Source organism: Python bivittatus, unplaced genomic scaffold (genome assembly GCF_059951505.1).
Source record: "Python bivittatus isolate LINGU-HERP-01145 unplaced genomic scaffold, Pbiv_v1 ctg000280_np1212, whole genome shotgun sequence".
In the NCBI taxonomy this organism is placed as follows: domain Eukaryota; kingdom Metazoa; phylum Chordata; class Lepidosauria; order Squamata; family Pythonidae; genus Python; species Python bivittatus.
Window position 1 is genome coordinate 459,651 of NW_028277066.1, and position 235,246 is coordinate 694,896.

A 235,246-nucleotide genomic window follows, 5' to 3' on the forward strand; every position below is an offset into this window, starting at 1 on the left:
ACAGCGTGGGAGGAACAAGAGGATGAGGCTGGCACCTCCCTGAGGAATTCACACTGTTGTGGCTGGAGGACTTTGGGAGCTGGGGTTTGAGTCTGGGAAGATTCTTGCTAGAAGTTGTAGCTAATAAACATAGCTGGACTGGATTTGCATGGTCTCTTGGAGTTCCTTGGGCTAGGCCTGACAGAAGCTGATAGGCACTGTGCAAAAATGCAGTGAGGTTGCAAAGAATTCTGAGTGAAAATCATGACCTCCAACGTCAAAAATGTTTTCTTTATTTATGGGAAGAAAATAGAACAGCGAATCATCGATGCCTTGCTTTACTGTTCAGGAAACAACTCCGTTGGTATTAAAAAAATAAAATTCTTTCTCCCGGTGCAGTTTCTGACCTCTCTGTTCCACAGGGGGCCACGCGAGGTCCTGTCCAGAGAATCGTCACACACCAAGGGTGCCTTGTGCTGACATCGCCCGAACATCATTTGCAGTACTTGGTGTCCAGTTTCCTGTATTCCTCGTTGTAGGGTGCCCGAGCGAAGCAGATGGCCGCAGTGCGGTCGCAGTTGCAAATAAACGCAGCGCACTCATCCTCGTCATCTGGAAGGAAGAAGGAAAACGTGAACCTGGGGGGACATGTGGCAAGAATAGCGTTGCACCATTGTGTGTAAGCCCTGTCTTTTGTAGACATCTGTCATGACGTTGCACGCATGGACAAAAGGGACGGGAGCTCGCATTGCGTGTCACAACGATGCTTTCATCGTTCTGACAAAGTTTTCCAACCCTGCGGATGCCTCCAGGTGAGGTATAAAATAAATTCAATAATAACTCAAAACAAATGGAATGGGGAAGTGTTCCCCATCCAGTCCCTAAATATCTATTTAAGTGTAAAGGTGTTTTATTGTACTGCATTTACTTGAAAGGAAGATGTCCTTAATTTAGGGCACAGCTTGAAGATGGGTGGACTTCAACTCCCAGAATTCCCCAGCCAGCATGCTGGCTGGGGAATTCTGGGAGTCAGAGTCCACCCATCTTCATGCTGCCAAGGCTGAGAAACACTCATTTAGGGTATCTCCTTCTAACCCAGTGTTTTTCAAATTTGGCCACTTGAAGAGGGGTAGACTTCGACTCCCAGAATTCCCCAGCCAGCAGGGAGTTAAAGTCCACATGCCTTAAAGCATGCTGGCTGGGGAATTCTGGGAGTTGAAGTCCACCCCTCTTAAAGTGGCCAAGGTTGAGAAATACTGCTCTAGCAGTTTGTAGGCTCCCTGGCTTCCCACCCTCCTCTCCCCCTTCTTCCTCTCATCTTACATGGCAGAGTATATTTCTGAGGACACAAAGGCAGAGACACGTAGATTGATTGCAGCAAAAATATGAAGCCATTATGAAAGAATTCTAGTGACGGCTGTATCTTAAATCCAGGCTCTATTGATTACAATCAGTGTCCATATTTCTTGCACCTCTTTCCCACCCACTCTATGTAAAGGGCTAGAGGCACATCAGTTTGGGCAGGAGATTAAATTTCCATCCGTTTCTTATTTCGGTAACTATCCGATCGAGCCTCAGGCTGCTTACTTGGGACCAGGTGAGAACTCATGATCACAGTTTCTCCAGAGTCCCAAGGAATGACATCTGGGGGACCTAGGCCCACGGGGCTCTTTCCGATCAGGAAGCAGAAGCAAAGGGAGGTTGTGGAGGGATGGAGAGATCATTAAAACAAATAAAAAAAAAAAAGGAAGGAAAATAAAATGAAATAATACAAGAAAAGAAACAAGAAAAGAAAGAAAAGAAAAGAAACAATAAATAAGATAAAAGAAGCAATAAAAGAATAAAGAAAAGAAAAGAAACAATAAAAGAAACAAAAAAGAAACAATAAATAAAATAAAAGAAACAATAAAATAAATAAAATAAAAAGCAACAAAAGAAATAAAAGAAAAGAAATAAAAGAAATAATAAAAGAAATAAAAGAAATAATAAAAGAAATAAAATAAAAACTAAGATAAATAAAATAAACAATAAAAGAAATACTAAAATCAATAAAATAAACAATAAAATAAATAAAAGACAAGAAGCAGTGGAATGAAATGAAATGAAATGAAATGAAATAAAATAAAATAAAATAAAATAAAATAAAATAAAATAAAATAAAATAAAATATACCCCTCCACCATCTAACAATAATCAGCCTCAAGCAGACCACTGAAAGTTATTCTGAAGCAGGGGTTCTTAACCTTTTTGAGCGATAGACCCCTTTGAAACTTATGGGGCCCTATAGTGAACTTTCTCAGAAGACCCTTTCTCAGAAAAAAAGTGTATTCAAAGGCATAGAATAAAATACATAGGTTGTTTTCCAAAGGGGAAACCTATTATGCTCCAGCACCGTTATCAAAATATGAAAAAGTCATTCAAATAATTTAGAGAGGGAGATTTATCCAAGTTAACCACCACTTTTGGAGTGTACAGTGCATGAATTCCTTTGCGGGCTCCCTTCGTTCTTGAAGGAAAAGCTAAATTTCAGTTAGAGGAGAGTGAAAGTAAAGTTGTACATTTTTCTCCCACCCGAGTTCACAAACACCCTGAAATCTATCCATAGACCCCCACGGGCCCCACGGGCCCCCGGTTAAGAACCCCTGTTCTAAAATGTCCTGGAAAAGCAAGCCGGAAACAGAACCCTCTCCGAATGGAGGAAGAAAATTCTCAGGCATTGGAAAGACAGGATACTCACCAGTGCAAGTGATATTGCCTCCAGAACAGCTGTACGAGTAGGTCTTGGTGTAAGGGTTGTCCACGAGGAATCTGCAGGCAGGATGTTGCTTGGACTGAGCGTAGCAGTGATCATGAATCTGACAGCACCTGGCCAAGAGGAGGAATATTTAGGCTGATTCTCCAGGTGTGAGAAGTCCTCTCTTGCTTGGACTCAAGTATCCGGTTCCCCACGGCGGCTAACTCCCCCTTTCATTGGGTGATCTCAAATTTTAGAAGGAGAAAAGCCGGGAAAAGTCCCTTCCATTGATCGAAAGCACCCTGCTTAAGCTGTAACGTTTCTCGCTCGGCTGTGGTTACTTGCCTTCGAGGTCACGGTGAGAATGCGGTGGGTTTGAATTAAATGGAATGAACGTTAGACGCGGTTCACGAAATACCGGTCCTACGATTGGTCCTAATGCAGTTAAAATAGAGCAGCGGCTTTTGGAGGGCGCCTGGGGGACAGGCTGTCTGCATCCTCCAGTATACTTGTCTTTACTGTCCAGAGGTAGACTGTTTCTGCACAAGGAGGATCCCTTCCTCTGGCTTTGCTGCTAAACGTCTCCTCCAAAGAGATGGCCAGAAAGTTAGGATTCTGAAGGGGAAATGCTTCACTCTCTATATCTTTCCTTTGGTCTTTCAGACTTGTAAGATTCATGTCAGCCTTACCAGGCAGACCAGAGAGGAAACACAACCAGATAAACTAATTGTACTTTATTGTAAAGCTACGTTAACAGAATCTTGCAAGTCTGAAAGTACAAAACTCCCCCCATGTCAGGTTCAGCCCAAAGAACTCCAAGAGACAATGCAAATACAGTTCTCTTGCGTTTATTAGCTTCCATCTCCAGACAGAAATCTCCCCAGACTGGACCCCAGTTCCCACTGAATTCCTTAGGGAGGTGCCAGCCTCATCTTCTTGTAGTTCCCACGCTCTTGCGGCGAGCTAAGAAAATGTTTATCTCCCTGAGCATGGCCTTCATAAGTCCATTCCATCACACCCCATCTCCTTTACAGCCTGAGCAACTAGGGAGGGTCCCTTCTGAGCCTCTTTCTCCGCCCATTATGCAGCTGTGGGCTATGCTGCCTCTTATCTGAACGTTCCCTAGGCAGCATCTCTTTGCCCCGTCTCCCAAGGTCTTTCCCGCAGACCATTACATACAGGTGATTCTCTTTATCAAACGGGATTTGAAGATGGACATCAAAGGAGGGGAGAGCTTACCTGTCCAAGTCGTCTACCGGTGTCCCACTGCCCCCGAAACCACAGTAGCAACCGTAGTCCGCAAAATCCAGCACGGGGTTACTGCTGGGGATCGCGCACTTGATCATGTTGTGGAACTGTAACAGGTTGCGGGGGACGGGAGGAATGGTGGAGGCCGCTAAAAAGGAGACACAAACTACCCACAAGAAGATTGGCATTAGTGTTTCCCCAGTGCCCAGAAGCCAAATCCAGTTCCCGTTTCCCTGCTACATGACGGCTGGATAACCTTCTTCCTTTTAGAAAATCCAGGTGATCTGCCTTCGAGACCAGTGTTTCTCAACCACCGCAACTATAAGATGGGTGGACTTCAACTTCCAGAATTCCCCAGCCAGCATGTTCCAGAATTCCCCAAGCAGCCCATGTTCTAGAGGAGTCCTTCTGTAGGTTGCTGGATGGGCCCCCAAACTGGGAGCAAACCAGCTCAGAGGAAAAACTCATGCAGAGTTGCTGTGGCAGATCCTTCTAATAAACCATAACTCTGAATGGTCCACTGCAGTATCAGCTAACCATGGCCTAACACTGACGTTGCAATCGTTGCCCCACCTGCTTTTAAGGTGCAATGCGATTGCACCCTCACAGCCACCATTTTGACTGTTTTGACCATACCCTGTGGACGCCTCTGGCTCACCCTTTTGCCATAACAGTCTAACTGGGAAGAACCCAGGACATACAGAAAGGCAACAGGCAGCCTCTTCAGAGTTCTGATCATTGGAGAATACATTTCTTGTGACCACACCGAAGCGGACATTTCAGGATTAAGATGTGGATGGATTAAGAAAAATCAGAGTGATTCCTTGTTGAAGTCCATATATTTCTAGCGGTTACCAGAAAGCAGGGGGCATAATCCTCGAGAGGCACAAGCAGGATCCTTTGCAATATCACAAAAGAAATTGGGGTGCGTACAGGTTTGCACCCTTCAATTTTTTTTCCTTCTTTGTCTGAAGAAGCAATAGCAGAGCTTGGGGGATAAAAACAGCCCCTCTCCCATGAAATCCACAGTCTAAATTTCCCCAAATACAGGTAGTCCCCAGGTTAAGACCGAGTTCCCTTCCCAAGGTCTGTCCTTAAGTCGAATGTGTATGTAAGCTGGAATGGTATGATTGCATAATACAGTAGAAGTAGTATTGGGTCATGAACTCAAACCCTTGTGGATTTAACTTGAATTTTGCTAGAATAGGCTTCATTCTTAACTATGGGCCATCTGTAACCCGGGTGTTCTTAACCCAGGGACCCCTTGTACTGTAGACAATTTCTCTTCTGTAATAAGCTCAAGAATAACTTCCATCAGAGGAAATTCTGGGAAGAAATAATGGGATTACGCTCCTGCAAGCTGTTTTCTGTTCCAAGCAGAGCGACAAAACACACCTCCAGTTTCCCCCTTCCTGGTGCCCTCCAGATACACAGGGTGAAATCCCCCAACTCCATTTTTCAGGCACTTAGGCTGGGTACAAAATTAACCCATTTGGGGGGTGGGCTCTACATTGGACTGGCAACCAGTGAAATGGGCTGAGGTTGTACTGCGTGGTTCGCCCACACCCACTGTCAGGATCTACGCAAGCTAGGAATCTTAGTTTCATTTAATTTAGACCAGAAATGCATATTTGACAGTTAAATGGTTAAAGTGTTAATTGGAGGCCCGCTTGCTTGTTCCCGCCATCGAAGTTAGGAGAAGGGGGGGAGAAGGATGCCAAGCCAGGTGCCGCTGTTATCTCTGCAGAGGCGCCAACAAGGTCAAGCAACTGTGAGACCGGGAGAAAGGTGCGAGGAATTTCAAGCAGGAAAAGAAAGTAGAAGGGGGGAGAAAGGGGCTTAAAAGGAGAGGTTTTGCTTAGCAATGCTTAGACTTAACAACCTATAGATGCTGTACATTTCTCTTAATAAAGAAATGTTTAATGGAACTAATTAGACTCCAGAAGATTTACTGAACTTTGGGAATGAGTGTGCAGACTCTGACACCCGCACCCACAAATCCAAGCTGAACATGTGACATGGATGTATTGGCTAGATCTTTAGCCCTCCTGGACACCCATGTTCTGTGGACGCATCCATCCAGGCCGGGGGCCCTCCGGACATGTAAAACAATTCACGCAGATGTCTTATATCCAACACGGTCCACTGGGTCTGGAAAACCGCCATTTACCTGCAGTGAGATTATTATATGCTCAAAAGGGGAAAGATTTGGTACTACCCGCAACGGAGGAATGGTTGGTGAAGGTGAGGGAACTTGCAGAGATGGCTCAATTGACATCTTTGATCAGAGAAAAGACCATATCTTTCATCTATGGTTGCCTGGAAACCCCTTCCAGACTTTTTGCATGAAACGGAAAAAAATGATCTTACGATTTATGGCTTTGATGATTAGGGAAAAGAGAGAATAGAAAAAAGAGAGCTTTTCTTCTTGTAACCATAGAGTAAAAGGGAATTTTGTAATTGTACTTATATTTGCTGCAAAGAAAATCAGAAGCTACTTCTGTTTGTTTCATTCTTCCTTTTTGCACTTTTTTCCTTTCTTCCTTTCCTTTATAGTAGTTCCTGTTAGTTTCTATCTTCTTCTCAAAACTCTTAATAAAAATGATATATGTCCAACATGGAAAATTGCCACTTACCCGCTGCCAGGACCAGGCGGTGAGCAAAAGTCATTTTGTCGGCTGTCAAGCTGCAGCAGAAAGAGTTTTGAGACCCAGAAAGTTCAACTCCTTTATAGTGTGGTCATAACCTTGGCCCCAGCTGTGATTGGAGATAAGAGATTGATGCTTTCATTCTTCCATCAGCACCACTCATCTTTCAGGAAGGAGCCTTGAGATAAACCAAGGCCGTTTGCAAATGGGCCAGTTTCCATCCAGTTTGTGGACAGAGCAAGCTGGCTGGGAAATTCTGGGAGCTGAAGCCCAGCCATCTTAGAGGGGCCAAGGTTGAGAAACCCTGCATTGGAGAAATTCATTGGGGAAGTAGCCCAAGAGGAAAGGGGGTCTGAGGGGTGTATGTGCAGGAGGGGGAACTAAAAAATAATTCCCCCCCTGAAAAAGGGGGTGATGCAGCCATGAGGTCCCCAACGCACTCCAGCTTAAAATGGAATTGCAGATTGACAGAGGGCCATAAAACGCTGGGAATGTGCCAGAGAAGCAGATGACCTGCCATCTCTGTCCCTTTGTGTGATTTCCTGATTAGATAGTGGGGGATGATTTCAAAGTTCTGCTTTTTTTCAACGCTGGCCCTGATCCAGATCTCAAAGTCGGCACTTGATAAATACCTAAGAAGCTTTCGATGCTCCAGGGAAAGCCCTGAAATGGCCCCGCATTGAATTCTCCACCTGTAGCTGTTTTCAGGATCGAGAGAATTGGAGGGGAGCGTTGAAGACATCTAGTCTAACCCCTGCGCTGTGCAGGAATCTGGATTCAGACATTCCAGGCAGATGGGCGTCCAGTCTGTTCGAACACCTCCAGCCCAGGGGAGCTTATAAACTTCCTTTGAATGGAAGTGATCCCTGCCATTGGCCTTCCTGTAACTTCAACCCATTACTCGATCTCAGTGTTTCTCAACCTGGTCAACTTTAAGCTGTGAGGACTTCAACTCCCAGAATTCCCCAGCCAGCCTGGGAATTCTGGGAGTTGAAGTCCACACATCTTAAAGTTGACCAGGTTGAGAAACACTGCTCTATCTCCTTCTCCTTGTCTTGATAGATAACAGATTGTCCCTGTCTTTCACATGATATTGCTTGAGACATAAATTGCACCCCACCCTCTCCTTTTCTCCTCCAAAGACTTCAATTCTTTTGCCTTTCTTTGCATTTTGGGTCCAGCCAGGAGCTGCAGAACTTTGAGAGCAAGTCTGGAGCCCACTCCCAGAAGGGTTGACCCAAAACACTCCTCCACCAGAGAACAAATTGGTGAGGCTGTATCTCATCACCTTCCTCCCCCATCCCCGCTTTTCCATCAAAGGCCTTCTAGGAAGGAAGATAAGACCATGGGTGGAAGCTTGGCTTTGAAGTCCATTAGGTTCCCTCTTGAAACCATCATAGATATCTGTGACCAGCTCCATGATGTCCATCCTCTGCTTCTCCTGAGATGATCCATCTGAGAAGATGGCAAAACCCAAGTGGAGCACTCCGGACGTCAAACCAAAGAGAGCTTTGCATGATGTCCAGGTGAAACCTCATTTTAATGACCAAGGATGGTGGTGGTAGTCTGTTATTTGTGAATGTCCACTAAATATGGAAGAACAGCATCACAGCAACGTCTGCCGTTTGAAGTCAGTATGCAACTGACATTATTTGCATGGACTTCATTATGCAGTTGACATCATTTGTGTCATTATGTCACAGGTGTGATGTCATTACACCAAAGGCATAGAGAACCCTAGGAATTTGGTCTATGGCTTGCAAAGTCCATCACATTGTGATCTAGTAAATCAAGGGGCCATTGTACAGTATTTGAGCAACCTACCGGTACAGCAAACAGCCCTACTGATCGTATAAAAAGATGGGCAACATTAGACTCCAATTCCCATCAGCCCAACCTAGTAGTCAAGAAACAATGGTTCTTTGCTTTCTTCTCCCTCCCACATCCTTTTTTCTTCCTGCTTCTTATTTCATCCTCAATAACACAATAGTAACAGCAACAGCTTCTGACAGGCCTTAAATTCGGTTTAGTGTGACACAACTAGGATTCATTATTGCATTAAAGACAATTTAAGGCACTTCAGAAGTAATTATTTTCATCAGTTCAGGCAGTTGTTTCTTCCCAAAACACAGGTAAGAGATTTCACCACCATCCCAAGGTTGAGTTGTCCCCAGCTTTCCTTCAGGGCCTACATTGGAAGAAGTAGCCCTGTTGTATTTCACCTGCAGCCCAACCCAACAACTATGGCTACTTCTTCCAATGAATTAAACATTCCCCCAATTAATTTTTTTTTTAAAAAAAGAAACCAATGTTTTGAAGCCTTCTTGCACGGATGATGAGGCCAGGCAAAGGGCAGCACACAAATCCTTGTAATCGAGACTTTGGCTTGATGCTGACCCAGCAAACGCTTCTAGACGAGCAGAAGAGAACAAGGGTCACTTCCACAGGCTGGTTGGCACCCCAACAGATGCGCTTTGCTTTCTTGAGACCTGTTAACGTCTTATGCATGGCCCTGTCCTTACCATCCTTAGAACCAGGAATCTTGTAAAAATAGGAAGCAGAGGATGAAGTGAAGGGAGATACCCCACTGCCCATTCAGAGCCATATTTCCCCAGCAGGGTTCACACATTGCATGCAAACAGCGGGATGCAACCTTCAAAGCCCTATCTCCCTCCCTCCTGATGTCCCGTGGCCCATATCAAGAAGGGACCCCATGCCGGTGAGGCCTTGCTGTTCCTTCTCTTGCCACCTCATCTCTATAAGACTTGTGTGTGTGTGAAAGAATGGCACTGGGTTTTTATTCTCTTCATCTGAAACTTGGGAATCCAGCATAATGTGAAAGAATGGAATGAGACTACATGCCTGGTTTGGGTTTGGCAGTTCATTATTTAAATTAATTGAAGGCAGTCATATCAATGTGAGCCACATTTAACCTCCACCTGCTTTCTGAAGCTTTTTAAGTGGTCTCTTCCCTTCTTTAAAATGCAGAGCCCAATGAGAACCTACGAGTGCCCTGCTGGATGGGACTCCTGGCCCATCTAGTCCAGCAGTCTGGTCTCCTAGTGGCCAACTGACTGCCCAAGGAAACCCATTCATCTTCTAGGAGATGGCCTTCAGAGATAGCCACATGGTCATCAAGGCTAATATCCACTGATCCCCAGGTGTAATGATCTGTGGGAATGACCTTGGGAGACAGGAGGAAGAGCCGCAGACTAGGCAATGGTCAGATATGTGGCAGCTGAGCCCGCAGAAGGAATGGGGGTGTGGCAAATGGCTCAGAAGGGACCCTCTTTAGTTTCTTGGACTGTCAAGGCGAGTGGGGAGAGATGCACTTTCAGACTTGCAAGGTTCTCTTAATGTAGCCTTACAATAAAGGTAGAGCTAGCGCTTCTGGGTGTGATTCTTATCTAGGCTACCTGACAAGGCTGACAGGAACAGAATTAGGGTAAACCCAATTTAGTTACCTTGCTTTTCCTTTCCTCTTAAATCCGGCTTTCCCCCTTTTTCCATCCTTTCCATAAAGTTATTTACCCTAGTGGTGGACAGCAGGATGGATATCTAGCCTTTCCAAACGTCAGACGTGAGATGTGTTGGATTAGAAATCCCAAATTCCCCAGCCACCCAGCCCTGGGTAAGAATCCAGGAACCTTCAGCCCCAACATCTGGATACTGTCCATGATGGCAAGGTTGGTGTAGCATGTTGATGAAACTGACCAACTGCAGTTTACTCAAACCACAGTTAAGACAAACCTGGCTTAATACGAGGTACAAACTCAGCCTCAACGTCCTGTTGGCTCCCAGAACCCTCGCAGCACCGAAGCGCCCCTTGGTTGCTCCTTCCTTATTTAGAATAGCACCTCAGCCTCTCAAGCACAACTCGTGTCCTTGCAATGCACTCGGATTAGTATATTAAATATTTAATTGCATGTGCAGTAAGGCAGGTTACATGGTCCTTCAAAAGCAGACCTTTTTATTATTATTTTTACCATCATCAAGCACGTTCTCTTTAAGTCACTAATCTCCCATGTCTGCCAAGGACATCTGCAACACAGCAGGCCAACATACATGCCTCCAGATGTCAGAATGCTTGTTCCACTACAGGAGGCTGGAGGGCTCACCTTCCCCCTCCAGTGAAGAAGCCAGACCCTCAGCAAGAGAACCTGGAGCAAAAATCTTTAAAAGCCTCCATCCCTTGTTCCAAAATCCACAGTAGGCACCAAGGTCAGCTCTCATCGTGTCAATGGCCATCCATCAAATACATGACTTTCATCTCCCTCTGGAGCCCAAGCTAAGCATTCACAGGTCCGGCATGCTCTGTTCCCACTGGAAATTGACAGGCTGGAGACTGGGAGGAAGAAAAGATGGAAAGGACAGATCTCTCTAACCCAAGCAGAAAAGGAATGAGTAGAAGGTCAGGAAGTAATGAAGATGATTTCAGGGGAGGGGGCTGGGGAGGAAATGTAACAATTTTTTTCCTGTGGGACGGCCGAAGCTTGGGCTGCCCAAGGAAGCAACGTCACTGCAACGGTGAAATCTTCAAGGGAATCATGATTCGAGATTCCATGCTCCGAACCAGAGGAACTGCAAACACAGAAGGACATTCAAAGATTCATTGAGTGAGATAGTATCTTGGAAAACTGTCCCTCATTGTTCTCAGCACCCAACTTGAGACACCCTTGGCAAACAGGGAATGCTCACTGTCCCTCTGGTTCATGGACACCAACTGAGCGTTGACCCTGAATATTTACCAGTGGAGAGTTTTCTGAAGATCGCTATTCCTTAGGGTAGAAGGTTCTCTAACTGCTGACAGCTGGCCCGTCCGGGCAGAGAAGTAGCATGGTCTGGCTGATCCCTAGCTTTGTGTACACATTTCTGCAATCCATCACGATTGGATATGCAAAGCTGGTGTCCTGTCAGATCATGTTCCTATTCTGCCTGGATTAAGCCTGCTATCAAGCTTGTCCAGGCAGAGCGGGAACAAGTTCAGAAAGCAATCAGCTTAAGAGGCAGGAGCTTACGTATACATAGCTGGATCGCTACCAAACCTCACTTCTGCTCTGCCCAGAGAAGCCGACAGCCAGATTATCCAAGCAAAACCTGGGTAGCTCTGACAGGGCTCTGGTTTCGCATGCACCAGATCCATAGCATACCCAGCCAAAGCTGGATCACTGTCTGAATGCGCTCCTGTTCTGCCTGGACAAACTAGGAGACAAGGCAGAATTTTCAGCAGTTGCTTCTATCCAGAGCAAGTGAGCAAATATCGGTCTAAAACAAACGAGAATTGAAAAGGATTGTCTCAAAAATAAGATTTCAAGAATGACACACAACTAATCAAGGTCATCCCTCCCATTCAAGAATATGGTTTCGAATTTGATGGTTTTATTGCTCGTTTCCAATGAAAACGTTTTATTTTATCATGTTGCAAGATTAATTATTAAAGTGGTATATTTATGTTGTGCCTAACCGTACTTCCAATGAAACCATTTAGTTTTATTCAAGGTGGGGATTGTTTTTAGAGGGGGTAAACGTGGCTCTATCTTTCCTTCTGCCACACAATTAAGGTTGATTCCGTAGCAGGCTGGGAAACGAGGAGATGAATTATCAATCTGGTTATTGCTGTCCTTTGAATGCTACAGGAGTATCCCATGACATCACTGGTCAAAATGGGGATGCAATTTTTGAACTTTTAAAAAAGGGTCTAGAGATTACTTCATCCATAGATGGCCGGGAAATTTGGGGAACTGACACCGAGTTATCTGAAAGACACCCAGGTTGGGAAAGGTTGAAAAATTCCAGCACCCCTCATCGAGATGTCTGACCTGTATAGTAAACATTTTCATCCCATCCTCGCTTCCTCCAGGCAGCGTTCCTGGTCTCCTCTCTTGATTGCAGATCTCTGTAGGCTACCAACCAACAAAACATATCCTAAATTGTAAGAAGATTGCCAGCGGACAGACTCTTTCGTGCAGTCTGATGGTAAGTGAATGGATGCTACTGCTACAGATTGAGGTTACAGTCCCCAGCTGAAATTGGTAGGCTCAGCCAGGTAGACTGGGGACCATGGGAGCCAAAATCAGACCCTTCTGGAAGGCCCCAAATTGGGAATGTAGGCCTGAGCAAACTGGAATCAGCCCGCAAGGCTGTACAAGATCCAGTGTGTTCTACAAGGTAGGGGAAATATCTGTTGATATGATGGGTGAGTATGTGTGTTACACACAAAGGAATACTATCAACATCAGAGAACCAAATACCAAAATGTCTGGGCTCTCACACTGCACCAAGACCTTATACAATTTGGCTGGGTTCACATAATACACCAAAACACCCCTTTTCAATCTTTTTACCCTGGAGGAACCCTTGAAATAATGTTCAAGTCTCAGGGAACCCCGGCACATGCAAAAATTCCCACCACTGTGAGTGTTAGTATTGTGCAGTATGCAAAGTTCAAAAACCAATTTTTTTCCCATCACAATTCCTTGCAGACCCCCTAATGACCTCTCACGACAGTTGAGAAAGGCTCCATTAAACCCTAAACCTAGGTAAATAAAATATGTAACCTCCCCCAAATAAAACGTAAGATGGTTTCTGTGACAGCCTGATTCAAATGTCTTGCTAAGACAATGACTGGGCCCCTATAACATACTAAATCACCATTATAATTTAGCCTAGCATGTTGTGGGAAACTCGGCCACTGGTTTTGCACCAGAGCGCTAAGTACATCCAGGCATTATAGTTTGTAAACCTGGACACAACAGCTTGCTCACCAAATTAGTTTTTAGTGTGCTAGGTGAAGCCAGCTGACAGGAAAAAGGATCAGAAATGAACACACTCTAAAGTACTGTGTGTTTCAAGGCTACCTACCCCATAAGTGATGTACAATGTACAACTCTCCAATTTGGGAGAAGAAGCCACCCACCGCTTCCTCGTTATCTTGACGGTGTTTAATTGCCCGAGCCCTGCACCAACAGAGAAAGGGAGATATGAAGAAACGGACACTAATAAATATTACTTCCTGTTAGCACAATGTTGAGACTATGAAAGTTGAAAAGCAAACAGCCTTGATACCAGATAAGTGCCAGATCTAGTCGTTTCCATCAGTTTCTTGGTAACTGCCAGATCTTGATACCAGATCTGACAGTCACCAAAAGGAGGAACTGATGGAAACTCCCTCTCGTTCAAAAGAGATTTGTTTCTCTCTTTTACATAGAACTGGCAGGAGAAAGAGGCACGTGATTTGAACGCCTATTACAATATAAATAGAACTTGTATCTGATCTATGCAGTTGCTGGAATTCTTTAGTAATGGCTTCTTAGCTTTTCTGCAATAAATCATATATTCTTGTATCTTTGCGTGCCTTTATCTATCCCAGTCCAGCTTGTCGGAGAGAAACTGGAGAGAGAGAAAGCCAGCTCCTTGTTCAAGACTACTTGGGTTGCTCCCTTAGGGGGGAATCTCTTGTTCTTATTAGAATAAAGTAACTTGTTTAGCACTTTTCTTGCAGCAGGTCAACGATATCAAAAATGGGCCCCACAGAATGGCAAAGCTGAAGATGCCTAAAGCGAGCATCTCTCTATGTGGAAGCCATTTGACCATCTCTGGGTCCCCAGGACCAGCAATGTGGGGGTACAAGCCCCAGAAAAAAGTGATTCCAGAGCATCTTACTTGTGTAGGTACTTATGAGGAAATCTTAGCATTTCAGGGTCTGGGTTTCACTCTTTTCCAAAATAAGCAAGCCTTTATGCCTCTGGGTCCTAAAAGCATCAACCTTGTTTTCGCGGCTAAACAAATCTACGACCAAGTACATTTTTCTTGCTGGGATCACTCGGTTTCCATTTTTGAGAGGACTATACCATCCTATTCGGAGTAACAAGGTTGGGAACAGCCTTCCTCAACCTAGCTGGGAATTCTGGGTACTGTAGTTCTAAAACATCCAGGAAAGGATACCACTGACCCAGCAAAATACACCTACTTATGGGATAAACTTAATTGATTAATTATCTCTTTGGTTCCAAGAAAGAGAAAAAGGAACAAAACCAGCTGTCTAAGGCATCGTTTTGCTCTGTGGGAGCTGTGGATTGCGAATTTGACTTTTTTCTTCAGGGCCCGCAGAGGAATCCACCAATTTCTCTCCCTACGCTGACTTTTGGAGCGAAGACCCTTTAAAGACATTTGAACTGCTTTCCACTTACCAGTTGTTTCCCCACTCAATCATGGTCCCGGGCTGAAAGTCAAAGAGAAAGAAGAGATTGCAGAAACGGTTTCAAAGATTCATGACACCGAATTGGCAATCCAATGGATGAGGAAATAAAGGGATGTTTCAAGCCTGCCTCCAGCCTGTCTTGGTTGTGATTCAAAATTCACCCAGAGGGCAATGCCAGCAGAGGCCTTCGGACCTCAGCATCACCTGGAAAGTAATGTACCTTAGAGAGCGAGCTGCACTTTTGTGGGAAAATGGTTTGAGAGCCAAAGGATCGTCCAGCAGCTGGGAAAAGCAAACGTTGGTCTTGGACAGCCATTTCTCAACTGGGACCCTCTTCTGGGAACTCCAAGTGTATGGGGCAAAGCAGGTGGGTCCATTTTGGGGGTGTTTGGAAATGGGAAATCAATGTGCTTTGCCTTCTACAGCCATTCCCAGCTTGATGTTGACCCAAAGTAACCCCCAATTGTGTCAAAAATTGCCACTTTTTGCTGTGGCAATTTTTGGCGATTTTTCTGAGTTGAAATGGAGCTGGAAAAGCTGAGGCAGGCTTTTTAGAAATCTTTTGGTGATCTCCTGGGACGTTTTGTGAGCTAGGACAGAATGGGCCACTGTCTCACACACGGAAGACCTGGGCAGACCTCCCTGACCACACATGTCACCACCCTTCCTGCCACATCTAACTATAATTTTAAAAAATGCTATTCTTTTTTTTTTATCATTTAAAAAGCACCAAAGAGCAGAAATTGTCCCTCTTTGTCATGTTAAATTTCAGCCTTTTGTTCATCCTAGGATCCTGGGACCACTTTATGCCTCCTAAATGTGGATTTGCTTAGTTCAGCGTTGAGATATGGAATGATGAGTTTTACATTTGTTAGTTCATGAGATTATTTTAGGGCTCTGTTCGGACTTTTTGCGGATACCTGGGTTGGAGATGTGCCTATGGTTAGGAGTTGAGTTATGGGAGGAAGAGTTTTTTGTCTGCTAAATAAGAGGAGGTGAAGAGATAGTGAAATGGTTTATTCTTGCTGTGATGAGGGGGGGAAGTTGCTGTCTTATGGTTTTTCCCTTTTTCGTTCTATTGTTTCTTTTGTTTTCCTGCACCTTTCTATTTCTTCTTCTTCTTTTTTTTCAGTTTATATTATCTTTTACTATTGTAATTAAAACTTACACTGGCAGGGCAGGCCACAGTAGATAAACAGAGAGCAAACCCCATTCCATTTAGCACTGAAGATGTGACCTAGCCGGGTAACGAAACGTTTGCAGGAAAACAACAAGCTCAGAGCACCCCAAGGACTCCACATTAAAACTTTTAATAAAATTATTTTGTAAAAAAAGCACCAAAGAGCCAGTCCCTATCCCCCCCTTTACTTCCAAGAACTGCACCCCAACCCAAAGCATTCCAAGGAAAGGGGAGCCGCGTAGCCAAGCAGGACTTCACCCCTCCCTGCAAACAGAGCTCACCTTAAGCTTGTACGTTCTCAGCTCGTAGATGTTGGGACCGGCTCGTGGCAAAGGTTCATTCCAGAAGCTGAACTCCAGCAGCAGCTGATTCCTTCGGGACAGCAGCATTTTGCTCCTCTCCTTGCGAAATTCCAAATATTCCTGCCGGGAGGGAAGGATGGAAGATTCAGGCGGCAGAGAGGAGGCCGTCAGATTACGCGTCGTTTTTCTGGGGGTTGAAAATGGTCCAGGGAAACTGGCTAGGGGACAGGGCTAGACAAGGCTAGCATTGGCAACGTCATTACGAATGCTCATAATTTTAGGCAGGTTCTTAGCGCTCACGAAGGGTTTGTATTAGACGGTCAGCTCGGAATGCAGAATTTACTCATTTACTGATCTGACTGGTATCCCATCTTTCATTCAGGAGTTCAAGGGGGCATGCATAGCGTGCCCCCTTCCTATTTCCCTTGAACAGCCCCCCTGTAAGGTAGGCTGAGGGAGGACTGACTGGCCTAGGGTTACCCAAAGGCCTAAGGATGGAATTGATTCTGTAGAGTAGCGTTTTTCAACCTTGGCAACTTGAAGATGTCTGGACTTCAATTCCCAGATTTCTGGGAGTTGAAGTCCAGACATCTTCAAGTTGCTACGGTTGAGAGACGATGTGCTGGAGCAATGCTCTAGCCGCCCAGCTATGTCGCCTCTTCCTGAAGAGAACGCTGGGCTGGGCAACATCGCCTGGCCAACGATGGTCTGGCAGCACGGCAATCCGCTGCGCCAGCCACGCAACGGTGGGATCGGGCCTCCAAAATACCTGATTTTCCCGCAGTTTGCTCATGCACTCCATGAGGGCTGGGTAGCCGCCGATGAATCTCCAGATATGCACTGCAGAGGAGAGAAGAGGCCTCCAGTTCTTACGGAGCCCAAACCAGGAGTTGATAAAAAAGGCCAGTGGCCCCCCTTCAGCCTGGTTATTGATTTAACCCCCTTTCAGAGTTTGCTCGAACTTACAAGACGGGCTGGGTCTGCATTAACGCGCTAAAACTTAACAAAAATGAAAGCCAACCCAAACCAAGGTTAACGTTCCCCAGGTTAGCACATGGAGCAAATTAGGACTGATCCAGCTTAGAGCACTGTGTGAATATAGCCAGTGGGAAAGTGTTGGGCTCTGCAACATTTTATTTGTATTTCAAATTGAGACACCGCCCATCTCATGAGGAAGCGACTCTGGGCGGTTTATAATAAAAACAGCAAATAAATATTAGTTAAAGTAGAATAAAAATAGTATAGTGTATTCTATAGTATATAGAAACATGGCTGCTTGTCCTCCCTTCCGTTTTCGGGCTGGGCCTCTCCCCCTTTTCTCCATGCCTCCCTTCTAGGTTCTGACTTGGAGAGAAAACTGTCGGGAGCCAAAATGACGGAAGATGGATGTGGAAGGAATGGGTTCAGATCCCCGTTGGACCCGGGACCCTGCAGGGACTGCCAATCCTACCTCCCAGGGCTGTTGTGGCGGGGCTAAACGGAAGGGAGACTCCACCCAAGCGCACTGCTCACGCACGCGGATAAAAGCGGGAGGCAAATGCCATCCCTCGAGAACAAGGAAATCAGAGATTCTGCCACGCCGATCACCCTTTCACCAGCACCCACAATGTCACAGGAGGCTCGGAGGCTCTCGGAGGCCAAGCGTGCAAGGATCAGAAGGGAGAAGAGCCAAAACCAAGTGTTTTGCACACGAGGAGCCCCAATTTAGCTGCTGAGTCACAATCCTAGCACTGGCGGACGAAAGTCTTTTTTCATTTCAAAGGGGGCATTTTTGGCCCTGGATGCAGTCTTTAAACACGAGGAGGGGTGTAAAGACCCAGGCGCGACGCTCCAATTTTGCTTAACTCTCCCACGAAAATCAGCGGAAAACTCTACAGCACCCTTCACCCAGCGCAAATCAGTCCCCCCTCCTCCTCACCTGCCTGGTCCTGCTCGCCATACCAAGTATTCCAGTTGCCAACCAGGTCACAGGGATACCCCGTGTCTGAATGCAACTTGGGTAGGACTTGTTCCCTGCAAAGCCAAACCCAGAATCAGCAGAGGGGCAGAAAGCAGTATTTGTAAGGCAGCGGTGAATCTCAGCTAAAAGCTGGACCCCCCACCCCCCGTGCACACCAAAGGCTAATATTTTTTTATTTCCCACAGGCAGACGATCCCATCTTCCACCCTTGGCGATTCTTGGCTGCTCAGAAATAAATATACTGCATATTCTAACAGCGAGCACGTTCTGCACTCGCAGTCAGAAGCACACTGTCCCTTTCAGGAAAAAAGTTGGACGCGCTTAGAGGAAAGCAATGTTCAAGTAAAAACACACGCTGAATATTAAAACGTCATTAGGAAAAAAAATAATAAAGGAGGAAATCTCTCCCCTTCCCCACATATCCCAAGAGGGAGTGAACACATCAAGCAGGCATGGGATACTGACTGTGAAATGGGAAAGTACGGGATCACAGAGGCCTCCCGCTCTCAAAATGGAACGCCACGCTGCAACATTTGGTTGCAAAACCCGTGTGGGAATTCCAGCTTTGTTTTCTTCTGGAAATCATTTTCTTTCTGCAAATTCTTCTTGACCCCAGACCCTTGCATGGAAAACAAGACCAGCAGACCCTTACGTGAGGCTGTTGTAGGCATCCAGGCATTCGGGCTTCACATTGTGGACTGAAACGAGAGAAAGAAGACCTGGGTGAAGAATGGCAGAAGGGTCTCGTCCCAAGGACGGGACCGTGCAGAGCAAATGAATTGGCAACCTGGAGTTTACTTTGAACCATTTTCTCCAGAAAACATGGACTGGGGAAAATAGCTACTCCATAAAGGGCTCACATGTTGCGCAAAGCAGGACTTGGTTTGGGCTTAGCGCATTGTGTGAACTCAACCCGCTGTGGCTTATTCAACAGACTCGGATCAAACAAACCTTGGCTTAATTCACTGAGTGGAAAACAACCAATTTTTTCTAACAGGACTCGCCAACATCCAGATGATGTCTGAAGAACACCCAATATCTAAGCCCAAATACATGAATATGTAATACCTGTTTAATATACATGCATCATTCTGAAGATGAAAAGGAAGAAAAGGTCTAGAAGCAACACTCCATTGATGAGGTTTTATTTTATTTCTATGCTTCTCTTCGATCCAAAGCCCAGAATTCTTTACAAGTGAAAATTACAATTTTAATAGAACCAACGATAAAAATCAACCATTCTTGCTTGGTTTTTGATAGAGACCTTTTCAGAGGCTGTACGGAGGCGGGCTAGAAACTTAAGACGTTTCCTCCATGGCTTTAATATCGAACAGTTACAGACATCCCCGTCCTTTCTGCATTTAGAAAAAGGTCAGGCTGCAATTTAGGTCAAGGGGGGTTCCCATATATTGGCCAAGATGGAATAAAATCTGCCAACCCTAAACACAAAAACCTAGATATAAAATCTATCGTAGGAGGAGAGCTGCGTTAAGCCTACAGGGGCAAAAGATCTGGAGTCTGGTAGCACTCTTTCAGGCTAATGCACTTTATTAAAGGTATGCATTGTACTAAACTGATTACACTTACCAATTTATGGAGCATATGCCTTTTAATAAATTGGTTATGCAGATAACCAACCTCGTCCAATGTTGTAAGCAACTCAGAGGCTTCTGGAGCGGGTGGCTACAACCAATTTAGGTGATGATAATTTATTAAATTGATATGCTGCCCGATTCCCAGCAACTCTGGGATGATCATCATCATCTCATCTTTCTCTTCCTCTCCCCCCCGCTTTTCCCAATCATCTAAATCCTACAACAGCCCAGCCAGTCTGTGCATCTGATGATGTGATCTGCAGCTCCTGAAAGCTTCTGTCTTTGCCTAAAAATTTGTTACCTGGAAAAGGGGCTACCAGCCTCCTGGTTTTTCACAGCATCCAATAAACCTCAGATTTTCCCTGCAAACAGCCTCCCACCCTACTTTCAGATGGAGGGCTTCGGATGTAACTAATCCAAGAATATTTATTCCCCTTTTCCTGCTTTGGAAGAAAGGGAACGGTGAAGATACGGGCGATTGCAGATGGAAGACGATGCCCAGGACCCTCCACGAAGTTAGGGATGCTGTTGTGCAACTGAAGCATCGTTCAGAAGCTGCCCCAGGAAAGAAAGGACATTTAGAAGTGGGGTGGGGGGGACTCACACTGGATCTTGTAGAGGTGGTTTGTCTCCTTCTTGGAAAGGAGGTTGGAATGGGCATCTTTTCTTGGATCCACTTTGTGGACAAAGAAGGAGCGAAACCAGCTGCTATCATTGTCTTTGGAATAGCCTCTGAAAGAAAGAAAGTCAAGAAGTTGGAACTTGGGGGGCAGTGGCAGGGCAGAAGGCAAAGCTCTTGGTTTTACCCCAAAGTACCCCAATTCACCTTACAAATATCTACCCGCCTGGTCGCCCAGGGCAATCAGGACCCTCTCTCAAGGTAACCCCTGCAGGAAAATGTTTTATCCCCCTTGACTCTTAACTCCGTAGAAGTCCAAAATGTCACAATCCAATCTCTTCTGCAGGAGAAGAGTTTAGGGGGAAAAGATTTAATGTCTCCTACTCCGAATAACCTCCCACGGCAAGTGGTTATATAGAGAATTTGGGGCGGTGTAATAGACCGGTCCTTGAAATGAAATTCCTGGACGCAATGAAAATGAAACTGTTTTTTCATTCAAATCCATTCTTATACATTCAACAGAAGTGTGAATTTGCAAATAATAAGTCCAGGTGCAAAGTTTTTTTAAGCTAAGCTGGTTGACAACAAAAGACAGAGTCTGGATCTTCAGAACCCCCCAAAACTAAATTCTCCTCCTTCCGCCCCCAAGATTTCTCCGGTATACTCCAGAGAACGCCGCTAAACACTCTTCCAAACCAAGGAAACTTTTCTCTTAAAAATCAGGGATCACCTTCCCCATTTCCCGAGCCTGGAGATTTACACCATATCATAGTCCAAACGTCAGGTCACAATTCTATTCCTTTTATAAAACCTCGTTAATATTCACCAGCCTTTACTGAGCCTACCAAGTTTAAAAAGAACTCCGTTTTCCAGGAAAAAAACAAGAACTGTATTTATAGCTTTTGAGATTAGATCTACATAATTTATTCCCCGTTTGGGGTTGTTCTGAATGTTATTTCATTAACATGATTGTCATCCACTATCACACCAGATTGTGTTCTCTGCAGCAAACTAGACCAGTGTTTCTTAAAGTGTGGCTCAGACCCTTGAGAGTCCCCCAAGACCCACTCGGGGTCTGCGAAATCCAAATTATTTGCCAGATATTGAAGGTATTTGCCAAAATTTACAACCATGTCACTCTTCTCATTATTTTTTGTCAGTTTTTTTAAAATGAAAAAGATTTATGTTGATATCTAATGGGTTTAATATTGTTATTTTTACAGGACTCAATAAATAAACATTCTACCAATGCACCAACTTTAATTTTTTTTACATGGGAAATATCGATAAATATAACCCATACAAACCGAAGCTCTACTGGGGTTATCCATCATTTTTAAAAATAGGGTCCTGAGAGCAAAAAGTGGAACGATGAAGGAAAAGTCCAGAGTCCACTGAAGCTGGGTGGCCAATACATTTAAATAAAGAAACAAATAAAGAAATAAGAACTGTTTGGACACTGATTGTCAAGCAAATGTCCGTCCCTTTGACAGATTTGCACAAAAGTCTACCAGGTTCATTTTTCCTACCCCTAAGAAATTCACCTTGCATTCCTGAGCTTAATATCAAACCCTTATAAATAAAAATAAAAATGATAAAGACACCAGCAGGTTTCACCAACAGTATGGAAGTAGTTGGCCACCGTCTTCTTCCAGGGCATCTTTTCAAGTTCCCAGTCCCAGGAAATCCAGAGATTTCCTTGTGGTCCCCCTTCCCATGGCTAACTCCTTCAACCCTCCTTAGCTTTCTGGAAACCAGCCCAGGGTGTTAGCGGGGCTGATCTGCCTCCTACTGGGTCACTGCAGGTTTTATGCGTGCTATGACTGCATTTGCAATCTATCCTGGGGATATCCGAATATGAGTTTTATTGGATCTCCTACACGGACCTCGTTGCGCGCTGGAAAAAATTTAGAAAGCGCACTCAGGTGGAGTCCCCGAGTAACTGAAGTAGGCATGTTGTGAAGTTTATAGAAAATGTGCGGAAAGAGTATTACAAGCAGGAGGAAATTAAAAATGCAAAGGAACCGGGTGAGGGTGCGTGCAGAGCAATCACATAAATATCAGCTGGAAAGAGAAAAAAACGGGAGAGGGCAGAAGGGGGGATTGGCAGGGCGGGATCCTGAACGGAAGCTCCCTTCTTCGCCGGCAAAAAAGCGAGGGGGCGGGAACCATTTTTAAACGATTTTTATTTTCCTTTTCAATGTAAACGATTTCAAGTTAAAATAAACCCAGTGAATGTATTTTACTTTTAATTGAAAGGGAGGCAGGCCTCCGAGTTTATGCCGTCGTTCGTTCAGGCCGGATGGTTTGTTAGAATTTGCATGACATCCCGTTTCAGGCTGAGCTTATTATTTTTTTCATCCTGTTTTACTTTTATCACATTTATTTATTTATTAAGGGTGTACAGCTGCCCGTCTCGCTGGCTTGATTCTGGGTAGCTTAAAAAGGTTAAGGTTAAAAATCCAAAATCAATACAAAAACAGCCCCAAAATAGCCACGCAAATCATCAAGAACAATAAAACCACGAAAACCACAACCTGGGGAGAGCATCATTCATTTTCCTAACGGTGCAACCATCTAGGGAGCTCCCCACCAATGTCACCGGATCTGCAGGCCAGATGGCAAAGCCAGCTGTTTTATTAACAACACCATTCCTTTGACTACAGTTACTGTTATTTGTTTAATAAAGCAATATTGAACTAAACCAACCTTTGATGCCCTCTAACAGAAACAAATACATACATTAAAATAGGGCATAACCCCTTTTTTTCCTCACCCCTGAAAAGCAGAGTACGTATAGACCGCAGGATCGTCATGTTTTAAAATATAGATATTTCTAACCAATATAATTTCCAAACGGAGCTTTAAAGAGGCGTGAGCACAATATCTGGAGGATCTCGTGAAGAATGGAATCCACTGGGTTCAGTGAGGGTTACTCGTCAGAAAAACTGCTTAACGGAGTGCCCAATGCAATCATTTGTGGTCTTTTTTTAGGGCTGTGCGCTTCAACGGTGATTCAGAATAAGTGATTTGCAGCTCCTGTGAGTGTGGTCTGCTGCTCATTAAATCAGCTTCATCTTTTTCCAGGATTCTACACAAGCATCAGCTAAAGATACAGCTGCTTTAATAGTTTATCCCTTAAACAATAACAACTGCTCCTCCTCCTCCTCTCAGTTTCATCTTTTTCCAGGATTCTATGCAAGCATCAACTAATGATACAGCTGCTTTAAAGGTCCATTCCTTAAACAACTCCTCCCCCTTCTTCCCTCCAGCAGAAGCCAAAAACCTGGGATTGCTTTGACAAACAGCAGCGAGGTACTGCCCATGTGTGAGATCCATAATACAGAGCCCTACTATTTTTAACCAGAGGAAGGACATTATCTTCTCTTGCCCCGCGCCATTTATGTCTCTCACTGCCACTTCCTAGCCATTATAATGCATCTTTCTCCCACTAGATTAAATCTGTATTTAATTAAACCTGGATTTCCTCCAGTTTCATCCAGACAAGAGTCGTCCAGGGAATTTCCATAGTCCTTGGCCAACATCTCGTGTATTTCCCCTGCCCTACAGTCTTATCTCTTCCCCTTACCCTTCTGAAATCTACTTTTTAAAAAATAGCAAGACAGAGATTGTTTTCTGTACCCTGTGCCTGAAAAGACAAGGTAAACGCAGCCTTTTATGATGCAAACTCCAATTCCTATCGCTGTCATACAGCAGGGCTGGGTATTCTGGGTCCTGTGATCTCACATGCGCCTTGATTTGCTGGCTGCTCTCTCCTCATGCCAGTTGGCAACTTTGACTCAGCAAACCTTAACCAAACCAAACAAAGGAGGAGACCTGATTTGGGGCTAACATGGCAGTGGTTCTTAGAGTCATGCCGGTCTGCAGAGGGCTGCTCAGTTTTGAGGGAGGCGTGTTCCGTGCAATTCACATCACGCTTCTAGTCCTCATGGTGCAAAAAAAAACAAAAAACAGAAGAGCCTGTGGAAGCATTACAGCTGGGGAGGAAGCAGACTGAGCTAAGTTTGGAGAAGGGCTAAGCAGAAGTTTACCTACCTTTCTTCCTCCTTTTTGCTAACAATAACTCTTTAAAGTTGACCAGGCTGACGACTAGCCTGGTCATTGAGGAAATATAACAAGCTTTGCAGCTGAGTGGAGATTTGAACTTGGATTTCCTGGCTACAGGAGGACACTAAAACCTCTACACCACATCGCTGCTCCCACTGGACGGTCCCTATTCCTAAAATGTTTTCATTTGTCTTCTGGTTGCAGGGTGTGGTGTTCACTTCAAAAAGGATTAATTCTCTAAGTCAGTGTTTCTCAACCGTGGCCACTTGAGGATTTCTGGACTTTACCTCCCAGAATTCCCCAGCCATTCCCCATTCCCAAGTGGCCACGGTTGAGAAATGCTGCCCTAAGTAAATAGTTCTGAACATCCCCCTCAAGTTTCTAGCCCCTGTTGTTGCAGTGCCAAGGCAATGTCTGATCAAGGGACTAGGACATAGCAAATCTCTTGTTCTCAGTTCATTTTCCCCGGTGATTGGCAAGAGAACAACTTTGTATGAATATGCTGGGGAAAAAGGCTGGCTTAATGCAGAGAACAAATTCTACATTTCCTGGCGAGGATCCAGGAGACTTTCAATAGGGCCAGTAGCCAGTCGATGGGCTCTCCCTTTGGAAGATAAGTCCCATGCAAGACGGCGAGAGGACACCCCTTGCACAACTTCCAGGGAAATCACACGATTCAGCAACAAACTTTGCCCAGCGGTGAAAACAATCTTCCCTCTTAGTTCCAAAGTAAATAAGAAGAATACAGGTAGTCCTCAACTTACAACCACAATTGGAAAATTCATAGGTAAGCAGTGTGGTCATTAAGCAAGGCATCATGTGACTGCACCCAATTTTATGACATTTTTTGTGGAGGTTGTTAAGTGAATCACGCAGTTCCCCATTGATTTTGCTTGCCGCTTCCAGCTGAGAAGGTTGCCAATGGCGATCACTTGACCCCAGGATGCTACAACCGTCGTAAATACATGGCGGTTGCCAAGCCCTCGAATTTTGATCATGTGACTGCAGGGACACTGCAATGGTTGTAAGTATGAGTCACTTTTTTAGTGCTTTTGTAACTTTGAACTATCGCTAAATGAATGGTTGTAAGCTGAGGAGTACCTGTATATGGTTTATGAGGAGAATAAATAAGGCATCATCTGATTCCCACCATTCTCACTAAAAATTAGTGGGATTTGGGACATCCTACCCACTCAAATTTCTAGCCCCTGCTGTGGCAAAACCAAGGACACAGCCAATGTTTGGTTCAGCGGCCAGAATATAGCACATCGCTTGTTCTTCTCTAGCTCCAAAACCTAGACCATAAGAAAGTCGCACGACATAAAATCCAGATGTACTCAGCCCAACTTTGCTCCAGTTCTGGGACTCCACTTCTGAAGATAGCTGGGAATTATGGGACCCGGATTTCAACACAGCTGCAGGTTGGGAGACCAGAAGCCAGCGAGGTGCGACGTCTCTACCTTCACCAGCCTCGGTTCCCACCTGTAAGAGCTGAGATCAGTCTCCGAGTGGTTTTATCATCACATAATGAATACTTCAACGTGAACTGCAGTGGCTCTTTCTTTTTTATCTTATATTCAACATTCGATGGAAAGTTAAATAACCTTATGCTTGTAACGCTGACATTAATACTGACAGAATATTTACCTTTCTCTCTTCGCTTTCAAAACTTGAAGCTTTTCGAACAATAGAGCGTTCGTAACTTTCAGTCATATCATCTAAACATCACTGCATTGAAATAATACAATGGATCGTGATTTACAACATTACAACAAAAGGAAGAACAGAAAGAAAATACAGAAAACCTAATGAAAGAATGGTTAAAACCGGGGGGGGGGGGAAAGCCCTGGGCAGGACCACATTATCTAGCCTTAGATCTTCCAGGGAAAGGGGACCACAAAGTGAGACAATAGGGACCATGAGATAAAGCCACCTTGTAGGGCTGTCGTATGCTTGACTGAAATAGAGTAAGATACGGATCGTTTCTTGAAAAAAACGCGATCAAGCTCCCCTCCGTGTGCTCTCCTTGGATAAAACAAGCTGATTTCTTATGAGGAACTAAAGATATTCTCCCAGCATGGTCATCCAGTATATACCAATCAACTTGTGCTAATAATATTCCCCCCCCATGTTTTATTTGACCAAGACCTTTGCCCCAACCCTGGTCATTCATTAACTTCAGAAATTACCTGGTAAACAATCTTTTCAACAGGCTAATCCGAGATCCTTCTTGGTTAGCAACCCTCCCCTACTGTCCAAGAGCCAACGGCTTATTCCTGGCTCCGGGTTCTGTCCTATCAGGTTAGACAACAACACCCATCAGCCACAGCTGTACCACCACCAACCCTGCTGGCTGGGTGAGGGATGGGAGCTGTCGTTCCGCACGGCTGGGTTTTCTTTTTTCTTTAATCAATTTTTACGGAAGGAGCTTTTTACAAAGGAAAAGCGATACAAATTTAAAGGAAAAAGAAAGAAAAGTAAAACTGATCGGTAAATAAAATAGGAACGAAAGAAAAAAGACAAAGAAAGAAAGAAAAAGGAAAAGAAAGATATAAAGTGGCTCCCAATCTTCTTTACAGCAGTTATATTTTATCCTCTCTGTCTAAGGTTATATCACGCCTCCCTTCTTTCCACATTCTAGCCTTTCTAATCGTCAGACCCGTACATCACAAGTTCATTTTTTCCCGTTTTCAGCGAAAAGTCCCTAAAGGGTTTCCAGTCACTGACAAATGTAGTTATCCTGTCTTCCCTAATCAAATGACTCCATTTTGCCATCTCTGCAAATCAGTTTCACCCACCGTTGCTCCCTTGTGGGTATTAGCACGGCTGGGCTTTCAAAGGGACTAGGGACTTGGCGGGGCTGCTGATACGCCAAGCGAAGTCTGTCCTCGGTTTTACTTAGTTCATACAGAACAAACAATTTAATAATAAATAAATAAATAAACAAACAAGCAAACAAACAAACAAACCACAATCACCCCGCATCCCCAATTTTTTTTTTGCTGAAGCTACAGTTTCGTATCTTATTTATTAATCTGTTCAATTTGTATCCTGCCTTTCCTCGAGGACAGTGTTTCTCAACCGTGACCACTTTAAGATGGGTGGACTTCAACTCCCAGAATCCCTCAGCCAACCATGCTAATAATACATGCGGGTTAGGGAATTCTGGGAGTTGAAGTCCACACAGCTTAAACCTGCCAACGTTGAGAAACACTGCCTTAGCTACTACACTCATTGGACTGAACCATCTCTTGTTAACCCTGGATTGCTGGCAAAGCTGTGGCTGGCTCTGCCAGGTTTAGTGAGACGCTCAAAGAATTCTGTTCATGCTCTGGAACAGTACAGCTCACAGACCAAGCCTCAAAAAACACATTTCTGAACAGCCTTTTCATTTAAGGTCTAGTGGCTATTTTCACACTTGTCATAAACTGAACCCCCAGAGACTTCAGGAGATGGCAGAATTAAAGCATGGAACAACAAATCAAATCAGCCACCGTTTACAAACTGACATTTTCTTTTTTTTAGATTTTTTATCCTGCCTTTATTATTTTTTATAAATAACTCCACCGGGCAAACAGATCTAATACTCCTTCCTCCTCCTATTTTCCCTACAACAACAACCCTGTGAGGTGGGCTGGGCTGAGAGAGAGGGACTGGCCCAAAGTCACCCAGCCGGCTTTCATGCCTAAGGCAGGACTAGAACCCACCGTCTCCTGCTTTCTAGCCTGGGGCCTTCACCACCAGATCAGTGTTTCTCAAACTTGGCAACTTTAAGATGTGTGGACTTCAGTTCCCAGAATTCCCCAGCCAGCATGGCTGGCTGGGGAATTCTGGGAGTTGAAGTCCACTCATCTTCAAGTCGCCAAGGTTGAGAAACACTGCACTAGACCAAATTGGCTCTCTCACTGTTGGGTTCACCCCAAAGGCCACAACGCTACATATCGACCAACCCACCTCATTTGCACAAACCTCATTTGTGTAAAGGTGGCTGAGAATTTGCAAGCTGTGCGTGGCGAAACACACCTGCCTCTAGTTGAATATCAAACTCAACTTATTATGTCTCCTCTGAGCGCATAATAACACTTTTCCCAGAGTTTGAGGACACCATGTTGCTGGTCCCATACTAGCCATGGCTTCATGGACCATGACAGAATTAATGCAGGGTTAGGGTGCAATGACTAAGCCAGAAATCCATTTCATGTTCGCCTAGCGTGTTGCGCTCATTCAGCTCTTGTGGTTAATTTAGTGCGGGTCCAAAACACCTGGATTCATTCCCTAAACCACGGTTAATCTGTGAATGCAGCCCCAAACCAGTCAACCCTACTTTATCCTAGCATGCTATGCTAAACCCAGCTATCCCCCATTTGCATTTCGGCTCGTGGTACCCCACACAACATCCGTCCTGAGAAAAGTTTCTCCTTTTCACTGCTCTGAATTTGCCTTTCTTATTCATCGGAAACATTTTTTGCACGGTGAGAAACCCTCTCTGGGCCTTCTGTTAAGAGCTCCCAACGCAGCTGCTGGAGTTTGAAACTGCAGGGCACAAATGACCAACTTCATCCAAGGGTTTGCAACGCCCGTACCCGAATACCCATGGAAAGTAACGCGAAGGCCGTTGCACCTCCAGAAGACCGCAACGCAATCAACGGGGCTGAGACGGGCCCTCCAATGCTGTCCAACAGGCGAGTTGATGCACCCAAATGTTTCTCTCTTGGGGGGCCGCTCTGGTGCCAGGTTGACACCTCGATGCCCTTCTGAACTCAAAGGAACCGGGAGACGTGCATCTTCCTTTCCAAGCAGGAAGAACCATCCAAGCCCCACGTGGGCCAACCTAGTGAACACAACAAGCCGGGTGCCCCACACATTTTACCTTCCTGCCCTCCACAGGATCTAGTCTCTCATCCCCACGTGCCAAGCCTTTGGTTAAGCCATGGTTTACTTCTTCTTTGTGGAATAAACTGGTTGCAGAAGTCACACCATGCGCTGACACCTGAGATGGTCCCGTGGATTTGGGCTGAGAATCTGGCCACCTCCAGCTGTAAGCCGTGGTATGTAGTTTAAGATGATGTGAACATAGCCAATGTGACTGATACACAAACTCTGACTTGGCAATATTCAGCTGCTAATATAAATTACGTAGCAGATCACAGGAGGATGACAGAGCGAGGCCCACCGCCAAGAGGGGAGAACACTGAGTTGGCACATGAATCGATTACAGGCCACAATGGCTTAAGCTGAGTTCACACCACAGGTGAAGTTCAAACTGAACCAACCACATTCTGGATTAGTCCACCGTGCAAATCCTGTGCCTGTATTTGGAAAGACATTATTTACGGCACAGCACCATGCAAACCTATAAATTATAGTTTATTCCACAAATCATAGCCAAACCATTGCCTGGCACAGTGCAAACCTGCCCATAAGATTTAAATCAGCCTAGTGGCTCGACGGTAACATTGCTAAGGTTTAAAACGCCGTGGTCTGGCCTGCTATATGATGCTGGCATCAGGGAGACCATGGTTCTAGTTCACCTTCAGTTCTGCGCACTCACTGACTTTGAGCCAGTCACTCAACCCAGCCTACCTCACAGGGTTGTTGCTGTGATGGGAGAAAAGGGAGGCGGGAGCACCAGGTACCCCATGTTGAACTTGTGAATGAAAGGCAGGATTCAAAGGTTATTTTGGGCATCCAGGAATAAGGAGCGCAGAGCTTCTGACCTGATGCTACTTTCCCCTCAATCCAGAGCATCTGTTCTCCTTGCAGGACCCTCAGAACTGGGGAATCCCAGCGTTGGAGATCTTCTGGTCCAGGGTTCCTCAACCCTGGCAACTTTAAGACTTGTGGACTTCAACTCCCAGAATTCCCCAGCCAGCATATGCTGGGTTGAGGTTACTTTTTGAGGAACCTTGTTCTAGTCCATACCGCCCCCACCCAGGCTGCCCCCCCACCCTCCCGGCCGAAGGGTTTCCAGCCTTTGCGGGAACTTCTCCCGGGTCTCCTGTTTTGGGCGTGCAGGGGACCCGCAGGCTGACCCCACAACCCCGAGGCTGGCAAGGGGCTGGCGAGCTTGGGGCTGCGCTCCCCCGGGGGAATGCAGCCGGCGAAGCCGAGGCAGAGTCTGGAATCCGCCCTGCCTTCCGCGGGGCCCACTTTCCAGCCAAACGGGGAGCGCCCCGACTGGGCACTGCCCCGCGGAGGCGAGCGCTCGGCCAGCCTCTCAAGGAGCGGGGCAGAGCGAGGTGCCCGGCCAGGCTGGCTGGCTGGCTGGCTGGCTTGCCCGCTCCTCGCCCCCCGGCCCGGCCCGGTTCCGGAGGCAGCCGGGGGTCCCCACGGGCCCGGGCACGCGCGCGAGGGGCGGCCGCGCCCCGGGCAGCCCCCTCGCTCGCCCCCAGCCCTCGCGCCCCGAGCCCAGCCGGGCGCGCCGGCCGACCGCTCGCCTGCTGCTGCGCACGGATCGAGCCCGGCTGGGCACGGCGAAGAGGCGGCGGAGGAGGAGCGCGCGCGGCCGGGCAGAGGCGGCACGAAGCGGGGGCGGCGCGGGCAGGAAGGAAGGAAGGAAGGGAAGGGGACGGGGGGGGAGGAGGAGGAGGAGGAGGAGGAAGGCGCGGGAGGGGCGGGCGGGCGCTCACCGGGCGGCGGGGCCGCGGCTGGCCGGGCGAGGGGCGCCGCCCCGCAGCGCCAGCAGCAAGCGCCGGGCCGGGAGGCCGCCCGCTCGCGTCGCCATCTTCGCTCTCCTGCGGACCTGGCCGGCGGGGCGGGCCCGGGCGGGTGGGGGAGGGACGGGGGCGGCGCGCCCGCCCGGCCGCCCGCCGCTGCTCCGGAGCCGCGCCCGTGCGCTTTTACGCGCCGGGCAGGGCGCAGCGCCCTCCGACCGGACTTGCCCGCGCCGGCGTCTGCCCAGTCCAGCACTACCCCTGCCTTCGGGGCTTCCGAGGGTCCCGGCGCCCCGCGCCCCTGCAGCGCCGTGGGCCTCTGTCCTGCCGACCCAGAAGTTGGGCGAAGGCGAGGACCGAAGCGGACCGCGGGTTTTCCCCAGCCGGGTGGGCGGGAGGCAGCCGGCGCCAAGAGTTCTGCCGGGCGCAAAAGGCCTGCAGGGGACCGAGGGCGTGCAGGGCTGGCATTGAGGGCCCCGTGGCCCCGGGTTCTCCCCCTTCTCTTGGTGATGGGGCTGCTCAGCCGTGGCTCATGTGATCCTCGCTGGCAAAGGCGCCCCAGTTTCCCGGGCGGTTGATACGTGTCTGGATCTGTGCGGAACAAACAAAGTCAGTGTCACCCCAGGGCGTGCATGCAGGATTTTGAATCCTTTGGCTGCGCGTTTGTCCCCGTGTCTCTGCTGGGCTGCAGCGCCCTTTAAGGCATCGAGGATACCAGACAGCCTGGTATTGATTAAAACATGAATGCCAACAGCCTGATGGAAAAGCAATCGCGGAAGAGCCACCTTCTCGGACCTTTGGCCCTGCTGCTGGAAGGCCAGGCGATGGGGAACGCTGCGCTAAAGTTGGTCTCTGTTAACCTGGTTTTAAACTGCCAGGTTCTTGAACTGTTGCCTTGACCCAAACTCCTGCACCTCAAACCTGCTGATTTCATCTTAGCCTGGCCTGTTGTACATGGGCAAATGTTTGCCTTTCAGTGAGAGCCCGGAAAAGTCTAAAACTAGGGTCAATAGGTGTGGGGAGAACTGATCTTCTGTGGAAGTAGCAGTCTATCTGAGTGATGTTGATATAACAGTACATGCTCCCATGCCTCAGCATCTCCTTGTTCTCCTGTTGCAGTAAGCCATGTTTGTGGACTAAACCTCAGTTAATTGAGTTCGAACCTTGCATTGAGTCATAGACAACAGTTTATAAACTCCCGTGCGCTCAGCCAAAACGAACGAACCAACTTAGGGTTTAGTGTGATTGTTAAGAGTATGGGAGTGGCCTGGATTTTGAATCCTCGTTCATCCTGACTGGGTTCCCCGAAAAAAAACAACTTTGCTGATGGTTTAGGGCAGTGTTTCAAATCAAATCAAGCATTTATTATGGCCTTTGGGCCAGAAAGCACAACAATAAAATACATAGACCGGTTAGTTAATTAATTAGTTAGCTAGCTATTTATTTATTTGTCACCTTTATATAGCCGCCCATCTCACGCAGAGCAGCTCTTTTTAAAAAATGCAACAAAATTACATGAAATATGTTATTATAGTTTACCATAAAATAACGATTATAATTTTCTTCTAAACTGCCCAGAGTCTCTCTTTGAGTGAGATGGATGATGACTAAATTTGAAATATAAAGAAATAAATGAAAATAGACCACAGTGCCAATAGCAGGGGCAATTCCCAAAATTTGTGCTAAACTTCAACCATGGGTAGGATGGATACAACCAGTGACAGCACAAAATTGGGCAACCAAGTTAGCTCAGGGTCCTGGTTGGTTAGAAGCATTAACAAATAGACATTGTGCTCTCTAGCAGGGTAGTTCTTTAAAATGGGATAAATATATGTCTTCCTTTAGTCTCTATAGAGAGAGCAACAAAGGAGTATATGGTTTAGAGCAGTGTTTCTCAACCTTGGGAACTTGAAGATGGGTGGACTTCAACTCCCAGAATTCCCCAGCCAGCATGGCTGGCTGGAGAATTCTGGGAGTTGAAGTCCACCCATCTTCAAGTTCCCAAGGTTGAGAAACACTGGTTTAGGGATTCCACAAAGCCATCTCCACATGGACAGAAGCACTGCTGAAAAGGGATGTTTTTATACCGCCCCGACAACTGCAGAAAGTAGTGGATCCAACCTGGCCAAGGTGGAAGGCCGACAAAATTTCAGAATTAGAACTGAAGATACCTTGAAAAAAAGTACGAAAGTACATGTTCATTTGAGAAGAATCCATAAATTTTAGAGTGGGCTACTAGGCTTACACTGGTTTAAAAATCAACATCCCAGATATGATGTTTAAAAAGACTCATGGCATTTTCAAGCCCTGATGGACAGAGACTTTCCAAAGAAAGGCCTAAGGATTGGCGTTTGCTATTAGCTTTGGTTGACCAGGTTGATTTAAAATGGTCTGAGAACCAGTGGAGCCAGATCCAAAGGGGAAAAAATCAGTTTCGACCAGAAATGAATAGAGGCCTCCTGTCTTCAGCCCCAGATTTTTCATTCCTTGGACTCTCCTTTCCCTTTTTTAGAAGTGTTTTTAAATTGACGTTTTATGTATTTTTATATATATATATATATATTACATATACATACATATATACATATATATATATATATATATATATATATATATATATATATATATATATAATATGTTTTTAATGTTCTGTGTAAGTCGCCCAGATCAACCCTGATTGCTCATTGGAAGGACTGATAATGAAGCTCAAGCTCAGATATTTTGGTCACCTAATGTGAAGAGAGATCTCTTTGGAGAAGACCCTGATGCTGGGAAAGATGGAAGGCAAAAGGAGAAGAGGACGGCAGAGGATAAGATGGTTAGAGCATCACTGAAGCAATGATCATGAAACTGAGCAAACTCAGGGGGGCAGTGAAGGACAGGCCTGGCGCGATGTGGTTCACGGGGTCACGAAGAGTCCGACACGACTTAATGACTGAACAACAAAGTTGCCCAGAGTTCCCCCATTGGGGGGAGATGGGCGGGGGAGAAATTGAATGAATGAATGAATGAATGAATGAATAAATAAATAAAGGAGGTAGAACCAGGCTCTGGGACCCACGGAAACCAAGCCTGTCTCTAACCATAAAACAGCATCCTTGAGGCATCTTGGAACTGAGAGTATTACCCTTCTAAATTTGGACTGGACAGCTTCCAGGATATTAAACTTTGTAAAAATGCATACTGGAACACTGTAAAGAAACAGAGAGAGGACCTTGGCAGGAAAAACCTTGCAAGCTGCAGGAATAAAATGTGCCCCCTTTGAACAGAAGAATCTTAAGACAGCTGTGCAGCTCTGTTGGGCCACACCTGCCCGATAAGAGAAACGTTGGCTCCAAGATAAGGAAGCTGAACGGCATCCCGGGATATTTATAAGTACATACCTGCTCTATTGGGTTCCTGTTCATTTGCCATTTATTTATGTAACCTACTGTTGTGTCATCATGCAAACACTAGCACTTTAGTTTTTTTGATAGTTTACGAGTTGTTGCACATTCCCACCTGGGAGACAGACAAAATGACTACGCCGTCTGCGTGGAGCAAGACTGGAATTGCCCAGTCTGCTACGTTCTGTAGAATACACCCTGGCCTTACCCCAATTTTGGTGGAAACAGCACCAGAAAGGCGCCCCCAAGGTACCAGCTGGCTCTCAATGAGGTGTTAGAACAAATTTGGGAGTGGAGTTGAAGGAGGAGTTCTGAGTGTAACAGAGCAAACATTTTTTTTTTTGTCCTAGGGGGACAGCGAGCTACAGTGAGGAACTTAATAGTTCCTTTAGGGTTCACTCTAAAGATAAACCCTGTAATCTGCCAGGCTTCTGACTGGCTTAGCTTATAGATCAACATTTCTCAAGCTCAGCCACTTTAAGACGGTGGAACTCAATGGCTGAGTTGAGAAACACTGTTATGCATAGTCTGGACTTGGTCATACTAAATGGCTCTGCTACAGGAGACTTAAATAAGGAACTAACCTTCTGGGGCTCCAAAGGAGCAAGCGTGGTTGATTATTTTATGGTTCTGCGTATTTACGCTCCTCTAATAACTATTTCTATGTAGGGAATCACCCAGATAGTGACCATTTCCCATTCATCTGCTGTCTGAATCCTAAAGTAGGGCAGTGTTTCTCAATCTCAGCAACTTTAAGAGGTGTGGACTTCAAGTCCCAGAATTCCCCAGCCAGCTGGGGAATTCTGGGACTTGAAGTCCACCATCTTAAAGTTCAATCGTGTCCGATTCTCAGAGACTGCCTAGACAAGTCCCTGCAGTTTTCTTGGCGAGATTTTTCAGACGTGGTTTGCCATTGCTTCCTTCCTAGGGCTGAGAGAAAGTGACTGGTCCAAGATCCCCCAGCTGGCTTCGTGCCTAAGGCAGAACTAGAACTCATGGTCTCCTGGCTTCTAGCCTGGTGCCTTTAGCTACTACATCACATTGGCTCTCAGCTCAACTTATACCTTGTGTAATTAAGGCGTAGTGGCTCCGAGTCTCTTCTTGCTTCCTTCCTCCCCAGGCTGGGGGTTCTCTTCTGCAGCCAACCTCTGGCCTTCTCCATGCTCCCAGGGCCCGCTGCACGGTCCATCCCACCACTGGGGGTTGCACCAAAAAGCCAAGTCTGGCTTGGGTGACAGGTTCTGACTTGGTTTGTGTCAGCCTGGACAAGTGAAAACCAATTGTGACTTATGGAAAAAGATGCTCCACTGGACATACAAATGAAACTGGCGAATGTCTTAATACTTAAAAGGGATATACAAATAACAAACCAAGAGGGTGACCCAGATAACTTTCCTATATGGGGTTTACAAAAGAGACTTGTTAAAACTTTGAAGAATTTTGTGAGAAGGGACAAAGAACAAATGAAAGGAAATCAAGCTCTAGGGCATTATTTAATCAAGATCGTTAAAAGTAAAAGGGAGGAATATGAGGTTGGTTTATTTGATCGTTAAAATAGATATATGGTTATCTCTGGTAACCCTCAATGGCCTTTTGCTGATCAGGAGTGAAATGATGAGGTTTTAAGGATTTGTTTATAGATAAGAGATGGGCTATGGGAAGAAGAGGTCATTTGTTATATTTAAGAGAAGGTGATAAGTTACTAATTTTGTTCATACTTGTTGTGATGAAGGGGGAAGTTGTTTCTTTACATATTCCTTTTCTTTACTTTATTCTTATTTTCTTTTCTATTTTTCTTTCTATTTTTTCCTTTCTGCACTTTCTATTTTTTCTTTTTATTCTTTTCTTTTCTTTAGTTTGTATTAGTTTTTATCTTTGGAATTGCCATGTTGAATAAAATTACTATAAAAAAAAAATTGAGATTGTGCTCACAATTCCCCAGAAGGTCCTGACCCACAGTACGCACCCTTGCTTTAGAACATTGTGTGCGTAGACTGCATTTTACAGCTTATCATGGGGCGTGAACCCAGACAATTATGGTTGAGTCAACAGACCATGGTTAAGGCAACTGTGAATGAGCATAATGTGGGAGTCAAGTTGAGACCCAGGTTTGGCCCCCTTCTCAACCACAGATGCTCAGTAGCTAACCGGTCCAGTCCTTCTCTCTCACGCTTCTTAAAGTTGCTAAGGTTAAGAAACTTTAAAATGTGTAATAATCAGGGAGCATTCCTGAAATCTTTGCTGTGTCTCGTTTCTGACCTGGCCTACCTTGCCAGGTTGACCAAACAAGTCACAGAACAATGCACACAAAGCCTTGAAGAAAAGCAAGAGAGGGGTGTGATTTAAAACTCAGGAGCTGACTTTAGAGCAGTGTTTCTCAATCTCGACCCCTTGAAGATGGGTGGACTTCAACTCCCAGAATTCCCCAGCCAGCTAGGCTGGCTGGGGAATTCTGGGAGTTGAAGTCCACCCATCTAAAAGTCGCCAAGGTTGAGAAACCCTGCCTTAGAGGGTTCACAGTGTCTCCATAAACTCTGCTGGCTCTAATCCACGGCCGATTATTAGCAGCTACAGCTGGCCGAAGAAAGCCATGTTAGATCTTCCAAGTCTTCTCCAACCAGGCCACCAATGCAAATGAGACTCCTCTCTCTGAATTCCTAAATGATCCATGATGACAACCGGGTGGCATTTAGCAACGGCACGTGCGGGGCCTGGCTGCAGATGTCTCTGGAGTGGCACACTCTCTGGATCCCAACGAGCGTTTGCAAATGATGGATGGCGGAGTTCTGGACGAGGTGTGGAAACAAGGGGATCATTCCCCTTGAGCTGGAGAATGGCTAGTTTAAGAGTCGGCCCCTTGGCTGCAAAAAGGGTTTGTTTGCAGGCTGTTAGGTCTGCATAATCATGGCTTGCTGTTTAACCCAGGGTGTTGGGTTCACACACAATGCACAGGACTTTAGCCACAGGGGCTTGGGGGGGGGGGAGGCTAAACTAGGCTTGGCTAGTTCACGAGGCAGGAGCTCCATCTCTGCAATGCGTTTAACTTACCTATTGAATGAACCTCTTAGGGATGAATTAATCCACCGTCGATTGAATCATCAACACATAACAGGCTGGCTTGGCCCCCACGCACTGTCAGCAGGAAAGCAAGGTTAACATGAACCAAGGTTAGTTTGTTGCGTGATGGCGGCCGCCAGATCTTTGATTGATCTCGTTAAGCACATTGCTCATTTTTCTCAATATTATTTAGGGTTACCTAACAGATTTTTTTTGGGGGGGTCTCAAGTTAATAGAGGGGAGCTGTTACTGCTTAAACTTGCCGGAAATTAAGTGCTCTTAGCTTGAAACTTCGGTTATTATGTAAACCCAGTCTTTTGCATTTTATGTATTCAGGGTCCAGAATAAGCCAGCATAGCATCTTGGGTTTTCAAAGCCATCGGTTCTTTCCAGACGGTGCTGGCTTCACACATCAGACTAAGCCATGAAATGGGTAGTTTAATTTTGCCTTTGCGAACTAGGCAAACCCCAGGTTATGGTAGCATTGCAATGGTGCCATGTGATGAACCCAGCTAATCGTGGTTTATTTATCCAGCTAGGGCTAACCACACGAATCCAGACTATGCCTGGAGTAAAATGAGGTCTGCAGCTCAAGGTGCCCCTGGTTTGTATCATAATTCACAACTGATTATCCATTTGGTGCTTGATTTTTGTGGTTTTCAACTGTTCCCACATCCCATTTCTTTTAATGAATGGATACTAGGGGCTGTGTTCACACAACATGCAACCCAGGTCTGTTAAAACCCGGGCAGTTGCTTTCGCACAACTCCTTTACCCAGGACTAGAGGACCTGGGCTGAAAGTCTCCCCATGACCACCAGGGGGCAGCCGAGGGATGGAGAAAACACGGACTCTGCTGCCCTCTAGTGGTTGGCTGCGAATTCGCAGCCCTCATTCAACCTTAAGTGGGCCCTTTCGCTAATTTAGCTGGTTGGGCAAACTCAGCCCATTTATTTAGTTCATGGTTCAATATATTGTGTGAACGCGTAACACGAGTTCATTTTCGTAATCACGCGTGTTGCGAGAGCTCAGCCCGAATGCCGTTCCTCCCTGCTCCGAATTCATTCATTCCTTTCTCCCGGACTTTCTCCTGCCGGTCATTCGCCGTTCCTTGCACTAGAGGGCGCCCAAGGCCGCGCCGTCTCCGGCCTCGCTTCTCTCCTTAAAGGCCAAGCGGGCAGTCAGCCTCCCTCGCGTCTATGGTCCATACAGAGGGAGGGCCATTCACACAGATGGACAAGCGCGCCCACCAATCCGACACTCTCTACCTCACCCCGATTACGGGGCGCGGGCACCATCAACCCGCACCAACAGTTCCGGCTCTCTAAGGAACGTGCTGAGGGTAGTGGTTTGGGAGAAAGAGACCCACATAAACTCGCCTTTGGCCGCCGCGCAAGGGGGCGCTAACGGCGTCTCTGAAAAGCCGGGACTAGCGTCGCAAAGATTTTGGAGAAGAGGGTGAGTCCGGCGCGGCGCCTTGTCGCCCCGCGAATGGCGGGCGTCGCCCAGCAACCGGAACTGCCGCGCTCTCATCCCCGCCCGGGGACTGACGTCCCTAGGCCCGGGTGGGCGGTCGGAAGCCGCGGCGCCCGCCTCCGGGGGCGGGCCTCTCCCCTTTTCTCCGCCAATGGGAGGAGAGGGGCAAGGAGTGGCAGGTTAGGCTGTGGTGGCCGAGGTGAGGGCAGCGTTTTAGCCCGGGAGGGGCGGGTGGGCAGCGGAGGGGGCCGGACGCGAGGCAACCCCGAGGAGCGACCCCCGTCCCGAGTCCCCCGTCCCCTTCCCCGCTTGTGGGGCGGGGCCCCTCCTCCCCGAGCCCCCTCCCCGCGGGAAGGCCCTGGACCCCCCCCGGGCGACAAGTCCCCCAAATTCTGGGCCTCAGTAGATCTTATAGAAGCCCCTCCCCCCTCATAGGCCTATATAAAAAGCCCCCAGGTTATGCCCTGGTTCCCTGAAGCCCCCCCATACATTTTTTGGGAGCCCCCCGTGACACACACACTGACAACAGGACGCTCCTTCCCCTGATTACAGGGGGCCTTGCTCTCTTGAAGCCCCCCATCAATATAACTATCTATATATTGGCATTGAGAGCTCCCCCCCCCCATAAGCCTAAAGGCATTGGGAATACTGGATTTGTGGTCTCTGGAAGCCCCCCTTACTCCCTCCCCCCAAGCCTTGGATTCAGTAATTTCCCCCTTCAACAAGGTGCCCCTTTTCTGCTTGGAGGCCCCCCTTTCTCCCCCACCCCTCACATCGAAACACCAAATTGGCCCTCAGGAAAAGTGTGTCGCTGACTTTCCTTCTGTTGGGTCCCTGGCTGGGGTGCGTGAATGGGGTGGTGGGCTGGGGCCCCTGGTGATGCCGATTAGGAGCGTGATGAAGGGCCCCCCCGGCCCCCAGACAAGTTCTTCTTCCTCCTGTTAACCGGACTTCTCTTTCTCCCAGGTCCTTTCACCTCTGGAATTCCCTCCCCGCTTCCCCAGATCAAGAAGGGCGGAAGTAGGTTGCCGGTTTCTTGCAGGCTTGTTCCAAAGGTTGCCCTGGAGGGGCCGGTCCTGCCTCCCAAAAACATATATAATATAAAACCTTGAAAAAGAGGCCACCTCCCCACCCAGGTCAACACTGGGGCGACTCCAGAGAGTCCTTTCAGACTCTTTCTCTCCCCCCAAAAACTGGGAGCCCCTGTTCCCTTTCCCCCAAGCCATCCACAGGCAGGCTGTTGCACATCTGTTGGGCCTGTCGCTTCCCCGGGTTGACGCTCTATGCATGCCAGTCCAATAAAACCCCCATCACTCCCTCTTTGACTCTTTCTGTTTTCCAAGACTTTTTCCTTTAGGAACTTTGGAAGGCTGAGCAGAGCGAGGGCAGGAAGGAGCTGGTCCCCATAAAAATCCCAGAGGGCCCTTCGCCCTGCTAGTTTCTGCAGATTTGGGTGCCACCCGTTTTGAACACATTTCCTTTCTCACCTTCCCTTTTTTGACCCCATTGGCAAGGAGAACAGCACAGGCAGAACCACCTCTTGGAAACATGTTAAAGGGGGGGAGTTCATCCCCTCGTCTTTTTCTCATAGAAGAGCTCAGGCTGAGCTGGCTGGTTCTTTGGGGTTTCTTGCACTTGATCCAGTAGCGTGGCATCTAAACAGTGGGTAGAGTGGCCCTAGTTCTTCTCTACCGCTTCCCCCGTTTGGGCCTTCCCTGGAGTAGAAGGGTCCGGGTACCCCTGTGGCATTGGGTGAAGTCTTGGGGATTCGCCATGGCTGGGGCCATTGCCTCCCGCATGAGTTTCAGCTCTCTAAAGAGGAAGCAGCCAAAAACCTTCACCGTTCGGATTATGACCATGGATGCGGAAATGGAGTTCAACTGCGAGGTAATGACTTTGGGTGTGCTTTCAGAAGCCGTGGGAGTCACAAGTGATCAGGCTGATTTAGTCCTGATCTGCAGGACCGAAGGGCTCATATCGCTGCTGCGTCCCTTGGTAGTTTAAGTCACGTCACATAAGAACGGTACAGAGACTCATATGGACAGGTAGAAAGTCTTCAGAACCCTCTTTTTTTTTTTAAATGCCAGAAATAGTCGTAGCATAACAGCATGATGCCTCTCTCATTCATGTTCTATCAATTCTTTGCTCTTAAGATGCTTCAAGACAAGAGACTGGATTTGCATGTGATTTGGGGCACAGTGTAACCTTCCCCAGCCTGGGTATTCTCCACCTATGTGAACTTCAGTTCCCAGAATCCCCTGGACAAGATGGTTTTTGCTGAGAATTCTGGGAGCTGGTCCACAAATTTAGAGGGCCACCCAGCTATTTCTGTCAGTCATCCCTTCTGTCTTAGGGCATAGGTGAACTCAAACAGCTGTGTCTTATTCAATATCTCGTGAGTCGTAAGCCATGGTTTAGTATGTGCAAACCTAGTCAAAGAGTTATAAACGCACTTCTACTTTTCCTCTTGAATGCATATTTCTTACGGGTTGCTATCTCCTGGAACAGCATTCCCCCAGAGATCCATAGCACCCCAACCTCACTGGCTTTAGAAAAGTGATTAAAACCTGACTTTTTCAGCAGGCCTTGGGACTGATGAATTACGAAGCGTGCCCTTGCGGATTGCAGTATTCTGTTTGAATAGAATTTGTCTATTGTCTCTGGGATAGAACGGTTTGTTGCTGGTTTAATTTTATATTTTATGGGTTAGGGTATGTGGGTGGTTTGGGGTTGGCTAGGATTGGAGCAGTAAATAAACCCAGGGAATTGCGTAAATGAAATAAATAAATAACAGGAAAAGAGGCAACTGAGAGAGAAGCACACAAGATGATTTGGTCTGGAAGTGCAGTAGTGTTCCCTAAATGTGAGAGGGCGTTGTTGCCTGGGGGAATCTTGGCTCACTGCCTTTCCTCTGGGTTCCAAGCTGAATGTTGATGAATAGTGATCCAGATTAAATATATGGATTTGTACACAAATCAGCAGGAGGCTAGATTAGAAACTAATTGAGAAGTGGTCAGTTCTCGAATCCCTCGTTGGGAATAACCATGAGCATTAAAAAAACGCTTCTAGAAAGAGAGAGAAATCTTTTCCAACCTTTATTCCAGTGCTTCCAGTAGGTTTTGATTTGTACTTCAATTCTCTTTCTTTCTCTGGTCCTCTCTTCTCTCCTTACTCCCAGAACTGATAATGTTGGTGGGTCCAGGTGCTTTGCTTGTTGTATAGTATAGTTAATTGTTTAAATTATTCACAGTTGTTCACATTTTAAGCTGCCCATTCATAATGGGCAGTTAATGACTCTGGGTAGCGTACTAGTTACAAATAAAAAGATTAAAAAAACAGACATAAAAAGATGTCTGTACAGGGGAACAAACAAGCCATATCACCATCATAACCCATAACCCATACTATATCTTAGATTCAATGTAAATTAAACAAGCTTACAAATCTTAACACTTTATTAGAACATTCCATTTTTCTATAGGCTTCAGTTCTTTAATATTGATTAATCAAGTGAGTTGGTGTTCTTAATAAATTGGAATATTCTAGGGGTAAGAGTAAGGGGTAAGTCTCTTCCAGAATTTTAAATTACCAGCCTCTACCAGCATGGACAGTGGCAAAGATTGTTCAAGTAGTCTAACACGTTTGCAAGGCACAAGGTAATTCAAGGGAATTAACTTATCATCAGTGAAAACTCATCAGTGAAATCCATTGAAATATGACCATGCTTTGTTGAAACTGTTGTGTAAAACTGTCTATACACATGCACACACATATAAGAAGCTCTTCATTGTTGCTTTGCTGTCCTTTTTTTTTCTGTTAGCAAATTAAAAAAAAAATCAGTGGGACTACTTTAAAGAACAGGGTGTTAATCCATTTGTACACTTTACCTTAGAATAAAGACCATTGAATAGAACTCAGTTCTGAATAGATTTGTATAGGATTACGTGGTGAGAAATGTATTGTGACATTAACTTTCTCAGGCCAGAGCTTGACCTGGTTTACATCATATGAGGCCATGGTTTCTTCCACTGTGTTTAATAATCCATAATTGACTAGTTTCACATAACCTGTGAAGCCCACCACAAGGGTTTGTGGCTTACATACATTTTGGCTGTCGAATTCCAATTTAGCATCTTTGTCTTGGAAACTGTGAGAAAATTTTCAACCGGCAGAGGGAGTGTGGTATTATTTTTCAGTTTAGAACAACCCTGGGGAGATTTGGGGTCAAGATGAACTCAGTCCAGAAGAGTCTCCAAATACTGTCGGCACGCTTTTAGATCCCGTTAGAATATTCATGAACCGGTAGCACGGCTGCGAACTGAAAACCCCTTCTGCTATCCTTCTCTTGAAGGAAGGAGGCATCTGGCAGGTGCATCTTAGTGGAGAGATCTCATGACGTTTTCTTTCCCAGTAGGCTTAAACTGTCCATGGAGGAAGGAGAATGTAGTCTCACCTAATCTTCACTTTACAAAGGGCAGCTATGGCTACCCCTTCATCTCCCCAGGCTGTTCAAAAAGATTGCAACCTCTTTCTGTTTCAGATGCTTCCTTCTGCCCAAAGAGAAGGAGGTGAGGCTTTTTATATGCTGTCCTGTTGCAAGGAAGCATAAAAATGGTATCTTAAGCTTCTTCCCATCAGAACGACTTCCTGATGTCTTCTGTAAACCCCATCAAAATTTAGCTCAATGGAGGGAACATGAATAATAAAATGTGGAGAGCACCCTTCTACTCTTTAGAACAGTGTGTTTCTCAACTGTGGCCATTTGAAGATGTGTGGACTTCAATTCCCAGAATTCCCCAGCCAGCCTGGCTGGCTGGGGAATTCTGGGAATTGAAGTCCACACGTTTTCAAGTGGCCAAGGTTGAGAAACACTGCTCTAGAAAGTGCACATGTGCAGATTTCCCCCTCTGCTTGCCTCGCTGAATTCAATGAAACCTATTCCCAGGAGAATCTGTTCAGAACTGCAATGCGGGTCATAGAAAACCCTACCTTTGTTAAAGGAGTAGTTTCCATTATCCCATTTATTACCCTGTTTTTCTTCCCCAGATGGAAGCCTAAAGCATTTAATGGCAAATGAAAGCCAGGAAATAACCAGCTTGAAAGAGAACATTACTTAAAATCACAGAAGCAGCCTTCCCTAATTTCCTAAAAGTTCCCAGCCAGAAGGGAAATTTGGGACTCGCTTGTGAGGCACAGACTAAAAAAGGTGGTGTTAATATCTCAGTGCATGTTACAATAATTTACGCTTATTCTGGGTGTGCCTTGTTCTGGGCTGCTATAAACCAGCCTTTTTCTGTTTCAGATCTGGCACTGATAGGTATAGTTTACTAAACTGGTGGTTATGCATTTGCAATGCTAATTGTAAGTATTCTGTGAAAGTTGTTCAAATTATTTTCTTCCACTTTCCTCCTCCTCCTCCTCCTCTACTTCCTCCAACTTTATTGACCCCAGACTATTTTTACTAGTATTTATATGCTGTAATTCAACCACTATTATTGCTCCGAACTTTCATGCATTGGGAATAGGGTAATTAGGACAGTTAGTGATGCTGGTTGGGAATTTCTAGAAAGTGTAGACTCAGCATGCCTGGAGGACACTTAGGGAAGATCTGTAGATTTTATTTTCACTATAAAGCATTTTATCCAAAGGCTTTCTTAGAAGATGAAATGATTAGAGCCTTTCTGTTCTGTCCTTCCTCCATCTAGTTTTCTATCCACATCTCTTCCATAGGACACTCAAGAGAAAGAGGTTCATTTGATTTCCAGAATTTCTTCATGAATTTTGGCTTCTGAAATCTTATTCCATGGAGGTGCCTGTATTGTCCCAGCTGGTTTTTTGGCGTCCAATAACTGCTTTTTAAAGTTGTGCATTGAAAGTGAACTGAAAACCTTTGCAAGCAACAGAAACAGGAATTTATCAAGCCTAACTCACTCTACTTCCAGCTGCAAGCAGAGTGTTAGCTAGCCTTGTGCTCTGAATTGTCTTTTTCTAGAAACTAGTAGGTAACTGCTTATTTGTGCCTTTTCAGCAGTGAATCACAAACACTCATTTCAGAAATTTGCAAAGCCATGTTATCTTTATTGTGGTCACATAGAAAGACGGATAGTGCTGAGTTTGGGGAGAGAATGACTGAGTTCCCATAACACCAAGTCATGATCCGGCTTGTTTTGGTTTGATTAATATATTTTACAATCCAACAATTGTGGTTGCTAAACTATGATTCATGGTTTGTCCAGCCAATTATGGTTTCATACCTTGTAAAAGATTTGAATAAGTGATTTCAAAGGAAAATGCCTATGTAAACCATTGGTAGTTAACAGCCATCATTTTCTCTTTTCTAAGTTTACGTTGGCTGAATTCACATTACACGCTCAATCCCAAATCCTTATTTTAGTGTACTGTGTTGTGTGAACTCCCAAAATTGGGTAAATTGAACAAAACGTAGTTAAGCTACCATGGAGAAACATGCTGTGTAAACAGCCTCAAATACATATCATTTGTTGCACAATAGAGCTTCTCCTATATGGACGGCCTTTCTTTTTTAATAAAACTGCATTTAATACTTTTTTCCAGTTAAATAGCACTCAGACCTAGGCAAAACTAAGACATTTCATTACAATGTCCAAAGAAAAGTAAAACATAATAATGGAAGCGTCAGATGCCGATGTGTGGGAAGATCAGATACCCTACTTGTCAGTTGCTCAGTGTCCTCACAGAAGAAATATTAGTTCCATCTAAATTGGGCTTCAAACTTGTTGTTTAGTCGTTAAGTCGTGTCCGACTCTTCGTGACCCCATGAACCATATTGCGCCAGGCCTTCCTGTCCTTCACTGCCTCCCTGAGTTTGCTCAGTTTCATGCTCATTGCTTCAGTGATGCTATCTAACCATCTCATCCTCTGCCGTCCTCTTCTCCTTTTGCCTTCAATCTTTCCCAGCATCAGGGTCTTCTCCAAAGAGATCTCTCTTCGCATTAGGTGGCCAAAGTATCTGAGCTTGAGCTTCATTATCGATCCTTCCAATGAGCAATCAGGGTTGATTTCCTTTAAGATTGACTGGTTTGACCTCCTAGCAGTCCAGGGGACTCTCAAGAGTCTTCTCCAGCACCACAGTTCAAAGGCATCAATTCTTCGGCGCTCGGCCTTCTTTATGGTCCAGCTCTCACAGCCATACATTACTACTGGAAAAACCATAGCTTTGACTATGCGGATCTTTGTCGCAAGGTGACGTCTCTGCTTTTTAATATGCTATCTAGGCTTGCCATAGCTTTCCTCCCAAGGAGCAAGCGTCTTTTAGTTTCATGGCTGCAGGCTCCATCTGCGGTGATCTTGGAGCCCAAATAAATGAAGTCTGTTACTGCTTCCATTTCTACCCCTTCTATTTGCCAGGAATTGATGGGTCCAGATGCCATGATCTTAGTTTTTTTAATGTTGAGTTTCAAGGCAGCTTTCGCACTCTCCTCTTTCACCCTCATCAAGAGGCTCTTTAGTTCTTCTTCACTTTCTGCCATTAGGGTGGTATCGTCCGCATATCTGAGGTTGTTGATGATTCTCCCTGCAATCTTAATTCCGGCTTGTGATTCTTCCAGCCTGGCATTTCTCATGATGTACTCTGCATATAGGTTAAATAAGCAGGGTGACAGTATACAGCCTTGTCGTACACCTTTCCCTATTTTGAACCAATCGGTTGTTCCATGACCGGTTCTAACTGTTGCTTCTTGGCCCGCATACAGATTTCTCAGGAGACAGGTAAGGTGGTCTGGTACTCCCATCTCTTTAAGAATTTGCCACAGTTTGTTGTGATCCACACAATCAAAGGCTTTTGCATAGTCAATGAAGCAGAAGTAGATATTTTTCTGGAACTCTCGTGCTTTCTCCATGATCCAGCGAATGTTGGCGATTTGATCTCTAGTTCCTCTGCCTCTTCGAAACCCAGCTTGTACATCCGGTAGTTCTCAGTTCATGTATTGCTGAAGCCTAGCTTGTAGGATTTTGAGCATAACCTTGCTAGCATGTGAAATAAGTGCAATTGTGCGATAGTTTGAGCATTCTTTGGCGTTGCCCTTCTTTGGAATTGGAACGTAAACTGACCTTTTCCAATCCCGTGGCCACTGTTGCGTTTTCCAAACTTGCTGGCATATTGAGTGCAGCACTTTAACAGCATCATCTTTTAGTATTTTAAATAACTCAGCTGGAATACTGTCATCTCCACTAGCTTTGTTGTTAGCAATGCTTCCTAAGGCCCACTTGACTTCACTTTCTAGGATGTCTGGCTCAAGGTCAGCGATCACACCAGGGTGGACATCAGGGACATTAAGATCTTTCTTGTATAGTTCTTCTGTGTATTCTTGCCACCTCTTCTTAATCTCTTCTGCTTCTGTTAGGTGCCTGGCTGTTTTGTCCTTTATCATGCCCATCTTTGCACTAAACGTTCCTTTCATATCTCCAATTTTCTTGTAGAGATCTCTAGTCTTCCCCATTCTATTGTTTTCCTCAATTTCTTTGCATTGTTCATGTAAGAAGGCCTTCTTATCTCTCCTGGCTATTCTCTGGAAATCTGCATTCAGTTGCTTATATCTTTCCCTTTCACCCTTGCTTTTCGCATTCCTTCTTTCCACAGCTATTTGTAAAGCCTCATCAGACAGCCATTTTGCTTTCTTGCATTTCTTTTTCTTTGGGATGGTTTTAGTTGCTGCCTCCTGTACAATGTTACGGACCTCCGTCCATAGTTCTTCAGGCACTCTGTCTACCAAATCTAATCCTCTAAATCTATTCATCACCTTCACTATGTACTCACAAGGAATATGATCTAAGTCATACCTGAGTGGTCTAGTGGTTTTCCCTACATTCTTCAATTTAAGCCTAAATTTTGCAGTAAGAAGCTCATGATCTGAGCCACAGTCAGCTCCTGGTCTTGTTTTTGCTGTCTGTATAGAGCTTCTCCATCTTTGGGTGCAAAGTATATAATCAATCTGGTTTCGGTATTGACCATCTGGTGATGTCCATGTGTAGAGTCGTCTCTTGTGTTGTTGGAAAAGAGTGTTTGCTATGACTAGCTTGTTCTCTTGACAGAACTCTATTAGCCTTTGCCCTGCTTCATTTTGTACTCCAAGGCCAAACTTGCCTGTTATTCCGATTACTCCTTGACTTCCTACTTTAGCATTCCAATCCCCTATGATGAAAAGGACATCTTTTTTTGGTGCTAGTTCTAGAAGGTGTTGTAGGTCTTCATAGAAGCGGTCAACTTCAGCTTCTTCAGCATCAGTGGTTGGGGCATAGACTTGGATGACTGTGATGTTGAATGGTTTGCCTTGGATACGCCCTGAGATCATTCTGTCGTTTTTGAGGTTGTACCCCATTACTGCCTTTCCCACTCTCTTATTCACTATGAGTGCAACTCCATTTCTTCTAGGGGTTTCTTGCCCACAGTAGTAGATATAATGGTCACCCGAATTAAATTCACCCATTCCCGTCCATTTCAGTTCGCTGATTCCCAAGATGTCGACGTTCAATCTTGTCATCTCATGTTTGACCACATCCAGCTTGCCTTGGTTCATAGATCTTACATTCCAGGTACCTAGACAATATTGTTCTTTACAGCATCGGACCTTCTTTTCGCTTCCAGATACATCCACAGCTGAACGTCCTTTCGGCTTTAGCCCAGCCGCTTCACTCTTTCTGGAGCTACTTGGAATTGCCCTCTGCTCTTCCCCAGCAGCATATTGGACACCTTCCGACCTGAGGGGCTCATCTTCCGGCATCATATCTTTTAGCCTTTTAACATCGTCCATGGGGTTTTCTTGGCAAGGACACTGGAGTGGGTTGCCATTTCCTTCTCCAGTGGACCACATTTTGTCAGAACTCTCTGTCATGACCTGTCCGTCTTGGGTGGCCCTGCACGGTATAGCTCATGGCTTCACTGAGTTACGCAAGCCCCTTCGCCACGACAAGGCAGTGATCCCTGAAGGGGGGGCTTCAAACTACAGTAGTAATTTTTACTTGCATTGGGGGATCCTGTTTTCAAAGTTCTGTTAGAGATGAATTTTAGAATGAATATGATAATTGAATCTTCCCATCTTTGCGCATATAGTAATCTTGCTGCCGTAATCATATCTTGAAATAATCTTCCGTGACTCTTTTCTAACTCTGTATCCATCAAACCTAAAAGGAAAAGTTCTGGGTTCTGTTGAATATTAATGTTTAAAATCCTTGAGACAGGATTCATGCGTTGTGTAAGCCAGAATGTGGGTTGACTGGTGAACTATATGGACATCCGTGGGGGGTGGGGACGGGGACAAAGGAATACAAGTCATGTCATATTTGTCATGACATCATTGCACAAATGACATGAATTTGCATTGTTTGTCCAATGACATTGTGATATGTATGATGTCAACTTGGCTTTTACAAGGCCCTAATAGTGAAGCATGACTGACACAGTGGACCCAATTGACATTAACTGTGTGATGATGACAGCACATGTGACATCAGCAAGACTTGAATGGAACATCTTTAGTTAATCTATATAAACATAGCTAATTATGGATTATTTAATAAGCCAGTGTTAAATCATGGGTTATGTGACCTGCAGACTCAGTCTGAGGCTGACTTTTAATACTAAAGCCTACGCAGAGACATTTCTCTGTTAAGCTTTTGGGGATTATAGCAGAAATAAATAATAACATTAATGCGCCTAGAATGCTGCATTCTGTAGAAACCTCATATTATTTAGTTCAAAAAAGCAGCAGTTAATGTCTTTCAGGTGCGTTTTGCAGGGGGGAATGTTCATCAACACTTACATATTTTTTTTTCATTGATTTTCTGACAGTTGCTTAAAGGAGTGTTATAAAATGTGGAGCTAGCTCTTGGTGGTCTCTGCGCTCGGTTGTTTGATGGCAGACATTTCATTACACAACAAGGTAGCATCATCAGTGCAAGTGAGTGTGGGGTTTGCCCCCTGTTTCTGTTCAGGAGCTGTCAGTTCGCCCTGTAGTTTCCTCCTTGGTGGTTCTCAATCCTGTGCTCTTGACTTTCTTAAAAGGCTGTGCTGTGGTTTGTTTTATTTTTTATGTACTGCGTCTGTTCAGTTATCTTTTTACTACTCTCACCTCATAATAAATTGAAGGACTTTTGCAGGAAACAGAACCCTCCAATTCCACGTTTATATGAGGTTTGGCAAGGCCTGGTCTTGGCAGACTCTAGGAATAAAATTATTTTTTCATTTTCCATTGTACATACCTCAGATCTGCAATAAAACTAAGTCAGTCCAAGAGGCTAGAAAGCCAGAGGGAAATGCCTGTTCTGGGACATTTGGAGAAAGGTGTTACTTGGTTGTGTGTTAAGGCTAGAACACCATCAAGAGGGAGAAGTGGAATATTTCCTTTGAAAACAGATGATGGATCAGGACTGTCTGCCTAATTTTTTAAAAATTAATATTCTGTAAGGCAAAGAAACATGAATATGAGCCCAGAACAAACCATCTCCACATTAATTCACAGTTTGATAAGACTAAATTTTATCAAAAGAAGAGTTCTCATTGTTACTGTAAGTTATATGATCTTTCAAGATCTGATAAAAATGAAGGGTGTCTACAAGGGAGGGTTTAAAAAGTCAAGATCACACTGTTATGCCTGCCATCTTGACTTTTTTGATGCCCAACACAACACCAACTGTTGTGATGGATATAGGCAAGGTGGACACAACTGGTTAAACCACGTTTGTTTTTTGACTTAATGTACTGGTGAATCCAGCCGTAGTGGGCATAAGCCTTGTTCAACGTGGTCTTGATACTCATGGTTGATAAACATGAATCTGAACTCAGTATCTATGATGGTCCGTTTAGCCTGTCTGTGGTTTGGGGCATGCTATTCTCAGCAGTGTGTCATTGTGCACGTGTGCAGAAGTACCAATCTGGCCTCTCCCCCCTTAATTTCCCAGTAATCCCAAGGCTTTGTCATCCTCATTGGAACACAGTCCCTGCGAATCCTGAAGCCCATTTGTATGGACATCTCTGAATACAAGCTTCAGATGATCCAGGGCCTGAAATGGATACCACTGTATTTGAAAGAGGGCATGATATCAAATGAGCGAGGAACCTCAAAAGATGCACCCCACACCTTGACCTGAAACTGGGGGGAATGGGATTGTCATCTTGAAATCGTGAAGGTATCAAAAGGAGAAAATGTTGCTGTGATATTACGAGTGATTCTATAACTGGAGGGAATTAAGGTGATCCTGATTAACATTCAGTGGTCTCACAGCCTGCTGAGAAATATGAAAGTTGTTAAACCGACCCGAAGCAGTGCCTACAGTGTTACCAAGTTTAAATTTGATATAACTGGAGAATTGCAAGAAAATTCAGCATAGTCACATTTGATTTTAAAAGAGGAATCTTCTCTAAAATGAGGAGATTAAAAACAGAAAGTAAGTTAAAAGGGTCAGGTCTCTGTACAGTCGCTCAAAGCTGCAGGGCATGTAAGGTTGCATCACATCCAAGAGTTACTAAAATAGTAATGAAAAGTGGCAATAAACTTGTTAGGAGAAAAAAACCCTCGTCCTTTGTTAAAAAAAAAAAAAAAAGGGATGCCTAGCATATGGGTTTATATAAAAGAAATGCAAGGGGAGAATAAGGGATTACCAAAAAAAAGAGAGAGAGATGATTTTTGAAGAGTACTTTGTCAATTACAAGAAAGAAGGTATAAAATGCATCAGAAGCAGAACATTGGCTAATGTTGTGCCAGCAACTTCCCTAAAGTATCTCCATGTTTTAAAAGCGAGGTCTGTGACGAACAGGATGGAAATGGATCTTGAAAAGAACGCCCCGTGGCTTAAAACAGGCCAACATCACCTGGTCTGTTTCTGAGAAAAATGGCATATTTCTGAAAGCAAGGCGATGATTTGAATGTACTGCCCAGCAGGGGAGGAAAACACGGATCTGTCCTGGCGACAGAAGCTATTTAAAAGAGAGGTGAAGTGCTGGTGCTTGAGCAACAAAAGCACCCGTAATTGTAGTAAAGACACGGCTTTGGACGCCATATCATTTTTATGGCCTGTCATACTTGGGTCAGCACGCTTGTTAGCCGGCTAATATCATATTAAATGATGCACGGTGTGTCAAAATCAGATTGGCACTCGGAAGGCTACAGCTAAGGAGCAGGCATGCCGTCTCTGTTAAATTGGGGGAAAGCGCATGCTGTAAACGGCATGCCTGATAAAACAGAAAAAGGGGGCCGAAAGGCACGGCTATCCTGGGTGCTGTGGAGGTATAAGGGGTGCATAACAAGTCAACCTCTGATTATTGCTTAAATTAAGACGTAAGGAAGTGATGAAGGAAGAGCACAGCTGTAGGCAGCAGGCGCTTTCAGATCGGCTTTGGATTCGTCACAGCTGACGCCCTGATTGGTTTTCACCCATATGTCATTCCTTTCAGACAGATGGTGGACCACGGGAAGCAACCTTGGTTATACCACTGATAAACAACAAACTCTGTTGCTTTCACGAGAGTCAATATGGTGGAAGGGTTTGAGTAATACCAGGGAGACTTGTATTCAAGTCCACTTTTAGCCAAGAAAATATGTTGGGTTATTTTAGGTTAGTCCCTCTCTCACCCCAACCTATTTTACAGGGTGGTTGTTCTGGTGATAAAATCAAGGTGGATCCCCTTGGAAATCTGTTTCAGGCTTTTGGGGAAAAGGCAGGTTATAAATTTAAGAAATAAATAAATCAGGGATACGCTGTTTGCGAATATGTTTTCCCCTTTAAGAAATTGACAAAATAAATCTGCATTCTGCTTACTGCCAGAACTTTGGGAATCATTAGCATGCAACGCTTGGAGCTGAAGATATTTTATGGATATTGCTATGTTTTTATAAATATGGCAACTTGGCAAGGGGCATTTCAGATACCATGTGGATGATACACCCAAATCACTTGGCCTGATCTGAATAACATTACCCAGATCTGTGAACAAGTAGACCTGTTTATTATTATTTTTTAAGCTGTTCCAACAGGGTGATTGAAGGTCGCTGTGAAACCCAAGTTGAAGATGATATTGCCTGTTGGATTCAGGGCTGGTGGATCTGAGCTGAGGGTCACATAGAGTCTTGGAGCGGAGGTCCGAAGGCTGGGTGTGAAATTAACGAGATTAATCTGATTTAAGTTGAAAATGTTAATTATTTTTAATAGAGATGTTGGCCATAATTCAGTACTTTATTTTTTCAGTCAGAGTGACAATTACAGTTCAGCTGCATCTTTTGCAAGGCTGTGTGTACCCACATTCCCAACTTAGGGGTTATGGTGGTGGCGGTGAGCTACCTGCTCTAAGAGAAGGCTGAATTTAAACAAAATTATATTTTACAGTGCTTTGCTTTGAACGTTTTTAAGTAATGTAAGGTTGAGACATTGTACCATGAAAACAAGCCCACTCCTGACCCCCATTAAATTATATACAGTGGGGGGAAAAAGTATTTAGTCAGCCACCAATTGTGCAAGTTCTCCCACTTAAAAAGATGAGAGAGGCCTGTAATTTTCATCATAGGTATACCTCAACTATGAGAGACAAAATGGGGGAAAAAATCCAGAAAATCACATTGTCTGATTTTTAAAGAATTTATTTGCAAATCATGGTGGAAAATAAGTATTTGGTCAATATCAAAAGTTCATCTCAATACTTTGTTATATATCCTTTGTTGGCAATGAAAGAGGTCAAACGTTTTCTGTAAGTCTTCACAAGGTTTTCACACACTGTTGCTGGTATTTTGGCCCATTCCTCCATGCAGATCTCCTCTAGAGCAGTGATGTTTTGGGGCTGTCGCTGGGCAACCCGGACTTTCAACTCCCTCCAAAGGTTTTCCATGGGGTTGAGATCTGGAGACTGGCTAGGCCACTCCAGGACCTTGAAATGCTTCTTACGAAGCCACTCCTTCGTTGCCCGGGCGGTGTGTTTGGGATCATTGTCATGCTGAAAGACCCAGCCACGTTTCATCTTCAATGCCCTTGCTGATGGAAGGAGGTGTTCACTCAACATCTCATGATACATGGCCCCATTCATTCTTTCCTTTACACGGATCAGTCGTCCTGGTCCCTTTGCAGAAAAACAGCTCCAAAGCATGATGTTTCCACCCCCATGCTTCACAGTAGGTATGGTGTTCTTTGGATGCAACTCAGCATTCTCTCTCCTCCAAACACGACGAGTTGAATTTAGACCAAAACGTTCTACTTTGGTTTCATCTGACCATATGACATTCTCCCAATCCGCTTCTGGATCATCCAAATGCTCTCTAGCAAACTTCAGACGGGCCCAGACATGTACTGGCTTAAGCAGGGGGACACGTCTGGCACTGCAGGATTTGAGTCCCTGGCGGGGTAGTGTGTTACTGATGGTAGCCTTTGTTACTTTGGTCCCAGCTCTCTGCAGGTCATTCACTAGGTCCCCCCGTGTGGTTCTGGGATTTTTGCTCACCGTTCTTGTGATCATTTTGACCCCACAGGGTGAGATCTTGCATGGAGCCCCAGATCAAGGGAGATTATCAGTGGTCTTGTATGTCTTCCATTTTCTAATTATTGCTCCCACAGTTGATTTCTTCACACCAAGCTGCTTGCCTATTGCAGATTCAGTCTTCCCAGCCTGGTGCAGGTCTGTAATTTTGTTTCTGGTGTCCTTCAACAGCTCTTTGGTCTTGGCCATAGTGGAGTTTGGAGTGTGACTGTTTGAGGTTGTGGACAGGTGTCTTTTATACTGATAACAAGGTCAAACAGGTGCCATTACTACAGGTAACGAGTGGAGGACAGAGGAGCCTCTTAAAGAAGTAGTTACAGGTCTGTGAGAGCCAGACATCTTGCTTGTTTGTAGGTGACCAAATACTTATTTTCCACCATGATTTGCAAATAAATTCTTTAAAAATCAGACAATGTGATTTTCTGGATTTTTTTTCTCATTTTGTCTCTCATAGTTGAGGTATACCTATGATGAAAGTTACAGGCCTCTCTCATCTTTTTAAGTGGGAGAACTTGCACAATTGGTGGCTGACTAAATACTTTTTTGCCCCACTGTATAATAAATTCCAGTGTAGATGTGAACCAGGAATTAGAGTTGCCTTTATTATTATTGAGGATCTCTGTGATAGAGAGCTGCAATAATAATATCCTGGTTTGTTGGAAAGTCAGATTCTGTAAGCTCGTTAATCCTGCTCAATAATCATCAGAACTTCCCCACCCATATAAGGATCTTGGAAGACCCCATACTGCAATCTCAAATTCCAAAATTGCATAAATACCCTAGTTTTTACCTTTTCCTCTTGGTTTCTTCCTCTGGTCTATCCTCCCTTTTAGGCTGCTAGTGGAATTTGAGTCTCCGTGTCTTATCTGTACTTGTCTGTCTGCCTTGGTCCCCATGGAGCAAGCCAAGTGTTTTTGTCCTGGCGCCTTACACTGTTTACTGTATCTCCTTGGTGGATTAGCAGAAATGGCTTTTAATTAAAAAGTCATTATCAGGTTGTCATGCAGCATAAGAAAATAAAAATAGCTTCTGCAGGCGGCCCAGTTAACTCGCCCTTTATCTATTTATTTTGACATCTCTTTGTCAGAGAAAGAAATGGAAGGGAGTCCCATGATTTCTGTGGGTCTAAAATACTTTACTTACGTGCTGCTCATCTACCTCCCGGCACAGGGAGTGGGATCAAGGTATTTCCCATTAGATAACAGTTGCTTTGGACGTGCTTCTCCTCAAATGGTAATGCGTTTCTGTTCAATGCACCAGTATCTTCAAGCAGCAGCAGGAAAAGGAATTGGCTTTTAATGAAAGGAAGGAAAGCCTCCATTTTGCCCCTTTCAACCCACTGCCCTGGTTCATGCTGCAAATGAGCCCCTTTTTGCAGTTGTCCCTCCTTCAAGTTACCCTCCGGCTGGTCTATGTGTTGCAATTGCATCTTTCTTGATCTGAAGTTTGATTTAAGCCTGTAGGATATAATTGCCCAGTGTGGGTGCTGTTTATGTGATAACTTTTTGTTAGATGCTTCTGGGTACACAAAATGAATTCAGGGTCGGGCAGTCAATGAAAGCTACGTTGCACCAGCATATTTTAATACATTTGACAGTTGATGCCCAGTTTCTCCTGAATAATAATTAATAGTAACTATTATTATTATTATTATAGGTAATCTACAATTTGATTCACCGTCAAAAACTGGTAGAAACGTAATAATTCAAGTCCTAACCAAGGACCTAAGAATGATTAAGGTAACATCTGAAGATATAGGCAGTGCCAAGCAGGGTATTTTTTTTTTGGTAAAATTAAGGTGTTCAGGTCTGATAAATTCAAAATTTCCAAATATTGAGGGAGTCCTTTAGGTATTGCTCCAATGGCTCCAGTCACGACTGGTATAATAGCAGGCTTCTTTTTCCATAAGTGTTCAACTTCGATCTGCAAGTCCTGGTATTTTATAATTTACTATTATGGTTGGTTGCACAGTCAGCCAGATGTTTAGACTGGATTTGGCATTTTTATCCACCTATCGAGTCCTTCCCAAGGACCTGGGATAGGCAGATGTTGTTGTTGGATGGTGTTAAAGGTATCGTCACAGGATATAAACTGTTCCAAGTTAAGCTGTCTTTTGCAATTGATGGTGATTTTGTCAGTGCCAGTGGTGTTCAAATGGTGCTCCAGATGTTTTGGGATTGCACCTAAGGTACCTGTAACTGCTGGTAATATCTTTGCTTTCTTTTGCCACAGTCATTTTACCTCTATTTGCAGGTCTTTATATTTGGTGATTTTCTCCAGTCCTTTCTCTTCTATTCTGCTGTCTCCAGGTTTTGCAGTGTCCACTATCCAGACTTTTTTGTCTCTCTTATCAACAGTTGTTAAGTCTGGGGTGTTGTGTGGCAGGTGTTTGTCTGAATTCTGAACACTTTAGCTTCTTCATTTCTATTACCTCGTCTGTTTTGTGGTCCTACCAATTCTTGCTTGCAGGCAAATGGTATTTGTTGTTGTTATTACATTTATTGACTTTTCAAGAATTCACAAATGTTATTCTTTAATCCTTGCAGCAACTTTAAAAGATAATCATATTATCCTGCTAGATGAATGAAGGGGGTGAGATCAAGACTGTAGCTTCCCAAGAAATGAGTCGGTAGTAGAAGTAAAGTTTGAAACAAGCTCCTTGTGATATTTAACAGCTCACTTCGCTATTAGCAAGAAAGAGTATGAATTATTCATTTATCCTGGATTTTTTTTATCTTGATTTTTTTTATGTTTGATTGTAATTTCTTTGTTTGATTGTTGTGAGCTGCCCGGAGTCATTGAGAATTGGGTAGCATACAAGTTTAATAAATTATTTCTGAATGAGTCTTGAATGTAGATGTGCTTTCTTGAATGGGAGCAATTCTGGTGATGTTCTTTTGGAATTGCTTCGGATAAGAAGCAGTGGGCATCTTCCTTGGTAGACAAGTGCTTTGGGCTTTCTAAAACCTCTTAATTATAGAATTAATTTTTTACAGTGTTCTGTAGTGTTTAAAATTGTAATTCCATTGTAATGTCTGCAGTGTTTTTCTGCAATTTTGGAATTACAGGTCCCTCAGTATAAGTATTGCTGCAGTAGGTGGCAGGACCTAATGACCTGTGGCTGATTCCCACAAGCAGGAAGCAGGGGGTAGACTCCTGGTGATTTCTTGGACAATTCCATGCATTATCCTGGCAACAATATGGAGGTGCTATGCCACTGATCTCTGAGATGTTTTTCCAATTTCTCGGTCTAGCCCTGGGTTTTCCCGGTGGCCTCCCATCCAGATCCTGACTAAACCAGACCTTGCTTAGCTTCCACTCTCAGACAAGGTTGGCCAGATGCTGCTGCTGCTGCTGCTCGAAGAATGGGAAAACAATAACCAAATTAGAACATAGTTCGGTACGGGGTGTCCTTTCTGGCGAGTTTCTGCTTTGCATTTTGTCCCCTGCTCTCCCTCTGACCTGGCCTGATGTCTTCCAAAGCTTCATAACTGTAATTGCCAGAGGAGCAGTTGCATGTCACTTGTGGAAAGGACACTGCACCCGTATAGATTGTATTCTTGGCGTGATGCTCCAGTGCCTGCCAATGGCAAAAGACTCCTGTTGCAGGTTAATAAATAATGTACACCCTCTTAATAGATTTCCCCCACCCCTCCAATCTGACATCTCCACTGAAGGAGGAGGATCTGCCAAGACCTTGAGTCAAAGCCCCCCCTCCACTTTCTTCCGCCCAGCGCTTGCTGGATTTTAAGTACTTGTTCCTGTTTACTTAAAAACATTGGGCGCTGATAAATTACAAGAGCTTTGCATTTAGTGAAGATCGTAAATCCCAAACCCACAAAATATTAGCCGTGCCGCACTTAGCCTCATTAAATCAGGGAGTTTGTCCGCGTATTCTTCCAAGACTTGCAAATATAGCTAACAAGCCATGTTAAGATAAGGCTAATGGAATATGACAAGGCTACCTGTGAAAGAAGATTTGTTTGTCTCTCCTGCCAGTTCTGTGGTGGCATCAAGTAGGGGAAGGACCACGGGAGGACCTAGCTCCATGCCCCCCAGACGGTAGCAGAGAACTTTCAGTCTTGCAGTTCAATCATGGGTCTACCTCTAATGCAGTGTTTTTTACTTGGGGATTGTATCTGTGTTATAACTCTCTGGCCACAAGCCAGATTACGTCTGGAAAGGCAGTTTTTGGATTGCCAGCCTTCCTCTTCGATGGTGTGACCTTCGCCTGATGCTTTTTTGTGTTAGATCTGATCACGGCTGCAAGAAGAAAGATGGAGGCTTGGGCTTTCATTCTCTGAAGTTTCCTTCTCTGGCAAGTTTCTGTCTCTGAAGAGTCATAACCAAGCCGGCTTACCGTGGACTGATTCCATATTGACCACGGGGGGATCTATGCTGGCCACTGGGTCCACAAAACGCAGGGAGCACAGCCAGGCTTCATTAAGTCCCCCATGCCCATGATCCTATCCTCAGTCAATTCAGGGTGATAGGAACAAGACGTGAAATCAATATGTGGATTTCAGTATGATTTACAGTCACCGTGCTACCTTAAACCGAGAAAGAAGCCCAACCATTTGTTGTGGTTGATTTCAATTTGTACTTCATTGTTTCAGTGCCTTGGGTTCTCTGAGCAGACCCCAACAGAACAAAACATACACAACGGTTAAAAAGGACCAAAGTCATCCATCGCACTTAAAAGTCCAGAGTGAGAAGGAAGGTCTTATCTCTTGATAGACCCTCAGATAGTCAGACCCTACATCGCTTAGGACTTTAAAGATTAAAATCTCTCTCCTCGGGCTAGCTGGCAACTGGAACATGGCTTTTAGCAAGAGCATAAGGTGAACCTGGTGGTGTAACCTGGCCAGTGGTCAAGCTGCTGCAGTTGGTCTTCTAACAAAGAATGCCACGTCGGCAAGGGAGAAAGAGCAGGGGAGGTTGATGGGCATTGTCGTCTGGTGCGTTTGGAATCCATCTAGATGAGGAAGGTTGACTCGGAATATCTCTGTTGGCCGATTCTGTCAGTCTGTCCCCAGCCTATATTGATTGGGACTACAGCTCCCAAAATTCCCAGTCAGTCTGGGTGACATTTGCTGAAATTGCCCTAAATCTGCTTTGCCCATGTAAACATCAGTTTACCTGATTTTATTCTTGGTGTGAAAAGTGTAGAATTCCTGTGAATACATGGGAATGAGTGAACCACTGTTTGATCTCAGATAAGCTAATGAAATTGCAAAAGGAAAATGGGAGGTTTTTTTTAAAAGCTGTGGATGTGCACAGCCCCGTCTTGGAGCAGCCTCCCTGTTGGCCATTAAATTGGTGTTACTCCATTTATGAGTCAAGCATAAAGCTTAATGGTGTCAGCAGCTATTGAAACACGAGTTGAAAATGTCTGCGGCCCAGTCGCAGCTAAGGACGGGCACTGGTCTCTAGAAAAAAGTTGGGGATATTTGAAAGAAACCTTAGAAACGTGCTTCCGCTTCCACGCAAACCCCAACGGCTTCCCTGTTCTCTCCTCCCCGGTCCCGAGAACTGCCGCATTTTAATGTTTTCCGAACTTCATTAGAGACTTTGCACCAGGTTACATAACGCTGCAATTCATTTGCAGTCGGTGGCTGGTCTTGAATTCCAGGGAGGGAGGGTGCTCGTAGCAAAAGCACAGCTGGAGTTTGAAAACACTGATTCCACTGGGTACCGATCTGCATCTGTGGATGGAAAGCCTTTTCTCTGGTAGCAGCCTGTGTTTCCTATGAGCCTCCTTTGCCAGCTCTTTTAGAGCCAGAACAGTAGGTTAAAAAAAAAGAAGGTAGTTACATAAATGTCTTGGAAATATATATGGGTCTGAATAATTTTTGCATTAGATAGATAGGTTTGTAACTGTTTTCTGTGATAATGATATATTATGCTAATTTTTTGAAATTTTCTTTGTAGTATTTTTGTGTGTTCTTTTTCGTTTTTTTGTTATTAATTAAAAAGCAATTAAAAATGTATATTAAAAAAACCCCTCCCTGTAGAGCCAGAACAGTAAAGAGAGCTTTCCAGAAGACAGAAAGCGGGGGGGGGGGGGGGGAGCCACTGCCAAAATGCTACAGAGGTGTGGGGGGTAATTTAGTAGGACACAAACCTCATTCTAAAAATATTAATCCAATATCCTGTGCTTTTTTATTATCCTTTTAGCTCGAACACTATTTGTGAGCGAATGGAATCAAACTAAGCTATTTGCAAACATAGACTATTTTGCATTCTTGATCCTGACTAGGTTCACATATCACCTTCACCTGTGGTTTATTTAACCACGGTTTACTAAGCTGCCATTGGCAGGGTTCACACATCACACCAAGTCCACCCCCAGCCAACTTTCTTACAGTTTAGCCGCATGAAGGGCGAGTTCAGCCATTGGTCCTGCAATGAGCACAAGCAGATGACTGACGGTGTACAAGCCCCTTTGCAAAAATCACTTCTGTGCACACCTCATTTGTTTTGATGAGGCCTGCACAGAAAAGCATTTGACCGACTGTGGCCTGGGATCCCCTGCTCTTGTGGTGTCCTCTTTCCTTCGGTTCCCCTTTGCACGTGGGGATGCTCTTGAATCTCGTTGCGTTCTTCCTCCTCCTGCTCCTCTTCTAACAGGACAGAAACCTCTCGGAGCAGGACCTGACTCTTGAGTCTACCGCTCTCTCAGTTACTGCGGAGTAGGGATTTTGGCACAGCGTCTCATCCTTAGAATCGCTTTCCCTTTGCTTCTTCTCCAGAGCCTTTAGCCTTGCGTTAATCACTCTTGCATAAGGCTTCACGGAGCTCTGGGGGGGGGAAAGAAAACAGCGGGAGACGTGAGATCCGAATGCTCTTTTCCATTAAGCAGCGAGAAGTGGCCGCAAGGAGGCGGTGTGCGATAGCAGCTGCTGGCGATGGAATAGCCCTGAAGCAGAACAGGCTAAACCCCGTTTCAAGATGAATATCGATGCTATGCAGGTGATCCTGTTGAAGGTGGGGGGAGTGTTATGCTGTAAGCCCATGGGTGGGCGATCTTGCCTTGTTTCAAAGAGGCCTGACTCCTGCGTTTACTTCTTCGCTTCCGTACAACTCTGGCTCCCCCCACCCCTTCCTTAGCGGTGTTTTTATCCTGGTGAGGTGTAAAATGATATGCATCCATGTGGAGGGCTCTGGATTTGGGGATGGCTCAGCGTTCTGCTTCCTAATTACCCCCAGCTCGTGGTGCGGTTTTCCATTCTATACAACAGCTCTTCTCAACTGGTCATCCTCCAGAGGTTTGCTGGACGACAACACCCGTAATTCCTGGCCTGTGTAGACCATGCTGACTAGGGGAGTATGAGGTTCAACTCAATTCTCTGGAAAGGTATCAGTGTGAACAAAGTTGCCCAGCACCACGCACTTCTTGATTGGGGGTGTGTGTGCATGTGTCATTCTTTGTGACTCTGTATTGTGGACTTGGTTTGAATGAATGCTGCAGAAGGATGTGGGTTCTGCCCCACCATGCCTTTCTTTTTAAGCAACGTTGCTATCATCCTGTAAAGTCATGTAAAAGACACATTGCTGCCTGTCTCAGCACATGGTTAAGAACTATTTAAAACAGGAACAGGAACACAAATAAATAAAATAACAACGGCAATGCCAATACAATGCCATGCCAGTGAGATCCTACTCGGAACCCCCTAAAACATACGAATCATCATACAAACCAGGTTTGCCACATATCCTGGCCCAGACTTGGGGATCAGCCAGGTCTTGAAGAGTTTGTGGAAGGCCAGCAAGATGGGGGATCTTGAGGGCAATGTTGATGCACAGGGCAGGTGTCGCAACAGAGAAGGCACATCGCCTGCGTCCTATTAGATGACACTCCTTCATAAAAGGGACCCAGAGCATGTGTTTTGAAGAAAATGGGTTTTTTTCCCCCCTAGATTAGTGGAACCTTGTTAAGCATTTGGACAAATCTTTAGTTGATTTTCTTGCTATCAGTGGAAGCTTGTTTTAAATGGGAAATGGATATCCATAGACAGCATTAGGTTGCTTGGAAATAATTTCAAAATATTTGTTGTTGTTTAGTCGTTAAGTCGTGTCCGACTCTTCGTGACCCCATGAACCATATCGTGCCAGGCCTTCCTGTCCTTCGCTGCCTCCCTGAGTTTGCTCAGTTTCATGCTCATTGCTTCAGTGATGCTATCTAACCATCTCATCCTCTGCCGTCCTCTTCTCCTTTGGCCTTCCATCTTTCCCAGCAAAAGGGTCTTCTCTTCAAAATATTACACCACGGATTTAACAAACATCTTGTCTTTGTTTAATCCCTTAGAAACATTGGGTACCATACATAAGGTCATATGTGTAAATTATTTCCCCACCTGAATATGTATGTACTACATATGTAGTAAGTTGTTGGAGGAAGCTCAGTTTTGAAGAATAGCAATAACAACTCAATACTTCGTGACTTTTCTTACCTCTCACCGTATTTCTGCATTTCCTTTACGCAGCTCTTTTTCTTACACGCCTTATGCTTCGGGTTTGTTCACCAACACCAGTATAAATTGGGTGAAGTTTACCCACCGAAACATAAACAGGAATCTAAATTGTATATCCTGTGAGATGAGATGAGACAGACTATTTAATGCAATCATGCTATGTACCTGCAGAGGGTTTTTTTTTTTTTTTTTTGGCTCACCTGCATTTTGCTGATAAGAAGGACCAGTTTTGTGTGCAGAAAACAGGTTAATAAAGTATCTTGCAAGCTAGTATTTCCATAATGGTTGTAGCTACAGAGTTCCGATGTGGAAGCTGGGCAACCTGTTGAAGGCAGGCTAGAGGGTCTTTCACCATCCCATGTGCTTGCCTGCCTGAAATTTCTACCACTAATAGCAATTAAGCAATGGGAAGATAGATGTACTGTATATACTCGTCTATAAGCCTATCTGTGGATAAGGTGACCCTCGAATTTTTAACCAAAAATATCATGAAAAATGTGCCATCCGCAGATAAACCGGCTCACATTTTTCATGGTGTTTTGGTTAAAAATTTGTGGGTCGGCTTATCCGCAGATGGGCTTATATGTGAGTATGTACAGGAAAGACGGGCACTTTAAAAAAGTATTACCATATACAGTATATTTGCAGATAAGCCCATCTGTGGATAAGCTGAAGCCAATTTTTTGTGAGTATTTTGGCACCTTAAATTCTCAGCTTATCCATGAGTATGTACGATAGCTGAAACCGCTGGAATGCACAGCGACGTTACAAAATGTCACAAATCAAGAGGTAAAAATAGAGACTACTTTGAATCCAGCTCAACGTTTCTTGGGAACCTGGTCACGTCCATGGAATTTTGTTAACAACAGTATGGAAATTGCTTGCCAGTGCCTTCTTCTGGAAGTTTTCCCACTTCCCAGTCTTCTCTTGCTGCCAGTGGGATTTCCCTATACAGTTATTAATCTTGCTTAATTTGGAGGGATCAGCTAAGGCTAGTTTGCTAGGTGTTGTTATCTGTTCTGACAAAGTATAGGTAGATGACCATATCTCATAATACTTCAGCATCTCTTTCCAGTGGTAAGTGTAATGGTACGAGAATACCACAAGATTTTGTTAGCCAAAACATTTGGAATTCTTGGTAGATGGTAGTACAGTGGTACCTCTAGTTACAAACTTAATCCGTTCCGTGACTCTGGTTGCAACTCGAGTTGGTTGCAAGTCGAGGTAAAGTTTCCCATAAGGTTCAATGTAAATACGGTTAATCCATTCCGCCCTCCGAATTTGGTCGCACCACGAGGCAAATTTCCCCATAAGGTTCAATGTAAATACGGCTAATCCGCCCTCCGAATTTGGTCGCAGCCCGAGGTAAATTTCCCCCATAAGGTTCAATGTAAACACGGCTAAACAGTTCTGAAACATATGCATTTTATTTTTAAACCTCAAAAACATGAAAAAAAGTACAGTACAGCACAGTATGAAGAGGGAGAATGGGGTGGGGAGGCAGTTATTGTTTGGAGGGAGAGTCCCCCTCCAAAGGGACATCGGGGAGATCTCCTTCAGGGGTTTCCTCTCTTCTTTGCCTCTTAGCTGCAGGCTCAGTTCTGGGGAAAAACCTGTCTAAAGTCAGTTGCCAGCCTGCTCTGCATTTTCTTTGGAGCCATGCTGACAAGCACACCAAACACCTTCCAAACCCCACAAAACACACCACAAGCCTCACCTAACGTCTCCTTGCTACCGCGATCTCGCCCACAGGAAGCCACGACCGCGTGGCAGCAGGGAAAATGGCTGCGGATCCGGTTCGTAACTCGAGGCGGAGTTCGCAAGTAGAGGTAAAATTTTGGGGCCGGAGCTGGTCGTATCTCGAAAAATTCGTAAGGAGGGGCGTTCGTAACTAGAGGTACCACTGTACTTAAAAATAATAGAACTGTGGTGGAAGCAGAACAAACTGAAGGAAACTTGGTTTGAGAAAAGGATCTTCTAACTTTTGTTCTCTGGTGCAGGTGAAATGGAAAGGAAAAGACCTGTTTGATCTGGTGTGTAGAACATTGGGACTCCGTGAAACATGGTTCTTTGGACTGCAGTACATGATTAAAGACACAATAGCCTGGCTCAAAACAGATAAGAAGGTAAGCATGTGCCTTCCCCTTTCATAGTGTGAATGTCTAGAAGAAAGATAGGATTACTCATTCTGTGCAGCTTTCTCCAGCTTGGTTGTGTCCAGAGGTGGGCCTGCACCACAGATATATTTGGGGGGTGCCATGCAGGGCTGTGGAGTCGGCACATAAAACCTTTGACTCCCCTTTATTCATGGTACCTCTGACTCCGACTCCTTTAATTATATATCAATATAGGAAATAAATTATAAATATACTTATTATATATTTCCTATATCGACTGCAAGCACGCAACATACAAGGCATTTCATCACTGCCAACGTGAACCAGCAGGCAACTTTTTAGAACCCTAACCTGATAAAGCTTGGGTCTAAAAGCTACAGCTAAGACATTCTGTTTTTTTTTTTAATTTTATTTATTAAAGAAATTACAAACACTCAGTAACCTTATAATTTAAACAAAGGATAAAAGCTAACAGATAAAAACAATGAGGTTATATTTTTATCAAAATATATATTTTGAAATTCGCAGAGAACTTGAAATTAAAATATATCCAAAAAATAGGTTAATCAAATTATTATCTATGAAATAGGAAATTTTAACATATTATATCATATGATATTCAATTTAAATTTATTAGGAGTCAAAGTTGGTACATTTTTACCGATTCTGACTTCGACTCCAGTAACCCAAGAATTGTTTACGACTCTGACTCTGTGACTCCGACTCCACAGACCTGGTGCCGTGTTACTGATGACTTTCAAGCAGATGTTCTCACAGCATCTAATAATCTTGGTTAGTGTTAAGCGGGCATGAATGTAATCAAGATGGAAACAGGAGCACTTCTAGGTTGAACAGAATAATGTATGTATTGGTGATCAGAATCTGAGTCAGCAAAATTTATGAGAGACAATTGCCTGATCCACAGATTCCACTAAGGAAGCATTGCAGGAGATCTGCATTGATATCTCTTTGAGAAACATGATGTTTGTGTGCTGCTCCATCATTTAAGATGGGATGAGCAAGGAGCTGTATTTAGAAGTACTCTGTTGAGGACAGCAGTATGTATTGTTGTGGGTGTGAGGAAAGCAATGGGCAGAGCTTGAAGTGGTGGGGCCATCATGGTTTCTCTTTTTCTTCCTCTCTCATTTCTTGCCTCTGACTTCCTCTCACTGCAGGAGAATAGGGAAGAAATAGATCATTTTTGCCCAAGGTCTGTATTCCTTGTTTTTGACATGAGGCTAATGCCATTCCAGTTTTAATTCAAGTACAGTTGGAATGAATGATACTCTTTTCACTAGGGCTTCTCCACCATCTGATCTTATAGTGTTTGTTTGGTGTGTTAAAAAGTCCCATATCTCCATGGCTTAGATTCACTTCTTCCATTGTGTACCCACATCTTTATTGGTGGTGGTTTGATTTTGTTTACTTCTCACCGATTTGACTATCCAGATTATACATTAATTTGTCTTGAATCTTGGTGTTTGCAAGAACTGTGAACTGCCATTAAAGGTCAGATAGCCTAAACCAAAGCTAATATCCTTTTTTGAGTTATTCTCTGCAACTCTAGATTTGAACTCAGTATCTTAAAAAGCTAATTTTTATCTTTATCTCTGAATGAGAGACAAAAGTGCCAAAGGTTTTGGGTAGTTATGCCTGAATAAAAATTAGTAGATAATGTGACATGGCCCTTTACTCCTAAAATAATGGAAGACAAAACAGCATTTTTTTCTCTCTCACCTGAAACCCAAAATGTTTTTGTAAGTTTCGAAATAAATGCTAGTTAGTATACTCTAATGCAAGAAAAGTATTTGTTATAAGCAACTATTCTTTGCTTAGTGCCTTGCAGATGTGCTGAATTACAATTCCCATCATTCCCAACAGTGTTTTGTTTAGGGGAAAGGCTATATTAATACATGCAATAGAGAAAGTGTTCTTTGTAGTAGAGTTTCCCATTTCCAAGTTAATACAGCTGGGTTATAAAAAGTCTACAAAATTAATATTGGATTAGTATGATCTTCTTAAGCAGTGTTGTATGACTGACTGACTGGGTTTACACATAGCATTAAACCATGATTAACTTTGGTGGATTCAGCAAACCATGACAGCTAGATTCCCACATAAAGGTGTAAGCCACATTATGGCTTAAGGCGAAGAAGGGTATCTTTCCACGCTTAGGAGACACACTTAGCATTTTAGTGTAGTCTGAGATCCACAAAGGGATGATCTACCTTCCATGTGTTGGCAGAGCTGAGTTTTTGGAGGATCTGAGGAAGTTCTTTTTTAATTTACAGCTTACAAGCAGGTAGCATGTTTCTCATCTCAAAATGGCAGAGAACTGTGCTATCAGTTTTTACTTACCATAATCAAAGAGGCTTCCAAGAGTTGGATAAAGCAGTTTTGGGAGCTACATGGATGGTGAATGAATACAGCTAGTGTTGAGTGACCTTTGGTCCCAGACGCATTAATATTAGGTTATGCCCTCAATGTGCAATTCCTGTAATTGGATGTGTCTGCACTGACTAATGAGACTCTTCAGTGCCTGGTGAAGCATCTGTTGAAGATGACAGTGTGCTCCAAAGTCACTGTGAGCATCTTGTGTGCTCTCATCCAGCTGCTGTTTCCTAACTAGTGACAATACTGGGTCTTTGGAGCATCTAAAATAAAGAGCTTTTACTCAAATTAACATAAGAGGAAAGAAAATATTCTGATGATCACCAGGAACGCTTTTGATTGAGGTGGACTGTCAGGAATTTACAGGTAGTCTTCGCTTACTGACTGCTCGTTCAGCAACCTTTCAAAGTTACTACGATGCTGAAAAGGAGATTTATGACCGGTCCTTGAACTTACGGCCATCTCAGAGTCCCCGTGGTCATGTGATCATGATTTGGACGCTTGGCAACTGGCACACATTTATGATGGTTGCAGCAACCTGCGTTCACGTGATTGCCATTTGTGACATTCACAACTGGCTTCTGACAAGCAAAGTCAGTGGGGAAGCCAGCAGGCAGTCGCAAGTCAGAGTCACATGATGTTGCACTTAATGACTGTGGATGATTTGCTTAACGACCACAGCCAGAACTGATGTAAGTTGGGCACGGTCATGTGGTGTTTCACTTTACAACCGCATCACTTAGCAAAGGAGTTGCTGGTCCCAATTGCTGTCGGTAAGTGAGGACTACCTTTATTTTGAAACATAGTTTCCAAGCCTTTTGGATCCTATTGAGTTTTGCAGGGGAAACAGTTGGGGAAGAATATCTATTGCTGCAACTAAGGAAAAATCATTTGGCTAGAGACAAAACATACTATTTGACCCTCAATTTTTGGCTTTAAAATCACTTTCTGTTGATAGGTATGTTGATCTCAAGAAAGGAACAAGCCTAACCTTGACTCTGTTAAACATTTAGAAAATGCCAGAATGCATGTAGCGAACAGGCCTGTTCTTGTACCCCAGAATCTTGTGTTGATTGCTGAGTTTTTATTGACTCTTTCATGATGAGTATTGAATCACAGAGTGATATAGAACTTGAGTTCCAAATCCTTGGCTTCACTCTGGTGATCTGCCACTCCTGGGTAGGTAACAGATAGGAAGTTGATTTTCCTGGCTATATAATGCATTTTGCTGTATAGATGCAAAGCAGAGGTGATTTGAATTGGGTGGTAAAAATAGATGAGTGAAGATGCCTTGTTCCTCCAGCTGGCCTTCATAACCAGAATTTAGACCGTTAGTTTAGGAAAAAGATCTAGTTTCAGGGATAGATGGTGGCCAGTGAGGGATTAAGTTTAACACCCCCCTTTTACCTTTGCTCCTCATCTCCTATTACTTCAGTGACCAGGTCAACATGACTTGTTAAATCATAATCAAATCTCCCCGTTGTGGGGAGATGGGCACGGACAAGTCTATTAAATAAATAAATAAATACATAACATAGTTTGCTTGTTTGTGCATTAGCATGTTCACTTGTTTCTGGCTTTGATGAGGAAACCCAGCCATTGTGATTTGTAAGCCACGTTTTATGGTTTGGTGTATCATGTGAAGCCTGCCAACTGTGGTTTGTTCCATAAACCGTGTTTTAAGCAAACCAGCTGCTGTCTTTTCCTGGCTAGAGAGAGCAGCAGGGTCTCTCAGTGGTAAGAGATAGACTCTGCAAGATTTGGAGTGATTCAGCAAAGGTCTCCTTCTGCAGGTCCTAGACCATGATGTCCCAAAGGAGGAGCCAGTTACGTTTCACTTCCTGGCCAAGTTTTACCCAGAGAATGCAGAAGAAGAGCTTGTCCAGGAAATCACTCAGCACTTATTCTTTCTACAGGTAAGGCCTTTTATAAGGGAAACTAACACCTGTCCAACCCCTGGAGATGGGTTTTCAGATTATGGTTTCCGCTTCAGGGGGGGCTGAGAATAGAAGTAATCTGGATATACCAGGAGACTTGGAAAACTTAGGATGTCAAAGGTTGCGATCCAAGCCACGTACAAAAGGAGCAGAGCTTAGACTGTGATGCTGCACCCGTCATCTTGCGCATTTGGCCCCCGCCCTATAGACGTCTCTCTGCGGCCCCAACACATCTGGAGGACCCAAGCTAGGGAAGGCTGATCTAGATTAATGGAGCTTCAGGCAACAACAAGAGGGTCAAAAAATAACTAGAAAAGAATGGGACAACCCCCCTTCCCCCATTTACTAGGGTTGTTCCTTTTATTTTCAAGGGAACCTACGAAATCTGTAAATGATCACAATTCAGAAAATCTTGTCCTTGATTCATGTACGAAAACTCCCTTGTAGCAGGGAGACTGGCCTAGTGTATTTTGGGGTTCAGTCAAACATTACTAGGAGACACTGGATGAATGATCTTCTTTTCCTTTTCAGCTGTAAATCTGAAATAGGTAGCTGATAAAAGCTACCAGTGTGTGAGACACATGGATATTGTCTTTTTATACATCATATTTGATTCTCAGTGATTGACCGACTTCCTCTAACAGATAATCCCCATTATTTATTACTGTTGTTATTTTCTTTGATTTATATCCAGTCTTTCCTCCAGGAGCTCAAGGCAGTATGCATAGCATTTACTTCTCCACAAGAACAACAGTTTTATAGGGTAGGCTGGACTTGCAGGGTGACTGACCCAAAGCCATTCAGGGAGCTTCTGTGACCAAGGGTGGATCTTCCGACTCCTAGTCCAACACCATACCCATTGCATTGTCTTGACTCTCATTAATAAGCTACTCCTTGAGAAATTTAAGTACACCAGAAGGTTATGTGCACCTTAAGTCAGGGGTACAAAACCCACAGCCACTGCTGGTGTACATAAGCAAAACGTTTCATGCATGTGCAGAGATAGTATGTGCAGTTTCACATTTGTACGCAGTGTGTGATCCAACACCTGGAAAAATCGACTGAGGCAAGGGTCTCTGGAGGGGAACCCTTGTGTATCCCACAAACTTCTTGTGCTAATATGTGGCACATGACACCGCCCAAGGCATTTGAGGTCTAAAAAATAAATACCATCCAAGCTTAACTGGAGCTCAGAACAAAATCACTGAAAAAATGGGCCTGAAATTCTGGCCCCAGTTCCTTAAGTCACTATGCCAGGCTGCTGCAAACCTTCTCTGGTATTAAAAAAAAATAGTTGAAATAGTTTTGAAAAAGAATAGACCCAGCCAAAGTAAAGTTGCTTATTTCTTTTCTAGAGGTACACTATGCATTTCTAAAGAGCTCTTAAGAATATATTAAGTCTATGATTTACAGGTGTATTAGAATGTAGAGCAGAATCTGCTTCAAACTGTTGCAGGAGTAGAAGTCTGTTTATTTGTGGGGGAAGGAATAAAATGAGATCAATGATTATGTTAAGTCCTGTCTGAGCAGAGTTGGTTAAAAGAATACTGAAATAAAGGTAAAATCAATGTGGACGGGGAGTACCAAATAGAACTTGATTGTCTTAGCATTTCTTAAAATCTTGCTTTTAAAATGGTGCTTAGATGAAGATTTGGGTTTTGATTATGCATGCCACATCTACTCATATTTTATGTAGTTTTAACTCTTTGGAACTTATCTTTTTGAATGCCTGTTGAATCTTGGTCCTGCGGCTTACATTTCTAAAAATTGAAATTTGGGAGGTATTTCTACTCCAACATGACTCCCTTAGTGGGGCTTACTCACTAATACATGTATATTCAGGTTGACAGTTTAGGAATTATAATTGAAAATTAACTGGCCGGTTGGGAGCTGCTGTGGAGCGGCCTGAGGCCACCTGCCAAGTCACAATTCTTAGCCATCTTGCATTTCATTGTTGTCTCATTCAGGTGAAGAAACAGATCTTGGATGAGAAAATCTACTGTCCTCCAGAGGCATCTGTCCTCCTAGCATCCTATGCAGTGCAAGCCAAGGTAAGCACCGGTACATAATTGGGGTATATTCCTGGTTCTGATAATGACAGTGCTTATTAATGTAGAGAACTGATAAAATTTACTGCCATATGCAGATTTCACTCCCCTTAGGCAATATTGGCTTGTTTTGAAGACCTTTTTATATCTCACCCTTAAAGCAGCTGCAATCAAATACAAAAATCTACAGCCCCAAATCCCAAACATCTATAAACATGCAATATAAGAACAAATAAAAATCTAATAGCAGCCTCAGTTCTTGTGGAACAGGTAAAAGATTCAGCTGACATTTAGAAGTCATGCAAAGGACTGAGAAAACAAACATCTTCAGAATTAGAGTCTCTGTGTAGAGGGCATTCTGAGTTAAGCTGTTAGCACTAGAAAACTTCATGTGGCCTCTCCACCTATTTGATTCTAGTTCCCTGAGACATACACAGTGAATCCTTAAATTACCCTCATTTCTAAAGTGCTTTTAAAATAACACCCTGAATATGGCCAGGAAACAGACGGGGAGTTAGGGCAGGTAATGAAATATTCAAGCAAACAAATAATTTTTTTCCCAGATTACCACTTCACAGCTTATCAGGAAGCGAGCAGACCCCGCCTGTTCAAAAGTAGCTCCAAGGCATTGCCGTAGTCCAGGCTAGCTATGACTGGATCACCTGAAGCCAGGTTACTTTGATTCAGGTGACAGAATCTGGCCTGACCGAAAGAAGATAAAAGGTGCTTTGTGCTTCAGAGATAATCTGGGCCTTTAATCACAGGACAGATCAGGAGTACTCCTTCAACCGCAAACGCATTCCTTCATGGGGAGCAACAGATCAACCATCCCCCTGATATCTGAAATAGGATTGAAAGCAGCAGCAGTAGAATGACACTTCCATCCAGGCTGATTTGAACTTGCAGGGTTGGCACACTCTGGGCTCTTTCAGTTAAACAAAACCAACCGTTGGGACCTTAGAAGTGCGCTTTATCTGTCGCAGCACCCGCCCTCTGGAATGAGGTTCCCTTTGAGATTTGTAGGGCCCCCACTCTGCTGCTGTTCAGAAGACCCGTGAAGATCTGATTCTTCGCCCAGGTCTTTGGCGACAGAGCGAGACCTGTCGCTTCATTCCATCTGGTCTGCTGTGCTTGCCATCTGTTATTGATTTTATTGTAATTTCTTTGTTTGTGGTGAGCCGCCCAGAGTCGTCGGGAGTCGGGCAGGGTACAAGTTTAATAAATAAATCAATCCAGTCCCAAGATACCTATATTCTTTCCCTCTGATTTTCAAATCCTCCTCTCTTGCACCCTCCAGAATGACCAGGTTGTTTTGGATTTGTGTGATCTGCTGGCTGAATCCATTAAGAATTTCCAAGGGTAGGTTTCTGATCTGCAAGCTCCATCCATTTCTTCCTAAGAATATAAAATCAGTGTCTAAACACTTCAATGCTCTTTCTGATTTGCTCTAGATTAATTAGCTGCCTCTCAAGATACTATTCCTAAATATTTCTGTAGCACTCTCTCTGCCCCAGACAGAGTAATGTTCATTCAGAAAAGATTGGATGCCCTACTGTCAAAGAAGGGAGATTTAACAGCATCCTTTTTCAAGAACGCCTTTGCATTTGAGTGGGCAGGTTAAGACAAGACTATATATTATCTTGAGCTGTCCCATCCCAGCCCTTAGATCAGTGTTTCTCAACCTTGGGAACTTTAAGATGAGTGGACTTCAACTCCCAGAATTCCCCAACCAGTATGGGGAATTAGATCATCTTAGATCATCTCTCTGTTCATTAGATCATCTCTCTGTTCATTAGCAAGATCGGTGTCTTTTCTGAGATTGTACCTTTTCTATTGAAAGATCAGTCCAGTATCTTCTCAACAGAATTGAGAATTGCAAAATTCTGTGCGGTTGCAATTGCGAGATGATGCGTCTGCCAAAACTGGTTTTTGGCACCAATCAACGGTTAATGCCTTCTGATTGACTGCCCCCATACATATTTAAACATATGCATCTATATACGTGCACCTATATTTAATTTCTCTATTTTTTCTTATACTTCATTTTATTTATAGTTAATTGTTCTGTATGATCTGTGCTATGACTCAAAATAAAGAGGCTTCTGAGTTCAGTTCAAGGTGTTGGTTATCACTTATCAGGCCCTACATAGCACAGGACTAGGGTAGTTGTGAGACTGTCTGTCCTCAGTGGTGTCTGCCCATCCCACATGCTTTAGTAGGATGGGCATGCTTTGGGTCCCCCCAGAACAGTGTCTTCTGCCATTCCCGCTGCAGTGCTACTGTCTGACAATCTCCCTCCCTGTCCATCCCCCCAATATATGGTTGGCCAAGATCATGCTAGCCTTTAGAAAACCTGGTTCTTTTGTAGGGCATTTGGGCCAAGTTGATTGAGGTCCTGCTTTGGAGGGGTATTGTAGAAATTCGGGTTTCAGTTGCCTATTAATTAATTTTTGGTGTTCATAACTGTATTGTTTTCTTGTTTCTTGATTGTACATTACCCAGAGTTGCAGTTGTTTGTGTTAGATGGCCATATAAACTTCATGAATAAACAAATGCATAAATAAATAGTGAAATATATCTCTAATTAAACTTTTGGTGTGTCACCAGGTAACTGGCCTGGATGACCCTCCCTTTCTGAAGCCTCCATGAGCTTCATCGCCAATGGGTCTGTGGCGGTCTGTGTCTCTACTCTACCTCTCTTGATGGTTTCAGGTGTCCTTTCAAAGTGAGAGGTGGTGAATTTGTGGACAGCCTCTCTCTTGCAGCTATTCCCAAGCTTTTCTGTCCATTTTCAGAACTGCTTCCTCTTCCTCCTACATTATCTGCTCCTTGTTCAATCAAACAAACATGGGGCCGCCGATCCAGTTGTACAAAAGGCTGATGGTTGAGACATCAATATTTGATAAATGATCATTGTTAATGAACTGTGTTCTTTTTGCTGCTTAGGCAGGGTCGCTAATGCATCTCTTTTTTTCACCTTAAAATCACAGCGTTGGGTTGAGTGAAATGACTAGTGGGAACAGATGAATCCCTTAATAAGCGTTTACAGAGGGTATTGTATTGCCTCCCCCCCCCCCATCTGAATGTGTTACCTGCTATTAATCCACATGGGTGAGCATTCGTCTTGTGCTTTTTGCTATCTGCGCATTATGTCCTTGAGCGAGAGGGATATAGAACAACTTTAATTGGCAAAAAGGCACTTTTCAGAGCAGACTTCAGTGGCTTCTACCTGTTGAGCTCAGAAGTGACTTTCTCTGAATGTATCACAGCATTAGAGTGGCCTTCTTTCCCCATTGCCCTTTCCCTTCCTTTTTACAATATCTTTTACAAAACATAAGGATCAGGCCAAGGCCAGTCTTAGTCCAGCATTTTGGTTCTCATCCCTCTGGGGTGCTTGCAAGAAGGAAATGGAGGCATGGTCCTCTTTCACTGTTGTTCTTCTGTAACTGGCATTTGGAGACCTGTTGTCCCTAACACAGAGGTGACATGGAGTTTTCAGGCAGCCCTGGACAACCTGTTCTCCATGAATACATCCAGTCCCACTTAAAACCACTCGTTACCAGTAGAAATGAACATTACCGAGCAATATAATACGGGCAGTATAATAATATTGTTACGTATTTTCTTGAGGAACTAGATGGACTGGTTCTCTCAAATTTGCTTTCCAGTAGCAAGCTTCCTTCTTACTTCTGGCAAGCAGCCATGTTCTCCACATCCCGCCTAAAGACCCTTCCCCCTCTCTTATCAGCTTGTGCTATTTGTGAACCCCAGTGCAAAAGAGACAAGCTAGGATGAAGTGATGGAGCAGTGGTAACTACAAATGATAGCTGATTAATACTTCCAAATCATGTTTTGAAATCCTTGGTCCAATAAGATTTTAATTACCCCAGATACCTTTGCAGAGCAGACTTCCTCTGTTAACAGAGGGAAACTGTAGTTCCTGGATGACACCTGTTCAGCATCATACAGTTCACATTAGAGTAGAATAAAGGTTTACATTAGAGTAGAATAGAATAGAGGTTTAGATTGTGGGTTGGAATTATTTCAGGAGGGACACTTACCTTGACTTTCAGTTTTGTCCTCCTTGCTCCTTTAATGGTGCTCAGTCATCTTCTAAAGGCCACTGTGCTCCTTGTAAAGGCTGGTGTGTAACAGACTTCAAACCTGCTTCATTATCATGGGAGATTCAGTACATTTCTGTGATGGAGTGGAATTATGAAGGCCAGGTTCAGGGAGATAAACATTTCCTTAGCTCGCCAGAAGAGCATAAGAAGAACAAGAGGATGAGACTGGCACCTCCCTGAGGAATTCACACTGTTGTGACTGGCTGACTTTGGGAACTGGGGTTTCAGTCTGGGAAGATTCTTGCTAGAGGTTGTAGCTAATAAACATAGCTGGACTGAATTTACATGGTCTCTTGGAGTTCCTTGGGCTAGGCCTGACAATTTCTTCTAGCTTCCCAACACTGTTCTGGGAAATCTTGAGCATTAGCTTTTCAGCTGGTATTGATTGTTGAAAGTGGCTTATGGAAGGCAACTTGGCTGCCATGATTACTTCTGCTGAAGGAGAATTCTGTGTCAACCTGACCCCAATATTTATGATGTTCTTATGCATTATTTCAGTTACATTATCTGGAGAAATTAATTCCACAATATATTCACATTGCACTGATTTTCAGTGACAGCCAGTAAAGATGCATGGACCTTAGTATCCGGAAAAAGGAGTAAGAGTAAACTGGAGGAAGGGAACAACCATAGCAACAAAGGTGAAAGGCAGTTAGATTTAAACCATGGTTCAAGGCAAAATAAATAAATAAAACAGATTTCCCTTCTGAACTCGTTTTCATTTAATTTTCATGTATTACTTTCCTGCCATATTGTTTTCCAGTATTGGGCATGTGTTAAAAATGGAGGAAGTTTTAAAATTAATAAGTGAAGAGATCAGTAACTCCCCATTTAATTGCCTGAGTCATCTTCAAAAGTGAATCTGTTACAGGCTCTTGGATTCTGTAGTATCTTGGTTCCTGCCAAAGCTTTCTATTCTTTATTTGTTATTTCTAAAAACTAATACACACTATGGTATCTTGAATATAAATGGGAACAATTTTAGTTGGTACAAGAAAAAGCAGATGTCTCAGTGACAGAATGATAATCTACAAGTATAAACGTAAACATGAATCAGTGTTCTTTCAAGAAGAACTGTTTCCCTGGTGCTTTAAAAAGATCTAATTTAATTGAAAAGCTGTGTGTGTGTGTTTTTTCCTCCTGCAAGTTTGCCAGTTTTTCAGACCAGCATCTCTTGAAATATTTATGCTGCGCTTTATCTCTTCACCCACCTTTCTTAATTTGAAGCCCAATTCATTGGGTAAATCTCTTCTAATATTATTACTCTTCTAATAATAACTTTACTCCAGACTCATAAATAGGACTCTCAGCTGGTTTAAATACAGCGTTTCATCACTTGGTTAAACTTGAGGGACTGCAAAAACATGATCAAAGGTTCAATTTTGGGATTCCTGAAAGAATATGATAATTTATTGTAAGCCTAAGAGTGTCCCCCATTGTGAGAATGGGAAAAAAACCCTACCCATTCAAATTTCCGCTTCTTGTTCTCTTTCGAAATGTAAAAGAGAATTTCCTGTTGGACTAGCAGGTGCCAAAAATGGTTTCAGTAAAATATGGCTCACTTAATATTGAGAGAAACCTGGCTGGAGAGCATCATTAGTTTGTGGTGAAGGAGCATTGCCAGTTTTGATCACCTGTATTTTTTTTTTTTTTTTTTTTGAGGTGGGGGAGAATCAGTTTCATTCAGCTTGAATATTCAGCTCGGATACAAGCAGAAAGGAGAATGCTGTTTTGATAGTCTGTGTTGCTCCAATCTGTCCCAAGAAGGTCTTCCCAGGACCTGCATCTTTGGGTTGACTTGTGGCCCGAGCATGTTCCTGGAGACCACCTGGGAATGGTGAGCAAACCTGCTGCCTGACTTATGGGGACTTCATTTGCTAACCTGGCATGTGATGGTTACAGTTTGTACCTTGATTGTAGCCAGGGAGGGTTGGGGCAGCAGGTTTCCACAAAGGGCATCACCCCGAGAAGCTGTTTTCATACCTCCTTTGTGGCTTGCCAAGAGTTCATACCCCAGAGAAGTCTCCTTATGGCTGTTGCTGTTATTAACATTTGTATCATACTGTTACGCCGCTAACTGTGCCTGACCAAGGAAGCTCGATTCACATAGTCTTTCATTATCAAGGTTTAACGCCAGGAAAAAGGCATTAAACTTATAGAATCTTGGAAGGTAGATAAATCTACTCCAGACTTCATTTATTAGTGAGAACATTAAGGAGGGGTCTCTGAGTTGTTTGATTCTCTTTCTCACAGACTCCTTAATAGAGGGACCCTTGCTTAAGAGTTAAGGTTGGAATGTCTAGCTGGTCCTTGTCTCCCACATTTTGGAAATCTCCTTTTTCTTTCCCAGACTCTGAGAATTCCTTTCCAGCTACCTTTCCTGGGTAGATCTCAGGGCAGTGCATATGACTTTCCCACCCTCTTTTTCAGCCGTAGGATTCCCTGCCAGCCATTGTGATAGAAGGCCATTTGGATGGTTTGAAAAGTTGACTGGGTGGGTTCAGGGAGGATCAGGCTATCATGTGGCTTTAAATATGGACAGCTGTGTTGTCTCTCCTAAATCAGAGGCAACAATCTTGGTTCTTGGGAAGTGAAAGGGAAAGGAGATTCTTTTCCAGTCCAAGCTGGTAGGCTTCCAAAGGCACCTTAGATGATTGCTGGGTGACCCAGAAAGTTGGACCAGACGGGCCTTTGGCCTGATCCACCAGAACTTCTCTGACGTTCTTATGCTTCATCCGCAACCCAGCTCTGTGAGGGTAGTTAGCCTAAGAGACTGTGGTTATGTTTACACAACACAGTTAACCAAATTAGGTAAACATCTATAGCAGTTGCATTTTCACAACATTAAGTATTAAGCGTGGCTTAGTCGTTGTGTGAAGTCTCAGCACGTTTGGTTAGTTGATGACGAAGTATGTTGCGTCCACACAAAAATGGGTTAATGCAGTCACCAGGCAAAGCGTGTTGTGTGAATAAAGTCAAAGAGTGGATCAAGCTCATCTATTAAAGTTTTATTGGTTTATTAGATTTATCTCCTGCCACCCCCATTCCTCCAGAAGCTCAGGGTGGCCTGTACAGTCCTCCTTTTTGCCATATTTCCCCACATCAACCCTGTAAGGTAGGCTGGGCTGAGAGAGAGGGGCTGACTCAGAGGCTGGACTTGAACCTGAGGCGCCCTCGTGTAAGTCCACGTGGCTGAGTGTAGAATTCAGTCCAGTTCACCCTCCCGCTTGTGTCTAGCAGTCTAGCTTACACAGTCTAGCTTTTATTGGTGTCAAGTGATTGGTTTTTTTTAGATGACGATACATTTCAGCTTCTTTCTTAATTGACTTTGGTTCCGGCAGGACTACTGAACCCTATTCATGTTATGGCTGCCTCTGTATGTCGTTCTTTTTTTTTTATAATCTCATTAACAGTTGCATCATCTCCTGCAAGTTTTACACTGTAAAGTGGACTCAGCTTATATATACACATGGTAATAAAATACCTGATCAAATACCTCTCTCCTCCCCCGCCCCCATACTTTACTGATCAGTCTTCTTTTTAAAACATACAGCTGTACCCCTCATTCTCCCTTTAGCCTGGCATTTTGTAAGAGATGCCAGCAAGAAATCACAATTAGAAATTGTGGGAGATAAGTGAAGCTGCAAGAGTGGGGTGGGTGGGGAGACCAGATTCAGACAAAAGATCTGGTCCATGGAAATCGGGGGGGGGGGGAGTTGCTGGGGGCCTGACGTCTCCTTTGAGCACGAATTGAAATTTGACTCGGCTACCGAGGGGGCATTTCCATTTGCATTTGTGCCGGCTCCAGATTTCCAAGCTGAAGCCCCTCTTGTCTCCTGTGCGTAGTGGGTCCGATGGAAAGCGGATGAACACTTTATGGATATTAGGGGCTGAGCTCTGGCCCTTTTGTTCCGCTTTTAAAAGAGAACCTTATTAAGAATGATTCCTACCTTTCTGCCTTTGCCACTTTATCATTTGCATGAAACAAAAAAACAGCTCATCCCAGCTGATTCTGAATCCTTGTGGCAAGCATAGGATTGAAGTCATTTTGCATGTTGCAGTTATTGTTGGGAAAAAAAAATCTTGGCTTTCATAAGTGGACGACTGCAGGACGTCGCAGTTTGTTGACAGCTAAAATCAAAATATTGCAGGTATCTAGCCCTTGTCGATCACCTTTAGCTTTGTGTTAACTTCTTGGGGGTGCCCATCCTGTGCCCATTCGTATGGTGCCTCATGGCCTGAATTCTTCATTTCCAAAGTGATTGTTCCATTGGCTCTCTCACTCCTTGAAGGGTATTGGTTTTTGATGATGGATTGTATGAATGCACATGAATAATAATTTGGTACTACTTAGTAACCCAATTTAGGTAAAAGAGCTTTTGGCAGCCAGACAGGTTGCTGTCTGAAATGTTTCCGGCTGCCCCTCTAAATCTTGCCTACAGTGAAAGTCCTTCATACAGCAATCAAGTTCATTAAGTAGAATCCACCTCAGGAAAGATGGAGCGGTTGCCCTCTGCAGCTGTTAAAGGGGCCCTTGGAGCTTATTTCTTAATCCTCTCTGTTGGAACTGAGACAGAAACCAATGTTAAGTCATCTTCTTGGTCAGGATAGACAGGGGAGATAGGCTGCTGGACCTGATTCTGGAAGAAGAAAGTAGACTCGAGTTGGAATCTAGAGTCAGAAGGTCATCTGATAGAAGGCACCCATCTCTTTGTACCAGATATAGGAACTATGTTGTCTCCTCATGTCCCAACCGAACCCCTGAGATTTCTGAAGGGGATCTTGTTTGCAGTTGTCCATACAAGGACATCCTTGGTTGTGACACCCCTGCTGGGGAAGAGGACAACATCCCCCACAATTCCATTTTTGAAGACTCTCAATTGCTGTTGATTTTAAGCATCTCATTAAGGGAAGGAAAATGCCTCAGCCAACATACTCTGCCTCTGTTGGCCTCCTTCTGCGGGGAGAAAAGGGGAATGTCTTGCCAGTCAAGGAGTGGGTACAGCTGGACAAAACTGGCGACGGCTGCCGCATCTTTGCAATCCTGAAGCCCCTGTGTCCCTGATCCCCAGTTGCTGAAAATCAGCGGCTTAGTTTCCCCACCCTTTTGAGAGGGGAAACTGGTAAAATCCGTGATGTACAATCTGGAACAGGGAGAACAAAATTGAAAAATCAAGCAAAAAAAACAAGGAAGCCCCCCCAACTCCCCTAAAGCAGGAAAAATAGAAAATTCTGGGCCTCCCCATCTGTGAAATGATCAGGTGTGCCTGCAAAGGGCGGGGGGGTTAAAAATAGTCAAGATGCTGGCCAGCTTCATGTGATTGAAGTCCATCCTTTTTTCATGTGCATCGCAATGTATGAAAGGCAGGGCTTCAGTTGCAAGGTTATGGCTGCCATCTTGGCCTTTTTGACCCCCCCCTCTGGAGAGGCTCTATCCTTGCCCCATTGCATGGGGCTCTTTCCCCTGCCTTAAAATGCCACAGGCTCCAACCGTATGATCCCATCAGTCTTACGATTATGTCTTCCTGGTGCAGGATCGTTCACTTAAAGCAGTGGTTCTCAACCTTGGCCACTTGAAGATGGGTGGACTTCAACTCCCAGAATTCCCCAGCCAGCCAGGCTGGCTGGGGAATTCTGGGAATTGAAGTCCACCCATCTTCAAGCGGCCAAAGTTGAGAAACACTGACTTAAAGGCTGTGAAAATGATTGCGCAATGGTTGCTGAATCTCCTGAAGCTGGCCACGATGGGTAGGACAGCATGGTCAGAGTCCTGCTTGCTAATTTGGTTTCTGTTTGGAGCACAAGTACTCCATCCAGAAGAGTGAACCTTCTGATTGATATTTGAGAGGGGGGCTTCGAGTCAGTTTTTGACTCCTGGCAACTGCCTGGACCTGCCTGGACCCTGCAATTTTCTTGGCAAGATTTTTTTTCAGAACTAGTTTGCCCTTGCCTCCTTCCTAGGGCTGAGAGAAAGTGACTGGCCCAAGGTCCCCCAGCTGGCTTTGGGCCTAAGGCGGAACTAGAACTCACCATCTCCCAGTTTCTAGCCTGACGCCTTAACCACGACACCTAACCAGCTCTGTGCAGATTGATTTTAGGAACCAAGCAAACTTGCAGAAGGAGCAGTCAGGAGTTTTTTTAGTTTTTTATGTATAGGGTTTGCTTTATAGTTTGACCTTTTAATTGGTTAATCCATTTTAATTAATTAATGTGTATGTATTTTTTAATTGTTTGTGGGTTTTATGAGCCGCCCAGAGTCACCCGTTGGGGGAGATGGGCAGCATACAAATTAAATAAATAAATCAAGCAAGCAAGCTCAGAAGGGCCTCCTCCCTGAGATGCAAGGTGCTACAATACAGCTTGTACACGGAAACTTTGGTGGTGGTGGGGAGGCAGGGCAGGTAGCACTCAGAAATGCCATCCCTTTGTCTCATCCTCTGTTCCACCTTTTTTTGTTCTGAATTCAGCCACGGTTGTCTTTTTGTCTTCGTAGGGTCTCCGATGTTCATTTTTCTGCAGATCCCATTAATTTTCCAAATCTTGTCCTTTCAAAACAGAAAAAAAAGAAGTAAAATCATCGCTGGGCCATTTTCTTAGTGCCCCAGTTCTGCAGCCGTGCCATAAATATTGCCTTGACATGAACTGTTCCACTTTTATTTTATTGGCTTCTGAGGGTCTGATGATTATCCCAGGAAACCTTCGTAGCTGGAGCGGCAGAAGCACAATAGGAATTTCAAAGGATGGGATTTCAGGACTGGATTAGCTCCCTCCCTCTCCCTATGCCAAGTGGAATAACTTACATAATAGATACTTGCATGCTGAATTCACTCGTGAGCCATTGAATGCAGTTTTCTCCTCCTCCTCTTGAAATGTAGTTAGCTGGGTAAGAGCTGAATGCAGCATTAGCATCTCTGGTTTGGCCATTTGTTAAAAAATTGACCAATGCAAACGATAATTTTAATGCCTGCCTTCCTTAAAACATTATTTTAATTGTCGAAGGGCAGAGCACACTCAGTTTTGTAGCAGAGGAAGAAAAAGCTCGTTGACCACGCCATGTTTGCAAAGTTTGCAGGAAGAGCTATGCCATATAGTTGCTGACAGGACAGAATTGCCTTTGGATCCTAAGAGATGGCTAAACAGCTGGCAGCACTTAGCCACTCTTGATTGATATGAAAAAGTTAAGTAGAATTGGGCCTGGCTAGTTCTTGGATGGGAGACCAGAAATCCCAGAAAGTTGAAGGAACACCAGCAGCAAACCACTCGCATATTGTTGCAGAGAAGACTCAGTTGTCTTGGCTATGTAATCATCCGACATTGAGATCAGCTTGAGGGAGTGTTTATCTTTTTTTTAAAATGGCTTTCGTATATCATAAATAAAAATACAAGATGCTCCTGTATGTTAATATCTTTTCTATCAGCAGCACCTTGGAAGATACTATCTATGAATATATTCGGTTTTTATTGTATTTTACACTTTTTAAATTGTATTTTAATTAATATTTATTGGTTGTTTTTATTGTAAAACCCCCAAAGTCACTTCTTCGTGAGATGGGCGGTATCCAAATTTGAAATATAAATAAATAAATAAATAAAATAAAGCAGAGAGAACAATGGAATATCAGTGGGAGACTGGAAAACCATGTTTTCCTTGCTGTTTTGGGATACCTCTTGGATATTTTGGTATGCCGGAACTTTACCTTCCATCACAGACAAGACCCAAGTTGTCGACAAGGATTCTGCAGCTACCTAGGCCCTTTGGGGAACCCATACACATATTGTTGCGGTTGTACTAACTCCACAAATCCCTCTGTCTTTGCAGTATGGAGATTACGACCCCAGTGTTCATAAGCGTGGCTTCTTGGCTCAAGAAGAGTTGCTTCCAAAACGGGTAAGGATGATGGATCTCACTCTCGGCTCAGCTGGAAGTGGACTGGTGGAAGGGGTCTGCCACGGTGGTAAAATGCATACTGGGGTCAATTCCATACCTTTCCAAGTGAAGCTTGGAGAAAATTCCCATCTGGAATGCTCCTGCCAGATTCTGCTCGTTGCACAGCTAGTTGGACAGGTGTGCACAAGGGCAACTGGTGGGCTTGGGTAGGCTAATAAGTAACCCCAGACCGTCTGATTCATCCCTTTCCTGGTTGTTCTTTTCAGATCGGCCCTTCCAGCTTTCCTACTTTAATGTCCCTTTGGGGCGATCCTCTGCTTTACAAGGTCTTTGGGCTGGACACAAAAATGGGAGCCCTCACTGTCTCGAGGCTTATTTTGGGTTTTTCTTTATGAAGCTGAAAGTCTGGGCCAATATTGTAATTAAGTAAACAGCTGTTTCTGGTGCTGAATCAGTCTGTTGGGGGAAAAATACGTAAAATGCTGAGTCTGAATGCCCACCCCTATGAATCGGGTGGCTCAGCGGCCGAGCCATAAGTTGATAGCATCACTGAGTGAGCGGTGTGCTTGAGGTTGACTTCTAAACTTCGTCCAGCTTTGATCACGAGACTGCATCCGTTGAGACAAACCTACCACCCGGTGAGGTTGGGCCGAGTTAAGTTTCTTGCTTGTCCTAGGTGATAAATCTCTACCAGATGACTCCGGAAATGTGGGAAGAAAGAATCACAGCCTGGTATGGCCAACATCGAGGTAGAGCCAGGTGAGTGACTTAAAAGGGTCAGGTAAATATGTTTATCTCTCTGAGGTGGCTTTGGCCTCCTTCATGCAGTGCTAAGGAAGATTTTGAACCTGGGTCTCCCAGTCCAACGCCATAATCATTACACTATACCACCTCTCAGTAGATCCTCTCTCAAGCATGAAGTTTGGGGAATACATGTTGAACCTTTGCTGCTGTGTTGTTTAAAAATTAAGCCTGCAGCTTTGCTGTTTTTTTTTTTTTTTACAGTGTGCCTTTCCTTTATTTGTTTGTTTGCCTTTATTTTATTTATTTTAGAAATGTACAGTGGAACCTCGGTTTACGAACTTAATTCGTTCCGTGACTCTGGTTGCGACCCAAATTGGTCGCAACCCGAAGGAAATTTCCCCATAAGGTTCAATGTAATTACTGTTAATCCGTTCTGGCGTGGAGGACAGGGAGGTGGCTATTGCTTGGAGGGAGAGTCCCCCTCCCTACCACCACGTGTCAGGGGCGGAAAATGGCCGCGGACCACGTGTCAGGGGCGGAAAAATGGCCGCGGACCACGTGTCAGGGGCGGAAAATGGCCGCGGACCACGTGTCGGGCAGAAAAATGGCCGCGGACCACGTGTCAGGGGCGGAAAAATGGCAGCGGACCACGTGTCGGGCGGAAAATGGCCGTGGACCATGTGTCGGGCGGAAAAATGGCCGCGGACCACGTGTCGGGCGGAAAAATGGCCGCAGACCACGTGTCAGGGGCGGAAAATGGCCATGGACCACGTGTCGGGCGGAAAAATGGCCGCGGACCGTATCACGGGAGGGAAAATGGCTGCGTATCCTGTTCGTACCCCGAGGCGGAGTTCGCAAACCGAAGCAAAATTTTGCAGCTGGAGCTGGTCGTAACCCGAAAAGTTTGTTAACAGAAGCGTTCGTAACCCGAGGTTCCACTGTATAAGGCTGCCTAACTCTACAGTGACTCTGGGTGGTGTACAGTAAAAACAATCATACAGTACAGTTAAAATGGGAAAACAAAAGAAACACCCCAATGCCAGAAGAAAAGCGACAATTAAAAGACAGCCATTCGAAAGAGCCAGGTTTTCAGTGTTCTTTTGAACATGGCCAGGGTGGGGGCCAGATGTATCTTTTGGGGGTGGTTTTCCAAAGGGCAGGTGCTGTGACAGACAAGGCAACCATATTGGTAACAATAAGGACTATAAATTTGAGGGATGAGTCAAAAACAGACTTTCTTAGTGTTAGTATCAATACTGTATGCAGCTGACAGCCCATGACTTGCATTTAGAATGGTAACCAAAATATAAAACCAAGAATGTCCAAATCAGTTGTATGGCTGAACTAGGAGGGGATCTTTGCAAGGATGTTGTGGGTTTGGGAATATCTAGGATACATGGCCGCAAAGTCTGTCCCCTAGGCAGTTTGGGACTACAAATCCTAGCTGGATATAGTGGGTTCCTGACTGAGGAAGTTGGCTCTGCGATAAATAATTTCTTGTACTGGGGATTAAAATGTGCAGTTTTCCAGATCCTCTTAATCCACCCTATTTGGGTTCTTCCCCTGTCTGTCCCTGATCCCTCTAAGGATAATCTTCCATGGATTGGGATTGGAATTAAGGATGATGGAGATGGGAAACTATTTGGGGTGGGGATGAGCCATTTTAGTTTTAGACATTAGGGCTGCAATGAACCTGCAGCATGGACTTTGCTACAAAGCTTTGTCACCTTGGCTGGAAAATAGAAGTCTCAATCTCAGAAGATTATGGGATCTGATACGCCTACAAGTGGGTTTGATTTGTGTTCTTTGACGCCTTCCAGATGCTTTCCCCTATTTTGGTAAAATTTGCCACACTAAACTTCCTTCTCACCCATGCACCCTTTTCCCTTTGCAGGGATGAAGCCGAAATGGAGTACTTGAAAATAGCCCAGGACCTAGAGATGTACGGTGTGAATTACTTTGCAATTCGGGTAGGTACATCTAGAGACGTACGGTGTGGATTACTTTGCGGTTCGGGTAGTTTTGGGGGGCACTTACGGGGAAGCATCCAGTCCTCTGGCTGAGCGGCTGAAACCTGGTCCCCTTTGCCGAGAAGAGTTCTGTACGGCTCTGTGGCTCTTCTGGCAGTCTTTCGTTGTAGCTTCACCTGCAAGCCGGAAGGGGCCATTGAGAGGTTTCTGAAGGGGAACAAATGAGTCACTGGCACTGCAGTTCACACTGAGTTGGAAAGCTCCCCCTCCCCCTCCCCCTCCCCCTCTTAACCAGGTTAATGCAGCAGAACCTCTGGGCCAAGGTGGGAGAAAATAAGGTGGAATCCGTGTGCCTGATTTGCTGCACGGCGTCAAATGGAACGAACTCTCCCCATCCCGCCCCCTTTCTTTCTTCTTTTAGAACAAGAAGGGGACCGAGCTCCTTCTAGGAGTAGATGCTCTGGGCCTCCACATATATGATCCAGAAAACAGGCTGACCCCCAAAATCTCCTTTCCTTGGAACGAGATTCGCAATGTCTCTTACAGTGATAAGGAGGTAGGCCTGAGGTATACAAACATTGAGGAAGCAGCAATAGCTTAGGGTCGCACTTGGTACACCTGCCTGGTTAAAGTTTATTGGAAATCCTCCTCTGGTGTCGTTGCCCTTGAGATAATACGTGATAGATGGATTTCAGCTCTTAGAATTCTCCACAACAGCTGTGCTGGGTTGGTTGAAATCCCCCTGCGGAGGATGTCCTGTGTGAAACAGTTAATTTAGAACTTAAACCCGTATGAAAAAAGAACAGAAGCTCTCTGCCCTGGAGGTATTCTTGATTTTGGATTGGTATGAATTTTTCTCTCTCTGTATTTAAATAAGCCTTTAGTTTACCATTTTGAACTGAAAATTTCCTGGCTGTGTTTAAATTAAGTTGACCTCACCTTCCAGATCTCTCCTCTGGCTTCTAATTGTCCTTTCTACTGTGTTTATGTATAATGACACAACTGGGGTCCTGCCTCTCCAGCAGTTAAGTGAAATTTCTGAACGCTGCATTTCTTAAAATCCAGAGGCATCAAGTTTTGAATGTGAATAGAAGCTTTCATGGACTGGAGAGTATTGACAACCTTTTTAAGGCAGGTAGAAATACTAATTTGCAGGAGGAACGAATGAGCTCTTGTTTTGCTAGCAATGGGAAAAGGGTAAAGCAGACTGATAGATAAGTGCTACCTAGTGCTAGTGAAACAGTCCTGCTTTGGAATATTTTATTGCTGAATGCTTAAGCATCTAGCTTGTGATTTTTCTTTTAAAGAGACATTTGCATCACTCTGTAACAGTTCCCACCTGCCTTGCAGTAGTTTTTGCAGATCAGACCTGGCTCTTCTTCATGTCAGAACCCCAACACTGCTTTTCTGAAGGAACAGAAAGCTGAAGATCTTCCCCTCAGCTCTTAATAGACCCATCTTTCAAGAGAAGGTGCTGTCACCTTTATCGTGACAATAATGCTTGCAACGCGATGACCACAAGGCAGATCTGACATGATAGGATGCAGCCTTAAGAACGGCCACTTGACACATTGGAGGTGTTTAATCTAGTATAGTAATTACTAAATGTTTGCCTGGAACTGAAGTGTCCTTTCTTTGCCCATTGTTGGCAGAAAATTCAAGAGGTGGATTTTTTTTTTAGCGGGAGCCAGAATTGAAGGCAGCATTTCATGCCGTTTCATTCTCGACTGCCAGCTAACTGACAAAGCAGACATCGCTCTTTTTTTCTGTAAGATGAACCATGCTGATCCTTTCTCTAGGCACTGACAAGCAGAGCGTTTTCTTTTCTCCCGGCGAAATCTTTGGGCGAGCAGTTGTCAGGGGCTGCTCTCTGGGACAGGGGTTTTTCATGCGTGTGTCTCTGTGTGTGTGATAATGATGTAAGGATTTTTTTTTCATTGTTGTGGGCTCCTTCAGTTAAATGAATCCCATTGTAGGGCCTTTGCTTCCATTTCTGTTTGTTTCCAGCATCAGCATGGCAGGAACTGGCGTCACCCTGATTTTCAGCATTTGGGTTGCTGAATTTTAGCAGCATAGCCGGGGGGAAGAAAAATAAAGGAAATTAAGGCTGGGGGTTTCTGGATCAGTGCCCGATATCCTGGAGTGGGAATGCCTCCTGCTTGAAGTCCAGGAAATCTGGTTCCAGTAGGAAATTCTCAGCCAGAAGAGCCAATGATTTAACTTGTGATAAAGCTGGTTTCCATCCTCCTATCTAACCCTTATGCCTTGGGCTAATCATTAAGTAGCTCGTCTTTCTCTTGTATCTTTAAAAAAAATACGGACATGGTTGCTCTTGCTTTCCATGCAGTTTACAATAAAGCCTCTGGACAAAAAGATTGATGTCTTCAAATTCAACTCCTCCAAGCTGCGTGTGAATAAGCTGGTAGGTACCAAGGCCCTGTGACGTGGTAGCAATCGTTCCTGAACAGAGAGAGGGTTTTTCCAAGATACTCATGTCCAGTTTCTGCACTGGGACGTGCTTGCAGGCTGCAGATACCAGTAGTTAAACTTCTGGCAGGACCCAGAGGTGTGCTGCTGATCTGGCGAGCCACGGCCAAGACTGTGCGATATGGGCCCAGCGGTGGGATTTGTTCTACATTCCAAGTTGGAATGAAGCCCAAGCTTATATAATTCCACCGATTGCTTTGCATGGACTCTTGTCCCAAAGAAAGGTATCACCTCGCTGTGCGTTTTGGAACCCTGTTTCTTGCAGACCAAGGCAGCCACAGTTCCTTTTTCGTGCCCGCCCCACCCCGTGTCCCGGTATGAATTCTCATTGTCTTGCCCATACATTGTTTTCCTCCTGGCTTTCAATGAAACCTGTAAGCCTCTCCATCAGACACCTGGCTTTCTACAGTCCCTTTATAAAGAGACAGGATGAAAGGGCATTGGCAATTACCCTAATAAGAAGCAGGAGCAAGCACCATGATTGCCTCTGGTCATATACCTTCCTGGTGAGGAATATTATTTTTCTGGCAGATTTGAGAGAGGACAGGGCATGGTCTGTTTGGATATTCGTAAGTGGCTCTGAATCTTGAGTGAAAGGCCAGCTTGACAGGGAATAATCCAGTGTCGCTTTAGCAGCACAGCTTTGTTTGAGAATCCTCTCAGAAATTGGTCTCTTGGAGAGCAGGGAAAACAACATGCTTTTTGCTGAAAGATTTCTAACAATGGCTGCTTTATTTCCCCCACTCCTGGCTTCTGGCTGCATCTAGTTAGCATCATTAAAGAGTTCCATTGATGGACCTTTTTTGAGCCTGTGCCTTTTTAGCTAAAGTTTTTGCAGCGCCTCCCCTATTGATGGATTGAAGACTTTACAGAAGGTGTTGACCCATCTCAGTAGAGATTGCTAATTGTGCCTTTTTTCCTGTGCAGTTTGAATCACCGTGGCAGGAGCTGGAGGGTAATTCAGAACACAACCTTAATTGCTCCGTCTGCCCTCCTTATGCCAACAGGAACCAACTTTGGGAATTCAGCAGGGCTCCTTAGCTGCCTATGAATTCTAAATTTAGACTGAAATGGGGTACCTGCAAAATCCTGGCAAAAGAACCTAGGTTTAGGTCTGGGAAAAGGAAGGGTTGGGTCTCAAAAATGTTCTTTAAATATGTCTGAATGTTGAGAAGATCTCCAAGAATTGATGATTTCTTCCCCCTCCAGGTGGAAAGATGGACCTGAACCTTGAGCACACATGTTGCGTGCAAAAAATCCCAACTTCTGTCCAACTTGAATTGGGATACACACCTATCTGAAAAAGACTTCAGTCTCATTTCTAGTCACTCATATGCAGAGGTTCCTAAGACGAGGCTGAACCTCACCACTTAATTACCCATTAGGTGTCTCCAAATCATACCATTCTGGTAACAGAGTGTTGCAGGGAACACAGGAATATCCTGTATTTTTTATTTATTTGTTTGTTTATTTATTAAATTTAACCTCGCCCATCTCCCTGGGAGCTTACAACTCATTAAAACAATAAATAAGAATTCAATTACATAAAACCTATATCAAGCAATTACTAAAGAAGTATTTACTTCTGGAAAGCCTTTGGACCATCTCAGAATGACCCAAGAGACATCGTCTGGGACAAAAACACTCTTCCAGCATTCCCTGGCACACCCTGTTTCCAGAATGTTGTATTCTGGATTTCCCTCTTCTCCAATATTATGGTGCTGAACTAAGTTTGATTCAGTTGTCTCCAGCCCCGTTAAAGGGCCGATCATAAGAGCTCTTCTGCCCTACATATGCTCTACCCATTTGCCCTTGTGAGTCTTGGTACAGATCCAGGGTCATCCAGCTCTGAGACGGACAAAGCAAAGGTGTTGTTGACATATGCTGTGGTGTTAATGAGGACTTCGCAGGCTCACTTCCTTTCTTGTTGGCTGGAACAGATCCTTCAGCTGTGCATCGGCAACCATGACCTGTTCATGCGGAGGCGGAAGGCGGATTCCCTTGAAGTCCAGCAGATGAAAGCTCAGGCCAGGGAGGAAAAAGCTAGGAAACAGGTGAGACTATTACGCAGGTATGTGTAAAAGTCAACAGTCTAATTTTGGATACCTTGTCACATAAGCATATGCATTTATTTCCTTCAGTTTATATAGCTGCCCACCTCACTTGCGTGACTTGATATCCAGATCAGAAGGGGAGCCTGTAATATGAGACTTCGTGGTTGGCCAGCTATGCTGTGCATTGCTTTTCCAAAAAAACTCCCCAACCCAGATTCTAGAAACCAGCGAACAGCTATTTAATTTGGGATCCGTTTGGGAACCAGATCATTTGTGTTCCACAGTCTATCTGATATTTGTCTTCTGGATCTTTATTTATCTACTTGATGGTTTTCTACCTCGTGAGTTTTGATTTCATATATGCATTTATTTATTTATTTACTTTATACAACCTGTAGTCAGCTTTTCACCATTTAACCACTCATCCCCAAATGGAGGATTATTCAACAAAACCAAAACGCCATGTACAGTAAGTGAAAAGCAATAATTCAGTAAAAACTGCTGCAAAAACTGCATAAACTTGTCCACAGTCGCCAAGAGCAAAGCTCGACTTGAGGAGATTTTAGTATATGTTAAAAAAAAAAACTCACACAAATAAAAAAAACATACTTAAAGCCATAAAACTTAAGAATGATAGCACAGGACAGTGTTAATGAATCACATCCGAAGATGAAGTGGCGCTCACTTATCTAAATGGCAGAGTGAACAGCTATGTCTTAAGCTGATGCTAAAAGCTTACTGGATTCAGTACCAGTTGTGTCAAGCTTTTTGGCAGCTGACTAAACCCAAACTGATTCTTTTTCAAGCCTGATTTTCACCGCGTTCTCTGTAGCAAGATTTATTGAGATAAAAGGGATGGGTTTACAAGAATTCCAGCCACTGAACTAATTCCCATTTAGAACTCCTATTTCTGTAGTTATGATGGTGGAAGCTTTCTGGTTTTCTTTGTAATAGCTTTCCTACGATCCAGTGAGGAGATGGTTGTGTTCATTGATAAAGAGGACTTCTGTCACTGTCTGTCCTCTCCAGAATCTTGGGATTCAGACATCTTGGGAACCAGCCATCTGAACAGGGAGGAAATGCTGCAGCCAGAGGATTTGTCCAGAGCTTGTACATTCTCAGATCGTCCCATTACAGATCTTTTCCAGATCCCGTTATCCTCAAGAAAAGATCCCACTGGATCTTACAGTGGCTGATGTGCACGCACATGGGGCAGTTGCTGTTTCCTTAGATATTACAGTAATGTTTGAAAGGCTCCAGCGTGCCAACCCCTGGCAAATGTGCATTTTCTTCCTTTCCATTTCCCCACCTGGACCAAATCGCTTGTCAGGCTGAACTGAGTTAAAGAATGTGCAGACTGTACATTGTGATACATCAATGCGCCCCCACCCCCAGTGCCACGCTGTGATGTGCTTGTCTTTGTCTCTCAGAAATCAGGAAGTCTGGAGCCTGAACTCAGAATGCAAAATTATATTTGGGACACGCATCCAAACTTCCTCTTGGCACCTGCAGATTCAGAGAGTAAAACACCACCCACTTGATCAATGAATAAACAGAAAGGGTCACAGTGAAAAACTGGGCAAATGCTTGGACTTTTGGGTGCTTTTACGCCCTTGTTTGCTCTTCTCTAACCAGCTCCTGTTTCACTCTTTCCTGCTCTTTTGGTCGCATCCCTTTCCTCTCTTCTTGGTACGAAGATGTTGAGTGTATGTGCGTCGACATGAGCACGCGCTACAGAGCGCTTTCTAAATACGTCTTCTGGTTCTGGAGTTCTACTCTCCTCCAGATTTTGGAGGCGGGGGGCAGGGAATTGGTTACAGGGAACACGGGGCATAGGAGGAGGAGGAGCCGTGCATTCCTATATCCTAATTAAACGATGATGAACTGTGTGCCGATGTTCGGGTGCATGCTGCCTGCATGCTAATTTGGGGCTTGGCCTCCTTTATCCCATCTGGCAGACACAGCACATAGCAGTCTGCAGCACGGAGCCAGTGAGTGCATCTCTGCAAATTGGATTGTATGAATCATTGTTTCCTGCTTGCAGAGCTTTCCTCTTTGCTGGAACCCATAAAGCTAATCTGTACGGTGCTACGCAGAATATTGATTGCCACTTCTGGGTAAGCTGTTGGATAGCATTAGGAGCAGCAGCTGAGTGTCTTACTGTGCCCAGAGATGCTAGGAGTCTTAGGTTAAAGTACTGATCCTGGATTTCCTTATGGTGGGGATGCTAACCGGTCTGAGTTTGGAGCTTAGCTCAGCAGACATCTGGCACAGTGATAGGTCCCTCCAGAGTGCTGAGTGGAAGATTTAGGCCCCCTTCGGCTCCTGCTGTGAAAATCGAGCCGACCCAAAGGCACATCCTAAGCTGTGACTTGAAGGAGAATTGCTCACGTTGAGCCAAGTTGCCAGGCTGGCAAAGGCATTTGTTGTGACAAGCTGAACCGATTCTTTCAGGGCTCCATTGAACTTAAGGTGGGTTTCATGAAGAATAAATTGTTGCCCAGAACTTGGCAGATGGTCTTAAGAAGAAGGAAGCCTGTTTATGTTGATAGGAACTAGAACCAAAGCTTTTGGAACAAAGGAATTTGGCAACAGGATGGTTGCTTGTCACTTTGCAGGTCGCTTGCAACCCTCCACATGTCCGTGCCATGTTGCCAAGGCGGAAGGAGCTCTGTTAAGTTCTCTTTGCATTTCTCTTTTCATTCTTCCAAGCTCATGGTCTCCTTTGGTGATTTGGAAAAGGCAGATCACTGTTTCGTGGATCAAGTTCAGCATTTGACATCCTGCAGTTCTCAACTTTAAAAAGAAAATAAGAGGAAAATGTCTTGCTCTTCCGGAGAGAAGCTTTTGGATGTAGAAGCAAGAAAGCTTGGACAGTTATCTGTCCTTTCCTAGCACATTGGCACACTGAGCCTTTTTGTATTTCATGAACAACTTGGTGCCCTATCCAGTGTCTGTTCATGTACTTAATAAAGGACTGTTTCTTTTCAGAACTGGCTGGTAGAAGATCCATGTCTCTAGCTTAGCCTTTCTCAATCTTTTGACCCTGGAGGAACCCTTGAAATATTTTTCAGGCCTCGGGAAACCCCTGAACATTCAGGCTGAAATATAAGCCAGAAGTTACAAATTTATTACATTTGTTTCATGTAAACCTGTATATGCATTAACAGTGTTCCTAAACTAAAAATAATGAAACTTACCTCTTTAATGTGAAACCTGTGCTTGTTTTTTGCTGCACAAATGCTCAATTCTGAGCCAAACGTGAGATAAGCGCACACAGATTTCTTCTTCAACTGAAATAAGACGATGCGTGTCTTTGCTTTTGATGCTTGTTAAATTAAAAAAAAGCTTGCTCACCCGTGTAAGAAGTTGAAAACTGCAGCAAAATGTTCAATGCCTTCCTATGAATGGCAGGATACTCTTCTTTCACAGAAATTCAAAACTTGTCTATGGGCAGATCAGTGAATCTCATCTTGAGTGTACAGTCAGATTGCAGCTGACAAAGTTCTTCCTCTTCCTTAAAAATCTTCAGGCTGAACAGCAGAATGCAGAGAAAGGATCCCTCACCCAGTCATACATTTGTGTTGAAAGGGAGGGAAAGTACTGATCAATTTTGTTCTGCAGTACTTCCAGGTGACTTTCAATTAGATTTGAGACTTTCTGGTATCTTTCCTCACTCTCAAGCCAAAGCAGCAGTGGAATATTTCCTTTCGCAACATGATTTTTCCAAACATTCAGTTTTCTTTTAAATCCAAGAATCTTGTCACGTAAAGTCAAAACATTTTCTCCAGTGTCTTGCAGAGACTCGTTCAGCTGGTTCATGTGATAAAAGATGTCTGCTAAGTATGCTAGTTTCTGCAAACATTCTCCATCTTCACAGCACTCAGCAAAATGTGGAATACTGTTTTCTCAAAAATACTCTTGCAATTCTGTCTTCAGCCCAAACAACCTGTTGGGAACTCTTCCTCAGCTGAGCCATTGTATTTCTGTGTGTAACAGGAGACTTATGTGCTCTTTGTCCAGGTTTTCACACAGTTTCTAAAACATTCTTGAGTGAACTGGTCTTCATTTAAGAAAGTTAACCGTTTTTGTAGCATCATCCAGAACTTTTTTCATTTCATCTCCAAGGGTGTTTGACACCAACACCTCTCTGTGAACAAAGCACGGTGTTGTGACAACATCAGAATGTTCTTTTCTTACAAGAGAAACAAAACCTCTCATGGAGCCAACCATTGATGGAGCACCATCAGTACAGATGCCAACACAGTTCCTCCAAGACAGACTTTTTGTTTCCAGATATACAGACAAAACATTAAACACATCTTGGTCTTTGCATGTTTCGTGTAGTTCTTTGCAGCAGAAAAAGTTTTCTTGAACTTCACCATCATTTACAAATCTTACAAATGCCGTAACATGACATTTTTTGGTGAAGTCTGTTGACTTGGATAGAAAAGCTGCTGTTCTTCGGCTTATCACACAAAACCTCTTCAGTATCATGGGACATGTTATCAATATGCCATTTGATTGTACTGTTTGACCAGCTTTTTCAATTTCTTGACTGCATCTGGTCCTAGTATTTTTCCCACTATTATTTTACATGCTGGCATGATTACTTTCTCACCCAAAGCGTGATTTTCCCTTTGCTGTGTAGTAAGTTCTGCTGCTAAATAACTTGCTTCTTGGGCTTTTTTACTGACTGTCATTTTATTAACAAAAGCTTTACTTTGTTTTTTCTGTGATTCCAACGGGCATTTGAAATAATCAGAACTTTTACTTGTCATACAGCTGTGATTTGTAGTTAAGTGTCTTTTTAATTTTGCTGGAGCCATTGCTGCATTTGTAAGTTGTTTGTCACAGATGAGGCACAACAGAATAGGACAGCTTGGATCACCAGTCCATGAAAAATCCATTGATAAATAGCTTTCATTGTAAAGATGGGCGTTTTTTGAATCCATTGATGTACCAGTGCAGAAATATGCCTGAGAAGATTTAAATTCTTCATTATCATTATCATAACTAAACTTATCAGTATTGTCCGTCCTAGAATTCTCCTCTTCTCTTTCACATCTTCTCTTCAAAAATTGCCACAGTAGACCCTCAGACAGACTGAATAAACATGTACGAAATTTATTTAAAATAATAGGATAAAATAACTACAGGAAAACTGCAGGGGAAATATGTGGGAGGGAGAGACTGATGTCACAGACTAAGTTGGACGAATCCATTAATTTCTTGAAAAATGCACTTCTCCTTCTCCTTCTCCTTCCTTCAGTATATTTCTCCTTTCCTGTAATATATTCCTCCCTTCCTGCAATATAGCATTCACCTGTTATCAATGGTCTCCCCTATCACACGTCAAAAATTAAGAATGGATTCAACTAAATAAACACAGTCTTACAGCGTGCTACCAGAGAGTTCAGAAGGAGTTGTAACTAGATTTTTGTTTGGTTTCTGCTCATCACTGCGGGAGCACGTTGCCTGAATTTGAAATAATTTTTTAAATAAGTCATGATCTCCCACAGAACCCCTAGTGACCTCTCATGGAACCCTAGAGTTCCATGGAACCCTGGTTGAGAAACTCTGCTCTAGCTTAACTAGGAGGAAGTTGATAGTATCTCTGGAAAGCTGAATGAGAAGTTGGAACATAAGCAAATTTTGTGAAAGGTTTAAGGTATTCAGGGTTACTTCATTCAGGCAGAAAATGTCATGCTTTACGTCAAAAATTCATTAACAGAACTCCTAAATGAAACTTAAAAAATTCTAAATCTGGATTATGGAAGCAGAACTGATTGTGTCAGACAAATATATGAATTGTATCACTTCCATAGGCTTAGTAAATTGAATTTCTTTTCTTTGCTGAATACATATGATCTGCATGTATTAGCTATTCTTAATACTTCTTTCCCCCCATTGCTCCTTCTTTCCACTTTCTAGATGGAGCGCCAGCGTTTAGCCCGAGAGAAACAGATGAGAGAAGAGGCCGAACGCACGAGGGATGAGTTGGAGAGAAGACTTTTGCAGTTAAAAGAAGAGGCAACGATGGCAAATGAAGCTCTGGTAGGTCCCTTCAAATGCTGCTACGGGTACAGTCTATCTGCAAAGAACTCAAGAGTCTCTCTGGAGAAGGGATGTTTTATCAAGGATGGTTAGTGGAGGATGTATATTGCCCTTTTTAGGCTCATCACAGTAGCCACAAGTCCATTTAGATCCTAGTTTGATAGAAGCCAAACTATGTCAAGCTAGGCGTTCATGAGTCCATTGTTTTATTTAAACATGCTAGCAGAAGTATTTCAGCAATGAGGTGTAGGTCAATGAGGTGGGCTCATGCTGTGCAAATTGTATTTCTCCTATGCAGATTGTGTGATGCTGTCTGGTTTAAACAGAGGGTCAAGGTTTTTGCTTTGCTTTGTTTTTTTAACCAAGAGTAGAGGCTAAAGATGGATTTGGTCTCGTTGGTCGTTTGTGGTTGTGTCCTAGAAGACAGGTCTACCAAAGGCTACTAGGCTTGGTGACTGGATGCTACCTCCAGGCACAGGGGGAAGTCCACCTCTCCATATGAAGTGCATGGGAACAATGATGAGAAAGAAGGGTTGCCTTGATCTCCTGTTTGTGGGCTTCCTAGATGCATTTGGTGGGCCACTGAGTGAGATGGAATGCTAAGTGGGCCCGTGTCTGATCCAGCAGGACATGCTAGGCCTTCCTGTTCTGTGGCTCTAATTGAAGAGGTCCCAACCAAGAACCAGCTGTCATGTCTTGAGTGTCTTGGGTCATGTATTTATCTGGATTAGTTTGCTTCCCTGACTTTTTAGACTAGAGTCAGTCTAGACTAGTTCCCATGGACAAAATATCCCTCACTATCCAAATAGCAGAAACTATCAGTAGATACTTTTTACTAAAAATCCAAAAATCAGTGGAAGCTGTCATCTGCACTAGTGGATGAATAAAGTAACTTGGCTGGTCTTGACATCTTGGTTGTTTCAGATATAACCCTCACATCTGCGTGTTTACATTTTCCATCTGTTGCATCCAGTATTGTATAGCTTTTTATTATTAGCGTATTCATTCATTCATGTGATGCTTAGTTTCCTATTTCTCAAGGTATTTTGTTTGGAAAAGGACCTAGTATATTGACACTTGACTGGTTTAACAGCCAGTGCATTTATTCTAGTTTTATCATTTCTCACTCTTAGAGTCTGTCTAATATACTATCAGTCCCTTAGCTACATTCTCAAGTTTTAGGATTCATTCCAGCTCCACGGTTTTGGAATTCATCCAAAGTTCTATTACCGTGTCAGACTTCATGTGTCTAATCCTCCATCCTTCTTGCCCAGATGAGATCTGAAGAAACTGCAGACTTGCTGGCTGAAAAAGCTCAGATCACAGAAGAGGAAGCCAAGCTCCTGGCTCAGAAGGCAGCAGAGGCAGAGCAGGAAATGCAACGGATCAAGGCTACAGCAATTCGGACCGAGGAAGAGAAGCGGTTGATGGAGCAAAAAGTGTTGGAGGCTGAGATGCTGGCCCTGAAAATGGCGGAGGAGTCTGAACGAAGGTGGTACCATGGGAAGAACTGGATCCACTTACTGGCTTCAGCTTCTCTGATATGCCCATGTGGCTTCTTATTTAGGAATACTCACTTTGGTCTGGTTCACTCCAGGGATGGCCAGCAATCACTGACTACATTTCCTGCATCCCTGCCAAACAAGGGCCAGGAATTAGAGCCCCCTCCATGCAAAAGATTACCTGCTTCTGTTTCCTTAGAGAATACTATATAAATAAATAAAAGCACAAACTGACACTGGGGTGTGGGGTCTTCCTTTTAAATTACCAATCATCACTCATTTGGGTTTGCTTCTGGCATCAGTTGAGCATACATCCCTTTTAAAGTAAGTAGCAGAAGAACTTGGAAGTCCTCATCTAATGAAAGCAGGGAGGTGATGTAAGAGTAAACATGTTTTTGGTTTTTTCATTTAAAAAGAAAAGGAATATAAAATTGGGTACTTTTCACTTTCCCTTAAAATGAACTAAGCCAGGCTCAGTCAGTCTGGTGCCCTATAGATGTCTGGAACTGGAACTCCCAGTCTGGAGATGGTAGAGATTAATGGAATGCTTTGAACACACTAAGGTGCTACACAGAGCTACAACCCACCGTTATAGCTCTAGACAGTTGGCAAAAAAGAAGAAAGAGATAAGCTTTCTAAATTGCTAATACACAGGGAAACACAACGCACGTGTTTATACTTGGTGGAATGCTCAGATACCAAGCTGTGCCAACCAGATGAGCCTTTATGACTTGGGTACTAATTGATTTCTTTGGCTGTCAAGAAATTCATATTCAAGTCTCCCAAATACTCCAGTCAAAGAAGACGACAGCGTTGGCGGAACTGAGGGTTGCCAAAACAAGGGAGCAATGGAGGTCCCCAAGAGAGGGTCAGGCAGCCCATTGTATAGGGTGGGCACGAGAAGGAAGTGCAAAAGGGGCCTGAATACTGATTCAGAAAAATAGGGCAACAGTAAAACAGTCATTTGAATTCTTTCATTATGGCTTCCTAACTTTCCTTCAGTAAAAACCACTGATTAAAAGTTCTTAGTTGGTTCCAATGCTGCCTGCCAGTTGAAGCCTGCCAACCTTTAATTATGGAGAGGGTGGAGTTGCATCCAGACATGAAACTGAATTCATTATTCTTCACCTTGTGCGTCACTCCAGATCTCCCTACCCACTAATCGCAATAGTTCTGTTTTCTGTTGCCTATTGTGATCCTCCAGGAGCAGGAAGGCTGTTGTGAAATATTTTTTTCCATGGATTGCATTCATTTGGGCACAGATTTGGACCTTTTGTGTCTGTAAATTCCTTCTAATCTGTCATTTCTGCCCCTTGCTGATTGGCTGCCTCTGTGCCAGACGTGGCTAGCTGGAATGGCTGGCTAGCTGACTTTTCCTCTCTGTCCTTCCCAACTCTACTGTTTTCTGCATGGGAAGTTGGGAAGGCTCTCTCAGATGGGAGTTGTTTAAAATTCTTTTGCACATGCGTGCTGCCTGCAAAAACGGAAACAAATAGCATGATAATAAATGTCATTAAATGTCTAAGCCAAGGCCAGGCTAACGTTTTGCTACTTTAAAATAAAATAAGACAAACAAGCAAATAAAAAAACACTTTGCCGGCCTCAGGAGGCGTGGCAGCAGTGAAATGTCACTGGCAGGGAAGAAGCTGAGAAGTTGACTCATTTTTGCAGTGGGTTTACACGCTTATTTTAGGCTTGGTTTGGTTTTCAGAAAGTGAAAAATTACTCTGTAGTCTGTCCTCGGAGAGCTCTGGAGGCTGTCAGTGGAGGTCTGGGAGAAGTTACACACCCTGTTTTAGAATAGAGAGGGTTCTGCTCCCCAAAGGCAACTGTTTGGGGGGATTTGATTTGGTGGTTCTCTGCAGTCTCTTTTCGAAGAGTTATCTAAGTTATTTTAGAGGATCAACTGCCACAGATAACAACCCAGGTCCCGTCTCCTTCCCTTCACTGGTTTTGCTTTATGATATTGATAGGACATGACATCGCTTAGCCTTCAGAGAGATGAGGCATTGCCACATGCTGTCATTTTGGGGAGGAAAAGTGCTGGTCTGGGTCTGACTTTTGATTCTTCTTTTGTCAACTGCCTGCAGGGCAAAGGAGGCTGACCAGCTCAAGCAAGATCTGCAAGAAGCTCGTGACTCTGAAAGGAGAGCAAAGCAGAAACTTTTGGAAATTACCAGCAAGTCATCCTACACAGTAAGAAGATTTTGAATGACTGCAGCCTTTTTCCTACCAAGGGCTCCAAACCATGCATTCCTATAGATATGCCTGGGTATCCTCCAGATGTGGAGTCCTTGGTGCTCTCTGAGCTTGGTTGTTTGCTTGCAGACATTTTACTACCTGACTAGGTAACACCATCAGTGGTAGACTACCACTGATGATGTTACTGATGACTAGCAGTGATGATATTACCTAGTGGGGTAATGAAATGTCTGCAAGCAAGCCAGCAAGCTCAGAGAGCACCAAGGACTCCACAGTTGCACCCTGAGCTACATATATTCTCTTCTATCGTATCTTCCAGATGTTTGCTTCAACTCCCAGAATCCCCAAATTAGCATGGCCACTGCAGGGAATTTGGGGAATTGAAATCCTCAGTCTGGAGAGAGTGAGAATTGTAGTACAGCAATATTGGAAGGGCCACAGATTCCCCAGTCCTCTCTGCTGGACTCTCAAAATCTTGAATCCTGAATGCTGCCTTTTAAGGTGATGATAATGGGGAAGAACTATGTTCATTCTGCAAACCTTATACCAGCTTGTCCTAACCTGGGTTCCTCCAGAATTATGCAGCCAACGTGTCCCAACCTATCCAGAGGGCACCAGGTCAGGGAAAATGGTATAGTTGTATAGTTTTCAATAATGTTGCTATCATTGTATAATTTTCTGTACATACATACATACATACATATTTGGGTCTAGGAGAAAGATGCCTAAAAAGGCAGAGGAGTGGGGATGAACATTAGGTAGAAAATGCTTTCCTCCTAAGGGTACAAGCAAAATCTATCAGACTGTGAAGTCTAAAAACTTCTTTAAATGAAATTCTGGATTCTTTTTTTAATAATTTTTATCGAACGTTTTAACAGCAATAATAAGAACTAATACAAACTAAAATAGAGCAGAGAAAACGAAAAGGAAAGAGAGAAATAAAAGAAAAAGCTAAAAGTGCAATAAAAAAATAGAAGAAAGTAAAAAGAGAGAAAGATATAAAGCAGTGGCTTCTGATATTCTTCACAGTAGTTATAAGCACAATTATATTTTAACCTCTTTCTCTAAAGTTACATCATGATTCTCTTCTTCCTATAATCTATCCTGACTAATCATCAAAACCATAAATCACAAGTTCATTTTTTTCATTTTTACACAAAAAGTCTGTAAGAGGTTTCCAGTCACCAATAAACACAGATGTTGTCCTTTCTCTAATCAAAGAAGTCAGTTTGTCCATCTAAACGAAATTCTTGATTCTCAGGGATGCTCCGGTTTTTTAATTTCCAGGTGCCGATAGCAAGGGCTGTAAAAATCTTCCTTTAAAAAAAGCTGAACAAGAGGTGCACTGATGTCTTTTCATGAACTTGGGGGTTCTTACAAGGTTTGCCTACTGTGAGCTGCGTGAGTGCAATCAGCATTTTCAGAATTAGTGAAAGCCAGGCATCTGTTGTTGGAAGTTTTAGCATGTGGATGACTCCTAAAATCCCTTTATCCCCTTAATAGTAGCAAACTAACAAGACCTCCAATTAAAATGGAAGGCAATGGACTTTTAAGAGGAGCGAAATGGTTTGCATCGTTAAAACTATTGTGTTTATTAGCCTGGAGAGTCCGCCGTTGTGGAACAGTTTCCTGTTGCCCTCTGCGGTTCCACTCTCCATTTGTGCTGTTTTGCTGGGGGCATGAATCATTCCGGGTCTCGGATTAAACAGCAAGAGTGCAATTGCCTTAGAGGCTGGTCCTCGCATAAAAGATGCCTCAGCTGAGAAGGAAAGGAAAGACTAGTGCAAAAAGTAAGGAGCGTAAGAATTAGGAGTGCAATAAAATTAAGAATTAAGAATAAAATTATTCTTCAGTACTGCTGGCAGGGAAAGATAGCTTTCCAGTCCAGAATAGCTGGACTGAGAACACGTAAACAGAAAGTTAAATACAGGTATGTGGAAAAGTTAGTTAAGGAAAGGTATTCCATCCATCCATCCATCCATCCATCCATCCATCCATCCATCCATCCATCCATCCATCCATCCGGCTAGCTGCCCAGAGACACTGAGAGTCAAGCAGCGTACAAGTTTAATTTGTTGTTGTTGTTGTTCAGTTTATATGGCCACCCATCTCAGATCTATGACTCTGGGTGGCTACAGTGTTAAAAGAAAATATGAAAGCATTAAAAAAAACAGAAAAAGGAAAAAAAAAACCCTAACACACATAGAAAGAACAGCTGGGGAAAAACAGACCCATCAGTCACAAGTTAACATGACCAATGTACTGGCTCAGCTCCACCTCCTGACCCCCCCAGGTCTGCTAAGATGGTAATGGAGCATGTGAAGATACAAAGGCAGGCAGGCTGTTGTGACACAATCAAGTTTTGGGACAAGTACCTGAGATCAAGAGGTGGGTTTCTTTGGCTCATCGTTCTGCAACTACACTTCCGTGCTGGAGCATCCAGAGTTTTAGAACATCGAAACCTGACTCTGATCTTCCTCTTTTGCACCTAGAAATGAAACATCTCAGCAGTGGTGAGATGTTTGCAGCTAGCTTGGCCACCGGCTTCTATTTGGGGAGCTTATTCCTTTGGCGGCAACATCTGGCCCACCTCATATGGGCTTGGAAGTTAAGCAGGGTCACATCTGCTTATTACTTAATAATTAGTTCTTAGGAGATCACTAGGGAACTCCAAAGCTGAAGATTAGACAGTTGTAATATCCATCCATCCATCCATCCATCCATCCATCCATCCATCCATCCATCCATCCATCCATCCCTATCCATCTATCTCCTGTATATCCATCAGTCTCCTGTCTATCTGTCTGTCTGTCTAAAATATCTCTCTGTCTCCTAACTATCATCTTTCTATCTCTTGGAAGGAGGCAATTGCAAATCCCTTCTGTAGTGACACCCTTAAAGTTCTCCTCTGCACCCTCCTTCAACTTCTCATTGGGGTGGAGGCGTTCATAATGGAGGCTGTTTGTGGATGGTGAGGGTTGCCGGTGTGAATATGCGGTCAGATAGCAATGAAAAAAAAGCTAACCGAATCTTCCTGATAGAAAGGCGGAACAGTTTTTCAAACAGGAATAAAGTCCACTTCAATCAGGGGCCATCAAATCTTACCCACCCTTTCTCCCCACACTCACCCTGCATTTAATCAAGAATTTGAGGAGCACCTCGGAGTCATTTACTGGGTCCTTTTGCAGGGAGAGACCTCTGTTGTGCTGTCACCAATAAGCTCTTTAAGCAGGCTCCTTTTACAGCTATTTCCAAGCCTCTCCTGCTATTACAATTTGTCTTTGATGCTGCATCACCCTGAGTGAGTGTTTAAACAAGCAGAACAAAGGTGGCTTGAATTTAATGGCTTTTCCTCCAGATTCTCTGAGGCTCTCTGCAAACATTTCTGAAGCTTTTAAGAGTACAGACCAATGAGCCTGTGCTAGCCAGGGGCCTCCTTCTGCTCAGCACTGGTTGCTCATGTGCTTTGACAGGAATCTTTGGAACAAATATTTTCAGCTTGTCTGGTTCTATCGCTAAATGCCAAATTTGAATTTGAACCCGGTTGGTGCTGGGAATCAGGCTTCCTGATTAGTTTCCTAGGATCCTTGATAGGTTATGCTGCAAACAGCTGTTCAAGGATTAAACAGTCTAGTCTGCCAGGAAGGGGAAAAGTGGAAGGAGGACTGGCAAAGGCAGAGGAAAAGGTGGGAATTTGAGAAATATAAAAAAGGCGAAAGGTTGGTTTCTAAAGCAGGAGTGGAGAAAGGGTGCTGTTTGCTGTTTCAAGAGCAGCTAAATTGCATAGCTGGAAACCCCCAATCAGTGCATGTTTAAAATCAGCATAAAGTTGATAAATTTAAGGAAAGTAATACAGGAAGAATGGACGAGAGACTGACACTGGTTTGTTCGCTTGCTTATGCTGGGTCCATAATGGAAAATTCTCCTGCGAAGGAGACTTTCTACTAGGAATTCCAATTTGTGCCGTGCAAAGCACCCTAGCTGGGAAGGCCGCTAGCCACCTGAGTGCCGTTAGGGCAGGGTAATGTTGGCTTAACTCTGCTTAACAAAGCAGGCTGTGTGGTGGGGTTTTTGGAGGGGGCAGGCCTATAGCCCATGTTGTCACTGGGAGCTGATCAGCAAACGCTGCCAGTACATTTTTGCCTGAAGCATAATTAAGAGCAACATCGGAGGGCAGACACTGGCTCTACCTCACCAGCTGCATTAATCCCCGAATTGCTCCCTAAAAGAATAGCTTCTCCCTGCCTTCTGTTTCAGGGCTCGTTACTGACATTTTCAGAAATCCCTCTCTGCAACTGTCGTGTTCGCTTTCAGCAGCTGGCCCAGAGCGAGACGGGGTGCTCTTTTCGCGGGGCCAGCAGCATGAGTGATTTCTCTTCCTAATAGGCGAGCCAGCCAGTCTCTTGAAACAGGATGTTAGCGCGCAGTTATGTGTGATCTTCCCCTTGTACTACAAATTGGCTGGGTGCGTTCACTTTGCTTAAAAGAGTTTTGCCTGCCCGACAAGATTTTTTTCCCCCCAAGCTGACAGGGATACTTTGGCCTTTGTTCCAGGCATGGTGGCTAGCACAGGCTTGGCAGCATGCTCGCCCTTCTCACTTGCCATTTGGAATTGCCCAGCTTGAATGCTTCCGCGTGGCATTTCTCAACTCACCTTCCACCCCTTTGTCTTGTCTTTGGAAATGCAGCATATAGATGTCTGAATTGGGTATGTGAGGTTTTCCTTTTCCTTGCAGCGAAGCTTAGGAACACCCATGTGAATTAGCTGAACCTACATACCCAGTTTAAGACCTTATTTATTTATTTAGGTATTTATTTTATTCAGTTTGGCACCACCTGGCTCCAAATTGGCTCTGGGTGGCTCATAATATATGGAGCAGAATAAAAAGCAGTATAAAATAAGAACCACATAATACTGAACAAGAAAGAAACTAGAAAAGAGAAGAACAAGATAGCGAATCGGTCCGACAACACCAGAGCGTATGCAACCAATTTCCTGCAATGCTCTGCTGTATCAGTAGCCTAGCAAAAGGGGACTGACTTCACCTTGTTGTGACAAATCTTGGAGGGCTTTAAGAGACATCACTCTTCCCACGCTCACATTTCATGAGGGCCCAGTGGTCCAAATGATACTGTCATTTCTGAGGTGTGAGCTTTTCTAGTGAGTTATGAGATGTGTTCAGATGGAGGCATTCCATCTTAGCCTTAGCTCTCCAGAAGAGTAAGGGTTAGCCACTCTGTTATTCTGACTGCTTTGTAGCTCAGAATTCTGTCATACCTTTCCGCTTCTGAAGAAAAAAAATGCCAGACTGTGCAATTGAAAGGTCCCAAAATCCATTTAGTCCCGCTGGAGAAAGGATTGTCCCTCCAACAGTCTTCTTCTCCTTCAGCTACACAGTTCAGGCCATGGGGTACCTTGCAGAAAATTCTAGCTAAGCAAAACAGCTCCAAGTGACTCAGCAAATGAGCAGATCCCCAGCTGCCCAGAAAAACCAACACCCCCTGCCCTCTTGTAGCATCCCTGTGTTGCATTTCAAGTACGCCAAGGATGTGACGTGCCTTACCTTTCTAATCTTTATGGTAACCCTGTCAAATCCCCATTTTATAGAAGAGGGAGGAAGAACAGAGAAACTGCTGTCCACCAGACATCAATGTTGTTATCATTATTGAGTGTATATTATAGTCTTTAGACTACACTAGTTATTTTCTGATGATTCAGGTTCTAACCCAAATGATGATGGTGATGGTGATGATGATCACCATCAATTTATTAGCTGCCTTAATCACCAAAGCAACTCAAAGCAGCATACGAAGATAAAAGAACAATTAAAAACCAGCTAAACCTAGCCAACAATAAACAAATAAAAACCATCCAGTTGGAAAATAGCAATGCAAACAACTGATACCAGTGGGGTCTCAAATCAGCCTATCCAAGGGCCCCTTGAAAAAGCCAGGTCTTCGTGGCTTTTCTAAAGGACCACAAGGGATGCCGGGAATTCAGCTCCTAAATCCCCACTCGTATCATTAACCCGTGGCAGATAAAGTCCAGCATACCTGGAGGGGAACAAACGGGGGCAGCTGGTGTTAGGTATAGGCACCCATGGTATGGCCAGTAGTTTATTATGGATCTAATATGGACCTCAGACCTTGTTCTTACAAAGGTAGACAACCTGTAGGGAGCAAATGAGACCCACTCTATAAAACACATGTAGAAGCCAAACTTGGGGACTTGTCTGTCCAGAGAGTATTCAGCCTTCCAGTGCCTTGCTGTGGTCTGTACACAGCCTCGTACAGGTTTGCTGTCCCTCTGGGAAGCCAGAGTGTTCTGGTTATTTTGTGAGCTGTTGTGCTCAGCCATCTTGAGATGGGGTGTAAATGTTGGAAATAAATAAAATCAGTGGTGAACTTCCAGCATGAAAAATGGTTTAATATAGATTCTGAAAATGGTTATATTCATTTAAAGGCTTTGAGAAGTCAGTGTGTTTCCTGGAGTGAGGCCGACATATTTTCTGGTCTGTGTTAAATGAGATGCAAGAACGAAGCCGGTTGCTGATAGTCGCAGCAGCTGCCGAGGACATAGAAGCCATCCTGGTGCCCACTTGCTTCTTCCTTGGTTTCCCCTCATCAGCTGGGAAGGTGGTCAGTTAGCTGTTGTTTGCCTGAAACGGTGATTAATCTCTGCTTTTGTCCTTAGCAGCCCATGAATGCAAGTACAACTGCTCTGTCTGCCGAATTGTCAACCTTTGGCATAATTAGCGAAAGCCTGTCCTTTGACTTCAAGGATAACGACATGAAGAGGTTGTCAATGGAGATAGAGAAGGAGAAGTGAGTTCTCTTACGACTTCATTACAGTAACTCTACATCAACCTTCCTCAACCTGTTGCAGTAAGGATGTGTTGAACTTCAGGTTCCACCATACTTAGACATTGGCTGTGCTGGCTGGGGCTGATGGAAGTTGAAAACCAAAAGATTTGCAGAGCCCCAGCTTGAGGAAGTCTACATTTTTGTTTTGATGTTACCTTCAAGTTATTGGCAGAGTTCTAGCTAGCAGTGATATTTCACAACTAAGCATTTGGCATCCTGGTTCTAAATCCGGTGCCTGGATGTAACTGAACTTGGCTCAGTTCATGCTTTATGCTAAGCCATTATTTGCATAAACAATGATTTGTTGAACAAGCCATAGTGGCTTGGTTCATACACCCTGCTAAGCCAGTTACCACTTTCCAGACCACAGTAGCTGGCTTCCCTCAACATTCTAAGCCACACTGTACAAATTCCATGATGGTTTCTCCCATAGTTCTCATGGAGGTCTCCATGGTTGGCTGTGGAGGAAGGCCATTGTGTGGTAGAGCTGAAGATTTTCCAACAAATGTCAGTTTGCAGGCCTACTCATTATTTCCTGCCTGCTTCATCATTGATCTGATTACCCCTGTCCTCAGCAGGTGGAAGACAGGTTTCAACCTACTCTAATGCTACCGAGATTCACAAAAAATAGAGTTTGGCTGAACATTGCTGGTGCCATTCAGTCTCACCCGCCTGGCACTGCTTTTAGGATAATTACATCTGCCACCTATTTTAGCAAAGTCTGCAAAATCTCTTACGTTGGCAGCTCACGGCAGGTTCTTTGCATGTGTACATTCCCAGGGTGGAATACATGGAGAAGAGCAAGCACCTGCAGGAGCAGCTGAATGAGCTGAAGACTGAGATCGAAGCTCTGAAGCTGAAGGAGAGGGAGACGGTCATGGACATTCTGCACAGCGAGAACCACGACCGGGGGAATAGCAAGCACAACACCATTAAGAAGGTAGTTGGTCTTTTGCCATTTTGAAATGACTAACCACAGCCTTTTCTGACTTGGTGTCCCCAAGCTGGGTGGGAATCCCCATCTTCCTTCCTTCCTTCCTTCCTTCCTTCCTTCCTTCCTTCCTTCCTTCCTTCCTTCCGTCCGTCCGTCTTGGAATCCCCATCCATGCTAGGTGGAAATTCTGAGAGTTGCACGTGGGGAGGGTGTTGCGCAATCTTCCTTTGCAATTCTGATTAGTCTTGGGGTTTTATGAGTCCCACTTATTTTGCAGGCACACTTCTTTCTCTCTTCTTGATCACGTAAGCAAGCTCCCCTAGTGGCTTTGATCAGTCATTTGCGAGGGACATTGACCGGGCATCTTGATGGAAGTGATTTTGCGCAGCTCTTTATGACTTTATGAAGGGAGAACATGCACACCACACTCCGTGGGACTCCTTTTCCTAATTGCCTTTAGGCACTAGTTAGAAGAGCTAGAATCTTTTAGTCAGCTGTGAGCACCCAGAGTCGCATAAGTTACAAAGCTTTAATGAAATGGAAGGTGCTTTGGCCTCATTTTCACTCACACGCTCATTCTTCTAACCACTCACTTTGCTTGTGCAACCAAAGTTGGCCAAACATCTGGCTCTATCCGGGTAGAGAAACTTTGCTGGAATCTTTTGTTTCAGGTCCTTCTTAGTCTTGCTGATGGATGGGCTAATTGCCTTACACAGACTTGATTTCCTGCTTTCACTTTAAATGTTTCTCTCTCCAGCCAGCATCCTCACTGCTCCAGGACCTGTTTTTCTGTCCCCAAGAGTTTTGGTATGCCGAGTACCTGATAAGACGTCGATGTGCCACCCTTGCTTCCAGAGAATGGCATCTCAAGCTGGCTCTAGCTCTTTTACAGCCTTCTTTTAAATTTTGTCACAAGGGGAGTCTGGCCCACAGGATAGCTGGCTTGGCTAGTGAAGTGGAAGAAAGCCTCAGGCTACCTCGCCCAGAGACATTTTCTGCAATGTCCTACAGGCGTTGTCCTCCAAATGTGTCTTTACAATATCACAACAGAATCTCTCCCTAAAAGGTTCCTGGTTCCTCCCTGCTCTGAATTTTCTTGCATTAACCCAAGTAGCCTTTCATGTCAGGAAAAATGTTTTGTCCTGTTTTTTGGCTGTTCAGACTGCACACTGCAGGTTGGGGGCAACGCCCTGACCCTTGATGAGGTGAAAAATCTCTACGGAGATAAAAAGAGCATTTCAGAAATCTAGGTCTGAACCTTTCTCAAGCAGAAGAGACCAAGCAAGAAAGCTGGGTTTAGCAATTACTTGGTAGAAACATTCCGTTTTGTTTTGCTTTTTTCGAGTTGTTGATCTGAATAGAAAATGAAAGGGAAATTCCTATAAAATGAATCTGCCAAGGCAAAAACGGTTGATTCCTTGGTTGCCTCAGTAGAGCAATGGAGACAGTACCCATGAATTCCTGTGACGAAGACCAGGAAAGATGTCCGTATCAAGAGAAGGTGGGATGCAGTTCATAGGAGGGTCCCTGTGGGAGGAGAATGAGCCCTCCATAGAAAGGGGAGGGCAGCGTTTGTTTTCACGTCACCAGTTATGGTAAATACAGCCATTTGTTTGTGGCATCCTTGGGGTTCTCTGAGCTTGGTTCTTTTCTTGCAAACGTTTCATTACCCGGCTAGGTGACATCTTCAGTGGTAAAATGGGATGGGGTTTGCTCTGTTTATATACTATGGCATGCCCTGCCAGTGCTGGTGGGGGTGGGGGTTTGGTTTTGCTCCTCTGGTAGTTCCTTGAGTAGGGTATTGTCTACTGCTTGCTTGTGTGCCTGGTGGTAACCTCTGCTTATCTGCAAACAGTAAACAATACCCTAATCAAGGAACTACCAGAGGAACAAAACCAAACCCCCACCCCTACCAACACTGGCAGGGCATGCCACAGTATATAAACAGAGAGCAAACCCCATCCCATTCCAGCACTGAAGATGTGACCTAGCCGGGTAATGAAACGTTTGCAAGAAAAGAACCAAGCTCAGAGAACCCCAAAGACGCCACAGTTCAACCCTGAGCTACACATATTCGCCTCTGTTGGAGCTATTTGTTTACCTTCACAAGGAAAGGAGAATAGCAGATGATTCATAAAATAGCGTTGCTTTGAAGACACTCTGGAGGGGGAGACTGGTTGATCCCTTCTCCAGGGCCACCATCCTGAACCTGCCTTCCCAGCTTCTCTGGGTCCTGTCTCTAGGTCACCCAGAAGTGTGAAGGGACGCTGGATGGATTGGACGAGATGGACGCTTAGCTGTGAACACCAGCTCTTGTTCTGCATCTGTGATGACAGAAATGGAGCCAAAGATGGTGATAGTGGTGGTTAGCTGAGATCTCTGAAGCTTGCAGAGATACAGAAATCCCTTTATTGAGCCACTCAACAAGCAAGTCCTGTTGCAAAAGCAAAAAGATTGGACATGCTCATTAGATTCCAAAATAGTGAAATATTGCTAGTTAAAAAAGGCAGGGGAGGTTTACCAAGCCTAGTTTCTGGAATTCTTTCCAAGCCCTTGATAGAAGCTCTGCTCTGCATCATGCGACCAAGAAAGAGGAGGAAGGAAGGCTTAGAATGGAGCAGCTGCCAACATTCAAAGCCACAGCCCACTGTTCCTCCCATGTGATGCATGGAGCTGGGGAGCCCCTCTATGTCCCCCAGGCAGATCTGGTCCATTTTCAAACTTGGTCTTTTTATGACCAGCTTCCCTCTTCCCCTGCCCCCCCGCCTTCCAAATTTGTGTGATTTTGCACAACTCCCATTAGCCTCAATCCCCACATCTAATTGGTCAGAAAAGAGGGCTTTGGATCCAAAAGACGCTGGGGAAGGTTTATCCCAAGGGAAAGAGAGAGGGTGCATACCATGGTGACAAAGGACCATTTGCCGGGAATTTGCTCAGCAAATTCCCAACTTCCTAGCCAAGGTTAGAAGCCTTTGGCCGGCTTGGGGCGTGCAAATACTTGCCTCTCATGCTTTTTTCTCTAGCAGTCCCAGTTCTAAGTGAACCAAGCAGTGGAGGAACCACATTTTTAATGAATAGAGTGAACAGCCCTCTGTCTTTAGTATTGCAAAAAGCTGAGTGCAAGAAGGGAGCGTAGCATCTTTCATAAGGCGAAACTAGCTGGATCACACCTCTGCTCTATTCTTGTGGGAAATCCACAAGAAGGATTTTCTCTTGCATGTTATTTCCAGCCACTGATAATCGGAGGCGTATTGCCACTGAATGAGGAAGTTGCATTTATGTAACCCCGCACAGTTTTCCTTTCATCTGAGATTGTTGAAAGTAAAAACAAGGTTTTAAAATGCAGTGTATTTTAAACCTCTGATGTCAGAAGTGTATATAACTGGTGTCAGTGGTCCTTTCTCTTTTGCCTCTTGACCTTCTGTTTAGGATCCTTATTTTGCTAGGAGCTCCCATTCCAACAGGATAAAACTATTACGTTTGCAAAAATATCTGCTGGAATAGAGAGATTTTGGGATCTCCTTCAGTATCTCAAAAATCTCCCAGGAGTTTGTCAGCTAGGAATTTCCCCACTTTTAGAAGATAATATGCCTTCTGTGAAATGAATCCCATAAGATTCCAGCAGAAATTTGTTATATATTAAAAAAGAAGAAGACTCCGCTTTCATTTTATTTCTGCTTTATTTTTTTAAACGCTTTCCTCTCTGAAGAGCTTGGGGCTCATGGTGTAGTTTATTGATATTTCATGTTATTGTCCCCAGAGTCCAGTGATGTAGGTCAGGCCCACAATCTCAGCCTTTTCATAACCTGGAACAGAGGATTTGCATCTGATTTTTATTGCAATTATAGCTAGATGACCCGTGCAAAGGAGGTCATTGAATGGTTTATTTGCCGGAGTGGGATTATAACCAGACACAGTTTTGTCATGCAAATATGAGGGAAGATATATATGCCAATTTTTCTTCTGCCTCTTAATTTGTGTGTGTGTGTGTATGTAAGTATGCTTTGCTGGAGGGGGTGTGTGTGCATGTTAATTGACTTTCTCTTCTTTCAAGAAAATAATATTGTTACCAAGGCAGAGATCACCCCACCACCACCTTGGTTGGGGCAAGATCTACCTGTTGAAGACTGAGGAGTATGGTTAATTTCCTTGTTGGACTTAAAAGTATTTTTAAACTGTGGTGTTTGTGTTGAAGAGCTCAGAAAGCATATTAGCAATGAGACTTTCCCTGCCCTTCTGGCTTATGGTCTTAGACGTGATGCACTGGGGAAAAGGGATGAGAAGAAAGGGATGAAGAAACCAGGCTTAGACAACACAATTAATGTCCCATTCTTTATCAGAGGAGGATCTTTCCCCAAAGTCCCTGTGTGCATGATAGGAGGAGTTTAAAAGGGTGCCTTAAGCCTGGCTGGTGCTTAAGGAACTTACTTCACTCATAAAAATCACGCCCCCCCTCCCTTATTTCCCACGCTCTTGCCTTCTCGCAACCAGCTGGAATGGGCAGTTGAATAGCTCTTAAATTGAGGTGCAAGGATTGCACCAGTGGTTGCCTAGATGCTGCTACATAGTCCATAAACAGACCCTGGCGTTTGCTCTGTTCTGTCTTCCTCTGCTTAGAAATGTAGCTTTTGTCTGGAGGAACTTGGAAATCCCAGTTAGTTATTATATCCAATTACTATTATTTCCAGTGAGCTCCATAAGTTGCTGTCTAGCAAGCCTCAACTGAACCTCCTGCCAAAAATACATAAAGCTTTGCTCATTGGAGTGTCTTCCTGGAGCAACATTTTCTATCAACGGATGACACAGCGGGCAAAACATTGGCTGTTGGACCAGCCCCTTGTGTCCATTGAGGATGTGCCCCTCCATCCTTACCTACTGAAAATTCAACATGGAGGACTCTTTGCTTCCTACAAAGGCAGCCCGGAAGCACCTCTTTTTTAATAGTAAATATTTTTCTTCTTTGAATGCAAGGATAAGAAAATACTAGCCCAGCTCTTACCAAGCATGCCAGCACTTAGTATCTGCCCTACCTGGCCCCAGTCATTCAGGGACGTGAAGAGGAACATCCAGTTCCATTACCTTTCCATAGCAAACGCAAAACCCATTCCCTTGTGGAACTTCCTGTCAGGGAGTTGTACAAAAGGACAGTCAGAACCCTTTATGGCCCCGCTCCTGAATCAAAAGAAAACTCCCCAGCATCTCTCAGTGTTATTCACAAAACATAGTGGGGATGTTGATGTTCTCTTGAATTCACAGAGGACCTTTCTGTGTTCTGTTTCTTATTGTTGCCGGTTTAGCCTCAAGCCCAGGGCAGAAGACCTATCTGCATTTGAGACTTCCAAGTAGCTTATTCCAAGGTACTCTATGTTTGGTGTTGGGTTGGTTGCCTTCCCTACTAACGTCTGCATGACCTTGCCTGTGACAGGTTGCTCCTACTGCACCAGCTTTCCGTGTTGCCCCACCTAAGAGGGGGGTTTAAAGTCTGAGCCACCCTGCTGGAAAGTTGGTCAGAGTGACTTGCTAAGAACCACCCCACTTCTTGGCCACTCAAGGCTGGAGAGAACTTCTCCCCCTTCCTGTTTTTGGTGCAGCACCATCAATGCCTTGACAAGTCTTGTCAGAAGCACATCTTGACATTGGGAATAAGGATGGGGGAGCAGTTTTCATATGCTGAGCATAGCCAAGAACAAGCTGTTTAATTCCAGGGGCCACTCTGTGTTCAGGGTGCTCCTATCATCCCAAACGATGGAAATCGGACATGCTTTGGCATGTTCTCAAGGAGGTTTCATGGGATTATGGCCATTTTAACACTGTTTCAGTTTATTTGGGGGGAGGCGGAGACATATCTTGTGGGTCTTGCAAACAGGATGCCATCCACAGGGATCAGGTTACCAGCTTCTGAGATGGACAATGCCTGACATGAGGGCACACATACGATATTCAAAGACAGAAGAGCATAGCCCTCTCCTCCATAAAAACAGATGAAAGAGGTGTCCTGGGAGATCTGTGTATGCAGCAACGTGGCTTTCCCAATTCTTTCCACCCACCCCCTCCCCAGTGGGGGAAGATTGCACAGATTTCTCTGCCACTCTCCCAGTTATGCTTGGATGCCTTTCCATCTTCATGTGTTTAATGGGAACGGGAGAGGAGGGACACAGTGAAGTTATTGCCAAGGCTGTTTTCTTCCTCATCTCCCACAACTTGGCCCCCTCTCCATTTTCTCTCTGGCTGAAACATGAAAAATAAAGCCACGGAGAGCCTCCTGAAGCCGCAGCTTCCCTCTCTCAAGTCTTGTGCTTTAAAGTTGCCCCTTAGTCTCTGGAAGCTCTGGCAAAGTTGACCTCTTGTGCCCTGTGGGGCTTTGGCTTCGTGTTTCATCATCTGCTCAACAAGAATTTTTCAGCTCTTAAGAAGGAAAAAGAGCCGTTGACTGTCAGAATATGACAATGTCAACTGGCCAAAAAGTCTGCTGAAAACTTTCTTGGGAACCAGCCCTGAGATGGAATGATTTGTTGTTGACATTTTCAGTATTTTGGAAGGCAGGGTGATCTGCTAATTGTCAGCAGCATTGTTGAATCTTGAAAGGAAAAGAAGAATCATATATCTAACTACGTTGTTACCACTTGTTCTCTAGGGCGTTTATTTTCAGGGGGTTCAAGCTCTGGTTGTTCAGAACCAGATTTGTAGGCGATCTGTTTCTACACAGCCCTCCCTCAGCCTAGGACCATCATGGTCTGCTAATTTCAACCTCCCTCATCACTGGTTATTTGGCAGGCTGGACCCAGTTGGGGAAATGTTCTTCTAGAGCTTTCACTGATTCATTCATTGTGCAGCTGGACCGACTTTGGGGATGTGGCTGTTTCAGGCCAGTTTTGTCTCACATGGAAGAACTGAAATTGAACCTGTTTCAGTTCACCTCCATCCTTGCTCCAAGTCTCCCTGGCCTTCCCTCAGTTACTCCATTGCATCTTGTCCACCATATATACAGAAGCTGTTGAGGTGGGTGTTTGTAGTCTTGGGTTCCTTTTGATGGTCTTGTAGAGTTGCTGAGACAGCTCTATCCATCATGATCGATAGGGCAAAATAGAAGCCCATCAAACAACTGTTAGCAGAACGTTGGGAAGCCTTGGGCGTCTACTTCTGTGGGATTCTACATTATCTTTGTCTTTTTCTTCCTGCTTGGATTTTCAACTAACCCACGCTTGTCAAAGCACCTTTTCCCCTTTGGCTGTGTCATCCACCAAACTTGTGAAACTTGGATCCTGCTCAGGGCTTTAGGTCTTCAAAAGTATTTTTTCTTCCCCAAGGTCAAAGAATAGCGTGGTGGAACAGGTGGCATACAGAATGCCATGAACCGCAAACCCCAGTTACTTGAAGGTGGGCTTCATCATGTAGCATTGTGTAGGTCTGTTTCATACGTTTGTGCTTTGGCGGGTCATAGGAGGCTTGTACTGTGGGATAGATGTGGCAGGCTGGACACCCGCAAGCACCTGGATTTCTTTGGACCCTCTCTCCTGCTTTGGTCTGGTGGTCTTTATTTCCTTTCCAAACTTGCTTGGCTGCAATTTTTCGTACTCTGAGAATCACTTCCAACTTTCCTATCGAACGTCCTGGATCCATGGCTTAGCATCAAAAGATGGAACAAACATCCTGCTGGAGGCACTGCTCGCTTTCCTGTAGATTGTCTTGCGGAAGATTTGCCTCTTTTAAATGCACACCAGTTCCTTTCTCAGTTATCTGAGGCTATCAAGAAGATAAACTGTTCCTTTTGAGTGATGCTGTGATTGTGTCTGTTTTTGGGCAAAAAGCATCTACATTCTGCCAAGCTGCTTTTTGCATTCTGCATTCTGTTTCTTTTCCTTTCTGTTCCCCCCCTCCCCTGTTTCCATTTTGTTTCTTGCATAGCTTATTCTGTACTTTCTTCATAACATCATCTTATTTTAGCTAGTCATGGATCTGTGCAGGCCTGGTGCCAGTTCCTCCCTGGACAACAAGTATAATTCCATAACTGCCCTAGTGCGCTTCACACGCATCATCAGGGCTAGAAACTTGCTTTTAAAAGCAGGAGTAATAAGAAAGTGGATTCTCTTAAAAAAAAAAAAAAAAAAAAAAGGGTAAATTACCTTGATGGATTTTTATCAGCTTCAGATAGCATGGCCCTGATCAGAGATGAGGGGAGATTTTCCCAACTGCATCTGGAGTGCTGCAGACCGTTCACAATCCTGCATTTTTTTTCCCTGTGTTTCTGAGGAATTGCAACATTTTCCCTTCATAACATGAAAGGCTGCAAAAGTCGGCCTCTCTGTCTTGATTTTGACATTATCCTCCTGCTTTGTTCATGGTTAGAGCCCTCTTTTTCAGTCTCAGCAACTAAGCTAGCTTAGATTTCCACTCTCTTCTCTTCCTCAAAGTTGCATCCAATCTCTGCACCTCCCTTCTAGATATTAATTTCTGCTCTGTGTCGCTCTGATTAAGCTACAAGGACCCAAGGACCCAATTTTTAAAATTCAATATGCATCTGAGTGGAAGCTCACGATAGAAGGGAGGACCAGATCTATTGTATTAGACATAAAGATTCTCTACTCTCTCTTGACACTAGGCTCAGCAGCTGTAATGAGTTTTGGGTACTTTATGGAAATCTGTGTGGACCTTTTGCTGTAACCTCTAAGCGACAATTAAATGGTAGAAACTGTATATGGCCTGAAGCCTCTCTGTTCTTCAAGATAGAAAAGGACCCTCTTGTCATGCTAATCTTGTTTGGGAAACCAAATCTAGAAAACAGACAGAGGAATTTGATTTTGCATTTTCAGTTTTCTGGAGGAGTTTAAGTATCAGCTCCGGTAACATGTTAACTGGGGAGATCACTGAACCTACAGGCTTGCAAGAAAGGTGAAAAGCCTATTTGGGATAGAAGAAGAATAATAGAAAGAGGTAAACAGTCAGGTTTTTCAGGTTATACGAAGTGTCAGCAGAGTCAGGACCTTTTCTGGTGCAGGTCGCCCTACCCCCTGCCCCAACTCCTACCCTGATTTGGCTGATCCTAATTCTGCTGGCATTTCGTAAAGCTTTAAAAACGCGGCTGCTTTCCCAGCATGGGGGTTGGGAGGTTAATAGGGCCTGCGAGATGGATGTCATTTGTAGTGACTGTTGTTGTCCTCTGCTGCCACTATAGGTATATTTATTATTGTTGTTTTTACTGAGTTTTAATTCTGCATCAGCGATCCAGAGTCGCTGTGGCCAGATGGGCGGTCATATAAATTGATTGAAATAAAGAAGGCTCTGATATGCCACAAAGGACAAATCTGATAAAATTCAGACATAATTAGATTTCATGTTAATGGGAGTAGCAAGTGAAATATGTTGAACAGCTTCACAAACTTTGGGTAAGGAGACCCAAATAATGTTTGGGTGTTTAATAATGGAGCGGGGAGGTGTCTGCCCTAGTCAGGACAAAATGATGTAAAAAGGGAGGGGGTATCCCATATGTAGATGAAGCTGGGGTTTAATTTGTCCCTTTCCTTGTAATATGCAATTGCTAAACCAGTGTGGATTCCTCTCGAGAAGCATGGTGCATTCACAGCTCCAATGCATGAGAGCTGTGCTCTCATTTTGTAATAGTAGAAATTTTGGAGATGGGTTGGTGTTGGGGTGTTAACTAATTAATTACAGTAGTGAAACACTAACACTAGGCTTCTTGTTGCTGTCGTTCGTTTAGTTTTCAAGCAACCGTTCCCAAGAAAAGTGGGAAAAGATTGCTGATTTTGAGGAATAGCTTAAAGGAGGCTACAGGGGTCCCTAAAAATATTTGGGGTGGCACAGATGGATAAAGTTGCACGTTGCATGCCCTTGTACTAACTTATTTCTAGAAAAGATCGATTTCACAAAGGAATGTCAAAGGGACATTCCTTTGCAGCACTGCGGTATGAGATAGTGGGAGGCAGTTGACTCTTCTTATCTTTTGTTAATCTTGTGCTTTCTAGATAGGTTAGATTTCTACCTGCATCATCCTCAACCAGAACAACCTTTGGTCATGCTGATGGTCGAGAACAGGAGGTGACATCCCAGATCTGGAGGGCACCCAATTGGCAAAGGCTGGCTCACTATTCACTAATATCACTGATATCCGAGGAAATTCCAAGAAGGAGAAGGAGAATCAACGTTGATGAGTTTTGATATCTGACTTCCAAGTTTTCCCTCTGTTGAATTTTGAGGACCACAGCAGAGGCTCTCTTTGTCTGCTGGGTTTAAGAACTCTTGAACCCAAACTTCAGCCTCTCCTAAGCTAACCCCTGACACACAGAGAACAGCTGTCTTTGTGACCTTTGAATTTTCATAGCTGTCTTGGAAGACTCTTTTGAAGTTCTTCATGTTTAATGATGTGGTTAACTTGCTAATCTCTTTTTGAGCTCTGTGGGCTCAGCACAGGTATCTCTCCTTAAAACTGATTTCCTCCTCATCTACCATGCTGGTTGCACTAATTCCAACTTGCTGAACATCAAGTAGTCTCATTGTTTTGGTTTCAGTCAAATATATGAGACTGTTTTGAGCATCGGCTTCTTCCTCTCTCTGATTTCAGGGCTTCTCTTAGACCTGATGAAGCTCACACATCTGGTGGGTGCCTAGGGCTGGGAAAGACTGATGTTGTGGGCAAAGGCTTGTACCTCTCAGGATTTTCTGAAAAAGACTGTTAGGAACAGCTGTTTCTTCCCAGCTTTATGATAATTCGAAAGGTTTTTAATCCTCATTTTCAGGGATAGTGCAGACAAATGTCCTGAGAACAGGATCCCTTAAAGGTGTCCATCAAAGCCTTGTCCTCCAAGAAAACTGCATGGTTATGTCCATAGAGTTACCAGGTGAACTTGAGGAAGTCTTAACCTTTATATTACGGCTTCTGATAATGTTGTAGCAATTGTTTTACATTTTGCAAAGGAACAGGAGACATATTTTTTTTTCCAATTACTGCTACAAGCCCCTTAACCATCTCTAAGAGGACAAGAATAAGACCACCTTATCTCTACATTCTCTTGTTTTAGAGAACCATCTGCTTTAGACCAACGTAATGCCTTCTTCGGCGTATAGGCAGAGTTCATCAAGAGTTTTGAGTATTAAATGTTTAATTAGGATGTAAAATAGGGGTAAAGTAACTCTGTGTGTGTGTGTGTGTGTGTGTGTGTGTGTATTCCAGGAGAGCTTCCTGAATGAAGGATTTTGTATTTGTGCCACATGAAGACAAATGTAACTGTTTTTCTTCCCAATTATATTTCCTAAGCTGACCTACAAAAGCTTCATTTGAAGGGAAGACCCTTGGAAGCAGAGAACAGCGTTAAAAGCAAGCCATGTGGATGTCATGGTGACCTTGTCTGTGAAATACGGTCTCCCTTTCTTCTTCTAGCTTGTTGGCGACAGGTCAGAGAAACGCCATCTACTTTTACGCTGCTAAAATCTAAGGCAAGGGCAGCAGCGTGGATAAAGGATGATTTATGTTTTTTTGTATTTGGTGAGGCCTATCTAAACGTTGCGCGCAAAGCTAAATAATGGTCCCTTAGCGTTGGCTTCTCTTTTTTTGAGGAAAGCTTCAGAAAAGGTAGATGGCGTAGATAGTATCGGCAGAGGGCTTAGTCTTTCCGTTGCTGCTTCAAATCAGCCTCTTCTTTTTGCTTCTCTTCTTTAAGCCCTGCCTGATTTATTTATTTAGAATCATTTCTACACACACACACGGTGTAAAAGACTTTTGTTCTGCCCAGAGCCGTGACAGATTGGGACAGCCAACATATTTCATAAATAATAAATGATCAGTTGTAGAAGATCCCAATTTAACATTAAAAACACTCTGAAAACAGAAACAAGAATTAGATGACTGCCCATTGTTCCTCCTAAGGGGGCCAAAGGCCCACTAAACAAAATAGCTTTCCACGCCCTTTCAGTATTCAACGATTGAATATTCAATAATATTCAGTGAGATAGAGAGCCTTATTGACAAGGCCTGCCTTATAGCGCACATTCTCTTATCTCTCACAGGGGTGAGACTTTTACCGATCCTCTCTAGATGTCCGGACAAGAATTGCAGCAGCATATTTAGTAAGGTGATCCTGCTATAACCCACATAGAGTTTTAAAGGCGATAACCAGCACTTTGAATTTGACTTGGAAACATGCTGGCAACCAGAGGAGCAATTGTATAATGAAGTGGCACCATAATATATTGTAATGGGTTTCCCCCACTGAGAGACTCTCTGCTGCATTCTGAACCACTTTCAGTTTCTGGGTCATCTTCAAATGCAGTCCCACATAGCGTGCGTTGCAGTAGTCCAGTCGTAGGTCATTGGCAGGACTTTCTGGTCCAAATAGAGCTCCTGGCCATGCTCTTCAGTATGCCGTTCAAGTGGGAGAACCCCCAAGTCATGAACCTCTCCTTCATGGACAGCATACCTCATCTGGAGCAACTACCAGGACCCAGATTTCCAGATAGTCATGACGTTTACAGATGATCAGCCCTTCCATCTTTTCGGAGCATCATCTGGGTTTGTTTCTCCGTATCCAGTCTGTTTCAGCCTCCAGGCACCAATGCAAGGCTTCAGTCACATTTCTGGCTTGGCTTGGGGTAGTGATGTATCATCAGCATATTGATGACCTCTCATCCCAAACTGATTGTCCTCTCCAGTTTCTTGTAGATGTTTACTAAGATGGAGGACAGGGCTGAGCCTTGTGGAACCCTGCATTGGAGCAACCATGGGCTCAGCTGTTCTTCCCCCATGACTGGAACTGCTCAGATGGAGGCAGAATCACTGCAAAATGGTGCTCTTGAACCTTACAGGCAGTCCAGGAAGATACCACGATTGATGGTAACAAGCATTTCTAAGACTAGCACAGACACATTCCCCTGACAATCATCCACCAGAGTCAGCAAGGCTGTTTCCATCCTGTAAACAGGTCTGAATCCTAACTGAAGTGGATCTTAGATGACCTGCTTCTCCGAGGGTCTTCTGTAGCTGATTCCTCACCCCCTCCTCAACAACCTTTCCAAGAAAGAAAAGATTGGAAACTGGGTGATGGTTCCCAAATATGGCCAGATAAGAGGTGGCCTTTTCAAGAGCGGGTGACATGCTCTCCCTCAGGGAAGCATTTCCCTCCTCCCAAATCCAGACCCACGCATCCCGCCCTTTACTTGTTTTGTAGTTCAAGACCTCTTTGAGAATTTTTGACTGCTGGACAGCTCCATTGATTCCAATCCGTTGCCGTGCCTTTTCCCCTCCTGTTTTCCCCCAGAACCTTTCTTATCGGGAAAAGGAACCTAAATACCTTTGGTGGTCTCCTCCCAATTCTACATCGTTTTGCAAAGCCAGCAGACATTCTTCGCCTCTAGTTATTGAGTTAGCAGCTGTAAAACTGATTTGGCTGCAATGGAGTTTTCAGTTAGTGAAAATCTAATAACGATCTGTAGTTCCTGGGAAGAATACAGAAACCTCAATTGGGCAGAAGGAGGACTTTCCTCCTTTCTCTTCCCCCCGTCTCCTGATCTCCTTTGAGAACTGGCTGCTTAATTATCACCATCTGCCTCCATCCCATCTCTCTCTTTGTAACTGCTTTCTTTGACCCCACCCAGCAATGAATTATACAGTCGACACTCTGTTCTCCCTCCTTACAAAGAAGAAAAGGGGATCACAGAACGCCGCCTTGCGAAAACCATTTTCTCCTTGTGACAGAAAAATATAATTTGGTCTTAATCGCTCAGTCTTGTTGTGTGCTCTTGCAGGATCACCCACCAAGGCACGCTTTTTTTTTTCTTTTTTGGCATGCATGTTGAAGAATATAGCACCTGTCTCTCCTCCCCTCTACCTTCCTCCCCAGAGGAGAAAAGGAACAGGCTGTGCTTTGGGGATGCTCAAAAAGACTAAAAACAGGGGAAGCTGGGATCAATACCAGCTTATCTGAACTGCTGGGGTATTTGGATGAGACCTGCCAAGGAAGGATAATGGGAAACCGTTGGCTTCTGCTGACCTAGCTTTCGACAGAAGCGTAGGACGTGCTGGTCACTGAGGGATGTGAACTGCAACCTAACGAGATGCAAGGAAGAGTGAAATCAGTCATTTCCTGAGTGATCAGCAAGGATGGCCTTGAGATGGACTTTGCTGTGTTCACACCCCTGAACAACGTGCTAGATTATTTCAGATTTCTCCTCCCTTCCCACACCCCACCAAAATAATTCTGGACCCAGTTCTTGACTCGCCTGGGTTTCTTTTCTGCAGAAGCCCAGGGAGCCTCCTCTGGTTCTGATTTTTTTTTGCTACTGCACTGGACGGGTCAACCCTAAAACGACTTTTATTAGAATGACTATAGTAACAGAATCTTGCAGGTCTGAATGTACTTCCTCTCCTCCCTCTTTTATCTTCATGTGAATTAGGGTGATGCCTGTCTTAGACGTTTTTGTAAATCTCTTTCTTTGTTTATCTGTTTTGCCTTGGTAGTGATCCTCCCTCTGTCATGGCCATCCTCTATTCTCTCTACATGGCCCCACAGAAATCCCACTAGGGTGGTAGAGAACTAATTCCCCTTCTGGTCAGTGGGTATTTTGGGGCTGTTCATGTTCACCCTGGCAGCCATTTTGAATGCACCCCCTATATGCTCACAAATTTCCAGCATCTCTTGGGTCCCACATGGCTGCCTGCCTGTGTTTGCAGCATCTCTGATTTCACATTCTGCATTTCTATCCTGTTCTTGTCCCAAGGAGTTTATGGTTCCCAACGGTTGGGTAGGTCAAACAAGAGATCTCAGACAACGGGTGGCCACTCATTAAAGTACGTGGTGGTGAGTAGATTTGAACTTTGCAGTTTGCCGAGTGTAAGCCTAAAGTTTTGTGTTGGCTCGTTTTGGCAACCAGTTTCCGGAGATAGATCTGCTTTTGGCTCCCAAAGTCGCTCCATCACGCTGAGGTAGATCGTTCTCTTGGTGTCTCTCCAGCCAATTTTACTGAACTCGCGGCTGTGCAAGCCGCTTAAGAGCCTGCTGGCTTTCTCGCTTGCTGCCCCTTGCTGCTGGAACATCCTCTGAGAAGCCACCTTTCCCCACAGCCTCCTTTGCATCAGCCCTTACTCAGCACAGCCCCCTGTCCTGCAGCCTCAGTGTACGCAGTGGATGCAACCATAGATTCTTACTCGCTTGACCTCTTGCTCCTTTCCTCCTTGCTTCCTCTGTCATCTTACTGTGGGGAATTATGGACTGTAAGTCCTTCAAGGCAGGGACTTGGTTCCTCTTTGCTTGGAAAAGCATCATCCCAGATGATTTCGTTGTCGTTGTCGTCGTCGTCATTGTCCTTGTGATTAAGGCAGCTTCTGTGTCTCCCCAAATCTGCTTTGGATCAGAACTTCAAGCGTCCCTAGACATCTTTTCCTGATCTTCCAAACAGCCTTTTCTCTTCCTACTCTTTTAGTTACTCTTGCTGTCTCTGAAATTTGAATTTCAGAAGTATTTACGAGCCAGGGGGCCCTTCGTCTCAATCCTTGGATTCAGTGCCTGTTGTTTTTTGGGTTTTGAAACTCACCCTCTCTGAGTGGCTAGCGCTGCCCACTCTATTTGGCAGACTTTCACAGCACAAATCCTGAGCATGGATAACACGTTCCTGTCCTTTCTTCCACCCAGAACTGTCTTGCATTTTTATGGAGTGGATCAAGCCTGCTATGATGGTTTGGATTCTGTGGTGAAACAGATTATTCTTCCATGTTGATGCATAAATTGGTTGTGAGTCTCCATGCAGCTGAATATGCCTTTATCATTTTTAATAACATCACTGTTGAAAATCAGCCAAATCAACTTCAGCATTCAGTTTCTTTCCAATCAGAGCTCTCAATTTTTTAGGGTGTTGTGTTTTTTTTTTTTAAGGAGTAAGTTTCTAGCCCTTAAGTGAAGGCACATTTAAGTGTAGGCAGGCTGTGTGGGCTGCAATCTTCACAATGGATTTTTCAAGTGGTCAGAGGGAGGGACTCTGCGTTCTGGGTAACTTCCCTGCCTCACACCTAGCAAAACCAACATGCTTTATGGGCAACAGCACTGCGAAAGCTTATTGCTTTTTAACAAACTGCTGGGATAAAATTAAAAGCAGACTAAATTATGCAAAACAAGAGAAATCATGCAAATTTATTTAATATCCATAATTTATAGAAACAGGAGAATTCGGCTTCTCTGGTGGCAGAATTTGGATCAGTGCAGAATGTTCTTGGTCCATCAGAGGCTCCACGGACGGGGCTAGTGGGGATTCAGTGGGAAGCCATCAAGGGAAACCTGAAAATCTTCTTTTCTGGGTTCAAGAAAGGCTGAGATTCCTGTGAGGTTTTAGTAAGACTGTGTCCCTTTCCTTGGAATGGTGTAACCTGCAGGCAAATTTTGATTCTTCTATTCCATCCTGGAGCTGGGCTTATAATCACCAGCCATTGAACAGGAAAGGCCAGAAAATTGCTATCAAACTGTGAGAGAGGTTTTGGGCCATTCTTGCTCTCTTCAGGAGGTAACCAGCCTCCAAAGCAGCAGAGACTGGAGGTATTCCTGGCCCCCCAAGAAAATTGTTATGCCTAGAAGTGCAAGAATGTGGTGGTTGCAAGCCGGGCTGCGTGAGACAGCAATTGGATGGGATCCAGCAGAGGGCATTACGGCTCTGCAGGAACCTGGTCTTGAATTCAGGATTCCCAGGCAAGACTGGTGTGCAATCCAGCTTTATGGAATCAGATGGGGGAGGGGGGAGGGTCCCACTAATCCTACATTTGGGGAATGAAAAGAACAGTGAGGAAAACGAAGCTTTCTGCATGCAAGGCAGGTGCTCTTCTATGGAGCGGCATTATTAGAGGGCAGGTTTTCCAGGGCAGGTGGGAAATTCAAGGTGGGGAATCCTCAAGATTTCCTGGAAAATTTGCTTTCTCTGCAGAGCACCTGCCCCTTGCCTGAAGTCATCCTTTGTTTTGTCAGCAAGCCAAAGGGCTCCCACTGAATTCATCTGCCTTGTTTCTTATTTGCTAATCCAGAAGGCGTGACCTGTCCCAGGACAAGTGTTAGAGAGGCCGTTGTCAAATAAGATAATCATCACGTAAGGCGAATAATTGGTTCCTTTCCCCTTCCTACAACACCACAAAAAGTTGGTTAATTGAGCAAACTGTGGGTGAGTTAACCAGGGGTAGGTGACACAAGGGGAGGATTAGTTGGTTAAGTGTTGTTTTTTGTTCTAGACTTTCCTGCTTTTTGAGATGCAGCCTCCTTTCATACCTGTCCATTATGGAGCATCCCTGCCTTAAAGATCTCCTAGTTGGCAGAGAGGGGGCTGGAGAGACACCCTGATTTGATCAAAAGGAGCTTTTCCTTGACTTCAGTGACCAATAATTCTCCCCACATGTTCTCTGGCTGTTGTTCTGGTCTCTGTGACTGTGTGAAAGGTGCTTTCTTGAGCTCTTAGTCTTCAACTGATGTTCCTGGAACGGGCCCAGCGGTGAAGCGTCTGTCTGGTCCACAGTTGCAGTTTGCCTCCTTCAGACATACTTGCATCTGAGCTTGGATGCCTTCTGTTCATGCCGGGAGAGACCATGAGCATGCCTTTGTCAGGCATGACAAAGTTTCGGCAGGCTATGGTTGAGTCAGTATTTTATTCTGAAGGTCTTACCACATTTTAAATGCCACAATTTGCCCTGGGGCTTTGGGATAGGAGAAGCAGTGCTCTCAGCAATGGGGCAGAAGTGCAAGGGCATTGCTGCAAGGAGTGGAGGCCAACCTTCTTCAGTAAACAGCTCCTCGGGGACCTTTTTGGCCAGGCAGCTTGGCTCACGCTGGGGCCATCTTTGCAGTGTGACTGTCCCCAGGAGCAAAAGACACACAAGATCCAGAGATGCTTTAATGGTTGACTTGAATCCAAATCCTGATGATGGCTTGGTTGGCCGCTAAGGCAGTTTTCTGAGACTGGTCCACCTTGAATGGGCAAAATGCAAGATCCTCTCTTGGGCAATTTGGAGCAACGGTTCCCAGGGCAAAGTGGATCTGGGAAATTCATGTGGTTATTTTGGCATTGCGGGGAGATGTCTGTCGCCTTCTCAGGATAAAGTTGAAGGGGGCCTGTTCTTCATCAAGGGGACAATGCATTTCCCCCCTTCTTTTTTCCTTGTTCCTTTTTTTGATCGCTGCAGCAGATAACATGGGCCTTCCATTCATACTGGTGTGAATTTTATCCTCCCAAGAATCTTAATATTTTTAAATTGGACTAGTCCAGTGTTGTCCAAACTTGGCCACTTTAAGATGAGTGGACTTCAACTCCCAGAATTCCCCAGCCAGCCATTCTGGGAGTTGAAGTCCACTCATCTTAAAGTGGCCAAGTTTGGACAACACTGGACTAGATGGTCATCAGGATAGTTGTGGAAGACAGAGAGCCCCGTCACTCCAGGCTTGGTGGTCATGTCCCACAGATGGTGGTTGTGGGTTGCCTCTTTAGGCAACAGGCGTCTCCCGACAGCTACCCTTTTTCCTTTCCCCCAGAGGAGAAACAGGAACAGCCAGGTAGAGGTCAGCAGCTCTGGGCTTTGCCTGGAAGCACCCCTGCTGTCAATAAGCCTCAGTCATGATGGTAGAAAGCTGGAACCCAGGCCAGACGTTAAACCAGGAAAGTCACCCAACAAACTTAACTAGGTCCGCGTTGTTTGCGTTGAGTGATTTAATTTATAGCCTGCCTTTTGTTCAGGCAATCCTGTTCCTATCCTTGTGAGGTAGGTTGGACTGAAGAGAGGGAGAAGGAGGTCCCAGGTCACCCAAGGAGCTTCTAGCTGAGGAGGGCGTAGAACTAGGTCTCCCCAGTGCCAACTTTGTGGCCACTGTTCCCCACCAGCTCTCGGCTGAAGACCGAGAAGCTGCATTTGCACAGCGCTAAGCTTGATCGGCGTTGACATTTTGGGGCGGGGGGGTAATTCAGCCTTTGGTGCCCTCAAGGCAGTTGGTTATTACAGATCCAGAAAGTGGATCCTACTATTGGCAGTCTCTTTGTTTTTTAAGGATCAAGTGGGAGCTGATTGGAAAGACCCTCTTCCTTTGCCCAAGTCTCTGCGAGTTCAAGGACTTGTGCGTGTCTGTGTCTGTGTATCCGAGTGTGTGTGTGTGCGTGTGTGTGTGTACAAAGCTGACCGACGGAAAATGAGTTCTGTTCCCAGGCTCCCTGGTGAGCCTTTGCAGCTCAGAGTTCTGGTGCTTCTGTGAAGTCCCTCTTGGCTCCGTAACCATATATATTTCAGCGAATTGCCCAACCAGGGGTGATTCATTGTCTTTGAGATGGGGAGAGGAGGGATCCGGGCACAGAAAACGAGAAAGAAAACTGGTGGGGTGTGGGCTGGGCCTGGCTGGGTGGAGGATCTTAACTAGCTTTGCAAAGGTCAGAATGCCGTTGGTGAACTTGAGGGTTGGCACAGCCACGCATCCCTTTGGTCGAGGATTGTGGCCATGGGGACACCCGGCCTTTGAGCTCCTTCTCCGGCTTCCTGAGTGTGGGGTATGCTGGGGGCTTCTCTGCTTGTTCTTCATTCTTTAGAGCAGGGTTCCTCAACCTGGGCAACTTTAAGACGAGTGGACTTCAACTCCCAGAATTCCCCAGCCAGCAAGGCTGGCTGGGGAATTCTGGGAGTTGAAGTCCACCCGTCTTAAAGTTGCCCAGGTTGAGGAACCCTGCTTTAGAGGGACACGTATCTCATGTTCTCGTTCTCTCCCCCCTCCCCAGCAACGCTCCCGTGCCCCCTCACACTCAGGCATCGTTTGCCTCACACGCTTAACGTGATTAACCCACTTTCTCGCCGCGCCGCGTTCTGAATCATCCAATAAAACGGTCTAAGTTGATCCAGCAAGCTCAGCTGCGAGAAAATTAACCAAGATTAAAACCCGTCAAGTTTATTAGGTTGTACAAATGCAGCCGTTGCATCTTTGGCTGACCCAGTTAAGCGCGTTGGGCGAACCCCGTCGTTTTCTCCCCCGCGCTCATCTTTTCTCTTCTCACCCCCGTGCGCGCACATTGCACGTTCTCTGTCACCCACAAGCAGGCACAGGTTCTCTCCGGCACACTCACCCTCTCCCTTTCATAGGTGTGCTTTTTCACGCACGGAAGAAGCTGAGCGGCAGTGGTGAATATTGACACCCCTGGCAGCTTCCAAGATATCCTCAATTTCCTGCCCTTTCCTTTGGCCCTCTTGAGGACTAGATACTTGCCCGTTTTCAAAGTAAAACTCGGTTACAGCTCAGAATGGGGGATTCTGCTGCTCCTGCAAAATTCTACCCTGGGGCTCCTTCACATATATTTTTGTGCTGGGGGACAGCTGCTGTAGCCCTGAGGAGGTTCTGTTTGCTCGTGAAAGAATGGCTACTCCAGAAATGGCTTGAAGCATTTGTCCCTGGTAATGTGGATCAGGACTCTGTTGGGGGGGCCCACGGAGTGTGGTCAAAAAAAGTCAAAATGGAAGCCTTGAAGGTCTGCCATCGGGGACTTTTTTTTTAATCATGCCCTGTGGGCACCCCTGCCCTGCCTCCTCTCAGTGAATTCACCGGGCAGACCACAGGGTAAGAGAGAAGGAGGAACCTTCATCCCGCCTGGGGAAAAAATGGGGTAACGTGGGAAGGGTCGTTGATATTTCATTTCCTTCCTACAGATTTTTGCTGTCCGGGGAAAAAGGGGAAAGGAAATCTCCATTCATACAAGGGTGATATTTTTTTCTATCACAGCGAAATGAAAGCACAGCAGAGCTAAGATAGCCATGCTCTCTTTCACCCTCGGCCCCCTGCCCCCCCTTCCATAAATTGGAAGAAAAGAATCTGGTCTGCCTTGGTGGATGGTTGTTCCCAGACCTGATGCCCTCCCAATGCTACAGATCACACCATAGGTTAAACATGCATCTGTAAATCACAACAGCAGGATTCACTTAGTAGCTGCAGTTCAGTGTTTTTCAACCTTGGCGACTTTAAGATGGGTGGACTTCAACTCCCAGAATTCCCTAGCCAGCCACGCTGGCTGGGGAATTCTGGGAGTTGAAGTCCACACAGCTGAAAAGTCGTCAAGGTTGTTTTTTTTTTAATAAATTTTTTATTAAAGCTTTTAAACAAGAATCTAAAAACGAACCCAAACTGATATAAGGGAGAAGACAAAGAAAAGAGAGAAATCAAAGAAAAGGCAAGAAAAAAAAAGTTAGGAAAAAAATAGAAAAGGAAAAAACATAAAGCAGTGGCTTCTGATATTCTTCACAGCAGTTACAAGTACAAATATATTTTAACCTCTCTCTCTAATGGCACATCATATTAAAACGTTGTCAAGTCTGAAAAACACTGCTGTAGCTGGACAAACGAACCACGTGTGTCTTAACAGGATTGCGCGGTTCCCGTAACAATGTCCGGCTTTCTGAGCCACAAGCCCTACAGCTCCATTTTACATAATGTGCCACCTTGTGTGAGCCCAACCTTTCAGCCTTCCTTTTCAGCCCCATTAAAATTCTGAATATAGCCGAGAAGAAGCTTGAGTAATGTTCTCCGCTGGCAGGATGCTGAGAAGGGGCTCAACGTGAGAAAGCTTTCAAAGGGGACCCTGTCTGTTCGTTGGCACGAAGGCATAAGAGGACCTACGTTCCTCGCCTGAAGACTTCGTCGAGCCGGAAACCACAAGAATTGTAGGGCAATGCTGGGGGTTCCTGATGCGAAAGGGAACTGAAGCTGAGTGTATACCTTGAATGTTAAGAAATGAATTCCTGCACATACAGAACAGTTCATTTTCCTGCCTCAGCTAATGGGCAAAAGAGTTTAAAACGATGGGCCGATTGCGCTTGAGAAGTCAGAAACGTAAGCTAGAGTGTTGCACCGCAAGGCCCTAAAGACCAACCCCAAAAGTGCATATTGAGTCTTTGATTTTATATGGAGCCAGTTAAGGGTCCTGTCGTACCTCAAGGGATGGGAAACCAGAGACCTTCAGGGCTGTGTGAATAGTGCTGTTCTGGACCCACAGCAAGGGGGAAAGGACCAAGGGGGGCTTCCCAACGGTAGACTGGTACAGGAGTCCAGGTGGTAAGCAGCCTGGACGTAGATGGGGGGTCCTTGGAAACAAGCCGCAGGCATTCGGGGCACCTCTGCATGGAGAGCCAGGGCCCCTGACCGGTTTATTTTCTGCGCCGCTGCTCCTCGAGCGGTTTGTGGGAGAGCAGGACAAAAGCAAAGCTGCGGGGAATCGCGAAGACGGCCCGTGGGGCGTGTCTGAGGGCCATCGGCCAAGTCAAGCTTAGCAGCCCGGTAAAGCTGTGTGAAGTCAGGGATCACTGCTGGCCCAGAAACCCGGCAGCCTGGATCGTCTTCTGAGAGAATGAAGAATGAGTCCTGGGCCGGTTCTACAAGCAAGTGGGACCCATCCCAGGCTGGTTCTCCCGGAGTTCACTTTGGAGCTCCCAGGCTTATCTCAGGGAGGGCAGGACGCTTTACATTTTGGTCTAGCCCAACAAGGTCACGCTGTTCTCGCTCCCCCTACCCCACCCCACCCAGAAAAGGACCACTTGCTCCGAACCCCCTGCTCTCCCAGCCTTGTTCTCTCCAGATTTGTTGGCCTGGTTTGCGTATCCCGCTGAGCCATCCTGCCCTTTGTGGGCTTTTCGCGGAGGGCATAACTCCACGTTTCTACCTGTAAGCGCCATAGTTTGTGCCGTGCGTGACCCCTGCCAATTGGGGCTTATTTGTCATTCTCGAAGCTGAATGAGCTGTGATGGTGGAACCCTAGCGAATTGGAACTGGCCTGTGGCGGGGGAGCCGAGAGGGGTCCCCTTTTGGTGCTCACGATGTTTTTCTTTTGTCTCCCCTTCGCAGCTCACCTTACAGAGCACCAAGTCCCGTGTGGCCTTCTTTGAAGAACTTTAGGACCCCCCGTTGCTCCTGGGACAGCTCTCGCCCAACGGAACCTCCTTGGGAGGACGAGCCATAACCGGAGATGCATCGCTTCTTCCGAGCTGGGGGTTGCAGAGCGACTCCCTTTACGGGTGCAGTGCATCGAGGCATTCGGTGGCTGGAAGAGTTTGGCGTGAATCCTTGTAGTTCTTAATAATCTCTGTATAGCAAACAGTTATGTTTTTAGCTTTCTTTCTTTCTCCCCCCCCCCTCTTCTAAGCGTTTGTATTGGTTGTGACTTTGATTATGCTCCTACTGCAGGAGACTGGATTCAGTATTGTTTCGTTCCTTCTCTTGGCCCTCCTTGCGGGGGCCACGAACGATCCTTTCTCTTCAAGACAGAGAGACAGTCCCTAAATCTCCCACGGTGGGATCTGAACTTCTTGGAAGCTCCCCTGGAAAGCATTTGTGTGTTTCATCAGCAAAATTAAGGGCTTACAAGGTTCCTTATGGAGCCTTACTAAATCCTTAAGTTTCAACGGGCTTTCCCTTGATTCTGGTGGACTTTGAAGGGGTTTACTCTATTCTGTAAGCCGAGAAAGCCAGATTCTGTTTGAGATTCATGCTCGGTGTATAAAAGGCACGTTTGGAGACCTGTCGTTCTAATTTCAGGATGTTAGTGAAGCAAGGATTGAGGAAACGGAAGAGGGAAGGTTAAACCGGGGTGGAAGGAGTGAAGGAGTTTGAAGGCCCAGAAGGTGGAAGCTGAAGTGAACATACCCCCGCCCCTAGGAGGCCAGCCCCTGCCCTTTGGGATTTTAAACACTTTGATAGCCCCGGCATGCCTTTATACATTTTTCTATGCAACATTGATGGTTGGAAATTTGTTTTTCAGAAGTAAACAGAGCACAATGCTGTAATGGCTTCATACTGCCTGGAAAATAAATAATTAAATGAATAAAATGTGGGGCACACCATTTTAACTACAGGGGAGAGTCCCTGTTAGGATCCATTTCTCTCCAGCTTCTAGTCTTTGAACTTTGGTCATTTTTAAATGTAATGTTTGTACAATACTTCTGTGAGACATTATCTCTTTTATTAAAGTCTCCGCTATTTTTCAAGCTCCCCGGCGTTTGTTCTGCCTCCGCTTCTCCCTTTCTGTCTTTGTTTCGTACGATTAGCAAAGGCTGTAATAATTTAAGGAGTTGGCAGATTTGAAGATGGATTTACCGGGCCAGGGAGTTGTTTCTATCACATTCTGGCCTGGTTACCAGACATCACAGCAGCTACAGCTTTTAGCCGTAGCCCCGCTTCCTCCTGCCCTTCTGATCTACTCCCCATTTTGATCGAATCCATCGACCAGATTTGCGGCTTTATAGAAAAAAAAGCATAACATGAATGGAGGAACCAGAAGGAGGTCATGGTTGTAAAGGATGAGAGGACAGGATTAGCCACATCAATGTGACCCCATTTAGATCTGGATCAGGTAATATCCTGATCACGGGCCGTTTGAAACTCCTGCTGGGTTCAGACACTCCCTTGGTTTCTCTTCCGTATCCATCTTCATCCATCCATGCTGGCTGGGGGATTCTGGGAGTTGAAGTCCACCCATCTTAAAGTTGCTGAGGTTGAGAAACCCTGCTCTAGATATTGTCCTTCCCTGCCTTTGTCCCGCCTGTTTTGTCGTACTGAGGGTCAAAGCCTACATCGTCATATACTTCCCACTGCTCTCCTAATTCAAGTGGCGTAACGTACAGCGACATTCCTCATTCTAGTGCCCTTTCAAGAGCTGAAATCCAAGGCCTGCCTTAAATGTGCTGTAAAACTGCCTCCCGGCATTTCAGGCACGGCTGGTCTAGACTGGTGCTTTAACACAGGAGCGGTAAGCCCACTGCCTTTCTGTTTCTCAGTGGGGCCGTTTAACTGGACCCACTGGTTTTGGCTGGGATGGCCCCTGGAGGCAGCACTCGATTTTTCAGATGCCCGGCCTCTGCAGTCCTAGGTCTTCAAAAACACTTTTCAGAAGGACCAACGTTGGAACGATGCCCTCCGCGTTGCAATACACAAGTTGGAATTGTTTTTTTGAAGCAAGCAGGGCCATCAGGTTGTGAATAAAGGGACGGTTCCTGTCGCAGAAAGAATCTCCCGTTGTTTTAAAACCCTTATCCTTTCAGACAAACATATCTCAAATTCCCCGCCCCGTTTCCGTTTTTTTAAATTAAACTTTTTAAAAACAAGCAAAAACGAACCATGAAGGTTGTTATGAGCCACCCAGAGTTGATTTGGGGTCCGGCCCTGCCTAAGACTAATAAATAAAAGAAGAAAATATTGAATGAATGAAACAGTAAAACATAATAAGAGACAAGTAAATCAACATGGGATCTGAAATGTCATGGAGATCCTAGTTTCTTAATGTACCATTAGTTGCTCAAAATTATGAAACGTGTTATGTCATTTTTTAAAGGAAAAACAAGTCACTATTAAGCTTTCAACTAAGAATACCTGGTTAACACAGAAGAAACCCTAACTGGAATGATAGAACATAGTGAATTTAATCAACTCTAGAAATTTAATTTCTCCTAAAATTGAAATAGAGACTCTAAACGTAGGGGAAAAAATTGTGACATGGAATGAAACCGTGCAGTAAATTGTAGTACAAAAATGGTTTTCGGTTCCTAATATAGGAATGGGTTGGGAATTGTGGAAACGTGGTTCTGTAGGTAGATATGTGCTCTGCACAACTGATTGGGTTTTTTGTTTTTTAGTTCAATTCTAACAATGTTTCCTGTCACTTTGAGAGAGAGGAATCATTGCGTTCAGCTTTGGGTTCATTTGGAAAGGTTACCAAGCATTCATTGTCCTATTATTACATATCTGTGTTCAGTGGTTCATCTTTTCCCCCTTCCTCTAAAACCAAAGGGCAAATCCAGAGGTGATTAACACACAGATCAACATGGTGCCTTTTCAAGGTTTTGGACCCCAAATCCCACAATGAATCCCAAACCATCCTTATCCCTAGTTTAAACCACGATGTAAACTCTGCTGGACTGCAGAGGCCAGGGTCAGCCTTCCCTTTGTTGGGTGGGGATGATGGGAGTTGTAGTGGCACGGCTGGAGGGTGCTGAGGTTGAGGCCTGCCTTCTGTGCACAAAAGGGTTATCGGCCGCAAAAGCTTCCATGATGAGTACACGTCATCCTCGCTTAGCGCCTGCCTTGTTTAGCAACTGTTCGCAGTTACGATGGTGATGAAAAAGTAATTTAGCGACCACTCCTCGCATTTATGACGTTCGTGGGTCTGTAAAGCAAAGGAAAGCTGAAGTCAGATTATAAGCACAGTTGTGGTTTCACTTAGGGACCGCTTCGCTTAACCAAGCTGCGAGTCCCAAGTGTGGTTGCTAAACAAGGACTGCCTGTAATCTAATTTCTGTCCAGCTTGACGGCAATGCCAGATTCATATTGGTGACAGTGGAAATACTAGGTTATATTGCATGCTATGATTTCCTTCGGTTGTGACACAGTCTGAGATGTAGGGAGTTAAGGCATCAAAAGTTTGTCTCTTTCTCCCCTTCTTGGGCTTCAGAAAGTTCCCATCAGAGCAGTCCTTGGCTCATCGTCTCTCTGGTCTCCTTCCAATACCGGTCCTTTGCTCCCCGATACTTAATGTGACTTATTTTTCCAGTCGGAGCCCTGCCCCTTCCTCCTGTGAAGGCAGTTATGTTTGTGTCAGGTCATGCACCCTTTGAAGATGCCTTTTTGAATTGTGAAATGTTTTCCCCCCAAGGGAAGCCCCTCTGAGCATGTACGTTAGGAGAAATGAAAAGTCTGTTGAAAGCTTGGTTTTTTTGAGGGGGGGGAATACATTGTGCCAACCTGTGAAATGAACCGCCTTTGTCTGATTCACACCTGACGGCCTGCTGTTGTTGACTAGGAATCCTTTGACATGCTAGTTGACTAAGCTGTGACACACACACACACACACACACCCAGAGTCACTAGACCACAAATGGAGCGTCCTTGGGCAGCTCATTTCGAAAAGGTCCTTTGAAGCAGCCAGGAGTGCCAGTTCATACCTGTTTGCAGTTCTTTAAAGCAGCTGGGCATTTTCCTGGGATCACGCGATTGCCCTCTGCAACGGCCACGTGATCCCTGGAGAGGACACGGCTGCTTTAAAGAGTTGCAGACGGGTGCTACGCACGTGGTCCAAAGTCTCTTTCCGGACTCAAAGCATTCCATAGCCTGAAAGCCTTATGGCTGTCTCCCAGATGTGCTGGATTGCAATTCCCATCTGTGTTTTTCCTTCCGGCGACTGCCGATAGACACTTAGAAGGAAAGGAAATGCTGAAGCTGAATTCCCAGTTTCTACAGAGGCATTAGCCATAGTTATTTCTTTCTTCTGAGCAGTTGAAGGAAACATTTAATCCGTCATCGTCAAGGATAGGCTAGCCGACTTTTAAAAAAAATATAATTTCATATATCAGGATTTGCAAGGAAAAAGAAGAAAACACAATCCGTCTTGCGGAATACAGTACACGTTAATGGCGAGTTCTTTACAGAGTGTCGTAGGCAATTGGATAAGATGGTATCAGATACACATCGGAGCCAAAAAGACACGGGCTGAACGTCTGAGGAGTGGCGTGGCAAATCAGTTTAGGAAAAATTGTCCTATTTTCAACACACGGGAGATTTCTTGGTTGCAGTTTTATACAAGTAGAGCCTTTAACCTGATTTGCCCTCAACGGAAAGAGCTCCCAAACTATTTTGGAACTCCTGTCCGGGCTTCATATGTTGTATTTTGCTATAGGGTGGTTTGTTGAATTATCCTTTAATGGGCTGTGTGAGGCACAACAAAATTATGGTTTGGCAAGCAATGCCTTAAGGCAGTGTTTCTCAATCTCAGCAACTTTTGGATGTATGGACTTCAACTCCCAGAATTCCCCAGCCAGCATGGGAATTGAAGGGAGTTGAAGTCCATACATCCAAAAGTTGCTGAGATTGAGAAACACTGCATTAATGCTTAACGTGCCACATGAACCCAGCCAATTGTGGCTTATTTCACAAAGCAGACTGAGTTTTCTGGTCAATAACCATAATTAAGTGTACTTCTAACTGGCTCGGCATAATGTGTGAATCCAGTCCTTGAGTCAGATCCCCCTATTCCACTCAGCCTGCATTTGTCTCTTCTGTCTGGCTGCGTATTCTGTCCTCATGAGATACGGATCTGAATCTCATTTCTCACTAGTCAGACAATATTAAACTCCTATCATTCCACTCTTCTCTTACAGTCCAAAATAAATGTATTGCTTTGAAGCCATGATAAGCTCAGTGGATTAAGTCAGGATACAGTAGAAATGCAAATGATTTGGCTTCAAAGCTCATTGCAGGGGGAGACGAGATGAGAAAGCAAGGGGTAGATGGTGAAGAATAGAAAGAATGCACAGCTGATGCAGGTGGCTGTTGATCCCTGGTAATGTCAGCCTTACCAGGTAGGCCAGACAGGAAACACGGCCAGAGAAGTTAATTCTACTTTATTGTAACAGAATCTTGCAAATCTGAACGTACAATTCTCCCCCCGTCTCCTTTACAGCCTGAGGGAGGGTCCTTCCTGAGCCTCTTGCTCTGTCCATTATGCAGCTGTGGGCTATGCTCCCTCTTATCTGCCCAGTCCCTAGGCAGCATCTCTTCACCTGGTCTCCCAAGGTCATTCCCACATACAGGTGACCACAGCTCCATAGAGGGTCCCATGATGACTGGTACAAGCAGAGCACACTGGCTGTCCTACCATCCAGTCCTTCCAAGCCATGGCTAATGGCTGGAGGAATTTCGGATGTAAGCAGCTGTGGAATGAGAGGTTACAATCATGACTATGAATAGGCCAATCCACACTAGGCAGGATAGGTCAGGAGGGCTGAAAGAAAATGTGGGATTTGGGGACTGGTCCCCCCATCCCAAGGAAACTCAAGTTTGGCTGTATTTTTCCAGGCTTCAGGACTAGCGAGGATGATCCAAGATTTTCATGAGCCAGCAAATGCCATAAATGGCACTTCTAATATTTGTACTTTGGTGAGCCATTAAGGCCTCGGATGCAAACACGAGCAGCTTCTAGTCTTGTTTGCACTGATCAATGCAAACCCACACTCCAGATTTTCATGGGTGTCACTTAATGAATGCACCGGCAAAGTTGTTTACTGTCTCTCTGTTTGCTGGCCTTCTTTCCCCACTCCTCTTACGATCCCATGTCGCTTTGGGGGAAGAGAGTGTAATCTTTGATGCACAGTTCAGCCCACCCTGGAATTCAACCATTAGAGGCGAACAGCTGGACCTTCCTTCTTCCCAGGCGAGACCGAAGATTCGGAAGCGTGCAGGCAAAGCAGGAATTTGCTCTTTTTTGATGCCGGGGAAGGGGGAGAGGAAAGAGCGATGTCTGAGGGCTCCTGAGAACAAGCAGGCAAAATAGAGAAGATTAAAGAAGAAATGCCTGACCTAATTTCATCAAGTGGGGAGAGAAGGCTCCTAGTACAAAATAATGCAGTTTTCTGCTATGGTGCCTTTGCAATGGGGAGGACGCTAAAAATGGGACTTTGTTCTGGAAGAATGAAACCCTGCTGGGTTGTTTCCATGTGAGGGTTAATGCTGGTGCTCCAGTGTTATTATTCCTTATGACAATGTTTCCCAACCTTGGCAGCTTTAAGATGTGTGGACTTCAACTCCCAGAATTCCCTAACCAGCATGGGTGGACTTCAACTCCCAGAATTCCCCAGCCAGCATGCTGGCTGGGGAATTCTGGGAATTGAAGTCCACCCATCTTGAAGTTGCCAAGGTTGAGAAATACTGCCTTACTGTTTTAAGACCAGCACCCCAGCCTGGGTCTGGCTGGATTCTCTCCAAACGAATTAATGATCATTTGGAGGTTTGAACAAACGAGCAAATTGGGGGCTTCCATGTCTGTTCTTCGAGGTAGGCCAGGTCGAGAAACAGACCCTGCAGATATTTCAGGAATGCCACTTCATTGTTGGGTAGAATAACAGAATCTTGAAAGCCGTTCTGAGTTTTTCTCTGTCCTATGTAATATGGAAAAAAAATCAAGGTGGCGTTATTTTGAATTTTGTTCTCATGCTTTCTTTAGTCTCTGGACTATCATCTCTTCTCCACATCCCTCCTTAACAGCTCTTTCATACTTTCCTGAAGGTCAGCTCTCAATTCCTTTACATTCCAAGAGCGGTCCTGTTCTTACTGTTTTTATTGATTTATTGGCAGAGCCACACTGATTGATTTATTGGCAGAGCCCACACGTCACTCCAAACGAAACAGACTGAGTGGCTTACGTACTCGCTTTACGTAAGGTTAAGAGCTGGCTTTTCCCCCAGTGCTAGAGCCAGGATGGTGGCTGTTAGCCCTGCGAGGTAGTCCAAACAAGAAGCACAGCCCGGAGGACCAGCTCTATCTTTATTGTAAGGTTACATTAACAGAATCTTGCAAGGCTGGAAGTATTTCTCCCCTCCTTTCCTTTCTGGAAAACTAGGCAGGGTCTCTTCTGAAGTGCTTCCCACGCCTCTTTTCCTCCTGCGGGCTGAGACACCTTTTACACGCCGGTTGCCCTGTCTGCAGCTCTCCCTCCTGTCTCCCAAGGTCCTTCCCACAGACCATCACGGTAGGGGCGCCCAGAACACGTGTATCTGTTTTGTAAATTGTTAGATGGTCCCCTCGGTTGTTTTTTTGCCTTGCGTCATTTTAACTAGAGGGTGTTTTCATACTGTTTTTATAAACTGGTTGCTAGCCTTCTGGAGTTATGTATTGAAGATGGGAGCTGTATACATTTTCTGAATGAATAAAATCATGCTTGAGACTGCAGGCACGGAAAGAGTTGGCGCAGCATGGCGCAATTTTTAGCGCCCTGTTCTTAAATATTAGAAAGCGAAAGGTTAAGGCAGCCAACTCCTGCCCCCCACCCCCAAAACTGCAAAAGGAACACCCTACTTTGTTCACCTGCAGGCATCATCACCTTTTCATTAAGGTCCTTATTCCACCCTCCCACACGACATTTGGTGCAATCCTCAGCCGCTTCAAGGTCCTGCCCCACCTTCAGATCCTTCTTGGCTGTTGGTCTAAGGCAGAGTTTCTCCACCTTGGCAGCTTCCAGATGGGTGAACTCCAACTCCCAGAATTCCCCAGCCAGCATGGCTGGCTGGGGAATTCTGGGAGTTGGAGTCCACCCATCTGAAAGCTGTCAAGATGGAGAAACACTGGTCTAGGATAGGACAGCAAAATTCCACCCTGATGTTCCAAGTCTGCTTCTGCATTCCAGAGATCCAACAGCTGGGTTAAAAACTGAACCTCCACGCCCATTATTTATAGTTTACATGCACAGCGTCTGCTGCGCCCAAACACTTGGCGATGGATCTTCGAAGCTCTGCCTATGAATGACGTGAATTCTAATTAAGACGGGGCTGTTCATTTACCCAGCAACTGACACACTAGGATTGAGCAGAACCCTTCACTGAGAGCCCTTGAGACCCGGGGAAAATGAAACTCAATATTCTTCCAGGGTGACTATGAAAGGAAGGAGGCAAGATAAGCCTTCTGGTTATTTCAGTGTGTTTGTCTGGAGACCCTCCTGGGGTTTTCTTCCTGGTGGAAGCCCTTCCAGTTGTCGACGGTGTTGCTTTTCGTTCCCGGGTCACACCAGCCTGTTTGGGCTGCTGTGTGGCCACCTCAGGCTTTTATATGGCTTAGGCTTAGGCCCAACCTGGTGCTCTCCAGATGTTTGGACTCCAATTCCAAGAATCCCTGGTCAGGACAGGCTGGCTTAAGTCTTGTCATTCTCAAGCATTTTGATGAGTATGGAAGAGCGCGTGTTACGGGAGCACAGCAAGGATGGTTTGCACAACCCGATTAACCAGGTCAGCTAAAAACCCTGCAGCTCAGTTGTCCAGCAGATGAAGCTTGTGTACTTTTCACCTCAGGTTTTCTGATTTGATCATTTGTGCTGATTTGCTCAGGTGGATGAGTTTATACTCCAGTATATGTGCAGATCCAAAGAATGGGTTAGCTGAGTTCCTAGATTATGTGTGTGTTGCGTGACCACAACCCAATGGTGTTTTGCTAACCAGGGTTTAGGATTTAGCATGCTCTGTTAAATTGGCTATTGTTTAGTTGGCAAAACTAATGACATCCATGGACAGGCCTTGTAGTTAAAACATTATTATACCGTCTGTCCAAAAATGACCATCATCTTTCCAAATCTTAATAAGCAACTCTGTCTTCATAAACCCATAAGCCAATGGACAGAAAGAATGAAACATGCAAAATTAAGGTAGTCAAGCATAATTTTCCTTTCCTTTCCTTTCCTTTCCTTTCCTTTCCTTTCCTTTCCTTTCCTTTCCTTTCCTTTCCTTTCCTTTCCTTTCCTTTCCTTTCCTTTCCTTTCCTTTCCTTTCCTTTCCTTTCCTTTCCTTTCCTTTCCTTCCCTTCCCTTCCCTTCCCTTCCCTTCCCTTCCCTTCCCTTCCCTTCCCTCCCCTCCTTTCCCTTTCCCTTTCCCTTTCCCTTTCCCTTTCCCTTTCCCTTTCCCTTTCCCTTTCCCTTTCCCTTTCCCTTTCCCTTTCCCTTTCCCTTCCCTTTCCAAACAGCCCTTGGCGTGCTGCAGGAAAAAAACCCAGAGCTTCCACCACTTTATTACCACCAGAGAATTTGCAGCAATGCTCAGTTTGTCCCACTTTGGCAAGGAAATCAAGTAGACTTCCATTTAAGCCCTTCTGGGTATTCTTACCTTGGGGTGAGGTGGTCCCTCACATATCCCGGCCCCAAGCTATGTAGGGCTTTATAGGTCATCACCAGCACCTTGACTTGAACCCAGAAGCAAACTGGCAACCAATGCAACTTGCAGAGCAGAGATGTAACATGCGCAGACCCAGGTGCGTGCATAACCACCAGCACCAATGCATTTTGCACCAGCTGAAGCTTCCAGATGCTCTTCCAGAAGGGCAGCCCCACGTCGAGTGCATTACAGTAGTCCATTCGGGAGGGGACCAGGTCATGAGTGACCGAGAGTAGAACCATGTTTATGAACTTTCTAGGGGCTTTCTATTGTAGCAGTTATGGAACACTGCCTATGGGGATAAAGGGAGCAATGAAGCCACCGAGATAATGTGCTTCTATGCACATGTGATTTAGAATTGCTATTCAGTAAGTTTTCAGCAGAATTAAAAGAATGAATTCTGCTCCTCCACCACTGATGGTGATTAATACTTGCTGGAGCCCTTGCCAGAACATCTACAGAATGTGCAAGGAACATGGAATATATCTTTCCTGCAGTAGATTCTTCATCTAATGCAAATAATTCTCTCTCTTTCTTCATATGTTTAGATCCAGCAATAAGGAAAGTTCTCCGGGTGGTGTCTAGTTAAATTAAAAATATAAACTACAAGAGAACAGTAAAATAATGGCAGGGAAAGCTGATAAAACCAGCAGTGTCTAATAAAAACCAACAGAAGCAAAGAAGGCAGCATTGAATGAAAATTGTTCCTAAAACTCCAAGGAGAAGGAAAAGAATTTTACCTGCTACTGAAAAGGTTGTAATAAATCTGCCCAGTGGGTGATGGGGGGTGGGGGGGGTCCACACTGGGATTTAGGAGCAGCAAAGGAAGCTGCAAAGGGATGGGAAGAGGGGTCAGGCTCCTAACAGACCCCCTAACAAAATCCTGCAAACTCAACCCTCCGTCCGCAGGAAATCAGAAGAAATTCTCGAGCACCCTTAAATAAGATTGAAGATCGGAAGTGTGCCCGCTCTGCTGGAAGGAACCCGGTGGGCAGAAACGATGGGAGGCCAGTGGTCCCTTGAGTATCCAGGCCCTCTGCCATACAGGGCTTTAGAGGTGATAACCAGCACCTTGAATTTCCTCCGGAAGCCGACCGGCAGCTCGCGTAGCAGTGATGGCATATCGGCCCAGCGAGAGGCGCCCGTTACTGCTGCATTTGGAACTAGCTGTAGCTTCTGGGTGGTCTTCAAGGGCAGCCCCATGTAGAGCGCATTGCAGTAGTCCAGTCATGAGGCGACCAGGGTGTGAATGACCATCTGAAGGGCCTCCCGGTCAAGGAAAGGGCGCAACTGGTGCCCAGGATGACCCTGAGCACAGCCCCTCTTGGCCCTGCTGGCTTCGAGCAGTAGCTGCGATTTCAGAAAATGGAAAAAAGAAGTCGTGGTCCAAGTGAGGGGAGCCATGAGCCCTAAAGGAGAGGCTGGCAAAGCAAGAGTCTTGCTTGCTTCTGAATATTGCTGGAAGAAATGGGTCCACGCACCATGGCTCCAGTGGGTGTCATTTTATCCAGCAGGGAGTGGCTTCCCTCCATTTCTGTAGCATCTTGGATGAAAATGATTCGCAGAGGGGTTTTTTTGGTTAAAAAAAAATTAATTGCTGCCTACTTCATCAGGGGCCCCCCCTTTTTTTTTGAGCTCAAAAGGTTTTTAATCAGTGAATGTAACAGATCTGATTAATTTGTTGCAGCCTATTTAAGCATCCATCAGCCTGGAGACCAATTATCAAGCTGTGTTGGTTGGTTGAGAGGCATTTATGCGCGTGCATGGATGGGCATGTGTGTGTGTGAGTGTGTGAGACTCCTCCTTATGCAAAAAGTCTGTGGAATATTGAGAGCATTTATTTCAGGGAAGAAAACAAGTGAAGAGCCTGAAGAATGCTGGGAATGGAAGTCCACATGTCTTGAAGCACGCTGGCTGGGGAATTCTGGGAGTTGAAGTCCACCCATCTCAAAGTTGCTAAGGTTGAGAAACACTGTTCTGTGACATGGATGGGCGATGTTTAGACATTGTTGGGGCCCACTTATTCACACATGCACTTTTCACACACAAATATTTCCTGCTCCTAAGATTACTATCCATTCCAACCTTGGCTGCTAGGAAGGGCCCAGCTGACCTTGGCTCACTGCAAAAAGCTAAGCAGGGCTGGGCTGGGCTATATCTGGATGAGAGAGCACCAGGTCATCCCAGGGCCGTAAACTAGGCAGGGAAGTTGAAAAAAATATACCGGAAGAAGCAAGCAACAAATCTTTTCTGCAGTGTCTCAAATGTTGTGGAAGTGCCCTGAGCAGGGGTATCTGCAGGGTATGGTCAAAAGAGTCAAGATGGTGGCCATGAGTGTAATCAAAGCTCTGCCCATTTTTATGTGTGTTGTGACTTCTCCTTCTGCCAGGAGGGAATGTGGTGGGTTGCTGTTAGCCCTGCGAGGTAGTCCAGACAAGAAGCACAACCAGGAGTACTAGCTCTATCTTTATTGTAAGATTACATTAACAGAATCTTGCAAGACTGCAAATATTTCTCCCCTCCTCTCCTTTTACTCTCCAGAAAACTAGGAAGGGTCCTTTCTGAAACACTTCCCACGTCCCCCCTCCTTCTGTGGGCCAAGACATCTTTTACATGCCAGTTGTCCCGTCTGCAGCTCTCCCTCCTGTCTCCCAAGGCCATTCCCACATCCCATTACATTCTTTGGGGAGGGCACATGGTGGACTACCCCAGGGTCCACCCCGATGGTGCTCTGAGTTTTGTGTCAGCCCCACAAGGCAGACCAGACTAACAAACCAACGCCGTATAGGTCACAAATACTTTTGTCGTAACAGAATCTTGCAAGGCTGAATGTGCTTCCCCTCTCCCTCCCTCCCTTAATCTTTGTGTGAACGAGGGAGGGGCCTGTCTGAGATGTTTTCTCAGATTGCTTTCTTGGCCCGGGCTCAAACCCCTCTTATCAGACCATTGTCTTGGCAGCAGCTCTTCCTCCTGTCCTACAAGGCCATTCCCTCTTCCCTCTACATTTTCTGCTCTCTTTCCAGAAGGGAAGGGGGGACCAGGGGTTACCCAAAGGACACTTGTTCCAATTATGCCCAGCCACCCAGCTCAAACTGATCTCAACCCAGCAGAAGGTTTCGACAAATTGAATCAACTCGCCTGGCACTTTGCTGGCTCTTAGTTTGATTCCCAGCTCACTGTATCTCTCCTGCCAAGAGTTGGTGGGTTCCCTGGCTAACAAGAAATTCCTTCCACCCTCCGTTTGCCATTTCTTATTTCTGGTTTGGAAGGAGGAAAACCAACCCTGTGCATTACTGCCCTGGAAACCGCCACTGCCCTAGAAACAGAAAGAGACCCTAGTTCCAAGGGGGCAAAGGTGGTTGGCTTCGTTTGGTCTTAGCCTGTTGTGTGCCCACAATAGCTTATCCAAGAAACCCTAATTAAAGAACTATGCAAACTTTGTCCAACGGCTTTGGGCCACTTGAGAAGACAAACTGAATTAATGTATGGCATAACATTTGCAGACTCACCCTCACGACTGTAGAGGATTCAAGATGCATTAAGCTGCAGTTGCGTACATTGTGCAAATGAACCCCCTTTGGATATCATTGCCTATTGATTTCTTCTTGTCCTAGGGAGGCTAGAAGATCCTTGAAGCCCCACCCCGTCTCTTCTCCCTGCCAACAATATCGATATATTGAGTGGCAGATGAAACTCTTTGTACAATGGAGGTCACAAGATAAATCTGCAGGGCTCCGTAGTTAAAAGTCTTGCCAATAATAGAACAAGCCGAAAGGCTTCTGCCTGAAACTTTACGGGGAGATCAAGGAAATGAACTTCAGATGCTTTGGAGACTTCAGAAGTGCAGGAGAAGAGCTGCCTGGGAACGTTGAAGAGACGGTGTCCAGCAGAAGGCTGCTTTTTCAAAAAAGCCACCCGTGCAAGACACGTAGATATGCACCCTCTTTCCTCCTGCAACTGCCTTATATTCTAGCTTGAATTCCAAGCTAAATGACATTTCACCATTGCCCGAAATAAACATTGACCCCCCTAAGGTTTCTTTCCCCTCCTGCCTTCTGTCTCTAGTCATTTCTTCAAGGCTCCATTGATGGTTGAATAATATCCCACCTTTGAATCCCACCCAGATTTCATAAAATTAGTAGGATGCGTTCAACAGTGGGGAAAACAAATAGACCAGCCCACAGGGAACTTTCCTGAATGAATTCTGAATGAATTAATTAATTCGTGCTGGTGAAGGGGCGGGGGTCTCCCCTAGCTGGGGAGATTATGTTTGATTTAGAGATATCAGAATGGAGTCTGTCAAGGAGATGAGATTCAACGCAGAGCACATTAAACAGACTGGACTAGAAGAGGAAGAGGAGCGGGTTGGAATCATGTATTTATTATTATTTATTTGAATGTATTAGAATGAAGTGGTAAACTGCAATAACATTGGCTGGTCGCCTGCTATTAGCCTTCCTGTTTGGGAAACATTTGGGCCTGATTCCGAAAATATGCTTTGGAATGTATCAGGTATTAACTCTGCAGCAACAGCTTTTTAAAGCAGCTGTGTCTTTTCTGTGCAATCCTGGGGAAAGAAGTGGTTGCTTAAGAAGGGCCAGTAGGTGATCTGTTTAGGTAGAAAGAATCAGATGTACAGGCACAAGATTGGTGGTACCTGGGTCAAAGTAGCACCTGTGAGAAGGATCTGGGTCTCCTGGTAGACCACCGATTAAGCATGAGCCCGTGGTGTGCTGCAGCTGCCAAAAGAGCCAATATGATCCTGGGCAGCAATCAACAGAGGTATAGTGTTGAGATCATGGGAGAGGATACTTCTGCTCTACGCTGCCCTGGGCAGACCTCACTACAATATTGTGTCCGGTTTTAGTCACCCCAATCCAAAAAGGATGCTGAGGAACTGGAACGGGTGCAGCAAAGAGCAATAAAGATGGTAAGAGGTTTGGAGGCTAAATCCTACCAAGAGTGGTGAAAGGACCTTGGTTTGTTTAACATAAAGAAGAGAAGGTTCAGGGGAGACATGGTAGCAGACGTCCAAAAGTCTGTCATGGGGCAGAAGGTATGGATTCACTCTCCTTGGTGCGTAAGGCAGTTCTTCTCAACCTCAGCAACTTTAAGAGATGCGGACCTCAACTCAAAGACCTCTTAAAGTTGCTGAGGTTGAGAAACACCGGCCTGAAGGTAGGGCAAGAAACAACAAGTGGAAACTTTGCAGAGGGAGATCCAAACTCAGAATCAGGAGGAGTTTCCTTATGGTGAGAGCTATGAAGTTGTGGGGCCTCCATCTCTGGAGGCTTTCAAGCAAAGGTTGGACAGCCAATGACCTGGGATGGTCAGAGGATCCCTGGCCTGAGCAGGGATTGGGCTACAAGACCTTTAAGGCCCCTTCCTAGGAATCTACGAGAAGAAAAACGAATTTGCCCACAACTCTTCCTACTTGGGCTGAAGGTTGGGCTGTAAGTAGGGTGCTAATGAAGCCAGACTGCAAATAGAGTTCTCTAGTTTATAGCTCCCGGCGTTACACTGCAGCTCTGCTGCTACAGTTCTTCAAAATTTACCCACGCGCCTTCTTTCTGTCATCCCGCCTTATTAGTTCTGTTCCAGAGACTGGTGCCTTCCTCTCCTCTCGCAAGTCCACGCACGGTCTGCTCCATTTCTGGTGCATAATGGCTGGTGAAGTTTGATAAATGAGCTTCAACCATCACGAGCAGTTGACGGGGAGGGGGACTTGGACGAGGCGGTTGTCTCCTTTGAAAGATGGAGAGGACAAATGGGAAGCCAGCAGACCTGTCAAGCTGTTAAGCTCTCAGCTATGGAAAGCCAATTAAGGTGATGAGGCCAGAGCAGCAGATGGCTTCATTTAAGGGACACTAACCTTGGTTAATGGCTAATAGGGGTCTTTCCTATGGGCAGAAGTGTGCTTTGTGACTAATGGGCAGAAAACAGTATGAAGACCTTTCTCCATATTGTCTTTTGCCCACCGGTCACAAACCACACTTTCCTTCAGTAGTGTTGCTCGCCCATATGTCGGCTGGAGGCAGCTGTTCCTGTTGCACTGCAGCTAAGAAAAGCAGAAATTATATTCTTAGTAGCCCCAGCTTGGTGGACTGGGTGGGAAGCAGGGACATTTCGATTTGATCCCATTTCTTTTTTTTTTTTAATTTTAATCAAGCATTTCAGTAGTAATAGACTAAATCTACAGGGGAGCCACTTTGGTGTCATGGTGAAGGCATCAGGCTAGAAACCGGGAGGCTGTGAGTTCTAGTCCTGCCTTAGGCACAAAGCCAACTGGGTGACCTTGGGCCAGTCACTCTCTCTCAGCCCTGGGAAGGAGGCAATGGCAAACCACTTCCAAAAATCTTGCCAAGAAAACTGCAGGGGCTGGTCCAGGCAGTCGCCGGGAATCAAGACGGACTCAAAGGCACTCATGGTAAATATATTTTGGCCCTACAAGGGCCCGTAAAAAAACTCTGATGAGAAACAAAGTAGAAATACACCTAATAATATGCGGAAAGTAACATATTGGCCCTATTTCCCAAATATATGGATCCACAGGATTTCCCAAATACGTGGATCCACAGCAGGTAGTGTATTGTGGGAAACACAAAAAGGATTAGTTAACCTGGTCAGCTAACTCCATGATTATGTATTTATTATATTTTTAAAGAAAATATATAAACAAGGACAAATACAAAGCAGATAAGGACCATAAAAAGTAAAGCACAACCGAGTAAACGAGGGTTTACAAATTTCAAGGTGGTGATGCTTTCCCCCTGTATCGTTAGGCAGTTATGAATAACTGAACATACCATATCCCTTGAAAAGACTAAAAATCACTATCCAACTCTGAGCAAGGGTAAAGTTCAAGAACCACGGTATAGATCACCAAATAAAATTATTAGCGGCCCCAGGAGGAAAAAACTGAGCCTCTGTTCTGCTTTAAATATCCCAAGAAATAGAAATATAGACTCTATACATAGAAAAACCAAATTTGGGATCAAACACACATTCATGCCTTGACTTTCCAATTTAAATTAAATTCTATGTCATTTTTTAAGTTATTTTAGAATCGGAGCACAAGGAGGTAGCCCACGTCGTGCAGAAAGTTAAATTATTCCCAACCCAAAACTGCCTCCTAGGAGCACCTAAACCTAGTTAATAAGTCCTGTTTTGCATTCTAGTCTTCCAAGGAAAAGAACAGATCAAGAACGTCTGAGAAAAACCAATTCCTGCCTACAGAATTCATAGCCAAGGGCTAGTAGCACAGAAAATGTATTCCCAATATTGATTGGCTGCAGCTGCCAAGCCCCACCTACTGCTGCCTGATTAGCCAATGGGAATGGAGGGAGTGATGTCACCCAGCCTGGCCAGGATAGGAAATCTCTTGATTCCCAAATCAGTGATTGTTGATCTGGTCAGTACGACCTTGTGCAGTCTACAAGTTGATCTGATGGGGTTAGTGCAGGGTTTCTCAACCCTGGGAACTTTAAGACGGGTGGACTTCAACTCCCAGAATTCCCCAGCCAGCATGGCTGGCTGGGGAATTCTGGGAGTTGAAGTCCACCCGTCTTAAAGTTCCCAAGGTTGAGAAACACTGGGTTAGGGGTTGGCTGGACTGAGCAAGTTGGAGAAACAGGGTTAACACGAGGGGGGGTCTGACTTGCAACTGCTGAAGTCTTTTCTCCCCCTATGAAAGAGTCTTCTGTTTTTCCACCTTACCCTAAAGGGGTTTGAAAGGAAGGGACTAGTCTGTAAAAGAGCAGCCCTTTTCCAAATTGACAGCCGCACTACGGTAGGATATCTTTGTGGGTTTAATTTTTGGAAAGCTGGAGGCGCCAGACCACTGGAGAGAGGATGATCCGCTGAAAGAGAGGCTACGCAGACCCATCCCTCGTCTACCTCCCTGCAAAAAACCCACACTGCACTCAGCCAATTCCACTTCCAAATTCCTCTTCCTAGCATCAATTCTCTTTCATCCGACTGGATAAAAGCTGGAACGGAAAGAAGGAAGGCCTTGGGGAAAGAGAGATCTTTTAAGAGAAGGAAGAAGTGAGTTGTTAAGGGGGACTGGAAGAAGAGATTACACAGTCCTGAGAAAGAGGGAAAGCATGAGAAAGAAACTCAAGATGACCTCATCTTGATTTTGTTTAGTATAAGATGGGACAGAGAGAAACTTTGTTTTTCCAGATTTGGTTCTTCTACCCTATAAAAATACAGAGAGTTCCTGGAATCCCTGCGGGGCCTGATTCTTGAGCTGGCCTACCTTGAAGGGCTGGCACCATGCAAAGGGGCTTGTCAGCATTACCTTGTCAGCATCCTGGAGCAAATTCCTCAGTTGTCTCCCCACTGCACAGCATTGCTGGGCCCATTGATTTCAGAGGCATTTCCTTCCAAGTTAAGGATGCTTGGAAGCAGGGTGCAAAGTAACCATAATAGTCCTGGCAAATTTCACACTGCTTCCTCCTTTCTCCTCCTGCCCTTCTGTGTTCTCCTCCAGGCCAGCCTCTTCTTGCTCTAAGAAAGGGCTAGGCAGACACAGCATCTTATGACTTCTCAGGTTTTCCTCATTTTTCTGGACAGCCAAAGTTGACAACTTTTCCGAAGTGGTATTAATTGCCTTTAAACTGTGGCTGTTTCTCGCAGCTGAGATGAATGAGTAGAGACAGCGGCCTCTGTTCTCTGTTCATGTTTCTTTTCGATTGGATCTTTATGATTCATGCAAGGGAAAATGGGGCTGAAAAAGAAGACAAGCGGTGTGGATAAAGTGACAGAGTTGGGAAGCAAGAACAAGGGGGAATTACATTCCATTTTCACCCCAATGCTGGTCTCTGAAGGGCATAGCTGGATCTGCAATTTCAAAGTTCTCAGTGTGCCCTAAATTACCCAGAGTAGTTCCTTGCGAAATCTGAAATATAAAGAGTCAGGAGTAAGGACCTTAGAGGACAAGTCAGGAGGTGGGACTGCAGAACAGGGCAGGAATAAGCTAACATGGGAAGACCTGGTTGCCTTGAAGAAGCACAGAGTTCAATTCCAAGAAGTCTGCAAATCCTGGGAGCTGAGGTCCATAAACACCCAAATTGAGAACTACTCATCCAAATGTCACAAAGGCAAGAAACCCACCTAGACTCCTTCTAGCACTGAAGATGTGACCTAGCCGGGTAACGAAACGTTTGCAAGAAAACAACCAAGCTCAGAGAACCCCAAGGACGCCACAGACTCCTTCCTGTCTAGAAAGGAATCAATGGCCAACTTAAGTAAGTATCGTCAACAAAGAGCTAGAATATTTCATGGTGAAAGGCTGCAGTGATATGGTCTTTATCTCATGGGCATCACTGAGCAGATTCAGGTGGTACTTCTAGGACCTTGGACAGTTCCCGTGGCATTTCTACAGAGATCTCACCAGCCTGGAGAAGACTCAGATATTACTTCAGAAGCAGCCTGAGGCATCCTCTGAAGCTTAAATAGCATCATAACTCAGTCAAGATGGTTAGATTTACCCCACCACCTTTTTTAGTTAAAGGGTCCATGTCCAAGCGAGCAAACATTAGCTCAGACAGAGTTTTGGGTGAGTGAGGACTGTGGCTCCCTGGCATGGTTTTGAATGGTGATAGATGGATTGTGGAACCATTGCAACTTCCAGACCAGAGCTGTCAGTAGTACTAGGTTCATACAATATTTTTAGCCACCTAACTATGATCTACTCAAGTAACCCAATTTTCAGGGTTCTGTGCTTAGAGATAGGAAATCTGGTTCTCTGGAGAAGATGTGGACTTCCCATCAGCCCCAACAACCTAGACAATGGCAAAGAATAGTGGGAGAGGTTGTCCATAATATCTGTAGGCACCAATTAGTTGCCTGTTCATTGTACAGTTCATCCTAAACCAACCAAGCAGGCTGAGATTACAGAACATGTTAGGTTAAAGTATGGCTGGCAAGTTTGTGGTTCAGTGTATCTTGTGAGCACAGCCCTTGTAGCTTCTTCAGGCTGGGAAGCTTGTGAGAAGATGGGATCCTGACATTTGGCATGCATTTTCCTCCTGAAGGAGTAGGAACGTCTTAAGTTGGTGCTCACCCTGGTTTCCTCTCCCTCCTCAAAGCTCCCAAACTTACCTACTAAACATGAGCTATCCTGACAGAGCCTAGCGTGAAAATTGTTTCTGGCCTTATGTGAACTGGTCCTTAAAGTGGAGGATTATGGGAAGACAAATTCAACATATTCTGATCTAGACCATGGTTAGAGAATTGTTTCTTTCAACAGGACTTAAGCTCACCTGTGTCTTCATGCTGAAAAGTCCTATTGAGGATCCCCACCCCATGTTAAGTGAAAAGAGTGGGTCTTCTCCATGTAGACCCCAAACTACCTTGCCCCTGAGGTGTGCGGTGATCCCAGTTTGTTTGGGAAGGTTTGCAAAGCTGTTAAAATCATTTTGTTCTGACTGGCTTTAGGTGCTGACAATGAACCAGGGACTAATTGCTTTTGCAATTGATTCTGATGTTTACATTGGTTTAATTGTGGCCCTGCTGTATTGTAAATTGCCTTGAGTCATCCAAAGTGGAGTTGTATACAAATCTCTCTATAAATCAATAAATGCATGTCCACCGTCTTGACTGATTTATGGGGGTGATCAGCAACTGATTCTTCGATTTGCATCTAATTGCTAAGGCCTAAAGGGGAGATCACACGTTGCGCTAAAGCCAACACCCAAAGACGTTTACTGTATTTTGCATGGGACTGAACCGTTGCTTTTGGGGAGAGGGGGGATGACATGGAAGAGCTCCTTGCAGGGACCTCACTGACATTGGGCTGATATTGCAGTCAGCAGGTGAAGAATGTATTTGGAGGTTAGCAGTGCAGAATCCAGGAATGATTTTGCTTCCTTGCGCAATCTTTCCGTCTGATGAAAGAGGACTTGCTTTACGCATTGCTTTCGAAGGGGAAGAGAGTTCTCCTGGATGGACTCTGATGTTCTTGAGCTTAGGTGGTAGCCAGGCAGCTGGAGGGGCAGTCAATGTAGCATTTTTCACTGACTTGCCCTCTTCTTCATGCTCCCATTAATCTCAAAAGAGAGAATTCAGAAGGAATGGCCTTCTCCAGGCCTTTTTAAGTAGTGTTGCTACTATAACTAAGAGCCAGTTTGGTGTCGTGGTGAAGGCACCGGGCTAGAAATTGGGAGACCATGAGTTCCGGTCCTGCCTTAGGCACAAAGCCAGCTGAGTTCTCTGACGTTGCCAGTTCTCCAGTCATGCTTGAGCAATCCAAGAATATGCTTTCATAGAAGCAAATCTGGAAAGAAATGTTATTGCCTGGGTTCACACATTAAGCTAAGCCAGGGTTTCTCAACCTCAACAACTCTAAGATGTCTGGACTTCAACTCCCAGAATTCCCCTGGTTGGTCAGTCCCCCTCTCTCAGCCCTAAGAAGGAAGCAAGGGCAAACAACGACCAAGGGCTCTTAGTTTCCATCATATTTACTTCTTTACATTTGAAAACCAAAGGGATAACACAGACACAGACATTCATGAATCTTCACACATTTCTCTCATTCAGACATTCTGTCTCCATAAGGGTTGAGTCCATAAAGGGGGGGGGGGGTTGCCCTGAACTCTGACTAGCATCCAATAGGTCATCAGGAGGATAAATTTCCCCCGATCATAAGGAGGATCCAAAACTTATGCCAATTTTAACCAATCATTTGTTAATTGCTGTATCTCTTTGTAAGAAACATGTCTAAAATTGTCTTCTTTGGACATGGGAGGGGTCTCCTCTGCGTTCAGGGTTGACCCCAGCTGACTCAATGGGCTTACTTTCAATAAAACTTTAAAATCTCAGCTGGTACTTCCATGTTTGATCTTCTGCCGGACTGAATCCTAACTGGGGAGAGTCAGAAACTCTCAAAGTTCGCTAACACTCCTTCCCCTGGAGAAATCTGGAGCAATTTCTCTGCACTGGGTTTCAGTGGGGCAGGGGGACAATTTCAGAAGGCCGTCTGAACCCAGCTGTTTCGCCACAAAATGGGTCTGAGCTTGGTACCGAAGCCAAAAGACATCCAAACATGAGGTGCAGAATAAAGGGTTGCTTTTATTAAGGTACCAGAACAAAAGGACTCCAGCCTGTAAGGCAGCAGGAGCCCCGAACATAATTTGGTCATAATCTTTATACTTCTCAGATTCCTTCCCCAGCTCCTCATTGGTCAGGTCCTATGGGGTTCACAACCTATCAGGTACGCCAAATACAACTTCCGTTTGTCTCGCCTTAGTTTACATCTCCCACTACTCTCCTCTGAAGCCCCTTGCCCGTATTTACAATTATCCATATTTGGGGCTTCTGTCTACGTGTCACTTTAAAGGCGATCGTGTCCCTGCAGGCTGCGGTTAAACGGTTAAACGGACAGCACCCTGTCGTAACTATCTACATTCGTCTCCTTTCCCCATGGTGCAGGCTGCTTTAAGCCTATATCTAAATTTCACACATCCTGTTTTCCAGGTCTTGGGCCCTCTTGCAAGCGTTCCAGCATGTTATCTGCCCCCCACTTAACAGCTGCCCCAACAGCGGGTGGTCGGGCTCATTCCTCTTCAACCTGGGGTTGGCATGGCCTTAGCTCCACATAGGGACCGGCGGGAGGGAGATTAACCCCCTTCTTCTGACCCTTCACAGCAATAGCTGGACTCTGGCCCTGATGTTGCACTGGGAGGGGGCCCCGCGAGCTCCGATCCACAGCGATCGCTCCATAAATCCTTACCGGCAGCCCATTGCCTCATCCTCTCCTGGCCTGAGAATCCTTTGGGCAGCGATGCTAAAATTAGCCTTTGGCTTTTGCTCGCTTGGATGTTGCAAGGCATCTGGGCCAGCAGCTGCCCTCTGGCCTTCAGGAGTGCCCACAAAGTCAAGATGGTGGCCCCAGGATGTATGGAAGCAAGACGGGGGCGGGAGCTCACGGGGCCCCCTCCCAGAGCAGCATCAGGGCCAGAGTCCAGCTATTGCTTCGAAGGTGTGGGTGAGGCCCCATCTTGACTTTTTTGACCCCACCCCTGCTGCTCTTTCCTTTGTTTTTTTTATAATATTTTGTTGAGATTTTAAAGGTACATATTTAAAAGTTAGAAATGCAAAGGAAAACTTGAAATACAAAATATCAAGAAAAGAAAAAGAAAAGGCGAGGTAAGGGAAAAGGAAAAGGAAAGAAGACATGAAAAATAGATAACTTCCAATCGATCTCTGGTCTTAGAAATAATAAGGCTATCATAAGTGCTAGTTTTTAATACATTAAATAGGAATAATTCTTTGTCTAAACATATCCCATTACCTTTATAATCTAATCTTCAAATCCCCATGTAAGCTTCACCCCAACCCATCAGTGGTTTCCATTCTTTAAGGCAGTAGTTATTTGAGTTTTCTTTTAATAGGCAAGTCACCCCTGCTGCCCTTTCCATTGGCTCTCTTTTAATCCATTGCCTTTGTTCATAGCTGTCCATAAAGCAACATTTGCACCCTGGAGAAGAGGTGGCCTTCTGCGATCGAGGCGACCCTCAGTTCCGAAGCTGCAAAGCTTGCAAATGCGTCTGGAAAATGAACGCAATCTCCTTTGACACATGTCCTAAAATTCAATTTCGCAAATTTGTCTCTGGAGCATTTCCCAGAACGTTCCTTTCGTTTCTAAATCTTGCATGAGGCCCCCAAGATGTTGCATTTCAGGATCTGGTATTGCACAGCAATGATAGTCCACCTAACTATAGACTTTTTTCTTTTTTTAAGCCTAGGCTGTTAATTAACTTCTTCAATGGGCTTTTAATCTTTTGCTTAGTCTGGTTTCGAGTTCTCTGCTGTTGCCAGTTCTCCAGTCATGCCCGAGCAATCCAAGAATATGCTTTCATAGAAGCAAATCTGGAAAGAAATGTTATTGCCTGGGTTCACACATTAAGCTAAGCCAGGGTTTCTCAACCTCAGCAACTTTAAGATGCCTGGACTTCAACTCCCAGAATTCCCCTGGCTGGGGAATTCTGGGAGTTGAAGTCCAGACATCTTAAAATGGATAAGGTTGAGAAACTCTGAACCAGGCGATCCAGAAGATCAGAAAGGCGAGTCCTGTGTTTAGAAGCAGCTTCAAAACCAGAAGGAGAGAGCAGAACTACGCAGCCCGGTCAAGAAATGGTGGCATTCATCCTTGTTTAAATTTAAAGAGTACATTCATCTATTTTTTCCTTTTACTAAGAGGTATAGAAATATATACACAAACACACATCTACACACACCACGCACGCGCACGCATTAAGCAACAATCCAAAGGAGACTTCAGTAAGTAATCAGCTTAAAATCGAAACCTCTCGTATAGAGCCATTTCTCTGATGTGACTCGTAGCGGTTCTTTTTCCACGTTCTGCTCCCCTTTGGATGAAAAAGCTAAATCATTTTATGCTGGTAATATTATTCTCAATATTCTAAGCTATTTAAATAATAGGGCGTTGCTAATGTTTAGGTATAATATACCAACATCAACGTATGGAAACTTCACAAGGCATTGAGACTGTATCTTATTGTTGCTGATGCCCGGGCTTTGATATGATCAATTAAATCAGTAAAGTACAGTATACCGATATCTTAGGAACGAAGCAGTCCTACAGCACCCCTGGGCTTTGCAGAACGACCCCCTTCCTTGCCAAATTTCCTGGAGAATTCTCCTGGAGGCCCAAAAATCACTCTAAAGTTCATCTGGAAAAAGAATGGGGAGGAAATTAAGACGCGCTGTATCTCTTTTACAGAGCTTCCCTGATAAAAATGTTGCAGAAATATTCCGCAATTGCAGAGTAGCCAAAAGGCGAGGGGAGGGACGGTTTTCCTCTGCCTCCTTTTCCCCACGTCCCGCCACATCCCCGCTTTTCAGTCTGGCTCGGCTTTGGTGGCTGGCCCAGGACGGACTTCATTCGTTCTTGCAAAATGACCTGAGATGTGACTGGGGAAGGCGGACGTCTTCCTGGCCCCACATTGACCTCCCCCCCAGTTGCACAAGGTTGCACAAGAGGATGCCGAGATGGGTCTTCCCCCTTGCAGGAAGCCACAGCCTTCCGCTGGGCTCGTAAACAGCTTCTCTTAATCCCCCTTTTTAAAACAAATGCAGATGCTTCTTGAACTCCAAGGCGGACAGAGCTTGGCCATGAAAATTGTCTTATTAAAGTTTTCTGGTTTTCATATGGCTCAGGGCATTTAAGTTCCTTTACTAGCCCCCCTGGGAATCTTCAACTATCTCATAATGGCCACAGGTTTTTAATATTGCAAGAGTGCTAGAGGTCTACAAATAGATGTCTATTACACACACAAAAAAGTTCTGGATTTGCTGGGAAGAGGATTTTAGTGGGTTTCCTTTCCTTTTTATTTTTTTGCACGGTGTGGGTGGCTGCTTTTTAAAGTTTCTGGCTCTCCTGTCTTTGGATACGGTAAACTGCAGAGGTACAATCTGATGTCTGCGCTACCCTCGGAAAATTGGGGGGTGGCCTTTCAGCGATGTCAAAAATTTATCTTCAGATTGTAACTTTGAAGGTGGCAAGAGGGGGACAAATTAAATATGTGTCCCAGAGAGTTTAGGAAGATTTATGCATCTTATAAATGAGATTTGATGTTAATTGTGTTGAAATGTACATGAAATCCAACTTAGGTTTCCTTCTGGGGTTCATTCATACCCTTTTGGCATGTAGCCTTGGCTACATTATTGAAAAGGTAAAAATTGTGCTTGGCTCAGAAAACGTTACAATGCTTTGGAATTAACCATGGTTTGCACCATAAACCAGTGTCACGGCTATGCATGTAGATTTGTGGCTCTTCTTCCTTGAAACTGATGCTGTTTCAAGCAAAAGAGGATTGCAAGCATGGTAAGGAAATATTATCGTGTTCCCCGATAATCCCGTTGCCCTGCAGTACTCAATTCGCAAGAACATTAGCCACTATAGCTAGTAGTGAGGGATGCTGGGAATTGTAGTTCAGGGTCTACAGGCCCTGGGTATAGATCAGGGCTTCCAAATGTGTGGACTTCAACTCCCAGACAGTCTCTGCATGGATGTGCTATCTGGAGAATTCTGGGAGTTGAAGTCAGAACATCTGGAAGTTGCCCAGAGACATTCTTGCATATATCATGGTTTGCAAACCTGATGAAGAGCTACCCGCTGCCAGTGCTCAATTTTCCTAGTGGGCTAGATGCCGACTCCAAGAAAATTCCAGAAGGGAGCAGCTGGCTCCACATATGCTGGCTGGGGAATTCTGGGAGTTGAAGTCCACCCATCTTAAAACTGTGAAACACTGGACAAAGGAAACACCAGGGTTGGTTGAAAATGGCTAGGTTCACAGGGCATGCTAAACATTCATAGACTTTAGGTCTAGTTTAGTGCAAGGTATGAAAATGAGCCATAGGATGGATTAGCGGGATTTGAATGCTCAACTAGGGCCAGGGTTATCCTCCTTTGGGGAGACGTATCTGGCATTTCCCCCTGGCTGGAAGGGTGTGATAAAAGCACTTTTATGGCAGGCTAAATCCTCTGTTTTTGCTTAATGAGTTAATGGTTCTCTGTCTTGCTTCATTTAAGAAGATTAACATATTTCTCTTGTAGGCTTATACAAGCATTTCCTCCTCTCCCCCCCTTTGGTTTTTTTATTTTTGCAAACTCAAGAAATTACTGACAGCCAAACATCTAGTCCAATGCTTTTCAACCTTGGCAACTTTAAGATGTCTGGACTTCAGCTCCCAGAATTCCCCAGCCAGCATGCTTTAAGACATGTGATCTTCAACTCCCAGAATTCCCCAGCCAGCATGCTTTAAGACATGTGATCTTCAACTCCCAGAATTCCCCAGCCAGCATGCTTTAAGGCATGTGATCTTCAACTCCCAGAATTCCCAAGCCAGAATGCTTTAAGGCATGTGGTCTTTAACTCCCAGAATTCCCCAGCCAGCATGCTTTAAGGCATGTGATCTTCAACTCCCAGAATTCCCCAGCCAGCATACTTTAAGGCATGTGGTCTTTAACTCCCAGAATTCCCAAGCCAGAATGCTTTAAGGCATGTGGTCTTTAACTCCCAGAATTCCCCAGCCAGCATGCTTTAAGGCATGTGATCTTCAACTCCCAGAATTCCCAAGCCAGAATGCTTTAAGGCGTGTGATCTTCAAGTCCCAGAATTCCCCAGCCAGCATGCTTTAAGGCATGTGATCTTCAACTCCCAGAATTCCCCAGCCAGCATGCTTTAAGGCATGTGATCTTCAACTCCCAGAATTCCCCAGCCAGCATACTTTAAGGCATGTGGTCTTTAACTCCCAGAATTCCCAAGCCAGAATGCTTTAAGGCATGTGGTCTTTAACTCCCAGAATTCCCCAGCCAGCATGCTTTAAGGCATGTGATCTTCAACTCCCAGAATTCCCAAGCCAGAATGCTTTAAGGCGTGTGATCTTCAAGTCCCAGAATTCCCCAGCCAGCATGCTTTAAGGCATGTGATCTTCAACTCCCAGAATTCCCCAGCCAGCATGCTTTAAGGCATGTGATCTTCAACTCCCAGAATTCCCAAGCCAGCATGCTTTAAGGCATGTGGTCTTTAACTCCCAGAATTCCCCAGCCAGCATGCTTTAAGGCATGTGATCTTCAACTCCCAGAATTCCCAAGCCAGAATGCTTTAAGGCATGTGATCTTCAACTCCCAGAATTCCCCAGCCAGCATGCTTTAAGGCATGTGGTCTTCAACTCCCAGAATTCCCAAGCCAGAATTGTTTAAGGCATGCGGTCTTCAACTCCCAGAATTCCCCAGCCAGCATGCTGGATCCCTAACTCAACCAACTCGGGTGCCTTTGACAGGCAGGACCTGAGCTGATCTGGGATGGGCCCCATGGCCCCATGTCCGGAGTGCACAGGAGGGGCTTTAGGAGACCCTGGGAAGCTGAGCAGATGGATCGACCTGGCGAGTTGACCAGCTCAGCTCTGCTCCTGCCCTGGCTCCTCCAGGCCTTCGAAAAGGAGCGTGAAACATTGGAGCAAGCTCAGAAGGAGGCTGCCAGGATGGGGAGGCATCTGGAAACCCGGCTCTCTGAGAAGCAACGGAAGGACCGGGGTTCACTTTAGCTCACAGGAAAAGTGATGGAGGAAGAGCCCGATAAAGAACTTGGGTAAACTGGGCCAAGGATGTTGGCTATGATATCCGAATGGCTCAATGGGAGACAATGGGGTTAAAAGGCCTGAAATCCACATTGTCTTACAATTTAACAGAAAACTTTCTTGCAGCGATGCACCGTTGGTATACAACACCAGAGCAGCTGTCTAAGATGTATCAACATCCTTCTAATCAGTGCTGGAAATGTGAAAAATACGAAGGGACATTTTATCACGCACGGCGGACTTGCGAAAAGATACCAGACACAAATATCTAGGGTGATGCAGAGAGTTTTAAAAGTGAACATTCAGATGAAACCGGAACTTTTCTCATTAGGACTTGCGGATGCTCAGCCAGAAAAGGCTCACGGATAATCGGTTTTATATATGGCAACTGCAGCGAGGCTGTTACGTGCGCAAAGGTGGAAGACCACAGAAAGAGCCATAAGGGCGGAATGGACTGTGAAGATGACCGAGTTTGCAGAAATGGCTAAACTAACTTGATTGGAAGTCGCTTCTTCAGATACCTGTCCGTGCTTTGTTATTCTTCGCTTTTTCTTTTACCCTTTTATAATCTCTTTTCCCAATTCTTCTGTGTTTTTGTAGTTGTTAAAATCTTTGTAAAATCTTCTTTTAATAAAAAAATATGCATAAAAAAAGAAAAAAATGACTTTGGGGATATAGGGCTGCAGTCTTCAGATCTCTCATGGGATACTCGTGCAGAACTGGACTTATTCTCCCTGGCTCGAGAGAGCAGGGCCAGAACAACCGTGGTGGATTCAAACCACAAGGAAGTTCAGTCTAGATGTCAGGAAGAGCTTCCTCGTTGTCCAAGCTGTCAACCACTGGAACTTCGCATGAAGTTGAGAATTCTCATTTCTGGAAGTCTTTAAACAGAACTGGAATAGACATTTATCAGAGATGGTCTGGTGCAGTGTTTCTCAATCTCAGCAACTTTAAGATGTGTGGACTTCAACTCCCAGAATTCTGGGGGTTGAAGTCCACCTATGATGGCTGGGGAATTCTGGGAGTTGAAGTCCACCTAGGATGGCTCAAGAATTCTGGAAGTTGAACTCCATCTATGATGGCTGGGGAATTCTGGGAGTTGAAGTCCACCTATGCTGGCTCGAGAATTCTGGAAGTTGAACATCTATGATGGCTGGGGAATTCTGGGAGTTGAAGTCCACCTATGCTGGCTCGAGAATTCTGGAAGTTGAACTCCATCTATGATGGCTGGGGAATTCTGGGAGTTGAAGTCCACCTATGCTGGCTTGAGAGTTCTGGAAGTTGAAGTCCACCATAGGTTAGGGAATTCTGGGAGCTGAAGTCCACACATCTTAAAGATGCCGAGATTGAGAAACACCGGTCTAGTGAATCCTGCACCATGCGAGGGATTGCACTAAATGACCCCAGAGCTCTGTTCCAATTCTGTGACTGCACCGACCAGCTTTCACTGCTTCCCCCACTGCCATGGGGCAAGCAGCTTCCAAGCGGTGAGAATTAATGCCCTCCCAAAGCCATGGGGGGGTTCTAACATTCTGACCCCATTAATCCAATCTTCCAGGGAAATCAGAGGGCTGGCTTTCCTGTCCCCCACCCTCCTCCCTGCCAGTAGGCCCCCTGCATAAAAAAGGAATGATAATGCTGGTTATCATGTTCTGGAGGGTGTGCTGGATTTGTAATTTCTGTTTTCTTTGATTGTTGTCAGCCACCTAGAGCTGTTGAGAATTGGGCACTATACAAATTTGAATGAATGAATGAATGAATGAATGAATGAATGAATGAATGAATGAATGAAGAAACAAACAAACTCTATTTTCCTCCATTCCAGAAAGCTACTGCAGATCTGTTCTCTGCTGAACCTTGCCCGTTTGAGAACAGGGGAGAGCCCATCCCGGTTTAAGAAAGCCTTTCTTTTTAATTCACAGTGTCACCGTGCGATACAAGTCAGCAGCAGACGTGGCATCACGCTGGCCGCACATTTGCCTATACAGGTTGAAAAAATAAATAAATATATACGCATAGGGAAAGGAGAAACGTTGCTCTTCCTCAGCACCAATTCTGCCCTCCAGCTGCAGAGCTGGACAAGAAGAAACGCACATTACAACTTCTGAGAATCCACGAGTGCCCAGAATCCTAAAACAGTGCCAAAATGTCTCGAGCGTGGTTGTGCTTTTTCACTCCACCTAAACCAGCCGGTGGAGAGGGGTGCCTGTCCCGTTCCCCGGGGTCCTTGGGGGTGCCCTACATGTACGATGCCAACCGTCCCTGGTTCAGAGTCCATAGCAGCAGCGGAGCTGAAAATATCCCCCCGCCTCCGCATACACACCCCAAACTCAACGCAGCATCTTTCGGGTGAGAGAGGCGGGGAAAGAGACAGAAACGGGGCGCAGCGATGACAAAGTTTCTTCCTTCGGCTCCTCGGGAGCGTCCAGCAATTGCTGCATGTAACAGGAGGTGCCCAGCAAGACGTGACCCGTGGCTTGCATGGTGAAAAGGGTCCAGCGGAGAGCTTCCCTGGGAAAGATAGCAGAAGTTGGAGAGAAGGCCCATCTGTACGGATTACGTCGGTTTAAAGTTCTCTTTGAACCCTGAGCTGAGTTCACGAAATACGTCTCTTTATTATTATTTAAAGCTTTTCGGCTCTGGACTTTGGCAGGAAAGGGTCCCCTTGCAGCTTCTAGACCAGGGTTGCTCAACCTTGGCCACTCTAAGACGTGTGGACTTCAACTCCCAGAATTCCCCAGCCAGCAAGGCTGGCTGGGGAATTCTGGGAGTTGAAGTCCACGCATCTTCAAGCTGCCAAGGTTGAGAAACACTGGGATGAATGGATGGATGGATGGATGGATGGATGGATGGATGGATGGATGGATAGATAGATAGATAGATAGATAGATAGATAGATAGATAGACAGACAGACAGACAGACAGACAGACAGACAGACAGACAGACAGACAGACGGACGATAAAGACAGGACAGGATAAATCAATGTTTCTCAACCTTGGCAACTTTAAGAGGTGTGGACTTCAACTCCCAGGATTCCCAAGCCAGCATGGCTGGCTGGGGAATTCTGGGAGTTGAAGTCCACACCTCTTGGAGTGGCCAAGGTTGAGCAATACTGGTTTAGACAATGCCAAGAGCGCCCATCTTTAGATTTATAGTGTAAAAAGACATGATACTAAGGAAGCAAGGTGGGGAGGGAAGAGTAAAAGGAATATATTGAAGCACTACGTCTAAACATTATATGGATGTCTCCCCGGGTTGGTCATTCCTCTGTTCCTTTGGAATTAATACCCCTTTGAAATTCATCCATCGTTTGCTCACGGGCGTATCAAATTCCACTGCGGCTGGATCTTCGCCAGCCTTTGTTGAACAAATGCCCCGGTTCGCAGGCCGCAACGGCTGGCTTTGCACAGCCCCCTCAAGAGGAAGTCCGACGGGCAGCCTCTTGTCTGGCTGAGGATCGCGAAAGCCACGGCCGGCTTTTATGCTTCGGAGTCCCGCGGCAACGTTTCTGCCCAGCTGCAGCAGGGACGGGCTGCATCGGGAGCAATAATTATTTTGTGGGGCAAGGTTTCCACAACACCAACAATGGGGTGCGCTTGCCCTGAGATCTTGAACCCAGGCTTCCACCCAGGGAAGTTCTCTCAAGTCTCTAAAATAGTCACCGGGTTTGCCCAGTTTTTGACCAGATGTGGGAAGTTTGCTTGCTCCGGGAAGGTCCTGTCCAGCCCTAACGTGCTTGCCAAACTTAGACAAACTCCGGCGCGCCCCTCCAGCCACATCATTTCAGCCAATTCATGTTCTCCCCCCCAAGTGAGGACAGGCTTCTTGGACCCAACGCCCATCGACATCTGGAAGGCTTTGCAAAGGGGCATCCACCTCTGGGCCCACCAGCTGTGCATTGCCCTCTGGTCCCTTCGGGGATGGGACGGAGTTCCTGACATTGCCCCGATTTCTCAGCTCGGGAGGGCGGGTGGCGAGCCACAAAGACTTACTTCATGATCCTCTTCGCCCCGTAGCACTGCATGTCGTAGGACATGCTGTAGGTCCCGTAGAGAGTAGCCTTGATGTTCAAGGAGCCGATGAAGTCCCGGGGGTTGGTCTTGTAGAGGTCGAACGTGATGCAGGCCACGTCAATCCGACGCCGTGGCTTGTGGGACAGCGAGAGCTGGTAGCCGGCCGTCTGGGGACAAACGTGGGGAAAAAAGGCACGCTAAGCCTTCGAGAATGATCATTTCTAATAAGTCTGCCTGCAGGCACGCGAACCTCCCACTCTTCTTTTCTTTTTCCCGGACAGTTTTAATGACCGATTTTTAAAAAGGGAGATAAAAACGAATACAAACTCATATAAAGTAAGAAAAAGAAAGAAATCAAGGAGAAAGCTAACAGGGCAAGAAAGGAAAAGAAAAAAGAAAAATAGAAAAGATAGAAAGAAGTCGCTTCCGATCTTCTTTGCAGCAGTTATAAGTACAATTATAAATTGACCTCTTACTCTACGGTGACGACATAACTCTCTTCTTCCGATAATCAATCCCGTCTAGTCATCAAGACCGTAAATCGTAAGTTCGTTTTTTGGGGTTTTACACAAAAAATCCATAAGGGGCTTCCAGGCAGCAATAAACTTCGATATCGTCTTTCCTCTGATCAAGGAAGTCGATTTAGCCATTTCAGCAAATTCTTCACCCGCCATTCCTCCATTGTGGGTAAGGCCGAATCTTTCCATCTTGGCGCGTACAATCATCTCACTGCAGTTATAGTTCCAACCATTGTTTTGACCTGAAAGTCCATCCCTCGATCCAATTTGGAAGGTCTCTTCCAGTGTTCCTCAACCCTAGCAATTTTAAGCTGGGTGGACTTCAACTCCCAGAATTCCCCAGCCAGCATGGCTGACTGGGGAATTCTGGGGGTTGAAGTCCACCCAGCTTAAAATTGCCAGGGTTGAGAAACACTGCTCTATTCAATGCCAAGAAGCAAATAGGTCCCCTTTGAACCGAGTCTCTGCATCAAAGCTTTGCACAGCCTCCATTGCAGGGAAGATTCTATTTTGCTTCCAAGGTTCTAGCCCTCATGATTAAAGAGCAACCAATTCACAATTGGCATTCGTGGCCGGGAGGGGGGGAAAAAAATCCCTTTTCCTCTCTTCCTCTTCACACAAGAAGATCCCAAACTTGACCCTGAGGGCGCGCCATTTCCAGCACTCTATGCTCGATTTCCTTTCTGTAATATCGTACGGTGGGACTCGCCTTTATCGAGATGAAACTTATTTAAACTGCCCTTTTCTTCCGTGATCACAGGGAGCCTCCAAGCAGCATCCCGGAACGCTCTCGCATCGAAAATCCACTTCTAAAGGTTTCATTTACATAAAGCTGACCTTTTTTCACTGTTCTGCGAGAATTCTGGACGGATCAGAGGGGCCGAGCGAGCGACGGCAACCCTCGGCTGGGTTCACGCACCCCGGCTCCTAAATTAACTCATTTGCTCCGTTTGCACGAGCCGCTGACCCGTTTGCCAGCCAAATGGATTGGGGTTGCAGAGCATGGCTGAGTCACGACCCCTAACTAGGTTGAAAATTAATCAGCCTTTCGTAGATGCTGTTGGACGCCCACGGCCAAGCGGTTGCAAAACATCCTTTTCTCCCCACGGGCGTAAAACGCGGTCCTGCCTTTATGACGGCAACTGAAGTTTCACACTACCGTCGAAAGGCGATGACTTTCTAAGAGCGGCCGTTCAGGCTAGGGCAGGGAGGGTGAACCTTTTGGGCTCGGCGTGTGAAAAATTCAGAAAATGCCTAACTGGACTCACATAGACACACACACACACCCCAAACAAAAGAGAAACAATTCTTCACATATTTATTGACTTTTTTAAAAAGACAGTCCCATCCTGTAGGTGCTCTGGATTATACAAAGGAGCATCAAATCATTACGAGAATGAAATGAGTCAGACAAGCTCAGTTTCTTTGGCAACTCAAACCGGTAACCGGAAACTCAGTTTCTTTGGTAACACAAACTCAATAGGTGTTGGGTGTTGGTGAACGCTGGCGTGTCGTGGCGTGTCACCTTTGACACGCGTGTCATAGGTTCGACATCACTGGACGGGGGGAGAGAAGCCATGAGGGGTGAAAAGAGAGAAAGGACGGGCCACGTTTTGAGCTAGGACTATACCAGATGAACATCTCCAAGGGAGGAGACTTCAGACACGCTAGCTAGGTTTCGTCAGGTAGAAACGATATTATCCTGTGCTTGAGCCCTTTCCCAAAACAGCCCACAAATGCCGGCCAGCTGCATTAAAAACCTGGTTTGGCCATCAAGCCCGGGGCCCTGACTGTACGGGAGAGCCGGTTTCTCAGCCACGGTTATGTCACCTAGGGGATGTCACGAGTGTGCTCGGTCGCTATGCTATTTTATGTCATTTATGTTGTTTTAATTTGGGTTTCTTGGGTGGTTCGCCGCCCAGAGTCATGCCTATCAGAAGGGTGGCCGTGGACATTTCCTCAATAAATCAATTCATTTAAAAACAAACCCTCTCATTTGTGGAAATGCCCATTCCAACGGACAAAGTCAAAACTGGTTTATCCTCGTGAGCCGCCTCCAGCTCTTGGCTGCCCTGCCCTGCCTAGCCAGTGGTGGCTTATCCCACAAGCCATGGTTACGCCCACAGACCAATCCTTCCAACCTAGGTGTAGAGCAGTGTTCCTCAACCTTGGGAACTTCAAGCTGGGTGGACTTCAACTCCTAGAATTCCTCAGCCAGCCATGAAGTCCACCCAGCTTGAAGTTCCCAAGGTTGAGGAACACTGGCGTAGAGGTCCAGCCCTGTGAGGAAGCAGATGTCTGCTCTTCCAGCCTAACTAGAAGACAGCGCATCCTTGATTCGAGGACTATCCAATCTTTCTGGGCTTAAAGCCTTACGTTTGGCTACTCACCTTGGCTGGACGCCACGTCTGTCCCTCGGTCAAGACCAGCAGCACCGTGCCCTCTTCCAGCGTCTGGAAAAACTCCTCCGATTCTATGCTGGTGCCGTCTTCGTCCAAGACCACGGTGATGGTCCCCACCAAGAGCAGGGCACTTCGTACCTGCAGCAAGAGATCAGGCTGGGCGCTCTGCCGTTCCAGGGAGAAAGCTGGCGATTGGGATTCGTTCCCAAGGGAGCCTCTGGGTGCCAAGCTGGCTTAGAAAGGAAGCTTTGGGACGAGCGGCTTTTCTTGGGGTGGGGAAGGGGGGCGGCAAGTCCCCTCCCACCGTCGCATACGGCCCGCTGGTCTCCATTTAAAAAAAACAGAGGTTGCGGCCAGCTTGAATTCTGAAAGACTTTAACTTAATGTACTTTTTACGGTGGGAGGTCCCTTCTGCCCACTGCCCAGAATTTGCCAACCCCCAGCTTACTTTTTCAAGCAGGTCGTTCAGGCTCTCGGCCATGATGCCTTTGCGCAGCGTGCGCTCACAGTTGCTCACCCGATACGGCCTGAGACGGGGAGCGGAAGCACTGCCCGACACACATCTGGAAGAGGAAGAAGAAGAATTCCATGGGAAGGGGAGGATAAAAAGCCCCCCTCCTCCGCAAGTTGTGTTTGGACAACCTTCATTCCCATCTCCGCTCTGGTTACTTCCCTCCCTGCCAAGAGTTGCCCCAGCTGTCGTTCTGCAAAAAATCTTGCGTTTTCTCCTTATTTTCACCACCCTTCTGCACTCCATCCCTCTTGGGGAGCTATGACTGAGACATGGTGCTAAGTCATAAACAACCCCCAACTGGAAGAGTTTGTGCGACCCACTAAACCACAAAGCATGGTTTATAAGCCACCAGGGTTGGGTTCACCCAACCCCTTAAACCGAAACTGAACAAGCCATGTTTCGGCTTCATACAATGTGTGAACTCAGCTAATTGTGGCTTGCTTATGGTTTAGTGTATCGGGTGAATCCCGCAAAAGAAGGTTGCTTCAATAGGCCTGCATCCTTTATGTTTTAGAATCCTGGTTAAGTGCAGGAAACTGGCTTCTTTAACAAACACTATGCGGGATGGTGTAGTGCAGTGTTGTCCAAACTTGGCCACTTTAAGATGAGTGGACTTCAACTCCCAGAATTCCCCAGCCAGCATGGGGAATTCTGGGAGTTGAAGTCCACTCATCTTAAAGTGGCCAAGTTTGGACAACACTGGTGTAGTGGTTCAGATGTCCTACTAGGACTGGGGAGACCCAGATTCTAATCCACCATGTGACTTTGGTTCATCCTTCTCCCTTAGCCCAACCTACCTCACAGGGTTGTTGTGGGGAAAATTAGGAGGAAGGATAGAGGCTAAGTATACTGCCTGTATGCAAAGTGGGATATAACTCTAACACTCTAATAAATAGAATTGATTGGCTCAGTACAATATGTGAGCCCACTTTACTGAAATCATAAAATATATATATTTTTTAAGCTTGGCTCCTGGAAACTTCAGGAACATGTCCATGTAGTTTTTGTGGCTATGATAGGAATGGGGTTCATCGCTTTCCAAACATCTTCCAGGATGGTTTCAAAACTTCTCAGTCCCTATGGCTTTACTCGTGATCTTTCTTTCAAGAAATAACCCTGTTCTGTTCCTCAAGGTTGGCTTGGTGGAAAATTGCAAGTTGTTGTTCTGATGCTTCGTAGAGCTTCAGTGCATTTCCCACCCAGAAATGCCGGGTGATCGTGTATGAGCCAAATTAACAGGTCTTCTGAGAAGGGCACAACTGTATTTGGATGTGAATTTGCAGTTCTTCGGAATTAAAAAAATGCCGGAGCCCATGATGCGGCAAGATGGAATTAATTCAAGATGGGGTGGGGGGAGAAAAACTACACAAAACCAAGCCTAACAATTCATCACTGCTGATCTCTTGGTACTTACTTGGAAAGCGAGCTGGGGGAGAGGAGACCCAAAGATTTCTTTGCATAGTCCATCGATGCACACAGAATATAATTCAGGCTCTAGAGGAAGAGAAAGCTGGATGAGGGCGTGTCCTTTTCACGTCTCATTCCTTTTTATAAAGTGACATCTTGATGGAGCGCGTCCGCTAGATAAATATAAGGTTTGGATATTATTGGTTCTATGTCCCTTTCAAGTGCTCAGGGTGAGAAAATGGGCTTTTCCAATACTTCTGTGCTCCTGACTGGCAGGTGCAGGCGAGCAAAAACGGCTTTACCTACACCCTTTTTACCTATCTAAAAAAGAGAACTCTACGTGTGAGACGTTTGGCATTTTAGCCTGGCATTTTTGTGGCGACGAGAAACGTGTTTGGTCCCCAGACAAAGGCGTGAGAACACCAGCACCTGGCTTGTTTCTTGCAGAAAAGAAGAACAGATCTGAAAAGTGAAAAATATAGATCTCCACTCAAAAGGAGAAGAAAAGTGGTTGCACTCAGCAGTTGGCGTGGGACATACCCTACTCAGAGAGTAACGCCAACTTCCAACATTGGAAGTCCAAGTCATTTGCCCCCCTCCCTCCAGGCTACGGGGCCTCACTATTTTGCTAACAGTCCCCTAGCTGAACTGTCTGGGTGGCTGATGGGCCATTTCTGCAGCTTGACGTCTGGTGTCGCTAGTCCTTAAGAAGTTTTTCCCTTGTGAAAAATCTCCACCAGGTAAAAAGGGCAAAGGGTGAACCCAGAACCTTGTTCCTCTGTCGGGGGGCCACCATGTCATCTTCCCTTCTGGGGAGCTTCAGGAAAAGCTAGCAGACCTTGCATGCTGGAAAGCTAATCAGGGTCAGTATGGGATGGGAGACCACCAGGGGATCCGAGGCTCATTGGCTAGCCTGGGAAGTTGAAAAAGATATTCTCCAAGAAGGCAACGGCCAACCGACTTCTGCACCCCTGTCAAAACAACTCTAATCACCAAGAGTTGAGCTCATTTTAGAGACTTTATATCTCTCCGGGTTCTCGTAAGGATAACCATTAACGTACGTGAAATGCTTTTCGACATGGAGATATTATTTATAGCAGATTTTTTAAGTGCCTACCCATTCCTTCTTTGCCTTCCCTGCTCTGTAGTTACTTTTAAAGGCTGGTCCTCAGGTTAGCTGGGGTGGACCGGGCCCATCGAGCTGCTAAATTGAGGAATTGGGAAATAGCAACTGACAGAGATTCATGATCACTACACTTTCCTTCCCAAGGGGTCAGAGAAGTTGTATTTTCTGCCAGGAGGATACTCCACAATTGAGCTTCATTGACTTTTTCAAAAAGTTGAATTCTCCACTAAGACTTGCCAGCTTTCCTGATAGCACCATAAATCTTTTTTTTTTTTTTTAAATCTGCTTTTTTTTTAGGGCAGGAGGTTTGGTCTGTGGCCAGTGGTAAGAAACAGATTGGGAATTAAATGCTGGTCTGTTTCCAGGGCATGGGGGTGGGAAATTATTTTCTTGGCCCTGATTACTCATTGTAAACCTGATAACAGTTATCACCGACCCGGGAATCCATTATGTAAGGAGATCTCAGGATCGAAACATACAACTTGGTTTTTTGACTTCCTTGCTGCTTCCCTAACCTTTGCCTCCCCCCCTCCCAACACTATTTTTATTTACTTGTTTGGGTCAGTAAAAAAAAAAAGGTTCATTTTGGAACTTGGATTTGCACCACGCACTTAAGGCAGATCAGTGAAAAACCGAATAACTGCATTCTGATAGTGCATTAAACTCCGTCTTTCCCCCACGTCCCCAGGAATCTAGATGTCCTGTATCTATTTTTATTCAAAATGTACATTTTATGTACGAGAAAGGAAAAGAACAGGGGAAAAACCATGGAAAATGTATTGCAAGACAGCATGCCGGCTTACGTATTAAATCACTCCTTACACGTGACCATGCAAAATAATATTCTTTGCGTTGAGTTGCATTGATAGAGGGCCGCTGGAGAAATGGAGTGTCAAGGGAGCAAACTCAGAGTAACTCCATTTGTCCATCATTAAATAATTATCTTCTTTGCTATTCCCCCATGTCCAATAAAACCTCACATAATGAAGCCTTCCAAAGCTGGGGGATAATACCATTCAAATGCATATGGACCCCCCTTGAAACCCCAAGGATCTTTGGCCCATTGTGAAAAGAGCAAACCAAAAATGAATATTAATTGAAGCTGTTTGTATTAGGGGAGTAAGTTTCCCCTACCCCAATCACATTTCCAACAAATTGATGTTGGTCACAAGACCGGCATCGACGTATCGAGCTCGATGCTGCGATGAGCAATTCATAATATCAATATTTGGCTAACTAATCCCGTCGGCACATTCCACTAACCCTAACCCTTTGTTGAACCCGTGGTCTGCTGAATAAGCCACAATGGGCTGGGGGGGCATCACACCCTAAGCAAGAGTCACGACGACCCCCTTTCCTTCTTCCGGCACCGCTCAGGCGTGCTGGGTCTCCAAACCCCAGAAGTCTATGGCTACGGTGTTCATTCTGGGAATTGCTCATCCAACGCCCTGAGGGCACCAGCTTGGGGAAGGTGGGTGGAGTGCAATGTGTGAGCCCAGCTGGGGTGCCCCATAGCTCAGAGCCGCAATCAAAACCAGCCCCAGATAATCTAATCCAGTGTTTCTCAACCTTGGCCGCTTGAAGATGGGTGGACTTCAACTCCCAGGATTCCCCAGCCAGCCTTGCTGGCTGGGGAATCCTGGGAGTTGAAGTCCACCCATCTTCAAGCGGCCAAGGTTGAGAAACACCGAGCTAATCCAATCCAGCCTGCTGAACAGAGGCGTAAGACGACAGAAATGCAGAAGTGACCCCTCTTGGCTCCTCCGACAGTTGGGGCCAGTCCCAGTCCTGCTGTTAGACAAAGGTGACACCTGCCATGGATGCCAACGGGGAGGGGGGCAATGCAATCCAGGATGGCAGAGCTGCCAAGCTTTCCAAACTCTGCACTTCCTAAATTCCCCTCCTGTCCCAGGAGCATAAAATGAGAGTCAACGTTTCCACATGGACTGGAGAGGAGACCCCCTTTTATTCTCTTTACTCCAAAATGTCCTTCCAAGCTAAGAAAAGTTTCCTTCCTTCCTTCCTTCCTTCCTTCCTTCCTTCCTTCCTTCCTTCCTTCCTTCCTTCCTTCCTTCCTTCCTTCCTCTTCCCTTATTCCCCTTCCTCTCTCCTTTCCCTCTTCCTCCCTCCCTTCCTCCTTCCTCTTCTTTCCTCCTTCCTTCCCTCTTCCTTCCCTCCCTCCCTCCTCCTTCCCTCCCTCTTCCTTCCTTCCTTTTCCTTCCTTTCCTTCCTTTCTCTCCTCCTTCCTTTTCCTTCCTCCTTCCTCCCCTCTTCCTCCTCTCCTTCCTTCCTTCCTCCCCTCCTTCCTCCCTCTCTCCTCCTTTTCTCCTTCCTTCCTTCCTTCCTTCCTTCCTTCCTTCCTTCCTTCCTTCCTTCCTTCCTTCCTTCCTTCCTTCCTACACCTCTTTTTTGCCCATCCAAGACTCTTGGCTCAAACCTCCCACCCCCACTTTGAAAAGAAAATTCAGACTTGCCTTCAGTTGCTCAGATAATCCAGATTCTCCTCCGCCTGGCCGAGGCACCTCGGGGTTTATAGAAGCTCAGCCCTCCCTCGGGTGCCCTTTGGACAGGAAAGGGAGGGAGAGGCACTAACCGCAAGGGTTAGAAAGCCCTGCCAACCCAGCCGGGCCGTTGCGTCAGGCAGGGCGAGGTCTGCGGGCATTCGGAGGCCGTTGGGTAACCGGGGAAAAGGAAAGAGGAGGTCGCTCCCCAGCTCAGCCCTTGTCTGGGCTTCAGGCTGCCAGACAGACTTAGATGCCAACCCAAAATATTTGACTCAGCGGGCATCAGCTTTTTCCAGATTTCTGTTGCAGAAGCCGGGGGAGTGAGGAGCCCCCCTTAACAACATGGGGAGCCCAAAAACAAAGGAACCGATTTCGCCCACCCCGTGTCACAAGCCAACCATGTTTCATGAGCCTTATCTTTTTTTTTTTTAGATTTTTCATCCTGCTTATATTATTTTTATAAATAACTCAACGGGGCGAACAGATGTAATACTCCTTTCTCCTCCTATGTTTCCCACCACAACAACCCTGTGAGGTGGGCTGGGCTGAGAGAGGGGGACTGGCCCAAAGTCACCCAACCGGCTTTCATGCCTAAGGCGAGACTAGAACTCACCATCTCCTGGTTTCTAGCCTGGTGCCTTAACCACTAGACCAATGTTTCTCAACCTTGGCAGCTTGAAGATGTGTGGACTTCAACTCCCAGAATTCATTTTTTATTATTATTATTATTATTATTATTATTATTATTATTATTATTTTGCCTATTAAGGAGGCCTGGGACTCACCATCTCCTGCTTTCTAGCCCGGAGCCTCCACCACTAGACCAATGTGGCTCTCCCATGGGTTTAATGACTCCTGGCTCTGTTCTCACACCCTTGCTACACATGGGTTAACAACCCGAGTTGTTGGGTTCTCATAACGCACTTTCTCATTCAGGCGTTCCCTTACTTGTGACCGCTGGCCTGGCCGTCGTCCTGCCCCAAACAGGTAAAGAGCCAGAGATTTGCTTGGTGAATTCCTTCAATCCCTACCATTTAGGTCAATGTGCAGACCCAAGTCTCCAAGCCTTGGCTTGCCAATCATGGGTTACTAAACAAGCCACTGTCTAGGTTCACACAACCCGTGAAGGTTTAGGACAGAGCCCGAACCTAAACATGAATTTAAGACCCCAACAACGTAGGCTGGCAATATTTTCTCGCGACTGTCCCCCTCCAGTGCTGTTTTGTATAAAAATGGCAAATGCTCAAACATTAAGACTGTTTTTCTCCCCAACGAGTTAATTTTCTGGGCGCAGCCTTCCAACCCTGCACCCTCCTGGGAAGAAGTAACATCCGAATGCCCTATTTTGCAGCTGTTTGCAGGCTCAGTTTGCTAAACCGACACTCCTGCTTGTGAGAACCCACCCAGCAAGAGGAACATATTTTTATTTATATTTATATTTCAAATATGTCACCACCCATCTCACTGTGGAGTGATTTAACATTCCGGCGTCACGAGAGCCAACCTGGTTTCGTTACGCAGCGTCGCCCAAGATAGGGGCCTTTTCCTGCTGGCCAGGCTGCCACGAACTCTGGACTCCTCACCTTTAGCCAGATGTTGTCACTCCAAGGATCACAAGCCGGCATTCTCAGTTAATGGACTCTGATGCAACAGGGCTCCTGCGGCAGGAATTCTGAATCTCAGCTCTTGCCTTAAGACTTAAACCTTCCTTGTTTGGTTTTAAGAAATCATTAAGAACAAAGCTATTTAAGAGGAACTTCAACAAAGGCAGTCGTCTCCTTATTTCTTGTCACTCGTTTGCCCTGGTTAAAACAAAGAACTTTCTGATGCAAATTTAAATTTTGAGCCATTTAATTCTACTGCGGACATGATATTGCAAAAAACCCGGCTCTAACCCATCAAGATTTGACCGGCTGCAATAGGCTAAAATTGAATAAATAAATGAAAGCAGGTTTCTGGTCCTTATGGGGGACAAGTTGAGTTCACACCAACTTTATATTGTTATTTAGAGTTTTTAATTAGCCATCCTCATGATCGTGAGATGGGAGACTACATAAACCAGATGCATAATAAATTTGGTTGAGGTTCTGCATCGTGCTTTTCCCTAAGTGGACAAAACAAATAAGCCAGGTTCCCATGCTATGCCCAGACAAATAAACCGTGTTAGGGTTCCCACAATATGCTAAGATAATAGCTGTTATTTCCATGGGAAATGCACAGCGCAATGAGCCACAGATTCCTATTTTAGCCCTTATGATTAAAATTTCCCCTCGGAGGCCCTTCGAGGTGCTGGACTTGAAATCTCACGATCCCCTGCTGGCTGGGGATAATGGGAGTTGAAATCCAACCGATCTATCTATTCCGGACCAGTTGGGTGTCTTAAGCCTACCAAATAATTTCTGAATGACTTGACTTTTATGCAAGATAACAGGGGATGCAGACGGAGCATAGATCAAATTGCATTTTTGTTCTTTTGCACAGGACATGCCTCACTGGCGCTAATCCCACACCACTCTGCACGTGGTAATCACACCATGGGTCACAACACAGCTCCTTTCGGTAGAGGGGTGGCTCTCTAAATGTGTTTAATAAAAATACATCTTAAAAATCTAGTTACGAAGACAAACGTCAGCCGCCCTTGCTGGTGTCGAACATGTTCCACTGGATTCTTTGTTCCTTTTTTCAGCCCCTCCAAAGGGGGATGTTTGCAAACATCTGGATAACGCAGCTATGCTCAAAGCAAGTACTTGAAAGGCTGGAGTAACCCTCCACAGCCACTCCCATGTGCAGTGACTCCTATTGCACCCAACACATGGAAAACACCCATCCATTAACCTCCCTGTGTGAGTCATCCCAGATCAGACACTGGTTAAGCCATCGTGGTTTGTTTAGCATACATACCTATCAACATGAGTCAGTGTAGACCCTGCAATTTTCTTGGCCAGATTTTCAGAAGTGGCCTTCTTTATACAAAATCAAGTTTGGGAGTTGACGTCCACACATCTTAAAGGGGCCAAGGTTGAGAAACACTGGTATAACGTATAAAAACCCAACAAACACTTTTTTAAGCACTGGAGGCCCAAAACACTACAAGAGAAGTATGGAATCTCAGCCCCCTTGTTAAGAATTAAGGCAAGTTTCTAGTCCTTATGGGGGAAAAGTTAGTGAGGTCACACAGCGTCTGCTACCTTTCCACATCACACTTAACCCTAAACCTAGGTTAACATTTAGAGAGGGTTCAATCAATATCCAGCCACAAACAAGAATGCTGTATTTTGTCTGATCACGATATATGAATGTTCAGGAGCCAAGGGTAAATTTAAACCATATTGTACCGTGGGCAGACTGGTCTACAGCTCCAGGCCAATTTCAGAACTGGATTCACACCTATCCGTGACCCATGGTTTTTTCAATCATGGTTGAATGAGTAACCCAGCCGGATTCCCACGATACTGCCAGAAACAATAGTTTAGAAAGAGTAACATCGGGCTTCACGAACCATGCTAAAGCAGAGCCAAAGCAGCCTTTTAATTGTTTTGCAACAAGCCACAGCTAGAACAAGCCACCAGGCAAACCATGGTTAGAACTAACCATGGTTGGACCCACTGCTTGCAGTAAGTGGAAAGAATGTAGCTGAACCAAAAAGAAACCTAGATTTATCAACAGCGCTGTCTCAAGATCCAAAGCGGGGATCAATTCACTCATAGCCAGAGAACACGCTGTTATTGCCCTTAATTTATTTCTTTATGACACTGAATCATAACCTAAGTAAGTGGAACGTATTAAACAACTCCCTAAGCGCCCCCCCCCAAAATTAACAGTTAAAACTTAAAATCAGGCAGTGGCAGCAGGAGGCGTGTCAAAAGAGTCAAAATGGCAGCCATCTCCATGTCCTTTCTCCGTCCAACCAGGCTGGATGGCAATTGCAGGAATAAAACTGGGGGCCCAAATGTTGCAGCCGGGGAGTTTCTGCAGGAAAAGCAGGACGCCGCCTGGATGACTAAAGAAGAAGCGACACGGCCCCTGCTTGGCACACGGGGCAAAGGCACCTGGCAGAGCTTTATCTAACCTGGTTAAGCCTATGGTGCAAATGCACACTCACCATTCCTTCCACCTACCAGACATCGGCTCATCCTCTTTTCCCACTTACCAACTTGTTGCTCCTGCAAATCAATTCCAGTTTATTCTCCGGGGCTGGAAGAGCTCCACTCTTATAGTTGGGCACACCCCACCTCCTCCCATGTCCCCTCCCATCAATCTCCTACGCAAGGTAAGATACGGAGGCTGGGAGGACCAGGTTGGGGTGGGACCTCCAGGAGATGCCATTAGCCTTAGCTTATATTTTAGGAATGCAGATCTGCGTCTGGGTGGGCTACAACGTCCTTCCTCCCCTCCGAAGGGGCGTGTTTTGAATCAGGATGTTGATGAGAGTTAATTTTCACTCATCGGTAAAACAACACGGACAACAGCAAGGTCATGAGAACCAATCTCGTAGAAAGATGGTCCTCAAATATAGAAGGGACTGTGGCTCCTTTAATTGTTAGAATGATCCATTACAGCTTCATCTACCCAAATCTGTCTCTTAACCATGTCTGTGCAACACACTAAGCCAGGGCTTGCTTAATCATGATGACTAAGCCAGGATTTATCACCATTGGCCACAGGCTAAGCCCCAAGCAAGCAAATTACATCTGGGTTCAGTGTGCAACCAGGCTTTCTTGCTATAACTTGTAATTCTCGTGATGATTTGCTCTTGGTTAACTTACTCGGTTGACCCTGTTTAGGGTTATTTGGAATTTGGTCTCTCTGGGTAGGCTGAACAAGCCCAAGTGTTCTAATGCATGGATAATGCTAAGCTATAAATCATGGTTTATGCTGGCAATGGTTGCATTCACATATGATGCTGAACTCAAACAAATAATTCCAGTTTGATATTTTCTAATATAGGTTAAAACTCCAAACATGTGTACTGGGGAGTAAGTAAGTCCCAATGGATTGGATTGAAGTGTGAGTAAACCTGTGGGAGAGTGCAATTTACATTTCAGTGTCACCTTCCGAATACTACAACAACACCAGCTCTCTTGGTTTTTTACAAGGTTGGTCAAAAATTATTTTCCCACAGTAAAAATGCAATTCTTCTTTGTACCTTACACATGGATTGGAGCACAATAGTTCTAATTCATCCTTAGTTATGAAGTTGAGATACCCCACTTGTCCAGAGAGATTAATTTGAACCAGATGCCTTCAAGCATAGCTTCCAGGACACTTTGAGGATTTCTCTTTTTTCCAACTAACCACCATCTTTCACCCCGATTCTGATGCAGTACCCCAATGCATATAGAAAGATTTTGGATCACCAGATTTCTCTTGTTATGTTGTTAATGACTCATTCATCGGTTGGTGGGACAAACCAGACTGTATTGGCAGGCTCATTCTAGCAATCAAGTAACTGGATGGTTGGGTTCATTTCTAGCATCCAACTTTGGAAGAAGGCATGGAATGTCTTCTCCAAATTTGGTTGCCACCTTTTCCTAAGATGATGTAACGGGAGAAGGAATGACCTTGAGGAACAGGAGGAAGAGCCAAGACAACAGTCAGATAAAAGAAATCTGAGTCTAGGGCAGAAATGTAATTTGAGAAAGCGTCTCAGATTTGACCTTCCCTAGTTCTCATGAAGATAAAGGGTGAGAGGGAGGAACCACATTCAGACTTGCAAGATTCTGTTACTGTAACCTTATAATAAAAGTAGTATTAGCTGTCAGAGTCTGCACACTCAATCCCAAAGTTCAGTAAATCCTCTGGAGACCAAAAGTTCCATCAGAGATTTCTTTATTCAGGAGAAGCATACAGCATCATAGTTTGTTGAGTCTAATTCTACATAGCAAAGCCTTGTCCTTTTAAGCCCAACTTCCCCCCTTCTAGGTTTCTATTCCCGCTTGCAGCTCTTTGCGCCTTGCCCCGGTTCTCACACCTCCTGGCCTTGGATGTCTGTTTCAAGATAGAGATAACGGCACCTGGCCTCCTCTTCCCCCCTTTTATGGCAGGTCAAGCAAACGGTTAGAATAACATTCCCAGTATTTCACTATTGATCTATGGTTAGCAATAAAAGCAAAAGTATGGTTAGCAATAAAAGCAAAATAAAAACAATTGAAGGTTCTGGTTTGCGTAGATCCTGACATTAGCATTCCTAACTTTGGTTTCCTAGTCTGGTCTACCTTGAAGGGTTGACAGCTGGTGACCTTGTTGTCCAGATAGAACACTTAGATTTCAGTTTCCATACTTTCCAGCTAACAGACTGGCTGGAATTTATGGGAGTTGAAGTCTCCCCTCTTTGACAAACCTGAGATCCCCAACGTGAACTGGATTCTGAGAAAGTCTACAGGAAAAAATTATGAATTTAGAATTCTGCCCAACAAGAGACCCACCAATTTGCAAAGCCAAGACTTGGGAGCTGTATGTCCTCAAGAAAGTGATGGGTTTACTTGGACAAGAGGTAAGCTCATTGCTCTTAGCCATGGATTGGTTAACCATGGTTTTTTGAATAAACCACAGTTTGTTGGATTTGCACAATCCACTAGGTCCCAAACAAACCATATTGTCAAATACTGTCGCATTATGTAAGAACTGAGCCTTTGTGCTATAATTTCCCTAACATGTGTGAAAAATATTATTTCTTCTAAGATTTCAGGAAGACCTTCAGTTCTCAATTCTCTTCTCTTTTACCAAGCAGAGTTTTTTTGTTTTTGTTTGAATTGATTTCCATTTTGCAAAAAATGACCCTCCAGAAGGATAGAGATGGATTTCTTTCTCTCTTCTTTCTTTTGTTTAGTGAACATTATTTAAGGAAGCAGAACAAAAAGAAAATAAAACGATGCTAAAAAAAAAAAAAGAAGAGGAAAAGCAACCTAGCAACATTTTTATATATACAGTGGTACCTCTAGTTACGAACTTAATCCGTTCCGTGACTCTGGTTGCAACTCAAGTTGGTCGCACCACGAGGCAAATTTCCCCCATAAGGTTCAATGTAAATACATACGGTTAAACAGTTCTGAAACATATGCATTTTATTTTTAAACCACAAAAACATGAAAATAGTCGAGATGGTCGACTTCGCCATCTTGTACTCCGAGGCCAAATCAGTCACACGAATACCACGATCGTGCTTTTCTATAACGTCCTTCTTAAGTTCGATCATCACTTTTTTCTTCAAAGCCTTATTCTTGCCAAGCCTGCTCTGCATTTTCTTTGGAGCCATGCTGACAAGCACACCCAACACCTTCCAAACGCCACAAAACACACCACAAGCCTCACCGAACGTCTCCTTGCTACCGCGATCTCGCCCACAGGAAGCCGCGACCGCGTGGCAGCAGGGCAAACGGCCGCGGATCCGGTTCGTAACTCGAGGCGGAGTTCGCAAGTCGAGGTAAATTTTTGGGGCCGGAGCTGGTCGTATCTCGAAAAATTCGTAAGGAGGGGCGTTCGTAACTCGAGCTACCACTGTATCAGGGCATTGCATTTATGTGTATATGAATTTGACCGAACGGTTTCATGAAAGAATGACCCTATTTCATTGTAATTGTCCATATACAAGCTATATATGAGTAAGCAACTGCCCAGGGTCACTGGGAGTCAGGCAGAATATAAATAATAACAATAACGACGACGATGACGATGACGACGATGATGTTTGGTCGCAGAGTCAGCCAGATGTTTAGACTGGATTGGGCATTTTTATCCACCTATCAAGTCCTTCCCAAGGACCGGGGATAGACAGATGTGATTGTTTGATGGTGTGAAGAGTATCATCGCAGGATGGAAGCTGTTCCAAGTCAAGCTGCCTTTTGCAATGGACTGGTGGTGGTTTTGTCAATGCCGAGGGTCTTCAAGGGATGCTCCAGATGTTTTGGGATTGCCCCCAAGGCGCCTATAACTATTGGGACGATCTTTGCTTTCTTCTGCCACAGTCGTTCTACTTCTATTTACAGGTCTTTAGATTCTGTGATTTTTCTCCAGTTCTCACTCATAAAAGCAAGCAGTTCACACCAGAACATTTCCCTGGTGCTGAATGTGTTTGATGAAGTGGTGGGAAACTTTCATCGGCCTTTAAGCAGAGCGTTCTCGGGAGTCAGGGACATGCTTGAAAAGGCTGACGGGTTCTTTTTCCAGTAAACCCACTCCATCCTTTCCTCCTTTCGAACTACCGAGGCGCTGGTGGCTTCAGGAACTCTCCATTGACTCTCCTCTGTCACTTCCAATGACAGCAATTCATGTCCTGCTTTCCAGTAATAAGAATTTTCCTGACAGTTAAGCACCGCTGCCCTTGACCATCTCAGGGACCTCTCCCTTGGTGGTTAGAGGAGTCTGATCAAGCTGCTCTCTGAATGTCAAAGGCTCCACATCCCTTTCTTTCCCCTTCAGCTCCCCAAATGCGCAGCCCTTGAGGGTTGGCAAATGGCAAAAAAAATCAATTCCTCCTTTGAACGGGGATGAAAGGCTGTTTCCCTGGCACGCCGGCTCGAAAGACGGGGATGAATGCTACCCACGTGCCAGAATTAGCTGCTCGGAGAAGCGGCTAAGATTAAAGAAGTGTGTGTGTGTGTCTGTGTGTGTCTGTGTGTGTGCATCTGCCTATTATCCTCCTGAAAGGTTTAGCTTTCCGGGCAGACAGGTGGCTGAGGCTGATGGGCACGGTGGTTGAGGCTGATCTCTGCTGCTTTGCAGACCAAACGAAGTTTGAGTTCCCATCCTAGATTTCAAATTCTAGGGCTTGAACTCCACACATCTTAAAGGCTCTGAGACTGAGAAAGGCTGCCTTAGACCAGGGAGGAACTGCTGTGGGTCAGATTTCGGCCCAACATTAATGAAGAGCAAAGCAACCCGCTCAGACAGCCTCGACGGTGGTGTACGTTGGGGAAAGCGCAGCGTGTTACGTGGCCTGCTCTGCCCTCTGAGTAGCCTGCTAGGTGGGTACATCAGGGAAGGATCTGATGACCTTCGGTGTTTTAGCCACCGATCGAGTCCTTCCCAAGGACCCGGGATGGGCAGATGTTGTTGGATGGGGTTCAAGGCATCGTCGCAGGATGTGAGCTGTTCCAAGTCAAGCTGCCTTTTGCAATGGACCGATGGTGATTTCATCAGTGCTGAGGGTCTTCCAGTGGTGCTCCAGATGTTTCGGGATTGCAGCCAAGGTGCCTATGCCTATGGGACCTATCTTTGCTTTCTTTTGCCACAGTCGTTCTAATTCTGTTTGCAGGTCTATTATTATTATGGCTGGTCGCAGAGTCAGCCAGATGTTTAGACTGGATTGGGCATTTTTATCCACCTGTCACGTCCTTCCCAAGGACCTGGGTGGGCAGATGTTGTTGGACGGTGTTAAAGGATGTGAGCTCTTCCAAGGAAAGCTGTCTTTGGCAAGGGACTGATGGTGGTTTTGTCAGTGCTGGTGGCGTTCAAGGGGTGCTCCCTTCTCTAAGATATAACTGCTAGGACGGGCAGCCTTTATGTCTGGAATGGGATGGAGGTACCATCTTGGGAGCCTGCGAGGGGTGGTGCGATGTTGGGGGATTGTTATTCCCCCGCAATCTGGGTTGCTTTAAAATGTTTTTGTTTTTATTCGCGTTTCAGTGTTTTCAGATCGTTGTATTGTTTTAATTGTTGCTGTGCTTGTACGCCGCCCCGAGTCACATTTTGTGAGATGGACAGCTATATAAATTTGCCAAATAAATAAATAAATAAATAAATAAATAAATAAATATCCTGTTCCCAGCCGCGGGCGGCAAAAGGCTGTGTTGGCTTTATTAGGATTAAACTGTGTCTTCTGCTGAAAACAGTCTCCCTTCCCTTCCCTTCCCTTCCCTTCCCTTCCCTTCCCTTCCCTTCCCTTCCCTTCCCTTCCCTTCCCTTCCCTTCCCTTCCCTTCCCTTCCCTTCCTTTCCTTTCCTTTCCTTTCCTTTCCTTCCTTCTTCCCTTCCTTTCCTTTCCTTTCCTTTCCTTTCCTTTCCTTTCCTTTCCTTTCCTTTCCTTTCCTTTCCTTTCCTTTCCTTTCCTTACCTTTCCTTTCCTTTCCTTTCCTTTCCTTTCCTTTCCTTTCCTTTCCTTTCCTTCCCTTCCCTTCTTCTATCAAAGAGATCATGCCAATTTCTGAACCCACCCTCCTTCCTTCCTTCCTTCCTCCCTCCCTCCCTTCTTTCCTCCTTCCTTCTTCCCTCCCTCCCTCCGTCTTCCTATCTTTCCTCCCTTCCTTCTTTCCTCCTTCCTTCTTCCTCCTTCCTTCCTTCCCTTCCACTCACTCACTCTCATAATCTTTCTCTTTATCTCCTTCAATTCTTTTTCTTTCAGTCTTTCCCGTCATCTCTCCCTCCCTCCCTCCCTCCCTCCCTCCCTCTCTTTCGTTTATTGTCATTTCTCTTAATCTTCTTCCCTCCCCAACGTTTAGCACTATAAATCTGGCCAGTTTTCTGTCTGTATTAGTGGATTTGCATTTCAGCTTATCCTTAAAAAAAAAAACCCTTTTAAAACAATCCATTGAAAAAGGGTCCCTCTCGGCCTGCAGCATCCCCTAAAGTAGGAAGCTCTGGGTCTACCGCTTTGCTTTTTGCAGCCAGGTTGTCCTTGAAATCCTGAGGGGGGGGGGGGAGCTGACCCAGAACAACCTGCCTCTCTGTTTTATGGTGGAGAGATGCAGCTTTTCTTACTCCTTGCAGGCCAAGCTGCTATTAAACATCTCGGAGCGGGGCTGGTAAAGAGCTGTCAGCAGGAGAATAAGGCTGTAATTCTATCTGAAGGAAGCGGAGGAGTTTTCTCTTTTCTTTTTATGCCGTTTTCTTCCCAAAGGTACACAAAAAATGATGAAGATCCCTTCGCATCACGTTTCATCCCCTGCAGTCTTCTTTCTTTCTCTCTTTCTTTCTTTTGCAGGGAGTTTGTCCAACTTTCCACTTTAGGCAACGGCCCTGGGATATCCCGGGAGACCTCCATCCAAATTCCAGCCAGGGCTGACCCTGCTTTAGCTTTTGAGATCAGCCCAGCTGAGGGCAGCCGAAAGGGTGCCGTGAAAGCGTCGTCCCTTAAGGAAGAACCAGATAAAACCATTAAAGGTAAAGTTGTCAAAAATGCACGGATCGAAACGAAATGATTTCGAACGGCGGTAGGGCACATCCTTTGGAACGCGTTAGAGTGGTGGAGGCTGATGGCTCACTTAGGATGGGACCCCAGGACCCAAGGCTGATGTTCTGCAGCCAGAGGGGCCCCCGTTGAAAACTAGAAGGACAAATAATCAGAGCAGCATCAGACAAGTCTGGCTTCAGTTCCTGGGTTGATATGGACCAGCCGAGTTCTCCTGGAGGCAACATGAGTCATAGTTCACTCATACAGTCAAACGATAGCTGCTAGCTGCGTGTGGAATTGCAGGGGATCATTTTCTCATTTCTCCTTACCAAGGTAAGACCTTTTTCTACTCCTGAAGGTAAACAGGTGAGTCAGTGCGGTTAAAAGCACCAGGCTAGAAACCAGGAGGCCGTGAGCTCTGGTCCTGCCTTAGGTATGAAGTCATAGGTGACCTTGGGCCAGTCCCTCTCTCTCAGCCCTGGGAAGGAGGCAATGGGAATCCGCTTCTGAAAATGTTGCCCAGAAAATGGCATGGACTCATCCAGGCGTTCACCGGGAGTCCAGATCGACTTGAAGGCAAAAATAAGAGAGCCAGTTTGGTGTAGTGGTGAAAGCACCAGGTTAGAAACTGGGAGGCTGTGAGTTTCTAGTCCTACCTTAGCACAAAGCCAGTGGGGTGACTTTTGGCCAGCCCTGGGAAGAAGAAGACCAGGTCAGATCACTTCCAAAAATGTTGCCAAGAAAACTGCATGGACTTGTCTCCACAGTCCCCAGGGGTCAAGACTGACTCCAAGTTACCAAAAAAAAAAAAATTAGGATGACCTAATGTCAGATTGCACTTGAAATGACATTGCATTTCATCCATGCATTTTTTTTTAAAAAATCCACAGTGGTACAGAAGTGGTTTGACACTGCCACTTTCCAGGATCCGGTTTTGACTTCCCACTCCAGAGGCTCCCTGGTGGTCTCCCATCCAAGATTTAACCAGACCTCTCTCCTGGCTTAGCTTCCCAGACCAGACAACGCCAGCTTTGATTGTCACAAACAGCAGGTTGTTTAAGCCTGGAAACTAAGCAAAATCTGAACCAGGTCACAGTGACCTGGGCCATTGATCAAAGCTTATCAATGCCTGGTGATTCCAATGATTTCATTGCTTGCCTTTGATTAATGTGCAAAGATATCTTCAGTTGATGGCCTCCAACCTAATTAAAAGCTACATATGGATTTGTCTGTCTCTCTCTACACATCTCTGAAGCTCTCTGCCTTTACGAAAATCTCTTGAAAAAACTTGCAAGGGCAAAGGCACTCTGGAGATGCTCAGAGGCACTTCACCCAAATGCCAGAATTTCCAAAAACGCTTCATAGCTAAGCATTGTTTAGAGTTGTTTATACACTCCCGCAACCAAGTAGACAAGAACACAATCAACAGCCCAATTAAAAATCCGGGGTAAAAAAATTAAAATTATGCTAACTGGAAGAGAAACAACATTTTGATTGGGGTATTGGAGGAGACAGGCAATGGGCACCATCACACAGTTTTCCAATATAAATCCAGTAACCCATAATTTTAAAAAAGTTATCTCTCCCAATCCTTTGAGATAATCGTATCTTGCATGATGTGCTCAACCTTTCCTCATGATCTCAGTTATTCCCCACCCCAAACTTCACACAATTTCTTTGTCATCACCCAGGAAAATCACCAGAGCTCAAGAACTTCACCATCTCGTGAGAGTTTGGCCATAACAGTTTTACTTTTACAGACAAGGGCTTAATTCTGAGAGCCTATGGAGGACATCTAGGAGAACTGAGGTCTCCTGGTGCCAAGCGATGGTGTTTTGCTGAGCCTTGACATACCAGTTCCAAAGTGCCAAATTAGATAACATTGTATTAAGTAGACCCCTGTATCATGTTCCTGCCCTCACAACATGTGCAAAACCTCTCTTATCCTGCTGCTTCCTTCATTCCCACCTGATTTTGAAGCTGTTTTTATTTTCTATTGCAGGCCCCTCTGTTCTTCCATCGAGGCCGCCCACATGCTCTGCTGACCATTCTAGGTGGGAAAACCCATAAAAGAGAGATAAGAAACAGTTGAATTGATTTATGGATTAACTGAACTGCACTGGCTGGGAGAGAAATCTTCATCACAGAGGACATGGCCTCTGCCCATCGTGTGTAGCACAAACTGAGTGAAAACCCAGCCACGTTCATCCATTTCCGCCGTTGTGTGTCCAGCCTTCTTTGGCTTAAATCTGGGACTTGGAATGTATCTTTGATAATACAAATGTAAAAGCAATTTCATGCCTGGACTCCTTCATGGGTGGGTGAGGAGGAGCAGAACTGGTTGAACATTCTGCTTGGAGTATCCAGCACAGGAATTGGGAGGCTGTAGAACAAACCAGAAGGAAGCTGTGGTTTAGGTCTGAGATGGGTAGCAGATTAAGTGGCTTGCTTGAGGTGGCTTACAGAGGAGCTACTTCAGTGCATCTAAGCCTTGTGCATTGCAAAAGAGGCCAACCAAAAGCAGTCCTCAAATGGCCTGTTCTTGTGACACCCTTATTTGTGGTTAATTGAACCATAATTTCCCCAACTGCCTGGATTTGTGCAAGACTGAGTTATCAATTATGTGCCATTAGGTTGGTGTCAACTCTCAGCGACCACATCAGTAGGTTTTCTCCATGATGATCTGTCCCTAACCTGAAGGAAAGTCCTTCAGCTCTTCCAATGGTGCACCCATCGCCATTCTGAGTCTATCCATCTTGCTGCTGGTCGTCGTCTTCTTCTCTTTCTCAGCATTACAGCCTCTAGGGAGGTGGGTCTTCGCATAAGGTGTCCGAAGTAGGATAATTTGAGCCTGCTCATCTGGGTTTTGAGTGAGAACTCTGAGTTGATTTGTTTGATGATCCATCAGTTTGTTTTCTTGGCTGTCCACGGATTTCTCAGGGGTCTTCTACAACACCAACATTCAAAAGCATCAGTACTCTTTCTATCTTGTGGGAGATCCTGAGCCACAAACTAAACAAGCAGGTTGGATCCACTCTAACATCAGTGAATCAGGATCAGATCTCTAGAATCATCTAGAATCAAACGCTGCTTTCTGGGAATTTTAATTTTAATTAAGTAAACCAAAGAAATAAATTTGAGTGTTAATTGCTCAACTGAGGAAAGAGTGTAGAGGTGGGAGAAGCCACAGCAGACCATGTTTCATTCCTAGGGTATTTAAGGAGATCCTCATCTTGTTAGGGAGTTAGGAGAATTATCCATTAGGTAAATTATCTACCTAAAGTAAGGATGCACTTTTTTTTCCTCTTTCTTTTTTCTTTTTTTGAGGCCAAAGGCCACTTTTAATCTCTGAGTTGCAGACCAAGGATGCTTCACAAAACATCAGCAGAACCTAATCAAAGAACTGGATGGGATCATGATCACCTGCTAAAATGCAATTTCACTTGATTTACCTCTAAACGGAATGAATTAAGATTAGAATGGAAGGGGCTGTGGAAAAGCACAGACAATCTGGGGTCTCAGCTTTGAATTTTTTTTAGAAAATATGTTCTACATCCCCTTCTGTGGGAGTTATGACGAGACTCAGAGCTTTCCAGGGCAGGAACACCAATTGATTCAATAATTAATGGCTGCCTGACATGAAGCATGAGAAATACCCAGCAAGGAATCAGTCAAGTAGAAAAAAATAGCGCTGGATTAAAATGGCAGTTCTAGGAGGAGAGCCGTGTTAGTCTATAACAGTGTTTCTCAACCTTGGCAGCTTGAAGATGTGTGGACTTCGAGCTGCCAAGGTTGAGAAACACCGGTCTATGATAATCCAAGCTCAGAAGAAGTCTGGTAGCACCTTTTCCAACTAACCCATTTTACTGAAAGACAGAACTTTTCATGAGCTGCAGGTTGGATCTCCAACTGACAAAAATTCTGGAGGCTGTTAAGTAAATTTCCAGCTCAAGCTTCTTTGTTATCGGTGAAGAGATGTGACACCTCCAAGGATGACGAAAGACAAGAAGGAAATCAAAAAGTCTCCATCCCAAAGTATATGGGAATAGATTGGTTCTAAATGAACCTGTTCAGTTGCTGGGATTCTTGTAACCGCATCCCATTCATCACAATAAATCTTGCTAAAGAAGACTCCGTGAAAATCATACTTGGAAAAATTACTTTTGGTTCAGGTAGCTGCCCCAAAGGTGGAGGTCTCTATGCTTTCTTTCTCATATGAAAACCCAAGTTCTGACCTGACACGTGAATGCATCTGCTTCCAGCTTGAAACCCTCTTGATCAGATGAACTGGACTATAATGCCCATAACTTCCATGTACCGGGTAACGATGAAAATTGTAGTCTAATCAATCTAGAGGTCACCAGGATGTGCAATGGACAGCTACTACAAGAAACAAGTGAAATTATGTGGTGACAAGGACACAATGTTCACTCATGTGAAACCCATGCGTTTCCCCCCATCTGGATATGGGCGCATCTTTTCTTTATCTGGCACTCAGGTCAGGAGCCCAGCTCCCAGAATTCCAAGCTGCACTGGCTAAGAATGTGGGGGATTGTGGTCCAAACCCACCTGGAAGGACAAAATGTTGTAAAGTACTTGCCAACCGCTCTGGCTATTTCCCCTGGCACAGTAGCTTCCCTCGGGTTGATCACGTTGCTCCCATTAAGCAGGAAAGACATTTGGAACAAAAGAACGGGCTGTTCTGTACCTGTCAGCCCTGCCAAGGGAGGCAGGATATGTGTCCGTGTGTGTGAAGGAGAGAATGCAAGATTATTTCTGAAGAAAACGCAGGGCTGGATGCCAACCGTCTCCATTCTCCTCTTCTTTGTTGATTATGTGTAACAGCGTTGGTTGGACTATTCTGGGGAACGCTTCTTTCTGAAGACCCACTAGATAATGTGTAAAACTGAGAGAAGTGGAAGGAAAGGAACAGGGTCATTCATCACATATCCAGACAGGTACTTTTTGTCTTCTTTGCAGATCCAAATTTTGTAGCATCTTGGGCATGGTGCCTCCTTTCCTCTATTTCGTATCCTTTCAGCCCAGGACCATCAAGGACACTTCCATCAGCTCTAGGACAGGCTGCATATCAAGAAACAAACGAGAGGAGGAAAACCAGCATGGAGAAGATTGTAACTTCTCCATCTGTAATGGGCATGGCAACTAAGAGCCTTGAAGATCATGACCCTGGAGAGCAGACTCAGCGTTAAAACAGAAACCAGTCAGTCCAGAATTAGTCTGGAGGAACACACAGGCGTTGTTCTGCTGAAAGTTTTCCTTCCATAGCCCTGTGCTGTAAAATTCTTGGCGCTCTGATTCACTACATTTTTCCTTCTGCGTGATGAGAATTGGAGGCTGAGTTGGAAGCTGAGCTGAAGAATGCGTTCTTCATGCTGAGTTGAAGAATGAAGTTCACACCTCAGATTCAGAGAGCTACAGCAATTTAAATCCTATGGTCCCAATGGGGGCCCAAAGTAAAGGATGCCCCATTTTATTAGATCGTTCCCCAGACTAGTTCAGGTGAGAGAAGGTAGCAGAAGACAACTGAAGGAAAGCAACCCCAGCTATGTAGAGGGGTTGGAATTGCAGATTCAGGAGCAAGGAGAATACCTTTGGGATCATGAAGCAGATGTTACCCCAGAACTCCTGATGATGCCAGAGCAGAAATCAGTGGATGGATCAGGGAATCTACCAGGTCTATCAGCTTCCAAGAATTCCAGGAGTGGTGGAACTCTTTCCAGAATCATTTTTTTAACTGCAAGAAATAAGTAGGGCAGTTAAAAAAAAATAACATTGCTTGAAGTATTTGTTCCCTGTGCTAACCACACAGATTGAGATACACACATCTAGCCTTGCGTTTCAGAGCAGATGGACTGCTGCTGCTTGAGTATCATCCATAAAAACATCTCTAGCCAACATCAGCTACCTCCAACTGATAGGAACCAAGGTGCAAAGAAACTTGGATCCCAACAGGAACAATGGATGACTCTCAGGTGACCATCATTTTAGTTCTGGACACTGGAACGTCTAGTGCCAAGATACGAATTAGCAGAGGGTTATTTGAGAAGATGCTTCTTGCCTTTAGAAGATCAGGATACTGTTATCAATGGTCAAAGATCATAGTTTTGGAGGAGCACCTCAGGTGTACAAAAAAGCCCTAGACCCCAGCAGAGGGATGTTAGGAACATAATCTTTGCAGGAACAGCAAAGTCAGACCAGGCCTTGCTGAATAAAATATTCCATTCTAGGTTCTGCCCTCTACATCTAGGGATCTACCTTGGAGAAGTAGAACTGCTGGCAAAATGTCTTGCTTCCTACCATTTTTGCTAGGACTTTTTGGCAGCAGAATTATTAATGGACTGTCTAAAGCAGTGTTTCTCAACCTCAGCAACTGTAAGACGTGTGGACTTCAACTCCCAGAATTCCCCAGCCAGCATGCTGGCTGGGGAATTCTGGGAGTTGAAGTCCACACATCTTTGAGCTGCTGAGGTTGAGGAACATTGCTCTAAAGCATTCTTTTAAGCCAGTAAGGCTTAGGATCAAATAAACCGCTGCTGGCATTGAATCGTACGAATAGTTCTTTTTCAAATTCTTCAGAAACTGATTCATCTAGAACAGCAAAAATGGGAATCTGCAATGGTTTGTTGTAAGCCATTTTGGAAATATGATTAAATGTCGCTGTTACTTAGATGCAAAGAATAAAAAATAAAAAATAACCCCAAAAGGGTGGAAGCAGGGAGGCAGACCTTCGTCCATTCCTCCTTTGGATTGATGAACATAGGGCATCAAGGAATACATTCAGGAAGAGCTTAGAGGTGGAGAAAAACTGTGAAGAACCAATAATCCCTCATTTTCCCCAACCTAAAAAAATATACGGGATAAGAGAAGTTGCTTACATGAATCAAATAAATGCTGCATTCAGTCTAGAACATTTCCTTGGGGAGCAACAAAACGGGAACGTGGAGCCCATTTAATTCACTTAGCAAACTCTAAAACCAACTCTAGTTGGTGGGTTACTTATGGGCTGTGCTGAGTGGGATGAAACGAAACAGTAGGATCAGGAGGGCCGGTAAAAATAACTTCTTTATTGCAGGCCAGAGAGGAACGTGTTACCTTACGGGTTCCAACGCATTTATTCCTTTCCCTTAAAATATTTCAACATTATCTTTCGTGCTATGCACTTTTAGAAGAGATGCCTTGCCAGAGAGACATTTTAATCAGTTTAAAAGGCAAGAAAACACTGAAAAGCGGTAAGGCGATAAAACTACGTTGAAAGGGATTTCAACGTATTTTGATCAAAGATCAGCCAGTGTTGAAATATGGGAACGATATGAATAGGATGGATGGTTGGATAGACAGACAGACAGACAGACAGACAGATGGATGATAGATGATAGATGATAGATGATAGATGATAGATGATAGATGATAGATGATAGATGATAGATGATAGATGATAGATGATAAAGACAGGACAGGATAGATCAATGTTTCTCAACCTTGGCAACTTTAAGAGGTGTGGACCAACTCCCAGAATTCCCCAGCCAGCCATGCTGGCTGGGGAATTCTGGGAGTTGAAGTCCATACCTCTTAAAGTTGCCAAGGTTGAGAAACACTGGGATGAATGATGAATGAATGATAGACAGACAGACAGACAGACAGATGATAGATGATAAAGACAGGACAGGATAGATCAATGGCAACTTTAAACCTTGGCAACTTTAAGAGGTGTGGACTTCAACTTGAGAAACACTGGGATGAATGATGGATGGATGGATGGATGGATGGATGGATGGATGGATGGATGGATGGATAGATAGATAGATAGATAGATAGATAGATAGATAGATAGATAGATAGATAGTTAGATAGATGATAGAATGTGTAGGGGACAGAATATGGAAAATACTGCATCCACATGAAAGTTTAAATTGGACATACAGGTGTAGTATTCTGCAGACTGGAGTACAGAAATCATTAAGGTGTTCCCGATAATACATACGTTTGATACGCACATCATTCAAGGTGTATCGATTAGTCGACAAACCTCTGACAAGAAGAGAAATGGAACTACATTTCAAACTTAGTTCAACGAGAAAGAGAGAAATGGAAAAATGAAGGAAGAAAAGATGATGTTTTCTTCCTGTTGGTAAGCTCGCGTTGTTTTTTTTACAAATTGTTTATTGCTTTTTCGTGAATAACGAAAAGGGAAAAAATCCCACGAAAAGAATAATAATACGTAAGAAGAAGAAAGAAAACATTAAAAGGTGGTATTCCAAGAAAGTGACAAAGATACAAGACCCCATAAATAAATAAATAAATAAAAACTATTTATTTATCTAATGCAAATATTATTCAAATGCATATCTATATTTCCAATATATTTACATAACTCTTTTTTTTTTTTGACCTACTCTCTTTTGTATGAATGAGTCCCATATTTCATGATACTTGTCCATACAAAATCAACATCTATGGTCAACGCAGTAGAAGTGAAGACCCTGAGACTCCAATTGACCCAAGACAAGGGACACTCAGCCTGTTACATCAGGAGAAAGATATAAAGTTTGACCCTTGCTTTGGTTATTTGTACATGGCCTGCATCTTGCTCTTTGCAGGCCCTGGACCTCTTCTTCCCTTGCTGCAAGAAAGCTAGTTAATCAAGAGCCGGGTCCCTGAATCTCTGCCTGTAAGGCTCCAAATTCCAGTATTGAGCTTGGCCGGCCTCTCCCACATCACCTGGGGTTCGCCCAATCGTAATATTCCCTTCTTCCCCTCTCCCCCCCGACTCCTTAAGCAACATGCATTCTCAGATCCTGATGAAAGTCGATAGGCCACACTTTGTTCATGCTTTAGGGTTGCACATACATGCAATCATGACCGCCCTCCCATCACACTTTTAAAAACCCCTTACCTCTCCCCCCCACCCCACTCCCAGCAGCAGCCACCAGGATGGGAGAGCAGACAGCAAAGGTACATCAGGAAAGTCACTTTTGTGATTTCTATGCAATTTCATGATCTTCTTGCAGAAAATTCCTTTGGATGTCTGCCCTGAGTTAATAAATCAAGAGGGATCTTGGTTCCATTTTCTGCCTGGCACAGTGGCTATAGAATTAAAATATCCTATGCACGTAAACTCTGAAGCAGGTAGAGGCACAGGGTGTGCGTGTGTGTGTAAAAAAAGTCAAGATGGTGGCAAAACCGTGTGATGGAAGCCCATCCCTTTTTTTACATGTGGTTGCAATGGCGTCTTCACTTTTTTGACCCACCCACACCCCCAGGCCTCTGATGGTGGGTCATGTGAATTCAGGCCATGGGGCAAATTGAGAAAACCCGTGCTTCAATCCAGGGATTGTGTGAATAATTCCATTAACTGGCATTATATTTTTGGTACGTTTCCTGTCTTAACTGGGTAGAAAACCTTGCCAATAATTCTTAGCAATCACATCGCTGTAACTTTGTAAAAGTTATACATCATCACATTTGTGGGGTGGAGGGTCACGCAGCCCCTGCTCTGAAGAACTGGTTCATATTCTTGATTTCTTTTCTTTTTTTCTTTTCCATAGAGTGGCTGGTGAATCACTGACATTTGTCTTGATTAGAAAGGGCCTGGAGAAATGCAAAAAGATAACAGTTTTATTGCTGTTTTTCTTCTGGGTTGACCATGCCTGACACCATTGTGTCTTGCTCATGCGCAAGATGTATTTTTAATTTCCCACAATTCTGCTGAGGACACCGCATGAAGCCATTGTGGGAAATTAAAACGGAGGTTCCCCGTCCTGCTACTTAGCAAGTCTTATCACAGACCACCGGGTTGAGGACAGAGACGCAAGAGAAATCTGGAAGACAGTCCTTTCTTCATGAAATCCACAACTGAGTCTAGCTATCAGTGCCAATGCTGGACAAAATCAATTTACCATCCTTCTATTTTCCCTATGCAAAAATTGCCCCAAAGAAGTTGCAGTCTTCTGTTATTGCAGAAAAGAATTTCTGTGTTTCGAGCATTCTGCAAAAGAGCTAAAGAACAAATAACTTTAGCTGCAGACCAAAAGAACAGGCCAATTAGTTGAATAAAAGGGGAAATTATGGTTCATACCAGGAGAAGCTGTGTAAAGACTCTGCCTGGTGGGAAAACATTGGAATGGAAGCCACTGTAAATGTCTCACAGTTGAGTTAAGCAAAAAGTTTTAATCTGCTCAGCAAATCAATGGACCACATTATGAATTCCCTATAGAGTAAAAGCCATAAAAGGCACTGGATTTTACTCATCTACAGCTCCATAGTTGAAGTTCTCCAAAAGCTGGTCCTTCACACATGCAGGAGGTCAATGCCTGTGTGAATAACAACTTCTGGCCATAATAATATAAGCCCAGAAGTAAAATGTGGGTGCTATGTTTCCGAGACATAATCTATTCAGTGGTCTTCCTTTGGGAATCCCAAAACTTCATGTTGCTTGCTTTTTTAGAAGATGTGACTTCCAGGGCAACCGTCAGCATGTTAACTCAGAAGGAACTCCCGTTGTGTTTAATGGTGCTTCCTCCCAGCTCTTTACCCAAGTTCATTTTCCATGTCTTCTCTGTCACTGTTCGTGAGCTCCATTTCTGAAATGTGCCAGCTTATCCTCTTACAGGGCCCTGCGAGCTTAAGCATCCCATTAATCAGCTGATTAATCTACTGTAATAAAAAACAGCGCTTTTGTTGATTAAGTGGCAAGGGATTCTGTTAATTGGTGAGGCCGCGAGTGAACTGGATGCTAGTTTATTTCATGGGACTGTTCCTACCTCGTGAGTTAACGCAAGAGGGAATGACTCGAGTAAGTGTAAAGAAATGTAATTGTAGATTTTTTAATAATGACTGGCAATCCTGATAATTATGTTCATCCGGCTCTTCCGTAACTATAAAGCTCATTCCTCTGGATCCTTTGAAAGAGGTCAAGATAATGCCCACCTGGTTTGCCTTCCCGGTGACCTTCTCAAGTGGGCACCGCTGGGTGGTGTTGAACTACAACTTCTATCATCCCCAGACAGCAGTGGCCCATGGGTAGGCTGAGGAAAGCTGCCTTGAGCCGTCGGATTAAAGGGCACATGGATGAAATGAGGGGGGAATCACCCTTGGGTTCATTAATGAAGAAAGCTGGCAGGTTTCTTCCAGACTCAAGATCAAGAAAGATCAAGACTCAAGATCAAGAAAGCAGTCTTGATTAGCTGGTTTTATTGCAAGAGCTAGAAAAGCTGCTAATTAAAAAATCCAGTGATTGCAAACTCTAAAATGCAAGCTCTATCTTCTATCCATCCATCCATCCATCCATCCATCCATCCATCCATCCATCCATCCTCTTATATCTATATCTATCTATCATCTATCTCCAAAGCAAGGTTCAAATCTTCCATCCTGTTCTCCCACCCACAAAGCAGAATAGGCTGAGCACCCCATTCTTTTTGGCAGGAGACATACCGACACCCAAGCAAGAAATCTGTGGGGGGATAGGGGTCAAAAAAGTCAAGATGGCAACTTGTGACACATGTAAACAAGAAATGGGTTTGGGATCGTAGGCTCACACCTGCCATCTTGACTTTGTTCTACCTCCTCCAGACGCCCTTGTAGCTGCGTGTTGTTAACATAACAGTTTCTCACCTTGCCTGATTTCACACCCACAAAAGCTATTCTTATTCCCCCCCCACAAATCTGGAAATGAATTTGAATTTAGCTAGGTTTAGTTCCTGCATTCTGACTCCCAAGTCTCTTCCTTCCTTCTGCTTTCATGTAACTCATTCCTGACTTTCTCCCTCCCCACCAAAAAAACCCTGCTCCCCATTCACTTTCATCCCAGGTCTTTGACCTGCTTGGTCAGTGTTGGAAGCATCAGTGGTTATGAAGATGGAGAAGGGTAAAGATCTCTCAGCTTTCCAGGCAATGTAGAAAAAGGAAATGCAAATTTATTTATTTATTTATCTATCTATTTATTTATTTATTTATTAAACTTATCTCCCCCCAATGGGGGACTCTGGGTGGCTCACAACATATTAAAACAATAAATAGATATACAATTAAAATTTATAACAGCACACGTGTACAGAAATAAAAGGAAAAAATTACTAGGAAACTATATTTCCCAAGGAAACCGATAGGAAAACAATGTTTTCCAAGAAAAACTGTGTTTCCCAAAGGACATACAAATACCAAGAAAATTATATTATCCAAGAAAAAGTGTGTTTCTCAAAAAAGAAAAAAGAAAAATTATATTTCCCAAGGGATATTATAAGAAAACGACATTTTTCAAGAAAAGCAATGTTTCCCAAAAGAAATACGAAGGATTTCCAGAGAAAAATGGGTGTTTCCTTAAGGATACATAATACAAATGAAACTATACTTCCCAAGGAAAACAGAGTTTCCTGAAGGAAATAAAATGCGAACTGCATTTCCCAAGAAAAATGCCATTTCCCAAAGGAAATATAAATGCTAGTAAAACTATAACTCCCAAGAAAATCTACAGTGAAACTACATTTTCTTGAGTTCAATTATACTTTGCAAGGAAAATAAAGTTTGCAAATGAAACTACTAGGAAAACTATAAGTGAACTAATTTTCTACAGGGAAATGATACTTCCCAAAGAAAACTATAATTTCCCTGAAGAAAATCATTGTTCCCGGAGGAAATGCTACTATGGCTGAAATGAGATGAACATTTTATCTTGCAAACTCTCTTGCAAAGGTGACAGGGACCAGGTTCAATTCCCAGTCAGACCCACAGGAACTATTCCTGCCCTTAAACAGACCCCCACCCCCCTGAAAAGAAAGCAGCATTGCTGGCTATTAATTTCATTAAAATGAAATTGATTAGAGGTAAGATCCAGCCCCTTGCAATTGACTAAGGCAAATTTAATACACCCTCTCCCAGTGTTTCTCAACCTTGGGAACTTTAAGATGTGAGGACTTCAACTCCCAGAATTCTCCAGCTGGCTGGAGAATTCTGGGAGTTGAAGTCCACACATCTTAAAGTTCCCGAGGTTGAAAAACACTGCCCCTTCTTGTTTAGCAACCACAATCCATTCCAGCAACTTGGTCGTTAAGCGAAATGGTCACTAAATGAGCATGTGACAGAGAGAGAGAGAGAGAGAGAGAGAGATGCTGCAAAGGTTCCTGGTTGCTGTGATCTCATTCAGATAAAGTTCTCTCAACAGTGTCCTGGGCCTGACCCATTTTATTCTTCTTTTCCCCCTCTGGCAAGGCAGAGAGATTGCTTAAACCATATCTTCATGGACTGCTTTTCTCCACAGCACAGCATGTCCCTAACAAGTACTAATCACAAGTTAACAAGTTGTGTGGCCTTAATTAGTTGATTGGATCCTTGAGCTGGCTGGGCAGCTGTCTGAAACTGACCAGCCCTTAATCAGTTTCACACTGAAGGCTTTTGTTGCCAGGCCCATGAAATTGGGTGGTAAATGCATGCCTTGGTCAGAAAATGCATTTTTATTACCATCTATTATCGTCGTATTTGCGAATGGTTGCTAACCGAGGAGTGGCTGTAAGAAAATTGCATGTATTGTTTCTAATAGAGGCGAATAACACCTTTGCCACCTCCGAAAAGCACATTATTTCTTAACGATAAAACAGCTCTCCTTACACATCGAACTTATCCAGTTTTCCCTAGATGGTCCCAAGCCCCTGACAGCGAATTAGAGCCCTAGAATTCCCACCCCACCATTCAAATTCCTTCTAAAAGATCTTCCTTCCTATTATTCTCTGTTCCTGTTGCTTGGTAAGCGGGAACCCAACCATCGTCGTCTAAGTGAAGTGTGACCTTCCTCCTCAGAGTTGCGCTCCCTCTCTCGCACCCACAACAGCATAATTCTATTTCTCAGAGGAAGCCCAGACACAAAGAAAGGAGGAGAACCAAAGAACTTATATTGAGAAGTGAAACTACAGAGGGACATACTCCCAAAGGGCAAGTAGAAAAGGCCTATGCGCTGCAGAGAAAATAGGATCGCCTTCCAGCACGAAGTCCTGGCACTCTGGTCCCAAGTATTCCAAGGACCATGGAATGGATTTGGCCAGAATTCTCCAATCTGGCTCTGTGTAAGGATTTGCTAACAAGCAAACATTTCATGGCCCGGGAATCCAATTAGCCAAGAATGCTTTCCTTAGCTGACTGCACAGACGTAGTTATCACGAAACGATGCTTCCTGCTTCTCGGCATATTTCATCCCATCTCGTCATCTTTGTTCTGGGTAACGGAGCTCCCTCCTTCGCCATAATGCGCTTCTCCTAATGCGCTTCTCAGCAGAGAATTGCAATCTCACGTCCAATTACACCTCGTTAGGGGGCCAATCTTCAGAATGGGAAGGAATGGCTACCTTCAGCCAGCCCTGTCTTTCGTTCGCTGGGTCAGCCTTTTCCCTACATCTGGGCTGATATTGGAAGCAGACCTATGAATTCAGGAACACCCTAGGAAGGGGCAGCGAGGGAGGAAAGGAGTCTCTGGATGTTAAGGTCTGTGGGAATGACCTCGGGAGACAGGAGGAAGAGCCACAGCCAGGGAACAGTCCGATAAACGGCAGCTGAGCCCTCAGAAGGAATGGGGATGTGGCAAACGTCTCAGAAGGAACCTCCTTAGTTTTTTGGGCCGTCAAGGTGAGGGGGGAGAGATGTACTTTCAGACTTGCACGATTCTCTTAACGTAACCTTACAATAAAGTAGAATTAGTTCTTCTGGGCATGCTTTTTGTCTTACCATTACATGGCAAGAAAGAATGAAGAGTTTTGTATTCTTCTTTCCTATCATCTAGTGGTCATCTGGAATTTTGCAGCTGAACTGTGGTCATCCAATACAAAGCTATAATGTGCTTAATTTTGATTTACTGGACAAACCACAATAGGTAAGGTTCACACAATACACTTTAAGCCACGATTCCCAAGTCACAAATGGCTGGTTTACACAACAGGCTAAATCAGAACCACCTTATGGTTTTGTGAGAAGGCAGGGAGAAGTGAGGGCCTCAAACGAACCATGTTTGCTAGGGGAGAGCGCTGTGCACCATGAGGCAGCCTTGGGGGGACGGCAGGAGGGAGGATGGGCAGAAGGCACACTCGCATCAGAGTGGAGAAGGACGGCAGGAGGGAGGAAAGACTGCAGGCAAGAGGCACGTTCGCACCAGAGTGAAGAGAAACGGCAGGGGCGGCTGTCGGGTCAAGTGGGGATTGCAATGTGTATTGCGCTGATTGGATTCGGAAAGTGGAATGTCTGCGGTTTTGCGGTTAATTAGCGGCGCTCCGGGGCGGTAAAAAAGGTGAGATTGTGAGCCAAGCCCTCGTAGGAGGGGAGGACAGATAGGGGGTATAAAAACCTGTCAGACCTTGCTTCGGGGTTCCTCCATTGCTGCGGGAGGGACCCACCTTTGCAAACGTGCCCAATAAAAACTTCTGTCTACTGGATAACCGAACCCGTGTCTGTCGTTTTCTGACAAAATTGGCGAGCCAGCCAGGAGTCCTCGACGTGGACCGGACTGTGGGGAACCGGTGAGTAATCGGCCGTAACACCCCGTTGAGGTGTCTCCCGTTTTCCCCGGAGTCGGGTCCAGGACGGGACTCCAATCGCCAGTCAGACAGAAGTAAAGAGGAAGTCGGCCGACGAGGAGACCTCCGGGAGGTCTGGTGAGTACAGCCTACCCATAATCTCGGGGAGATTAGCGTGGTTACGAGGCGTTGGACGCCGCAAGGGGACAGAAGAGTCCGGGACCTTCTGTAAGGTGGGAAACGTAGTCAGGAAGGATGGGTAAGGCGCAGAGTAAGAGTGTAAGGCCAGGGGCCAATGGGAAAAATGCAGTAGGGGGAATCCCCACGGATTCTCCATTAGGACAATTGTTGCAACAGTGGGAGACACCCTGGTTGTGTCCATTCACCAGGGGTCTGGAAAAACCGACCATGATAACTTTGTGCACTAAAGAATGGCGAAAATATCCACTAGTGGACCCCGAATTCCCCTACCATTGGAATCCCCAGTAATTACTGGGTGACCCAACTAAAAAACTACATTGTGGAGCATAAAATGTTAACACAGGAACCCTATGTGGAAGTCTGGTTCCATGTTCATTGGGAGGGGCCTCGACCCAAGTTAGCCAAAATTTTTGTCCAAAAAGAACAGGAGGATGAGGAGGACCTCTGGCTGACTAGACCTCAATGGGGGCCGCCACCTCCTCCTCCTCCTCCTCTTCCTATCGCTCCCCCTCCGGCGCCCCCACCCTATCCCGGGCTGCGGAAAGAGCTGGACCAGCTGAACCAAGACATTCAGAACATGCCCTTTAGTCTAAGGTTGGCCAGTGCCTTCCCCGTCCGGGAAGTCCCGAACGGAACGAACGCACAGGGGGTGGCCGTCACCAGTTACGTAACGGTTCCCATCAAACCCAGTGAGTTGAGGGAATTAAAAGGACCCTCCCTCGTATGCAAGAGAACGCCCATACCGCCGCCGAACAATTGGAACTTTTTCTCGGCCCGGTGGAATACTCCTGGGGGAACTGAATTACATTTTAGCCCACCTCTATACGCCAGAAGAGAGGGGCCAGATTCGGCGAGCTGCGCTCGGGGCTTGGGAGCAAAGGAATGCAAATGTCCCAAATGCCCTGGCCGCAGATACTAAATTCCCTCTGGCAGACCCAAATTGGGATCCCAATAATGCTGAACATCGGGAGAACATGAGAGGAGTTTCCCCCTGTACGACTAGGGGCGTCATGGTTCCCCAACCGGGACCCACGGGGAACCCTTGGTAAACATCACGGTGGGTCCCACCGGCGAGGAACAGCAGTTCCTCGTGGACACCGGAGCCTCTCGAACATCGCTGTGCCAACCGATCCCAGGGATTGCGAAATCCCGGGGCACGTCGGTATCGGTGATGGGGGTGGGAGGCTCTCCGGTCAAGGCAGACGTACTGGAGGGAGTGAGACTGGAGTGGAATGGGAAGGAGGTAACTGCAGATGTATTACTGATCCCACAGGCGAGAGTGAACTTGCTGGGAAGGGATCTAATGGGTAGTCTAGTAGTAGAGCTGTGGAATGTGGAACAGGCAGAAAGGATGTGTTTGTTGCGAGAGGCGGACGTGGAGGTTGTGAACCCTGAGGGAGGGGAGGGGGGGGCGGGGCGGTTTCGCATAGCCCCAATTAGCATCCCCTTGAAACCAGGGGTGACGGGTTTGCGGCAAGCCCAATACCTGCTGTCCCGGGATGGGAGGCGTGGGCTGAAGCAACAACTGAGATGGACGGTGCTGCCCCAGGGGTACACCGAGAGCCCCCTCTTGTTTGGACAGGCATTGGAAGAGAAACTCCAGGGGTTCCGGGCCCCTGGGGGTTCTCGGGTGCTGCAGTATGTGGATGATTTGTTGGTGTCTGGAGAGAAGGAAGTAAAGGTGAGAGAAGACTCAGTGGCTTTATTGAACTGGTTGGCTGAGGAAGGATTGAAGGTGTCAAAAGGGAAGGTCCAATTTGTGGAAAGGGAGGTCAAGTATTTAGGACATGTACTCCGGAAGGGCGAGAAGTTGATTGATCCTTCTCGGATACAGGGGATAATGCAGTTGAAGCCCCCTCATACTAAAACGGAGGTGCGGCGGTTTCTGGGTCTAGTAGGATATTGCCGGCTATGGATAGATGAGTACATGAGCAAGGCTCAGTTTCTGTATGAGAAGTTGAAAGGATCATCTGACAGGGTAGAATGGACAGACGGGGACACAGAGAAGTGGGGGGAATTACGAAGGAGCCTGGTGACGGCCCCGGCTCTGGCTCTACCGAACTTGGCCCCCCTTTCACCTATACGTTACAGCCCATGGGGGAACTGCCATTGGAGTGCTGACTCAGAGACGGGCTGGGAAATATCGACCAGTGGCCTTCCTGAGCAAAGCCCTAGAACCAGTGGTGAGGGGATGGCCGACTTGTGTGCAGGCAGTGGCTGCCGCTGCTGTGCTAGTGACAGAAGGGAAAAAACTCACTTTTGGGAGCCCCGTGATTGTCCATTCACCCCATCAGATCTTAAGTGTGCTTAGTCAGCAGGCGGCTGCTTGGATGACAGAAGGAAGGATGTTGAAATATGAGACAGTTCTCCGGATAAGTCCTGATGTGGTGGTAGGAACAGACAGGAATTTGAACCCAGCGGAGTTTCTTGCGGGGGAGCGGAAAGAATGGGAGCCGGCGGAGCACGAGTGCTCCACCCTGTTGCAGCTGCAAACAAAGACCCGGGAGGACCTGCAGGCGGTCCCGCTGGAGGAGGGTGAGGTCTGGTTTGTGGATGGGTCTAGCCGAGTAGAGCAGGGACAAAGGAAGTCAGGATATGCGATAGTGACGGCGGAGGGAGAGACAATAGAGAAGGGGGCACTACCAGCGGACTGGTCGGCTCAGCTGTGTGAAGTGCACGCTTTGAAACGGGCACTAGAGTTGGGAAAGGGAGTGTCCCTCACCGTCTACACAGACTCGCGATACGCCTGGGGAGTAGTGCACACTTTCGGGAAAATTTGGCTGGAACGGGGTTTACTCACAGCTGCTGGAAAGGGAAGGTTGCAGGGAGGAAGCAGGTCATTGGGTTATAATTGAGGGGACCCCAGTAGTGAGCCGTGCTGACATGAGGGGGATGGTGGAGAAACTGCACGAAGGGTCTCATGGGGGGTGCAGGCTTTGGTAGACACTGTAAAGCTGTGGGAAGGGCCAACGGGGTGTTGAAGCAACATCTCACCAAACTGGGGCTGGAAACAGGGCTACCTTGGACAAAGACACTTCCGGTTGCCCTGCTTCGAATGCGGACAGCCCCTCGCAAGGATGTGGGGGTCTCCCCATTCGAGCTGATGATGGGAAGACCTTTCCTGGCTCCAATGGGAGAGCCTATCCCCGAGCTAAAGGATGCCTTCCTGAGAAAGTATCTCTTGGTACTGTCACAATCTCTCTTGTCTCTAAGAAAACAGGGACTCCTCGCTCAACGGCCCCCTTGCTGAAAGACCAACACCCCCACAAGCCAGAGGATTGGGTCCTGATAAAGACGTGGAAGGATGAGAAGCTGAAGCCGTCTTGGGAGGGACCATACCAAGTTCTCCTGACAACTGAATCAGCGGTTCGGACCTGACAGGGGCCCGACCATGGACTGCCCAACCGGGAGACGGACTCAAAGTAAAACTTAAAAGGAACTGAACTAAGGCAGGGGAGGAGATGACCAACATAAAGGCGTAGAATTGGCACAGACAGCTTTGATCACTGGGGATGATCCCCGTGGGGGGGGGGATGTTCTATCATTTTGGGTCTTCTCCCATACCAAGACCCTGGACTAATCAAAGGCAAATGGCTCTAAATCTCTTGGGGATAACCAATGCAACTCAATGTGTATATTTCAACAATACCCAGAACCGTACCCCCCCATTGCCCTCAAAAGGTCCTGCTTTCACTTGTGGAGGGGTCTATAATATCCCTTACGCCTCAACCCCTCTATACCTACCTAAAGGTTTCTTTTTGTTATGTGGACATGAAGCTTACACCTATGTTCCAGCCTATAGTTCAGGGGCCCTTGTGCAATTGGGCGCCTGACCTGTTTATATGCCCTGCCTCCAATGCAAGCGCACCCATCAAAAGAAAAAAGAAAAAGGGAGCTGCCATCTGATTGTGAGAGTGATGTGACACTCTTGTCCAAAACAGAAGCCATGGCTCTGGCCCTCTCCTTAGTAGGGGTTCCTGCACTAAGCGGAAGAACTTACCTGGACCTAAGGAAGGTGGCCTGCCTCCTGGCTAAAAGTGTCAACCTTACATCCTCTCTCATTGCAGCCCTCACTGAAGAAGTCACTGAGATCAGGAGGGCGGTCATTCAAAATCGGATAGCTATAGACTATCTCCTATTAAGGGCAGGACAAGGCTGTGAATCTTTTCAAGGTCTTTGTTGCTTTAACCTAACCAACAATGAGAATTATATTGAAGCAAAACTAGCCAAGTTGAAGACCTTAGCCTCTCGCATATCCGAGGATCCAGAGGGATGGAATTGGTCGTGGCTCACTAGTTGGTTACCTAACTTTGCTTGGTTAAAACAACTTTCTGTACTAGCCATTGGCTTCATTGCCTTACTGGTCCTAGTATGTTGCTTAATGCAATGCCTCCCTGCTTGTGGGAATTACCTGTCCCAGTGTGTGAAGCCCCGGGTCCGGGACAAGGGAGCAATCCTGTTAGTCAGGTTTGAGGCCCAACAGAGGCGTGAAAAGAAAAAGGGGGGATTGTGAGAAGGCAGGGAGAAGTGAGGGCCTCAAACGAACCATGTTTGCTAGGGGAGAGCGCTGTGCACCATGGGGCAGCCTTGGGGGGACGGCAGGAGGGAGGATGGGCAGAAGGCACACTCGCACCAGAGTGGAGAGGGACGGCAGGAGGGAGGAAAGACTGCAGGCAAGAGGCACGTTCGCACCAGAGTGGAGAGAAACGGCAGGGGCGGCTGTCGGGTCAAGTGGGGATTGCAATGTGTATTGCGCTGATTGGATTCGGAAAGTGGAATGTCTGCGGTTTTGCGGTTAATTAGCGGCGCTCCGGGGCGGTAAAAAAGGTGAGATTGTGAGCCAAGCCCTCGTAGGAGGGGGAGGACAGATAGGGGGTATAAAAACCTGTCAGACCTTGTTTCGCGGTTCCTCCATTGCTGCGGGAGGGACCCACCTTTGCAAACGTGCCCAATAAAAACTTCTGTCTACTGGATAACCGAACCCGTGTCTGTCGTTTTCTGACAGTTTGATGGCACCTACCCATGATTACAGGAACATTAGACTTACCCAACTAACTGATTTTTTGGGTGCACATGACCTGCTGTCCTAAAACATCATTAGCTAGCTTGTAGCTGAATGGGTCATGCACCTAGCTCATATGTACGGGTAACTCTAATCCCTGTAAGCAGAATGGCTAATTTAACCTGGTTATTGAATGAATCGTTTTCCCCATTTGCACGAAACATTGAAATACAACTTGACCTAATGCGCAGAGTGAAAACCAAGCGTCCATTTCACAGCTTAGCTCGGCGCACGAAGCTCCTCCGGGTGAGAAAACGAACCGGGAATCCCAGGGAAGGGGGAAGAGAATGCAGAGCCCAAGAACCAGCAAAGGCTTAGAAGGAAGAATGTACATTTCAGAATCAAAGTCCCGATGGTCTCAGGAGTCTGCAGCTTAGTCTTGACGTTGGACAACGTCTGGCCATCGGCTTATCTCCGATTTCAGAAGGCCTCCGAATCCCACGGCTGGTTGAGCTCTCTCCAGTTGCAATTAGGCTCAGAATGAATGACCACCAGGAGTTCTTGTTAGCTGGAAGAGACGGGGCTGCCAGGAAGCTGCTGGCCTTTACACAACCTCCAGCTGGTAGGAGGTCTCTTCTGCATCAGCTGCAGCAGAAGGCCGGTAGAAGACGCCAAAGCCTGCTGCCTTTCAGAGCGATGCTCTCCATGTTTGGAGAAGCACTGAGTGAACAGCAGAGGGAAAAGGCAGGACTTATGAGCATTAAGCGTCCAAATGTTACTGCAATACTGAAATGTTCTTCTGTATGGAGTGGTTCGATTTCAACACAAGTTTTAATGGTAGGGCTACTAGATCTGGACTTCACGAATCCAGCCAGCTGGCAGCTGGCAGCACCCAGAGTTTTCTGTCAGTTTTACTGCCTTTTAGTGGTTCTCTGGAGTTTTACAGCCCCGATCAGATCACCCCACATCATGGTCTTAAGCCGGGGGGGCTTCCTCTTTAGATGGTGGGATGTCTAATTTCAAAACATATTAGCCTCACACCTGGGCCGCATTCACACATGCTAGGCTAGATTAAGCAGGGTTGGCTAGTCCGTGGCTTAACGTGTGGTGAGAACCCAACTGTTGCCTTAGCAAGTTGCATGAACCAAGCCAACATCTCAAGCCATAGTTTGGTTTAGGACTTGGGCCTCCGTCTCATTTAACTACTGTGGTGTGTTAAATGAGGCTAAGGATTAAGTGTGTTGTGGGAACAGAAGCACAGTTACCTTCTCATCTTCATGCCACAGACCAACAATGTATGGTTATTGCTAGCTGGCAATGGGCTACCAGTGACTGTATTATTCCAAGCAGTTCCAAATCTAGTTGCTTTGCTCCAGCCTTCGAAGGTGTGGACATAAAAAGGAGATTCATTTGGTTCATATTTTTACTCTGATTTTCCTCATTTTGCACTTCCAAACCAACATGCCAAGCCAAACCAGGTCCTCCTTTGAAGCTCCCACTTCTTGGAAGGCTGAGACATGAAACGGGGTTTGAATGAAATAGGAGGCTGTGCAATGGAAAAAGCTTGCAAGGGAAAATGCGCCTGTCAGGCAAAACCGCATTGAAAAATTAGGGCCGTGCACATTTTGAAATGGATTCAAAGGTGCTTGGGATTTTGTAAAAACCCAAGCAGAGCATCTCTCATTTCTTCCAACACTCATGAAAGCTGATGCGGTTGCTTTAAAGCTGCATTCGCTTTATTGAGTGGGCTTCTTAAGAGAGCGGCGTCCTTCCGCTAGCTTTTCGATTTCAAACACCATTGGAAGGGCGCTGCAGCTGGGGGGTGGCTCTTTAAATTAGGTGGAAATAGGTTGCCCGGATAATTGGAGGAGGTGATCATTTGTAGAGAATCAGAGAGCTGTGGGGGGTTAGGGTGCTGGATGGCATTAAGGAGACCCAGATTCTAATCCCCCCATAGCCACCGACGGTCATTGGCTGAATTTGGGCCAGTCCCTCCCTCTCAGCCCAAGAGCCAATTGGGTGTAGTGGGGAAAATGCCGGACTAGGAATGGGGAGCCCCAGATTCTAGTTCCCCCTCCAGCATAGAAGCCCTTGGTTGACTTGGGGCCCATCTCTCCCTCTCAGCCCCAGAGCTAAGGTGGGTAGAGGTGAAGCCATTCTGTTAAAAAAAAAAAAAAAGTCCTATCCAAAACACATATATCTGTTGTCATATTGAAACCCTACTTCTTGGTTAAAAAAACAAATCTGGGAACCATGGAATGGAATTTAGATAGAAAGATGATTCCCTTCCCTGTTAGCAGAGTCCTTCATTTTATCTGTAAGATGTCCCTGTATTTTGGACAACTTATATACACTGAACCCCACACTCACTGGCATGGATGATGTTCCCCAGTTGGGTCGTGAAACATCTGCGAGCCAACAGCCACCAAGGACTCCACAATCCAACCCTGAGCTACCGTTCTTCTCTTCTATTGGAATTTCTGTAAGCCGATGAAACTTTCCAAACTTGGGAAAATTTAGAAAGTTGGCACAGCTGCTGTCTACCCTCAGCAAAGTTTTTTTTTTCTCAAGCGAGGACGAAGGTTAGCCAGATTTTATTTGGCGATGGTGGCAGCCGACGTCCCAAATGTTCTCCCAGCGTGATGGGACCCCTTCTGGTCCTGACTAGCAGAGCTGCCCCAGACCTTTAGCCCTGTGTCATTTTCACTCCCATAAAAGCTGAAGACCCCTACTTTCTCTCCACATCTGTGCTTGCTATTCATCCTTGTCAGTTGTGGAGGAGCGGAGTTTCATTCATCTCACGCTCGCTCGCCCTTGATGTCTTCCTTCCCCTTTTTAAAGAGTTCCGACAGTCTTAGAACAAAGCTTCCATCTGCCTGCTTTCTCTCTCCTGTCAGGGTGCTGATTGATTTCTTTTCTCTCTGCAACCCCCCCCCCTTTTGTTCTTCCCTGAACATTGTTCCCCCAACACAATTGGGGAGCAACGGAAGAGGGGTGGAGTTGGGACTAATGGTCTTTCCTCAACCCAGAAAAAGAGACATTGGGAATTGTAGCAGATGTGTCCCATTCACAACGCTCTTCCCAACGGCTTCCAAACCATTGGGGAAGAACTTGTAGAGTTTCAGGAGAGGTGAACGAAGGGCAGGGCTGAAAGGATCCGTCCCATTGTGTCTCTTTGTCTAATCAGCTCCTTTGCAGCTTTTCTGGGCTCCAATTGTCTGTGCACGTGTGAGTACATATGCATGTGTTGGGGGTGTGTGTCTCCAGTTGTGTTTCTACACGAGCCTGTGTTCTGAATGCTCCCGGCAAAGGATTATTTTCTGCAACACAGAATGCTGAACCCCCCCCCCCCCGACCGCCCTGCTTCCTCATCTGATAAAGCCCCATTCTGTTCCTTAAATGCTCTGGGATTTCTTTTAAAACCCAGGATAGTTACGTACAGCAAGAGAGGAGCTCTTACAGGAAGAAGATTCTCACCCACCCTTGGCCAGCTCAGAAAGACTGCCCCACCCCACCGAAGGAGATTTTTCTGAATTATTGTTCCCCTTGGAAAGACCTTTCCAAAGCAGATTCTAATCGTTCAACTGATAAGGAAGAAAAGGGCAAATTGTCCTGCGGAGCGTTATTGAATGAGCAGCTCATGGCGATCAGCTCTATTGGGGATCAAGGGTGGGTGACCCACAGCTCCAGGATTGTAGGTAGTTCTCTACTCCTCTTTGTGACCTCTCAGTCCCCACACTGTGCCTGGCTGTTGAAGAGAGGTGTCACCTACCCTGTTTTCTCCCATTTTGGGGGAGTGGGGGAGAACACTTGACAGTCTCAGCAACTGGGAGCTCCTGGTCTACCTGGTCTGGGTTGGGAAGCTAAGCAGGGTTGGGCTTGGTTAGTGCTTGGATGGGAGATGGCCCTAAAATTTCTGCATTGTAGGTTGGGCTGGAAGTCAAAAACTATTCCAGAAGAAGGCAGTGGAAAACTCCTTCTGTCACATTGTCAAGAAAACTGCACAGAAGTGTCCACAAAGTCACCAGAAACTGAGCTGCATTTCTGGGGGGACTTGACTTTTATCAGAGGTGAAAACTTGTCAGCCTTGCGAGGTAGTTCAGACAAGAAGCACAAACCATGAGTACTAACACTACATTTGTTGTAAAATTACAGTAACAGAATCTTGCAAGTCTGAAAGCAATTCATCCTGCCCTTACTTTTACTTTCCAGAAAACTAGGGAGAGTCCCTTCTCAGATGCTTCTCATGCTCCCTTTCCTTCTGTGGGCTGAGATATCTTCTGCATGACGATTGACTAGGCTGTGGCTTTTCCTCCTGCCTCCAAAGTCATTCCCACAGTCCATTACAAAGCTAGTGTGAGTTATAAAATAGGCATATCTGTCAGGCCTAGCCCAAGGAACTCCAAGAGACAATGCAAATTCAGTTCAGCTATGTTTATTAGCTACAACCTCTAGCAAGAATCTTCCCAGACTGAAACCCCATCACCCAAGCCAGCCAGCCACAACAATGTGAATTCCTCAGGGAGGTGCCAGTCTCATCCTCTTGTAGCTCCCATGCTCCTCCAGCGAGCTAAGAAAATGTTTATCTCCCTGAGCCTGGCCTTCATAATTCCACTCCATCACAATATCACACTTTAAAATTCAGAGAGCCCTCACCTCAAATTGTCCAAATGTCATCCACATGTGTGATATGGTTCCATCCATATTATGACCTTTTACCCCAGAAAAATGTCACATGCAGTCCTTGGACATCGAAAAGTTTCCCACCCTTGGCTTAGATGGTAAGACCAATTCATAGAGGAGAAAGCTAACAATGGCCACCAACTGGGATGACTACAAGTTGCCTCCAAGAAGCTTGCTAATTAATACAGTTACTGGGAAGCCAAAACAAGGTACCTCCTGCCTTCATATCTCTCATATGCCCCAGCAAATATTTTGAAAGCATCCTTAAAAAAAAAAAAACAAGTTATTTGTTCATTTTAAGTACTTAATTCACTGCACCTCAGAAGAACGTCTGGCATGGTCTTCATCCATAACTTGATTAGTCTCTGTTTCAGAAAGGAAATCTGGTTTTAGTATGCATCTCCAAAACTAGAGGCCAATCTTCCACAACTTTCAGGTGTGAGGGACTGCTGCAAGTCCCAGCATTTTCAAAGATCATGGACGACCCTTCATTCTTTAACTCAACATGCCATGATGGAAGGCCATCGTAGGATAATTTCTCTGGCTACAACAAAAGTCACTAAGGTTGCTGTGCCAAACAGACTTACTCAGGAGTGACTCTAAGCTCTACTATTCTGGGTAGAACCAGCGAATCTACAGACTTGTTGATTGCCCTCATAAATCCAGTGCCTGTGTTTGAAATTATGAAATGAGTCTGATGGATCCTTAGTTTCAATGGTAATATAGACTTACCTATATTTTTTCCGTCATGTGCAAATGATTATGCGCTCTACAGTGTGAGAATTCCCTTTGCTCTCCTTTCCCTGTTAGAAGAATTTAATAGTTAGGTGCTATTAAACCTTCTCTTATTCCTCCCCAGAGGAAGGTAACATTATGTATGGTGAACCATCTAGTATTCTGAAACCCATCAAAGACTTCTTTGCAGATGGACTTGCTTAGGAAACAACATCATTAGCATTTCTTCATCTCTTGGTGTGAGCAGAGAACAGGAGGAAGCCATGCTCCTGAAAGAGTGGGCCCAGAGAACATGGTTACTCAACCTGACTGCATTCCAGTTGCATGGACTTCAACACCCAGAATTCTCAGCAATGGCTGTGAAGGCTGGGGAATTCTGGGAGTTGAAGTCCACATGTCTGGAGATCTGCCAAGACAAGGAAGGCTGCTACAGAGATTAAACCAAGCTTGATTCTCTACGGTTATGGGGCATATTAGGAATGTTGAGAGCAAGTAGAGGGTACACTTATAAAATGATGTTCATGGGAGACTTGTCTACTTAAAATGGCTACCAAACACTCATTCAAACAAATGAACTCTCCAGGACCTTTCTCACATCACTTTGAAGGTGGTCTGGGGGTCATTAAAGGCATCCAGGTGAACACAGTCATCTGTTCTGATCCATGTTAATGCCAGGAGGATGAAGTGGACATTGTGACATCTTGACCCAAGCTCTACTCTTTTGTCCTTTCATCATGACATTGTGTGCAAGTCTGTAAAGGCAGAGTTTGCAATACAATGGCTCAGTGTAGTTTTCACCACTTGTGTAATGGTATGTGGGAAAGACCTTGGGAGACTGGGCCAAGAGACGCTGCCAAGGGAATAGTCAGATAAGAGACAGCATAGCCCACAGCTGGATAGTGGGTGGGGCAAGAGGCTCAGAAGGGACCCTCCCTAGTTTCTGGGGCTGTAAAGGAGGCGGTGGGAGAACTGTACTTTGCATAAGAGAGTGCATCCATGGGAGGTTAAATCCCAGCATCTGCAGAAGTTCAAAATTAAAAAAAAAACGGTAGGAAGAGAAAGTCTAAAAAGATATAGATGCGTGACATAATACATACTATACGGTCCATGAAGAACTCACATTATCAATGAGAAAGGAGATTGAAAAACCATGTGTATGTCTGAATAGCATATCAAGTTCTCCTGGCTGGTTGACTGGATGTCTGGTACGCTCAATGAGAGTATCCCTGTTGCAACTCTGCCTGTGAACTCCTCTTGGGAAATAAAGCACTACACTCAGGGCCCTAATTGCTTGGGGTGCTAAGTAACTGATCACAAACTACCAGAAGTGGGTTATTGGTTCTGTCTCCCCCAGGATCCTAGCAGGGGTTCAACCCTCATACCCCCACACCTTCCTCAACTCACCCCCGGCAATAACCCCCAGTGGCCGAGCCCAAAAACCTGCCTCGAAGAAAGTCGTTTTTCCCCCTTCCGATGGGCTGTCCAAGTGGAGTGAAAAAAAGTCAGATTCCGGAGCTCTTTTACCTTTTTTGTCCTCAAAAGATTGATTCTGCTGCTCACTGAAGCTAACAGCCGCTTCTTCCAAATGACCTCTTTCGATTTATAGTTGACTGTCTGGGGAAAGTTAATGTTTATAGCAGATCCATGCGCGTTCTTTTACTGCACTTATATATTATCTCTCTGGATGCCGGTGTGGGACTAGACAGTCCTTCTCCCTCTGTGCTTTTTCTCGGCTCCTGTTTGTACATGCAAGCCATGGCAGAAGAAGAGAAGCGGCACAGATTGAGCGCAGACGCGAGAATGCTGCGCTTGCAGTGATGAAGACTGCTAGGCAATCATCGGCCATTCAAGAGAGAGTCCACACGGCCTGCATGAAAAGAGAGGGGGTCTTCCTTGTGACTTCTTCTCCCCCCGTGTTTTAGGCAACAGAGCTTTTTCAAGCCTTTTGCTGCTTAGCACAGAAAGGAGGAAGGAAATGAGGAAAAGACTTGGGCATAATTTAGAAGATTGAATTAGATCACTACTCCTTACATCAGTGATGTAGGTTCCATTTGGCAGGGTTGGCACACTCCGGGGCCCATCAGTTAAAGCATGCCCTCTATCAGGACCCTGGAAATGGGCCTTTGCTTTAGCAGTGACTGCCCTCGGGAATGAGGTTCCCCCCAAGATTCAAATGCCCCCACCCTTTGGTATTTCAAAGGGCCCTGAAGATGTGGCCCTTTGCCCAGGCCTCTTCTTCCTTTTAAGAATACTAATTATTATTTTTTATTCAATGTATATGCTGCTTTCCTTGTTCCCTCTGGGTCTGTTTTCTCTGCCATCTCTCCCTTGGTTTTATGTTTTTGGTATTGTTCCTTGTTTTTAAAAGTTGTTCACCATTTGTAAACCACCCAAAGTGGCTGGGAGTTGGCGACCTATGCATTGAATAAATTATTATTATTATTAAACGGAGGGCCATCTTCTGTGATTCCATGTTAAATGCAGAAAAAGCTACAGAATTTAGCACTGATGGGAGAAGAAGCTTCATTCCTGTTCTTTCTCCTCCTTCCCTCCATTCTTAAAAAGAGGAAAATCTGTATCGCTTACATCTCTAGCACTTAAGGTGGGGAAGATTAGCACTGGGAATCAGAAGACTTAGAAATTGGTCGACTCTTCTTCCAAATTTCTCTAGGAGGAGGAGTGATCATCTCTTAAGGACAGGACACCCCTTTGAGATGACAGTGCAACTATTAAAAAAGCCCCCCCACACCCAGGAGGGGAGAGAATCCCTTCTTGGCAGTTTCCCATATGATTTAACTAAAATGTAAGAAGCCGTTCAATCTGCAGCTGAAAGGAGCAATTGTTGGACGCTGAGAGAGAAAAGATTTACACATATCCTCTGCCATCTTGTCCCTAAATAATTGTATTTTCTCACTCACACTCACACACACAAACCCACACCCACACCCCAATTCTCTTCCCCTTTGAAATAATGTCTAAAACAAATTCATTTTTGTTCAACTGAATGATCAGGAAAACACGGGAGAATTGATCTGCTGAGGATTAGGGAAGATCTGTTTGGAAATGTTTGGATCCGGCCCTTAGTTGGAAAATGAGTCTGCCGAGGAATCACAGAAGGAAAAGCAACTATGGAGATCATAAATATTACAGAAGAAGACATCAAAGAAAGAGAATGGATGCAGATGTGTTTAATTTATAAAAGTTATACAGTTCAGAACCAGAGCTGAATTCTGCATGAAGGATTTACCATAAAATATTGTAATGGACCCTGATCCACTCTGTGTTTGCATTCCCAGCAGCCTGAAACAGAAGCCGTGTTCAGATCCGTTGGGAGAGGCCCCAGGGAGCTAGGAAAGAAAGGAACTCTTGTCAAGATCTTGTTCTAGTTTGGCCCTGAGTTAAGAAAGCATTACTCCACAGGTGGCTTCACATAGTCTCACTCTACAGTGCTTGTCCATGTTCCTCCATGACCATGTTGAGTTTGGAAGAAATCCCATGTTATGCAATGTTGAGGATGCCAATACAAGAAGATGTGGTGCCTTGTCTCAGAATGGAAGTTCTCAGAATGGTCCCAACCCAACAAGCGTCTGGGCGCTATCCAAGGTCCTGAACAATTCTCGCTCAGTGGCGGACCATCCTCAAGCCTTCTGAGAATGCCCTCTTACGAACAAGGCCGAGCTGCAGATTCCTCTGTATTTCAGGTTGGTATCCTCTGCTTTTCTGCGTGCCTTTGCTCGAAAATGGAAGCTGGGCTTCTTTGACAGAAAGGGGACGTACAGATAGAAGACAGAAGGAAGGGAAAGGCCGAGAGATCTTGGCTTGCGATGACTGCAGATGTCTGAGTGCAGTGGCAGAGAAGATGCTCAGCGTCACACTGGCAGCGATGCTTGGAGACCTGGCGTGGCAGAGAATGAAAAGAAACCCAGGATTTTGGAGCCAATTCTCATCCTAAACAATCACACCAAGTTATGGGAGGGGGGGAAGGTCGAGCATAATAGGAAATGAAGCCCAACTCCAAATGACGCCGATCCAATAGCGATGGGGGCTTCAGAACTTTGCAGATGTTGAGCAGTGGAGATTTTTGGGGAGGGGGGAATACATAAGTAAGCCCCCCTTTTCCAAATCAGCATTCTAGCCAACCGCTTGCCGCAGCCTGACTTGGGCGCTGAGGCTGGTGGGACCCTTTGCACTAACACAGAGCATCTTAATTTACAGTTATAAATGGCAGGTTCTGAAAAGATGGCCTATTTCCTGCCTTCTCCCGCTTTTAATTTTTTGCACATGCAACACGGCTCCATTTGTACGGAGCTGTCATTTTTTCCCGATCACCCTATATTTCACTGGAGATAAATTCATTTTTATGGCTGACCCATAAATCTTGCAAGCGGCTGTCGGAGGGGGGAGGGCAGGAAAAGGGCACTCCTCCATTTGTCACTTTTAACAAAGTGTAAATGAATGCAAAATTGGGGTTCAACACTCCTGGAGTGCTGGAGGGGAGGGGGCTGGAAACCCACACAAAAAATCACCAAATCTTCCAAGAAAGCTGTCGAGAGATGACAAATTCATACTCTCTGATGCCCCCCCCCCCAAAATCAGCAGTTTGGAAACCTGGGGTGTTTAATGACATTTCAAGTAAGTTAGTCAAGGGTTTTTCAGACTGGGTTTCGCAGAACCCCAGGGTTCTGGGAGACTTGATGTTTTTCTGCTAGGTAAAAAAGTAAAAAAGGAATTGGATTCAGCCAATCTTCTATTAGAGTTTTGCCTCTGATCAAGAGAGGATGGGTTTTTTTTTTTAAACTCAGATTCTGCAGCCTGAAATAGTTTAACCCCCCTGTGTTAGTCCAGTGGAGGCCCAAAGGTTCTGCTGGTTCAGGAAGCAGATGAGCAAAAGCCGTTTGGTTCAGTGGTGGAAAAACGACGTGTGGTTGCAGAATTGATGTCCCCGGCAATTTATGAATCAATAACTTATCAATATGCTGTAGATTAGCTATGGATGATTATAATGAATTATGGCTACCATTCACTGAAATGTTTACTGAACAACTATATTTGTTGTTCATATGCCTCTTACGATTTTGTTTCTTTTCTTGGCTTCCTTTTTTCTTCTTTGTAAGTATTATTTTTTTCTTTCTCTGTCCCCTCCCTCCCTCCCTCCCTCCTTCCTTCCTTCCTGCCTTCCTTTCTCTCTCTCTCTTTCTCCTTCCTTCCTTCCTTCCTTCCTTCCTTCCTTCCTTCCTTCCTTCCTTCCTTCCTTCCTTCCTTCCTTACTTCTTTCTTTCTTTCTTTCTTTCTTTCTTTCTTTCTTTCTTTCTTTCTTTCTTTCTTTCTTTCTTTCTTTCTTCTTAATAAAAGAGTGAGGAAAGAGTAGAAACGATGACTCCATGGGTCAGAGCTCTTCCTTAATCTGGCTCTGGGCATCATCTTTAAGAAGGAGCTCAGTAAGTAGGAGTGGGTTGCAAGGAATGGACTCGTGGATGCCCAGGGAACCAGAAACTAAGTCTACTGTGGGAAACTGGGCATACATACCCCTAAGAAACGATGATACGGGGGAGAATATGTTAACATTTTTCAGGTTTGGAGCAAAAATGCATAGTTCAGAGCAGATGTGCTCGCCAGGCGAGGGAGGTGGTGCTGGGACAAGCTGGGCATAGAAATGTGCTGTTGCTCGATCTTTCTTGCAATGCAACGGGGTAGAGAGGTCAGAGAAGGTCAGGTGATTCTCCCAACGTCTCTAGAACCGGTTGAGCTGCTGATCACGGAGCATAGGCAGAGGTGTCTGTCAGGGGGGTCAAAGAAGGCAAGATGGAGGCCACAACTCTGAGGTTGAAGCCCCACCCTTTCTTATCTGCATCGCGTGTCTGATGCACATAAAGAACAGGCAGGGTTTCAAACCCACAGATAGCGCCCTCGTGCAGCATGGATTTGGGGTGTCCTTTTGGAATTATGTAAAATGTTTTGATACGTGTAAAAAAGGGATTTCAGTCACCTGGTTGGTAGCTGCCATCTTGACTTTTTTGACCCCCCCCCGCCCCCCCTGATGCCAGCAGTGCCAACCCAGAACTGTAGGATTTTATATATCCATATGCCAATGCCATCTATCAGGACCCTGGCAGCGCGCTTTCTCTGCAGCAGCGCCCGCCCTCTGGAACGAGGTTCCCCCGGGATCCAGACGGCCCCTGCCCTGCTGCTGTTGAGAAGAGCCGTGAAGACCTGGCTCTTCCCCCAGGACTTTGCCGAGGGAGCGCGAGACCCTTTGCTCCATCGCGTTGCCATCTTTTATCTTTATTTTTTACGTTTTATTGATTCTATTGGGATTTCTTTGATCTATCTATGTGGTTGCTAGGAGTCGGAAGCGAGTTGATCGCGCATAATCAATCAATCGAGGGCAGAGGGCAGCTTACTACTACTACTACAACTACTACTACTATTACTTCTACTACTACTACTACTACTACTACTACTACTAATATCCCAGAATGCCAGAGGGGAAAAAATAAATAAAAGGAGGATTTTCCAGTACAAACATCAGTTGTAGTTCCTGTTTAAATTCAGAAGCCCTGACAACTGTTCAAAGATGCCACATTGGGGCCCAGCAGCTTTGTCCCCCCCCCCCGAAAATGTGGCTTGATAGGGGCTAGGAAGCTGAAGAGCCATATGGCCCAAGATATTTTGCTTGGGATGAAAGGCTCCATATTCCACTTGCAGAAACCAACAAACACTTAAATTTCAGTTCGACAATGATTCAACCCTTCCCTGCCTCTGAAAACGGCAGTCACGCTCAGGAGGCGCAGAGGACGCCGTGATGTGCCCGGAGTGTGGTTTTCTAATGCTTTGCCTCCAGCGCCACCCAGTCCTTGGCAAGGCCGCTGAGATCCTGCCTAATGGTAGAGCCGGCCCCGGTCCCGAGGAGCACCCGGCCAGTGTAGGCAGCGGTGGAAGGAGACAAGAGCACGCCTATTAAATAAAATGTGTTTCCACCAAGGGAAATAATTAAAGGAAAGAAAGCCTCTGGGAGAATTAAAGGAGGTTTTACATTACTGTCATGGGAGGGACTATCTAAGAGAAAAAGTGAGCTCATTAGTAAGCAAGGCAAGGAAGATTAAATTAATGATAACTCAAAAATGCCCTTGCAGGAGAAATCCTTTTAACAAACCTTATGGTAAAACTAAGATGCATTTGGGAGAAGCACGGGGTAGACAGAAAAGCAGATTTGCTGTGGTATTGGGCCAAAATAGGCATTCACAAAGTCTGGGGAGCTGAAGTGCTGGGAGTCTACGGTGGAGACAGAAAATGAAATGATTTTACCAGGAAAGGCTGTTTTTAAAAAAACAAGAGTTAAAGCTAAAAAAACACAGGAAAAAGTGACCTGCTAAAGAACAGGGATGACAAAAAGATATAGCAGAGCCATTTAAAAGCCATCCAGGTCTTCGGTTTTATGATAAATCTAATTAAGAAAACTATTAAGATAATGGAACAGAACATCATAATGGGAAGGTCTACAAAGGAATTATGCACTTTGCATGATTATAGGCCTTCGGCTCAGTTAATAACAGAATTTGTCTTTTCTGTCCCAAATTGGATGCTGGAAAAGTGTTCCCAACATTTTAACCTGGAAAATTGTAGAATGGTGGAATTTCAACCCCCCCCCCCCCCGCTTTTTATTAAGTATGTGTGTATTTAAATGTATTGGCTGCCCAACTCCAGTGGACCTTTCCCTTGAATGGATGAAAAAGGAGCTGTATTTAAGATTTCACCAAAGATCACATCCTTCCCCTCCCAATAATAAAATAAAATAAAATAAAATATTTTGTCCAACACTGCCTTCCAAACAAACAGATGAGTGCTGGAAAAGTATCTGTTGACAGAGACAGAATTTGAGCATTGGAAATATGCAGGATTCTATTTTTCTTCTCCAATTTAAAATAAGTAACAAATGAATATCTAACTAAATGAAGGTTTAATAACCATAAAAAGTAGATCTCTTTGTATGGGGCATAACCTTCTGCCCACAACTTTGCTGTGTTGGCAAAATCTATCTCCCAACTTGCATTTGTTTGGTCAAAGCACTTTTATCCCATATCTTGGCTAAAACATACACATAAACACACAGATACAGACACAAACCCAAAGCAATTCACACACAGTCAATGAGGACAAAAAGAAAGTTAGTTTTGTAGTCTAAAAGAAATGACACCAAAGGGCAAATGGGAAAATGAGAGGGAGAAGGAGAAGGAGAAGGAGAAGGAGAAGGAGAAGGAGAAGGAGAAGGAGAAGGAGAAGGAGAAGGAGAAGGAGAAGGAGAAGGAGTTGTTGTTTAGGGAGGACAACTCAGTGGCATCTTTGCTTTTTTCCCTACTGGCCCTCTAGGGCTGAGTTCATACAACATGTTAACCCATAGGTAACTGAACCAATGTTTTCCTGAATTAAACCAGTTGGTCTTCTGCTTGGTGGGTCCATTCCTGTTGAACTTTTATTCCATCCAGCTAGAGGAAGTTGGCTCTTGTTTTTCCTAGTCTCTTCTCTATGAGTAGTGAGTAGCCATCTCAGGACCCTCCCTCCCTCCCTCCCTCCTTTTCCTTCCTTCCTTCCTTCCTTCCTTCCTTCCTTCCTTCCTTCCTTCCTTCCTTCCTTCCTTCCTTCTCCCTCCCTCCCTCCCTCATTCCTTCCTTTTCCTATCTCGCCTTCCTTCCTTCCTTCCTTCCTTCCTTCCTTCCTTCCTTCCTTCCTTCCTTCCTTCCTTCCTTCCTTCCTTCCCTCCCTCCCTCCCTCCCTCCTTCCTTTTCCTATCTCTCCTTCCTTCCTTCCTTCCTTCCTTCCTTCCTTCCTTCCTTCCTTCCCTCCCTCCCTCCCTCCCTCCCTCCCTCCCTCCTTCCTTCCTTCCTTCCTTCCTTCCTTCCTTCCTTCCTTCCTTTCTTTCTTTTCCTTCCCTCCCTCCCTCCCTCCCTCCCTCCCTCCCTCCTTCCTTCCTTCCTTCCTTCCTTCCTTCCTTCCTTCCTTCCCTCCCTCCCTCCCTCCTTCCTTTTCCTATCTCTCCTTCCTTCCTTCCTTCCTTCCTTCCTTCCTTCCTTCCTTCCTTCCTTCCTTCCTTCCTTCCTTCCTTCCCTCCCTCCCTCCCTCCCTCCCTCCCTCCTTCCTTCCTTCCTTCCTTCCTTCCTTCCTTCCTTCCTTCCTTCCTTCCTTCCTTCCTTCCTTCCTTCCTTCCTTCCTTCCTTCCTTCCTCCCTCCCTCCCTCCCTCCCTCCTTCCTTCCTTCCTTCCTTCCTTCCTTCCTTCCTTCCTTCCTTCCTTCCTTCCTTCCTGACACTAAAAGAATCTTGACAATTTGGGGTGCAGGGAAGTTTGTGGGCTCCCAGGGAGATGCTTGATGCACTGTGAGAACATTCAGAGGCGTTTTTAAACTCTGCTCTTAGATTATTTGTTGAGCTTGGAATTTGCAGGGACTCCAAATAGTTTGGTGAGGGAACCTTTCTTTGGGACCAGAAGTGCTGCAAATGAATAGGTTGGAAAAGGCTAAGGGGGCTTTTAGTGGCCTTTGAAGGAAAGCTCATTAGGGGGAGAACTTGGTTTGTTTTTCATGGTTCATTTTATATGAAATGCTGACCTGGTTCTGTTAATGATCAAGTTGTCACCTTTGTACAGGATGCTAAGCTTGGTTAGTGCTAACCCACCCAGGCCTGTTTAGTAAATTAGCAAAATCCAGTTGGGCGGGAAGTTTATGGTTCCTGACAAGGCCCAGAAATCGGGTTAATCTAGTAACCTGGTTAAATGTATTCTGTGAATATAGCAAACGAAACTGTGCCGTGTTCACATCACACAGTTATAGAATTGATCCAGTATCGTGGATTTGCACGGAACACTGAACTAGAAACTAACCTCAGGAGCTGAATTCACACGACATGCGAGTTACTTACCTTTCAGGTTGTTGGTGGGTGGCTTTGTAGCCATTTCATAATTGGGCACTATAAAATAGTTCCTTCCAGGTACAGTGGTACCTCGGGATACGAACGCCTCTGCTTACAAATTTTTCGAGATACGACCAGCTCTGGCCCCAAAGATTTACCTCGACTTGCGAACTCCGCCTCGAGTTACAACCGGATCCGCGGCCGTTTGCCCTGCTGCCACGCGGTCGTGACTTCCTGTGGGGGAGATCGCGGTAGCAAGGAGACATTCGGTGAGGCTTGTGGTGGGTTTTGTGGCGTTTGGAAGGTGTTGGGTGTGCTTGTCAGCATGGCTCCAAAGAAAATGCAGAGCAGGCTGGCAACTGACTTTAGACAGGTTTTTCCCCAGAACTGAGCCTGCAGCTAAGAGGCAGAGAGGAGAGGAAACCCCTGAAGGAGATCTCCCCGATGTCCCTTTGGAGGGGGACTCTCCCTCCAAACAATAACTGCCTCCCCACCCCATTCTCCCTCTTCATACTGTGCTGTACTGTTCTTTTTTTCATGTTTTTGAGGTTTAAAAATAAAATGCATATGTTTCAGAACTGTTTAGCCGTATTTACATTGAACCTTATGGGGAAATTTACCTCGGGGTGCGACCAAATTCAGAGGGCGGAACGGATTAACCGTATTTACATTGAACCTTATGAGAAACTTTACCTCGAGTTGCGACCAAATCGAGTTGCGACCAGAGTGACGGAATGGATTAAATTCGTTACCCGAGGTACCACTGTATTTGGGGACTACCATTTCCAAGAACTGGAAGATCCCAAGATTGTGGCAGCTACAGACCCGTTATATTTGGGGAATGCAAGATTTGGGTGTTTCCTAGCCGTGCCATTTCCAGATGCCAGGAGATCCTCATCTCTAGCCAAGGCAGGGGCAGAATTCTAGGAATCCAAGCCCACCCATCTGGAAATTGGCCGGGTTGGAGACCACTCTGTTGTGTAGCGCTTTCGGCCACAGCGAAGCAGAAATGATGCTGAAACGTTGCCAAGGAAGGCTCCGCGGAGGACAATCGGCTGCAAATTCCCTGCTTAGAGACGGAGATCTGTCAAATAATCCTCCAACCCTGATCAAGGGGTTGCTGGAAATCTCCATAATTCATCCGGTGTTTGCAACTTTCCCACACAAAGTTGGCCGCATGAATATTTCATGCCACCCTCCCTTGGGGAGTTCTTAAGAGCAACGTTATTCAGCTACAGCAGTGTTGTCCAAACTTGGCCACTTTAAGATGAGTGGACTTCAACTCCCAGAATTCCCCAGCCAGCCATGGCTGGCTGGGGAATTCTGGGAGTTGAAGTCCACTCATCTTAAAGTGGCCAAGTTTGGACAACACTGAGCTACAGAATGGAGGAGAAGCAGATGGGAAGGCAGGAGAAAGGCAAACCGGGAGAATGTCGGGGCAGAGCGAGCAAAACCTAGCTGCCCATCCCAGTCTGGGAACAGAGACCTTGAAGCACACCTTCCTAATTGAGAATAACTGGTGCTTGTTGTGATAAGTAAGCAGAGCCTCCCTATGCAGGAGTACTATACCTCTGTAGTACCCAGAACTACACCTGGGCAAACAATAGAAGAGTATCTGGCGCTAGGAAAACGGCCTGTCTCCAGATATTGATTGTTCTTTCCTATCTCTTAAATTGTTTCAAGCTGCAGCCTCTTAAAACAATTACAACCCTGAATGGAAAGAGAATTTATTCATTAAGGGCCGCAGCTGCTGCTGTTTTAAAACTGAGCAATCTATTTTTTTTTTTTTCCCAGAGATATAAACTTCAGCAGCTTAAGTGGGAGAAAAGAGTAAACAATAAACCCAAAGCATGGTCTTATTAATGCGCTATTAACACCTAACCTTCAGTTACCAAAGGGGAGAAATTTCAACAATAAGAATGGAGGTGTTGGATGGATCCTCAGCCCAAACCCGGAGGAATTCAGGTGGTATTTAAAAAAAAAACTCTGTTGGGTTTCAAACCAGCAATGTTCTACATTCAAGGCCAATGTTATGACCGGTTTGTTACCGGAAGACCACAGAACCAGCCCCAGTTTATTCTCTGCAGAGTGCCGAAGAATATCTGTTCATGCCTTAATATTAACTTTCCCTTATCTTGTGTCCAAGGCAAGGAAGTCCTGAAAATCCCGACCCCTGGGATTTTAAGAGAAGCAGCCCCTAGCAGTGGAACCTCCCTATACAGAAACAGTATACCCTTGAAAACCGATCCAGCTTCTGAGCCTCTGCCTGGCCACCGTTGGCATCAAAATGCTAGAGAGCGGGTCCATTCACATTGTATGCTCCGTTGGTTCACTTTAACCTTGATTCGCTTTTTGTCGGTTGTGTTATTTTCTTGTTCAGCGCATTGCGTGAACTCAGAAGGTAGGTGAGTTCAGGAAGCACGTTCGGCGTGTGGTGCGAACGTGGCCAGAATGAACCCTGGGCCGGTCCAGCAAGCCACACATCTATTCCTTTCTTCTTCAGCAAAATTCACAACAGACGTCTCTTGAAAGCCAGCTGTGTGTGCGAGACCCTCTTCCGCAGGGCGAAGTGTGTCTTAAGTGTGTTTGGGATTTTCACCTGAGCGTTTGCTGTGCACAGTAGCTGGGCACCTACATCATAAATCTAATATGTTCCCACTTCTCTTTCCTATCATGAGGTCACGGTTCTTCCTGCCAGCCACAGATAACTCAGTATTCATACTAACACCGAAATACTAGGATATTTGCGCAGAACGGAAGAGGACGAATAGACGGCTGATGGTTTAAAGCTGAGCAACGTATTTTTCCTAAAGTTACAAACTTATCTACGGATAACCTTCTTTTAAGTAGGAAAACAACAGCTCCCTGTAGACACAGAACGAGTGTCTCTCCCCAAAACCCCAAAGTTGGAGGGCAGATGTTGGACAGCTGGGTTAGGGTGATAATTTTCAAACTTCCAAGCCAGGGTAATCTTCAACAGCAAGGGTGTTGTGGTAAATGGGGGGGGGGGAACGACACTCCATGTGCAAATCCCCCTTTGGGTTCTCGAATTTGGACCCCCCCCAACAGCTTTGGTCAAAGTACATGAACAGAAACCCATTCCTCCTGCTGTCCTTCTGTTCTGTCCTCTGCATTTTCCCCTTCCCTGTAGCTGAAGGAGTTTATAAGCCCACTTTTTTCCTTGAAAAACAGAATTTATGACCTTCCTGAGTGGGTAACTAGAAAAGCCATTTTCTATTCCTGGGTATTTCCGAGGCCAAATTATTTTCCCCAGGACAACGTTACCAGGCTTAACGTTTCCTGAAGCTAGGAAGTGTCCCTCAGGAAGAATTCTGCATACCCCAAAAGACATTAAACCCTCCAAGTTTAATGACAACATCAATTCCATGGATAGACACAGTAGCTTATTAAGGTGCCCGCCCGGGCTAAGTGTGCATTAGAACAGTGAAATCTTCAAGCATCTTTCAATTTCCAAATTGGTTGTTCCTTAGGTCACCCTATTTGTGCCAGATGTGTACCTTGTGCTAAGCCCTAGCTTGCTTGAGGATGACTGGGCCTATCCAACATGCTAAGCCCCAAATCCTGGCTTACAAGCCATGGAGGCTGCACCTGCACAATCTGCGACTGAGTAAACAACATGATTGTTTAGCACAGCCTGCCCCATCTTGCTTTCCAAAGATTGCAGTCACCAGCATTCCTGGTTAAATTTCTGGTTAAATCAGGCTAGGAATTCTGATTGCTGGAGTGCATCATGTTGGGGAAGGGTTAATTCGGCGTGTTAACAATAAACCATTGATCTGGTTTCCATGAGCGGGTCAAACTGATGCTTGTCAAACATAGGTTTTGCTTGTCATCTCAACCTGGACTGCTGATGGGGATAAATGAAAGGCAGCCCTCCTTAACCGCAATGTCTAACCATGGTTGTGGTTAAAAACTAATCCACAACGATCAGGTATGACACTGGAACTTACACTCACCCTAATTTTATGATTAAACACAGAAAGAAAACCAGCCAGGGTGCCGCAAAGGTCCTGATTTGACTGTCACTTTCAAACCAGTCACAGACGGTTTTCAGGAACAGAACCAAACCAGGGGATGGGTTAACTTTTGGCCCGTCTATCCCATGGACCTGATTCTGGATGAACCATAATGCCCCTGAGGAGGGTCAAGGACAGGAATTGCTGGCCAGAGCAAAGAGTCCTAGGATGCCAAGAAAAGAAAAGAGACTAACTAACAAACCAAAGCTAGCTACAGTTTGTGGTTTGTCTGAGGTTCATTTACCAAATGCCTTAATCATGGTTAATGCTAAACCATGCTTGGTAGCTTGGGGAGAAACAGTTCCATGGGTGAGGAAGGACCTTGATTTGCCATTGCTCTAAAGTGTGCGATTCACACCCACGGGTTTAAATTTCACAGAAAGAGACCTTGGAACCTTCAGTGAAGATAATAGTCTTCTCATGAGCTTGTGGGACGAGGCCACCTTGAAAAATGATGGGTTCTACCCTTTTGGACATGGACAAGCATTGAAGGTTAGCAATGACTTTTCTGCAAAGGGTTGACTCTTGAATTTACTGTACAATGTTTTGTTCTACAACTTTGTCTTCTGGATGCAGCCCGCGCTAGCAGAGTAACTGTGGTAGATAAGCCGGCTGGATTCACACACCATGCTAAACTCAAGTCAACAAAACACAAGTCCATGTTCACATTACAGGCAATACTCCCACAAAGAAATTGTATTATGGGTTAATGTCATTCATGCAGCTTGCTCAGTTGAGAGCACAAGCCATGTTAGCCTAGTCTAGTATGATTGTATAAACCAAGTTTCCTTTAGGGAAGTTTATTCTTGATTCCTGTTCTTCTGGCTAAGCAGATCCTGATGAGGTTCCGAAAAACCCTGACATTTCAAAGCAAAACCACAAACTTTAGCCTATCTAACATAGAAGTCTAAGTATAGGTAGTCCTCGCTTAATGACCACAACAGGGACCAGAAAATTGGTTGTTAAGCAGGGCGGTTGTTAAGTGAATTGGACCTGATTTTACAACCTTTTTTGTGGTGGTCATTATGCAAATCACCTTGGACATTAAGTGAATCACCTGGTTCCCCATTGATTTTGGTTGCTAGAAGCTGGCTGAGAAGGTCGCAAATGGCAGTCACGTGACCTCAGGACACTGCAACCGTCATAAGTGTGAGCTGGTTGCCAAGCGCCCAGATCGTGATCTCATGACTGCAGGGGTGCTGGGATGGTCATAACTTCGGGCACTGGTCATAAGTCCCTTTTTTTAGCACCATCATAACTTCAAATGGTCACTAAATGAATGGTTGTTAAGCAAGGACTACCTGTACCTTAAAAAGCTCACGGGATTGTCAGGAAGGGGAGACCAAGTTTGCTCAGTAAATGCAAAGTCATGTGAACACATAATAATTCAGAACTTCCAAATTCATCATCAAGATTTGTCTGCCAGGCTAGGATGGCCTTTATTTCTAATTAAATTCCCCTGATTTGTTCTGAGCGTCACCTTAGCCCAAGTCCTCATTTCAAGCAAGAAGATGGTGAAAAGGGGCATTTTCCCCAGAATAAACAAATTCTTCACGAAGGGCCTGGTTAAAAATAATAGAATCCTTTAACATCTTTTACCCATATCACTAATGACTCTGTTGGGTATTAAAGCTACAGCAGTGGAACAAATCCAATTCTCTCCTTCGCTCTGTGCTGATGTTCTGTTTCGTTTTAAATTCTTCCGGCTTGCAGAAATGAAAATGGGACACGTGTCGTTTGGTTTCCAGAAAGAATCGTCGACCGGCCAAGGGAGGTGGGGGGCGCGGGGGGAGAACCCCCTTTACCCGCAGCCTAAATCGCTCGCATTTTTTTCCCTTTTGGAATACATTTTATTGAAAGTTACATATACAGCTAAAATGGATACAAACTACAAAAGAGACATTTAATGGTGTTTATATATTCTTGATGATTACTATGTACGCTGCCCAGAGTCACGATGTGAGACGGGCGGCTACCCAAGTGAGATTCAATAAACAACTCAATAAAAGGAAGAAGGAAAAAGTGCAGAAAAGGAAAGAAAGAAAAGAGGAAAAAAGAAAAAAAAATTAAAAGGGGGGAAGAAAAAAAAAGTCTCCCTTCATCCCAGCAAGTTCAAGCAACTTGAACGACTGATCGCCGTCTCTTCAAATCCAACCCTCTCTTCATCCCGTATCTCGCCTCATTCTCCACAAACAAGTCTTTAAAATCCTGATCATCCAGGCTAATCGGCCAAAATCCATTAAGGGTTACTAGAAATAACAACCTGTCTGTTATAAACTTAATCTAATAACCCCCCTTGAATTCCTCCCTTTTACATCTATATCTGATTTTCTGTTTTTTAAACCAATCCCCCAGACCTCGTCGCGCAAATCCGATCTATGAAAATCCAATAGACGTTACCAGCGATAACAACATAACTATTTTAACCTTAATCAGATACATTTAAAAGGCAGCTAAAAACCTCTTTCCCATCAAAATCTCTTATCGATAAGCAAAGCTACGGCAGCGTCCAGGCCCGGTCAGGGAAAAAACCCTTTAAAAGCTGCGCCCTTCTGGGCTTTCGAAGGCTGTCCTTCCAGAGACGCAGGGGATTTTCACATGTCACACCTTTCATTTTCTCAGTTCGTCGCATCAGAGCCAGGCCAGAAAGAGTTGTTCCCCCCCCACTTTCCAGGCCCTTCCTTTCCTCACTTTCCTCCACAACATATTTCAATTATAATGTCCTTGTTCTTGCTGGAGTTATAAAGCTACCAAATGCCCGTGGGTCTCTGAGACCCAGAAACGGGGCTTGGGGAGGGGGGGGCATGGAGTCGAAGAGTCAAGAGGGTGGACAAATCCCCGCCCCCTTTTTGCATGGCGGGGTGGGGTTTGGGTTGCACAATCATGGCCACCATCTTGACTTTTTTGACATCCCCCCTGGATACCCCTGCCCCAAAAGCTGTACATTTTCCCCACTCATTACTAGTTTCCCCACAAGCACCCCATAGTGGAAATCCTTATGTTCTTCCCAAGCAAGCTAAGCTATGGCTGATATTCTTCAGCAGTGCAGTCCCTGGATTTTCTCAAAAATACTGGGTAAGCTCTTTTGTAAAGTTTGCAAAGTTCACCCAAAGCCCACCCAACCTGGTTAGCTACAAGATTCTACACCATGATGAGGCAGGAATTATACTACAGTCGTTAAGTCCTTGCTTAACGACCATTTGTTGAGTGACAGTTCAAAGTTATGACAGCGCTAAAAAGTACCTTAGTACTGGTCCTTGCACTTATGACCATCACATGCCCCTGTAGGTCATGTGATTGTGATCCAGGTGCTTGGCAACTAGTTCACACTTACAATGGTTGCAGCATCCAGGGTCACGTGATTGCCATCTGCAACCTTCCCTGTCAGCTTTCAGCAAGCAAAATCAATGGGGAAACCGCATGATTCACTTAACGACTGTGGTGATTCACTTAATGACTGCTGCAAAAAATGTCGTAAAATCAGATGCGGTCACGTGATGTTTCACTTAATGACCACCTCACTTAACGACAAATTTTCCAGGCCCTATTGTGGTCGTTAAGCGAGGACTACCTGTAATAATTAAAAGAAACAATTAGGAACCACTCCCATCCCCCAATTTGTAAGAGATGCTTCTGCTTGTATAATGGTCTGTGTGAATGACCTTGGGAGACAGGAGGAAGAGCCACAGACTAGACAACAGTCAGATAAAAGGTGATTTAGCTTGCAGAAGGAATGGGGATGTGGCAACCATCTCAGAAGGGACCCTCCCTAGTTTCTTGGGCTATAAAGGCAAGGGGGGAGAGATGCACTTTCAGATTCTGTTCCTGTAACCTTACAATAAAGTTAGAGCCAGTGCTTCTGGGTGTGCTTCTTGTCTGAACTACCTCGCAAGGCTGACAGCTTTATGCCAGAAACATCCTTCTTTATGTGTTTCTGAGTCCTCCCCACTGCTGTTAGAGAAAGAAGACCTGAACCAATTGAGAAAAAGCTGGTCCACGCGCCGCAGATTGATCCAGGAGAGAAATCCGCAGGGGCAACCGAATCCGTTGGCGCTGAATTGGCTCCATGTGTCTCCATTTAGAGGAGAGCCTGAACTTTGCTTGGTACGTCTCGAGTCATCTTGAAGGAGGCCAAGCCGTGGCCCGCCTGCAACTCAGCACGCAGGGAGAGGGGCAACCAATTAACGAAGAGAATGAACAACAAAACAAACGAAGAGCTCATTAAGTAAATGAATGTTGAAGTGCTCATGTCCCACATTGGCTGGTAGCAGATGCGCAGGAGCTAATAACCTCCGAGCCAATTTCTCAGCTCCATCAAAGGAACTCTCTGTGGATTTCGATGAAGAAGACCGGGAAGTACAAAGAGATGGCAGAAGAATCGTTGGTGGGTGGCCGTGGCCCTCTACAGCAGTGTTTCTCCACCTGAGCATCTTGAAGATGGGTGGACTTCTACATTGTTACAGAGGATTTTAAAGATTCACATTCAATTGAAGTCAGAACTTTTCCTTTTAGGATTGATCGATAAACGGTTAGAAGAAAGCCATGGAAGATTATTTCAATCTGGGATTACGGAAGCGAGATGACTATATCTGCAGATGGAAAGATCTGGCACTTCCCACTATGGAGGAACGGTTGGTGAAATGGACAGAACTTGGTGAGACGGACAAACTGACTTCTTTGATTAGAGAAAAAACAACATCTACATTTATTGGTGACTGGAAACCCCTTATGGACTTTTTGCGTAAAAATGAAAAAAATGAACTGGTGATTTATGGCTTTGATGATTAGACAGGATAGATTATAGAAAGAAGAGGGTCATGTTGTAACTTGAGAGAGAGAGCTTAAAATATAATTGCACGCATAACAGCTGTGAAGAATATCAGAAGCCACTGCTTTATATCTTTATATCTTTCTCTTTTTTCTACTTTTTTCTCTTTTTTTTCTTATTGCACTTTTAGCTTTTTCCTTCCTTCCTTCCTTCCTTCCTTCCTTCCTTCCTTCCTTCCTTCCTTCCTTCCTTCCTTCCTTCCTTCCTTCCTTCCTTCCTTCCTTCCTTCCTTCCTTCCCTTCCCTTCCCTTCCCTTCCCTTCCCTTCCCTTTCCTTTTCTGTTTTCTCTGCTCTATTTTAGTTTGCATTCGTTCTTATTATTCCTATTAAAACCTTCAATAAAAATGATATTCAAAAAAACGTGTGGACTTCAACTCCCAGAATTCCCCAGCCACATCTTAAAGTTGCCAAGATTGAGAAACACTGCTCTAGAGAAAGGTGGAGGATAGAGGTCAGCAGTTCAAGACCTCTGCGGCAAATCTGTTCTGCTGAAGCGGGCTCTTTGCTGCCAAGAAAGATGACCTGTGCAGGGCACGATGGGTCTGGGTTGGCTGAAAAGGAGGTTCATCACCACCAAATGAAGAGCATGACACAGGATACCAGCTGGCATGGAGTTTGCATTTCTTTGATAATTCTTTAGGCACCTTTAGAAATAATGGCAGCAATTGAAACAGAAGACATGATGTCTCTGTGTAGTAAGGAAGATTGGGCAGGGTGGACAGTGTGACTGGGCTTCAGCTCCAGAGGTCCCTGGAATAAGTAGATTATCTACATGTATTTCAGCTGGGTTTCGGGTTGGGGTTCATTATGGAGCATTAGGAATGATTGGTGATGCTTGTTGATGGCTATGGCAGAGCCAGGGTGCATCCATCAGTCCTCCTTGAAGACCTCAATCTGATGATACATCTTGACTCCAGGCCAACCAGGTGACATTGGTGAAGTCCTGATCTAGTGGCTGGAGGCTGTGTGGGCCTGGATGGGGGGGGAACTGAGCCAGATCAGGCTCAGTTCTGACAAGACTGAGTGACTTTGCTTGTTTGAGCCCCCTGCTTCTGGGGACATTCCACCTTTTGTCATTAATGGGGTTGCCTTTCCCCATGCAAGACTGGTGTGCAGTCTGGGGGTCCTCTCAGACTCACAACTCCTGTTTGAAGAGCAGGTGACAGCTGCAGCTTGGAGGGCCTTTGCACAGGTTCACCGTGTGCACCAGTTGCGCCCTTCTCTGAATCAGATGGCCCTCCAGACAGTCATTCACGCCCTTGTCACGTCACAGCTTGACTACTGCAATGCACTCTACAGGGGACTGCCCTTGAAGACCACTCGGAAGCTCCAGCTGGTCCAAAATGCAGTGGTGTAGGCAGTGATGGACATGTTGTGGTATGTGCACATGTTCCCACTGCTTTGTGAGCTGCACTTGGCTGTAAGGTGGCTTCGGGGTGCAATTCAAGGTGTCCATTATCACCTATAAAGGTCTGCTTGGCATGGAGTCTGGTTACTTGAGGGACCATCTGTCTCCACATGTTTCTGCCCATCTGGTGAGGTCAGGTAGAGTGGGCACACCACGGGTCTCATCTATTAAGCAGTATCACCTTCAGGAGCACGCCTTCTTGGTCATGGCTTCTGCCCTGTGGAATGATATCGCCCAGATGATCCATACTGTTGCCACCCTTTTGACTTTCTGAAATTTATCAAAGATCTGGTGGTTCTCCCAGGCCTTGAATTGGGATGTTGGTTGAGCCCCTTTGGGGTTTCGGGGTTCTGTCTTCCCATCAGCTGTATTCTTTTTCTCTGATAGACGTGGTTTCTTTTCACTTCTTCTACATTTTTAATTGTAAGCTGCCCAGAGTTGCGGTCGAGTTGGGCAGCCTTGAAATTGAACAAATGAAATAAATAATATAAAATAAAATAGTAATGTAACATAACATAGCAATATAAACGAAACAAAACAAAATAATAAATTAAATACATTGAAGGTGTGGGGGACACAACAGATGTATGATACTTGAGTCAATGATTTTATGCTGAGTTAGACCTTCGATAAATTGTTATTCCTCCCCTTCCTTTGCCACCCGGTTGTTGCTCTCAGTGTATCTTAAATTGCTTGCTTTTAATAATTTTTACATTTTAACTTGCCATTTCATGGCTTGAAAGTTGCTTTGGAAGGGTGGTTATTCTGAAAAGGGGCTATCAATAATTGCAAGAAAAGAAACTAAAAAATATGCTTCCATCTTCTTTCCTTCATTTTTTTCCTTTTTTTTTTTCCTTTTAGTAAAACATTTTATGTCTGTCTGGATTGCTTCATCTGTAAGCTATCTTGATTATTTTTTCTACAGAGAAGCAGCACCTAAATCTAAAACTTCTTTTTAACTTCATCTTTCAAGCTGAGTGTAACATCAGGAGATCAGATCTTTAGGTGCTGAAGTAGAAAGTCAATTAAGAAGGTTGTTTGTATTTTTTAATAATGATGTTACTCCATAATAACAAATATTATCTTCATAACTTCAACATGGTGGCTTCACCACTTAAGAATCCAAATTCTATTTCAGAAAATATGTATAGGGTTTTCTAAGAGGGACAACTAGGCTTTCTTACTTGGCTACGGTGCACCCGTATAATATATTGATTTGGCCAAAGGAAGTAATTATCTTCATCTTCCAAGCTGAGCAACCAATGTAATCAATTTCCAATTTGTGTGAGTCATGATAGGATAATCCATAATGGGAAACCTTCCAGGTGCTGCAAAACTACAATACCCAGAATCCCTTTTGACTTGCTGCTGGAAGATCAGCAGCGTTGATAGGACCAGAACTTCTTGACCTACCAAGTTCTCAGATTCAGCCTATAATTTCTTGACCTACCGAGATCTCAGATTCTGTCCATAAGGTCTTGACCTACAGATATCTCAGATTCAGCCCTAAAATTCATTGAGTAATCATGTATTTCAGAGTTCTGGTCTACTTCACAGAACTGTTGTGAAGTTAAGATGGAAGTCAGCAAAGCAGACTTGGAATTCATCTGAAGTAGAGTAAAGGTACAAGGAAATAATAAATAATAAAGCTCTTCTTCTGCCAAACAGGAAGAAATCCAACAGGTGGTTCAACAGTTTTCTTGGCCACTAGATCTACTGGCAGAGGACAGCAGTGGTGCTACGCCTGATGAATTGCTACCTCGCCATGGAACTCAACAGCATACTGTCTCATGTAGGATCTGGAGGGGGTGGGAGATCGCTTAGAATTAAAACAGTTCCTGCCCAGCAGAAGGGGGGATTCTGAAAAATCAGGAATCTGGCCACACAGTTCAGACAGCAGCAAAGCCCATGTAAGGATAAAGAGGATCTGATGTTATCTTTATGATACTTAATACTTGATGTTCCTTTTTTAAAATACCTTCCAGAATCATTTTCAAGATCCAGGTGTAATTTGAAGCTCATTTAGTGCTCCTCTCCCTCTAGTGGCCGATGCAGCAGCTGGACAGACCCACAGCTTGCAAGCTGCCATCCCAGCCTGAATGATTTGTTCCCTCCTCTGCAGCTGTTTCCCAAAGTCATTGTTCTGTTAGAGTTTGGAGCCTTAGCGTGGTATCTCTAAAGAGGTGCCTAGTATTGAATGAGAGTTGGGTTGGGAATTTGGGGAGTTGGGGGCGGCCCTTCTGAAAGGAGCCAGGTGGGACAAACAGTGATCCTCCAAGAACAGGTAGGTCACATTGGGATCCTTCCCTGCCATGGAGCTCTTGTAGTCCACCCCCCTGCCCAGGGCAGGAGTCCTCCAACCATCCTGGTCAAGTGGCCATCCAACCTTTGCTTGAAAACCTCCAGTGATGGAGGCCCCACAACTCCAAGGGGTAGGCTGTTCCTCTGCTTAATAATTCTCATCTTCAAGCAATCCCTCCTTACGGGTAGTCCTCGATTTACAACCATTCATTTAACGACCATTCAAAGTTACAACAGCACTGAAAAAAGTGACTTACAACTGGTCCTCACACTTACGACCATCACAGCATCCCCATGGTCACTTGATCAAAATTCAGGTGCTTGGCAACAGGCATGTATTTACAATGGTTACAGCATCCCAGCGTCACATGTTTGCCATTTGTGGCCTTCCCAGGGGGCTTCTGACAAGCAAAGTCAATAGGGGAAGCTGAATGTGCTTAACAAACACACGATTTGCTTAATGACCACAGCAAAAAAGGTTGTAAAATTGGGTATGACTCACTTAATGACCACATCGCTTAGCGACAGAAGTTCCAGTCCCAATCATGGTTATAAATTGAGGATTGCCTGTATGTTGAGTTTGGAGGAAGAGCTCTACAAAGCTTCCCCCTGCTGGTTCTTGTCCAACATCTGGAAATGCTGGGAAGAGAACCTGAGGACATTGCAAGCAATATAGGAGCTCAGTGGCTGAGTAAGTCTCTCCAGGTTGGACAAAGGTGGAGTTGGATTATACATAGTCAAAATGATTATATGCCTATCCTGAGGGTCTAGCTAGGTAGCTACATCCTGATAATCTTGAGAAGCTAAGTGGGATCAAGCCTAATTAATACTTGGATGGGAGACCACCCAGAAAATGGTGGAGCTGTGGGATCTAACTGGAAATTTTTAAAAAATGCAGAAAAAGGTGGTGGCAATCTATTCTCTACTGTTGCTAAGAAAAGTACAGGGATGAGTCCTGAAGTCACCAGAGCCAAGCAGAGCTCCAAGAAGACTTTAACTTTTTTCTTCACCAATGTTGTGAGATTTGGATTTTTAACCCAGCCCTGTCAATCTTACCAAATCTCAGAAGTGCAAGAACTCTGCCCTGTAAAGTTACAAACAGCCACTAGAGGGTAGCAAAGGGATACAGAACATCCTGTTTGTGCCACCTAGTGGCCAACGGAAGCTTTGCAGCTCAGATCTGATAGAAGTCTGTGGAAACGGGTTAATACCTGGCTAGGAGAAACAAGTGGTTGACTACTTTTCAGTCCACAATGGCTCCATATGTGGTGGAATGAAGAAACCTACTTCTCAGCCATCTCTGCGATTCAACCACTCCAAATAAAAGACTTGAAAGCAGTGTTTCTCAAACTTGGCCACATTAAGACAGGTGGACTTCAACTTCCAGAATTCTCCAGCCAGCATGGCTGGCTGGAGAATTCTGGGAGCTGAAGTCCACCTGTCTTAACGTGGCCAAGTTTGAGAAACACTGCTTTGAAGGATCCAGGTGCAACAGAAGGTGCCCCCAGCTCTGCACAACATCAACACTCATTAGAAGCCACCACTGGTTAATATTTGCACACACTTTGCCCATAGAGTCCAGTCGAAATGATAAAGTTATAGTACGGCTGCAAGGAACCGGCTCCCGTTCAGCTATCAGGTATTTCCATTCTGTAACATGATGGTCAAATGGGAGAGAAACAAAGGACCAAACCACACACCCTCCTACCCCCCTCCATTTCCCAAACTTACATCGGGGGTGGCTGGAATATCCGACAAGAACCATGGAGGTTCACACCTCCCCAGAGCGCCGATCTGGTGAAAGGCATTATGAAAGCTCGGCTGATGCCTCCTGAATGTCCGTGCTGGAGACGGAGGCTGGGTCTGCATGTTATGCCAAGCCATGGTTTGCAGAATCAGGGTTTGTTGAATAAACCACACTCCGCAAGGCGGACCCTCATCAAGAAGCCACATAACAGCTTTTCTTTGGACATGACCGGAATTGTTGGGCTTTTACTTAAGACCCAAGCTCTGTCCTTTGTTCTGTTTGTCATTTTATATTGCAATTACAGTCTCTGTGTTTTGTCAAGAAAGATGCCTTTTCCCCCCCTTTTTTTGCTTAAGGAAGCTAGACCAGGATGGACAGGTCTGACTGACTTTATTTCTGTCTGCATTAATTCTGCTGTTTGGTCAGGAACCCTACAGGGAAAAAAAAAAAGGCTGTTGGTCATCTTCAGGAAGGGAGATGGGCAGAAATTAGAGACCCAAGCAAAGCATTTCGTCTCCGACGGATCTCATATAGTATTTATTTTCTGAGCCAGCTTGAGAAAACACGGTTAACTGAAGAGAGATTCTATCTGATTGCCTTTCAAAGGAAAGAGAGGTCTTCGTGCAACAATATTGTGTAGGAACTTGTGTTTCCGTGCCAAAATATTCAGGAGTGCTTGGCTGTTCCTGCAGAGGAAAAAAAATCACATTGCCATGGATATTGGCTAGTCCAAGAACAAAATCACAAGTGGAGGTGAGCGAAATGAAATAAGCTTGCCGAATCTGACTTGTGCCAAGGAGTCTCAAGTCATTGGCCGCAAAGGGGCGAAAGGGATAGAAAGCAAAGCCCCGATGGTGGTGTTGGCTGGCGGTTAACAGCGTGGGCAGGCAGAACATCTGTTCTTGGAGTTGCACCCGTCCGGTCAGCCCTGAGACAGACCATTGTGTCTGCAGAGTTTTCAACGAGGACAGAACATGGCCAGCGTCTCGCGAAGGGATAAAAATGAAGCAGGTGGAGGAAAATAAGGGAGGGTGGAAAGAAGGATGCAGCTGTGGGAATCGTGGAGAGAACGCAGCCTATTGCTGGAAACGGAGGTGGGTGTTTGCTGGGTTCACGGGGTTTCCTGCTCCACCTGTAGCACATTGGCCTTTGGCCTTAAAAGCCCAAGCGGGCCTTTTCTGGTGGCCCCCTTACCTTACGGAGGGACGTATGAGATGTTTGCTGATTTCCTAGTTGAATTTTGCAGTTGGGAACCACTGGAGGAACGGGAAAAAGTCAGGGCTCCAAATTTTGCCTTGCCCTGACTTTTTCCTGTTCCTCCAGTGGTTCCCAACTGCACAATTAGATCCATGAAAGGCTGAAGTGTGATGGAATGGTGTTATGAAGGCCGCACTCAGGGAGATAAGCATTTCCTTAGCCCTCAACAGGAGCATGGGAAGTTTAAGAAGATGAGACTGGCACCACCCTAAGGAATTCACGGTGTCGTGGCTTGCTGGCTTGGGAATTTAGGTTCAGTCTGGAGAGATTTCTGTCTTGAGGTGGAAGCTAATAAACGCAACAGAACTGTATTTGCACTCTCTCGTGGAGTTCTTTGGGCTGAACCTGACATGAAGCTTTTCTCTGTCGCAGAGGGAGAATTCTTCACAAAAACCGGGCACCGAAAGCCATGCGACGAGCCCAAATGCGTCTAACTGGGGAAAGGTGAGTTAAAACACGCGTCGGCTTCTGACAGCGCAAATCCGATAGATTCTCAAAAATGAACACGGGTATCTTTGCATGTCCTCGTAGCTAGGTGTGGTTTTCAGTCACTATAGTGATGGTACAAACGCGTTCCCTTTTGAATGACTGAAATGACTCATTTGCTGCGTTCCCCCAGGGCCCCGAACCACCAACTAACTGAAAAAGCAAGGGAATTTGCAGAGCACCCCATGCTGCAAAAATTTTGTAAAAAATTAAAATTCCAAGGTTATCAAAATGCATGAATAGAGTTGCTAGGGTCTGGAGTGATGAAATGGACGGTGCGACCCCAGCCTCTTTGAGTCTACGTGGGTTTGCAACGCCAGGCCACATCGGGCTACGCGCTACAACTCTTGCGTAGCTCTCATTTCTTCGAAGAAGGCGGGTACCAATGCACGTTCCC

The 235,246-nt window shown here is 45.2% G+C and overlaps 4 protein-coding genes across 14 annotated transcripts; 1 reads left to right on the forward strand and 3 right to left on the reverse strand.

Annotated features, from left to right (window-relative positions):
• Nucleotides 1-255: 255 nt before the first annotated feature.
• PLA2G1B (phospholipase A2 group IB) lies at nt 256-7,548 on the reverse strand. The gene is made up of 4 exons (XM_007438282.4): nt 6,598-7,548; nt 3,953-4,127; nt 2,717-2,844; nt 256-591 (listed from the first exon to the last, which is right to left on the reverse strand). Exons 1-4 carry the CDS (start codon nt 6,629-6,631, stop codon nt 473-475), a joined length of 456 nt encoding a protein of 151 aa, XP_007438344.2. The 5' UTR covers nt 6,632-7,548; the 3' UTR covers nt 256-472.
• A 3,010-nt stretch (nt 7,549-10,558) lies between these two features.
• NIPSNAP1 (nipsnap homolog 1) lies at nt 10,559-31,320 on the reverse strand. The gene is made up of 10 exons (XM_088143190.1): nt 31,163-31,320; nt 20,451-20,578; nt 18,904-18,949; nt 18,210-18,304; nt 17,061-17,131; nt 16,271-16,411; nt 14,799-14,830; nt 13,471-13,565; nt 12,429-12,512; nt 10,559-11,190 (listed from the first exon to the last, which is right to left on the reverse strand). Exons 1-10 carry the CDS (start codon nt 31,255-31,257, stop codon nt 11,126-11,128), a joined length of 852 nt encoding a protein of 283 aa, XP_087999316.1. The 5' UTR covers nt 31,258-31,320; the 3' UTR covers nt 10,559-11,125.
• Nucleotides 31,321-39,250: 7,930 nt separating this feature from the next.
• On the forward strand, nt 39,251-132,362 carry NF2 (NF2, moesin-ezrin-radixin like (MERLIN) tumor suppressor). 9 transcript variants are annotated; one of them, XM_088143193.1, is made up of 17 exons: nt 39,251-39,303; nt 40,071-40,991; nt 65,072-65,197; nt 69,373-69,495; nt 71,484-71,567; nt 83,508-83,576; nt 84,253-84,335; nt 86,215-86,290; nt 86,712-86,846; nt 88,638-88,712; nt 90,718-90,831; nt 96,766-96,888; nt 98,163-98,380; nt 100,481-100,586; nt 107,287-107,417; nt 108,237-108,396; nt 131,220-132,362. In XM_088143193.1, exons 2-17 carry the CDS (start codon nt 40,878-40,880, stop codon nt 131,268-131,270), a joined length of 1,788 nt encoding a protein of 595 aa, XP_087999319.1. In that variant the 5' UTR covers nt 39,251-39,303; nt 40,071-40,877; the 3' UTR covers nt 131,271-132,362. The 9 variants fall into 9 exon arrangements, with proteins under 9 accessions (XP_087999319.1, XP_087999326.1, XP_087999325.1 ...); XM_088143195.1 differs by lacking the exon at nt 39,251-39,303 and adding an exon at nt 113,688-113,747 and having other exon boundaries at nt 39,329-40,991; XM_088143196.1 differs by lacking the exon at nt 39,251-39,303 and adding an exon at nt 113,688-113,747 and having other exon boundaries at nt 39,329-40,991; nt 107,290-107,417.
• Nucleotides 132,363-159,442: 27,080 nt separating this feature from the next.
• On the reverse strand, nt 159,443-171,698 carry CIDEC (cell death inducing DFFA like effector c). 3 transcript variants are annotated; one of them, XM_007435848.4, is made up of 6 exons: nt 171,617-171,698; nt 168,024-168,103; nt 166,544-166,658; nt 166,084-166,233; nt 163,155-163,342; nt 161,399-161,671 (listed from the first exon to the last, which is right to left on the reverse strand). In XM_007435848.4, exons 2-6 carry the CDS (start codon nt 168,074-168,076, stop codon nt 161,491-161,493), a joined length of 687 nt encoding a protein of 228 aa, XP_007435910.1. In that variant the 5' UTR covers nt 168,077-168,103; nt 171,617-171,698; the 3' UTR covers nt 161,399-161,490. The 3 variants fall into 3 exon arrangements, with proteins under 3 accessions (XP_025027348.1, XP_007435910.1, XP_025027347.1); XM_025171580.2 differs by lacking the exon at nt 163,155-163,342 and having other exon boundaries at nt 159,443-161,671; XM_025171579.2 differs by lacking the exon at nt 171,617-171,698 and having other exon boundaries at nt 168,024-168,221.
• Nucleotides 171,699-235,246: the final 63,548 nt, after the last annotated feature.

Bases quoted from the DNA above. Each gene is read 5' to 3' on its own strand.
- CIDEC (XM_007435848.4), bottom strand. From the start codon at position 168,076: ATGGACTATGCAAAGAAATCTTTGGGTCTCCTCTCCCCCAGCTCGCTT. The intron at 166,659-168,023 runs GTAAGTACCAAG...TTCCTCTTCCAG, and splicing joins TCCCCCAGCTCGCTTTCCAA to ATGTGTGTCGGGCAGTGCTT. The intron at 163,343-166,083 runs GTGAGTAGCCAA...GTTTGTCCCCAG, and splicing joins AGACGTGGCGTCCAGCCAAG to ACGGCCGGCTACCAGCTCTC.
- PLA2G1B (XM_007438282.4), bottom strand. From the start codon at position 6,631: ATGACTTTTGCTCACCGCCTGGTCCTGGCAGCGG. The intron at 4,128-6,597 runs GTAAGTGGCAAT...TCTTGTGGGTAG, and splicing joins CCGCCTGGTCCTGGCAGCGG to TTTGTGTCTCCTTTTTAGCG. The intron at 2,845-3,952 runs GTAAGCTCTCCC...CCTCTTGGCCAG, and splicing joins CCGGTAGACGACTTGGACAG to GTGCTGTCAGATTCATGATC.
- NIPSNAP1 (XM_088143190.1), bottom strand. From the start codon at position 31,257: ATGGCGACGCGAGCGGGCGGCCTCCCGGCCCGGCGCTTGCTGCTGGCG. The intron at 20,579-31,162 runs GTGAGCGCCCGC...TCTTTCTTTCAG, and splicing joins AGCCGCGGCCCCGCCGCCCG to AGGCTATTCCAAAGACAATG. The intron at 18,305-18,903 runs GTAAGGGTCTGC...TTGGCTTTGCAG, and splicing joins GATGCCTACAACAGCCTCAC to GGAACAAGTCCTACCCAAGT.
- NF2 (XM_088143200.1), top strand. From the start codon at position 40,878: ATGGCTGGGGCCATTGCCTCCCGCATGAGTTTCAGCTCTCTAAAGAGG. The intron at 65,198-69,372 runs GTAAGCATGTGC...CTCCTTCTGCAG, and splicing joins GGCTCAAAACAGATAAGAAG to GTCCTAGACCATGATGTCCC. The intron at 84,336-86,214 runs GTGAGTGACTTA...TTCCCTTTGCAG, and splicing joins CAACATCGAGGTAGAGCCAG to GGATGAAGCCGAAATGGAGT.